The 288,358-nt window shown below is 43.7% G+C and overlaps 1 protein-coding gene, 1 non-coding gene and 1 pseudogene across 2 annotated transcripts; all 3 read left to right on the top strand.

Moving 5' to 3' along the window:
- Positions 1 to 72,248: 72,248 nt before the first annotated feature.
- On the top strand, positions 72,249 to 264,603 carry LOC124771652 (LON peptidase N-terminal domain and RING finger protein 3). Its single transcript, XM_047249327.1, has 11 exons — positions 72,249 to 72,276; positions 84,546 to 84,887; positions 244,472 to 244,590; positions 250,100 to 250,284; positions 252,954 to 253,101; positions 254,456 to 254,558; positions 255,099 to 255,298; positions 256,297 to 256,580; positions 256,799 to 256,983; positions 257,969 to 258,165; positions 260,908 to 264,603. Exons 1-11 carry the CDS (start codon positions 72,249 to 72,251, stop codon positions 261,349 to 261,351), a joined length of 2,235 nt encoding a protein of 744 aa, XP_047105283.1. The 3' UTR covers positions 261,352 to 264,603.
- Trnaw-cca lies at positions 113,578 to 113,652 on the top strand. The gene has a single exon. It is a non-coding gene; the product is annotated as a tRNA-Trp (tRNA).
- Positions 264,604 to 276,087: 11,484 nt separating the features above from the next.
- LOC124722390 lies at positions 276,088 to 276,205 on the top strand (annotated as a pseudogene).
- The last annotated feature ends 12,153 nt before the right edge of the window (positions 276,206 to 288,358 follow it).

The raw sequence follows: 288,358 nt of genomic DNA, 5'->3' as shown, positions 1-288,358 counted from the left end.
TAGAATTTTGGGAAGATGTGGTAAAGGAGACCGCTTGTAAAACACTAATACTGCTCGAGTGTTTGGGATCCCTATCAGGTCGGATTGAGGGAGGACATAGAAGCAATTCAGAGGTGGGCTGCTTGATTTGTTACTGGTGGGTTTGATCATCACGCGAGTGTTACGGAAATGCTTCAGGAACTCGGGTGGGAGTCTCTGGAGGAAAGGAGGCATTCTTTTCGTGAATCGCTACTGAGGAAATTTAGAGAACCAGCATTTGAGGCTGACTGCAGTACACTTTTACTGCCGCCAACTTATATTTCGCGGAAAGACCACAAAAATAAGATAAGAGAGATTAGGGCTCGTACAGAGGCATATAGGCAGTCATTTTTCCCTCGTTCTGTTTGGGAGTGGAACAGGGAGAGAAGATGCTAGTCGTGGTACGAGGTACCCTCCACCACGCACCGTATGGTGAATTGCGGAGTATGTGTGTAGATGTAGATGAAATGCACCAACCTAATATTTTTGATAGTTACTCATTTGCGTTTCCTCCTTAATATTATTATTGCTTGAGGCTACATAAGTGACCACACAGTTGCTTTCAAGCTCCATGCCATATGTGTCGAGAAAAATAAGAGATGACGAGCTGAAGGTATCTATCAGGTTCATCAACATCCTGCCGGTTGCTGTTATATAATCGTTCCTGGCCGCGTCACATGAGGCGGGCGTTGTGCAGGCATTTCTCGGAACCGCCGCCTGGCAGAAGTTTTATCTTGAGGCGATGTCAGTTCTTTCCTTGAGCGACGTGGAACGATTAACATAATCGTCTATAGTTGCAAAAGTTCGTGACGGACAATGTACTCCATTCTTTCACTTCTTACACTGGTTTGGTGCACAGAAAATTTCATTTCAAGAATTGAGAATGCTTTCTCAGACTCCTCCTAGTCTCATATTGCTTCGGATCACCCAGAATAACTCTATCTCTTTATCTCAGAAAGCGTCACATCCAGATGTGCGGACGATCACTGTTACTTATCATTCATTTCCATTCAAGGTCTCATGATAATGTTCTTCCTTCTTCTTCATTTTGTCATCTTAAATACTTTTTATATGCTAATATCTGTCACGAGCAACTTTTTAAGTTCTCTGCTTCCCTGATGTCGTTCTTGAGAATTATGGTGCATTTTATCCACTAGCTCAGCAGGTACTTTGAAATTTGTTTTCAGAACTCGTAGATCCAATAGCCCAAGCAAGGCGCGCTTACCATTGTTGATTCTCTTTGAAAAAATAATTTTTCGTGCCCAATCGACAAGTTACCGTCAAGTTAACCCTGTTGACCTGGAATCAGATCACTTTAGGGCTGTTTATTGGCAGTGACAGCAAAATGTAAAAAATATGCAGATTTACAGCATCTAATGGATAACGTTGACACAGGACGGAGCAATGAGGGTAGCATAGCGCGCATTACGCTCCGGTCGCTATTGGAACACCTGAATGTGTTTCGTATTTGCTGTAAAACAGTAAATAACGTTGAAATGAACATCATGCTCCAGCCACTGAGCACGTAAATTCAGACTTTAAACAACATTTTGTGTCTGCGTCTGTCAGAGAGACAACACAGACACATTTCACTTTTATTTTACTAAGCATTCTCAACAGACGTGCTGTAATGTAAGACGTTTCTAGGTGTCATACAAACATTGCTTGTAAATTTGAGACAGTTACTATCTTAGTCTGCGTAAAATGAATGGATACTTACAGTTAATTTCCTTGACATCTCCCACCAGCTTTCACAGCGAACTTCCTTTACAATTACTAAAATTTAATGGGCTGTTGATCCGTGGTAGATCAGTATATCGTCGCAGTATAGTAACCCAAGAGCAAGATACAGGCATGTTTAAGGTCGATCAAGTATATTTTCCAATCAGTATTTATTGAAAGGATTGGAATGTACAGACTGTTCTGTACTTGTGGGCTGCTTTTGTGGTTACTACAGGCAGAACGGCGGGAAAACGAACAGAGCACCATAAAGGCAACTGCCGATAGAGAAGGATGGATATTCAGCTGTAGCGGTCAGCAAATCACAGTATTATGTTTGGTATTCCGTGTCATGGCTGCTACGTCCTGTTTGCAGCGGGAGGATAGTATTATGCAGTTTTGTATTATTCACACTCATCATAGCAATAAAAGAGCGTGTTCTGACCATACAGGTTTATTCGTAATGTACTCAAAATAAAGCCACAAGCAAATTACGGCGAAGTGGATAATGATGGATATGCTTCATATTTATCTTGTCCAGCCTTAGTTGTCCACTGGCAGATACAGTTATAAAATTGTATCTGCCCATCAGGAATGTATTGTGGAATTTTCTTTATATCGACCAGATTTTTCTTTTTTTCGTGGGACAGGTTCACTATACATTTGTTTAAATGGACAAAGGCCCTTCCATAAGTCATTACCCTTCCAACGAGCACCTCTGTTGATAGGACATGACCTCACCTCCCAACGAAGATGTCCTCCGCACAGGGTTGCGAAATATTTGGTCTATCAAGAAAATTCACTGGACCACGGCACAATTGCGCAGGATATTTTAAGAATCGTAACAGTTCCGGCCGTACAGTTATTTTATGATTTCGATCGTTTTGCTTATATTCACGGATTCTTGTTCGTCTCTAGTTTCGTACTTTGTGTTCACTGTACTGAACAACCATGTACTACAGGCTCAGTCGATAGTTTAGTCGCTACTGAACCGAGAGAGCACCTCTGTGGTTAAGATATCGTATCCGGTAAGAGTAGCGTCCATACACTCATTTGGCTTTATGCATTTGTCTGTGGGTTCTCTAAATCTCTTCAAGCGAATTCCGGGATGGTGAATCCGAAATCTACGTGACCAATTTTCTGCTTCTTCGGTGTACAGTATTAGTTTATACGCCGCAGTATGCAAAGGTGCACTTTGATCATTATAAATATAAAATTCCTGCTTAGTTGATACGTTCATCTGTTAGTTGTATGTCGTCAATCTTCGAAATGTTCTAGCCTAATTTCGACTCTTCTGATTGTACCCTAGAAGACAAATGAAATTTTTTATATCACCAAATATCTGTCCTTTATGATTTATTATGATAATGACACAGAAGATACACTCAACAGCCAAAGAAACTGGTACGTCTGCCTAATATAGCGTGGGGCCCCTACGAGCACGCAGAAGTGCGGCAACACGGCATTACAGTTCCCTGCTAACATGGATTCATGAGGTCGTCTCCATACCCGTACACGTCCATCCTCTCGGTACAATTTGAAATGAGACTCATCCGACCAGGCAACATGTTTCCAGTCATCAACAGTCCAATGTCGGTGTTGAGGGGCCCAGGCGAGGCGTAAAGCTTTATTGTCGTGCAGTCATCAAGAGTAAAGGAGTGGGCCTTCGGCTTCGAAAGCCCATATAGATGATGATTCGTTGAATGGTTCGTATGCTGACAAGTGTTGGTGGCCCAGTATTGAAATCTGCAATAATTTGCGGAAAGGTTGCACTTCTGTCACGTTGTACGATTCTTTTCAGTTCTCATTGGTCCCCTTCCTGCAGGATCTTTTTCCGGCCGCGGCGATGTCGGAGATTTGATCATCTTGAAAATATTTTGAGGTCTGGCCTGCTCACTTACCGAATTTTTAAAGAGCCGCGGTATTTTGACCGGATTCCTAATATTCACGGTACACTCGTGAAATGGTCGCGCGGGAAATTCCCCACTTCATCGGTAGCACGAAGATGTTTATATAAAAATGTTAAAAACCACAAAGATGGTGTGTCCTATCGCTCACTCGCCGACTATAACACCACGTACAAACTCACTTAAATCTTGATAAACTGCCATTGTAGCAGCAGTAACCGATCTAAAAACTGCGCCGAACACTTGTTGTCTTATACGAGGTGCATTCAAGTTATAAGGCCTCTGATTTTCTTTCTCCGGACTGGAAAGAGATAGAAACATGCGCATTGTTTTAAAATGAGGCCACGTTCATTGTCAATACGTCCCAGAGATGGCAGCACTGTACGGCGGATGGAATTTTACTGCCAGCGGCGAGAATGAGAACTGTTTTAAATACTTAAAATGGCGACGTTTTCCTTACTTGAACAGCGTGCAATCATTCGTTTTCTGAATTTGCGTGGTGTGAAACCAATTGAAATTCATCGACAGTTGAAGGAGACATGTGGTGATGGAGTTATGGATGTGTCGAAAGTGCGTTCATGGGTGCGACAGTTTAATGAAGGCAGAACATCGTGTGACAACAAACTGAAACAACCTTGGGCTCGCACAAGACGGTCTGACGACATGATCGAGAAAGTGGAGAGAATTGTTTTGGGGGATCGCCGAATGACTGTTGAACAGATCGCCTCCAGAGTTGGCATTTCTGTGGGTTCTGTGCACACAATCCTGCATGACGACCTGAAAATGCGAAAAGTGTCATCCAGGTGGGTGCCACGAATGCTGACGGACGACCACATGGATGCCCGTGTGGCATGTTGCCAAGCAATGTTGACACGCAACGATAGCATGAATGGGACTTTCTTTTCGTCGGTTGTGACAATGGATGAGACGTGGATGCCATTTTTCAATCCAGAAAGAAAGCGCCAGTCAGCTCAATGGAAGCACACAGATTCACCGCCACCAAAAAAATTTCGGGTAACCGTCAGTGCTGAAAAAATGATGGTGTCCATGTTCTGGGACAGCGAGGGCGTAATCCTTACCCATTGCGTTCCAACGGGCACTACGGTAATAGGTGCATCCTACGAAAATGTTTTGAAGAACAAATTCCTTCCTGCACTGCAACAAAAACGTCCGGGAAGGGCTGCGCGTGTGCTGTTTCACCAAGACAACGCACCCGCACATCGAGCTAACGTTACGCAACAGTTTCTTCGTGATAACAACTTTGAAGTGATTCCTCATGCTCCCTACTGGCTCCTAGTGACTTTTGGCTTTTTCCAACAATGAAAGACACTCTCTGTGGCCGCACATTCACCAGCCGTGCTGCTATTGCCTCAGCGATTTTCCAATGGTGAAAACACACTCCTAAAGAAGCCTTCGCCGCTGCCATGGAATCATGGCGTCAGCATTGTGAAAAATGTGTACGTCTGCAGGGCGATTACGTCGAGAAGTAACACCAGTTTCATCGATTTCGGGTGAGTAGTTAATTAGAGAAAAAATCGGAGGCCTTAGAACTTGAATGCACCTCGTATATGAGTTGCCGACCGCAGCGCCGTATTCTGCCTGTTTACATATCTCTGTATTTGCATAAGCATACCTATGTCGTTTTCTTTGGCGCTTCACTGTACACATGTGTATTAAACGCACTTTCATTTTATTTTCCTTGTTGGAAATTCCTCACCTTTAAATGCCAAAAAATGTTATCTAGAAAGCACTTAAATAGCAAAGCTGACCTTATCTGCTCTGACGACGTTGCCTGCAACATACCCAGTTATTAATTCCGGAAGCTGGAAAGTTCATGCGGTGGCATTCGTTGGTTTCTCGTGTTGTTATAACGCCATTGGTTCTCGTTCGGCGGTTCTTAAACCTGTAAAAACGGTATAACGGCGTGTCATTAGTATTACGTACCTTGGTCCATCTAACAATTTACTTTTTATGTTTGGGATGTCCCAATGCGTATGTTAATCGTAACTGGATTTTCGTTCAATAAAATTTGTTTGACATTTTGAGTTCTGCTGTGAGCAAAGTTTTTACTTTACGAATTATTCTACCCGATTCAATTTTCTCTGTACATAACGATTTTTTTCCTGTTTAGGCATTTCCAATGGCAAGTTGTGCCAGATTATTAACAGCAAGGCAATCAAAGGTGCACTTACAAATATTATAGATAATATCAAGAAAACTTATCTGAATTCGTATTCGTTACATATTCTGTGATACTGCACGATATGGGACAGATATAAACCAACGATCATTGTGATTATTCCGAGAGTAACATCTCTTGAAACGTACCATTTTTAAGAAAATAGGGTCGATAATTATTCGATGTGGATAGCAAATCTTAGAGTTATTTTACAAACTTTGTGGTGGTAATGATCGCCCTAATAACGAAGAAATGTGCGAGTGCCAGTGGGATTTTTGAAAACTTTCCGAAGTGCTTCGGAGCTATGATACTGCCTTTGTAGGTATTTTACAGGAATGGGGTTGTCGCCAACTTCGAGCAAAGTTTTGCACTCGAGAAAGTTTTCAGTTGGTTGCTGAAATTTCGGTGCTAATCTCTGGTCCGTCCAGTATTTGGAGCGTTTCGACACACTTGACAGCAGCATTTCCAGACAGCTTTCACAGCTAACCAGTACCTTATTTCTTTTTCTTTCTTTTTTTGTATTGACGAACTAGGATCACGCAATAACTTCTGCTCCTCTTCTTAGTTGGGTCCTATTATTACCTGTGTTCCTTCATCCTCTGCCCATGTTGTTATTTCCTTTCTTCTGTTCATGTTCTTTCTAATATCGTAATATTCCCTAAATTGATGGTCACCTAAATTTCGTATTTCTTCTGTTATTCCGAGTCTTTGATGTACTTTCTTTCTATTTCTTTTCTTATTTCTGTAGTCTATACAACGGTTGACCTATTTTTCCAGAAATGCAGGAAATTGGTTGCCTAGCTCTGTTCTCACTCTTGATGTAGAGCTGTCCCAAGAATATTATTCTCCGCTTTGTACATTTTCGTACATGTCCGCATTATATCTGGTTTTCCATTCATCTGCAATTTTTCTTGTACCCATTCTTTTTCTAACAATTTTTCTTTCAGTTGTCTGTATTGAGTTCAGCATGTAGTACGTTTTTAAGTATTCATATGCATATAAACGTCCACTGTGGTATACTGTTTTAGTTTTGTGTATTTCAAGATCATTTGTTTTCTCATATATTCTTAGTTGAACAATATGCTCTTTCCATATTACTAACTCTTAAATCTATTGCAATTTTTTCTAGTCCACTGTGCTGCATGGTTTCTTCAATATATTTAAACTTACTAACTTGTTCTATTTTTACGTATTTTGGTTTTATGTATTTTGGTGCGTATTTTGTAACTGTCATCGATTTTCTCAGCTGGAATTCTTAGACCAGTTTTGTTGTTCTTATGAAGATTTAATTGAGTAACTGCTTCTGTCATATTCCCTGAAAGTATTGCCAAATCATCTGCAATAAACAGGCAAATTACGTTAATTTAATTTGATTTCCTTTCTAGAAATATTGGTTCAATTTTTTTTAACCTCCAACTTCCAGGTCCTAAATTTTATTAAAGTGCAGCTAAACAGTAAACATAGAAAGCCCCCTTTTTTTTACTAGCCCAATTTTTTATTTTTAAGTGATAGAGAGATTTCTCTGATACATTTTACTTTTGTTACAATTCTACGAACTGTATTTGCTATTTTTAACACAAAATTCTGTAATGATTTTAGCTATTTTTGTGCCTACAGAATCAAATACTATTTGTTATAGTTGTCATTATTGTAACAATCATATTATGTTTTCGTGCTAGCACAGGGGTGCATTCGATGCGGCTTTACTCTCACTACTGAGACGAAAGCCAGTCGCTCTCCAACCACAACGCAGAGTCGCTCTATGTTGAACAGTTCTCACAAGGAATTTTCAGAAGGAATTAAGGAGTCGAGAAGTATATTGCTGAGCTCTGCAGGTAGGAGTAGACAAGGTTGGCGTCCTGCGTGACTAGTGAGGCGGGGCGAGGAGATAATTGCGTTACGGGGTTCAATTGTAGAAGGCGAGATTGTGATCCAGAGCGAACAATAGAATGTGTGGAGGGAATGCGAAATCGAAGTCAGAGTTTTTCCTTGGCCAGCGAATGTGGAAGGATACGCTTGATCGGCAGGTTGGAGAAATACGCTACTTTGTCACTGGCAACTGATTATCTTTTCTGGTGGCGGGAAGTGAGATATATTTTACATAACAGCAGCGCGATATTAGGAGAGAGTCGTAAAAACAATTCGAGAAGAAATTTAGAACATTTCAACGACTGAGGATGAGTATTTTAAAAATAGTAGATACAGTGGTTTTAGCGTATGGGAAAGACGCGTGTTCAGGTCGATGGGCAATGCTACATTTGCCAAGAGAGTGAAAGAGACAGGCTCGAATACTCACTTCATTTCCCTCTGCTTTTCATGTGACAGGATTATTGGGTCCAGGTGATATCCCTTTAAAAATTACTGTAAACTTTGATAGAAGGTACATCTCAGTTGCATTCGTTATGCAGGTGAATGTATTCAACTTCCAATAAAAAGGTGAACTGAGAGTACTGGAAGCCTGTGGGTTCCAGAAAAGGAGGTAAGGACCATGGAGACACAGCAGTGGATAGCCGAAAGGAAAGAAGCCTCCAGTAGTTGAATGGAGAAATGCTGACGACAAGAGACTTGATATGATAAAGAGCATTCACATCATCAGTAACAGCCTAAACAGAAAAATAGTACGATGCCTGACTGACAGTTTGTTACAGTTATATTCAGTGTCAGGGTATATAGTTTCACGACCATCAGAACCACGCAGTCCACAAAACGCCGTCCGCTTTCTACCAGAACAAGGTAATGCATGGGAGTCGATAGAGAAATCCAGGATATTAACAACTACACACAGGCAGTAAAGGATCCTCAATATGTAGTCTTCCTGTGTGAGGCATGTGTTTGTAAACTGTCTGCCACTGCCGGCCGGAGTGGCCGAGCGGTTAAAGGCGCTACAGTCTGGAACCGCACGACCGCTACGGACGCAGGTTCGAATCCTGCCTCGGGCATGGATGTGTGTGATGTCCTTAGGTTAGTTAGGTTTAAGTAGTTCTAAGTTTTAGGGGACTGATGACCTCAGCAGTTAAGTCCCATAGTGCTCAAAGCCATTTGAACCATTTGTCTGCCACTGAGCGCCGGTGGAGCGCGCTGGTCCCCGCCCACTTCTTTCACCCCTCAACGGAAAATAAATAAAAATAAAATGAAAAATCGTCTGTGATGTGGCCATGCTGGAGCAGTCCGCTGCTAATAGATGATGACTGATGACTGGTTGCCGAAGACAGAACCTCACAAGCATGCATTTAACTTGTAGTACAGCAGCTTTAGCGTCCGCATAGCCGAACGAATGTACAGACAAATGTTTCACAATTGTTTCGATGTTGCAAGACATTCATCGCCAAGGATAGAAACTTACGGTGAACTAAGTCGTTCAAGCCACAGGGTTTGCGTCTGCGTGTTACGCTGTACGAGCAGGTAAATTGTCTATGCTACTAAAAACTGAATATTAATTTACGGCCATTGGTTCCTCATCTCACAAGTACTCACTCGTTTGAGAGTTCTGTTTTAGATGTATTTCTATTCCCAAGAACTCTTCCAACAAATCGGAGTCTTTCAATCATCTTACCTATTACAAATATTACTTGTTTTTCCTATATTATATCGCTCCTTTGTTTTATCTTCTAAGTATTTGAACAATGTGACATGCTCCAGATGTTTCACACTAGCCTTGTAGTTGAATACTGTCGGGTTCTTTCTCTTTGTTACAGACACTGTTCTACATTCATTCACATCCAGAGAGAGCTGCCATTCAGAAGGAAATGTTCACTCTGTAGCGGAGTGTGCGCTGATATGAAACTTCTTGGCTGATTAAATCTGTGTGTAAAACCGAGACTTGAACTCAGGATCTTTACCTTTCTTGGGCAAGTGCTCCACCCACCATGCTACCAAAACACGACGCACAGGCCGTCCTCTCCGCTTTACTTCCGCCAGTACCTCGTTCTGGAAACATACCCTAGGCCGTAGCTAAGCCACGACTCCGCAATATCCCTTCTTCCAGGAAGGCTAGTCTTATAAGTTTCGCAGGGGAGCTTCTTTGAAGTTTATAGACAAGATACTGGAGGAATAGAGCCCCAGAACTTAGGGATCCACTTCTCTGTTATGAGTAATTTGGTTTACCTTAAACTGATCAACGATATAGTATGTGATAAAACTGTACATGTTCATAAGAAAGGGCTAAAATTAAAACATCCTGATGGCAACGGAGGGACACTGTCAATCGATCACGCGGGACCTGGTCTCCGCACTACTAGGGTTTGTGAACTTCCCTTCGAGGTTCCGAAAGACGTCGTGTTCAACGCATTATAACCATACGAATGCGTCCTCAGACATGTCACCGAAAAACGAACTATTTTTGCGACAAACCCCGTTCTTAACGTGGTGAGGCAAGTTTGGATCGAGCTTACAAGACATGTCCCATCTTACCTTCTTATTGGTGGCTGAAGAGCGATAATTATTCACGACGGGCTGCCCAAGGCCTGCTCGGGTTGTGGCAAGGAGGGCCACGTACGTTCAGGGTGCGTCCAATGGAGAATAATTCAAGGAACGACGGGCGGAGCTCTACCACCACCCACGACGTTATCCACGCCTCTTTCGTACGCTGCTGCCTTGCACATTCCACATTATGACGGACGACCCCATGGAACAGATGACACAGGCGTCCAAGATGTCAAACGATGAACGCCCCGTTGAGCAGCTGCAACAGAAGTCCGACGTCGCGGAGACGGATGCGAGTATGGAAACCGGCTGGTTAGTGCTACCGACGGCCGCTTTGTCCCCAACTTCCAAGGCGACGGGGCTTCCAGAAAGCATTCGGATATGGAGAGGGATGTATGACAGCCAAACAGAGGTCGCCTCGTCAAAACGGTGGGATAAAAGGCGTCGCACACCATCAGACGATTGCTTTCTCCATACGGGAGACCATGAACGAGAACAGGCAGACAATGACGACGCCACAGTAGCGAGTGCTGGAGTCTCCAACAACGATCGACGTTGTACCGTCGAATGCGAAGGGCTTTTCTCCACCATCGAGACTTTTCAGGCGAGTCCCCAGTATGTCCCAGAACACGGCACAGTAGAGAAATACATGGCCATGACAGCAGAGGCTGAGAAGATCCGGCCGCAAGGATCGTCTTGGCAGAGCTTGGCCGATGACAGTGAAGAAATCGAGCATCCTGCAACCACGGGAATCGCGGTTGAGGCAACACGTCCCACAGAGCCTTCTTTATAACTGATAATGGCCACTCACTCGAAGCACCGACATAGAGCGCACCGACCAGGACAACGTACGCCTAACCTGCACGCCCCAAGGAACACAGGGCGTCAACAGTAGTTCCGCATTGCATCCACTAATACTAATACTACACGATCACAGATCAAGACGATCTTACTCGCAGATGTGCTACATGCGTCAGACATAGGTATCACTCATTTACAGGAAGTATACGTCGACGAATTTCCTTTCCTCTATGGTTACAACTTGATGTCACCAGCTTCAGAAACCGGTAATGGAGTAGGAATATTTCTTAATGGAGGTATAGTAGCAGAGGACGTCACCTACCTGCCATCGGTACTCGGAGTGGCTGTGACTGTACTTGGATTGCGGCTTACCTTCTACGCGCTGTCAGGCACAGGCAAACGAGGAGAACCGTCACGTTTTATCGCGGAAGAAATAGCTTCGCTCTTTCTAGGACGGCACGCTCATTATATCCTCGGCGGCGATTTCTGTTGTGTGCTGGCGCCGAAGGATCAGTTCCCACATTGTAACCCGTGCCCAGAATTTAGAACATTGGTACAAGATCTGTAGTTGGTAGATTCGTGAGAATATATCCATGATGACCGAACCGGGTATACGTATGCAACTAGCCATTCCGCCAGCCGCATCGATCGCGTCTACATCACGCGCCGCCTCCAACGTGACATCCGTGATGCAGAACTAAGTCCTTCATAGGACACCTGGTATACATCCGCACGATCGCCCTCCAAAGGAAGCAAGTGTGGCGAAGCCGCGGCTTAACGAAAATAAATGAAGTCCACCTTAAAGATCCAGAGTGTCAGCAAGTTATTGAAGAAGTCCGGCGATCTCGCAGCAGGTGTCGACGGACTTTGCTTTGGTGGTTGGGACATACCAAACCGGCGATACCGCGTGCATTGATTGCGATGGTACACGTACACTCACAGTGGAGACAGCAGACATTTTTATATATTTTATTTTTATTTTTTTATTATTTTTTTTACTTTTTTTGAGTCATCAGTTTTCTGACTAGTTTGATGCGGCCCGTTACGAATTCCTGTCCTGTGTCAACTTCTTCATCTCAGAGTAGCACTTGCAGCCAACGTCCTCAGTTATTTGCTGGGTGTATTCCAATCTCTCTGTCCCTCTATAGTTTTTGCCCTCTACAGCTCCCTCTAGTACCATGGAAGTCATTCCCTGATGTTTTAACAGATGTCCTATCATCCTGTCCCATGTCCTTGCCATCTTTTTCCACATATTCCTTTCCTCCCCGGTTCTACACAGGACCTCCTCATTCCTTACTTTATCAGATCACCTAATTTTCAACATTCTTCTGTAGCATCACATCTTAAATGCTTCGATTCTCTTCTGTTCCGGTTTTCCCACAGTCCATGTTTCATTACAATACAATGCTGTGTTCCAAACGTACATTCTCAGAAATTACTTCCTCAAATGAAGGCCTGTGTTTGATGACGCTAGAGTTCTTTTGGCCAGGAATGCCTTTTTTGCCGGTGCCAGTCAGCTTTTGATGTCCTTGTTCCGTCCGTCATTGGTCACTTTGCTGTCTAGGTAGCAGGTAGTAGAATTCCTTAACTTCATCTACTTCGCGACCATCAATCATGCTGCTATGTTTCTCGCTGTTCTCTTTCCTGCTGCATCTCATTACTTTCATCTTTCTTCGGTTTACTCTCAATCCATATTCTGTACTCATTAGACTGTTCATTCCATTCAGCAGATCATGTAATTCTTCTTCACTTTTACTCAGGATAGCAAAGTCATCAGCGAATCGTATCATTGATGTCCTTTTTACTTCGTCGAAAGCTTTCCCCAGATCTACAAAGCCTATGAACATGTCTTGATTTTTCGTTAGCCTTCCTTCAATTATCAATTGCAACGTCAGAATTGCCTTTTAGTACCTTTACCTTTCCTAAAGCCAAACTGATCGTCATCCAATACATCCTTAATTTTCTTTTCCATTCTTCTGTATATTATTGTTGTCAGCTACTTGGATGGATAAGTTGTTAAGCTGACTGTGCGATAATTCTCGAACTTGTCAGACCTTGTAGTCTTCGGAATTTTGTGGATGATGTTTTCCCGAAAGTCTGATGGTATGTTGCCAGACAGAATGTCATGAATAGTCGTTTTGTTGCCACTTCCCCCCATGATTTTAGAAATTCTGATGGAATGTTATTCATCCCTTCTGCCTTATTTGATCTCAAGCCCTCCAAAGCTCTCTCCAATTCTGATTCTAATACTGGACCCCCTACCTCTTTTAAATCGACTCCTATTTCTTCTTTATCACATCAGACACATCTTTCCCTTCATAGAGGTCTTCGCTGTACTCTTTCCAGCTATCCCTGCACTTCCTGTTCATTTCGTTCCTCAACGACTTGGATTTCTGTATTCCTGGATTTCCCTGAACATTTTTGCACTTCCTTCTTTCATCGATCAGCTGAAGTATTTCTTCTTTTACCCACGGTTTCTTCGCAGCTATTTTCTTTGAACCTACGTTTTTCTTTCCAACTTTTGTGACTGAGCTTTTTAGAGATGTCTATTCCCATCAGCTGTACTGCCTACTGACCTATTCCTTATTACTGTATCTATTGTCTTAGAGAATTTCAGTCATATTTCGTCATTTCTTAGTATTTCCGAATCCCACTTCTTTGCATATTGATTCTTCCGGACTTTTGTCTTAAACTTCAGCTTACTCTTCTTCTATATCTGTTCCTCGGTACGCCTTCGCCAACCCTTGACAAGGCAAACAATACGGGGACACACTTTTCAGTGCACAGCGTATGCAGATGATCTATTCCTTATGGTGCGGACTGGCAACGACATAAATGCGGCGCTGGACTGGATCAATAGATATGGCGCTGGTATGGGTAGCCGACAAATCGGTCGCCCAGATTATTGATACTGGACTACCTGCTGACTGCGTTGCGCCATTCCAGATACAGGGCAGTATAAAGTGTCTGGGGATCGTCTTTACAAATGACGTGAGACGCACTGCGGCAGGCCGGTCGGGGTGGCCGAGCGGTTCTAGGCACTACAGTCTGGAACCGCGCGACCGCTACGGTCGCAGGTTCGAATCCTGCCTCGGGCATGGATGTGTGTGATGTCCTTAGGTTAGTTAGGTTTAAGTAGTTCTAAGTCCTAGAGGACTGATGACCTCAGATGTTATGTCCCATAGTGCTCAGCACCATCATGCATATGGAAGTATTATCACATCAATTACACCGCCAACCATACTATGTACACTATATGATCAAAAGTATCCGGACACCTCCAAAAACATACTTTTCCATATTACGTGCATTGTGCTGCCACGTACTGCCAAGTACTCTACATCAGCGACCTCAGTAGTCATTAGACATCGTGAGAGAGCAGAATGGGGCACTCCGCAGAACTCATGGACTTGGAACATAGTCAGGTGACTGGGTGTCACTTGTGCCATACGTCTGTACGCGAGATTTCCACACTCCTAAACATCCCTAGGTCCGTTGTTTCCGATGTGATAGTGAAGTGGAAACGTGAAGGGACACGTACAGCACAAAAGCGTACAGGCTGACGTCCTCTGTTGACTGACAGAGAAGAGGGTCGTAATGTGTAATAGGCAGACATCTATCCAGACCATCACCCAGGAATTCCAGACTGCATTAGGATTCACCGCGAGTACTATGACAGCTAGGCAGGAGGTGAGAAAACTTAGATTTCATGGTCGAGCGGCTGCCACACATCACGCCGGTAAATGCCAAACGATGCCTCGCTTGGTGTAAGGAGCGTAAACATTGGACGACTGAACAGTGGGAAAACGTTGTGTGGAGTGACGAATCACGGTACACAATGTGGCGATCCGATGGCAGGGTGTGGATATGGCGAATGCCCGGTGAAAGTCATGTGCCAGCGTGTGTAGTGCCAATAGTAAAATTTGGAGGCGGTTGTGTTATGGTGTGGTCGTGTTTTCCATGAAGGGGGCTTGCAGCCCTAGTTGTTTTGCGTGGCATTTATCACAGCACAGACCAACATTGGTGTTTTAAGCAGCTTCTTGCTTCCCAGTGTTGAAGAGCAATTCGGGAATGGCAATTGCATCATTCAACACGGTCGAGCACCTGTTCATAAAGCATGGCCTGTAGCGGAGTGGTTACACGACAATAACGTCCTGTAATGGACTGGCCTGCACAGAGTCCTGACCTGAATCCTATAGAACGCCTTTGGGATGTTTTGGAATGCCAACTTCGTGCCAGACCTCACCGACCTACATCGATACCTGTCCTCGGTGCAGCACGCCGTGAAGAATGGGCTGCCATTCCCCAAGAAACCTTCCAGTACGTGATTGAACGTATGCCTGCGAGAGTGGAAGCTGTTATCAAGGCTAAAGGTGGGCCAACACCATATCGAATTCCAGTATTGCCCATGGAGGCCGCCACGAGCTTGTAAGTCATTTTAGCCAGGTGTCCGGATGCTTTTGGTCACAAAGTGTAGTACAAATTTTGTAATACCATTGAGTGACACAAAATAATGAATTTTTTTTTCGTCCGTTACTTGCAAACGAGAGCCGACCAGCGTGAATGGATAGTGGATCGCACCGCTGGGGATCTCTCCCTGAGCCGGCCGGAGTGGCCTAGCGGTTCTAGGTGCTACAGTCTGGAACCGCGCGACCGCAACGGTCGGAGGTTCGAATCCTGTCTCGGTCATGGATGTGTGTGGATGTCCTTAGGTTAGTTAGGTTTAAGTAGTTCTAAGTTCCAGGGGACTGATGACCTCAGCAGTTAAGTCCCATAGTGCTCAGAGCCATTTGAACCATTTTTTGATCTCTCCTTGTTAGACATAATTCAACGGGTCGCCTACGTAAATACCTACTTGACGTCGTGTATCTCCACACTACGCACAGATTCTTCCGATGCCGAAGACGATCGCTCGACGAATACTGGAAGCGTTTGGATACCTCGTCAGCGCGGGATTACTCTTTAAGACCCGACATAATGCCCTGACCCTACCCATTGGTACAGGACGCCTCGGGCTCGTAAACGTTCGCGGTCGTACGATAGCCTTTTATCTTAGCGCAATGTTGAAAATGTGGGATAGGCAACAGCCGAGTCCGTCGGGACTATTGATAGACGAACTGGCACCAGCTTTTCGAATCGCACCAGTGATGGTGAAGAACATTTTTCAACCATTTCACCATATCAGAGATTTTTTAATTGAATATAGCTACGTTAAGAAAGGTTTCCCGCCCAATAGACCGTCGACAGCACTAGACGTCTATCGAATACTCACAAGGAGGCGCCCCCCCGCCCCTCCAACCCTGTGGATGCATGGTACCCGAAAATCCACTGGCCGCTGGTATGGCGGACAATTCACCATACCACCCTTGACACACAAACACTAACGACATGGTTGTTGTTATTGTTGTGGTCTTCAGTCCTCAGACTGGTTTGATGCAGCTCTCCATGCTGCTCTATCCTGTGCAAGCTTCTTCTCCCAGTACTTACTGCAACCTACGTCCTTCTGAATCTGCTTAGTGTATTCATCTCTTGGTCTCCCTCTACAATTTGTACCCTCTACGCTGCCCTCCAATGCTAAATTTGTGATCCCTTGATGCCTCAAAACATGTCCTACCAACCGATCCCTTCTTCTTGTCAAGTTGTGCCACAAACTCCTCTTCTCCCCAATTCTATTCAGTACCTCCTCATTAGCTATGTGATCTACCCATCTACTCTTCAGCATTCTCCTGTAGCACCACATTTCGAAAGCTTCTATTCTCTTCTTGTCCAAACTATTTATCGTCCATGTTTCAATTCCATATGGCTACACTCCATGCAAATACTTTCAGAAACGACTTCCTGACACTTAAATCTATACTCGATGTTAACTAATTTCTCCTTTAACGACGTGGTACCTGGTAGTTAATGGTAAACAAGTCACCAGATCCCGATTCCACGCCATCAATATGCTGAACTCCCCGTTTGCCATGTGTGTCAGGTTGGAGACGACGACACCCACCGTCTTATTTGCGGCCCCTTTGTGACAGTGTGGCATCTTGTGACGAAGATGATATCCTTCCTTCCCCGTGTAGGACAACAATCCATTGACCCTTCGATTGTTTTTCTTCTTGACATAAGTTATTACCCACGAGCCAAGACGAACGAGGTGACACGGATACGAGCCCAAGTGGTGCATTACTTGCTTCGCGATCGCCCGAAGAATATGCTGGACTTCTGGAACCACATGCATGAATGATATACAGCGATTGTGCGCAGCCAGAAATACCAACAATATTTTTCTAATTCCTGGGTAGTGCGCTACGAGATCCACAGCACAGCAGGAATGAGAATCTGATGTTGAAGACGATGAAGAGGCGTACACTGGCCATGACGAAACGGTTATCTCCTTCAGTTCTAGGAGACAACATGCCCGGAGGCAGCAGCGCAGTCGAGGATCACTCTTGTACTCACCCACTAGCGGCGACTTTTTTTTCCTCTCTTTTTATTCGAGAACACATATTATCTCTTTAGTGAAGAGCGCCCCATGGACGATGTCGTTGTAAACTCAAAAACAAGGTGTATTTTGTTTCCTTTGAGTTACGTCCTTTTCAAAGTGTTTTGATTTCTGGAAGACGTGCCTGGCTGCAACATGAGGTGCAACGTTATCGGCGAGGATCGCGGCCACGAAGTGGGACGCAGTTAATTACTGTTTTGTACTGCACGAAGCACTTTATGTCTGTTATTTGCGCCACCATTACCACTTGTTGTCACATCCTAATCCTTAATAAGTCAAACAAATTCCTCATTTATATTTTCGTGTTAAACGTGGAACAATAAAAAAATAAAAATAAAATAAAGAAAGAAAAAACAAAAAGGGCGGTTAAGGCGGAAATACCAGTTCGTGATGCAAGGGAGAAAAAATGGCTAAAACAAAAAAAAAAAGAGAAAAAGTCAATTACGTTGACCGCACCAAAAAAATTAGGTAGAGCACTTACCCGCGAAAGGAAAAAGTTCCGATTTCGAGTCTGGGTGAGGCACGTAGTTTTAATCTACCAGGAAGTTTAAGAGCTGCCATTCTTTGCAGTAAGTCTCTCTGATTTTTCTACAATCACCCAGCGACACTACTTCCCTTCACAACGGAGACTCTCCGAGTCAGCGTCGCATTGCGCAATATTCACTTCGGTAATGGGAGAGTTCATGAAACACAACGACCTACTGAGCCCCGCCGTCAGGCAAAACTCACTCGTTTGCCGGAGACAGGCAGGCGGCTTCATGTCACTGACTGATGCTTTCTGTGCAAAGCGGTACAAAGCAAACTGAATATGAAACGATTTAGCGGTGTGTTTCACACGTAAAAGAGCTGTGTAGACAGCCGCAAAGAGAGATTAGAGTTAGCATCCAGTCGTCATCTACGCCACTAGAGATGGTAATACAATGAGAACACCGTGTGCGTATAACATGCCACATAGGAGGAAGGAGGGACATAGAGCTCAAATGGTTTAAATGGCTCTAAGCACTATGGGACTTAACATCTGAGGTCATCAGTCCCCTAGACTTAGAACTACTTAAACCTAACTAACCTAAGGACATCACACACATCCATGCCCGAGGTAGGATTCGAACCTGCGACCGTAGCAGCAGCGCGGTTCCGGAATGAAGTGCCTAGAACCGCTCGGCCACAGCGGCCGGCGGTCATAGAGCTGTAATGTTCTTTCGGTGACGTGGCCGTTAGATAGAGAAGAAACTCAGACTTAGGAAACCTAGGAGGGCAATAGGCAGTATCCGTTCCACGGGTACCTTCCAGCATTTGCCTTCAGCGACAGAGGGAAATCAGTGAACACCTAAATCTGGTCCAGTGTCTGGTCCCGTGTCTGCCACCTAGGGAGACTACGTAACTCTCTAGGAATTTAAAATTATTCAGTGTACTTAAGATAACAGAACAATGTAATTTTTATAGATACACAGTGTATGTAATATTTTGGAAAGGAGTCAGTCCAAAGTCTTCGCATCAGCTCAGACAAGTAAACAAAGCTGCATTGAGCAGTACTAGCACCTAGACATTCCCACATGCTTGGCATCATTCCACCTCGCCATAGCTCAGAAACCTGTGTCCATCCACTATTTAAACAAGTTTTCAGTTTAAAGACTGGATTGATGCATCTCTCCAACCCAGTCTATCCTGCCTCAAACTTCTTCATCACTGCGTAACGACTGCAACATACATCCACCCGACCCTACTTTCTCTGGTCAAGCCTTGGTGTTCCTCTACAATTTGTACCCCACACATTTCTACCCATTACCAAATTACCTACTCCTTGATGTCTCAGCATGTGACCTCTCAGCCTACCCTTTCTTCTGGAAAAGGTGTGCCACAAATTTCTTGTGTCTTAAACCTGAATCAGTACAACTTCATTCGTTCACCCAAGCATTCACCTTTGGTATCACATTTCAAATGCTTCTATTCTCCTGTTGTCTGAACTATTCATTGTTCCCGTTTTTCTTCTGCACAAGACTACATTTTTGACAAATGCTTTCAGAAAAGATTTTCAAACACCTAAATTAGATGTTGACAGTTTTCTCTTTTCTTTGGAAAAGCTTTTCTCGCTATTGCAAGTCTGATTTTGTATCCCTTTTACTTCTTCCATTGCCAGTTATTTCGCTACGCAAACAGCAAGACTCATCTACTACTTTCATTGCCTTATTTCTTAATCATGTGACATTAGACGTCAGAATGACACGTGTGGAGTGAGTGAGCACTGTGCTATAGCAGTTCGCCGAAGGAAAATCTGAGGCACCATAGGGACTGACAAGTCTACACACCGATGAAGATAAACACGGCCAGACGGAATTTCCAACGCTCAGTTGTTGGCCAGGTAGGTTGCAAACGAGGCTTTGGTAGAAATGTATGTTTCATAAACGGCTAGTACTTAGCAGGGAATGGGGGTATTGACCTTGAGCGACCTCTAGCAGACAGCTCAGACAACACGGTTTGTCATTGTGCATTGCTGGAGTATAGATAATTGCGCGTTTGCTGTCGAGCAAGATTTTAGAAAAAATGATTCTGTGATCATGGTTCAAAGTATTTTACGCCAAAACTTTAATATCGAACATCGAGGTGCAGTCTCAGATCGAAACACCCTACTACGATGGGTTGAGGCATTTAGAAGTACAGGATCTGTGATGAAAATAAAAACCACTGTGGTGTTCCCCGAACTCCAGAAAAGACAGAGTGAAGGGGAGTTCTTTCTAATGCGAAACGATCCGCTAGGAGGCAGGCTATAGCGCTGAGTATGTCATGTCTTTCGCTTCATTGCATCTTACATGACGTTTTCAAATTTCACCCACAGAAAATAATGACACTCCAGGAACTAAGAAAAAGAGATTTTGTGCTACGCAAAGAATTTTATGGCTTAATGGACGCCATTCTAGCGTAAGATGCAGACGTCCTAATAATGAATTATGAAGCCATTTCCATCTGTGCAACTATGTTAATATACAGAACTGTCGGTATCCCACATGAACTGCACCAGAAACCTCTCCACAACTCAAAAGTAACAGTTTGCTGCGTCATCTCCAAGATATGGATTGTCGGTCCTTCCTTTTTGGAAGAGAGGGGAAATGCAGATACCTGTGACATCACCACAACACAGTGAAGTTTTAAACAGCTTCCTGTGCCCAAAAATGGAAAGACATGTGAACATAAGGGAAATGTGGTTCCGACGAACTAGTGTCACAGCTCACATGGCGAGAGCGCTCATGGAGTGTTTGCTAGACACATCATTTCGCGATTTGGTGATGTTTTTTGGCCTTCACGCTCTCCTATTGGTGTGTGACTTCATTTTGTTAGGCTACCTGTAATAAACTATTTACGTGAACAAGACTGCACAAAAGATAACCTGAAAATTTCCATACGTCAAGAAATTGAAGCTGTGTGAATGAAATGTTGGAGACGCCATGCAACTTTGCGAGGTGAGGCTCCGAATTTGCCCACAATAAGAACAACGTCATTTTAATGACTATATTTTCCGAACCTAATGAATGTGTATTGATTTCAAAATGCAATAAAAATTAATTTTTATTAAAGGTAAAACTTTTCTTCTATAAATAAAACAGCGTAAATGTTTCGGTTCTGAAAAACATGCATTTCCTCCGCTCTACGCTGCATATATACAGGGAGAACATTAATCAAATCGACAAACAGCGGGGACGGATTACTGACTGAAAATGGAGTAAAAAACGTCCTATGAATATGTGTCCGGAAACGCATAATTGCGACGGCAGATGACGCTGACGTATGAAAGTTCCTCTGACAACGTGACGTGTGTTCCTTGTGTTGTAATTGACGCAGCGTACTGTAAGCAGTCGAACGGTTCGGCATTCACGTTGGGAACAAGCTGAGTTGGTGTTTATGTACAGCCAGACAGATCGAAACGGTTTCATTAATGTTCACCCTGTATATAAATATGCACAGAGCGAATAAAATTTGTGCACATGGACGCCAAAGCGTGATTTCATGCATGCTACAGTACAAAAAAATCTCTTACAAAGTTGCTACGCGTCCATATTTTCGGTAGGAAATGGACGTTAAGGAAAGGCAATTTGGCAACAGTGTAATCGCATGTGCGACGACTGTCTTCGTTCAGTGCTGTCCAGATAATACAGTGCATAGAATGTTGCCTCAGAGTACTGGAGTTCACGATTTTGATTTATGGTGTAGGTGCAATTTTTTCATTACCAAATATTCGAATACTTGATATTGCGTCTGGTTTCTTAATCGTTATACAGTTAATTAGTCAGCATGGCTGTTTTTGTTAAATAATGATTCTTGTCCGATATATACGTCGGGTTCCCCTCATAAGAGTCGTAGGGCACATTTTCTGTGGTCTTTAGGCAGATATTTGCAATTTAATTTATGCTATTTGTAGCTGGAGTCGTCCCAAACAAATACTGCTCATAATGTCTTCCATTGTCGACGGAAAGCGTCGGTTTGTTTCTTATTATGAACAAAACTGCATTCCAGATGAGTGTAGTGTGATATTCGATTTAACAGTATGTGTAAGATATCAACAGGAACGGTAAAACACAAAGAACAACCAGTTCTCCAGCAGCAACTAAACAATACTTCTGCATGGTGGTAGCAGACAATTTGGGCCTGTGCAGTGCTGTCGCTGCTGTTTTATGTTGATGTGGATGATAAGAACTGTTTTTAATACCTAAGACAGTGGTCGTTGGTTTCCTGAATGTGCCAAAATGGTTTCAGAATGAGATTTTTACTCTGCAGCGGAGTGTGCGCTGATATGAAACTTCCTGGCAGGTTAAAACTGTGTGCCGGGCCGAGACTCGAACTCGAGACCGAGATCGAGTCTCGGTTCGGCACACTGTTTTAATCCTCCAGGAAGTTTCGTGCCAAAATAGTGTTTCTGATTTTTATTCATACCTGTAACGTCAAGGAAATTTACACTTTTGTTACTTTCATGTTCTAAGGCGTCGATCTGGGAAAAGCGTTCGACAATGTAAAATGGTGCAAGATGTTCGAAGCTCTGAGAAAAATACGGATAAGCTATAGAGAGAGACTGATAATATACAATATGCACAAGAGCCAAGAGGGAATAATAAGAGTGGACGACCGAGAACGAAGTACTGGGATTAAAAAGAATGTAAGACAGATATGTAGTCTTTCGCCCCTACTGTTCAATCTGTACGTTGAAGAAGCAATGGTGGATATAAAACTAAGGTTCAGGAGTAGAATTAAAATTCAAGATGAAAGGATAACAATGATACGTTTCACTGATGACATTATTATCCTGGACGAAATTGAAGAAGAATTACAAAATGGTTCAAATGGCTCTGAGCACTATGCGACTTAACTTCTGAGGTCATCAGTCGCCTAGAACTTAGAACTAATTAAACCTAACTAACCTAAGGACATCACACACATCCATGCTCGAAGTAGGATTCGAACCTGCGACCGGAAGAAGAATTACAAACTGTAGAGGAAGACAGACACTGGAATACATCCAACAAATAATTGAGGACGTAGGCTGCAAGTGCTACTCTGAGGTGAAGAGGTTGGCACAGGAGAGGAATTCGCGGCAGCTTGGATCAAACCAGTCAGACGACTGATGACTCAAAAAACAAAACAAAAAAGGTGAAGATGATATATTATGCATGTTGTTGAGTTTATCTGCAAGCGCGTTTATTTCATTACTCCTATCACTGAATAAAGTGATTGTATCATCAACATACTTCTTGTAACAGGTAGGTATCATTTAGCTGATGATTTGTTGAGAGAAATTACTGTTCTTGATTGTATCAGATAATATGCCACTCTGCTGTTTGTAAAATTTATTATTGAAACTGAAATAGTTATGTGAGACAATGAGTTCCAACAACTCTATCGATGTATATATATTTCTGCTAAGCTTTAACTTTTTACTCTTAATCAGACTATTTTTTATTACTGCAACAATTTTTGCAATTGTTAAGTTTGTGTAGTCTAGGAAGCAGACCCGGATCTAGGAGGGGGCAAACCGTATTATCTGCTCCAGGCGGCAATTTCAGCGGGCGCCAAACTCATATTCTTGAAGAAAAATATCTTGTTTCACAAAGCGCCTAGCATCCGGCGCCCGTTGGTCTATCGATTATTCATATGATCTTGAAAAGAATACCTGTTGGTTTTTGAACATTTTTGAACACGTCCTAAACTGATTTCTGAACGAATCATACGTTGATTTTTGAATGCGTCCATAGCGTACGTGATGTCTTTGCCAGAGGAATCCCTGTCTCATCTAGAAATAAAAAACGTTCCGGGCAGACAAAAGGAGACGGGCCTATACGAGCTGAGCCGAATAAACCCGAACGGGTGAATGACAAACGCTTTTTGTTTATGTTGTTCATTGGGTGTACGAATGAAAAGCATTATTATAATTGCTAGCGAAATCCACAGATTCAGACCACCAGAGTGGAAATAAACGACTAACAGGAATAACAGGTAAGAAAGATTATATATTACATACTCGATGCATCCAAGAAAATGTAATTTTGACAGAAAATTTTTGCCAGATCGCTATACTACTAAGGACCAGTAGTACAGTCCCCGGCTAGCAGCCGCTTCAGTCCTGTTGTCGGAGTAGCGCGGAAAACGCGTCATACGAACACGTAATAGCCCCTAACTGGAGAATAAACGCGGGATAACTAAACCGGTGATTCTGGCAGGATTAGTGAAGTTAACCAGGGACTGAGATTTGACAGTGGCAGGAATAGTTACAGAATTACTGATGACAAGATTGTTAGAACGAGGAAGGAGAAAAAGCGGGGACATTACACAGATTATGTGGAAGAATATGACGATTCCAAATTTATGTAAAAATTTCGTGCTACTATTGCTTTTCGATTTCATGTTTGAGAAACTGGAGCGTATGAATGATATGTGGAACTATTTCCTAACATAAAACTTTTTGCTTGTAGTAGGCCTAATAGGGATTTGGTATTTGTACTTCGTGAATTGTATTCTGTCATGTTATTCATATAAATGAGGTAGATAAAAATGACCATTCGTGCAAAAACAGTATCGCTTATTTGGTGTGCAATATTAGAAAGCCCTGTTCGTTTTATCCAGCAGACGTAATCAAATCGAGAAACCATACCAGTCTGCAGTACTATTCGCATCAACAGGTTTTTCAGTATTAGACAACGACAATTTGATTTCTGACGTAGCAAAACAATTGACAAACTTTAATGAGGTAATAGATTCTTTCGCAGAAAGGAAGTCAAGCCATGCAAAGCTATACCAAGATTAGAAAAAAAATGCTAGGCTCTAAGGATTGAAGAAATGTGTATTGTCTTACCTGTCTTTTATGTTGTCTATATTTAATTTTATTTCACACAAAAAAGAATAAAGTTATTAGCCAATACGCAACAAAGAGTGCTAACTTTCTGAGGAGTTCTTGTTTTCCTGGTCACAAATAATCCCATCCAATATTAAATGTGACGTTTTTTTAATATATTGTAAGATGGCAAGAACTATGTCCATTACATGAAGTCATTAAAGATCACCTAACTCACATTGAGTGAACAGTAGGGCTGAACAAAAATGACTGACATGAAAACTTTGTGGAAACGCGTCGATTTACTGGAGGCTAGTTTATTCCAGGGAAGTATACAGAGTTGGCCGTGGCCGGCTGGGGAGCGGCGAAGGGAAGCGACAGTAGGCAGCTTATGGCGGCTCAAGCTCTGAGAAAGCGGTAACGGGGCGCGGCCTTCAGCTGCCTTAAGATGAGTGACAGTGAGTGGGTGGTTGACGCCATGCTTGTGTACCGGGAAGCAGATGGAGAACTTGTACGCCTGTCGATAAATGTCTGTCGTCCAGTTTTCAGCTAAACATGCGAGCAAGCCGCGCAAAGCTATGGTGGAGTGGTCAACAGAGGCCAAAATATGCGTGTTCGTGACTATAGCAACTTCACGCTGAATTCACAGTCTGCAGAGTCTGAAGTAAAGCAGGTGAAGAGCGACAGAATGAAATACGCCGGCCTCTGATGGAAACATAGGACCAAGGAATCTGAAGTACTCTCCTGGGAGTCAGAGTTTCGGAAAAATGGGTGTTTTGTGCAGACGTTAACCTTGATGGATAGCCTGGGAGGAGCTAAATAGCAGAAGTTGAGAGGAAGGGAAATTTTGTGGGAATTTGTTCACTTCCCAGGGCAGGCATTGGTCGGCGCTGGGAAGCGACGCATAATTAACGCGACTTGCGCTGCAATTGGCGTAAGTGATTTTGCTGGAGGGGAAACCGAGGCAAAGAGCGAACTGGCAGAAGTCTTTGTAGAGGTGTTCCATTCCCAGCTTGCCTAGAGTGCGGACGTGGCGTTCTTTACTCAGCTTGCCTGAGAAAGAGTGAGCATCTCTGCAGTTTAGGACTTAGCAAATGGAACGATTGAGCTCGGAGATAGGAAGTTTGGTTCAGCTATGTACTGAGCAAGATAGCTAGGAGTGAACAGACGAGCACAGACTTGCAGCACCACGAGGTTGGCCGACGTCGGCACGACGACGCTGCTTGGCCACGCTGTATTCGGTGATATTGCGCCCGCTCCGGCCACTGATTAATTTGTTGGATCACGTCAGCAAACATTCCATGATGGTTTCATGGGCCTTGTATTGCAGAATTCTTCTCGCACTTCGCATTATGCCTTGTTCAGTTGATAGGAATTACATTTGAGATATCGCACTTTACTCCACGCAAACGCAATTTATTATCAATGCCTGGTAGGAGACTCATGTAATATGATGATTGAAGGTCGTGACTTAAAATAAATTTGTGCTCATCGACTGCATCTGTTTTCAATCAAGTAGTTGAAATCCCAAGTCACTTTCTTAATTAATTTTATGTTCAACATTTGCATCTGGTGTTCAATAGCTGAATATAACATCAATGTACACCCCTTTTTAATTAACAGTGATCAATTCTGAATCAGTTAATGTCAACACTGCCACCGCTGTTCAATCAGGAGTCACAGGGCCTTATTACTTTCTTTGCTTTATCCGATATTGCGACAGTTTTGCACTCTCTGTTGATCTGTTAGTCAATTAGCTGGGGTGAACACACGCCAAAACCAGATAAGTGAAGAGTGGGGTGTTAACACATGGCTGACCCATGCCAGGATACGATACTTTGCTAGGAAGTAGTCTTGAAAAAGGAAATTTTTCCACGTGATCCATTGCTTAGCCATTTTTAATTGAAAAACGGGTAGCATTAGTTACAATAAGTTACATTGTCTTCTTCATGTGCTGTCCTTTCAAATTGACATTTATAGGTGCCTGTGCAATGTATTTGTGATTTGTTGGAGTACTTATGATGCGCAGTGCCGTAATCAGCCGATGCTGAGCACACAGAACACAATCACTGGTACTAGCCTTTTTGGGGGAATGCTTCATGAACTGTTTGTCGGGTCACTGCTCACACCCAGTGTATCAATTTGAATCCTGATATATGTTTTGGGTTATCTAATTATTGAGAGTAAGGAGTACCTGGGTTTTGAGTTTTCGTGTAACATAAAAGTGCAAATGATAACGAGGGGAAAAGCCAAGACAACGGCAGAACATAATCAGATTGTTACTCGGGAGAACATGGGTGATCGTAGGGAAAGCTCTACCGATGAGCGTGACGAACGCGAGCTGCAACTTCGTGAAACTGGGTCTCACGACTGGTTTAGTCCGCTGAATAGAAAGGACGTTGATTCAGGCAGTGATACTGAGGGCTCGGGGGACGCAGGGAGTACAGGATTAATCCATAAGTGTGGAAGATCCAGCCTAAGAAGCCAGAGTGTGTTGGAACAAAACGGTGTCCGACCATTGTCAAACGATTCATTCACAAGTGATCCGACGGGGCTGCGGAGACGGTACTTGTCGAGATATGGAAGGGTTTCTCAGAACAGAGAAGAGTCGCATTTTCAACCACAAAAGAACGAGTATCAAAATGCAGCTACTCTCAAAAATATTACGGACCTGTTGCAACAGGTGCAAACGGTGAACTTAGAGCAGAGCGCCAACCTTAATGCCGAAATTAAAAAGGCGAATTCGGAGCTGACAGAGCAGAGCGCCAACCTTAATGCTGAAATTAAATAGTCGAATTCGGAGTTGAAAGAGCAAGTAAAAGAGGAGGTAAAAAATCTCGGCGTCAAAATAGAGAAAGAGATTCCATCATCAAACGAACGGCAATTGGAGCCAAATTAATTGCGAAAGGTGCAAGGAAAATAGCGAGAGAAACTCGGGACTCCACGTGAAGCACGGCAAAAGTAGGAAGGGTCATGTTATCAAGGCTACAAAGCCAGATAAAGCGTAACGAAGAAAAGCGACAAGAGCAACCGGACATAGGGCCTAACGAGATGTTGAAAGAGGAGGTGGCGATATTAAAAAGAAATTTAGAGAACGAGGTAAAAGTCTCATTACAAAGACATCAGGAAAGGAGAAGGGTGTAATTACTGCGTCGACTGAACCGTCACTTGTCGGAACATAGATAACCGCTTCACGGTGTGACCAAGTTGACACTATAAGCAACGGGAGCCACGCCTTCATTCGCAGCTCTGAGGCAACGACCGAGGTAAAAACGGACAGAGCGCAGCAGTCCAGTGAACACAATTGCTGCCGGCTGATTAGATGTACCCAACAACTGTCGAACATACTAAGGGTGAGAGATGACGTTAGCGTGTCGGAACGAATTTGTCCACGTCCCGAAGTTCATACGAATCGTAAGAACGGTCGAAATGATAACTGGAATGACGACCGGTTTGACTACAAGCATTTTGTATCAGTCCGAAAATTCCATCACCACAAGGACGAAGGTAATAGCTTGCATCGAAAAACTTTTATGGGACAATTCGAGTTATCTTTGCCCCCAAACTGGCCATTGATGTACCAGCTGGATTTTGTGTGCTCCCATATGGAGGGCGCGGCCGCTGAGTACATGAGAATTGTAGCGATGACGAGCGTCTCGTTCGAAGAATTCAAAAATGCCTTCTTGGGCAAGTATTGGTCTAAAGAAACCCAAGAAAGGATCAAACAAGAAATTATGATGTCCAGAGATATGGAAGGAGCAGGGTACCGGAGTCCGGTCAAATTTTTTTAAAATATGACAGAAAGGAACCAGTGCCTAGACAACCCATGTAGCGGTGCGGAAATCATCAGATTATGCTACATGAAACTTCCCATCTCGTATCAACAATCACTTTCCGGTCGTTGTGGTAGCGATACTGAGGTATTTAAGGGCATTTTGCGCGAACTGGAATTCGCATTTCAAGAGGAACAGGCGCGGGAGAAACGCCGACAGCGTGAACAAAATAACAGCTGTCGTAATAATGGACCCCAGTGGGATAGTAGGCCAGCACCGAACTAAAACGGCCACAATCAAGATAAGAGTAACGGCAACTCGAAAAGAAGGTACACGGAAGAAGAGCGACACTCTCCGGTGCAACATAAATAAATCACAAAGAACTTGGGGCGGTAATCAGCAATTGGGAAGGAACAGGAATAATGGTTACCAAAATAACAACCAGGAAGAGGTCGAAGTCCGCCCTCCGAAGCCTGGTCCATCCCACCTTAACGGGCAGGATTACGAATGACTAGACCAGACCGCGTACTTAGTAAATATAAGCTTAGAATAAGGATTTTTTCTAAAGTCTTATTTGTTTGTGTATGTACTGATCTTAGTGGTACAATGTCTCGTTTATATGTGCCCATATTTTGTGTTTTTATTATTAATAATGATATCTCGCCTCTCGATGTTGAGAAAGTAAAGTGCACTAGATTATTTTGTAAAAACACATGATTAAAGAATGGAAAACAAGTATTTCTGGGCGTACCCCTAGAAAAAGATAGATTAGGAACTCTGTAAATTACAGGAAGGTTAACCGTAATTGTATCTCCGTCATTGGAGAACATATTTAAGGTGGCCAGTCCCGTAGGTCGTTACGAGGTCGCACCGATACATCTGGTATGCCCCTGAATACGTAAGAGGTGGACAGCTATACGCAGTTGCGTGAATTAGCGCACCCAGTGCATGTTAAAATGAATCGGATGTAATTAATACGCCAGAAATACTTGTTGATACCAAGATAGTGTAACGACTGTGAGTGTGAGCAGTGAGCTATATTTGTGTTGTGACATTGCTAATCCGAAAGATGTTCACAGGCCTTATAAAACCATTCGTGACAAAAGGAGAAAACGGGAAGAAAATAGAGGGGAGAAGAAGTGTCGCAATAGAACACGATAAAGGACGCTATCCAAACTTCCAACAAAATCTTGGTAAGATTGACACATCTCTAAGTTTGTTGTGTTTTATACATGTTCGCAGGCACAATAAGAGGGACGTCTGCCACAAAGGAATTCAGAAGAAAAAACAAGATTAGAGATAAAAAGTAGTAAATAGTAGATATGTAGTCGGGTGGCCAACACCGTGTTAGTCGTAGGAATTGGTAGTTAGAAATGGTGATGGGATCCTGTCCAGATAATCTTGATTCCCTATCCCTTGATTGTGTGTGTGTTTGTGAACGACTGTGAAGTAAGTTGTCTTGTACATTTTTATGTTTATGTATAAAAAAGTTCTGTTACATTTCTATTTTAATTGATCCTGAAGTTGATTTACAATCAAGTAAAATTATTCCTTTTGTAATGAAATAAGTTCATTGTCTTCAATCAAATGTTTAAAAAAATGTATGGTACTGATGGTTAAACATGAGCACTTTGCCATATACTAAACTTAGTGGTCTTAGTGTGTTAAGGTGGCGTAACTGAGCAAGAGGGAGTTGAAGCTACGACACCTGGCACACCACACACGAGCTGACAAGGAACGAGGACGACAGCAATGAGGGGAGCACACAGCTGACGATGCTGATGGCATGCAGACCTCGCCCTGAATCGACGGGGACGGTGGTCAACTCACCAGCCAAGGGAGGTGACATCCAGCACCTCTGTGCACGACAAAGAGGTCGGTCCTGGTCTCTGTACACGGTGAGGATCGGGGGCAGCAATGAAGGGGTCCAAGAAGGTTTCTATATTTGTTGCTCGCCACGTCAGGTGGAGCGACAGCCCAGCTGACCTTTTGTGCCTAATGACACCAACTTTGAGGGCCTGAGCAAAAAAATATGCTCTTGTCTGATCACGGTCCCTCCCTTGCCGTAAAACGTCTATAGAAGGAGCAATGACGGGTGGCTGAGCTGCGAGAGGTCACCGATCATAGATGCACCGATGGGATCTTGGACCTGTCGGACAAGATGGCAACAACGAGCTCTTAGCTGAGAGCCATCCTGCCTCAAGAAGATGCGGGTGCCTGTGGCGCCATCTCGGTAATCGACGTTGCTCTCTTCTCAGTCGTTAGTCATCCCTCAACTTGCTAGTCAGAACTAATGTCACTTCCGTTCCTGCAAGAAACTTGTGCCGTGTGTGTGAGTGTGTCAGTGTGTATTCAAATGAGTAATATGCACCTCAACGAACGTAAAGTACTCATTTTTTCTGTTTATGAATTATGTTATAAGAAGGTTATGATTTGATAAATGTGCCATTTGTTAAAACGTCATATATTTGTCATGCCACGTCTCTTTGTGTTAGAATAAAATTTCATACTTATACCTTGTTACAAATACACAACAGTTGTTGCTCAGTACGCAATGATGCTTGTTATTTTGGTTGTGTTTTATAGATATGTATATATAAAAAAAGGTACATGTGTGTACACAATCCCAGACATTGGACTGGGCCAGACCTTGTTGAATTGTGCAAAGATGACACACCATGCACAATATAAACGTCCAGAGACAGTGAGACAACAAAAATAAAACTTTATTTATAAAATGTCAAACGGGTGTTCACATATAATTGAATGAGAGCAACCACTATCAACTTCACAATATGTTACACGAATATTGTTCATGTATGTTTTTAGTAATTAAGTCGAGTAGGGGTGGATAACTGAGAGTGAATGGACCTTAAGTTATAATTCGCTCACCATTAACACTTTTACAACGAACAGTCTGTTTTCACATTCATTTCATGTGTTCTACATGTACTGTTAGCTTACAAAGACGCTACGAAGCAAAGTTATACGCACTTTGCATTAGCTGTCCGGGATGAGGTGAAAGATGTGATATTAACATCGATATGTTTTCGGCGGAATAAATAATCAATCATTGTGCAACAGAAAATAATTGAATAAAGTTGTTCTTTAAAAATACATACGAAATAATGTTTTTTATTAAAAATAGCTCTTATGCTTGATAAAACAGAGGAACTAAAAGCCATTAATATCATTAAAACAGTAGCCAGGAATAATGGGTACAATCCTTTCTTTATTGAGAAATTTTCATATAAAACGAAAACCAAACACAATACATCTGCCACCTCCTTGTTGCCATTATGGGCTCCTAAAACCACCACCAAATATGCTGCTATACCCTTTCTACGAAGGCTGTCTTTTAAGACTGCTGATCTTTTCAAAAGCACAAATATCAGAATAAGTTTGTTCACAAAAAATAAGCTGCAACATGAAGCTATTCATAGTGCAAGTACTTCCATCCATCCCCATAAAAAATCTGATACGTACAAACTAGTATATGAAATCTGTCCAAAAATTCATTGGCCATACAGGTAGAAGCTTAGAGATAAGATTTATGGAACACCTCAATGCAACTGAGCTAAAGAATTTAAGCAAATGCATCTTTGCTACTCTCATTTCTGAAGAGAAACGTGGTATGCAAAGCATTGAAAATAACTAACAGAGCCTTCATTATGCAAATAAGGGAAATACTATGAACGTCCCTGAAGAAATAGAAATTTTTTCATAGGAAGGCATATCACCACACAACATCCTCAATGAATGGACTCAACTAACTAGCAATGCTTTTCTTAAAACCACCAAAAGCTACTCTCTCATAGGACACAAAAATAAACTCCGCCAGTTTTTACCGCTAATATATGCCACACATGTTTTTTACAAATTATGTGTGTAACATATGTAAAAAATGAGATCTACTCTTATTAAACAAATTATTTCACATGCATTTTTGTAGAACAACTATGTTTTGCTACTGCACACGTATTACTTAGCTATTATTGCCAAAAACATATCGATGTTAATATCAAGTCTTCTAATTCATCCCTGACACTTAATGTAAACAATGCATAATGCTTTGTAGCTGTTTTTTAAGCTATTTAAGTACACGTCAAACATGTTGTTGCTTGGGATTGGGCGACAGAGTTCAGGAAGAAGGTGAATAGTCGTTTGGCGTAACTGACAGGCAGTCTTGACCCGACTACGTCATTAAAATTCCCTTATTACAAAAGGTAAGGCTTGGAACACGTGTTGAAATGATAAACACTATGAGAAGTTGTAGAAACTTCTAATTATATTTAGAAAACGGTACCAACTCCTGATGGATTTGCTCTAAAGAAATTGTACCCATGAAAAGACCAAGTCTTTACAAAGAGTTGGTAACTAACTAGCATTCTTCTACTTAAAATGAAATCGTCAGATTAACGGAGCCTACACCCACGACAGGACACACGGAAGTCCCTAGCTGAACGGCCAGGATTCTGTCAGCTGTGCTGAAACTACTGCAGACGACTCTGCTTAGCCCTGCGTGGCAACTCTCCTTGGTTGCCCCTTCTGATACTACCACCAACTCCCTCCTCTGACTGTAACAGACCTCATGGAGACTCCTACTTCAGACTTTTAATTGAGTTCTCCCCTTCGCCCCAGCCAGTCCTGACATGCCACGTTGTCGAAAGACTGTCACCATCTCATTAGCTCTAATTGACCATTATTATTTGGAGGCTTAGTGGTGGGAGGGAGGCGTCTGTCATTAAATCATGTCTTTGGCCTGCTACAGGCTCTTTATGTATAAGGTATAGGTGCCCCTTCCAAAGACTCTATCCCTTTATCCTTCTCCTTGTCTGCAATTATATCACTCTTGTTTTTACGGCTTATGGTGTTATCACTGTAAACTACAATCGCCACCCTAGCGCTACTGGTCAGTATTTTCCCTGATGTGATTAGGGGCCTCTGATATTTTATGTAACATTGAGAGGAGACAAGTTACTTTCTCACCTATTTTTCGCATGCAGAAAATTATTAAAGATTTTATTACAACCTCACGCACCTTGGGCGAGACACTAACAAAGTTAACAACCTGAGCAGATGATGATGGAACCTGGTAGGACACTAAAAGCATGAGGTATTTTTATGATTTTTAGCTTGTTGAAACAGCTTGTTGGGAGTTGAAAGCAATTGGCGGCAAGCCCATCCCTTAGTAAATCTTGCTAGACAGGCCCATAGCTGTACAGGGCATATAGGGCAGCCCCTCATGTAGACAGGGCTCCAGCAGAACAATGCTGCAGTACCTGCTGTGGCACTAGCAGAAGCCTGGGCTGGGGCAACAGTGTAAAGGGACGCATCTACACAGTGGAGTCATAAAGCGAGCATTGTGTACAGAGCCATGTGTAATAAAAATTCGCATGTTTTCGTGTTCACCAATAGTGCAAGTAGGCCAGTGAACCGCTTCCCTCAGCTGCCTTTGTTGTGTACGACAACTCTGGCATCTGAGAAACATCTAGAGATAGGAACTTCATTACACCTCATAGCTAAGACTAACAAGCTCCAAGGCACAGATGATTTAGATAAAGATCTTTGAGATTGTATCTGTTCGCTTGTTGCTGTGGGAAGAGATACGGCTTCGGAAAAAAATCATTCCTCCTCCCTCTGTGAAAACTAAAAAAAGCCAATAATTGGCGGTTATCTTTTTTCTTTTTTTTCGGAGATGCAGGCTTCTTAACTCTTGCCCTGGTTCGACACGAGTTTGTGCTGTCGTGCCGGAGGGGAGATTTTGCGCCTCTAGAGCCTTGTGATTGGCTCAAGACGGGGTGAAGGCAGTGTCGTTCGTGCACTTTGCGGGAAAACGGATTTTTTTTTCTGGAAAGGTGTGAAGCACTCGGGTGCAGGACTTTGGTCTGGTAAGCTCTTCTAGTCGAAGCTCTGGCATGTGTGGTTGGTTCTTGGGACCTGTCCTGAGACTGACTACACTTGCGAGTAGCTTAGACTGGGGAGCCTATGGTGAAGTTCTTACTCTACTGACAGTGTGACTTCAAACGCCTTGAACTACTCGTTTGCCGAAGGCACAGTTATTCGTTTTTGGTTTACCAGTCTTGACGTTTGGTATCCTTGTGCGCTCTGTCGTAGAAGTGAGCCAAATTGGTCCTTGGTACGACCAGTGAACAGGTGAAATCTACCGTGATTTCAGGGCTCTGGTAGAGATTAAATTGCGATCCGTCTGCCTGATCGCTAGAGCGTGAGAGTTTTGCATTTCTTTCGTGGCCGCGATCGATTCACAGGTGCCGCCTCCACGTCTCGCCTCCTCCGCCACAGACATCTCGCCAGCTGCAAGTCACGTGGCCGTACAAAGTAAACAGGGTAACGTACTGCCGCTCCTTCATTGTCAGGGCTTACAGATCTCAATCGCCACTTGCTCTCAGGTGCACCTATGTAGAGAAACTTTAGTCGATTTGATCAATCAAAGTCTGCTCAGCGTCAGATGAATTCAGCGTGTGTTATCCACAATTTTTAGGGCCAGAGTTCTTGATTCACTGATTACCTAGTCAAACTGTCTTTGCCAACCAGGATCCACCCAGTGAAGTATTAAAGCATCTGTTAGTTGTTTAGGGAATTAAATCTTTAACTTCTTTAGCATAATTTGTCTGGTTTGAAAAAATAAATGTTGTTAGTACATTAGATTTTGCCAACATTCTCAATCAATTAAAAAGTCCGAGCAAGTTACCTTTCAACCTCCCTCCAATGTCTGGCTGTTGTCGCACCTAGGTGACCAGTATCTCTTGTCCCATCAGTTTCCCTTTATTATGTTTCGAAATTACAAGACTTGGCAGTTTACTGTGGCTACTACAACATGAAGTGTACGTTAGGTCAGATTGTTCGTTGTAAAAGTGCTATTGGTGGCCCATATTTTACTCGGGGCTTTCGTGATTGTACTTATTACACTGGGACACGTTTACTGTGATACACGGAAAATAATAAAATGGAGGCCTTAAACGCTATCACATGTTCACTGTAAGTACTTGTATGAAACACCCTTTATTCATTAACAAAATCTTCTCGGGTTTCCAGCTTGTCAGGTGTTTGAGATCCCACTAGTTTTCGACGGAGCTCTCCTTGGCCATTGTCACGTAGCAAATGACTGCGTTGTTGCCATGGCCTCCCCGTTATACAGTTGCGCTGCTGGCTGTGATGCCACTTGTGCCCTCTTCCTCGTCAACTGTGATAACGTTACATCCCTTGGCCGTCACCCCCGCTTCAGCCTCGCGATGGCCGAGTGCCAGACTGTGCTGAATTGCAAACTGCCGTCCTTGTTGACGGTGTTTTCAGATATTTTTATTTCTACTGCCCTCTCTATGACGCTATCTCAAAATCCCTTCGTCCTCATAATGACAGATGTTTTGTCCAATAGAACCCGGTGTCGATTTTCTAAAGCGTGTTCTGCCACAACTGATTTTTCAGGGTAGCGTAGGCATAAGCACCTCTCGTATTCCGTCCGGCGTTGCTCCACAGTGCGTACTTTCTGGCTGACGTAGTGCTAGCTACACTGGCATGGTATTTTGTACATATAAGTCGTTCTAAGTCCTAGATCGTCCTTCACAGGCCTCATGAGTTGTATTTTTGCTGGAGGCCTGAACACTAATGAGATGTTCTGTCTCTTCAGGATCCGGCTAATCTTTCCCGACACTGTGCCACAGAAACGCAAAAATGGAAGTTTCTTGTTCTCTTTTTTGGTGGTGTTCTTCCTGCATGTCTCACCAGAAGTAGCCAGTGATACTTGACGGTGATTGTAGTCGTTTTCCCAGAAGACTTTTCGGAGGTGCTTTAGTTCTAGTGGTGGATTTTCAGCATCTGAAACGACTTTAGCACTGTGGACGAGGATATTCAGAACGCACGTTTTTGTGATGTTGGCTACGAGCGTGCAGATACCTATCCATCGGTATAGGAACACGTACGATGGAACAGGAGAGGTGCTTATGTGTACGCTATCCTGAAAAATCAGTCGTGGCAGAACACGCTTTGGAAAATAGACCCCGAATACTGTTAGACGAAACATCTGTCATTATGAGGGCGAAAGGATTTTTGGAACTCATAAAGAAGGCAATAATAATAAAAATATCTGGATGAACCAACAACAAAGACGGCGGTTTGCAGCGTAGCGCAGCCTGGGATCCGGCCATCGCGAGGCTGAAACAGGCGCGACGGACGCGGGACGTAAACATTACCACAGTGGGCGAGGAAGCGAGCGCCAGTGACGTCACAGCTAGCAGCGCGGCTATATAACGGCGAGGCCATGGCGACACGGCAGTCATTTACCACATGACAATGGCTGGGTAGAGATGGGTCGAAAGCTCGTGGGATTTTAACCCTATGACGCAGGTGGAAGTCAGAGAAGATTTTATTAATTCGTATCGCCACGAGATCATGCATTCATACAGCCGTTATGCAATTTCCAGATTTCATTTATCATCATCTCCTTTATGAATGTTTATTACTTAATATATTTTCACGATAGGGCTCACTGAAATGGAAAAAACCATCATCTGATTAGTAGTTCATCCCGTAAAGCAGCCGTGTGATGAGGAACAAAATTTCGAAACCGGTAATGGCAAGGACAAAAAATGCGTTAAAAAAGAGCGTCTTTAAATCAGTGATTACTGGCTGTTTTTATAAGATGTGTCATTCTGAATGTTCTTTCCGTCTTTCAGCTTTCCCTCCTTTGCTTAACATTTGACATCTTGATATTCAAGCAGCTGCTTATTTTGTCTCCAAACACATTTTTTGTTAATTTCCGTATAAGCAGCGTCTACCTTCACTATAGTCGCACATGCTCTACAACTTTGCACTTCTCACTTTTTACCAGTCTGTATTGTCTTTAGTCTGTCTCATTTTCTGCATTTTTAAAGTGCACCCTTCATCAGTTAAATACAATATCTCGTAAATTACCCAGGAATTTTTACTGGGCACTTTCTTTTAACCTAATTGTTCCTCAGCTGCTTACACAATCTTAAAGCTACACTCTCATCTTTAATAGTATTTCTTTTCTCTGCTTCAGTAAGTTGTTCCTAAATGTTCCCTTAGAATCTCACAACTACACCTGGTTGTTGAAACACGCTCTGGTCCCATAGCCCTATTTTCCTAACATTCTGCAATTTGTTCAGCTTTAATTTGCATTTGATAGCTTGTAAATTACAGAATTTACATCTGCCCATAGAACTGTTTTGGAGATTGAACGCTGGTTTCAAACTCTCTGTCGCACCATTATGTAATCAATCTCTAATCTTCCAGTGTCTCCAGGTCTGTTCTAACTATACAGTCTTCTTATGTGATTCTGAAATCAAGTATTAGTGGTGGTTAAAATATACTAGCCCACACTGGAATTTTTACAGAAACCAAAGAAGACGGTCTTTACAGATTTTGATGCGCTAAACACGAATATCACGATTAAAATTGTCTCCTAGCTCAGGGTTATAAGGAAGTTGGGACTTCAATTTATACACATATTGCTACCTTAATCAATAAGACATATACATTAATTGAACTTACCTAGTTTATTCTCGCAGTTTATTTGCCTTCCTCTTGTAGGTGATGTCTGGAGCATCTTTGTGTAGCATCCAGCAGGAATCAGCCACAGCAGTAATACACCGTCCTGTGTACCGCAGTTGCATGAGAGAAACGCCCTTTTGAAGCCGATAGTTGTCATCACTGAATGGACCACAGTTCTCTGGGAACACATAGCGGCCGAAGTAAAGGAAGAGCATCTCAGGGTTATGTTGCAGCTAATGACCTCATAAGCATGACTGAGTTCGTCCACAAGGTCCCTGTAATTTTCGGTTCTCCTGTTTCGCAAGAATAATGTTGCCAAGTCACGAAAACAATGCCATGCATTTAGCTGATCAGGAGTTAGAGTGGACTCAAAGTGTGTGTCTCTGAACAGCTGGTGTATCTGTGGACCAAGGAATATTCCGCCAGTAATTAGACGTAAGTACAAGAATGTATCAGTTACGGCAGAAATAAATGCGATCTAACAATTAGATGTTACCGTCGTTCTGCCCTTTTCTTTGTAGTTTGATGCACCTCATAATACGGCGACGTAGGAGCAATTCCGATTTTCATTAAGTAATAGTATTTCTTCCTGGCCAATTTTTAGCCAAGTCGCCTTTGGATTGAGAGCCATCGGGGTGGTCTATTCTTCTTCACAAACAATGGCAAAACGGCCAATACAGCAGGAACATTTTCCGAATGCTCATTTCACTCCGCGTAGGCTCAAATGGTTCAAATGGCTCTGAGCACTTTGGGACTCAACATCTATGGTCATCAGTCCCCTAGAACTTAGAACTACTTAAACCTAACTAACCTAAGGACAGCACACAACACCCAGTCATCACGAGGCAGAGATATCCCTGACCCCGCCGGGAATCGAACCCGGGAACCCGGGTGTGGGAAGCGAGAACGCTACCGCACGATCACTCCGCGTAGGGGCCGACATGATCTTTTGCGTTAGAATGTCCTAGATAAGAGCGGATTTCTGATGGGAGCACACCGCCCACGCAATAAAGCGTCACTACCTTGACTTCAGACTAGCTATTGCAAGCTTAAAGCATTAAATCGCGCTGTTTTGGAGTACGCTCGGCGTGGTTGGATATTTAAAAATTCTCAGAAGAGAGAGGGAACTCAAAACGACCATTTCCTCTCGTTTCATAGGCTAGAAACTAGCCACGAGTTTTGATTGGCTGATGATAGTTAGCCGTGCATCTTTCTTGGGAGCACCGGAAGGAAAGGGGTTTCAACCACAGCAGGTTACCCTGTGTAGTGACTAGCCACAGGCTTTGATTAGCCGATAGGTTTGGCGCGCTCCATTGTTCCACGAAAACGCCAGAAGTCGAGGGAGATAACTTTTCTATACCTAGATCGAAATAACAAAGTGCCTGACAGCTGTTTACGGGAAGCTACCTCAGCAACAACCAATGAGATCACGAGTTTGACCACATCTTCTCCCCTGTGCACAGTTGTCATATCGCTCTCGTACCTCAGCTGCCGGTTCTGATTCAGCGGACAATTGAAATAATGGCTCTGAGCACTATGCGACTTAACTTCTGAGGTCATCAGTCGCCTAGAACTTAGAACGAATTAAACCTAACCTACCTAAGGACATCATACACATCCATGGCTGAGGCAGGATTCGACCCTGCGACCGTAGCGGTCGCTCGGTTCCAGACTGTAGCGCCTAGAACCGCACGGCCACTCCGGCCGCCGCGGACAATTGAGGTCTGTAACATAATTGCAGTGATTTTTTCTTGTTGCGGTATGCTTCTTTCATCGAATGTGTGAAGCTAACTGTGAATTCGCTAAGAAAGTGATGCAGTACTAAACTGCACAGGTGCTACTGCCGGAGCTTTATTGCGCTTGGCCGTAATGGCGAACTGACAATATCGCCGACTCTCACTTGTGAGCTCTTCAGGGAGACACTTCTCTCGACTCTAGACTCGTCCGCAGACGCTGGAATGACACACTTCTGTGGGACACGAGATGTGGACACTGATTGTGGATGCTTATTCTGTAAGTGGTGCTTTGCGGCGGCAATTGATTTGAATCAAAAGTGTTTAGGAGGTAGTTTTGATTAGGCACTGTCTGATAATAAGGTTCCTCTCGTGATATTCAACCTATGTATTACTGCATTAATTGTACTCTCGTCTGGGGTTTTGCAGGTGTATGATCCAAATAAATCTTGGGCATAGGTTTCCACACTGCTCATTACAGTGCCAGTTACTGACCCCTCTGCATGCCAGCCTAGCACTCCCTCTCATAATATGATGAAGGTGATCATTTCTGTAATATTGGTTGGTGTAAGTCCAAGGGTGATCCCAGGAGACCATCTTTCTGATTTTATTTCCCCAGTACCTTACGGCTCACTCATAGGTGTCCAGAGCATAATTCATGTCAATTTCTTACCATGTACATTATTGTCATTCGAATGTAAATTTCCTCTATATGTGATTTATACATATATGCTTAATAAAATCAGTAAAATAGCTATATGGCAATAAGTAAACGTTTACATTAATTTCAAAACTAGTGAATCTCCCACACAATTACTATTGTTCAGTGCTTTTGCAAGCCCGTCATCTATTGTTCATTCCTCAGGGCCCTTTCCTCTTTTCTTGTCAGTCTGTTGCACTAAATACTCATTTACGTATCTGAACAAATGGGGAGCGGTATGATTGCTGGCAAGTCCAGCTGGCAAATAGGGCAAAGCTTAAGACTGACAGCTTGTACCCTACTCGATTTGGTATTTACAACCCTGTACTCATCTGACCAAAACCCCTGTTCTTCCTGCCGCCGCAGTTCACTAGTTCCCACTACATCCAACATCAGCCTAACCATTTACCTTTTTTAATTATCTACCCTACCTACCCGATGAAGGGATCTAACATTCCACACCCCGATCCGTAGAATACCAGTTTTGTTTTTTTGGTGACAATATTTCATTGAGTAGTCCCCAACCGGCGATCCAAATGGAGTGTAGTTGCCCTCCGAAAATATTTTACCCAGGATATCACCATTAAACTATACAGCAGAGCTGTACTGCGGGAATATAACCTGGTGAAATTTCCACTTGCTTCCAGCCGTTCGCATTGGCAACATAACAAGGCCATGCTGGTTATTGCTAGAAGCCAGGTCAGCCAATCTGTCACACGTTTACCCTCCGCTACTGGAGAGACGTCCGCCCCCGTTAGCTGAATGGTCAGCGTGGCGGAATACCAAGCCCAGGCGCCCAGGTTCGATTCCCGGCTGGGGCAGGAGACTTTCTCTCATCAGGGACTGGGGGATATGTTGTCCTCATCATCATTTCATCCCCATCTCCGACGCGCAAGTCGCCCACTGTGCCGTCGAATGCAATGAGTACTTCCCCTCAGCTGCCGAACTTCCCCGAATGGGGGACTCCCGGCCCACAATGCCGTACGCTCATTTCCATCTTTACTGGAGAGACCATTGTCCCTTTTTAGGAACCATGCGTCAATATGACCTTTCCATAGACACATCTGCAGTATGGCTATCTGTGTCGCAGAAGCACAAAAGTCACTCCACTGCGACAACGTCAAGAGCTTTAAGTATCTGGACGATCGGAGAACAGACAAAGAGCATCTTTCTTCTACATAGAGAAAAGACCCGGTACGATCAGCACATAACTGCGATCGTGAAGCAACGACGGCATACTGGTTTGTACTCACTGAAGCATCGGGCATCTCTTATCATTAAAAATGGATTGTTTTTTTGTTCAGCCTGGGCTGAAGTGAATTGCACATTACCGTTTTTACCTATCAGATGTTGTGGTTATATAATAACAAAGTGTCTGTCACAGACCTAATAGTTTTACATCTACGTCTATATGCATACTGTGCAAGTCACAATACGATACATGGCGGAGGGTACCTTCTACTGCTAGTCATTCCGTTTTCTGTTCGACTTGCAAATGAGCGAGGGAAAAACGACTCTCTATACGTTTCCGTACGAGCCATAATTACTTTATCTCGTCTTCGCGGTAGTTAAAGGAAATGTATGTTGGCGACAATAGAATGGTTTTGCAGTCAGCCGCAAATGATCGTTCTGCCCATATTTTCGATAGTGCTGCACGAAAGGAACGCCGTCTTCCCTCCAGGGTTTCCCATTTCAGTTCACGAGGCATCTCCGTAATACTCGCTTGTTGATTGAATCTACTGGTAATAAATCTAGCAGCATGCCTCTGAACTGCTTGGATGCCTTCCTTTTTACTCCGATCTGGTGGAGATCCCAAGCACTCGAGCAGTACTCGTGAATGGGTCACAGTAGTGTCACACAGGCGCTCTATTTTATAATCGAGCTACACTTTCCTAACATTCTCCCAACTAGCTGAAGTCGACGATTCGCTTTTGCTACTACCGACTTTACATACTTGTTCCATTTCATACTGCTTTGCAACATTACGCGTAGATATTAAATCGATGTTACTGTGTCAAGCAGTACACTGCTAACACTGTGTTCCAACATTACGGGATTGTTTTTCCTATTCAGCTGCATTAACTTACATTTTTGTACATTTAGTCATCAAATAGAAATTTAGAGTCATCAAACAGAATTTCTGTCTAAGTCATCCTACATCCTCCTACAGCACTCAACGGCGACTTTTCTCCGAGCACTTCAATGACATTAGCAAACAGTCGCAGAATGCTGCTCATCCTATCATTCAGGTCGTTTACTTAAATGCAGAACAAGAGGGGTCCTATCACACTTCCCAGGGGCACTTCGGAGGACATCCTTGTCTCTTTTGAACACTTGCCGTTCAGGACAGCGTACTGTGTTCCATTGATTAAGAAGTTTTGGAGACACGTATCTGGGAAGCTATTCCGTATGCTCGGACCTTCGTTAAGTCTGCAGTGGAGCAGTGTGTCCGAAAATCTGCTTGTAGCACTTCAACCATGGCTCGTTGGACATCGCGCGAGAAAAGGTCAAGCTGAGTTCGCACGAAAGATGTTTTCTAAACCCATGCTGATTTATGGACAAAAGTTTTTCTGCCGCAAGGAAATTTATTACATTCGAACCTACAAAATGCTCAAGAATTCTGCATTAATTCCGTTAAACAGTCGGTAAGCAATATAGCAGACTACGGGACGTTCAAATATACCGCGTGTAACAAAAATGTATGCCCAAAACACTCCTCGCATGTAGAGGAATAAAATGTGTTCTATGGACGTGGGTCCGGAAACCTATTATTCCCACGTTAGAGCCCATTTTCTACTTCTCTTCATAATCGCATTAATCATTGAAAACACACAGAAACAGCAATACGTGAGGAACATGAAAGTCTTCTTATATGAAATGTTGAAAATATCATGTTTGTTACGTTCGGTGAGAATATAAAGTAGTTTGCAATTCTTAGGTTCCCCTCCAGGTTCCATTTGAAGGTAGGTAATGTTAATAAGTGACTCATTTCCTTGTTTGTATTGACATCCGACTAACTTTGTCTCCCAATTAGCGTGAAGCAGGAACTATCAACTGTTTTTAGTGTTCATCACGGACCGTGCAAGAACGTGGCATCAAACGTTTAGTGTTCATCATGGACTTGGTTCTCATTACTGTCTGCAATGGAAGTGTGCTTAAACGCGGAATTGGCAGATGCCCATTTGCTGCACGGATTAGCAAATGGTAATGTCCGTGGCGCTCAACGTCTGTATTCGTGATGACTGGGTGTTGTGTGATGTCCTTGGGTTAGTTAGGTTTAAGTAGTTCTAAGTTCTAGGGTACTGATGACCGTAGATATTAAGTCCCATAGTGCTTAGAGCCATTTGAACCAAGCCAACGTCTGTATTGGGAGAGGTTTCAGGAACGACGGTGCCCCGACAGCAGGACGTATGAAGTGACTGATCTTCGTTTTAAGAAGCATGAGATGTTTAATGGAGGGGGCCTGGAATGACAAGGTAATATCAACTGGAGAAACCGAGCGAGATGGAGCAGTGGTTAGCATATTGGCCTCGCTTTCGGGAGGACGACAGTCCAAACTCGCCTCCGGCCACTCAGGTTTACGTTTCCCGTGATTTCGCCAAATCGCACAAGACAAATACCGGGATGATTCCTTTGGAAGAGCATGGCCGATTTCCTTCCCCATCCTTGACACAATCCGAGCTTGTGCTCCGTCTCTAGTGACCTAGACGTCGACGGGACGTTAAAGCTAGCCTTCCTTCCTTCCTTCAACTGGAGAAGAAACTTCTACCTGCAGTTGACGACAGACCTAGTGTCGGTATAAGACAACCAGCGGAAAAAATACTCCTATCAAAGTAAAAAAAAGCAAATATGCTCCTGTTTAAAAGTCTTCCTCAGCACTTTAAAAATGTTTTCAAAATTTTTTTGGCATGCGAACATAATCACCCTTTTTTTAACATGCAACTCACCTCTCAACCGACAATCTCCCCTAGCTGTAAATCGCTCATACCCACTTCTCCAGCACTGTAATTCCCACTTGCCCATTCTCACTCACTCATTCAGCCCAACTCATTCTCATTATCTCTTTGCATCCTCTGTTACTGCCTCGTGTGTCACAGCCACAGTTCCTGTTGTGGTTGGCAGGAGAGCCAACACCGTGTTACTAGAGGAGGCCGAAATGGACGCGTTTTAGCTCACGCAGGCTGACGTGAGGTCTGGAACAGGACAAGGAAATTAGAATTTAGAAAAAACGGACGTAGCTGGTGGAATACTTAACTTTAATCCATTAATGATGAACGTCGGTCTTGACGGTACTTGATTCACAATATCAATAGTAACTGATAATGGCGCCTTGCTAGGTCGTAGCAAATGACGTAGCTGAAGGCTATGCTAAACTATCGTCTCGGCAAATGAGAACGTAAGTAGGCAGTGAACCATCGCTAGCAAAGTCGGCTGTACCACTGGGGCGAGTGCTAGGAAGTCTCTCTAGACCTGCCGTGTGGCGGCATTCGGTCTGCAATCACTGATAGTGGCGACACGCGGGTCCGACGTATACTAACGGACCGCGGCCGATTTAAAGGCTACCACCTATCAAGTGTGGTGTCTGACGGTGACACCACAGTCCCCTTCGTTCTGTCCGTCTATTACTGTCTCCTCTCAGTGTCACTGTCTCTCTCTCGCTCTCTCTTACTGCTAATATCTCATTCCCTCCTTCCTACTGCTCCTGTCTCTCTCTTCCTCGTTGTCATTGTCATACACTCTATCTTGGCTCTCACCCACTTCCACTTTCTCTTTCTCTTCATTCCTCCCCCCTGGCACTGTCTCTTTCTCTTCATTCCTCCCCCCTGGCACTGTCTCCTTCACTCCTTTCCTACTTTCCTAGAACTATTCTGTCACTGTCAACTATGTTCCACTACCACTGTGGCCCTCTCTTTCGCTCACACTGCACTGTCTTCTTCACTCTATCTGTAACACAACCATTGTCTACTACCATCTAGTATTTATTACTTTTCTGTCTCTTTACCACTGCCTCTGCCTCCTTCTCTCTTAGCATAAAAAGCGAGAATGTTTCTCATTCCAAAAATGTTTGAAATTTTTTTAAAGGTGCTGAGGAAGGTAGACTGAGACATCTGGGAGTGGAATACGAGCAGTCATACAAACACTACAGCAGTGACTTATGAACTGCATTGTTTTGCTTGCAGTGAAGTTGTACATACCGAAGGACATCATTGATTATTTGTCGCCATTTGCTTGCGACACATTTTTGTGAATACGCAAAGTTTAGTATTGTCAGCTTAACTGACTGTAATAAACTCCATTAATACGATTTGCTTGAATTGTTGTCCAGCGATCCGAGGGAGCAGCTTCCTAGGCACCCTATGTTAGACGAGTGGGCAGAACACAATAGAAATATTTTGATAGTTTATTTATGTGTAATTTAAATAACACAAATCAATTTTACATCTCAGGCCGAATGTTACGTGGGCTAAAATTTTTCATGTGCTTCAGTACTACAACATGGGATTCCCAGAACCCTTCTGATGATAACGGAGATGCTTCACAGCATATTTCTCGCATCCGTACCAATTAGCTGCAACTCGTAATGTTGACCACGTCATTGTATGGAGAGTGTTACATGAGAATCTGCCGTATCCGCTCCACGCATAGCGTGTGCACGCGTGTTGAAGAGTTGTAGAAACTGAGTTCTGATATGGAAATAAAGCATTTTTCGGACCCATGTACATATACGAGTAAAATATTTTCTTCTTCTACCTGTGAAGAAATTTTTGCTGAGAATTTGACGATGCCCATTCATTAAATGCTCTATGTACACAATGAATGCAGGAAGCAGGATCAGACACATAAAAGCTGTTACGTAAGGTCTAGTCAGAGAGCAGGGTGCAGCAGGGACGGTGAGCACACACCATGGTAAAAACTGTCGCTTGATGCAGTACCGTTACTTTGTCAAGCTTCAGTATGACTTTGTACATTGTTCTGTCAGCAAATAATACTAATATTTACATCTCCATCTACATGGATACTCTGAAAATCACACTTAAGTACCTGGCAGAGGGTTCATCGAATCACCTTAACAATAATTCTCTGTTATTCCAATCTCGAACAGCACGCGGGAAAGACGAACACCTGTCTTCCCGTACGAGCTTTGATTTCCCTTATCGTATTATGATGATCGTTTCTCCCCACGTAGGTCGGCGTCAGCTACATACTTTCGCATTAGGAGGAGAAAGCTGGTGATTGAAATTTGTGAGAAGATCCTGTCGCAACGAAAAATGTCTTTGTTTTAATGATGTCCTCTCATAATCCTTTATCTTTTCCGTGACACTCTCTCGCCTATATCGGCATGATACAAAACTTGCTGTTCTCCTTTGGACTTTCTCGATGTACTCTGTTAATCTTGTCTGGCAAGGATCCCAGACTGCGCAGAAGTACTCCAAAAGAGGACGGACAAGTGTAGTGTAGGCAGTCTCTTTAATAGACCTATTATATTTTTTGATTTCCTGCCAACAAAACGCAGTCTTTGGTTTGCCTTCCTTATTTTCTACGTGCTCTTTCCAATTTAAGTCGTTCGTAATTGTAATTCCAAGGTATTTAGTTTCTGAATTTATGGCCTTTAAATTAGACTGATTTATCCTGTAACCGAAGGTTAACAGATTCATTTTAGCACTCATTTGGATGACTTCTCATTATTTAGGGTCAATTGCCTATTTTTGCTTCCTACAGATATCTTTTCTAAATCGTTTTGTAATTTGTTTTGAGCTTCTGACGACTTTACTACACGATAAACGACAGCATCATCTACAAGCAACCTAAGATGGCTGCTTAGAGTGTCTTCTAAATCGTTTATATAGATAGGGAATAACAGAGAGCCTATAAAATTACCTTGGGGAACGCCAGAAATCACTTCTCTTTTACTCGATGAATGTCCGTCAGTTTCTACGAACTGTGGCCTCTCTGAGGCCGGCCGGTGTGGCCGAGCGGTTCTAGGCGCTTCAGTTTGGAACTGCGCTACCACTGCGGTCGCAGGTTCGAATCCTGCCTCGGGAGTGGATGTGTGTGATGTCCTTAGGTTAGTTAGGTTTAAGTAGTTCTAAGTTCTAGGGGACTGATGACCACAGATGTTAAGTCCCATAGTGCTCATAGCCCATTTGAACCATTTGACCTCTCTGACAGGAAATCACGAATCCAGTCACATAAGTGAGACGATATTCCATAAGCACGTAGTTCCACTACAAGCCGCTTGTGTGGAACAGTGTCAAAAGCCTTCTGGAAATCTAAAAATACGGAATCGATTTGAAATCCCTTGTCAACAGCACACAACACTTCGCGTGAATAAAGAGCTAGTTGTGTTTCACAAGAATGATGTTTTCTAAATCCGTGTTGACTGTGCGTCAATAGACCGTTCTCTTCGAGCTAATTGCCGCGCGGAGTGGCCGCGTGGTTTAAGGCGACATGTGACGGATTGTGGGATTGTGCGGCCCCTCCCGCCGGAGGTTCGAGTCCTCCCTCGGGCATGGGTGCGTATGTTGTTCTTAGCATAAGTTAGTATAAGTTAGTTTAAGTAGCGTGTAAGTCTAGGGACCGATGACCTCAGCAGTTTGGTCCCTTAGAAATTCTCACATTTGAACATTCTTCGAGGTAATTCATAACGTTCGAACACAATATACGTATGTTCCATAATTCTGCAGCATATCGACGTTAATGATATGGACCTGTAATTTAGTGTATTACTCCTACTACCTTCCTTGAAAATTGGTGTGACCTGTGGAACTTTCCAGTCTTTGGGTAAGTATCTTTCGTCAAGCGAGCGGTTGTATATGATTGTTGAGCATGGAGCTATTGCATCAGCATACTCTGAAAGGAACCTGATTGGTATACAGTCTGGACTGGAAGACTTGCTTTTATTAAGTGATTTAAGTTGCATCACAACTCCGAGGATATCAACTTCTAAGTTACTCATGTTGGCAACTGTTCTTCATTTGAATTCTGGAATATTTACTTCGTCTTCTTTGGTGAAGGAATTTCGGACGGCTGTGGTTAGTGAGTCTGCTTTGGATTCACTGTCGTCGATACTACTTCCATTGCTATCGCGGAGAGAAGGCATCGATTGTGTCTTGCCGCTAGCATACAGTACTTTACATTCGACCAGAATCTCTTTGGATTTTCTTGCAGGCTTCGAGACAAAGTTTCCTTGTGGAAACTATTATAAGCATCTCTCAATGAAGTCCGCGATAAATTTTAAGCTTCAGTAAAATATCGCCAATCTTGAAAACATTGCGTTGGTTTGAATTTGGTATGTTTTTTTCGTCGTTTCTGCAACAGTGTTGTGACCTGTTTTGTGTACCAAGGGAGACCAGCTCCGTTGTTTGCTAATTTATTTGGTATAAATTTCTCAATTACTGTCGATACTAGTTCTCTGAGTTCAAGCAACATCTGATCTACACTTACATGGTTAATTTGGAAAGAGTGGAGACTGTCTCTCAGGAAGGCGACAAGTGAATTTTTATCTGCTTTTTTGAATAGGTATATTTTTCGTTTATTTTTGGAGGATTTGGGGTTACAATATTCAGTCCCGCTACGACAACCCTGTCTTCCCTAACACCTGTAACCGTTTTGACGCTCGTTATTAGCTCAGGATTATTTGTTGCTAAGAGGTCAAGTGTGTTTTGACAAACGCTATACTACTTGCGTGGCATCAAGACCTAACTGCTCTTAATAATTTTCAGAGAATGCGTTTAGCACAAATTCGGATGAGGTTTTATGCGTATCTCCGAATTTAAACATGTATTTTCGCCAACACGTCGAGGGTAAATTAAAGTCACCACCAACTATAATTGTATGAGTTGAGTACGTCTTTTAAACTAAACTCAAGTTTTCTTTGAACATTTCAGCAATTGTATCATTTGAGTTGGGAGGTCAGTGGAAGGATATAATGATAATTTTATTTCGGTTGCCAAGAATGACCTCTGCTCATACTAACTCACAGGAACTATCTACTTCAAGATGAACTGCTTCTAACAGCAGCAAACAAGCCACCTCCAACTGTGTTTAGTACATCCCTTCCGAACACCGTTAGGTTCTTCACAAAAATATCCGCTAAACTTATCTTCGGCTTTAGGCAGCTTTCAGTGCCTATAACGATTTGAGCATTAGTGCTTTCTATTAGCGCTTGGAGCTCTGGTACTTACTCATCACAGCTACGATAATTTACAACTGTTATACCGGTGGTTCATGGATCTACGTTCTTCCTGTGTTCGATCTGCACCCTTCGAAACTGAAGCCCTTTTTGTGTTTCCCCGAGACCCTGTAACCTAAAAAACGGCCCAGTTCACGCCACACAGCCCCTGCTAGTCGTGTAGCCGCCTTCTGTGTGTAGTGGACACCTGATCTACTCAGCAGAATCCGAAACCCAACCACCCTATGGCGAAGGTCGAAGAATCTACAGCCCGCACGGTCGTGAACCGTGTGAGTCTCTGATTAAGATCCTCCAGTCGGCTCCTTACCAGAGGTGCACAATCGGTCTTGTCGACTATGCTGCAAATGGTGAGCTCTACTTTCATCTCGCAAGCAAGACTGGCAGCCTTTACCACTTCTGTAAGCCGCTCGAAATCAGAAAGAATCTCTTCCGACCGAAAGCGAGCGACACACATCATTGGTACCGACATGTGCCACCACCCTGCAGTCGGCTGCCCCCTGTGCTCTACAAAGCATCCCGAAGGATCCTTTCCACATCTGGAATGACTCCACCCAGTATGCACATGGAGTGCACATTGGCTTTCTTCTCCTGCTTGGCAACCATGTTCCCAGGGAGCCCCTAAACGCTCCTAACGTTGGATCTCCCAGCTACCAAAAATCCCAGCCTTTATGATTGCCCAGATCTTGCAGACTGAGGACAAGGCTGCAGGACAAGTGACTGCATCTGGCTGAGGGACAGTCTCAGCCGCTGACAGCACCTGGAAATTTTTTGTCAAATTTACTGGGGAGGTCTTATATGCGGTCCTCTGGGAAGTCTTTGACTGCCTGCCACGCCCTGAGGCGACCTCCCACTCGATCACAGATGATGGATCAACCTCAGTGCGAGCTGGGCTGGCCACTGGTGTGGACCGATCGGAGGACTCAGACATGCTGGACGTTCATTGGATTCCCACGACCAGCCCACAACAGTGATGCCCATCCACTGCAACTTCAAGCTGTGTGACCGAAGCCATCACACTCTGGAGCTTAGAGCGCAGTGTCACCAACTCAGCTCGCATCCGCACGAAGCAATCACAGTCCCTGTCCATTCTAAAGACCTTGGAAAACTACACGACAATCGACACACGCTACGGAACTCTACTGCACAAAACGCTAGGACTATGTCTAAAAAATTAAATTAATACGCAGAGATTCAAAAACTGAACTACCATAGCACTCAGGTGAGACTAAATAATTTGATCCTGTTTAGAAACTTGTAATATGTCAAAAAGTTGGTTTACTTTCCGACGCAAACGGAAACGCGAGAACTTTGTCTATTAAATATTAAATTTCACAAGCTGCGGCACTGTCGCGAATAAAACAGTGAACCATATATACAATAAGTTTCCTTTAATTTACGTCTATGGTCACAAACTTTTTGTAAACAGATTACCGGTTTCGGTCTATAATGACCATCATAAGATCTGCAGCAAAAATTGGAAAAAAACATAAATACACTCGCAGATTGTCTACAGCTTAAAAACAATAAATAGACCATAATGAAGAATACTAGTGACGAGCACACTAACGCATATGTATGTCAGTAGTACTTATCATTATGGTCTATTTACTATTTTTAAGCTGTAGACAATCTGCGAGTGTATTTGTTTTTTCCTTATTTTTGCTGCAGATCTAATGATGGTCATTATAAACCGAAACCGGTAATCTATTAACAAAAGTTGGAGACCATAGACGTAAATTAAAGGAAACTTAAAATATTAAATTAACACGCAGAACCTGAAGAAACTAAACTCCAAAGCACACAGATGAAACTGTACAATTCGCTCCTGGTTAGGAACTCGTAAAATGTCCAAAAATCGGTTACTTCCCTGTTGCCGCTTGTGTCTCGGCCGGCTGCTGCTGCCTGACTAACATACTCGTACAAATCTAAGTGCCAAATGGCGTAACGATTTCATACGACTTCTTCCCAAGGCCAAATTGAGATCGACTGCACAGCTCGAGGAACTGGCCGAAGCGATCGGCCATGTATTGTGAAGATAGAGACACTGCATAAACGCAGGCAGTTTAACTGTCAATGATGCATCCATGCCTCGACATCCAAAATGACGGGTTAAAATTTGCCACCCTGTAGGAGAGTCATGAACTGTGCTAGCGTAGAGTTTGCGAGAACGTGATATTTGGAAGTCTGGATCGGTCCTGGAGGCGTGCGCGGATAGCCTTAATGGTTAAGGCGACCACTCCCAAAAACCTGGGAATACAGTTTCGAGTCCCGGTCCGCCACAACTTTTCACGTATCGCAAAGAGCTGACGTCGATGAATAGCCGCAGAATGCGAATCTATTTCGTACCATATTCATGCCATCTCCGTGGTAGATCGAGAGTTTTTACAGCGTTTCTTATGCGAAGGAATAATAAACATCCTTTTTTCAGTAATTTGCAGGGTTTCGATGTACAGCAACTGTAGAATACTGAAAGGCCTCGCGGCGACAATTCACCCAGTTGAGATCTGATACTAAAAGCCAGCGCCGGCTGCAGGAGTCGTTGCAGAGCCTAGGGTAGCCAATTGGCAGGTGTCGGCTCTGGGCCGGCGCCACGCGTTTAAAGGAGGCGCCGCTGTTTACTGCTGGGCGTTTACGGAGCACTTGCGTAACTCAAAGTGTGACGCGTGCGCTTTGTTGCTCGGTGGACACAGTAATAACATCCGCATAGGTGTCCACACATTACATGGCCGCTTCACTCCTCGAGCATCTTCCACTCGCACCACATTGTGCGTTGCTCACTGCGAAAGCGTTCGTAGAACGAACTCTACATCATTCAGGAACTGAAGCGCCCACGATCAGTTCGTTAAAATCATCCACTTGCGCTATCTGCTCTTGCTGTCTTGGGTGTAACGCAGACATTAGCTTCTTGCCGTACTCGCTGCCGCTATTAACCTCTGACTCCAGGTTAATACTTGAAGCCAGCCGGTGTGGCCGAGCCGAGCGGTTCTAGGCGCTTCAGTCTGGAACCGTGCGACCGCTACGGTCGCAGGTTCGAATCCTGCCTCGGGCGTGGATGTGTGTGATGTCCTTAGGTTAGTTAGGTTTAAGTAGTTCTAGGTTCTAGTGGACTGATGACCTCAGCAGTTAGGTTCCATAGTGCTCAGAGCCATTTGAACCATCTTTTTAATACTTGAAGCCGTGGGTCTTGTTGGCGTGGAGGGATTTTCGTGCCGCGGCAATTCTGGTAGCATACGTATGGGAAAAGTACCTGTGGACACATCAGATCGACTTACGGCCCGCACATTGGCAGCAATCCTTTCAGTACTTGCAAGAGCAACAGTCTGGAAGGTTGATCTAGATACTAACAGTAATTGTGGACAAGTGAGAAAGTTCCAAACCTAAGTGAATAACAGTAACTCCAATAAACATGTGTACAGAGTGTTTAAAAAAGTGCCACTTATGCCTACAGGAGGTTTCGTAAGAGATGACCTAGTAAACAACTTCAACACGCACGTGTGGTCGTATGAAAGTCCTCGAGAAGTGATGGAGATAAACCATAGAGATCACATCAGCATCAATGTAAGGGTAAAAATTACCGATGCCAGACTCATAGGGCTAAACGCTTTCCACAAACAGATAACGGCTGCTGTGTATCATCGATTTCTTCACAATAAATTACCATGGCTATTGGAGAACATTATCTTTGCAACAAGTCAATGGATGGCTTATGCACGAAGGGGAGTCACCCCAATTTCCAGGTATAGTCAACAGCACCTCACCGCAACGTTTCATGAACAACGGATTGGTCGAGTAGATCCGGTAGTATGGCCTCGTCGTTCAACGGAGCTGTATCCGTTGGATTTCTGGCGATAGGGACACTTAAAAGGCCCACCGACAACGTGCAGACTTTACAGAAGCATGTGGCCAACGCATGTGACGCAATCTGAAGGAAGCCAGGCGTATTTAAAAGATTACGTGATTCACTGCGAAGGATGCGTCAGGATACGTGTTAATCACAGGCAACACAGTTACATTAGATTGGATTAGATTTGATTAATACTTGTTCCATAGACAATGAATACATTTCATAATTTTGTGGAACGTGTCATCATAAGAAAAGGTTTCCTTACGTGACATAATTCAATTTTTTTTAATAACTGTAAAATTAATAATTTCTATCTAAAAATTCGTCTGTTGAGCAGAGGGAGTTTTCATTCAGGGATTCTTTTGTTTTTAGATACTGGATGGCTGTCAGATCTTTGATGCCATTTGGTAAGTGAGCAAAGACTTTTTTGATAGCATCATTCACGCCTTTCTGTCCCTAAGTTTGATTTAACCCAGAATAGTGAAGATCAGCCATTGTCCTAATGTTGTAATTATGCACATTGCTATTGTTTTGAATTGGAATGGGTTATTAATGACAAATTTTGTAATTGAATTGTGAAACAAGTGTGAATATCCCTATATTCCTTAAGTAAATGTCTGCAACAAGATCTTGGGTGGGCTCCAGCGATTATTCTGATTATACATTATGTGCAGTGAATACTTTTTCCCTTAGTGATGGATTATCCCAAAATATTATCCCATACGAAAGCAGTGAATAAAAATGGGCATAGTAAGCTAATTTACTGATACATTTATCGCCAAAATCTGCAGTAACCGTAGTAGCTGAACTCAAACTTTTCAGCACATCAGTGTGTTTCTTCCAATTCAGTCTTATCAGTGAATAGACCGAAAAATTTTGAAGTCTGTCTTAGCTGCAGACTTCTGTCCAAAGCCTATTGTGTTATGTTATCTACTGTATAGGACTGTTTATAGCGTGGTTCAAAATGGTTCAAATGGTTCTGAGCACTATGCGACTTAACTTCTGAGGTCATCAGTAATAGCGTGCTTTATCAAAATTTAATGAGAGTCCAAATAAAGAGAACTACTGAATAATTTTCTGAAAGACTTTTTTTACAATTTCCTCAGTTGATTCTTGTTTGTTGGGTGTGATTATTAGTACCATCATCAAAATGTATTAACTTCGCATCTTCGTGAAAACAGGGTGGCAGCTCATTAATATATATTAAAAACAATGATTGGTTCAATATCGAACTCTGTGGGCCACATTCTTGATATTTCTCCAGTTTAATTTTTGGGCATTATACGAATTGTTTATTTCACCCTTCTGCACTCTTCCAGTTAAATATTAATTAAACCATTTGTGTACTGTCCCATTCATATCAGAATATTTAAGGTTATCTAGAAGAATTCCATGATTTATACAATCAAATGCCTTTGAGAGATCACAAAATCCCAATGGGTGATATTCCGTTACTCAGAGCATTTAATATTTGATCAGTGAAAGCATATATACCATTTTCTGTTGAAAATAGTTTCTGAAAACCCAACTGACATTTCGTTAGTATTTTGTTTTTACAAATGCATTGTTTCAGTGAGCTGTTCCATATGAAGCTGAGAATCCTAGTTATCTGTTGTGAAAAATCTGCTAGTAATCTGCTGGAAAATCCATCAATTATATGTGATCTTCTATTTTTGTGAGAGTTTCATTATTTTCCTTATTTCAGAAGGAGAGGGGAGGACAGCGTAGAATTACAATTTTATCACGTTGCATAGGTATTGCCTTTTCCTTATACAGCCATGAATTTTCTAATGCTCATTTGTATCTTATTTTCTCCACAACATTTAAAAAATGATTATTAAAAATCTCCCTTAATGACTAGTCCTATGTAACAGGTCTGGTTTCCGTACATACCGGTGCCGTGGACAAAATTCTTGAACTGGATTGACAATCATTAAAACAAAGTCGTTTGTGGCCAGATCTTACCACGAAATTTCAATCGTCAACTTTCTCTTCCGAATGCTCGCACCTACTAGGGAGAAATGAAAATCGTAATGACGTAAATGAAATCAGAACTCGCACGGAAAGATGTAAGAGTAGGTACATTTTTCTAGTTACGCCTACATCACCTTCTGCATTAATATTTGATAATTTTCTAAACACTTTGTGTTAAATGAAACCCTCAGCTACAGATACAAGAAAATCACTTAAGGACAGGCGTAGGACAAAATGATTCGTGTACTTAAACATATATATCTAGAAAGATATTGCACCTGAAATAGTAAAACCTGAAATTATTATGTACAGCATAATGCTTGACGTTCTGTGGAGTTTTTGTCTGAAAATGACCATCGACAAACATTTTATAAGGATTTGAATTTTCATTATCATTGTTTCTGTAATGTGCTTTTTCCCGTAAACTAATCAAGCAATAAAACTGCAATTTCACAGTTTACTTCTGCATAATAGGCTAATGAAACGTTTGGAGCAGATTTTTCTTTAAGGTCGTAGTTGCTTTGAAATTAATTTTTCAGTTGTTTGCAACCCAGCAATGCTCTATTTTTCTAAAATTTTAAAGGCGTTCTTTTCTCAGAGGAAATATAACGGAAAAGTGCCTCATAGGATTATTAAGTAAGTAATTCTTAATAATTTTGCAAAATTTCGGGATGTTAGCTTTTACAGTTCCTGGGAAAAGGTACATTATAGCTCAAAAAAGTCACTTTACAGCAATTTGCATTAAAAGTATTTGTTTCAGTTTTTGATAATAATGTTATACCTCTAATGACTAATGCCGTCCATATCCATAAACTTTATTCTCTTCCTCGTCTTCCTGGAGTAATCTCGTCCCCTGCCTCCTTTGCCTAGCCTACTCTTGCATTTTTTTCTTCTGCTGCCTGTGCTTTGTCCAGTCGTACTTCATCTATGCTTTTGAGGCACTTCAGTGTGGATGCACCTCGATGGAAACTTAGTCTCTGCAGCCGCTTAACCCTACCTACATTTCCACTACTGAACGCTACACAGGTCTCATATGCAGCTATCTTCATAACAACTGAGGACACAAACAATGTTTTTGAACAACACCTCCATATAAGGTGATTGTATCTCTCATTTGTGTTTTGTGTTTTCCCATGTACACATTTTTTTAGCAGTTCAGGATTGCCTAGGTACGTGAAAGTTGGTTTTATAACATCTAAAACAGCAAGCAGCAAACCATGTTTGTAGGTGAATGGCTTTCCACTGGCTCCTGCCTGAAGATATTTGCACCACAATACGCCACGAAGGGAATATTGAGGATTACCATCTGTGGAAAGTTTGTGAAAGAATATTGCCCACACGGCTTGCTGCGTTGTTTTCACACTCTTTTAGTTATTCCTGATAGGTTTTTGGTAATGTATTTGTAAAGTGTGAGTTTCCTGGTCTGTCAGTCTGTTAACGCCGCACACTAACTCTCCATCTTCTAATTTCTTGCCTTTCATTTCTTTCTTCAATCTGAGAAGTCTACCTCTCAATCGCTTTTAAACAAGCACCAGACATTCCAGTTTTTTTAATTTTAATTTGTGAACCATAAGGACTGCTCTATAAAACACTCTTAAATGCACTGCAATCTCCATCACCTAAATACTTCACACACCTAGCACCATTTTGTTCAACTGTCCTTTGGAATATTAGTTTCTTCCCAGCTGCTTCCATCCCACCACTTGACTCCAGGTAATTCTTGGACACTTTCTTCTGTTCCTGCTGCCACCTTTCTTCTTCACTGCCATGATCGTTCTTTTTTGTGTCACACTGAGAGCAATATTTACTCACTACTTGGAAGTGTAAGATTTCCCCTGTATCCACACTAATGATTGATGATACACCATCAAGTGAAGTATGGTCCCTCTTCATCCAGGTTCCATCACACACAGATCTGTCTTCACTACACAGTGTCCTTCGTCCGCAGCTCGTGGTCTTGCGGTAGCGTTCTCGCTTCCCGCGCACAGGGTCCCGGGTTCGATTCCCGGCGGGGTCGGGTATTTTCTCTGCCTTGTGACTGGGTGTTGTGTGTCTTCCATCATCATTTCATCTTCATTGATTCGCAAGTCGCGCCAACTAAAAAGGGCTTGCAATACGGCGGCCGAACTTCCCCGCATGGGGCCTTCCGGCAAACAATGCCATATGATCATTTCATTTCATTTCAGTGTCCTTCTTCCCCTTCCTCAACAGCTGCTTTCACATCCTCCTTGCACTCAATTTCAAGAGCACTGAAGTATTCCATTATAATCACTGAATCTAGTCACTGATGCAGGCATGTTCATAAAGCCACCAAAAAAATTGCGCCTCCTCTGCCTACATCTAAGCATCTCATGGCGTAACACAATCTTGTATGCGCCTCATACATTTTCCCATGGAAAATTTTCCCATGTCTACCGACTTTAGAAACCAGGCTCACCAGTACTGCCCCCATGAAAATAAACAAAGGTCCCATCTCCTGTTATTCGACGGTTGTGTTGGAATTGGAAGGAGAGAACTGCTTACGTCACACCTCCAAGAGCGAGACCCACGAGAAAGACAAGCCGAGCGTGTACGTCACGAAGGTAGGCGTGAACTCGCTCGCTCGCTCAGCTCAGCAGACAAAATGTGTTTCTAAACCTGTTAACTCGCAGCTGGGCGCGTACGTACTAACGAGAATTGCATCTTCTACGTGAATCTGCTATTATGAAGTCATACTAATTTACAGTGCAACAACGAAACTTAGTTTAAGATCAATACTCGATATAAATGGTATAACAGCTTGTTTATAGCAGTTAGTCTCTTCTGCTTAACAGTCGTCATTTCATACAAGAAGTGGTGCCTTATGCAACTGATAATCTTTCGACATGATTTTAATTTAATTGTACCCCAGTACAGCTGTAACAAATTATAAGTAGGCCTATGGACTTCCGATCATTGTAGGGCTAGTAACAGTAGGACTCCACAATAACGGATTGCAGTAGAAGATGCCATTCTCGTTTGTAAGTACACACACCTAGTTACGAGTTAAGAGGTGTAGAAACGTAATTTGTCTGCTGAGTTGAGCGAGCAAGCCCTGGCCGACCTTCGTGACGTACGCGCCGCGGCCTGTCTTTCTCATAGGCCTCGCCAAGAGTCTTGCATATCATATGGCGTACCTTCTATGGATATGACTTCATATTGGCGTTGAAGAACACTGATTTATGGTATGATTTTATGTCCTTAACAGGGCTGACGGACCTACTTCTATTGATGATACTAACCGAAAAACCCAGTATTGCCCGGGTATTTACGAGGATCGTTCAATAAGTAATGCCCCACATGTTTTTTTTTTTCCTCAGAACATATTTATTGTTAAGAGTCAAAATTTGGTGCCAATATACATCAATATGCCTTGTCGCTGTCCTATTTTTCTACGTAGTCTCCATCAAGTTCTATGACCATACGCCAACGTTGTGGAAGAGCATGTATTATCCACTGGTAAAAGCTCTTGTCCTGTAGGCGTAGCCATGTTTTCACTGCATGACTGACAATCTCGTCACCTTCAAATTGTTTTCCCAGTATAGAATCTTTAAGCAGCCCAAAGCAGCCAGGTCTTGAGTGTAGGGTGGATGAGTCATACAAGAATTCAATAGTAGCAGGCTGCTTGTCACGTGAGTCGTAGGTAAACGCCATTTTGACGCTGTAATACTGCTCTGCCATCTGATAGAACGGTTCGAAACTTCACTGGCGCACATCAAATGTGAAGCACCAACAAGGACGTTTGTCTATATACATTAACGGCTTTTTTTTTAATGTGGAGAATTACTTATTAAACAACCCTCGTGTTTACAGCTGTATCCGAGACTTTGTATGCGTGTAATTTATACAACGTCTGAAAGCAGAGTGATTGGGGACATGAACGAAGTGCTTGTCTGCTACACTAACACGGGGAGAGAGCCACGTAGAGCTCACCGTGCGAAAAGCAACGCACACACAACGTCTGCCTTTGTGCTATGTTTATGTTCATGGCATAACATAAGCTCATCGGGAATTATACACGTTTAAAGTGAAATGGCAAATTTTTAGGAATAAGAGGGATTTGGGGTATAAAAACACGTTCGCCTGCACCTTCCCATCAAAATTTCCGCTTCTATGATATTAAACTGGAGAGAAGCACTTTAAACCTCTGACGCTTTTTATCAGAGTTACGCTGTGCCTCGCTTTTCGAAGTAGGTTTCAAAGAGCGAGCTAAAGTCTGATGTTCCAAAACTGCAGCAAGTCTCGCTTCGCGACCTTCATTGAATTCTTGAGAGCGCATGGTTCTCAAACTTTTGCCATTCTGGCGTATTCGGAAAAACTCGACTGTTTCCTAGGCATTTTTATTCGTAAACAAAACGAAATAAAAATATAGTAGTAAGCACCCAAATCGCAAATCAGAGTTAATAAACACGTTTTTTTTTTCTCTCCTTTCTTGTTACTTTAGCCCACTCGCCCCAAATGGGCAGGAGGTGGGCTATCAGTGGTACAATTTCCGCTCTGCAGCCACGAGCATTTTTAAAACTATAACATATAACATATTAGGACTGTTTTTCTTTTTTAAATTAAAAATCAATGACACAGTTAAAAAACGAGAATATATGGTAGAAGGGTGAAATTCTTCGAAGGAAAGGCACTGAAGCACTGCATATAACACTACCGTCTGCTACTGCTATAATGGTTCAAATGACTCTGAGCACTATGGGACTTAACATCTATGGTCATCAGTCCCCTAGAACTTAGAACTACTTAAACCTAACTAACCTAAGGACATCACACAACACCCAGCCATCACGAGGCAGAGAAAATCCCTGACCCAGCCGGGAATCGAACCCGGGAACCCGGGCGTGGAAAGCGAGAACGCTACCGCACGACCACGAGATGCGGGCTACTACTGCTATACCATAACCCTAAAGTTGGAGGCAGGTTGTGAAATAAAACTATCTTGTTAAAGCAATTATGGCATAACGCAACAGAGCAGTGTTACCCCCTGAGAGGAATTTTGTTATATTGACCGCGTTGTACCTAACGGAGGTGGCTTATCGGAAATAAAAGTCAGAATTACGTAAATATTCGAACAGTAACAAACAATATTTTCCTATCTACACTGTTTAATGAATAAAGAAAACGGTCGCCAGCCTAATCAGGCAAGAGAATGATTGACATTCCTGTTCAAGAAATTAAATATGAGTAACCTTCACGGACCAACACAACCTATACTTTGCTACACGCGAGTACAATGAACTCTGACACCTGCATATGTTCACGGTAAGATTTGAGCTAACAGAGCAGAACAAACTATTTGCATAAATATAACAGATAACGAAACACACTATTACTTTCAGGGCTTATTCAAACCAAATGGTCTTTATAACGTTACTATTACTATTCACTGCAGAATCATTAATTGGACATAGGTTCAGTATTATTGTTCAAATATTTTCCTAGCTGACATAAAATTATAAATGCAGTTCAATGCATTTTTATGAACTGTTCACAGGTTAAATATCTCTCAACTAAATGCTATTTTATTTAGAATGAAAGTTAAATGGAATTCACTAACAGGTTACTTCTCACTGTCTTTTGAATAGAGAATTTATGGTTTTCATAAATAGTGGTCTTTCCGTTACTTGTTACCTAGCATTAGCACAATAGACAAACTGTGGATCCTGTTATACCATTAATATGCACTTCCAATACACAAGAGGAACAAACATTTAGCAATCATGAACATGTAACTGTCTACTATTGCAGTTTTCCACTTTTACTACAGTGAAACACAATATTGACAAAATTGCAAGAAACCGACTCACCTTTTAAAATTTACTACAGGCAGCAATGTGATCATTTACTAAGCAAAACTTTATAAGCCCCAGTTTTATGAACTTTTAATCTTTAAAAGAAACAGCAAATTGTCTTTATTACCACAGTCTTCTGCTTTCAAGTAAATAATTAAATAGATGACTTTAAAACTTTACAAAACTACATTTACTGCTTCCCACAATTTCACTAAATCCACAGTAAACCTGAATATTCCCTTCAAATCAAAGATCCAACAACAATATGTAATTAACTGTCTAACTTTGAGGCTTTCATTTTTTCCACAAAATAGGACACTCGGTAATCATAGTTCAAATGGAAAGGAACCTGAGAGGAGTTGTGATAGGGAAAAAATCAAGGTAGGTACATAAATTCAGTTATAAGTTACCTTATATTTGTGCACACTAAAACATCCAATAAGCTGATCCTTCACTGTACATTATCATAGCATTCCGATACAGTGATTGCGCAGTGTGGTGGCAACTGCATGTTGGTAGGCGGATTTGCAGGCAGAATTGCTGGACTCTGTCCCTTCTTGGTGGCGATGATGGATACCAATTCCAGAATCGTTCCAGCTATTTATCCATCCATTCGAGGCATTGTAAAGTAGCAGAAAATGCCTCTCTCGGAACCAGCACAATATACAACTTTTACATGGCAGTGCACAGTTTGGTAGCTCGTCCCCGACTGACTCTCAATTCCACCTTTTCTACTTAGGCCAACCACAATCTGCGCGCGCTACACAGTTCCGTTCCCGAGGGGAATCACAACAACTTTTACATACAGAATAACTAAGAACCCTAAGTGAGGATCAGCAGTTTACATAACAGCAAACAAACATTTTAAATAAAACAGAACGTTTGCACATATTAGTATTTCTAAAAAAAATTATTCACACAGAAATTACAATTATATACAGTGAGTTTTGTTCCATCCAAATGGGACAAAGAATTTAAATGACAGATATACTACATTGCATAGAATCAAATCATGACATCAAAGTTTTAACAAAGAAAGGAGTATACAATTTTGTGTTATCGATTCAAACACATTTACAGATACTCAATGTTATAACATTAAATAAAACAAAAGGCAAAATAAATCAGTAGAGTATTAGAGCTGTGGTGTTACATGCAGTCTTACTTAAAATCTGAAGGAACCGCACTAGGAAAGAAGTGTATCGGGGTGAGGAAATATGTTCCACCGGATTGAGGGTTGTCGGTAGAAAAGATAACTATGGAGTTGAAGGTAAGTGTTGGGTGGATAGTAGAAAGACAGAAGGTGGGGGAAACAGAGGGTGAGGAGAAGTTTGGTGTCTCGGTAGAGCAGTGCTAAGAGATGAAGATGGATGGAGCGAGAAGGGAAAAGAAGAGCCCTGATGTGCAGAAGGGTAGGTGGGAAGAGCTAAAGTTGGTAAGAGGGATAAATACCCAGGCAGATCTCACTGTCTGGAAGAGGAAGTTGCATTGGGCGAGGATATGGAATATGTGGAGGTGTAGGTATGGCGGGACGTGTTTGTAAAGGCATGGCAGCATACCAGGGTTGGTGATTAGAAGGGAGACAACGGGGTTACTGGAATCTAGTTTTCGGATTGTGTAGGAGATGCTGAGATGTTCCATGTGGTTGAGGAAGGTGGGAATTTGAGGGGATGGTAGAGGATCTATGTTGGGGAAGATAAATGGATGCAGACAGCTTAACGGAGTGCATGGCGTTTGGGGATTTGAAAGGACTTATAGAACTTTGATAGGGCAAAGATCCGTGCAACATTTGCATAGCAGAAGAAGTGTCAGATCGGGGTTTTATAGGTGTGGAGAATAGTGACGTATAATCCCCAAGTTCGGCCTGTTAGTAGTCTTAATCTGTTGTGGGATTTTTGTTGGATGATTTGTAGGTGAGGTTCCCATGTTAGCTGCCGGTCGAGGGTCATTCAATGATATTTTAGTGCATCAGGTAACTGGATAGGATGGTCACAAATGGTAAGACAAAAGTCATGGAATAGAAGGTGTAAGTGGTTTGTCCTATAATTATTGGCTGGGTTTCAGAGGGGTTGGCCTTGAAGAGCCATTGCACACACCAGGAGGTAAACTGATTGCGATGGATTTGGAGGAATCGACAGGGTTTCTGAAGTGTAGGATAGAGGGCGCGGAAAGCAGTGTCATCACCACACTGAAGGTGGCGGACTGGTGGTTGTTGTTTGGGCATATCAGCGGCGTAGAGGAGATAAAGGAGAGGAGAGAGGACAGTCCCTTGGGGCACTCCTGCAGCGGAATGGAAGGTGCAGGAACTGGTATTATAAATAGTAACAAAGGATGGGTGACTAGATAGAAGGGATGCGATAAAGACATAGTTAATTGAAATAGTTTGGAGTTTAAAAGGAGAGCAGAACGTCATACAATGTCATAGGCTCTCTCTAGGCTGCAGAAGCTTGTCATCACGGGAGAAATTGTTACGGAAGTCAAACTTGTTAACGGGAAATGGTGGTTTTGGTGCAGGTGTTGATGGATTGAAAGACCTTGCTAAACACTGAGGTGATATCAGTTGGACGTTTGTACGGTTTGAGTGGTGGTTTTATAAGTTGAGAACAGTAACGCGTGGAGAGGATCAAGGGCGTAGATATGCGGGGAGGGGGGTGGGGGGAAGACCGGGTCGAAACCCACCTCCCCCCTCACCCAGAGCCATGCAGGTTTTTTTGGCTCTGAAGTCGCTCACGTTAAGATATGGCAGGTATTTGTTGTAGCGATATGAAATCAAATTTTGCCTGTTGAACACTTAACAATGATTATTAGATTGCGAAGTCTGGCAGCAGCGAGAAATGGCTCGATGTCCATGTTGCGATACTAAGTTGAGTTTCGGCTCTCCGCTTCTTACCGGTATATGTGGGTACAATTTGTGTCTACTGTCTTATGTTTAAGACTATTGCCAACTATAGTAATCTAACAAGTACAGCATTGCAGCAGGGGCGTGGAGAACTCGTGTTGTGTGTGTCAAGTGAAAAATAGCATAACGAATGTTTTTGAACAGGAACAACTCTATGATATGCTTTCACGTAACGCTGTTATTTTTCCCTGTAATTTAGACCATAGCTGCCGATTATCTACGGGCTTGCATGTCTAATGCGGCATCATTGTATAGCACATAGATAACATTCTCACTGTCACATCCCTCCCTAACGTGGAGACAAAATTCCTGCTTTCTCTATACCTCACACTCCACTCAGGTCGAAGCTAAACTTGGCACCAGCAACTTAAATCGACTTCTATCGATATCTGCGGAGCGGAACTATGGCGCCTCAGATCACTGAAGCTTGAAACAAACAAATATGACTTGAACAAGATAATTATTTCCATTTGCTTGAAGGGTTTTAACCCTAGAACACCAGACGGGGGAAATATTATATTGCTACTAAAACATCGTAAATTTTACTACTCCATATTTTATTCAAATAAACTAGTAATGCATAGCGTATGTAGAATACTAGTTTATTATAATTATAAGCTCTCCAATGATACGTCACATAAAAAATAAGTACAAAAACTCCTGTTTTATACCCTACAATGACACTACCAAATCAGCGGGAACCGCGAGTTGGTACCAACTGCGATCTTAAATTTTACGAACGTTTAGTAATCTAGGGCTAATGCTTTATACTTTAGGTGTGCCTTAGAGTTTAGTGTGTAGTGATGTAACAACAGTGTAGTCATAGACGCCAGCCAGAGGAGGCAATAGAATGCACTTGCCCTCCTGCCCCTTCTCTCTCCCCTTGGAACCTGAAATTGAGTGAATAACCGTCAATTCTCTGTGATAGAACATGTTTTTTGTGTCACCTATTCAATTTAGTTCTTATTGCACGTCGTCTTTCGAAACTGACCAGCTGATTTATGTAGGAAGTCGGAATTCTAATATCTCCTCCCCCTCCCCGGAAAAAAATTGTGTAACCCCATGAGTAAATCTAGTAGCTGAGTTGGACGTATTTCCAGTTGCCTGACAACACTGGTGGCCCCGTCGTAGTGTTACCGACCAGTCATCGAGCGTGCGTTCGTTTACTTGAAAGTTAAACAACGAGCAGAGTCTGTGTAACTTTTAAAACGTTTCATCACACTGCTGGCAACAAGGAAGCTGCAGCACTCAGTATCACTGAGACTGAGTTGTGTGCCCAGTTCACCTGAGGTGATATTTCATGGTAAGTTTTTTTTGTATATTTTGGAACAGAGAAGTGTTATTAAATAAATGTAAGTTTTGTGCCATCCATTGTATATTAAGGTTAGGGGCTTACCGCTTAAATAAGCCAGAAATAGTCTGTTTCTAGTGGCCTCGTAAATGCATTAAAAAGAGAGTGATGCTCCAGAACACAGATCCTTTAGGAGGAAAACACTTTAAGAGCGGAAATGACTTTAAATGTACTTTGATGTATAGAGTAACGAACGGAAACTTTCATTACTCACTTAATTACAGGACTGTAATTACGATGTTCACAGTACCTGCTCTATGGGGGGAGGAAAAGGCGACAAAGAAGCCAATCAATAGTTTGGTATTCCTAAGCACATAATTTTAATTTCGACTCGTATTTCATTTCGGTAGCAGTTCCAAAGGGATGCCGATCCTTTCCCGAATATGCCATACTTACAAATTATACCTTAAAATAAGCAATTTAGAGAGTATTTATAAATTGTGTTACCTGGAAAACAGCAAAAAACGAGTGTGAGGTTCAGAATACCTTCCAGTAGTTGCTTTGTCACTACTTTGTGAGCAAAGTGGAACCTCATGTTGATGATCCGCAACTCTAACTAAGATCATTAATCTTAAATGCGAATATGCGTGAGATAATAACATCTCGTCTTTTCAATATTTTTCGATATAGCAACTTTTCTTTATGTTCAACCCACGTGGAGTGTACTTTGTGAGACCGGTACCACGTGCTTATATAATTGTTTGACCCATCAGGTTAATTGTATGACGATAGTAACCAGTTCGAGATTTTTCTTTTGTAAATTGCGTTTCGATGTAATTTATTTTAATTATCAAAATTATTGTAGAGTTACACTTTTTGTGTAAACCAAGTTGACCACGTGAAGTATGTGGTGTAATCATCAAAGTAGAGGAGATTTCACAGACAATTAGTATGAATTTAGTATACCAGTGTGTGGTAATTTCATGACGGACAGGATTGCACTACGATCGTAACTTCTTTGGGTGAAAATTGAATCGGTTGGTTGTGGTTAATTTCCTCTTGCATATGTTTCAACGTTATTCGTGTGTTATTTTATGAATGCAGTGTTGTATGCAGTCTCCCAATCTTGGCTCCATATTTGATGTGTTCCGTAAGATTACAAACTCAAATTTTTACAATCCTAAATAAGGCACCAGTTTAGTTATGAATCAGGTTTAATATGCTGAAATTTTAACGGAACAATGATATATATATATCACCGGTTGTCGTAAGATGACTATTAAAAGATTATAATTAATGTTAGTCTGGTTGGGAATTTGGTAAGCTAGACTGGATACCTGGTGAAACAGTTGCTCAGTAATGCAAGGTTAACTTCCCCAGATAGCTCACAGCTTTTAACCCGCTTTCATTGTCTTGAATATCAGCACCGCTTTCAGAACAACTTAATACATCAACTTTACACTATGAAGTGGATCAATTATGTGGATCACCGCAACGTGGGTGTGAAAGAAAAGGCTATGGTATGTTATGTGCACTACTTTCACTTAGACAGGAAAGATTTTCGATTTTGTGTTGCGGTAATCACACTTTTTTATTTAAATCCAAAAAACTTCAAACTAGACCCGTAAGTCACGGAAAAATAACTTGCTACACTCCATTCACACAATTCAATTTACTCGGCAGAGCTAATCAATCAATGAAAAAAATAATCTCCTGATCACCATACTAATACTTTCGATGTTAATAGTTATCTTATTCTAATTAGTGAAGAACTGCGGTGACGTGCTTTTTTCGAATCTTCTAGGGTATTTCCAAAGTCAGTCTGCGGAATTTTTAAACATCGTCGAAACTTGACAAGAGGAAAGATACAAAACTTTTTTTCCAGATCTTGGCGACACACCACTGCATTGAAAATCTTTACAGTCGAAAATGATAACCAGCCAGCTGTTGTAAAGCCCCCAAGGTACGCGCACGGAGTCAGTTACCAGTTACTTGACAAAGGGAACTCCTTAACGAGAACAGGCATCCATTAACAGATGAAAGTGAAACGAATATGAAAGTCAGCGAATCAGTAAATTGCTTATTAATGTACTTAAAAGACAAATTTTACACACAAATGTATTTGAAAATAAAATAAAAGAAAAAACCACTACTAGTTCAATGCTGGTAATTTTAACATGTTTCAGTCTTTTAACTCACTACGGAAAAGAGCAGGAAAAAATTGTCCATGAAACCTGCACTCAGTAGTTTTTCTGTTAAGTCATTAATTCCTGTCACAATGACATAAAGATCTCTTGAGTTTACCTTGCAGACATAAGATATATGAGACGATTATATTCATACTTTTTTAATTAACTACCAATTACCTTCTCAAAGAACCATCTCCACCACGCAAGGAAGATGGCGAAAACCAGTTATATGTTGAAAAATGTATGTTCCTTGATGAATGGCCGCAAGAACGGATTGTAAAGTGTTCTATTTGTATTTTCCTTACCACTGTGTGCGTCCAAGCATGACTCTGTGCCGCTTCAGACGCCAAAGCTCCGTAACTGCATTTCAGAAATCTTTCAAAACTTCACAGGTATATATTACGTTGTCGATATCGATATCTCGCGAGTAGTTTCACAAAAGCTGAAATATTATTCATGGTTGCCGATTCGAGGCATGCTGCTTCGGGATGGTAGGTCCACAACTGTTTGGTTTTGTCTTTCAAGTGTAACAGCAAACACATAGGCGATATGAGAAGTGATACCATTTGTTGCTTACAGTTTGACTTCCTGTTTGAAAGCTAATCTTGCCATTTCGCACCATGTTGTATGACTAGCTACAGTTAATAACAATGTTGTTATTGTGTCAGGATTGGCGAGGAATGAAAAGCAGTGGGCACTCGTTGAGGTGAAGAAGTTCAACATTTAAAAGTCGGGTCGGAAGCTGTCAGTAGAAGAGAGCGGACAACGTGTCCGCTCCGGGCGGCTGGCTGCAGTTCCACCCCCACGTGACCGCCTCTAACCCTCCCTATTGGACAGCCAAGTTGTAGACGCGCCGTTCGGTAGCGTTACCTCGTCAGCAACACGTGAGTTTAGCTGTTGATGGTTCAACACGTAAGTTTCAAAGTGGTTCTCTCCAGTTTTGTGCAACGTGGATGATACGCTGGAACTAGCCGCCAGGCAGAAGGCACTCACGAACATCAAGTGAAAAATGAAATCAAATTTTTATACTATTAAATCCATTCAGTAACGGCCCCCACTGTGCAATGTGTTTGGTTTGAGAATGGGTGCATCAGCCCGAAATCGGGAACTATTGCAGCAAAGAAATGTATGTTCACGTAACTGAGACAGACAAAATAAAAAATTTTCAAATTTCCTCAGTCATTTGTGGTCCTGTACCTCATTCTGTCGCCTTAATCTTCCGAATAAAAAATAAAACAGCCATACACTGAATCGTGAAGCAGAACCAGCATACGAAGATACATAGAGGTTCAAGTAGATATATAAGGATTCAGGTAGAAATCGACCAAATCCCAAAAATTGTGACAAGTAGGAATGAACTGCTCGTTTTAATAAAATAAGATTATATTTAAACAATTTGATTTTAGTGACAAGTTCCTTAAGACACATTCTTCATGGTGGCATGTAAATGAAAATATCAATGCTCTACCCCTAGTTACTAAACTAAACGTTGTAAATTATCCGACTGACACAAGTGTCAAGTTCATGTAACACTGTAACAAATAATTTTTAAAAAAAAAAAAAACAGAAGATATATCCACATCAGGTTTTTCATGAACATCCTCATAAAGTTCTAGGGCAAAAACAAAAAAAATATGTCGACGAAGAATATGTATGTTTAAAAGAAAATGTGATTTTCACGTCGTATTTGCCTCACGCGCTTAGCAAATAGCAGGTTTATAGCGTATTACGAAAGTTGATGGAGCAGTAGAGAATTAATAATTAAGCTGAAAGTGCACTAGTAATGTTTTTCGCTAAAAGGATGCTTCTGAACAGCATTTTTTGAGATTAAAGGTAAATACGACTTTATCCCATTTCACGAATTTTCAAATGGAGAACAGCCCCTTCTCCTTTTCCTACGGAGCCGAAATCACGGACATTTCATTTCATTGCGCGAAGAAACAAAACTAGGGAGCAGCACAAAGAAACAACCAAACGTGAAAAATAAGAAAGTCCCTAAGTGACATTTTATTTTTGGAAGAAACGCGAAAGTCGCAAGTTCCATGTGACCTTTCTTACACTGCAGTAAAAAGGAATAATTCAATGTTAACTTCAAAACTAATCGTTAAATCAAGCAGATGAAGCCAGAAAACCTATGAATAAATAAAATTCCACTTGTGATAATTGTGTCCTATAGTTGATCAAAATGAGGAAGGGAGAAGTAGATTTGTTTGTTTGCCGACGGGAATGCATTACATACAACTTAATTTTTATTAATTCATATAATTACAAAAAATTTCAAATGAAAAGGGGAACGAATGACTACCCGAAAAAGAACAAGACGGAGGTGGCAACGAGAACGTCTGCTATCTTCCCTGGAATAAGGACTGACCGTTCCTTGAATGAGAGCTGGCCACGACTAAAGTGAAAGCTGAACGACTGTTCCTTAAAAGACGTTCCTGGGGCCTTCTGTTCACTTTGGTGAGCCATTCCTTTAGACTCGTTCGTTCGCGAATGACCCACCTCGAAGACACATCATAACTTTTCTGCTACACTGCTTTCATTCCCATTCACTTGTATCAGATTGTTCTGTACATTCAGTAGATGCAACTTGTGTTCCAATTCTAAAAGCTGAAAGAGTTTATGACAGTTCAGTTGCTAATATTTTGAGACCCTGATCTGAATGACGATCTGCTACTTGAACGGGAGTGCAGCCCCCTCCCCCCCCCGTCCCCCCCCCCCCAAGAGTGAAAAATTTTCTATGCCCCTGGTGAGTATAGTGGTGTACAGCGGTGCAAGGATTATTAGAAAGGGACTAGAAAGGAGAGGGAGCATTCTTTGAGATATCGACAGATAATGCAATTGTGACCACGTGAAGTTCTTTTTTTGTGAAGAACTTGTTTTATGTCATGTATTGTGATTAGGTAGACCGAGCGAAGTAGCGCAGTGGTTAGCACACTGTAGTCGCATTCGGGAGGACGAAGGTTCAAACCTACGTACGGCCTTCCTGATACAGGTTTCCCGTGATTTCACTAAATCGCTTCAGACACATGCTGCGGTGGTTCCTTTGAAAGGGCACGGCCGATTTCCTTCCCCATCCTTCCCTAATCTGAGCTTCTGCTCCGACCGAGTTGTCGACGAGACGTTAAACACTAATTTCATCCTCGTCGACCTCCTCCTCCTCCTCTGATTGTTGGAATGAATGGGGATATCAATGGGACAGATTGGGACAGTGAGTTCAGGTTTGGTTAAGGGAGTGGGAGTCATTGGAGGAGCTGTTGCTAGGAGGGGAAGCAAGATTAGGGCACTATATAAGAAAATGGGAGTCCTTGCAGTGTGGACAAATGGGTGCGTTTTTGCGATCTGCAGTTCAGTGGGCATTGTAGCGAAGGCACTTTTAGCAGTAGTAGGTCTGAGGATGGAATCCGGATGATTCGCCCTTGTGGCAGTGATGGTTGTGGCAGTGATGGTACATCAGGGCTCCTTCTTTAAGGAGAAGGTCTATGGTGGACTTGGATTCAGTAAAAACATGGACGAGGTGAGTAGGGCCATGATCATTGTTGACCCCAAGGGCTTTTAGAAGTTCTAAATTCGGGTTGTTGTTCAGTTCAGATTCTACTTCCTTACTGTGATCTCAGTGCTGACTTTGGTGATCGCTGTGGTGAAGGTTCGGGTTGTTTGGCATGATGTATTGTGGTAAGAAGTGTTAAGGCCTTGGGACCAAATATAGTGCAAGAATTCTTGGAGAGGCGGTAAGTGTGAAAATGGGGATTCAGAAACTGTAGGAATACAGAGTCTTTTCTTTGGATGATTTGTTGTATGTGGAGGCTTGGTAAATATTTTTTATTTCTAGGCTGAGGGATTTGGATTTGAGGAATTCTGGGTCTGGGTTGGATAGGATGAAGGTGTGCATGGTAGGGGAAGATGTTGGAGGGGGAGGAGCTGTGACTATACGCTGAGTGTCAGTGGGATCAGTTTGCGGATTTTTTGTGGAGGAGTGCAAAGATGTCGGTGTTTTGAGGTTTTGTTAGTTTTTTAACGGTTGTTGGAGGGAAGGATGGTTGGGGGATGTGACATTGGTGAGGGTTACCGGGAGTCGTGCATATCCTTCAGCATGACATGTGTTGGTTGGAGTGGTGAGACTTGAGGAACTGATGCTTATGATGTCATCTGCGGCAGCCGTTGCTCATTTAGCTGTTAACTATGCGGTCGTGGTGGATGTGGTGGCTTGTGAGTCGTGGCTGAAAGAGAAAATATAGCGGGAGCTGGGAACAGAGAGATATGCATGTATTACTACTGTGGTGGGAGAGGATACTCTAGGCAAGGGAGGATAGATGTAGGGGGAGAGTTAGAGAACAATGAGATCTGGAGGAAGAGAGTTCTACATGAAAGACATTTTGGAATGATCCATGATGGCGGACTGTGATGAGCGACGTTGAATGGGCTGAGCGGCCGTCGAAGCGACCGCTGGGACGACGATGACGAGCTGTGGTGGAGTTGTGAACGGTGAGTGTCTCCGATGTGACAGGCATGGAAACAGCTGGGCCAGGGGTGATGGGATGGCGGCGACAAACAGATAGAAGTGGCGGTGGCGACGGCGGCGAGACAGTGGTTGATGCGTGATTGGTGGTTGACGTCGTCGACGGCGGCGGCGGCGGTGAGATGAAGACGGCAGCACTGACGATGATCCACAGAATAAGGTGACGACGAAACACATGCACACGCTGCAGAAGTCTCGAGGTCGCAAATAACACATGAAAGAAAGTCTCGATTACGAAAAAAAACTACACAGACGAACAGTTACGGACGCAAAATGTACCCTACGAGTCTATGCAACGAGTTGACCAGCAACAAACGAACTAGTTCTAGGAAGTACCTAGTCTGGTCTTGGGGAAGGATGTGTACGTTTTTCCTGTTAATGAATATAAATAAAACATATCGAAAGAAGTAAAGCAATGTCGTTATGTTTTTACTACGCAAAGCGAAATCAGTAAATCCATATACCATAGGCAAGTAAATTCAATGTTCTTTTATATTCGTAAAGATAAGATTGGGTTAAAAAAAACAACAGTGCCATGTATTGTTTGTTTGCTGTACTACTAAATTAACAGCGCCATCTATTGGTTCTTTGGTGAACTACACCGCCATATCCGAACCACTAAGCTGAATAAACTCCTAAAACTACAAATTACGATATTTTTTTCGTGATCCGCTTTTAATGAAAAGCCCCAAGATACGCTAAAGTAATCTGTGAAATCGTCATGAGAATTCGTTTAGTAGTTTTGGAGATTAGAATGTTCAAACAGCTACAAAAGACGATTTCGGTGACAATTTCAATTACTACTTCTTTTTTCCGTGATCCGACTTTCACGAAATAAAGCCTATATGTTGCCCCAAGTCACGCTCAGGTAACCGGCAAACACCCCAGAAACCTCGAAAAGTCTTCTAGTAGTTTTGCAGATTAGTGTGTTCAAACAGACAAGGCGCTTTTACACTTTTATTATTAGTATAGATTTCATAGAGTTATCTAGTTTTCTTCGCCAGGTGCTTCGAACGACTATCTTACGTATGTGTTTGTTGCTTCCTCTCCTATCAGCTTGTCAGTTCGTAAGTACCTAACGAGATGATTAAAAATTGAGTGTTAGTCACTTCAGTCAGCAGGGTAACCTCAGAAACCACAGTACTGATCTAGTTCACCATCTCTTCTTTCAATACACTTGATCAAACGCGGTACTCCATCCAGGAATACACGACACCATTCTTGCCGTGCCTGTGCGATCCAAGGTAAGCGAGAACGCCTTACATGTGTTAAACGAGGAATTCTTTGTTGCTAAAGTATCATTTTTATGTGTCGAACGGTATCGAGAAGCTGATATTACTCATTGTGGACCCTACGGTTGACACTACGGCGACATCTCTACAAGCTGCGAGTGAACAAACAAACCTGTGAGGTTGTTGGGCGACCTCCGACACCGACTCCACATCCGGGTTTTTTTGCGGACGCCTGCTGTGTTTCACAGTTTGCGAAAAGCTGTTCTCCGTGGAGAAGAAGGAAAACCTGCACGAAACCGCTGGCTAGTACGTAAGGACTGGGCGGCGCGTAAGGTTCGGCGACAGCTGTGCGCGTCCAGGGCCAGTTACATCAAGACCGGGGCGGCTGCGTTACGCGGCCTGCCCGGTCACCCGTCAGCGTTTATAAAACGCCCATCCGGTTATGGAATGATGCGCCTTCGTCCGGCACGGCAATGCTATTTGCGCTGCGACCCTTATGAAACGAACGCAATTGTGGCGTTGCAGTTGCTGCCTAACAGGGATCCCCGTTTCATGTCCAGGCATACACAGATTCCCGCTCTGTGGACGTAATGTTTACTTTCGCGTCGCACCTCCTATATGTAACTTTTTATTGTTTGTCTTGCTGGTGCACTCATGTAATCTCCAATGATAGAACTAAAGACAAACCATTCCTTGGGGTAAGAGACAATAAAAAAGCGGTATGTTTCTAGTACCTGTGATGACTTGTTGTTGTGTGATGTCCTTAGGTTAGTTAGGTTTAAGTAGTTCTAAGTTCTAGGGGACTGATGACCATAGATGTTAAGTCCCATAGTGCTCAGAGCCATTTTAACCGTTTTTCTAGTACCGCCTAACTCTTAGTGACACGACGCTAATATATATATGATGACTTTTGAACATTATTAAGGTAAATACATTGTTTGTTCTCTATCAAAATCTTTCATTTGCTAACTATGCCTATCAGTAGTTAGTGCCTTCAGTAGTTAGAATCTTTCATTTAGCTGGCAGTATTGGCGCTCGCTGTATTGCAGTAGTTCGAGTAACGAAGATTTTTGTGAGGTAAGTGATGCATGAAAGGTATAAGTTATTGTTAGTCAGGGCCATTCTTTTGTAGGGATTTTTGAAAGTCAGATTGCGTTACGCTAAAAATATTGTGTGTCAGTTTAGTGTTGATCAGAATAAGTAAACAGAGAAATGTCTGAGTACGTTCAGTTTTGCTCAGCTGTCTGAAAATCAAATAACTTAAGAGGTTCATCAGCACAGTCATTAATAATTTTCCTAATGGGACGTTACATTAGTAGAAAAAATTAGAAAGCCTGGATCGCTAATTGTTTTAAAACAATGACATTCTCTGTTTATTCGCAAAAATGTTTCGGCGAAAGCAACAAAAAAAATGGTTCAAATGGCTCTGAGCACTATGCGACTTAACTTCTGAGGTCATCAGTCGCCTAGAACTTAGAACTAATTAAACCTAACTAACCTAAGGACATCACACACATCCATGCCCGAGGCAGGATTCGAACCTGCGACCGTAGCGGTCACGCGGTTCCAGACTGAAGCGCCTTTAACCGCACGGCCACACCGGCCGGCGAAAGCAACAGAAAATAGTTCTTTCCGCATGAACATCAACAAAGATAAATACAGTTTTACCAAAATATAGATACATTTCTGTGTGCAGAATGGTTTTTATTTTCACGTCCCTCTTACCAGTTATTTGTATACTTCGTACTTTATTTGTCCTTTGATTCGACGCACACGTTTGTGAAACCACGTTTCAGATATTTCTAGCTCCTGCTTTTATGGTTTTTCAGCTGTCCGCTTTTCTATTTCTGTGTTCTGCTGAGGGTCTTGGATTCTGGAACTCTTTCTCGCACTCTTGCATTACTAAATATGATTAGTTAAGGCACTGTTTTTCTTCAGAGCGCTAGTCTGCTTCTTACATACCTTTGTTTGCTTCCTTCTAGAGTGTGATGTTTTCCAGACTGCAGATGTACTGCGTCAGTACTAATTTCTTAGAAAGTGTAACACGAACAACAACCTTTAATGTTATAAGTCACACCTCATTTGAGTCAACACGTCCACCGCGATACGTGATTAGCAAATCACATGGTCACTTTTTATCTGTCCTCCCTAATCAAAATCTTTAACTTATCTACGCAGTGCTTTCATAATCTTGATTATATCAAAAGATTGGTATATAGTGAGGCCCCGTCAGGAATGAAAGTCAGGGTAAGGAAACTGCACCACAGTAATGTTAATTGGCGGGAGAAAGGCGGAGAGAAGATGATATATTAGTGTTTAACATCCCGTCGACCTCGAGGTCATTAGAGATGATGCACAAGTTCGGAGATGGTGTACAAGTTCGGATTGAGGAATAGGATGGGAGAAAAATTATCTGTCTCTTTTTCAAAGGAACCATTCCGGCATTCGGCTTATGCGATTCAGTGAAATCACGGAAAACCTAAATCTACATGGACGGTTGGGTGTTTGGACGACCATCCTCTTGATTGTGAGTCCACTTCGCTCACTACCGAGGGAAGACAGCATTGGGGATAACATTGAGGACAGACCTGTGGCGCAACTCGCCATTGTGGTACATACTGCCTGCGTACCCAACAAAAGACACCGCTCTCGTCGAAGCCTCTTATGAAAGCCTGAAATAGCTGCATGACACGTTGGTGTGCTTCTTCCGCTTCAGTACTGATAACTGTCACTCCTTAGTGCAACTGCAATGTCTCTGTAAGAGACATATTTTGTTTCTTACGAGTAGTGTTTGCGTAAAAGATAAATCATATGATAATGTTAGCCGTGATATAGCTGACTGGAAAACGTGGTGATGAGTGGGGCAGGGGAAGACAAACAGCATAATTGGAGGGGTTTTTCTTCGTTATTACGGATTGGTGGTTTAGTTAAAGTGTGGATGTATTGTCTCAAGTGTAATTGTGCAGAATAAATGGCTGTCGCGCGTGCTTGTATGGTATAGGGTATAGCGTTCACGGCTGAAAGACGTGTGTACTGCGACAAAAAGACTCCTTCCATAAGCAGTTATAATCAAGCTCTGAAACTTTCAAGCTACGCAAAATGTACAGTTCTCAAGCGCAAAAAATGATAAATAAATAAAATTGGAAACGCTATCCGACTCGTAGAGGTTAATAGAAAAGTCCCACGCCTACGTACTTTCATAATTTAAAGCAGCGGAAATAGGTCTGCATAGCTAATACTTGGACATCGCACAGTGAATATTGTTTCGTAAAGGCATAGGTTAGAAAATTTAAAAAGGGAAATGGATAGGTTAAAGTTAGATATAGTGGGAATTAGTGAAGTTCGGTGGCAGGAGGAACAAGACTTTTGGTCAGGTGATTACAGGGTTATAAATACAAAATCAAATACGGGTAATGCAGGAGTAGGTTTAATAATGAATAAAAAAATAGGAGTGCGTGTTAGCTACTACAAACAGCATAGTGAACGCATTATTGTGGCCAAGATAGACACAAAGCCCATGCCTACTACAGTAGTACAAGTTTATACGCCAACTAGCTCTGCAGATGATGAAGAAATAGATTAAATGTATGACGAGATAAAAAAAATTATTCAGGTGGTGAAGGGAGACGAAAATTTAATAGTCATGAGTGACTGGAATTCGTCAGTAGGAAAAGGGAGAGAAGGAAACATAGTAGGTGAATATGGATTGGGGGGAAGAAATGAAAGAGGAAGCCGCCTTGTAGAATTTTGCACAGAGCATAACTTAATGATAGCTAACACTTGGTTCAAGAATCATGAAAGAAGGTTGTATACCTGGAAGAATCCTGGAGATACTAAAAGGTATCAGATAGATTATATAATGGTAAGACAGAGATTTAGGAACCAGGTTTTAAATTGTAAGACATATCCAGGGGCAGATGTGGATTCTGACCACAATCTATTGGTTATGAACTGCAGATTGAAACTGAAGAAACTACAAAAAGGTGGGAATTTAAGGAGATGGGACCTGGGATAAACTGAAAGAACCAGAGGTTGTAGAGAGTTTCAGGGAGAGCATAAGGGAACAATTGACAGGAATGGGGGAAAGAAATACAGTAGAAGAAGAATGGGTAGCTCTGAGGGATGAAGTAGTGAAGGCAGCAGACGATCAAATAGGTAAAAAGACGAGGGCTAGTAGAAATCCTTGGGTAACAGAAGAAATAGTGAATTTAATTGATGAAAGGAGAAAATATAAAAATGCAGTAAATGAAGCAGGCAAAAAGGAATACAAACGTCTCAAAAATGATATCGACAGGAAGTGCAAAATGGCTGAGCAAGGATGGCTAGAGGACAAATGTAAGGATGTAGAGGCTTGTCTCACTAGGGGTAAGATAGATACTGCCTACAGGAAAATTAAAGAGACCTTTGGAGAAAAGAGAACCACTTGTATGAATATCAAGAGTTCAGATGGTAACCCAGTTCTAAGCAAAGAAGGGAAAGCAGAAAGGTGGAAGGAGTATATAGAGGGTTTATACAGGGGCGATGTACTTGAGGACAATATTATGGAAATGGAAGAGGATGTAGATGAAGACGAAATGGGAGATAAGATACTGCGTGAAGAGTTTGGCAGAGCACTGAAAGACCTGAGTCGAAACAAGGCCCCGGGAGTAGGCAACATTCCAGTAGAACTACTGATGGCCTTGGGAGAGCCAGTCATGACAAAACTCTACCATCTGGTGAGCAAGATGTATGAGACAGGCGAAATAATACCTTCAGACTTCAAGAAGAATATAATAATTCCAATCCCAAAGAAAGCAGGTGTTGACAGATGTGAAAATTACCGAACTATCAGTTTAATAAGTCACAGCTGCAAAATACTAACGCGAATTCTTTACAGACGAATGGAAAAACTGGTAGAAGCGGACCTCGGGGAAGATCAGTTTGGATTCCGTAGAAATGTTGGAACACGTGAGGCAATACTAACCTTACGACTTATCTTAGAAGAAAGATTAAGAAAAGGCAAACCTACGTTTCTATCATTTGTAGACTTAGAGAAAGCTTTTGACAATGTTGACTGGAATACTCTCTTTCAAATTCTGAAGGTGGCAGGGGTAAAATACAGGGAGCGAAAGGCTACTTACAATTTGTACAGAAACCAGATGGCAGTTATAAGAGTCGAGGGGCATGAATGGGAAGCAGTGGTTGGGAAAGGAGTGAGACAGGGTTGTAGCCTCTCCCCGATGTTATTCAATCTGTATATTGAGCAAGCAGTAAAGGAAACAAAATAAAAGTTCGGAGTAGGTATTAAAATTCATGGAGAAGAAGTAAAAACTTTAAGGTTCGCCGATGACATTGTAATTCTGTCAGAGACAGCAAAGGACTTGGAAGAGCAGTTGAACAGAATGGACGGTGTCTTGAAAGTAGGATATAAGATGAACATCAACAAAAGCAAAACGAGGATAATGGAATGTAGTCGAATTATGTCGGTGATGCTGAGGGAATTAGATTAGGAAATGAGACACTTAAAGTAGTAAAAGAGTTTTGCTATTTAGGGAATAAAATAACTGATGATGGTCGAAGTAGAGAGGATATAAAATGTAGACTGGCAATGGCAAGGAAAGCGTTTCTCAAGAAGAGAAATTTGTTAACATCGAGTATAGATTTAAGTGTCAGGAAGTCGTTTCTGAAAGTATTTGTATGGAGAGTAGCCATGTATGGAAGTGAAACATGGACGATAACTAGTTTGGACAAGAAGAGAATAGAAGCTTTCGAAATGTGGTGCTACAGAAGAGTGCTGAAGATAAGGTGGGTAGATCTCGTAACTAATGAGGAGGTATTAAATAGGATTGGGGAGAAGAGAAGTTTGTGGCACAACTTGACTAGAAGAAGGGATCGGTTGGTAGGACATGTTTTGAGGCATCAAGGGATCACAAATTTAGCATTGGAGGGCAGCATGGAGGGTAAAAATCGTAGAGGGAGACCAAGGGATGAATACACTAAGCAGATTCAGAAGGATGTAGGTTGCAGTAGGTACTGGGAGATGAAGAAGCTTGCACCGGATAAAGTAGCATGGAGAGCTGCATCAAACCAGTCTCAGGACTGAAGACCACAACAACAATAAGGCATACGAGTATCATATTAATCTGCGGACTCTATACTCACGATACATTACAAACAACAATCGGCAAACCAGCACCCGTCGACCTACCTTGTCTGAATTCGCAACCTAATAGCATGCTTATTGCTGGTCTCTTGTGAGATCGGAATCGAGTATTTGATTTCCGATGCGCTCTGAATATTTGAGGATGGCGAAGCGATGCCGCAAGATTCAGCAATATGACGGCCATGCACCGTGCCACAATCTGGTGACTTAATACAAAGAATGATAGGGGATAGCTCGAAAACATCCAAAATAAGTAAAGTGATAAGGAATTATAGTGTATGTGATCTGGGGCTTTACCGGCGTGTATGTTGCTTCCAAGGTTCTCGGGCGTGCTCCCGGATCGAATCGTCGAAGGTCCACGATATTTCGGCGAACAACCGTTCCGCCATCATTAGGTGGTGCTGATGGAATCACCACCTGACAGTGGCGGGACAGTTGTTCGCCGAAATATCATGGACCTTCGACGACTGGATCCTGCAGTGCATTCGAATACCTTGGAGGACGTTACATTGCCAAAAAGGGGCACAAGAAATTATTTTAGAAGCCCACGTGGGTACTCAGACCTACAAAAACAATATTCAGATTCACGACAAGCAATAGGAAAATCCTTTCATCATCTCACGGTTTATGAACGAGCAGCACTATTTTATACTCCAAGAGAGCGTAACGGCTTTGACTTCACAGCACAGTGAAATTAAAAGATAATATACGGCACCAAAAACGGCCTCCTTTTAATTAAGTATAGGCAATCTATGAGCTTCCATTTTACCACGCCCTGGCACACAGCCCAGTTCCTAGTCGCGGAGTAATCGCGATCAAGCGATGTCAATATAACGTCGCCACTTTATCAAAGCTTCACAACGGCAGGCATATTGAAATGGGTGCGCCTAATCCTTTATTTATTGTAGAATCTCAACAACAGCATTGACCTACACCAGACAAAGGTAGTCTCCCATGCAAGGACGGCTCCAGCAACAAGCATCCAACCAGACCCGATACAGAAAATAGACTAGATCAGCGAATACTCTTTCAGACGAGAAGGACCTAACGGCCCACAACCTACGAACGATTCCCATAGGTCGAAAATAAACTGACTCCCTCAATATCTAAAATTGCTCCAGTGGTCATGGAAAGAGGTTATTACACTACATTGGTTAATCGAAACTGATTATATCAAACTCACATAAAGTATTTGAAAGATAAATATCGCGAACTACTAAAAGCAAAATATAATGGTAAGAAGTGAAAGTGCTGAATGAACAGGCGTCTTTCACAGTAATGAAGATGATGAGAGAATGAAACCAGATGCCGATAAGACTACTCTTCTTCAATACTGTGGTCACTGAGACGCCAGAATCATATAATGATTTAGTTAGAATCAGCCTGTTTCAGATCTCTACAACACGGTCACGGAAGAATCCTTTCGTTGCCCTTATAATCGAATTCTAGCTTGGCTCAGCCGCTGCTCACGTAGTTGCACGGGCATTAAGCTCCATCTTTCCTTCCTTTTCCTCGAATGCCACGAAGAGGCTCGCTAACGTCGTCTCCTGGCTACGAGACGGATGGATCACAATCAGCAGTGTCACATACCCACACACGAAGAAACACTACAGTGACGTTTGGAATTTAACCTGATCTGGAGATCAGAAACTGTATGCTAACATATTGCTTTGCCTTCCTGGTTGAACCCTACTAACATTCTATTAGATAGCATATGGCTTGTTGCAAAGGATGGGAAACACGTGAACGACAGTGCAATTGAGCATTAAACGAACCACAAACGGTTCCCTGGACATACGTAAGATAATCTGTAGTTACATGCTTCTATTTCTTTACTATGTTAACACTTTCACCAATACAGAAGATGAGGGAAGTATTCTAGAGCTGAAGTTCACAGTGACCACTTTATATCTTTGAAGCACCACATTGTTATTTCCGTTATGATTCCAGCTAAACTAAAATATGTTTTGGAGGGTGTTTGTAATGCCCTGAATGATAAGTAAGTGTAGCTGTACAATTAATATATGTACTGTATTATATTCTAAAGCGAAAAGCAGATGAGAAGACAATTTTTTTCTGAGGAATGGGGGATATTTTGAGAAACCAACAAACTAGTTCATGAACCTAAGCACAAGCTTCCTCATAGACATTTTTACTAGATTTTCATAACGTCATAGTTCGCTTAAAATATCTCTCATGCGTTTTCGCTTCCCGAGCACGGGGTCCCGCGTTTGATTCCCGGCGGGGTCAGGGATTTCACCTGCCTCGAGATGAATGGGTGTTTGTTTTGTCCTCATCGTTTCATCATCAGTCATGCATGTGGCGAGATTGGACTGAACAAAGGTTGGGAATTTGTACGGGCGCTGATAACCGTGCAGTTGAGCGCCCCACAAACCAAACATCGTCATCATCATCTCTCATGCGTGTGTTTGACGCCTGTCGGTTTCTGCCGTTTACAGAGCATAGGCTGTTGCTTTGCGGGGCTGCAACTTATAAGGCCGGTCTGTATTGCCATCGATCACATGTCAGGGCACAGACCATCGCGGACAGACACTGTGTACACGAAGGATTATTCTTACAGAAGTTCTCCTGCTCTCTTGGAGCAGATAAAGCACTAAGAGATTTGTTAATCAGAGTGAAAATGGTTCAGACTGGGGCTTAGACTAGAACCCCGAGCAGAGAATTCATAATTATGTTTCATGAAGCTCTAACATAACTTCCACTGAGCAGAAACGAGCCCCTCAAGCTTACAACAACTAACTTACACATTATTTAATGGAATTTATGCCATACAGAAGTGGATTTCTTGGCAGAAGCGACAAAACTCCGCTATGTAATCTAATAACAAAAATTGCAGTTACACAGAAGAAGTGATACAAAGTGATGGATAATTAGTAGTTGCAAACCTGATAATGGCAGCATTTTGCTAAAGTGTCTCATGCCAAAACCGAACAGTGTTATCATTGCTCATAAAATTAGCGAGACAGTTACAGGTCTCACTCTATTTATGTACAAATTAAAGTTTAAATGAATATCAAGACAGGAGTGACACAGGAAGATGGATGTTCACCCCTTCTACTTAACTCGGTTTTTGAGAAAATAATCAGAACATGGGATAAACAAATCGATGGTGTTAACATGGGGAAACACAAGGATAGAACCGTCAGCATGAAATGTCTAGCCTTTGCTGGTGTTGTAACCATCAAAACATATAACAGAAAGGAATCCAAAGAAGCTCTACACACGCTACATTAAATCTCATCCATAACAGGACTACGCCGTACATGGACACAAAATCCATAGGCAGACACCCATTGGCAACGAAGTATGGAAAGAAAATACAAGTAGAAAATTTAAAATATGTCGGGGACGTTATACAGAAAAGAGGACTAAACGCGACGTTCAATGAACAAAGGATCACAAAACTACGAAAAGCATACAGACTTAAACGGAACCATTACAACAAAATAAGTATTTCCATCAGTGCCACATTCAGGCTCTATAGACGTCCTACCAGACGCATTGTATGCCTCAGAAAAACAGTAATCAAGTGAAGAACGAAAATCAAGAAGATGGAAAAACAAGAAGGAAAAATACTGCGAAAGACCTGTGAGCCGGTTCAGGAAGAATCTGTATGAACAAACGGAGACGATTACAGACAAGAAGGGCAAAGTTCTTGGGATACATACATAGGATGAACGAACAGACCGATTAAGAAGATTTTTAACGTAGTGACAACAAATACATCTACATTCATACTCCGCAAGCCACCCAACGGTGTGTGGCGGAGGGCACTTTACGTGTCACTGTCATTACCTCCCTTTCCTGTTCCAGTCGCGTATGGTTCGCGGGAAGAACGACTGCCGGAAACCCTCCGTGCGCGCTCGAATCTCTCTGATTTTACATTCGTGATCTCCTCAGGAGGTATAAGTAGGGGGAAGCAATATATCCGATACCTCATCCAGAAACGCACCCTCTCGAAACCTGGACAGCACAGTGAAAAGCGGTTGGTTAAACGTAATCGTGGAAGACCTCAAGAAATTTAACGTCTCCACGGAACATATGACAGACAAGGAAGAATACGGAAAAAAATCTGAAAACGAAAATTTGAGCAAAGGCAAAACTAGAGCAGCAAGGAAGTGGACAGAAAAGAGGAATAGGAAACATGGCGAATATTTGAGAAGTTTTGGGGAAGAAAAAAGAAAGACAGAAAAAATACCAGGAAAACTGTGTTTTAACTTTTTCCTTAAAAGGGAATGAACGACAATAATGCTTCTGCTGCTGATGCGGTTTTTTTTAAAGTGGAAAACTGATGATAGGGGGGCGGCTGCTCGTTCGGGGCGCTGTTGGCAACAATAGCCGGTCTGGTTTATGTAAAGCTGGGTGCGGACGAGGAGAAGTAGCGCAAATGGGAGGCGTTATGTGAGCGGAGGCACCCACATTTAGCCGGTGAGGTGGTTATACGGTGCCCGAAGCCGGCGGCAGCAGGAGCTGCGCGGCGCGGAGCCACGGCGCATGCGCAGAGCGGGGGCCTGGAGGGGGCACGGGCGCGGGGCGCGGCTTACGTAAAGTCGTTCACTGCGAGGCAGTCAGTGTGCGAGCAGGATTGCGCGCAGTTAGTTGGTGGTGAGTGCCGGGCCAGTGAGGAGTGCGCACCGGCCACGTAGGCGACACAGGCCAGGGAGCAGGGAAACCGGGCGGTCAGTGACAGATGCAAAGGCCGCGACGGAAGCGATGAGCGGCGGTGAGTGCGACGGCAGTGCGGCCGCGCGGCGGCGGGTCCGCCAGCTGGCCAGCGCGCTGCTGGAGGCGGCGGTGGGCGCCGGGGGCGGGTGCGCGGCGGCGGCGGCCGGGGGCGGAGGCGGCGCCGCGGCCGCGGGACCTGAACTCAGCCCGTTCGCGTGCCCGTCCTGCGAGGGCGTGCTCGTGTCGCCGGTGACGCTGGCGTGCGGACACAGCCTGTGCCGCGTGTGCACGGTGCGGGAGGCGGGCCGGCCGTGCCGGCGCTGCGGCCTGCGCCTGCCCGCCCCCGCCGCCCCCAGGGACGCGAACGTGAACGTGAACGTGCTCGTGCAGGCGCTCACCGAAAAGTGGTGGCCCGCCGAGCTGGCGGCGGCGCGGCTCCGCGACCAGGGCAACCAGCTGTTCGCGCGGAAAGACGTCGCCGCCGCCCTGCGCAAGTACGACGACGCCCTCGTCATCGGTGAGTAGCTTCGCCTGCCTCGCCGTTCTCTTCTCTTCACTGCACTGTCACCAGGTCTCCGCGGTTACCGCGTCGCTAAACATCATCACACAATACACTTTTTGGAACGATTCAGTAGGGTCGGACGTAGGAAAAGCGAATGACAGGCGGTGATTGGGAAGACAAAGCTACAGTTACAAGACGCCTGTGCGGACTACGATAGAATCTTGCTCGAGTCCGTGGAATTCCTGTCTGTCGGACACATCGAAGGTGCACAAACAACGAGAACAGAGGATGAACCTAGGGTTGTTTGTCTGGTACGAATGTGTAATAGAAACATTAACCACATGTCATTGACCTAATATGAACATGCAAATCAGTCAGTCTGCGTAAGAAAGAGCAGTTATAAATTGAAATCTAGAAAAGTTCAATCTTCTAACAGTCGGTGAATAATAGTAAGACACAGAAAAATATAGTATTCTTGAGTTCCGCAATTATAGTGGTCAGGACGTGAGACGAATGACAGAATAACGGGACGGTAGTTTGTTATAGCTTCTGGTACAGAAAAGTAGTTTGAGTTGCAAGAAAGTCCAAGTCTACCTATTTTCAAACAATACTGCCAGATGATTTGGTCTTTATATATTAATCTCATTCTGAGAATAAGAAAGATAGAAGAGTGAGTGATTTCCTCATCTTAGCACTTGTTTACTAAATTGTCGCAATTCACAATCAAGTGCGTGACAGAGGGCTCATCGAACCAGATTTAAGGAACTACTGTACCGTTCCACTCTCGAACACTGGAAGAACAAACACAAATCCTTTCGTGAGAGCTCTGATTTCTCTTATTTTATTATGATGATCATTTCGCCTTATGTAGGTGGGCGTCAACAAAATATTTTCGCATTCGGAGGAGAAAATTTGTGATTGAAATTTCGTAAAAAGATCCTGACGCAGCGAAGAACATCTTTGTTTCAAGTGTAGATGGAAGTAGTTTCAATAAATGTTTTTATCGTTCGGTTACAGCTAGAATGAATGCTTCGTAGAATTTTGTGAGACAATGTTGGAAATAACCTTCACCTTGTTTTGAGTAGTGTTGAATTTCTGTTGAATGAAGAATCGGACACTTCCAATATGCATCTGAGATTTAAGTGTGTTGCACGGTGTAGTGAGCTGTTACCTGGAGTCATGTCGGCACCATGCAGGTGTCTCCCAGGCAACGAGCGGTTAGACTATTCTCTGGCACCATGAGTAGGAGGTGTTGACAGACGGCGCGCCGTGTGTCAGCGGTGACGTTGTGGGCGGCGCGGTTGTCCCCTGAGTCAGGAGCTGCGGCATGGCGACGAGGAACGGCCGTCACGCCTGCTACCTAGAAAAACCTTGCGGCGCTCGCCTGTGCGCTCGCGAAAACGCGCACAGTTAGGCGGAACCGTTACTGCGAAGCACTGGGAAGCCCGCGCACAGAGGGCAGCAAGTTGGTGTGCAATTGTTTTCCCGCTACAGACTGCCAACGTGACGCCTTGCTGGTGGCAATCCCTTTGTAACCAATCCTTTGCACCTCCCGTTATTTATATGGAAACAAATTTCCTCGTTGATGAATTGACTTTGTCATTTTTGACATCATTTTAGCCTTCCCGGAAATTCACGGTAGTGTGTGTGTGTGTGTGTGTGTGTGTGTGTGTGTGTGTGTGTGTGTGTGTGTTTGTTTGTTTGTTTTCAACATCGTCAAACAATAGCGAGTCTTGTTCATTGTTAGCCTGTCTCGAGTAACCTGCGCTGCATGAGGAACGCCAAGTTCTGAACACGTCAGCAGCGCTGACTGGATAGTTACGTAATGATTTGCAGCAAATATTCCAATAAGTATGAGGTGCTTTCGTGGCAGAAATTTTCCTTTTTTAAACTAGTAATTTGTTCCTACAGTGAAAGAAATCATTTTTCTCATAATCTGTAATTCCCGTCTCGTCATCAACTGTCAACCCCTACGGCGGTTCATGCCAGCGAGTCTGAGTTCACTCGCTCGCCCATTTGAGAAGGAACGATTGCTGGTGTACATAAAACTGGAAGAAACTTGTGTTCCGTTACTGTTTTTATACACCGTTATTATTTAACGAAAATGCGGCGAGTTGTAGTTACAAGCCGCTAAAACATGACAGTGTCAGTTCATCGCCTCTATCGCAGCAGAGATATTTTCGACGATAACGTGAGTAGCAGTACCACAGTGCTGCATTTTTAGACGCCACACAATCAGCATTGGGACTGGAACGGTGGGCCCAGCAACAATACCTCCAGGAAGATGCACGCGACAGCTTTATATAACGCCAAACTCGTCGCGGGACTTACGAAACGATGGGTGACTGGCGGGCACTACGTAATCACGAGTTCTCTTGCGCAGTTCACTGCAGGTCTAGCCTGTGGCCCACGGTATAGGGTTGCTACACTGGGACGGGGCGTGCTGCGGTAAATATGTTTTGACTGACTTGGGTAATCTGTAATGCCAAAGAAAAATTTCTCCCGGGCATTTCAAACTCTGATGAGCTTATCCTCTAATTAAGAATAAAACTCTACCCTGAAATTACAATTACCGCAACAGGAAATTGCAAAATTAGATAATTTTTTGCGTTATTCTGTACAGTATGGTTTCTTGTACAATGGCTTTGTACTTGGTAACTATGCATTACGGTTCCACACCATGTCATACAAGGAGACGATCGCCCACTGTTTGCTTCTCCAGCTAACATCGGCCTACGTGCTAGCGGCCTAGCATCCATAGAAGAGAGAACAGGTACGGGGATTGCACGGCAGTGCCTTCGGTCTTCCTTTACGCAACGGGAGCAGCCAGTGACCAGTTACGAAACGGTATGGCGAACAAGGAAGTGCCGGCTCGTCGCGTAATGGCATCATCTCAGCAATTGTAGACGCGGTTGGGGCAGCCATTCAGCCGGACGCGGCCTGGAGCCGCTGTCCCCGTTCCCCTGGCTCCTAGGGGACGCCGCAGAGATGAGTGTAGAATGAAAGCCTTTGTCACTTACGTAATTGAGATGTGATGTACGCCACGGGCACTGATCTTTGGCCTCCAGGCGGTGCGGTCTGTTCTGCCCCACGTAGTATGAGATAGTGTCTGCTTCACTTACATAATCACTCGGAATTTGTTTTTCTCCAACAGTACTTAAAAAGAGCTCTATTTCCAACACCTGTCTCTGTATCTTTACGTTAGCAAACCGTGACATCCGAGACAAAGAAACACTCACTCTGTTATTACAACAGCTGTCACCTGCATGCCTGAGTACTGAACAAAGGACCAACTATGTACGTATAACTCTGTTGCGTAGTTGCGAAATTGTGTCATAGATTCTCATTGTATCTCCTTGCAACCGTGATCTTATTTGCTAGTGTATCATTTCAATTCCAAAACCGTCTCATGTATTCCTCTTTTATCGCCAACTTTCTACTATTTTCGTGTCATTATACATTTCTTCCTGTTCGCTTGGTAGTGTACCACTTTCAGATCTGATGTAAAGGCTAGCATCATAACAATAATTTGCTTTCTTTGCATAATACTAACTGGAAATTACAGAGCAAATTAGTTTTTCATTACTGTTTCAAACTTCTGTCTGTCAGCTCGTTCTATATTGTCCTCCAACTTTTCCCATCTCGTATTAATGTCTTCATGTCCATGTGTCAAGTACATCTGGCATTGCCATTAATCTATTGTACGTCTTCTGATTTTTGCCTGCACTCACAATGTTCCTTTCTAGTCATCCATCTATCTGTAAGCCTGCCAGGTTCCCCCTTGCATGTTCGCTTCTGTGGTAAGAATTTCCCGCGTGCTGATTTCTGCATCTGTCCGTTCATGTAACAGTACATGTTTATTACGTAATTCATCTCTTAAGGATGTTAAAAATTATGTAAACCGTTCGATCACACGATGTCCTACAAAATAGTAATGTTACCTTAAGTTGTGGCTACCGAAATCTTCACATTCGTCTATTCGGCATTTTCACGCAAAGATATACCATGCACGAGCAGTAGTTCTTGCAGATGCTCTCGTATTTTTCTCTATCATTGCTCACATAACTTACTTTTAATTAAAACCTTCCTAAACGTCTTGTTAAATGCAACTTAATACACCAGACGATTCACCCATATAATTAAAATAGCGGAATTAGTAGGAACAAAAAACAGCTTTCTCCCAATCCGTTAAGATCGAAATGTATTTAACCAGTAATGCGAAAATTTCTCTCTATTTAATTCACGTTAAATAACTAGGTCTCAAGGCATATTTATCAGTTTCATATACAAATGACATTGCTAAAGTTACAGGTGACAATAGGTATCAGAAACAGAATTTTATGTCCAACGATCTGTCGAAAACAGACCTCTTCTATAGGGCAACACATAACACGACAGTCGATACTGGTTCACGAAACTGGATTTCCGTTATCAGCCCATGAAGACAAGCGATTCTGTTCTTTGCTATTCCGAGAAACCGCGGGAAACTTGAATGGGAAAGGTAGAACGGAGATCTGAGCCGCCGACGTCTCCTGTGTGAGCCCCGTACAGTCGCGCCATCTTCCTCGCTAATTGGAGCCGGATCCGCCGCACGGCAGTCAGCCACACTGACCTTTCGGCTGTGGAGTCAGACGTAGTGCTTTGTGGAGAAATAATTTTAGTTTTAATGTAAAGCCAGGATGCAGATTTAGTAACTACTTACAGGATTTGGACAAAAATGTGGAAACACCGCAAAAAATGGATACTTTAACATAAATGCTGATATGAAACTTCCTGGCAGATTAAAACTGTGTGCCCGACCGAGACTCGAGCTCGGGACCTTTGCCTTTCGCGGGCAAGTGCTCTACCGCACACTCCGCTGCAGAGTGAAAATCTCATTCTGGAAACATCCCCCAGGCTGTGGCTTAGCCATGTCTCCGCAATATCCTTTCTTTTAGGAGTGCTAGTTCTGCAAGGTTCGCAGGAGAGCTCCTGCAAAGTTTGGAAGGTAGGAGACGAGATACTGGCAGAAGTAAAGCTGTGAGGACCGGGCGTGAGTCGTGCTTCGGTAGCTCAGATGGTAGAGCACTTTCCCGCGAAAGGCAAAGATCCCGAGTTCGAGTCTCGGTCGGGCACACAGTTTTAATCTGCCAGAAAGTTTCATATCAGCGCACACTCCGCTGCAGAGTGAAAATCTCATTCTGGATAAATGCTGATACTAGTCAAGGTCGCAGGCTGCGCTGTTGTACTGAGCCACAAGCGACACCTGTGCAAAATCTTCAAACGCTGAAAGTGTCAGTCATGGTCAGAGCAGTGTTCTGTACAGTTCTGAGTGCGTTATGTCGGAGCTAAGAGAAGTCGAATTTGGGTAAGTTGTTGGTGCTCATATTGTGCGTGCTTCTGTAACCTATAGAGCCAGAATGTATAGTGTTTCAAGAGGCACCATATCGAAGATCTTTACCGCATACAGGAGAGGATTGAGACGAAAAATGAAGAACCGACAGCTCCAAACGTCACTGCAGATCTGAATGTCACATTCGCGACCCCTGTCAGCACCAAAACAATACGAAGGGAGCTCCATAAGCAGGAAATTACAGGGCTAGCTGGAATTCCAAAATCACTTATCAGTCATGCAGATCTCCGTAATAGGAAAACGTGGTGGCGAAGCTGTAAAACCTGGACATTGGATCATTGGAAGGGTGTCATTTGGTCGGATTAGTGTTGTTTTACATTGTTTCCAGCTTATGGCCGAGTTTACGTCCCAAGATTATGGTGGACATTCGATGATGAGTTGGGCAGCCGTATCGTACTGTTCCATAGACTCCATGATTAATCTGCAAGATGGCGTTACTGCCAAGGATTATGTGATCATTTTGGCTGATCTGGTCCATCCCGCCGTAAAGTTTCATTCCCCAATGATAACGCTGTGTTCCAAGACGACGGCGCCCCTGTTCTCACAGCTTTCATCTTCCAGTACTGGTTTTGTGAGCTCGAGAATGAAGTGTCTCGTTTGCCCTGTCCACCACAGTCAACAAATCTCAATATTATTGACCCATTGTGGTCAACTTTGGAGATAACTTTGCGTATTCGGTATCCCTCTCCATTGTCGTTACCTGAACTTGCCGCTATTTCGCAGGAAGAGTGGTGTAAGATTGACCTGTATTTATCCATTCCGAGACGACTGGAAGCTGTTTAGAGTGCCAGTAGTTTTCCTGCATCATACTTGTCATAATAATGTATGGTGTCTACGGTTTTCTATAGTTCCACCCTCTGTAGATGCTTTTCAGCATATAGCTGTTTCTACTTCAGAACTCGTAGCGTAATTAAAACATCAGAAGCATTACAGCCAGACATTTATTGAGTGGAGCGAAATACAACATATCTAATGGTGACTGAGCAAAGATATCTGACTCAATATTGTATTATTAATGAACATTGTCGAGATGCCGCACGAAATCTGGAGAAATGTGCGGTTCATGCATATTTATCTGATTACATTAGCGTCGGTCCCAAGCGCGACGTGCGTGCCACGAACCACGAGCCCGTGTCCCGCCATCGGCTCGCCGCGTCCACAAACACGCCGCCTGAATTGTGGTCGCTTGTCCGGTGACGCCACGACGTGAACTCCGACCTCTGTCCTTTCGCATTCCGCAGGCGCTTTTGTCCGGTGGATTTCATCTGGAAGGCAGGAGGCTGACTGGAACTTTTCCGGGAGGCACTAAATATGCCTTTCCCATTGTTCTTTGTGACATATGCCTTACATGGACAATATTTTTCGGTTGGCACGTCCATAAATCAGACTGAAAAAAGCTGTAGCTCTCGCGTTCTGCACGAGTGTGGTTGTGGAGGCTGTTATACCTTTAGAAATTTGTCAACGGACAACGTTTCAGCATCCAACTGCACATACTGAGTGGCGACGTGGCTATTTGTGGGAACAGCAGATCGCACGAGCTCGAACTGGATATGGGACAGCGCAAGAAGCACATGCGGTGCAAAGTTGCCTTCACATTCCTTTTGTTAGCTGCTTTCAAAAAGTACATGCTTTCATACTTTGTAACCTGAAACATTGAACCAAAGGTAACGGATACGTGCACCGATTCTAGCATTGGTTTCTTAAACATAAAAACAACATCCACTCTCAAACCCTAAAATTTAAAGGCTCGAATAAATATATCGATTAGCTGATATCGAGAAGCTGATTATACACGAAAAAAGTAATTTCATAGACAACTTCCTAATACGGGTATAGTATTTCAGATGAGCTGAAAAACTCTACATTTAGAGATTTCTGCGGTTGTGGGCAGCAAAAATGGTAAACAAATGTTCCTTTTAAACAAACGTGACAGCCAATACCTTACCCCCTATATTTGCATTTAGAATATGTGACGTAACAACACAATTGGATGTTTTAAAATCTCAAATTCGTGTAACTAAACTAGAAAGTCTCTTTATTGATATTAAAATTGCTTCATACGAAATGCTCATCTTGTTCATTCGCGAAAGAGATTGCACGTCCCTCTGTTATACACACGCGAGTGATGTCAAACTGAGGATAAATATGATTATTACATTTTAACACTATTTTCTGTCGCACAATCGCCACTGCCGGGAATGGTGAAAAGGTATAGACTGAAAGGAAGGGAAAATTAATAATCAAGGACTAGTACGTAGTACCAAATGGTAAGTTGGGTTCAGGTTTGTTATAAGATTTTTTAGAGAACAGGCATTGGCATGATCACGCGGAAAAGAAGAAAAGGCTCGCTAGTCTTAGAGACCGAGACTACGAAGTCATATTAGTGCTAAACCGTAAGTTTGCCTACTGAAATACTGACAGTAAATTGTTACTATAGTTATCTTTGGCAGGCTACTTAACTTCCAATTCCAAACAAGTTATGTCATCGTATTTATCTAGAACCAAAGAATTCGTACAGTATTGGCGGTGGTAGTAGTATAAACACAGTTCCTCATGCCCTGTTTCTCCCATGGGATGGAGGCATTAAAAATTCGTGCTTGCTTGGAATTTCTTAACAAGCTACGCATACTATCGGCTTTCATTTTTCGCTCGTCAGTTACAACACAAAAACAACATTATTCTGAAAATGTTTTCACCTCGACCGTGGACAGAACGGTTTATATATGTAATGCCATAACACAGATACAGAGAAGGTAAATTATTCATGCCGTTGCACCTTTTTTTCTGCTGAATATGAGTGTCGATTTGGTGGAAACCATGTATAAACAAACTCGAAAGAAGTGTTGGATATAGACTCCAAAGACTTTTGAAAGAAAATGAAAATCCGCAGTTCTTGAAAGTTTTATATAATGTTGTAGATACATCATGTAATTACTGGAAAGGGTCAGTCCCATAATGTACAAGAAAACAGAATTTTAAAATATTGCACGAGTGTTTCTCCCACACAGAGCACTGCCTGGGTAACGCCGAGATTTTGAAAAGTTTTACGCAAGCCAGGATAAGTTTCAGAAACAAAAATTTTAGTAACAACAGGCTATCGAATCTATCCGTGGGAGTAATCTGACTCTTGTCATCAGAAACCTACATGGCGCCGAGGAGGAGTATCCATATCATGGAGTTGTATCACTATTCGACATATGAACTCTGAAGTTACATCTGTACCTACGTTTACATGACTACTCGGCAATTTACACTTAAAGTCTCTGGCAGAGGGCTTATTGAGCCACCTGCACACTTTTTCTCTACAATTCTACTCCCTAATGGCGCTCGGGAAACACGCACACGTAAATCTTTCCGCTCGAGCTCACATTTATGTTTTTTTTTTTTTACAACGATTATCATTTTTGCCTATGTAGATGGGGTCGACAAAATATTTTCGTATTCGGAGGAGAAAGTTTGTATTTCGAGAAGATCTCTTAGCAACGAAAAACGCTCTTGTTTTAGCGATTGCCACCCGAACTCCCTTATCACATCCGTGATACTCTTTCCCCTATTTCGCAATAATGTAAAACAAGCTGTCCTTCTTTGAACCTTTTCGACGCCCCCTATCAGGGAAGTTGAGGAACCGGCGGTTGGATGATTGTCGGGGTGGGTGCAGGGTGGTGACGCTTTTTGGGAGCGGCTGCAGGCAGAAGCAGCTGTCTTCTCCGCAGCGTTACGTAACTGGGAGGCGCGCGATCGTTGGGGAGCGCTCCGGATCTCGTTTTACGACGTGCGGTGGCCGTGTTTGATGTGCCCCTCCGTTACAGCTGACGTGTTTCCAACATGCAGCTTATGCCAGACAGCGGGTTTCTTCGAATACATTCTGAGACCTCTTTAAGGAATTTTTAGAAAATACAGAACTGTACTTGTAGCCGAAAAAGGAACCCATGAGTGAGGAAGACGTGACGATACTAAATTTCCCCTAGTATGCACGACTTCTCGGCTGTAGGTAACCTTGAATAGCTTTAATCGACGATAGTAGGCCCCGGTACGTACAATTGGAAAAGGTACTGTTGGAGGAGTCTGACAATAAACACATGTTCAGCGAGTATTCGAGGCAAATACAACCGTGTAGCGCTTGCATAGTACAATATTGTGTTGTTTTCTACATACAAATATTGGACTATTTTTTTTTCTGCGTGCGATTACTGAATAAAATAAAAGGAGATGCAGAAATCTTGTCAGTATACACATTGCTTGTCCCCAAAGGCACCCAGGTCGCCCGCCGAGCATAACGTGCTGATTCAACGAAAGGACTGTCGTCAGTATTACATTAATGTTTTACTGAACGAAATGTTTGAAATTCATATGGCGCAGTGGTCCAAGATTTGCAGGCCGATTGTAGAGAAAAAAAAATTTAGGAGATTCGTACCTATTCATCGAACGTCAATCCGTATCTGCAATTCAACGACATCGGCACTAACGCCGAGAAAGGTTGCTATCATCTCAGAAATTTTCCTGTTCTTGAAAGAACAAGCAAGTGTAGTAGGTAGCGTCGACTCCTCTCTCATATCCTGTCAGGTATGATTGAGCTTTCATGAATAACAACATTCCATCCCGTGGTTGGTTGTGATGCCTCCTGATCTGTGATACATGAAATCAGATACTGAAAACACTCTTGTCTTTCTTGTTTGTAGTAGCAGCAGCAGCTTCTTCGCACCCAAGTCAGGAAGAACGGGATGAGTCAGAGATACTGTCCGCATCATTCCACCACAAAATAAGAAATTGATTAGTAACTTGACAGAATAACATCATAAACTTGGAATTCCTCAGTTCTTCAGCCGGCCGGAGTGGCCGTGCGGTTCTAGGCGCTACAGTCTGGAGCCGAGCGACCGCTACGGTCGCAGGTTCGAATCCTGCCTCCGGCATGGATGTATGTGATGTCCTTAGGTTAGCTAGATTTAATTAGTTCTAAGTTCTAGGCGACTGATGACCTCAGAAATTAAGTCGCATAGTGCTCAGAGCCATTTGAACCATTTTTTCCTCAGTTCTTCAGCACTTTTCATCACCTGCATCGCTTTAAAAAATTAATTTTTCGTGTCATATTTTTACACGATTCAGAAATAGTATAAAGTTACTCGTATTTCATACGTATTTGGATTTGCCATCATAGAAAGCGATTCAGTCGTTCAGACTTGTCCAAGGATAGTGTGACAAAACTAACCCATTCGATCACTATCTCCTCACTTCAAGTCAAAGTATTCCCATACTGAAGAAAAGAGCGGAGGGGAGCAGATGCACCAATCCTGCATCGTCGTTCTAGACAAGGTCCGAGTGGAGGTGGGTTTCCGATGCCTTCCTCCGACCTGCGACGAATTATCAAGTTCGTACCTGTGTCTCGTGGATGATTGTGACCAGTGTAGTGTTGGATTCGTGTCCTTATATTTGAAGCAAAAGGGAGAGGGCGAAACCCGGTGCAGGTACACGGCCCACTCCTGTCGAACAGCACCAGCCGAGCTTAACGTGCCCGTCTGACGGACGATTCGCCACCAGCAGTGTCATCCGCCCTCACTTCATGAGACATTGCTAACAGATTTGAAATTTAATGTAGGATACTGGTGCAAGGCTGTTGATAAAGAAATTTACGCCACCGTCTCTCGTCCCCGTGTCGATCACATTCTGACAGCAAAATGTTTCCCGCACCAAGATTCGAACCGGCTTACCTCAGACTCAAGAGGCACCGCTCAGGCGTGCGTTAGCGGCCTTGGCTACGGAGGCGTGTACCTCCTCACGTGAAGGTCGTTATTTACTCAAGGTTGCGGCTTAATCGGAACAAAACGAAAACACCGTATGGTCTAAAGTATGTCGGCTTTGTTCTGCACTAAGGCTCTCTCTTTCCCCGTCACCGCAAGATTTTGCGCCACCCTATTCAGATTCACGCGCTGTTAAAGGCTGAGTGGAAGCAAAATCCCTATCCAGCAAAAATTGTTTGCAAATTAAATATTCCGTAACGACAGTGTATCCAGCAGTAGTATCAGCTATTCGTCCCGTATATTAGTAACGTTTAGTTACTCAAGCCGCCAGCACACGGGGCAAGGCAAGCTAACGTTGCCGTCCAAACATACGGGATCTCCAGCGTGACAAGACTCTATGCCGTCGGCTCACGGGACGAGCTGGTTAACGTGATCTTGCGCTCTCAGTGCTCTCCAGCAGAGTTGTCGGCCTTATTTGGCTCGCAAACAATACAGTTTGTTCACGAAAACGGACGCGTGTAAAATCCCCACGTTAGCTGTATCACAACGCACATTTCCTCCCTTGTCCATATGCTAGTCGTGTCGTTCTGCCCGTGGTGTGCATGGATAAAAGCTTCAGTATCTGTGAACGTGTGTTAAGCCAAAAAGAAAAGATGCATGTCCATGTCAGTGAGGACATCAGCTTACAAAAGTCCATCAAATCGAACAAACTCACTCAGACCGCACGTATATTTACACAACATTACGTAATACAAAAATTGTTTCTATGAATTTCGTAAGAAAGTCCAACAATCTTTTGGAAAACATGAAGGTGAAGAAAAGAAAAGGTGCAATAGGACTCGAACCCTACACCAATCTACTCTCTGCGCTGTGTCATGGTGCCTCTACACATTACGTTTTTTTTTTAATCTCATTTTGTTCGTTTTAGTTCGTTCCAATCTGCTCAGGGCGGACGTCGCAAGACACTCGTTTCAGTTCATCGTTGATCCATTAACTCAGTTTTTTTTTTTTAATTACATAGGGCAGCTAACCCTCTGAGCGAACACGCTGACCTACCGTGCCGGCTCTCTAGGCCGTACCGTTGTTACAAGAGCTTTTGCATTTTATTGGATTTTATCTTATAGACTTCTATTGCCGATTTGTTGTTAATTTACATTTAATTATAACAAATCCTAACAAGAACAACACGATGTTTTATGAATAATGTTCCGTTGCCTTAAAACTGCTTTCTCTGTTACCATTCGAAAATAGCAAAATCTGAAAATTCCTTAACCACCAATATGTTTCCCGTAGTTTTACTACAATAAATAGTACCAACAACTATTCGTTATCGGGATATTCAGTGTGCTGGTGCTTAGAAACAGTATATATTTATGACATGTAAGGTATAACATAAGACCTACCGAATATGGGCTTCCACTGAACGAGGAAAGTACAACATGGTATCCTGTTGTCTGCGGCCTCAACATTTCTGCTTGTGACTTAGTGAGCGTGCTTGCTTCCTATTCGTTCTGCTTTACGTAGCACGTCGCCGAAATATCTCGCAGAACTTGTTTTATGTTTAACGTGACGAAATGGCTCATCAACGTGAAACAGCGCGAAGTGACCTCAGAAAACTCGTAGAGGCCACGTCAAAGTTAGCTAACTCGTCTCGAGTGCCAGCAGCTTTAGCTTAGCTCCATACATGTAGACAACACGAAGTTTTCTTGCTGGTGACGTAGCGTATTTTTGCAGTAGTTTTCTTCGGTATCTTTCTGCTCTTTCATTTACTGTTCTGTTTGTGTGGCTTCTACATTCCATTCGCCCTTTTTTTCAGAATACTGTCTATAGTGTGCACGGTTCATTGTCTAAGCGAATTAGTGTCGGTAGAAAAGTCGCCATTCTCGCAGGCAGCGCGGGACCTGTGTTGGCTGCAGCGAGCAGAGTAGAGTTGCCGTGCTTATGCTGCAAGATGAGGGCGCCGCTGTATTGATCCGCAGGCCGCGCCGGGCCTTGGGCATTCACGGCCCGCCTGTCGCTCTGAGCAGACACCGCGCGCCGGCAAAGGGCACCGCCCAGCACTCCACCCTGACCCAGCTGCCAGGTGATTGATTAATAACGTGTGCCGTTTTCACGAAGCATATGGAATCACGAGCTCTGGTTCTGCTAATACTTTACATTCTTAAAGAACTCGACCCCATTTGTAGTTAGTTGGCTCGATACTTTTTTTTCATCTCGACCTTGTTTTCGTTATTTGCCAGCTACACGCTCTCGCTCTACGATTTTAGGATGGTTCTAACATTTCATTCGGTGGCTCTGTTCGTAAACATACGCATTGGAAGGTATATTCAGTGAAGTACATGTTTTGCAAAGAGATGGCGTGATTCATCCGCCATCCCACTATCTTTTTCTCCGTTGTGCACTAAGATCACCAGGAATGGTTGATGTCCAACCTTGTGAGAATTGATGTGGTTCGCATAGTTTGTGGTACATGGGACCTTGTTATCCGTAATGAGTCATACAGTATTTATGCTACCGGTTTTCACTGCCGAGTAACATTTCCATTCTTCTTCATCTTTAAAAGACAATGTCCGTCTTCTTCTAATTTTGCACAAGCTTTCCTGTATCCTGTTGTCATCTATTGGAGATCTTGATATTTCGTATTCCTCATTAAATGAACGATGATTCTTTCCGCCGTTTATTCTTTCATTTACAGTTTGATACACTCTTTCACTTCAGATGATCAGATGTGTGTGAACTACTTAACCTAAATTATCCTAAGGACACACACACACACACACACACACACACACACACACACACACACACACACACATGCCCGACGGAGGACTCGAACCTCCGCCGAGACCAGCCGCTCAGTCCATGACCTTTCACTTCATAAATGGCACATAAATTGAGGCTCAAACCACAAAAAGCTGTACAATAAATATATAGTTTTATTTTTGTCTTTTTTCGTGTGTTATTTTCGTTCCGTATTCTTCCTAAAGACTTATTTCTAGGATTACTGGCTTCTAATTGCAGTGCATTCCCGACTGGTCAGTCTAGGGGCAATATGCAGTGTGTGTTAACTGAAGAAAACTTCACATGGAAAGATCGCTAAAAAAAGCGTTTTATAGAAAAGCCGCTTTCCACAGAGCTATTCTGTCATCATCGGACTCAAGCTTTTGAATTCTTGCAACATACCATCGATGAGGGTTACACGTCACTTCACGTTGCATATGTACACCCCGTTACACTGAAGGTCACTAACATCGGCATGTCAAATGTAAAAGTAATACGTACAGACATAAACTTAACTATGCTGCGCCGATTGCAAGTGTACACTTTCAGTACCAGCTAGTAGTTGCTGGCCAGTTGCCAGCTGGTAGTGGAAGTGTACACGTGTAATCGACGCAGCGTAGTTATGTTTATGTCTGTATATTACTTTTACATTTGACATGCCAAGTGTAATAGGGTGTACATGTGCAATGTGAAGCGACGTGTAACACAGATCCATAAGGTGTTGTAAGAATTCGAAAGCGTAAGATCCGATGATGACAGCACAGCTCTGTGGAAACCGGTCGTCCAATAAAATTCTTTTTCAGCGATCTTGGCTTGCTAAGTTTTCTTCAGTTACATTTTAGTTGCAGCTTCGTACTGCATAGTTTGTGTTCATAGTTAGGTACGAACAAATTGAAGGAGATAGGGTCTGGAGCCGAAGCTCAGAGATGAACCAAGAACTTTTTGCGAAGCCGTGCGTTTTGCTGTTCTGACTTATCACAAAATTCAGTGACACTTATGAGCGACATGGCACCTAATGCCTGAATCGCCTTCTTGTTTGTGATGGTAGTGCACAGTGCGTCACGCTCGCTGTTTTCATTTCACCTGCAAATGGGCAATTCATTTGTCTCAGGAAATGAAGTGCTCATTTATTTTACTGCCCTCATAGCAGTTAGGAATTCATTTTACTTGGTGCAGTGCGTATATACACAAGCCACTCAAGTGCCGCTTGAATTGCCGTACCCGGCACTGGTGGCCACGTAACGACACGGCCGTTCGTAAGGTTGCGTCCAGCGGCGTTAATGGCGCGGTGGGCCACACAGTTTGCGGTGGTCGTTATTCATAGCTCATAAATAATGCCGGGTTCTCGCTGCGGCAGTTTCACCTGAGCTCGGGAACATCAGCCAGCAGCTGCGTCTTGCGTAACATTTTCGAAGCAGAACATTGGCCACATGAAAACTATACACAGCTGAAAAAAATCCGTAAGTTATGAAGTGTGTAATTATCCGCGAATATAGCTTAAACGTGTTCACTTCCTGGAGTTGCAGCAGTATTACAGTCCATACGGAGGTCTTAATTGCGACACATTTCCCTGAGCAGGAGTGGCATTGGAGTAAAATGGGAGAGAAAGCTGCCACTTACTGCATGTAACAAACTGGCAGCGCTCATCAGCTTGCTAGTAACATGCGAATGAATCTAGAGAATGGACTATCTTAAACTGTGATAAAAATGGCGGAAAGCAAAGTAAATGTAAGTCCAGTATCGAAGTGCCAATCCCAGGCAACATAATAACTAAGCAAACAATTAAGGGAATCTCTGACGCTGAGGTATGGTAAAAACATAACAGGCAAGCTGCCTACACGCTCTCGTTCACTCTTCCGGCCATAGCTTTACACGACGACATCTTAGTAGAGGTTGGAACCGGTATTGTATCAATTTCATTTGAATTTATACAAATTTATTGTTAATTTTTTTCATGAATGTAGAAAGAGTTAAAAGAGCTGATGACCTAATTCGAAACATCTATGTTTCTGTTGGGTGATAGCTGTTAAACAATATATATATAGTGTGTGTGTTTTTCCCCCTAAGTCGCCTTTTTTTCCTTTCATTCAACCATATACTCCGGTATTCACGTCAATCTCTGTGCTACAGTACGAAACAGGGAGCAGCTCGACATTTTTACATACACAAAATATTGACAGATGTGGAGGTCGTGTCAGATGTCGGAAAACAATTTGCTAAGAGTAATATCCCGTTGTACAGAATTTCAGTATTCTACTTTGAATATCTATTATTCGTAGAATGTTTTTTTGTAGGTATTTTTTAATGGATGCAGTATGTATCAGCCGTAGATTATTTCCACAAACTATTTCTCCAGTTCAACTCGTTTTTAAAGGGTGGAGTACAGAAAAGACGTCGCATTTCTTTTTAGCAGAGGGGAGGGGATGGAAATGAAACTGACTTCATTATTCTTGTATTTGTGTTTCTTATTCCAGTATTTTTTTTTCATACAAATGTCAGTTTGACAGGCAGATGAGTTTGCAGAACATTTCCATTACTGTGTAAGTGAGCAGCTCTGAGAGCCGTCTGTTCTCTTTTCTGAAAGAGACCTAGTGTGGTGGCGCAGTGATCGGCACCTTGGACTCACATTCGGGAGGACGGCGGTTCGAATCGGCGTATGATCTTCCAGATGTAGGTTTCCGTAAATAGTTTCAGGCGAATGCCGGGATGGTTAGTTTGAAAGGGCACGACCGATTTCCTCCCCCATCCTTGAATAAAATCTGAGCTTGTGTTCCGTCCATAATGACCGCGATGTCGATGGGACGTCAAATTGTAAGCTTCCTTTCCTGAAATAAGGGTATGCAATACAGTGTAATGTTAAGCAATGAATCTCACGTCTAAGACTGCAAATATATAAATTAGCAATGTGCTACATGTCTAGCAATTCGTGTTATACAGGGTGTTTCAAAACTCGACAGCAAAACTTCAGGCATGGAATCCTTATATAACAAACAAAAAAGTCTAGAAAGGCACGGACTCTAAAATGAGTACCTTAAGAGCTGCGAAACAAATCTCTTTGCTTTCCATGTTTTGGTGGGGTGTAGTGTGGACGAAGACAATGAAAAAAAAGTCCAGTAAATATTGACTCTGAAACGCATACCGGAAAAGCACTTTATAGATAGAAAAGATGTGTTTCACAATAGCGAAGGTCAACAAATGATTATTCTCTTAAGATATACACTTCTATCACATTTTTACTACACGTGTGTTCCTCGTTTTGCCGGCCGGTGTGGCCGAGCGGTTATAGGCGCTTCAGTCTGGAACCGCGCGACCGCTACGGTCGCAGGTTCGAATCCCACCTCGGGCATGAATGTGTGTGATGTCCTTAGGTTAGTTAGGCGTAAGTAGCTCTAAGTTCTAGGGGACTGATGACCTCAGATGTTAAGTCCCATAGTGCTTAGAGCCATTTGATTTTTTTTTTTTCGTACTACCTTCTCCCAAAATATGTAAAGCAAAGAGCTTGCAGTATAAGAGATCTGTTTCAGAGTATCGAAAATGAATAGGTGCTCGTAGCTCTTAAGGTATGCGTTTTAGAGCCTACATCTAATATGCTTTTTTTCTTACTACTCGTATATGAGGAATCCATTTCTGAAGTTTTGCTCTCGATCTTTGGAACACCCTGTAGACATACACAAAGCACCGTCTGAGATGAGAATAACGTAAAGTGTACACTTGTTGCCTGCCGTTTCCCCACGTAACCACCACGCCGCCGACTCGAATCGGCCTGGTCTCGCGGTCACACAGCCACGGTGCCGGAGCTCGGTCCAGTACAGACAAAGGCTACGTACAGCCCCGCTGACTCACGGCGCCGGTTGCCTAATGTCCTCAGCTGCCAGCTCGCGCGCTGCCACGCTTCCCTTCTGGATTCTCTACCGCAGTCCCGCCGGACTCAGCGTCTTCCCGAACAACATCGACAAGACACATTTCCGAAAACTCTTTCGCTTCAGAGACGAGCGATACGCGCATCTGCAGGATGACCCACAAAGGCACGTTAATATTGACATGCAGTATAAATACAGAATACGGCGGCTAGCCACTTGTGATATATCTCTTTATTTCCGTAAACCAGTTTTCGAACCTTTTCAGTCTCACGTTCGCATGGGACATTCATTTTGCAGAATGATCCTGGGACCGGTATCGAGCTCATGCCCATGAGCAACGGCCTTATGTTTTATTTTAACCCTTCATAAAATTTTTTACTTTCTAGCACATTCTCATATGATAAAAAACGAGACAAATCGTACTTCCAAATGTATAGGTCTTTCGTCAGCTGTATGAATATAAAAAGTGCTTTACTGATATCGCAGAAAGTCTTCCTTCTCAACCACTTTGATAGCAGCGTCCCTTACACACAATAAGGTGCCTACCGATTACAAATGTAAATGCTAACAAACTTGAGCAACTTACAGTGATATTTATCACCCCATCAACGAACGTCGCACGTAATAAAAATAATATCGTAAAGAACAGCAACCAGTCGGCATTTCTCACGCGTTTTGGAGTTCTCGAATAGCGCTTTAAGCATACTTTAAAAAGTTTTTAAACGAGACCTTGAATGTAAGAACTCTGATCGGTGCCAGTAACGTTACAACCCACCAATAATCACATCAGTTTCACACGAGGAAATGCGGGACTGTCTTGCATGAATTAGTTTCAGGCGGAAGGCGCACACGATTTTAAGTGTATCATGTTGGTATTCCTTTCTAACGAGCGTGGTTTCATTTTTCCAGTCGTAACCTAGCACTGTGGAGTGACGGGGAATGGCCTGCGTCGCGAAACAGAAGTTGTTCTTCCAGAACGAGCAATGACGAAATATCCAGGTCATCAACGCTGTTGTTTCCATATGACTACCACTGGTGTTTGAATTGTATTGCCGGCCGGAGTGGTCGAGCGGTTCTAGGCGCTACAGTCTGGAACCGCCTCGGGCATGGATGCGTGTGATGTCCTTAGGTTAGTTAGGTTTAAGTAGTTCTAAGGTCTAGGGGACTGATGACCTCAGAAGTTAAGTCCCATAGTGCTCAGAGCCATTTGAACCATTTTTGAATTGTATTAGACACGAAAATTGTGCCATTTTAATAGATAAACTATTAGCTCTGTTGGTGTTCGTTCCAGCACACTGAGACAAATTACGATGTCGTCTTCTTCCATTGAAAGAAAAGTAGGTTCTACTTAAGGCGAAACAGTGCATATGCCGTTATGTCAGTTACTGTGGCATTAGTCGTTCTTCTCTTAAATATTAGTTCGAAAAGATACATGGCGATGAGAAACCTTTAACCCAGGGTAAATTCCTGCAGTATTCTAAGGTGCATAGTTCTCGGATGATGGCAGGATGGTAAATGGTAGAGTCCTACCCGGATGATGTAAATGAAACCTCAAACGGTGTATGTCATTCACCACTGCGAGAGAGCAGCAGTGCTTATAATTCACAAGAAGCAGGTCGTAAGCTGGTTCTTCTGATGTGCTTGCAGTACGCTAGGTCGCTTCCTCCTTCCTATTATCTACCTGTCCCACCGTTGAAAACAATAGTTGCACCGAATTTGTTCTTCATGTGGCATCTCGTAAATTGGAATGCTGTGGCTAAGGTATTATTTTTCTAGTGAGCTATCTTCTAGCAAAACACAAATATATAAGTGAGTTTTGGAATCATATTTCATGCAAACACGGGGACACAAAATAATCAAAAATACCCTTGCGCCTTGCTGTGGAATGCAGTTGTGAAGAGACGTACATTCCTCTGTCTGTCTGTACGACGGTAGGGTTCGTATTTTTGCCCACATTAATTTTTTCAGACTTAAAATTCATTATGAGGCAGAAAATATTCCTGGTGTCGAACATCTAATCATCGAACTGCTAATCTGACAGGCTTGCAGATCAAAAAAATGGTTCAAATGGCTCTGAGCACTATGGGACTTAACATCTCAGGTCATCAGTCCCCTAGAACTTAGAACTACTTAAACCTAACTAACCTAAGGACATCACACACATCCATGCCCGAGGCAGGATTCGAACCTGCGACCGTAGCAGTCCCGCGGTTCCGGACTGTAGCGCCTAGACCACACGGCCACCGCGGCCGGCTTGCAGATCAAAATTGCTGGGAATGTGGTCTTGGTTTCGTACATTCGTGCAAGAAATAGAGGGAAGATACTAAATAGGTTTCCAGTCGCCTAACCGTATTCTGGTCAGCTGCCTTGTTCATAAGTGAGATTTCTAATTCAACAAATTTCCTCGTTTCCACTGACAAACAGAAACACGTTCCTTTTTCCGGCGGTCCCCTTCACGAACAACACAAATTACTCTTTTATTGTTTGCGCTCTGAGCGAGATGTTAGCATTTCTGGAGCAGTGGTTTCGTTGTCGATGCGCTGGCAGTCGCAAGTGCCATTGGTCCATATATAGGAAGGTTATTAATACCGATTTCAGTAAGTGACGTCGTACGAACATTTAAGCTGCTACGGCTTGCCATTATCTTTACGCCGTTATCAAAGAGTTAACGACTTTTTGTGAAGACAGAACGCAGCATGTCATTGTCAATGGAGAGAAGTCTTCCGAAGTAAGAGTGATTTCAGGTGTGCCGCAGGGGAGTGTCATAGGACCGTTGCTATTCACAATATACATAAATGACTTCGTGGATGACATCAGAAGTTCACTGAGGCTTTTTGCGGATGATGCTGTGGTGTATCGAGAGGTTGTAACAACGGAAAATTGTACTGAAATGCAGGAGGATCTGCAGCGAATTGACGTATGGTGCAGGGAATGGCAATTGAATCTCTATGTAGACAAGTGTAATGTGCTGCGAATACATAGAAAGAAAGATCCCTTATCATTTAGCTACAATATAGCAGGTCAGCAACTGGAAGCAGTTAATTCCATAAATTATCTGCGAGTACGCATTAGGAGTGATTTAAAATGGAATGATCATATAAAGTTGGTCGTCGGTAAAGCAGATGCCAGATTGAGATTCGTTGGAAGAATCCTAAGGAAATGCAATCCGAAAACAAAGGAAACAGGTTACAGTACGCTTGTTCGCCCACTGCTTGAATACTGCTCAGCAGTGTGGGATCCGTACCAGATAGGGTTGATAGAAGACATAGAGAAGATCCAACGGAGAGCAGCGCGCTTCGTTACAGGATCATTTAGTAATCGCGAAAGCGTTACGGAGGTGATAGATAAACTCCAGTGGAAGACTCTGCAGGAGAGACGCTCAGTAGCTCGGTACGGGCTTTTGTTGAACTTTCGAGAACATACCTTCACCGAAGAGTCAAGCAGTATATTGCTCCCTCCTACGTATATCTCGCGAAGAGACCATGAGGATAAAATCAGAGAGATCAGAGCCCACACAGAGGTATACCGACAATCTTTCTTTCCGAGAACAATGCGAGACTGGAGTAGAAGGGAGAACCGATAGAGGTACTCAAAGTACCCTCCGCCACACACCGCCAGGTGGCTTGCGGAGTATGGATGTAGATGAAGTATTGCGACTCTGGACGTTGATATAAAAAAAAATATTGTTCAGGTCTTTCTTTTGTATGCAGAGCCAAACCTGTTTTGGTATAACCGTTTTATTGAGATTTATTCGAAGAGGTCTGCAGTTACGTTGCCTGAAATTCAGCGCACAGGCAGAGGCGGCGAAGTAGCGTGTTTGAACCTGCCACGAGACAGAACTGCTGATGCTCCTGTATCAAACTCGTGTGGAGATTTGAAAGCTGAGAATGTGGTGGTGTAATTCGTAGTGCTGTCTGGCCGCAAGTGATACGCGTGGGCACGCGTAAACACAAGGCGAGCAGAGGCAGCTAGGCGGCTCACCGCTTTTGTGTGACGCTGTGAAAGAAAGCGCTACGGGGGCGGCGGCGGGGGTGGGGGTGGAGGTCACGTGCCGGCGGGGGAGGCTGGCAGCTGCAGCTGCGTGCGGCCCGCGGCACCCGACCACGCACGTGACCCTTGCGTAAAGGCGCCGCGCGCGACCACGTGACGCTCCGGCGCCGCTATACCGGGAAAGCGCGCGCGACCGTTTTAGCGCTGAAAAAGTCTGCAAAAGGACGCCCGCTGAGCCGTGCCTTTGGCCCTACCGCCACTCCAGCCCTCACCACCTTTGCCTTTCTTCCGCTGCAAATATTCATCCGTGTACGGCAAGCGCTAGAAACCTCGACAAAGAATTAGACAGTGTTAATGTGCTTGCGTCTCATCTGCAAAACAAGTACACTACTGGCCATTAAAATTGCTACACCACGAAGATGACGTGCTACAGACGCGAAATTTAAGCGACAGGAGGAAGATGCTGTGATATGCAAATGATTAGCTTTTCAGAGCATTCACACAACGTTGGCGCCGGTGGCGACACCTACGACGTGCTGACATGAGGAAAGTTTCCAACCGATTTCTGATACACAAACAGCAGTTGACGGCGTTGCCTGGTGAAACGTTGTTGTGATGGCTCGTGTAAGGAGGAGAAATGCGTACCATCACGTTTCCGACGTTGATAAAGGTCCGATTGTAGCCTATCGCGATTGCGGTTTATCGTACCGCGAACTGCTGCTCGCGTTGCTCGAGATCCAATGACTGTTAGCAGAATATGGAATAGGTGGGTTGGATCCCAACGGCCTCGTATCACTAGCAGTCGAGATGACAAGCATCTTATCCGCACGGCTGTAACGGATCGTGCAGCCACGACTCGATCCCTGAGTCAACAGATGGGGACGTTTGCAGGACGACAACCATCTGCAGGAACAGTTCGACGGCGTTTGCAGCAGTATGGACTATCAGCTCGGAGACCATGGCTGCTGTTACCCTTGACGCTGCATCACAGACAGGAGCGCCTGCGATGGTTTACTCAACGACGAACCTGGGTGCACGAATGGCAAAACGTCATTTTTTCGGATGAATCCAGGTTCTGTTTACAGCATCATGATGGTCGCGTACGTGTTTGGCGATATCGCGGTGAACGCACATTGGAAGCGTGTATTAGTCATTGCCATACTGGCGTATCACGCAGCGTGGTGGTATGGGGTGCCATTGGTTACACGTCTCGGTCACCTCTTGTTCGCATCGACGGCACTTTGCACGGTGGACGTTACATTTCAGATGTGTTACTACCCGTGGCTCTACCCTTCATTCGATCCCTATGAAACCCTACATTTCAACAGGATAATGCACGAGCGCATGTTGCAGGTCCTGTACGGGCCGTTCTGGATACAGAAAATGTTCGACTGCTGCCCTGGCCAGCACATTCTCCAGATCTCACACCAATTGAAAACGTCTGGTCAATGGTGGCCGAACAACTGGCTCGTCACAATACGCCAGTCACTATTGTTGATGAACTGTGGTATCGTATTGAAATTGCATTGGCAGCTGTACTTGTACACGCCATCGAAGCTCTGTTTGACTCAATGCCCAGGCGTACCAAGGCCGTTATTACGGCCAGAGGTGGTTGTTCTGGGTAATGATTTCTCAGGATCTATGCACCCAAACTGCGTGAAAATGTAATCACATGTCAGTACTAGTATAATATATTTGTCCAATGAATACCCGTTTATCATCTGCATTTCTTCTTGGTGTAGCAATTTTAATGGCCAGTAGTGTATATTATCAGATCTTTTCATCATCATTGCCTCCTAACCCACTACTTCATCTTTGCAACTTCATTTCTTTTGTTTGCACTTCATTCCTTTTCTCTGGTCGAATGAGGGGGTGCAATGATTAATCCACTGGACCCGTGTTCGAAACGATCGGATGTCAATTACCCTACTGGCCGTACCGGTTTAGGTTTCCCAACACAGGAATACGCAATGTGTCTAGATATTGGAGTGAAAGACGTAATTATGACTATTTGAAATGAAATGCAGATGAACAAATCACCAGCCTTCTTTCCTTCGTTATTGTAAAAATGCAGAACCCATTTTTAACACGTCTTTGTTAGAATTAACCGTTCATTTCTGCTGATATTCTTCTGGAGTGAGGTATTTTAGACACTTTTAGTCACCGAACCTCCAGTATTACATCGTGCACTTTCGTGATTTTTCTTCTGTGGCTGTAGCTTTGTGACGTCCATTGAGAGCCCCATTTTTCCAAAAGACTTAGGCCACCTTTAGGTTCACCTACCTATTTCATAACTGTTAAAAGTATAAAAAATGTCTCCTTACCAACCTTCAACAACTTGGGATGAATTTCCGTTGACGACCAACCGACGTAATGTTCCAGTGTACTGATTTGAACGAAACACACACATAGCGCGGCTACCACCGTATAACCAAAGCTACTCCACAAAGCAAGCCGACATTTGATTTATGCTATTGCGTAACGCGTACCGCGTAACAAGAATAATTGATATGAACGCCATCTCTGTGCCAGACCGATAAATTTCGTCCATGGCGAGAGAATAACAAAAAAAGGCGAGAGGACTGCTGGTCGCTGAGTGTGGACTGCTGACGTGTGCCTTTTGGCCACCGGAAGATGTCCGCCCAGAGCGCTGCTCTGGCGACGGCGGCGGCGGCTGTGCGGACAAAGCCGGCCGAAGTGGCCGTGCGGTTAAAGGCGCTGCAGTCTGGAACCGCAAGACCGCTACGGTCGCAGGTTCGAATCCTGCCTCGGGCATGGATGTTTGTGATGTCCTTAGGTTAGTTAGGTTTAACTAGTTCTAAGTTCTAGGGGACTAATAACCGCAGCAGTTGAGTCCCATAGTGCTCAGAGCCATTTTGTGCGGACAAAAGACCGCAGCGGGCCACCTGTGCCATGATTGCCCGCTACTGCGGACGCCAATCACGGAGCAGTTCTTCAGTCACGGCAATCGCGTTGCGAAGGTGAAGTTCCTCCTGCTCCCATGACGATTTCTTCCTGGAAGACTCTTTGAGTTCGCGGCAAAGTTTCGGACTGCCAGCCGCGCGATTGTAGCACTCTGACAATTGAGACTAATGATCTCTTCAGCCAACATTACTATGCAACACGAGCTGAAGGACGCAGCTTCTCTAGCAAATATATGCGGCGAGAGAATCTCACGAGTTGAGTATTGTTTGTAACTCTAACTCTGCTCGAGCGAAGATGCCTAAGATGTTGCAGTGCTATCTAAATTTCTAGATTTCCAGAAGGCTTTCCACATTGTTCCTCACAAGCGTTTTCAAACCAAACTGCGTGCCTACGGAGTTTCGCCTCAGTTGTGCGACTGGATTCGTCATTTCCTGTCAGAAAGGTCACAGTTCGTATTACTAAACGGAAAGTCCTCGAGTAAAACACATGTAATATCCGGCGTTCCCCAAGGAAGTGTTATAGGCCATCTATTGTTCCTGATCTATATTAACGACGTAGGAGACAATGTGAGTGGCCGATCGGTTCTAGGCGCTACAGTCTGGAACCGCCCGACCGCTACGGTCGCAGGTTCGAATCCTGCCTCGAGCATGGACGTCTGTGATGTCCTTAGGTTAGCTAGGTTTAAGTAGTTCTAAGTTCTAGGGGACTGATGACCATAGATGTTAAGTCCCATAGTGCTCAGAGCCATTTTGAACCAAAACTTTGATAAGTAAACTATGGCAAGGAAGTGCCGGGAATTACGTTATTAACACTGAATGGAAGTCCCAGGTTGTAAGATGAGAGAGGGACATAGGCAATACTTTGAGAAATGGACGAGGCAGCAAATAGTGGTGTTGACTGCAAACTATCGGACTAAATGCTGTAAATAATCAAAAAAGACAAAAGAAGTATAACCGGTCTTTGCAGATGGAAGTAATTTAGAACTCATGAACTCGGGCATGGAAAAGGCAGTAAAGGTCTCTTAGTATTAAGAAAGCTGTATTTGGTAAATAGGTGTTTCTTTTGCGATATGCAAGGCATTGTCGGAAACTGAAATCATAGTACTTGACAAAATATATATCACCAGAGAACGGTGCTCAGTCGCTTAGGTTAATGATTTACGGACTTTTTTTTTTTTTTAGAATTTCTGCTAGTAGCTGTCTACAGCAGGAGAGACAGAAATATGGACTGATGCGACGTGAACGTAAACGTCAGTTACCGCTTTACGAGTGCTGATAAGGAGGGAACCAAGTGCCTCTTTTATCTAATCCATTCTTTACCGTGACAATACCTATCTGTTATTGTCTTTCTCTGCAGGGATCATTTGATTTCGCCATCCAATGGGCTCACAAAAGTACGTTGTAGCGTAAATAGGACTTTATTTCGTCAGCTGACATACAACAATAATATATATATTTATTCCAAAAACAAGTCACCACCACAGCATTCAGCCCACATTGCGCGGTACAGGTTACTCTCACGGTAATCAGGATCTCCCATATTCTCGGTTCTGTTCACTTAAGCAGCCTTTTCAGGCAGAGTAACTTGCTGTCTCCAGGCCCAAGCTCTGCCACGATTCCTGTGAAAGGAAATCTCGTACTCGTTACCTCGTAACGCATGGAATATTTTCACCTCCCTCTGAAAACTGTCTTAATTAGAGTCACAGTGGCCTAAATCTGCCTCTTTGCGAAAGTTATTCTGCGAAAAAATTAAACAGTGTGATCGCCACTGAAGAAAATTTTTGCGTTTTAGCACTATATTGATTCTTCTGTCAGCTACTTATTAGTCTAACACGGCAAATCTCTGAAAGTTCTTCGTCTCCGGCCATCCTGATTTAGGTTTTCCGTGATTTCCCTAAAACGCTTCAGGCAAATGACGGGATGGTTCCTTTGAAAGGGCACGGCCGATTTCCTTCCCCATCCTTCCCTCACCCCAGCTTGCGCTCCGTCTCTAATGACCTCGTTGTCGACGGGATGCTAAACACTAATCTCCTCCTCCTCTGAAAGTTCTTAAAATTATGCGTTCAGCAAAACGTATGAAATGACAAAATATTAACGTAATATAGTTACTATTGTTAAGTTTCTCATTTAGTGACAGCTTCTTTAATGTGTAGCTCAGTCATGTATCTGGGACAATAAGAAGCCAGCTATTGAGTAAATAATGTAGACAAGAGCTAAAATGTCTTTGTGGAACACTTTTCCACACTAAGTGAAGACATGGTGAGTGTTGAATGGTAGGTGCATGGTTAGGAGTACTGATTTCGTATAAATATTAGTTCTTTACTATCAGCACATAAAGCCTCGATGGTGCCGCAGGACGGTAGAATAATGTTCCGAAGACACTCTTCCTAGATTAGTCTTCCCATGCATAACGTTACACAGCTGTGGATTTCAAATGACTGATAGCGATGAATAGTCTGTCTTTTCTTTATCCCATAAGTCAACACGGTGTTTGCTCGGTTTCGAAGCTATAATGTCGCCATTAAAGCATATGTATTGTTGGCTGTTACTGTCACCAATACCATACAGTTTTATGTCTCCCTGAATGAAATACAACAGCGGTCTCGTAACATTCGTCCGGTTTTCAGCGGACGACAACTTGCAGAGTGAAAGATTTGGAGCCTCATTCGGAGGAAACATTCCAACTGAATTACCTTAGATATTCTTGAATGCAGATAGACCACTGAAGTAGTGGTCGCGCTTAAATAAGATTGGTTCGTAACCAACACAGGACTTGCTGCCAGGGAATGGTACAGCAGCATGGCAAGACACCACAACGTAAATGACGATAGTGGTCCAGATTACCATAGAGGGAGTCGAACTGCCAAATTGAAAAAGGTGCATGTCATCCGTGTAGTTTAACTGCATACCAGTACGTCGCACGTCTAGAGTACAGAGTTGTGCTCATCTTGCTTAATAATGTAATTAAGAAGAAGGGGGAGTGTGTCAGCCAGTCAGTCTATAGCCTAATCCTCTGGAGAGATTACAGGGGAACGGCCCAGTACGATGTTTTACGTCATCGCTGAATAATATATTGTTGAGAATTTTGTAAAGGAAGAAAGATTACAAGGCGTGTGAAAAAAGTAATGAGACTGATTTTTTTATCCACCAATTTTTTTTCCAAACAACAGTATGGTTCCCTTCAAATTAGTTCGATTCGGTAGGTGTGAACCGGCAGAGTCATTGTTTCCAGTCTTGGTACCAACGCTGAAAGGCTTCAACTGATGTCGGCTACATTATTTTGAACGTTCTCCAGATTCCCAAAATTACATCCTCTTAACACGTTTTTCAATTTCGGGAAAAGAATAAAGTCACAAGAACTAAGATCAAGTAAATAGGGCGGCTGTGGAACAACACTTACGCCTTCTTAAGTAAAAAGTTCCTTATGGAAGTGACTGTGTGACATGCAGTGTTGTCATGAGGCAGCTTCCACTTGTCCGCATTGTCTGGACTCATTAGATTCACCCTTTCCCTGAGCCTTTCAAGAACATATTTGAAACACTTAATAGTTTGTACAGGAGAACAAATTCTTTGGGCACGTTACTCCTACGGTCAAAATAAGCAAATCAGCATTGTTTCCAGAATGAGATTTTTCACTCTGCAGCGGAGTGTGCGCTGATATGAAACTTTCTGGCAGATTAAAACTGTGTGCCGGACCGAGGCTCAAACTCGGAACCTTTGCCTTTCGCGGGCAAGTGCTCTACCAGCCTTTTTTTTCATTTTGCTCCTTGTTGATCGTTGTTTGGTCGTTGCGGACGTCACAATGACATCTGTTCAAGTTAGTTTGTTGATCCTTCCACCCAGTTTTTATTTATTACAGAGGCCAACCGGCTCTCTGACCGAACACGCTGAGCTACCGTATGAGATCACAGCGTTACTTTAGCTCTTCTGCGAACCAGGTTCGCGGAAGAGGTTCTGTAATGTTTGGAAGGTAGGAGACAAGGTACTGGCTGAAGTGAAGCTGTGAGGACAGGACGTGAGTCATGCTTGGGTAGCTCAGTTGGTAGAGCACTTGCCCGCCAAAGGCAAAGGTCCCGAGTTCGAGTCTCGGTCCGGCACACAGTTTTAATCTGCCAGGAAGTTTTACCATTGTTTTGATCTTTCATTTGTTCATTCCAGTTTTCTTCAGTCGAGGAGTTGTCTCACTTTGCTGCTTTGACTCAGAATCGAACTAATCTGTGATTCATCACCTGTAATCACACGACTGAATTATTCGTGGCCATTGGCAGTCCTCTCATCGATTGTTGACATTCTCAGTTGCGAGGTTTTTAGGCAGCATTTTGTCACAAATCTTACGCATGTGTAAATCTTTGGTAAAAATTTGATGTGCAGTGAAAAAGATTAGCAGGCCACCCATCATCCTTACTGTGATCTCACAAGAACATGCACATGTTTTCTTCAGTTTTTTATGTTGAAAGTATCCCTGGGGTAGGATTGTCTTCAACGTATTCTCAGCCTTCCAAAAACGATTTGTGCCAGCGAAAAACTTGCTCTCTTGGCAAGGAATGTTCTCCATAGGCCTGTTTTAACTTTTCAAAGATGACTGACGCGGATTCCCCATGTTTAACATAAAACTTGATTGCATAACGTTGCCGGACGGAGTGGCCGAGCGGTTCTAGGCGATACAGTCTGGAACCGCGCGACCGCTACGGTCGTAGGTTCGAATCCTGTCTCGGGCATGGATGTGTGTGATGTCCTTAGGTTAGTTAGGTTTAAGTAGTTCGAAGTTCTAGGGGACTGATGACCTCAGCAGTTAAGTCCCATAGTGCTCAGAGCCATTTGATCCATTTTTTTGCATAACGTTACTATAAATTCCACTGTTCCATTTTCGTACCACACAACAAAAACACAGATTCATAAATGGCTCTCTCAAAAATCACATGATGGCTTTACGGTGCTGAAAATGGGAATGAGCATCTGGAAGGCAGGAACACACCGGTCTACATAAGTAGAACAACACAGCGTTGCTAGATGCTTAGTGTTGTCTGTCTCATTACTTTTCTCACACACCTCATAAGCCATTAGAGACGGAAGACGAATTCGGTTAAAGATATAGCGATAGGGAAAGAAAACGGCCTTGTCTTTTCAAAGGAACCATGCAGGCATGTTGCCTCAAGCGATTTAGATATATCACATTCTTTCGGATGCGAGTTCTGTGTCTTACACTGGCAACACTTCGCTCTGTGAGGAAGTAGAGGGCACTGTCATACTATCCGGTGATCACGAGCCTTTTGCCGTCCCTGTTTGATGTGGTGCGAATTCTGGTAAAGGAATCTTTCTCGGCACCCAGATTCGAACCAGCCACCTCTCGACAAGAGTCCGAGCGGACCAGCGTGTTTCAGTGAGATGAGCGGCGCAGCCAGCAGCCAGAAGGCGGAAGGGAAGGCTGGTGCGCGGGTGGCCGGCCGGACGGTTTTAGCCGCCCTGGTCGCGCGGCGCTGCGCAGCGTTACATAAAGGAGCACGTCTCGTCTCTTCCCTATCAGAACACCGGCAACGCCGCGTTATGTAAAGCGCCGATTGTCCCCTCCACCGGTAAATATATCTACTCCGATTACAGGGAGGTGCGCTGCCCAATGCCGCCATTGTTCTCCGTCTAATCCAGCCTGTCCGACCTGTGTATGCTACCTGGCAATCGTTAAAAAATCCTGATAATGGCGGAGGTATCCGACGAAAGCTCGAGAGTTTGCGTGGTTTAGAAGTGAGAGCGTATTTTCAAAGGACTTGGGAGATCAGTTGCTCGGAATGGAATGGCTCTGAGCACTATGGGACTTAACTTCTGAGGTCATCAGTCCCCTAGAACTTAGAACTACTTAAACCTAACTGACCTAAGGACATCACACACATCCATGCCCGAGGCAGGATTCGAACCTGTGACCGTAGCGGTCGCGCGGTTCCAGACTGTAGCGCCTAGAGCCGCTCGGCCACTCCGGTCGGCTGATCGGAATGGACAGTTTCTTGAAAAGAAATAAGATGAACAGCAACAGTTTAATAGATGATTTTTGCTATTTGGGCAGCAAAATAATGGCTAAAGTAGGAAGTATATAAAATGCAGATTTGAAAGAGCAAGAAAAAATTTCTGAAAAACGAACTTGCCAGATCAAATATCAAGGAGTTATGAAGTATTTTCTTCAGATGTATGTATGCAGAGTGAAGCGACGAATGAAAATTTGTACCAAGGACGGGATTCGAACACAGGTCTCGTGGTCACTAGACAGATGCGTTAACCACTACGCCACCGTGGCACAGTGACTTTGCGCAACTGCACGTACTACCCTAGTACGTTTCCCACATCCATCCAATTTCCCCTTCACGCGTCAGCCCACTTGGTATTCCCCATAAAAGAAAACAGCCTTGCAGAGGCCCTCCAGCTATATTGGCACAACACCTCAGCATCGAATTAAACGGGAGATCCTTCTTGAAACCCAGACATAGGTGCTTTAATCAAATGAGACCACATGGTTCAAGAGACCTTTTCAAGTCTCCAGTACCTAATATACACACATGCAGACTGAAGGGACGAATGATTTTGTACCAATGCTGGGATCCGAATACGGGTCTCTGCATTGCTGTTTGAGTTTAAGGGGAATTCCAACTGGCCGTGAATGGGAATTTGGATTGAGAAGGGAGGCGTGCTAGGGTAGACCGCGCACTTCTGCAAAACCACTGTGCCTTAGCATATCTACCTAGTGAGCATAGATGTCTAAGACTTGAAAAGGTATCTGCAACCACATATGATTATTTCCTTACGCTTGTAGCCGGTGTACGTACACCGACGACAGTTCGTCCCGGAACACAGTACAGAGCTGCTTCGCATATACAACAGATGTTGAAAGTGGCCTCCATGGGAGGTGATGGCGATAGTAGCAGTTGTTGTGCAGGGTACACATAATCGTTGCTTGCTGGCGGGCTACTTGCGTGGAGCTTGTACTACCGCTCATCTCAACATCCTATAGAACCGGATCTTCCAAATCTGGTGTAAGCACAGTCTGTCGCCTCCCTGCACGTTGTTCTGTCCAAAAGGGTCCATGGCCACACAAACCCCCTAAAAGGGGTTGAAATGCTGTGTGATGTGGTCGGTATCTGTGAGGATACTTGTTTGGTATAGTCGTGCTGCCTCTCGACCCTCCCCATCTGCTTGGCTGCACACAAACACCATCTCGGCTTGTTACCGACGCGAATATAGGACCATTCTGCTGCTTACAGTACCCTGCGTCAATCATACAGACTGCAACACGCAAGGAAGTGAAGGAACATGCTCCACGTGGGCAGAGGAACTGTCATTCGTCAGAGCCATCTACCGTGGCAATGATACATTTCCGAAGGACCTTCTTACTCCATTTTGCATCAGGAATTCGTCACTGCAATTTGTCTATTTTACTAATGTTAATCCTGTACACCTATGAAAAGACTTCTGTGAAATATGGAAAGACGGGTGGTGGTTCAAATGGCTCTGAGCACTATGGGACTTAACTGCTGTGGCCATCAGTCCCCTAGAACTTAGAACTACTTAAAAGTAACCTAAATACAGCACACACGTCCATGCCCGAGGCGGGATTCGAACCTGCGACCGTAGCGCCTAGAACCTCACGGCCACACAGCCGGCACGGGTGGTGGCGTGACAGTTAAAGGAGACTGGTGAAAAAGTTAGTAAGAAAGCGTGGTGTGCTCAGGATCAAATCCTTTAATGCATCGTTTCAACTGGACTTCGTTCTAAACACGATTAAGTGGCTGTCCATGTACATCTTTGTAACGCAGTTTTATATCGTAACCTATTCTACTTCATTCGTGACATGAGTTGACAACGGGGTTTACATTTCATCTAGGGCTTGTGCTGTACAAATAAATAGTAAATTACTGTATGCGCGTATGTTTGCTACTTTTTCGGTCATGTAAAATGGAGTATATTTGACATAAATATTATGATATCAAATGAATGTAATATTGGAATAAAATTATTCTTCATCGATATATCTCATTCTGGAAACATCCCCCAGGCTGTGGCTAAGGCATGTCTCCGCTACATCCTTCTTTCAGGAGTGCTAGTTCTGCAAGGTTCGCAGGAGAGCTTCTGTAAAGTTTGGAGGGTAGGAGACGAGGTACTGGCAAAAGTAAAGCTGTGAGGACGGGGCGTGAATCGTGCTTGGGTAGCTCAGTTGGTAGAGCACTTGCCCGCGAAAGGCAAAGGTCCCGAGTTCGAGTCTAGGGGCGGCACACAGTTTTAATCTGCGAGGGAGTTTGATATTGTAAGTATTCCACCACGGAGCAAGGCAAGGTTCCTTCTTCAACACCGTGGTACTGCACACAAATTTTATATGTCAGGAAGTTTCACTCTTTAACTATAACAGGTGCGGTGAAAACAGTATGAACTACTTTAAATAACGCTAACAGGATCATTAGAGGGCAAGACAGAAACTGCAAGACATTTAAACGTGCAGGGAAAGAAAGTTACGATGTCCATTCAATTTCGTAAAGCGAATTTGTATCTACATCCATGTGAATAACTGTAAAGCATTTGGCATAGACTCAAGGCCAGGTGAAGGCCCAAGCGATATGAGGGTTAAGAGGGTTACCCATGCAACAAAACTGCGCCCCCCCCCTCCCCCTGCTACTTGGTTAAAATGGCTCTGAGCACTATGGGACTTAACTTCCAAGGTCATCAGTCCCCTAGAACTTAGAACTACTTAAACCTAACTAACCTAAGGACATCACACACATCCATGCCCGAGGCAGGATTCGAACCTGCGACCGTAGCGGTCGAGCGGTTCCAAACTGTACCCCCTGCTACTCTTTACCAAAAATCTAGTATTGAGCAGTTCCCGAAACATAAGGGACGCAAGTACTGGGTGATTCCCCCAGCATACCACTGTGCACAGCTATAATGCGACGTGAGTACGATTAAATGTCATGTTTCAGAGCTCACCAAATTTATATTTCAGGAACGGAACGGTGTGTGGTTACAGAGTAGACCCAACAATGCCGTGACAAAGAAAGTGTTGCGTCGGTGTCACGCACGTTGTAGCCGTCCAGCGGAGGTGACGCGAATGAGAAAAGTGGTTTACGAGGGTGTAATGGGATAGGCGCGAGCCTCGGTAGCGCAGGCAGAGGCGCGCCGCCGGCCGCGCTGACAGTAAATGGCGGCGTGACGCCTCCGCCGCCCCGCCGTGGTGGGGGCGGCTTACGTAATCCCGGACGCTGGGCGCCAGGTGGGGCCGTGCGAGCTCCGCTGCGCCGCCTCCGCCCACGCAAGGCGGGCGGCTGGGCCACGCCGGCTGCTTTTGTCTCCGTGTGTGTGTCCTAATTACACCAAGCAACGACACCAGGTTGACGGCGGTACTGCATTGTCCAATTATGGTAGAACCTTGCTAAACCGTCCACCACGGTGCCGGGAGCATGATGCAGAAAACAGCGGATTACCAGAGGAGCACTTATTGACTCATAACATCACAATATAGTGCGCACAACATTAATTTTAAACTGGGAATACTGTCAGAATTATTGATCCATATTAAAACATCACTGAAACGAAAAGAAAACGTTAACACACTAAAGAATGTACAGTAGTGCCTGTACTGCAAAGTACGACTGTATCGTACGGTAAGGTATTGTTACTGTAAGTGAATGTTTAACGTCTGTACATACCTGTTACAGTACTGCATTGATAAACAGCTGATTTGCACCGAAATGTTTAAAACACGTGAAATCACACCGAAAAAAAATGTTCTGTTCTTAAGCAGGTCTAAAACAGTCTGTATTATTCTTTTGCTTAGCAGACGACCACCTTGATTTTGCCGCGGTTTTCCGCCATAAAGTGTGTAAAACATAATGTTTGTCTGGGGTACACATGTATTGAAGGACTATATCAAATGCATTTTTAGTATCATTATGTGATACTCGAGACGTAGGTTCACTGTCTTCGTTGTCGTCGTCATCTTTGTCGTTCTCATCGGTCGTTAGAGTTACAGCCGTCTGTTAATTCTGCTTCCCGTTGTGAAGTCAACGTCAGCTGTACTGATCTACTCACTTACGTCACTGGGATCAATGCCCGGTTTTAAAAACTGTGTCACTTGTATTGTTTTAGTTTTACACACTTTAATGTGTAAGGATAATACCGTCACTAATTTGCAAAACAAATGCGTGCATAATAACACTTATTGATGGAGTGAGAAACAAGTTTAGCCGGCCGGTTTGGCCGAGCGGTTCTAGGCGCTTCAGTCTGGAACCGCGCGACCGCTACGGTCGCAGGTTCGAATCCTGCCTCGGGCATGGATGTGTGTGATGTCCTTAGGTTAGTTAGGTTTAAGTAGTTCTAAGTTGTAGGGGACTGGTGACCTCAGATGTTAAGTGCCATAGTGCTCAGAGCCATTTGAACCATTTTGAAACAAGTTTTTTCATACCAAAGCTAGTCGAACGAACACCCAGTAAAGGTCAGCTGCCTACTGATCCACATCGCGAGTCATCGACAACTCCAGACCTGACTGTAGCAGCAGCCCCTGTACGTTAACAAAATACCGAAAATGGGATGGTTGGACTAAGCGCGAAGTCGGACCATCCGAGGTCGGATTAGCGAGGTTCTAGTGTGTACCTGTCTTGTGATTTGGTCCCGAAGAATTATCTGCTTGGGTTAAAGTTGATAGGAGCGACATTTCTTTCTTTCAGAGTATCTTGAGAAGCAGACTAAACACACAATATCTTGTGCTTTCAGTAGAATTTCAGCAGCAGTTGTAGTCACTCCACCGCCAATGTCGCCAGACTTTAACGACATCTTTTTTAAGTAGGTTTGGGCGAAGCAAGCGAGAGAATATGAAAATCTCGTGGGTGTTTTTTGAAGACACCGAGCTTCACACCCAAACGCTATACGCGGGGATAAATTTGCAATGTAAAATACCCTCTGCCAGGCACTTAAATGTGATTTGCAGAGTATCCTTGTAGATATAGAATTATATGAACACTCAGGTATTGTGCTGTATAGCGTGTGGGGATTCAGAAAGGCATAAACACATCACCTCCTCAATACGCCGGCTGCGTGTCGCCGGCAGTAATCGCTGCTAAGGTAGGGTGCGACGGCACGGCGCGTGTGACGGCTCACGTGGCCCCCGCAGTCCTTACAGGGCAGGCCCACAGCCCAGCTGTGGCCGCTACACACAGCGACAGCAGTGCAGGCCTGCCCTTAACGAGGCTCGCCGCAATTATCGCATTAACGGCTAATCCCGCGGCCCGCGCTACTCCCAGCTGCTCGTCACGCAGTCTGCCTCTCCGTTAATCGCCGCACAGCTGACAGCTGCCCAACACTACGTTACTTCAAGCCGCAGCGGTCGCGATTATTTTTAATTCTTTTTTTAGGGCGCCAGTCTTCCGACTTACCTGATGCAGCGTGCCACGCTTTCCTATCCCTACCAAACTATTCATTTCTGAGTAGCACTCACACCCAATACAATTATTTCTTCTATATCTTCAAATCTCTGTAGTGCCCTGCAAACTGGACACAAACAGCTCCATCTAGTACCATCCAAGCTGTTTTCTGAGCTCTTTTTCCCGTACTGCAATTACTTACTGTTTAAGGATTTTTGTAGGATATTGTAGGATAAGGTTACATCTACTTAAAACTTTCAAATCAAATGGCTCTGAGCACTATTGGAATTAACATCGGAGGTCATCAGTCCCCTAGAAATTAGAACTACTCAAACCTAACTAACCTAAGGACATCACACACATCAATGCCCGAGGCAGGATTCGAACCTGCGACCGTAGCGGTCGTGCGGTTCCAGACTGAAGCGCCTAGAACAGCACGGCCACTCCGGCCGGCAGTTACCTTAGACACACCATCTCTCATCACCAATGACGATACAGGAAAGGAATGGTCGGTGTGACGAGCAAGCAGAGATGTGCGTAAGGCCACCCGCTGATTTTTGTTATTTCGACTTTGAGCATGCGGTACTCATACACCGAATTTTTGAACCTCCTCCATTGAATGCAAATGTCGCACGATGGTGGAATGATCACAGTTCATCACATTTGCCAGTTCTCGAGTAAATTGACGTGGATCATTGTGGATTAATGCATTTAAAGATCTTCATCGAACCCCGAAGGTCCTTCTGAACGTGGAAAGTCACTAACGCCAAAACGAACCCCCTTAAAACGAGAAAACCATTTTCTTACCGTGCTTTGTCCGATAGCATTATCCCCCTACACGGCCCAAATGTTTCTGCCTGCCTCTGCAGCTGCTGTCCCCCCCCCCCCCCCCCGTCCCCACCCCCACCCCTCTCCCTGTTGAACTCAAACAGAAGAATATGTCGGCAGTGTTCTGATTTCTGCTCTTGGCACTCCGTTTTCTAACGTCCGCAACTCCACTCATTATCCCAAAATGACAATATGTGAACTCAAATAACAACAATGATCCACAAATAAAAAATGACAATCGACAAATAAACCCATAGCAATCAGAATACCAACATGTAAAACAAAAATGCTACGATCTAATGCACCATCCTAAAAGATCACAATGACCTATACATATAAAAAATCTGTTCATAAATTTAACCAGGGCTGGAGTTACTTTCTTGTTGAAATACTCGCGAATGGAAAACTTACTTTCTTAATATAAGGGTTGTCACATTGCTTCTCATAACAGAAATGGTAACACGGTGGGACACGACAACAGCGGTACAGCTACCATTTGTGTATTGCTTGCGGTGTCAGTGTTGCCCGCAGCTGCCATGTGCCAACTACTCTAACTAGGACAGTAGTCGTCCACACTGGCGCCTGAGACGCGATGAATCAATACTGTTCCTGTTAGGAGGATTCCAGAAAGCGTGCTACAGAAGAGAAGGCAGCGAAACTGCTACAGTCGGTAACGCGATTCGCTAACCGTCGAGGTGCGGCAACGAGGCAAAGCAAGGGACGAGTGAAACGGGAGGCGGCATGAAATGGTACGGATCCGTCAGTCCGCGGAGAATCTAACGTTCAGTGTCCCGGCTGCGGGATGCCTCAGCGCTTTGATGGGGCAACTGTTCAAAACGAAATCAAACCTGAACTGCAGACGCACAAAGCACGCAGGGTGTCCCGAAACTTCAGAGCCTAACCTAAACAGATAGTAAATACTATTTTGCGAAACGTAAGTAATGGTCAGACATGAACGTTTCAGGCAGTACGAGATGTAAATCAGCAATCTATTAAACGCGCATACTTGTAAATTGCTTATGTGTAGCAACAAACAACTGCTTACCATAGCGACGTAGCGCCCGAGGACCAATAAACAACCGTTTGTGATGTGTTCACGATGAACTGTTTACAGTCTATGACTAATTATCAGAGATGGGGCGTTACTGCTTACAGGAACTTGCAGACACGCATTGAATGTATATGCATCAGCATGAAGTTCTTACAAAGCTAAACGAATGCACAGAGACAAGTTTCTCATCAGGTATAATCCTAATGGGATTAAATTTATCACCGTTGATAGAAACGTATGAGAAAGAATTCTGCGCACAGATTAATTTGAGGGTATGGCGTTGGCTAGTATGGGCAAGATTCATCAGTAAGCACCCGACAATTTGCACGCGAAATGCACGCTTCGAAGAAAACATGTGAGGAATACTGGTGCAGCAACACTTGGGGCCAAATGATTCTGAGCCCAGAGTTCAACTCTGTCACCGAATTACAACTCTCAGCAGGATAGCACATGATTAAATAAAAATGTTTTACGAGGGCTGACTGACAAGTAATGCCTTCACCTTCGTAACCCTTCAACAGTTGGCAGCACTGGCTTGTTCCGTAGCCTCTTCTCTACAGCTCTAGTTGGCGGAAAGCCTTAGCATTGAACGGTTGTGTTGTTAGAGTATAAAGTATGGAACCCTGCGCAGACGGTCGGTCAGTGCGATTTCAGCAACGCGCAGTCATTGAATTCTTGACAGCAGAAGGTGTCACTCCAAAGGAGATTCATCAGAGAATGAAAGCAATGTATGGTGATTGTGTTGATGTGAGTACTGTGCGTCGTTGGGCGAGTAAGTTTAAAGATGTTGAGGCGGGAACAACTGACCTGCCTGACAAACAAACAGTTGGACGTCCTGTGACAGCAACGTAAGAGTTTAACAAGCAAAATGTTGACAGATTTATTCAAGACGATCTTCGTATCACTCAGAGAGAAACTGCAAACACAATCGGCATTTCACAAGACACACTTGTGCTGATTTCAAAACTGCTCGTTCCTCTATCACATAATGGAATAAACTTTGCTATTTTTAGCTATAGGAATTTCAGGACGACGGCAAGATAGGTACACCAGACTGCTCTGATTTTTATGTGATAGCTGATGACAGCTTTAAGTTTATTTAAAAAGAAGTTCCCTATCTCAAATAACTCAAATTATTTTCCCCTTTTCTTTTTTTACACGTCAGTCTTCTGGTTTGATAGAGCCCACCACAAATACCTCTCTTGTTCCACTGTCGGCTCTTCACCTCAGAGTAGCACTTGCACTTAGCGTCCTCAATTATTTGTTGGCTGTATTCCAGTTTCTATCTTTGCCTTAGAGTTTTTGCCCTCTACATCTCCCTGTAGTACCAACGAAGTTATTCCTTTTGAACGCATGTCTTTTCATCGGGTCTCTTCTTCTTGTCAGTATTTTTCACATTTTTTTCCGCTGACTCTGCGGGGAACGTCCGCGTACTCAGTCTCAACAGGCTACTTAATGATCAACAACCTTCTATAACACCCACACCTCAAGCGCTTTTATTCTCTTATTTTGCGGCTTTCTCACAGTCCATCAATCTCCGACACATTCTCATAAATTTCTTTCTCTAATTAAGGTCTATTTATGATACTAGCAGGCTAATTTGACCATAAATGCTCCGTTTGTCTGTGCTAGTCTAGTTTTTATGCTCTCCTTCCTTCGCCCGTCTTGCTTTATCTCGTTTTCAAGGTATCAGAATTACTTCACTTCGTCTGCTTCGTGGTCACCAATTCTGATGTTGAGTTTATTGCTGTCCCCGTTTCTGCTACTCCTCGTTACTTTCGTCTTTTTTCCGTTTACTCTCAAACCGTATTCTGCAGTCATTAGGCTGTTCATCCCATTCATCAGGTCGTGTAATATTGTTCTTAACTTGCACTGATGACACCAATATCGTCAACTAATCTTACCTTCGATATCGTTTCAGCCCACTCCTGAACCTGTCTTTTATTTCCATCTTTGCTTCTTCGATGAATAGATTGAACAGTAGAGGTGAAGGACGGCATCCCCGTTTTACACCTCCTTCGATCTCCTTTGCTATGTGCACGATTTTAAGCCGGCAGATTTGAGGATGGCCTACCGGCTAGGAGAGGTGTCGCCAGCGCACCTACATGGCGTACATCCGCCTGGTTAGTGCTATTCGCGGTCGTGAATCAGAGCTGTTTCCGTAGCAGGGGCGCCGAGAGCGCGATAGTCGGTGGCGTATTTAATGAAGCGCGCCGAAGATAGACCGTTTCTATCTTTGCTAGCGTATTATGTAAGGCGCCGCCGACTTGTGACTCACCAGAGTTTTCCCTCCGACTCGTTCCCCAGCGCAATCCGGCTGCTCGTCCGCGTCCAGGAGAGCAACAGGGAAACTTCTGCCGCTCTGCGTCACGCTCTTCTCTCCGCGTTCGGCTTAGCGGATTGATGTAACTCGCCTGTTTGAAAACCGCTGCTCGACGGGCAGTGGTTTTTATACCATTCCTCCTGAAGAACGGCGAAGGTGAAACATGCCCGGCTGAGAAAGCTTCGGAGTTGGTGGTCCTAAGGTGCACTTGCGCTCTTCGTCTAGTCCAAAGGTACTCACGGCCCGCGGGTCGCATGCGGCCCAAAGCAAGTATCGGTGCGGCCCAAGAAGTAAGCATCTGTCACACGACCGGCAAAAAAATCACAAAATTCCATTTATGTAAAGATATGATAAATTGAATATTTTTTTCGCTCAGCAGTTATTGTTAGTAGTATCGACCACATTATGTGTGGCCCAAAAATCCTCGTCTTCTTCCAGTGTGGCCCCCCCACTAAAAGGTTGGGCACCCCTGGTCTCGTCTTTTACACTCCGCGGTGAGGCCACCTCCGTGGCTTAGGCTTTAGCATTCCTGGCCATTGACGCGGAAGCCTCGTGTTCGATGGCCACCACCTTAGATTTTCCAGTGGTGAAAATCTTTGGAACGGAGGCCACTCAGCCTGGTGAGAAGCTGCTTTAATGAACAAGTAGCGAAGTTGACACGGAAGCCTCCGAAATGGCGTGAAGTCGAAATGTTTACACCCAGCGGGAACCACACATTTGTTCGATTCGCACGTACAACTGTTTGGTAGGCTGTTTCTGTCTCTGTTTAACGTATATGTAAGAAAACGCAGCTACATCAGTGACTGAACTAAGGTTTTTTTGTTTACGGCGCGTTTCGGAGACTTTGATTCATCGTCATGTGGGAAATTTGGTGATTATTTCAGGTATATTGCTCCAGGGAAATCAACGACGTCGAAATATCTACAGTCTCGTGTGTCTTCATCGTGTATTTTCCTCGAGAGCGCTGAAAAAAACAATGGTTCAAATGGCTCTGGGCACCATGGGACTTAACTTCTGAGGTCATCAGTCCCCTAGAGCTTAGAACTACTTAAGCCTAACTAACCTAAGGACATCACACACATCCATGCCCGAGGTAGGATTCGAACCTGCGACCGTAGCGGTCGCGCGGTTACAGACTGTAGCGCCTAGAACCGCTCGGTCACAATGGCCTGCGAGAGCGCTGAACCTGTCCTTCCCACATTCGCTGTTGTAAACTTTACCATAGATGATGATGTCCCTGTGGAAAGAATCACAGGACCACTTTTACCTCTGTAAGCCATGAAGTACGTACCAGGTGGAAAAGGAAGTCTTGGGGCCAAGAGAGAGACGATGAATGAAACTGACCCACGAAGATGGTTAGTTGGCTGATTTGGGGGAGAGGACCAAACAGCGAGGTCGTAGGTCCCATCGGATTACGGAAGGGTGGGAAAGAATATCGGCCGTGCCCTTTCAAAGGAACCATCCGCCATGCCTGATGCGAAAACCTAAATCAGGATGGCCGGACGCGGGTTTGAATCGTCGTCCTCTCGAATGCGAGTCCAGTTTGCTACCCACTGTGCCAGCTCACTCGGTCTCACGAAGATGGAACGATTGTCACCCTTAACCACTGAAAGTGATATTGACGATGACGTCGACGACGATGATTTTGTCCCATCCGAACCCGAGCTCTGTCCCCGTGACGTGCTCGTCTTCTTGACATGTTTCGGCTACTGTCATAGAACTTGTAACTTCGGATAAGATCGTGGCAGTAATCGAAAGTAATGTAATTTGTGAAACAAAATAATGAAGGCATACAGAGATAATTATTCGCAGTAACAGATAGCTCGTTGTCTTCGGGACGTTGCTTCCTTGTTTCCTGCCGGTGGTTTTCTTACGAACCGTGTTCAGCAGGGCGTTGCATAAACTGCAGTTTTGACGTTCTTGCCAGCCTGCCGGCGCACTGCAGCGGATGGAGTCTGGGACTGGCCGTTACGTAAGCCGCTTCTTGGCACGGCAGCCGCAGAGCACGACTCCCCCGCCAACGCGTCTGGTCCGCGCGCCAGCGGCAGCGGGAAGCAGCTCGCACAGTTCCTGCTCTTCCCTCCTCGTCGCACGTCCGCTGCTACTCGGGCAGTGACGCACGCGACGTGGCCAGCCGCAAGTCTGCGTCACGGAGTAGCAGCTGAGGTCGTGCATATTTTATCCACCTGTTGCGTTACACGGATGTCAGCCAAATTGTACGTCATCATTTGACTCAGACAGCTTGGACCAATGAGTAAGACTCGAAGCTAGTGCTGACGTTGAAGGTCACTGGAGATCAGGCTCATTAAGGTCACAACTCTGGCTCATCTAGATACGAATCTGAGAAGCCGAACAATCCATTCTGCACGTTTACGATTTCGGTATTTCCTTTGTCGCAGAATTTCCGTGTGCAATCACGTCCAGACAATAATCAAAGGTTAATTTACGCTGGTCGGCACCGCAGAAGTAAAACTCCAAATTGTCAGAGAGACTGTTGAAGGAATCGGTCCATTTTTCCTAATATATCCGCTGATTTTCCTAATTCACTGCAGCCGAATATAAGGAAAGGTAGCCATAATGAGATTTTCACTCTGCAGCGGAGTGTGCGCTGATATGAAACTTCCTGGGAGATTAAAACTGTGTGCCGGACCGAGACTGGGACTCGGGACCTTGCCTTTCGCGGGCAAGTGCTCTGCCATCTGAGCTACACAAGCACGACTCACGCCCCCTCCTCACAGCTCTACTTCCGCCAGTACCTCGTCTCCCACCTTCCAAACTTTACAGAAGCTCTCCTGCGAAAAGGAAGGTTCCGAGTTCGAGTCTCGGTCCGGCACACAGTTTTAATCTGCCACGATGTTTCATATGGAAAGGTAATCTGAAATCCGAAGCTATTGCTCATGCTGACATCGACAGAAAAAAGAGAAATATCGGTTTGCAACACCTCCTCTGTCAAAGTCTAGAATCTAACAAACAAGAAATAAACGGTTCACTACTTTTCTGCTTCTTGAGGTAGTGGTTCAGTATTGGAAGAATCAGTTAAATCACAAATGTGTAACTGCGATTAACAGTGTCTTAAAATGTTATTCCATGAGGAAGAGAAAGCTAGAGTTTAGTCAGCAGAATCTGCTGAGTAAACTTCGGACTAATGTCAAATGCATACAGGTAGTTGTGGCTGGCGAAGAGGAACACGTGATATAACGAACCAGAAAAAAAAATCAGAGTATAAATAATTCGTTTTGTTCGACGCACGACGCTGGTAGACATACAAAATTTTACAACTCGTGACGTTCGTAAATAGGACAAATATCTAAGAATCTGTTTCGATTCTCATCGGCGTCTCATGTAGATAGGGAACTAAAAATGTAAGTACGAATGTGACAGAAAATAACTGAAAATTTAGTCAGGGAAATTTTACATTACATACCGGACGGTTATCAGTGAGATACCAGGTATTCTAGCAGCAAAGGTCAACGAGCCAGACAATGTCTGAATCTTATACTGTAAATGTTGAAATCCTCTTTGCGCAAAAAAATTAGACGTGCGTCAGCTCACCATCCGATAAAAGATAGAGATATATTCACCGTGGATATTATATGTGCCAGGGCAAGAGCTCTAAGGCGAACAGAGAGGTGAAGTGCACTAAAGTTTTCTGTAATCCTTGAGTCTTCTCAAGACAGAGATTAGAGCGTGTGCCTCATTTCAGCATACGGTTTTCAGCTGTTATCAAATTTGGTGTCTGACATTCTTCTGTCGTCCCAAGGCCATTTGTAGCTAACATTTTTGCCAGTTTTTTTCCATATTTATTACTCCTGTATCCAAGCGCCGTTGAATGCCATTTTAAAAGTACGTCGCTACGTTTTAAAGGAAATACGCTCGCTTAGTTCCGTTGCCAGTTTCGCACTATCGTGTATTGTGAACATTGTTTCTATATCTCCAACCAGTTTATGTGGTATTTGAGGGTCCATGCTCGATTTATAAAACGTTACGGATGTCCAAACTATGTGGAAACATCGTGTGTAATGTTACTGTATCACTACTGGTTACTTTATCGCCGCATAACCTCAGGCAACTGTATAAGCTTTTTCAAGAGTCCATTTCGCACATTCACAGTTTCGTTATTTCTGTTGCTGAGAAATTTCTGTGCACTTTCACGACGCCGTTACAAAACGGGACTGTGCCGCGGAAGAGACGATAGAGATTGTGTGTCGTTGAGTCTTGACACAACGCAACCTCCACGTAAGAGGACAAAGGGAAACACACAGCCGCGCTCGAAATCTGGAAAGCCAACTACAGCATCCGGCTGGCATTCCTACACACGACTGAAAGATTAACGCAGGCGGCTGTCCGCGAATCCGCGCGATCAGTGCTGGTACCGAACAATTACTCGCCGAAGGTGAACCGGCCGGAGCTTACGTAACGTAAACTGTGCTCGACGCCAGGACGGCTGCCAAACTATTGCTTTCGCCACGGCACTGCGCCCCACACATTTCCAACTCACCACGACCGCTAGGAATTATTACGCTGTTCACCTACGGGAAGCAATCTGGGTCCGCGTAAGCTAAGCCATGGGGACCCTCTCCCCCTGAGATATTCCACAGAATGTAACCAACTGCTTGCTGTTGTGGCGGTGAGTCGCTCATGTAGGAAAGACGGCTCAGAATTCCTCGCCTCATTCCGCCACCGTCTGTTTCTGTGTAGGAAATACTGTATTACGTATTTTCCCCTCTCGTCGATGCTTGGCAACGGTAGAAGAGCAAAAAATAAATTTCTCTCAGAATGAAGGACACTACAGTGTCTTAGAAAATTCTGTTGTCAATTAAAGGCGCCATAGCGGGTAATACACCACACTTTGCGGTATTTAATTGACAAGATACTGAGCTGTGCTGGAAGATTTTGACTTATCCCATTTACTGAGGTGACGAAAGTCATGGGACACCTACTAATAGTGCAGCAACTCGACACGGTATGGACACAATAAGGCGTTGGGAGTCCCCTGCCCGAAATATTGAGCCATGCTGCCTCTGTAGCCGTCCATAATTACGGAAGTGTTGCCCGTGTGGGATTTTGTGCACGAACTAACCTTTTTTTTTTATAAAGAGGTGGTGCCACTCCACGCCCACACCGGCATGATGGCCAACTCAAAAGATCTACTGTTATCTCTGCATAAGGGTTAGTTTTCACTAAAGTGCGCTGTCGCAGGATGTGGGTACTGCGATGTTTGCGTACGTCTGGTTAAGGTTAACCATTAATACACGCTCAATTGGAAATAGATTGGGTCGAAAGTCGAACGAAGGGTATCGGTTTGGAGGGCAGAGGAAAAAAAAGTGCCAAGGCAAGAGCCAAGGGAAAAAAACCTCTGCGGTAGTTAGCACGGGTGGTAAGAGCAGTAGCGGATGTCTTGCTGCCTACTACAGGTCATGCAAGGGTAGGCTTTGTTACGCGGGTATCATGCATGTCGATACCTTTGACGTTGTGCGGTGCTGTTATTCGGCGGCTGCCGCTGGGTGCCGGTGGTGACCTGTAACAGTTAGGTTCATCATCGTTTTGTGTCCGGTAGTTCATATGTCAGATGCAGAGTGTACGGTGATGCTGGTGATTTGTTGGTGCGTCAGTGGGCGAGCTCGTCGGTTTCTCTGCTGTAGCCTGTTGGTCGGCTTTGGTAGCAGCTGGTATTGCCAGTCAACGTTGTTGGTATGCGGCAGCTTGCCGACGTACGTCGCTTCTTGGTGTGTGTTATCTTGCCATAGGTGGCTATGCTCTAGCTAGCAGTGTCTTTGGCCGTTTATGCTTCCACCTATGGTTGGGATGCGAACTAACATCTCGATTATGTCCCATAAATGTTCGATGGGATTTATATCGGGCGATCTGTGTGGCCAAATCTTTCGCTCGTTGTGTCCAGAATGTTCTTCAAACCAATCGCGAACAATTTTGCCTGATGACACGACCATTGTCATCCATTAAATTCCACCTTCGTTTGGGAACGTGCAGTCCATGAATCGCTGCAAATGGTCTCCAGGTAGCTGAACATATCCATCTGCACTCAGTGACCCATGTAAACGCAGCTCACACTATTATGGAGCCACGACCAGCCTGCGCGGTGCCTTGTTGACACCTTGGCTAAATGGCATCGTCGGGTCTGCGAACCCTACCATCAGTTCTTACCAACTGAAATCGGGACTCATCTGACCAGGCCACAGTTTTCCAGTCGTCCAGGGTGCAACAGATATGGTCACGAGGCCAGGAGTGGCGCTGCAGGCGACGTCGTGCTGTTAGCAAAGACACTCGCGTCATTCGTCTTCTGCCATAGCCCATTAACGCCAAATTTCGCCTCTCTATTCCAACAGACACGTTTGTCGTACGTCCCACATTGATTTCTGCAGTTATTCCACACAGTTTTGTTTGTCTGTTAGCACTGACAACTCTAAGCAAAGCCCGCTGTTCTCGGTCGTTTGTGACCGAGTGGTACTAGGCGCTTCAGTCTGGAGCCTCGCTGCTGCGACGGTCGCAGGCTCGAATCCTGCCTCGGGCATTAATATGTGTGATGTCCTTAGTTAGGTTTAAGTAGTTCTAAGTGTAGGGGACTGATGACCTCAGATGTTGTCCCATATAGCCATTTGAACTATTTCTCAGTCGTTTAGTGAAGGTCTTCGACCACTGCGTTGTCCGTGGTGAGAGGTAATGCCTGAAATATCGTACTCTCGGCGCACTGTTGACACGGTGCACCTCGGAATATAGAATTCCCTAACGATTTCCGAAATGGAATGTCCCATACGGCCGGGCTGGGGTGGCCGAGCGGTTCTAGGCGCTACAGTCTGGAACCGCGCGACCGCTACGGTCGCAGGTTCGAATCCTGCCTCGGGCATGGATGTGTGTGTTGTCCTTAGGTTAATTAGGTTTAAGTAGTTCTAAGTTCTAGGGGACTGATGACCTCAGAAGTTAAGTCCCATAGTGCTCAGAGCCATTTGAACCATTTTGTCCCATACGTCTAGCTCCATATTCCATTCCGCGTTCAAAGTCTATTACCTCTCGTTGTGCGGCCATAATCACTTTGGAAACTTTCCACATGGATCACGTGAGTACAAATGACAGCTCCGCCAGTTCACTGCCGTCTAGTACCTTGTTTACTCTATACTACCGATACCTGTGCATGTGCGTATCCCTATCTAGTGACTGTTGGCACCTCAGTGTACATCACATTTCTCGCCAGCTATTGTAAAAAGGTTGCAGCTGTTGCATTGTTAGCATACCATAGTTACTGCAGCATCTTAATAAGTGAAAAACTCTATAATACGTTGCAAATAAACTGTCTGGGTGCTATTACTAATCGAAATCTTGGTGTTGTTCACCTTTGGCAAGTTAAAACCGTTTGCCACACCGGGATTCTAACAGAATACTTGCCTTTCACAGACCTCGCGATACCAGTTTCGTATAATCTTTTGACGTAACAAAAACTTGTATCTTTCCAGCGTGGCGAACAGCTTCATTTATCCGTGACAAGAGTATGGTCTTAATAACTTCCCCGCCGTAGACCTAATTTTAGAAAAGGTGCTTCCAAAGTAACTTATATCTGTCACATTATGCAGTCAACTGATTTTATGCGCATAGCTGGTAGCATTGCTCTGAATGTGCCATCGTGTACAACTGCGCTACAGTGCCCACGAGCCTGCTGGCGAACTTGTCGATTTTTATTCTCTGCAGTGCACACGCTCTAGGGGCCTAACGTCTTGCCCTGTGACGAGTTGTGGACCTTCAAACACCTTGCGTCGCAAAACAGGTCTTGCTGTCCACGGCCGGTTTGGTTACTGCCTCTTACTTCGTTTTTTTGGCCCCTTCGCACCTCAAATAACTTTGCTTACAATGGCCGTCCTGACAACGGGAAATGCCCAGTAGGTAGCTTGGTCCGGAATTTAGGAAGCACTTACCAGTAGTGTGTGCGCTGTAATAAAGCCTCCATTTAATTTACAGTCCGATACCTGTGACTTAAAAGTTATCTCTGAGTAGCCGCGACGGAAGAAAGCAACCATGGCGCCTCCTAGACTGTTGACGGTCAATTACCTGACAACGCGAGGTTTATGACTTCCGTAAAGTGCCATTTCACAGTTTTGTGTATTGCACCTGAAGCTGTTTCACGAAATTCGGACGAATTGGTTGGAAGGTATCGTTTGCAATAAATGCTTACAGATTGTGCCTGATTTGACTCGTTTAGAATTTCAAGAACTTGGAAGATTCGAATTAATGTGCACTTTCGCCGTATTGATCGGATCATAAACCACAGGTTGAGTCCTGGTAATTCGATACAAAATTTGGCAGTCTCCGTTGCCGCTCCTTTTGTGGAACCATAACTGTATGATTTAAATCTCACAGTTCAGCAGCGCTACTACTATTTATCAGTGTAAAAGAACGCTTTCTGGAATTAATTACATCGACGTGACTCGTTTTGATCTAATGCAATTCTCGTATGTGCTCAACTAAGAATCTAGACGTAGTTTGACATCCTATTTACAGCCGTGTTTTACAGCAACACCTGTTCTGTGCTGTGGAGTGGAGTGGAGCGTGCGAATAAGCGGCGCGATGGTGACGCAAACTTTATGACGTCACGAATCTAGCTGGCGTGGCTGCGCGCGTCGACGAGATAGCATCTGCGCGCGAGCGGGCCGAATCGATTGTTCTGCCGAGGTTTAGCGCGACGCCATCTTTGATCATCGCAGTGACCAAATGAAGCCTGCAGTTGCATTCCGAAGGCCAGAATGAGAAATTGCCGCTGTTATTGCGGTTCGGGATGACGGCCGTATTTCCTCATTCATGAGGTCCACCGCTCCAAGACAGACCATTAATCTTCTGTGTGGAATAAATGAGCAAAAGTGTGCCCACTGCAACAGCGCTAAATATTTTACAGCACAATAGCCCGGATAAATGAGGTCGCGTATCTACATTCATCTCTAATACCCAAGCAGGAACAGTGGCTGACCGTAGTTTCACAAATACTCAAGACGTAGTCCTTGCAGTGCTGACCAATTGTACGAGATCCTTGCGCAAGTGATGGATACACCCGGCAGCGTTACTCAAGTTGAAAGCAGAATGATAGCCAAATTTAGAGTAACTCCGAGAGCTACGAGGCGTGTGAGAAAAGTAATGGAGGCTGACAACAGTGCGAGCGATCTGACAATGCTGTGCTGTTCTACTTGCGCTCGTCCCTTCCAGATGCTCAGTCTGGGTTTCAGCTCCGTACAGCCATCATGTGATTTGTGAAAGCGCCGTCATTGACCTTGTGTTTTATTTGTGTGTTACGAAACTGGAATAGCGGGATTTAGAGCAGCGTTATGCAATCAGGTTTTGTGTTAAACTTGGGGAATTCGCGAAGGTGACCTTCGAAAAGTTGAAACGGGCCAGTGGAGAACATTTCTTATCAACAGAACAAGTTTTTCGCTGTCATAAATCATGTTTGGAAGGCCGAGAACACGTTGAAGGTGAAGATGGACTTCGCTCAGGGAGACCTTCAACTTCAAAAACCGACGAAAATGTCGAAAGTGTGCGTGTTCTTGTGAGATCAGACCGACATTTAACAGTAAGGATGATGGGTGACCTGTTAAATAGTTTCACCGTACATCAAATTTCGACCGAAGATTTGCACATGCGAAGGGTTTGTGCCATAATGGTGCCGCAAAAGCACAACAACTGAGCAGGGCAATCGAAGAAACGTGAGCGTTAATACTCTTGAGGGATTGCCAATGACCACGAATAGTTCAGTTGTGTGCTCACCAGCGATGAACTCTGGATTATTGAGTACGATCCTGAGACGAAGTGGCAACGTGAGGAGTGGCACACCAAGACATATCCTCGACCGCGAAAAGCAAATCAAAGATTAAAACAACGCTAATTTGCTTTTTTGACGATAGGGGTATCGTGCATAAATAATTTGTTCCTCCAGGACAAACTGTCAACCAAGTGCTTCACAAAGATGTCATTCAAAGGTTGAGGAAAAGGGTGAATCGAGTGAGACCAGCCCTTGCAGACAAGTGGATGCTGCATCACGACAACGTCCCATGTCAAACGGCTACTTCCATCACGAAATTCTTCACCTCAAAAGGCATTTCTGTTGTTCTACATCCCTCCTATTCACCTGCTCTGAGACCTTTTGACTTTTTTTCTTTTCCCGAAACTGAAAAAGTCTTAAAATGATGTCATTTTGGGACTCTGGAAAACGTTCGAAAGAATGTGAGTGGCGTATTAAAGGCCCTAACAGTCGAAGCCTTTCAGTGCTGTTGCAAAGACTGGGAACAATGACTGCGCCGGTGTACAGCTGCCGAAGAGAACTACTTTGAAGCGGACAATACTATTGTTTGAAAAAAATAAAAACTTTGGTAGATAAAAAATCAAACTCATTAATTTTCTCACACATCTCGTGAGTCAAAAGAAAAGAAACATCTTCACTTAATCATTTTAAATTAGATTGGTGCATGTAGTTAGACACCGCGAGACTGTGCGCCTAACAGATAAGGCTGGTTTTAACATGCAGTGGATGAACAAGGACAATTGTGCGTTATCTACTTTTACATGAGGTTTTCACGTGCGAAATGATATTTCTTCACATTCAATGGCGTTTCATTATAGTTCTTATTTCAGTGCTAGGGTTAATAGGTTCCAGGCAAATGTCATTGTGGAAGCACGTTGTGCGAGAGGTGTAGCGACCCAGTGTTCGACGTATTTGCTGACCACTGAAATAACTTTTAAATTTCTGCGTGCTTGCTCCCTGTGGGCTAAAAGCTTTAGCTCTGTGGTTTGTCATTCATTTCTGTTGTCAGATAGTGTTCCTTCTGCCTTGGCATCGCGTAGCGCTGATCAGCGCACGAAGGTAATGAAGGACACCAATACGAAATTTATAAACTTTGTTCTGTTTCGATGCCGGGACTTGGATGCAATCTGTCCTTCACATAGCGGTGGCTTTTGTAGTGCGCGTTATGTGATTAGCGTGACCTCGATCCTTCATGTAGACTGCTAGTAGTAACGGCGGCCGGCTGCTTTCAGAGCAAGAGAAGAACAAAGAGTGTGTAAGGAATTTAAAAAAAAAAAAAAAACAGCGCTGGTTGCTGTTGTTGGCCTCTGTACTCGATATGTTGAAATTTTTCTGTCTCTTGCTCTTGTATCAGAATAATTTATATATTCCTGACAGTATTCACTATCACCTACGCTGTTTCATTAGATACAACTGCAGAATAAATACGGTTCCACAATCCAAGAAGTACGTGGGCATAAAAATTTCCTTCGATAGAGTGTGCAGAAAGCCGTGTAAAATTTTGTTTTTGTTACTGCTTAACTCGGTAACTGAGGATTCTGTGTGCGGAAGACAAACAAAGCGAAAATCGTGAACGTGCCACATGGACCTAATCATGAAAGGTGCAGGATGAGACAGATACGAAGAGATTAAGAAATCGAGGAAACGAGGAAAACGGCGAACTGCTCCCAATAAATGTAGGCATTGATCCCAAATGATGACAAATGGTCACACATCTTCAGCGCAGCTTTCTAAACGCGACTTCTCCTTTATTGTAATTGCAACAGCGACCGTGGTGTATCAAGTGCGCTGCAGTATTTAGACAGATACTGGGGACGTGATGATCCTAGCGGTGTTATGGGAAACCGATGCGATATTCATCGGTATTTATCAACGAATACTGAGGAAAAGACTTTACCGCTCTTGGTAACGCAGCCAATATTTTCCTGTAACACCATAGAGAACATTTCTTAATTTTCCGATCACATCCGTATAATCCCTTGGTTCTTAAAATAACGACTACAAGACAACAAATTGTACGTCATACATGCATTTCATGCACTCATTCTCGCACTTGATTCTTATGGTCTTCAGCTTCACTGAATTTTTTGCCCAGTTGATGGTCTCAGTGTGACCTCTGATTCCTTGTCTTCATTACTGAGCGTGATGATAATACGGAATATCTTTCACTGTTCAGTGTGGTGGTGGATGTTGCTTGTCATTGATTCCGTACTCTGAGAGTGTGATGCAATAATTTCATTACGTGCAAAGTTAAGTTGCATAACAGCTACCGCCACATGACAGGTCATCGATAAAAAGCCAGCTTTAGTCACAAAAGTAGGCCATACCGTAATGTGATGAAATGTATATTTTTGTTACACGTAAATATATGTTGGAACTCTGCTGTACATACGTACTTTGACTGTAACTAGAGTCTGCAGATGAACGGACAAACACTGAAATGCACCGTTCAGTGATTAAAAAACGGTATTTACCATCCCACCGGTGCTTGTTTGTGTCATATAGTTGATTGTGGCGGGTGCTTGTATAGCGTGATGTTGAATTTGTATTTTTACAGACTATCAATAAATGAAGGGAAGGAAGAGAGTGAAATCCAGTGGGCAGGCGAACGTAACGTCCCATCAGCTCTGACAGAAAAAATGGTTCAAATGGCTCTAAGTTCTATGCATCTGAGGTCATCAGTCCCCTAGACTTAGAACTACTTAAACCTAACAAACCTAAGGACATCACACACATCCATGCCCTAGGCAGGATTCGAACCTGCGACAGTAACAGCAGCGCGGTTCCCGACTGAAGCGCCTAGAACCGCTCGGCCATAACGGACGGCTAGCTGTGACACATTCTCGCATTGTATAAGTTTTGGGGGTGTAACGCAGGAAATGGCGCCCAGTGTGGTTGTCAAGGATTTTACGTTAATATTTTTCCCGTCAAATACCGGCTGCGAACCTTTATTCGGGTATCAGGTTTCGAACCGAGTAGGTGCCTAGTCCACAGCACTTCATCGATTTGGACAAGTTCGGTACGGTCGCGTTCATAAATGTGAAAATGGGTTGTGTGAACGACAGCGAAAGCGAATAGTAATTTTTTCAGTAATTGTATAGTACCGAAGAACACCCTTTGACGATCATAAATCAGATGTCGACCTACTACTGTCACATTAGGTATTCTGAAGTCAGGAGAAGCGGAAAGTGGGGAACATGCCACATCAGTTTCTTTGTGGCTCTCTGCCTCACGTGTTATACTACGGAAGAACGAGTGAACGATGTACTAGCTCGCCTCGTTCACTCGGTAGATGTGAAAGTAGTCATTGCTTCCTCGTTTCATCCGGTAATGCAACAAAAACAAACCTTAATATATGGAACCGTAAAATATAGAGTCTGCACGCACTTGATAGTGATTCGCAGGGTACAGACGTAGATGTCTGTTCACCGTTCTGCAGCTGACAGTGACGAGCTAGTTGGCGGACGTGTCAGGGGTGAGCGGGATGTGAGGATTTAGGAACTTGGCTGTGACGATTCACCATCACCCGCCCCTTATGACCACGAGTTTATTTCGAAATAGGTTAGCAAGCAACAGCGCTTCCTCACGCCTAGCCGCCTCTTGAACAGTTGGGTTGGGTTGTTTTGGGGGACGAGACCAAACAGCGAGGTCATCGGTCTCATCGGATTAGCGAAGGATAGGGAAGGGAGTCGGCCGTGCCCTTTCGAAGGAACCATCCCGGCGTATGCCTAGAGCGATTTAGGGAAATCACGGAAAACCTAAATCAGGAAGGCTGGACGCGGGATTGAACCGTCGTCTTCCCGGATACGAGTCCAGTGTGATAACTACTGCGCCACCTCGCTCGCTTTCTTGAACAGTGCTTGGATAGGCTACAGGTGGGTGCTGTACCTGTCGTGGAAACGGGCCGGTAGCCACGGAGGCCGTTGCAAGTCTCTGCTCGTCTACTGATCAGCTTACGCATAAAGTGCAGTAGTTTAGCTTTTCAGTTCCTGTGGGACCAAACTGCTGAGGTCATCAGTCCCTAAAAGTGCAGTAGTCCGCCGCGGTCTAGTCGATAGCTCGGTCGTTCGATAGCGGTGTAGTATACGAGCGTGCGAGGCGACGCGCCGCTCAGCGCGTGCTGAGGCCCTGGCAGGGAGCGATCCACTGTGGAGGCGGCGGCGCGCCAGCCGTGGCAAAAAATGTACCGGCAGGCGACGCCATGCCGCGCGTGCATGGGCCGCTCATCAGAGTTTCAGTGGCGCGCTCAGCCCGTTGCGTAACGCACTCACTTCTCGTCGCTGTATTTTATTATACCGTCATGCTTGTCCTTACAAGACTGTAATATATGTATTCAATACAACAGAACACTACGTATCATATTATATTATATTATATTAATAAAAAGTATCAATAGCTCTGTATTTTTAAACAAGTGACTTTCATAACCGACAGATACACTGAGGAGCCAAAGAAACTGGTACACCTGCCTAATATCTTGTAGGGCCCCCACGAGCACGCAGAAGTGCTGCGACACGACGTGGCATAGACTCGACTAATATCTGAAGTAGTTCTGGAGGGAAGTGGCACCATGAATCCTGAAGAGCTGTCCATAAATCCGTAAGAGTACGACGAGGAGGAGAACTCTTCAGAACAGCACGTTCCAAGGCGCCCCAGATACGCCCAATAATGTTCATGTCTGGGGAGTTTAGTGGCCAGCGGAAGTATTTAAGCTCAGAAGAATGTTCCTGGAGCCACTCTGTAGGAATTCTGGACGTGTAGGGTGTCGCATTGTCCTGCTGGAATTGAGCAAGTCCGTCGGAATGCACAATGGACATGAATGGAGGCATCTGTTCAGACATGATGCTTACGTACAGGTCACCTGTCAGAATCATATCTAGACTATCAGGGGTCCCATATCATTCCAATTGCACACGACCCACACCATTACAGAACTTCCAGCAGCTTGAACAGTCCCCAGCTGACATGCAGGGTCCATGGATTCATGAGGTTGTTTCCACACCCGTACACGTTCATCCACTCGATACTATTTGAAATGAGACGCTTCCGACCAGAAAACATGTTTCCAGTCATCAACAGGACAACGTCGGTGTTGATGGGCCCAGGCGACGCGTAAAGCTTTGTGTCGTGCAGTCATCAAGGGTACACGAGTGGGCCTTCGGCTCGGCAAGCCCATACTGATGATGTTTCGTTGAATGTTTCGCACGCTGCAGAAATTTGCGGAAGGATTGCACCTCTGTCACGCTGAACGATTCTCTTCAGTCGTCGTTCGTCCCATTCTTGACGGATATTTTTGCGGCCGCAGCGATGTCGAAGATTTGATGTTTTACCGGATTCCTGATATTCACGGTACACTCGTGAAATGGTCGTACGGGAAAATCCCCACTTCATCGCTACCTCGGAGGTGCTGTGTCCCATCGCTTGTGCGCCGACTATAACAGCACGTTCAAACTCACTTAAATCTTGATAACCTGCCATTGTAGCAGCAGTAACCGATGTAAGAACCGTGCCAGACCCTTTTTTTTTTTGTTATATAGGTGTTGCCGACTGCAGCGCCTTATTGTGCCTGTTTACATATCTCCATATTTGAAGACGCCTGTCTATACCAGTTTCTTTGGCGCTTCATTGTGGTACTGCCATCTAGCGGTCTTCTTCACCAAATAGTTTGGCGTGCACAGTTAGTCAGTTTGCATTCAAATGTCATCCCGTAAGGTAGATCAGATACTATGTGTTTGACAAATACAGTTTACGTACGAATCTGTTCATATATTTTGGTAACTGTTAGCTTGTTTAGATTTTAAGGTGTGTATTGTATGTAGTTTTATCAATGTTTTTCCATGAGCGTTTGTTTCTTCCGTTTCTACGATGTGCATTTTATGTAAATGTACGAATGATTTTTTCACTGATACCTTTTCATGCATTTCCATTGTAGCGCCTTTGTGGGGCGTAAGGCCGAAGGGTGTACGGTAGAATCCATACGTATTATAAAGAATGTGCGTGCGTGAGTGCGCGCGCGAACCACTGGACCGATTTCAATCAAACTTTGTGCACATATAACTTACTTTCAAGGAACAATCGGTGTGGGGGGTAAGAACCACCTACCTATGCTAGGTCAGGATATAAGACGTCATAAACATTGGGATGCGTGAAAACTACCGCATTGTGCATGACGTATAAATTTATTACTTCTTTGCCAGTAACACTATTCGCAATATATTTCGTTGATAATATCCACATATGTACCTACGTAAATGTATCATTGTATGGCACATAGATATAACGTCATAAGCACTGAGATATTTGAAAAATGGAACATCGTGCATGAAGTTTTAATAAATTTATTCTTTACTAGTAAGACACGCTTATAGTCGATTCAGCTTAAGAAAATCCCTGACATCTGGCAGCGCAAAGTGCAACGGTTGTAAGCGAAAACGACAGTCGTTTATAGAGCTGTGAAAAGGCGTTGACGTAGAGACTTTTACAAAATCGCGTTGTACACACGCGGAGCAGCTGCGCCCATCGTACATTAACTGGGCGAGAGCATTTTCTTAGGTGTTTTCACTAATACATGGAAATGAAATTTGTTTGGTATTACACGACAGACACAGTTCATTCTTTGCTTTCGTTTCTAACAGAAAATTATCAAAATGAATACGTGGACAATACCGTGTTTGTCAGCTAGCAGAATTGGTAAATACGGTGGCCAAGACTTACATCCGTTTCGGAGTGCATTTGGTGGTACCGTGATGCCATCCGCCCCTATATCGTCTTTGCTGGTGGGTAGAGCAGACCGCGCTGTACTTGGGGAGGAGCCCGCACCTCTCTGTACGCCCCAGAGGGCAGGTGGCAGCGCGGCAGCGGCTGTCGGGCGCCCTTGGGACGGTTTTTGCGGCGGCAGCTCGCTTTGGGCTGCCTCAACCTGGAGGGCCGCTGTCCGCCAGGCGCCGGCCGCCAAACAGGTTCCCCGCGGCGCGGCCAGGTCGTCACTCAGCGCCACACCCGCCTGCCTGGCTGGCTGGCCCCTGCCGCCCGCCGCTCTACGCCCAGCTGCACTCGCCACGTGTCCCGCCGGGGCCCCAGCACTGCGGACGTCTAGCGGTTCCCCCTCATCTCGTCGCGATCCTTCTTTTGTATTTTAAGAAAAGTTCCGGAAACCTCATCGGCAGCTCCTGTGCCACGTACTGCGTGCTTATAATTAAAGCGCAGCTACTCCCGGGCGTCCAGAGTGCGCGCCGTAACTATACTATGGCAGCGAAATTTGGTAGCTATGCTAATGTGGAACCGATTTACGCTGGAAAAAAATTAGTTCCAGTTTTGACCACCAGGTGCAAATCTGGCGCTGTACAGCATCTCGTCGACGTCTCCAGTGCCATATTCAAAAAACTGTCTAAGCAGCGGTTGATAATAAAATCATCATTATGCCTTTCTCAGTTGCAGTTGTTTAATATTTTCTGCCCACGTCGCGTTCTTAATCCATTTATACGGAAACATTTCTGTACGTGTTTCTTGCATTCTTGCATTCACAGCGCCAGATTTGCATCTCGTTGCCAAAATTGCAACTGACTTCCTCCCCCGCCCCTTTCGCAGCGTAAATCGGTTCGGCATTAACACATTAGAATATCTAGCAAGCTTCGCTAGTATACGACGATTACAGCCCACACTGGACCTCTGTGAGTAGCTGCACTTTACTTGTAATCACCTGGTACCTTACCTAAATGGCTACACTTACCTAAACGGGGTCCTGTCTCACTTTTTAGCTTCATCTGCTGTTTTCTGCCTCCACTCGCATTCTAGTGTGCTCACAGGGGTCCAGATTTTTCCTGACTCCACCGCGGCATTTCAGCTTCGATCTACCAAGAGGTCTTCTCCCATGTGACTTTTCTTCTATCCCGCCGGAGGTTCGAGTAATCCCTCGGGCATGGGTGTGTGTGTTGTTCTTACCATAAGTTTAAGTTACTTTAAGTAGTGCGTAAGTCTAGGGACCGATGACCTCAGCAGTTTGGTCCCTTAGGAATTCACACACACTTGAACATTTTTCTCTAGGACTTTCCTTACCAACCCTTTTCTCTTTCTGCGTTCATGTCGCAGCCACATAAGTCTCTTGCTTCTCGTTATTGCTGCTCATTGTGCAGTCCATGGATATTTTTCTTTTTTTTTAGCGAAACGTCGATGCTCAAACACTTGTCCTAATTTATTTCTTAACACCTTGTTTTGAAAGTTATTAAGTTTCCTCTTCAGCTTCTAGCTCAGTGTCGATGTCTCGGCTCCGTATATTAAGATCAGACACACAGTCGGAAATACGGAGCCATGATGTCCTTGTTTCTAGTTTACTAGTGAACAGTTTATACATTGTAAATATACATCTAAATGGTGTAGATGGCGTACAGTATAAGTGCTCATGCCATACCACCCGAGACTGCGGTAGTTAAACCTTTCCTGGATTATCTTAATGAACTGGCGCGTAGTATTTTCCGCTACATGTTTTCTGCGAATCTCTCGTTGACGTTGTCACTCGAAACAGTTTTGTAGCGCTTTGGATTCTTTATAAAATGCGAGCAGACGACCTGTGATTATAAGCGGAAGTGCGGGTAGCTAATTTACGTGAACAAAGTCCCAAGACTCCATTATAATGCTTTTATTAGCAAATACCGTAAAACGTTTACAATTAAATAGTCTGAAACGATTCATCTCAAAAAGTTAATGTAATTCCAGAGAACGGTAAAGACGTCTACCTTATAAGAAGCCGCGTACCTCTTCATACGCCCCCACTGCTGCACCATATGGTTCATTCGTCACCAACGCCTACGTGAGAAACAACTTATCACGCTGATATCGTACTCTGCAGCGCTTCTTAATGCAACGAATTACTTCTGCTAGCTGCGTAGTCCAAATAAAATGTAAAATTGAGAAAATAAAATGTTGTCCAAAACAAGAGGAACTTCATACAGTCATCTTAAGCAGCTTCCTTCCTATATCCATTGTTCCTTCAGCTTCTTCTTCAGCTTCCCTTGCTACTATCACACACATCGCTAGGTTTCACTACGTAGGATACATGTAGAGTTGAAGTGTCATGTTCGTTCATTTCTTCTAGAAAACACTATCTATATTTTCAGAGCAGGACATTACGTGACGCTTTACGTTCTTCTTGTACGGGGGTGGTTGTTACTGTCACACCCATTAGAAATATCGCAGCCTAATTTCAGTTAGTGAAACGAACAGCAGGCTCAGGTACGCGAATGTCGAACCAGATCCATTTGAAGTGCAATGACCAAGCCGTGTTAAGAGTCGTCATAAGTTCACGAACTAAGTCCTATACAAAACTTATATCTTGAGTCTTGCAGCCTTAAGAAGTTGAAATAACTGAAGAGGCAGAGGGGATCCAGAGACGAGCTGCGCAATTTTTCACAGATTGAGGCAAATGCTGCCCGTATCCCATCGTGTACAAACCGAGCAAATATTCCGTTGTCGACGAGACGTTAAATCCTAATCAGCATACCATTCCGCGCATAATGACGACGGTGTTAAAATTAATTATACAGAGCGTCCGCCATGTGCAAATGGAATAGCGTAGTGAGAAAATCGACTCTTCAGCACGCATCGTACATTGATTTGTGGAGTTCTGATGTCGACTTAAATGTAGAATAGTGTTGTGTCGGTAGCTGGGCCGACACCGTGATGTTGATGGCTGAAAAGGAATGCTAGACTAACGCTGTGGCCGATAGGGCACGCAAGGCTAAAGCAGACGGGCGTGAAGTCTGGAACATGAGAACTTATAAATGAATAAGAAGAAAAGTATGTAGATGCTTATTACTTATCTTTTAATGGTTCTTTGGAATACATCTCTCTTGAATACTCGTAAGCTATAGGCACTGATACAAATGGCTCCTTGCTAGTTCGTAGCCATTAACTTAGCTGATGGCTATTCTGTCTCTCGGCTAATGAGAGAGAAAGGCTTCATACAACTGGGCGATAGCTAGGTTCGCGTACAACTGGGTGGTAGCTAGGTTCGCGTACAACTGGGTGGTAGCTAGGTTCGCGTACAACTGGGGTCGAGTCCTCTCCCGTATCACGAGACCTGCCTTGGTGGTGGCGCTAGGTCTGCGATCACAGTGGCGACACGCGGGTCCGACATGTACTACATGGACCGCGGCCGATTTAAGCTACCACCTAGCAAGTGTGGTGTCTGGCGGTGACACCACAAATAGTCTTTGAGTTGAGGCAATTCTGTACCACACTTCTTTGGCTATTGATTTGTGGCCTCTTGCTGCTTATTACTACTTCCATCCATTTCTTCCATCTACAAAGGAGCTATGGCTCTCCGCAGCGTAGTAGAAGATTTGACATATGACGGAGAAAAGCACTTAATCACAGTCCGAGAATTGTTTCTAGAACAATGCTTCCCGTTGACCGGTGGAGTGTTTGATATGCAAAATATTATTGGCAGCTTAAAAACGTGTGCCGCTCTGGCGAGTACGCCATTGCACAGACAACGCTCAAGGTTGGAGTCGCTGTCGAGCGAACAGGTTCAGCTTGAGATACCTTTCTCTTTACAGAGTACTGACAGAGATGAACGTTCGTGACAGGTTCTCGAACGTAGACACGTGTCTTTAAGGCGGTTCTTCCAGTTCCTTCTGAAACATCCGTGAAACCGTCAGCCTGCTATCCCCTCCGCTTTCAAACTGTGTCCTCTCTCCCAGGATACTGCAAGCCTCGTACGCTTGTGAGTGCTACTTTACTGATAGTGGTCTGAGAATATAAAGAGATGCGTACCAGGAACCGGGAGTGCAGGAATAGCTAACAATCCTAATCCGCTACTGCGTTGTGCGTAGACAAAATTGCTTAGTGTAGTCGTTGTATACATAATATACAGCCAGGAGTAATTTCCCTGTGTCTCGAGTCAGATTGCGGTCCAGCGACCGATACAGACTTCATGCCACTTTCACCACAATTTCCTACGTGGTGCAACAGATCAACTGGACAATCAGATTGACGTTTGGAAACTGAACATCAGTCATAGATGTTTAAACTGTGCGTTATTACACGTAATGGAAAACTGTGTTCTGAATTTTACTTTTAAAATAGCGGATTAGCTTGTTGTGCCCCCTCGATCACGAGCTAGTCAGCGACGGAGCACTTGTGAGTGGAGAAGGAAATCAACCTCACCTTTTGAAAAGATCCATTCCGGCCCTCAACTGAAGTAATTTAGAGAAGTAATCGAAAAACCAAGTATGGTTGGATAAACAGGGACATGAACCGTTGTCTGCCTGCATATAACCTGTCCAGTGACTCACCACTGCGCCATCTCGCTCGATACTAGAAATGGTGGTTATGCTTGGAGTGAACAGAACTAGCTATTAGCTGTAAATTATTTGTGCTTTCTGCTTTTAGACTTAATATGGTCAGTTTTAAAATAGACAGTCGGTTACGTTTTCACCTTCCCTCCTTTGTTACTCTTTTGCAACATAAAAAGTAATGAGTATTGTAATTATAAACAGCCAAGGTTGGAAGATTTTTCTGGTAATTAGTTCATCGGAAATAGCTACATCATACTCGAAGACCGTTCGTTGCGTCTTTTGTAACGGATATCCCTCCCAAGAGTCACCAGGCGCATTTTCTCAGATGTTGCGGCACATTTAGCAGCTTCGTTTTTGCAATATATGGCTGTAATGAGTCCAAACAAATATTGATCATCACGTATTTCATGCGAGGCCCTGTGTCTACGGAATGCGTAGCTTTGTTTTCTGTGTCAAACAACACGATTTTTATTTCGGAATGTTACGTGCCCACTCGATAGAGTGCTGCCAGATTAGCCTAGTGCGATATTCGTCTCGTTGATATGTGTAACAGGGACTGTAGAGCATGAAAAAAGAGCAAGTATTCCAGCAGCGACTGAGTAGCGTTGCTGCGTGGCGGCATCAGTCACTGCGGACCAGGCGGTGCCATCGCTCCTGGAGTACTCGTTATTCTTCGTGTTATACTGTCCTAATTAATTCATATCGATAAAACAAATACCGCACTAGCTAATTTGGGACCGCTCTACGGATTGTGCAGGTAAAATTCTTCTTAAAAAGTTTTGTATGAAACGGGAAACAAACCGACATTTTCCGACGGCCCTGGGTGTCGCATGAAAGGAGTGACGAACAGTATTTGTTTGGACCGACTCTGGCTACACAGCGCAAAAACGAAATCGCAAATATGTTCCGAAACACCAGAGAAAATGGCCCTGACGACTCTTATGAGACACACCCTGCATAGTATAGAACGATAATTAACAGTTGTAAGATACATTCTGTTGAATGCTGCTACAGTTCAGAGATCGACGTAAACCATATATTTGATTCCAGAATGAGATTTTCACTCTGCAGCTGAGTGTGCGCTTATATGAAACTTCCTGGCAGATTAAAACTGTGTGCCGGACCGAGACTCGAACTCGGGACCTTTGCCTTTTTAATCTGCCAGGAAGTTTCACATTAGCGCACACTCTGCTGTAGAATGAAAATCTCATTCTGGAAACATCCCCCAGGCTGTGGCTAAGCCATGTCTCCGCAGTATCTTTTCTTTCAGGAGTGCTAGTTCTGCAAGGTTCGTAGGAGAGCTTCTGTAAAGTTTGGGAGGTAGGAGACGAGGTACTGGCAGAAGTAAAGATGTGAGGACGGGACGTGAGTCGTGCTTGCGCAGCTCAGATGGTAGAGCACTTGCCCGAAAAGGCAAAGGTCCCGAGTTCGAGTCTCGGTCCGGCACACAGTTTTAATCTGCCAGCAAGTTTCATGTATTTGATTCTCGCACGGTTTCAATAATGCCTATTTCAGACTTCGAGCTTGCCGGCCGCTGTGCCCGAGCGGTTCTAGGGGCTTCAGTCCGGAACCGCGCTGCTGCTACGGTCGCAGGTTGGAATCCTGCCTCGGGCATGGATGTGTGTGATGTCCTTATGTTAGTTGGGTTTAAGTAGTTCTAAGTCTAGGCGACTGATGACCTCATAGTGCTTAGAGCCATTTGAAGCATTTGAACTTCGAGCTTTACTCGTTAGAGACAGAGAATTTCCTGGCATTGGTTTGAAGCTATCGAGGTGGAATTATTGAACTTATTATAGGCCTTATAAAACAATAAACTGGTAGCCAAGTTAGCAGGAATTCTTTTTATTCCATGATTACCGGTTTCGGCGAAACTAATGCCGCCATCATCGGATCTAGGAGACATACAGGTTACAATATCAAGGTATACAGTGGTCATAGTAATAGTTGCCTATAACACGCAGGCCTTACAAAATTATCATACGTAGCACATAGGCGTCAAAGAGAGCTGACATTATAAATGTTAAATGTCTCCATCACATACAAGCGCAAGCTAGGTACTACCGCAACTCCGTCTCTGTTCTTACTCTACAGGCCGCGTCGGGAGATGGCGGTAGCAGAAGAGGCGCCGATGACTGTCACAGCTCGCTTCATAGTTTCGCCGAAACCGTTAATCATGGAAAAAAAAGAATTCCTGGCATCTTGGCTTCCAGTTTATTGTTTTACAACCATTTAGAACGCTCCCACATGAGCACAATGTGCTCCCTACAACATTATTATAGGCCTGTTGTTATGTTTAATAGGTAAATGTACGATTAAAAGACGAGCGTCGTGCATGTTGTGTCGAGTATGAGTAGAACTTAGTAGTTTCTGTCGTTAACTGTGTTTTAAGTTAAAATCCTTACCAAAGCTGCTTCGGGTGCGAAGTAAAAACAAGCCGTTCGTTTTCCGACTGGAACCTAGTGAGAGATTTCAGAGTTTTTACCCTTGTGTCGATCGCAGGCTACCCAAGGAGCACACGAGTAATTTGTCCGGCTAATGGCGAGGATTCCGAAGAGACAATCGCTGCAACAGGTGACAGTCGAGGCGAGGAATGCGGCCGGACGGGACGGGACGGGGCAGGGGCGTACGAGCGCCACGCACGGCGCGGTCAGCTTTTTGCTTCTCGCAGCGGCAGCCTGGCTACGTAGAGCCGAGACCTCGTCCCCCGCCAGCAGAGCACGGACCCGCCACGCAGTTGGCCGCCGTCGAACCACCCAAGAATGCGCGCTGACAGCCACACACTGGCACGTTCGGCTTGGCCGCTCATTTCTCACCGGCGAAACGGGACGGGCGGTGGGAACGATCGACGCCAGAACAGAGCGCCGGTCCCGTTTAACATGACGCAAGAGACGTAAAGTTTGCACTTGCTCTGGTGTCCTCTCCCGCCCTAAAGGCAAAGGGAAAAATTGTCGACAGTGCGTGCCATACCAAGACGGTCACCAATCCAGATACTGGCCACGCCCGACTGTACTTAATTTCTGTGATCGGACAGCAATCACTGTATTCATCTCGGCACGGCCGTTGACGTCCGAGAGAAAGTACCTCTAATCAAATGCTTTTTTTTCTGTCCTTCTCCCACTCCTAATACACACATCATTTCCTGGCCGTACCAAAGTGCTCGTCCTGTTCACTATTGTGGACGGCAGGCCCAGTTTACTGTGGCCTCGGGAAGTAGATTTTAAATGGTTCAAATGGCTCTGAGCACTATGGGACTTTACATCTGAGGTCATCAGTCCCCTACAACTTGGAACTACTTAAACCTAACTAACCTAACGACATCATACACAACCATGCCCGAGGCAGGATTCGAACCTGCGACCGTTGCGGTACCGCGTTTTCAGACTGAAGCGCCTAGAACCGCACGGCCACAACGGCCGGCGAAGGAGCTTTTAGTTCAGCTTGCAGATGATGGCCTGGTCTTTACCTAATCGTAAATTGGTACCTGTCTGACAGGGCTACATTCACGGCTTTTGGCTTCACATGATAACCCATGTACATCCACATCTGTACTCCGCAAGCCACCTTGTGGTGTGTGGCAGAGGCTACTTCGCGTACGAATATGCCTTCCAGCTTTCCGTGTCTCACTCCCGAATGGTTCGCGGAAGAACAATTGCCAGTAAGCGTCCGCGTGGGTTCGAATCTTTCTAATTTTATTTTCATGGTCCTTTCGCGAGACATACGAGGCGGAGGCAATATATTAGTTGACACTTATGGTAAGGTACCCTCTCGTAACTTCAACAGTAACCCACACCACACAATTCGAAAGAAGCTTCTGAAAAGTCTTGTTGGAAGCGGCATCTTACACAAGCGCTATTAGCGGGAGCAGGAAATGGACCACGGAAGTCCCTGATATGTTCTCCTGGGACTGAAATATGTTTCACGGAACGTTTCGGAACTCGTAGAATAGAGGTTGCTCTCGTGGTGTCGTGGTGGCAAGTCGTCGGCTCTCTAGAGTTAGTGTTTTGAAGTGCTCAGCTGGAATCGAGAGCTAGTAAAATGAAATGGTGGAGTGGCATTGATGGCCGGGAGGCCCAACCGGGGAAGTTAGGTCGCCGAGTTGCAAGTCTTATTTCAGGTGACGTTATATTGGGCGACTTGCGTGTCGGTAATGATGAGAGGATGATGACAACACCAGTCCACAAGCGGAGAAAACCTCCAACCCGGTCGGGAATCGAAATCTGGCCCACTGATCGGTAGGTAACCACACTATCAATCAGTTAAGCAGGCGGACTCAGGAGCTAGTGATCCTTCATGATCAAGAGAATTCCTTATCAAAGGCGGAAGGAGTACAAGAACCTGTAGTGCGGTCCTGTAGGAGGGTGCGGAATCCTCTTCAGTCCTTTTCCGGTATGCAAGACGAGTTTTGTCTTTTAGTGAGCGTGTAAGTGCTTCACAGGAACCGAGCACCTTGTATCGCAGCGTGAAGCCATTAGCTTAGCTAGCTGGAGTAACTGTTCACTGACAGATTTGATTTGACGAGGTTTAACCAAAGTAAATAAATTCCATTTGTTTCCGTGAAAATTTGTTCAAAATGTTCAAATGGGTGTGAAATCTTATGGGACTTAACTGCTAAGGTCATCAGTCCCTAAGTTTACACACTACTTAACCTAAATTATCCTAAGGACAAACACACACACCCATGCCCGAGGGAGGACTCGAACCTCCGCCGGGACCAGCCGCACAGTCCATGTCTGCAGCGCCTGAGACCGCTCGACTAATCCCGCGCGGCGTGAAAATTTGGGTAGTGTGTTTCTGCGTGTCTTTTGTCTTACTGACGTTGAACTCTATTCCAGTTTGCCAGTTGGAGGTGGTGTACATATTCCAGTCCACCAGTCGGATCTCGGTTCTTCCCGAGAGTATTTAGATAGCTACAAGGTTTTTACTTACTAGTAGGAGTGCTGTGAAATTTTAATCCTTCCTCGTCATCCTTACTTACACTGTTTTTATACGTGTGGCAGCGCAGAGATTTAATGCGGATCCGTTAATAAATATTTTCGAATAATCCTGCAAAGAAGTACGCCATGTAATTTGTTTCGCGGAACAAGTGTCTGTGTGTTCTGCCAGTGGCGGCGGCTGAGACTTCGCGCAGCACCACGAATGCTCCGAGGAAGGACGTGAAGAACGTAACAAACTGAGGGACAGCTTGAGAGAAATAAGTTACGCGTCAATGCCATCCTATCCCCCCCCCCCCCCTCTCTGCACCACTTCTTCCTTGGGAAAAAACGCTTGAGAAATCGCGCCATACATTACCCTGCAGATTCCCGTAGGCTGCACCTTCATTTCTGTGTGGTACGAAAAGACCGCTGCGTCAGCTCCATTTTTTTCACACGATATCTTGCGAACCATGGATGAAGGGTATCAGACGGATGCCATATTCCTTGACTTCCGGAAAGCGTTTGACTCGGTGCCCCACTGCAGACTCCTAACTAAGGTACGAGCATATGGGATTGGTTCCCAAATATGTGAGTGGCTCGAAGACTTCTTAAGTAATAGAACCCAGTACGTTGTCCTCGATGGTGAGTGTTCATCGGAGGTGAGGGTATCATCTGGAGTGCCCCAGGGACATGTGGTAGGTCCGCTGTTGTTTTCTATCTACATAAATGATCTTTTGGATAGGGTGGATAGAAATGTGCGGCTGTTTGCTGATGATGCTGTGGTGTACGGGAAGGTGTCGTCGTTGAGTGACTGTAGGAGGATACAAGATGACTTGGACAGGATTTGTGATTGGTGTAAAGGATGGCAGCTAACTATAAATATAGATAAATGTAAATTAATGCAGATGAATTGGAAAAAGAATCCCTTAATATTTGAATACTCCATTAGTAGTGTAGCGCTTGACACAGTCACGTCGATCAAATATTTGGGCGTAACATTGCAGAGCTATATGAAGTGGGACAAGCATGTAATGGCAGTTGTGGGGAAGGCGGATAGTCGTCTTCGGTTCATTGGTAGAATTTTGGGAAGATTTGGTTCATCCGTAAAGGAGACCGCTTATAAAACACTAATACGACCTATTCTTGAGTACTGCTCGAGCGTTTGGGATCCCTATGAGGCCGGATTGAGGGAGGACATAGAAGCAATTCAGAGGCGGGCTGCTGGATTTGTTACTGGTAGGTTTGATCATAACGCGAGTGTTACGGAAATGCTTCAGGAACTCTGGTAGGAGTCTCTAGAGGAAAGGAGGTGTTCTTTTTGTGAATCGCTACTGAGGAAATTTAGAGAACCAGCATTTGAGGCTGACTGCAGTACAATTTTACTGCCGCCAACTTATATTTCGCGGAAAGACCACAAAGATAAGAGAGATTAGGGCTCGTACAGAGGCATATAGGCAATCATTTTTCCCTCTTTCTGTTTGGGAGTGGAACAGGGAGAGAAGATGCCAGTTGTTGTACGAGGTACCCTCCACCACGCACCGTATGGTAGATTGCGGAGTATGTATGTAGATGCAGATGTAGACGTGGGTGTCGTTTCCTTTGCTGTGAGTATTTGACATCAAGTGATGCTGAGCGAAAAGTGCTGGCGAGCCAGCGCATTGTGCAACGGCGAAGCGCTCCCGCGGTGACCCAGTTGCGCGGCACGATACGGATGCTGATTTACGCCGCCGTTAGTGCGGCCGGAGCCGTTGTTGCGTTGTCCCCGCTCACTACATTCTGTAGGCGCCGTGGAGTTTCTCAGTGCTCAGTGGATTTAGGCCACCGCTCCGTGACAAATAAATCTCCAGTTTTCGAAACGAGGTCGTCAATGCGTAGGACTGTAGCTGCTAAAATTCTGCCGCTGTAATTTCGCAAAGGTACCAATAGACGAGTGCGTTCCAGATTCCGACGCGATGTGGACCGGAGATTCATTTGCATGGTACCCACCGTGGTTCAACGACGCACAGTTTCCGAAACTAGGGCGGGGGGTACTCCGAGTCATACTGAAAAGGTCTTACGCAACTTTGAAGAAGTTCTACTTTCAGTTGCTCTTGCGGAAAACGATACGACGAATAGTAGCCCACAAATAATATGTAAAGTACGAACGAAGTGATCGCGCTCTGCGCCCATCACGAAAAACAGTTACTATGGATTTTGAGATTTAATTTTCACATGATCCACCATCTGATTTATTCCTTTGATACTTTCATAATCGGTTGCTTGTGTAATCTATTGTGGCGGAAGTATGTAATCCAGGGCAGCAACCAAATTGATATAAGAGCTCAGACCCACTTCATAATTCAAGGAAAAGACTCTGGATAAGTGTTTTGGGTTTAGTAGAATGAGGACCGATGGATATCTTTACACGAGTGATTTATTTGCGGAAACTTAAGTGCTGTCGATGTTGAGGACGTCGAAGAACAAATCAATTAGTTATTTTCCAGTGTTCTATTTCAAAGGCCATATGATCTGCATGATTGAACTTTTTCTGGCTTTTGGCGCGACATTCACGTGCGGCAAGCTTTGAGTGTTCAGATTCTACAAGTGGAAGCGAGATTTCTCAGGCCGCAGGAAAGTTACAGCATATCACATTGATGAGCGCCAAGCCTAATAGCCGGCCGCTGTGGCCGAGAGGTTCTACGCGCTTCAGTCGGAAACCACGCTACTGCTACTGTCGCAGGTTCGAATCCTGCCTCGGGCATGGATGTGTGTGATGTCCTTAGGTTAGTTAGTTTTCAGTAGTTCTAAGTCTAGGGGACCGATGACCTCAGATGTTAAGTCCCGTAGTGCTTAGAGCCATTTGAACCAAACCTAATACATCACGAAGGAATATATTTTGCGAGCTGCGCCTGTAACAAAACAAAGTTTCTTGACGAAATTCAAATTCCGACATTAGCCCCAATCGCGAATTGAAATAAATTCAGTGGCGACACTTGAAAATTCGTACCAACCGGGACTTGAACTTGGATTTCACACTTGACGCGGGCGATCGCCTTATTCGTTCGGCTGTCCTAGCACACTTCAAGTCCAACCCAAGTTGTCTGTGTAGCAGTACATCCTTCGATGATGTGGCACCATCATCAGTGGGTTTCCCTTCATTCTGCTCAACCGCACATTTGCTTGTTCGCGTTGTAGTTAGTCCTGTGCGTTACACGTGTAACTGTAATTTGTGATGGTAGTAGTTTCCACTTTGTCACAATACTACAAACTCTGTTCCCAATACGCACTGTTTCACTGGAACCATTGTGACAACGGCGAAGATACTATAACAAACAATAAAATTGCAGATAACAGACTGTGTTAAGACACTAGCTGTAGTGCAGAAGGCAGAAAGCAACAGGGACATAAAATCTTCAGTGAAATAATTTATGGGGAAGTCCACTCACGCTGTTATACTATCAGCGAAGAGAGAACGACAAGAAATTGCGTTTTGCTCAAGGAGGAATCCTCAGAATATTTTGTATGTCCATCCTTTTAGCAGGAGGTCTCTGGGACGACGGCCATTTGCTATCGTGACATGTAAATAAAAATACCTACAGCCGTCCTTATGATTTTATTTTATTTTGTCGCTACCAGTTGCGTCATCTTCAGGCTGTTTTTGATGCGATACAGGTTGATAGGTCCCCATGCATACCACATCTGTCGCCAGCATTACTGGATACGCAGATAGTGTCAGCACTCCAACCACCTGACACATGATCAACCTGTATCGCATCAAAAACAGCCTGAAGCGTTGAAACTGGTAGCGACAAAATAAAATAAAACCATAAGAACAGCTGTATGTGTTTCTATTTACTTGTCCTCAGAATATGTTTTATTGTTCAAGTAAACAAGAACGTAGTATTGAACTTCTCCCGAACAAAATCATCTGAATGCACGACGGGTTTCCAAGCTATCTTGGATTGTGTGAATGCATGGTGTCTGTTGTTTCGGACGCAAAATTACGTTCGACCTCCTGCGGTAATCTCAAAGTAGCGACCATGGAGGACATGACCGCGACTGCAGATAGATGGCGCTCGGTGGGAGTGTAGGTTGGCTGGGAAGCGTGCCGAGATATGCGGATGGCACAGTGATGCAGGAGACCCTCGGTTCGAATGTCGATCCGACACACATTTTCACTCATCGCCACTGATTCCGCGTTAAGTCCCGAAGTAGCTGCCATCAATAGTTCCTTTCCTTCCCTTTCGTTTCTCCACTCTGCACCTTCAATTTACACACTCTTAGATTAGTGTTTACTTACATCACACTCACGCGAACAGAGACGAATTGCTGCGTACTTGCAAATACCTCCCCTAGATGCACTGACAATAAGTGCTTCTCGTCTCCCGACCTCAGTTCTCAGCGAGTCGTCAAATCCGTAAAGAGGCAACTACGATATCAATACCTGCGTTGCATACTCATTTCTGAGATACTGCTCGGGAAACAATGTTGTCCGATTTGATTTTAACGAACGACGTAAACCGAAACGAGTCTGATAGACGTTCCAGTACCGAAAACGCTGAAGCGGTCCGACAGTGCAACTGGAGGCAGTGGCGGCGCGCAGTTTGGTGGTTAGGCAAATTTGTGCAGGTCGTGGTCAGGCGGCGTGTAAGCCGAGCTCAGCTGAGCGGCAGCTCGGGATGAGGCGGGAGGCTGCCTCCACCGGTCTCTCGCTGGAAACCCGACGCCAGCCCGCGGTGCAACCGCTTACGGCCACGCGGCTGTTAAAACGCCGCCAATCACGCGGCGGCTCGCTGCTGCCCGACTGGCACCTTCAACGAGATCACAATCGCGATGTGTTTCTTTTATGTGACACGCTGGAGCAGCTCAAACGAATGTCCTCGCTAAACTTTCCGTGTAGTCTTTTTATGAAGCTATAGATCAGATCGTCTCTTCTTTAAACGGCATCTAAACGGAACGAATGAAAGAAAGATCGCTGCGTTTCTAAAGAGAGACATTAGGTTACATCTTCCAATAGTCATGATTGTTAGGTACGCCGTGCGATCGTGTTTAGCTTGAGTGTGGGACAGACTGCGAATCACAAGAGCTGGGGCTCGATCTCCAGTCGGTCCAACGACTTATCTTCCTGACAGCAAACAAGACTAACCTCTCCGTCAGTGTGGGGGAATACGCAATTGTCGTTAGACTGAGGATCCCACTATAACTTGATGGCTGAACAGTTCTCACGTCGTACGAAGACAATGATACATCTCCTCATTATTATTACTGGTTTGATGTAGTCCATCACGAATTCGTCTCCTGTTCGCCTCAGAATTGCACGTGCGCCCTACGTCCTCAGTTATTTGTCGGATGTATTCCAGTCTCTGTCTCCCCGTACAGTTTTTATTCTTTACAGCTGGACAGAAATTATATCACGGCGCCTTAACATAGTGATATAATCCCGTCCCTTCTTCTTGTCAATGTTTTCCACATGTTCCTCTCCTCGTTGATTTTGCTACGAATCCCCTCATTTATCAGTCCTCCTGATTTTCAGCATTCTTACATATCACCACATCTCAAAAGCTTCGATTCCCTTCTTTACCGGTTTTCCCGCATCCATGTTTCACTAACATACAGTGTGCTCGACTCTTAGTCTTAGAAATTTCTTCCTTAAATTACTCGCATGCCCGGTATGTGATACAAGTAGACTTCTTTTGTCTAGGAATTCCCTCCTTATCTGTGCTAGTCTGCTTTTTATATCTTTCTTGCTTCATCCATCAAATGTTATTTTTCTTCCAAGGAACCAGAATTCTTTCACTTGGTCCACTTCATGGTCCCTAATTATCATGTCAAGTTCATCGCTAATCTCATTTCTGCTACTCCTCGTTATGTTCGTCCTTCTTCGGTTTTCTGTTCATCCATATTCTATACCCATCAGACTATTCATTCCATTCAGTAGGCCCTCAGTTCTTCTCCACGTTCACAGAGATTTGCAGCAGTCTCAGTGAATCTTATCTTTCTTTTGTTTCCGTCATTGCATCTTCGACGTATAGATTCGATATTATGGACGAAAGAAAGACTACGTCCCTCTCTTACACCTTTTTTAATCCTAGCACTTCGTTCTTGGCCTTCCATTCTTATTGTTCTTTATTGGTTGTCGTACAGTTTGTATATTACCCGTTTTTCCCTAAAGGTTACTTCAACTTTTGTCGGAATTTCGAAAGCCTACATCCTTATAGAAGCGTTGTCCCTACTTTTGTCTCTTTTCATGTTGCTGATTCAGTTCCATTGTGTTAGTCCAATGCTCTCGGCTCGATCCTCGGTTGATTCTTGAAGTTTATCTTGTTATCGTGAGATTAAAATATGGATTTATTTTCAGTGAATTAGAAAATGCCGCTCCACTACGTGATTTCCAATCTCTTAGCTCTGTCGTATTTCAGTTCGGAGTAAGACTGCGGTATAGTACCTCAAGTATTTCCAAGCCGAGTAATATGCTCAGTGTAGTTCAGTCGAATCGCAAGGCTGATGACCTTGTTTTTATAAAATCGGTTAACAGACTGACTGAAAGCAAGAGCAAAGATTTGCTTTTTTCTTGATGAGGAAGCAGCAAGTGCCATCGTTGTTAGACTATTGCCAACGACAGTCACATACCGCGCTAAAAGATCATTGCTTCTAATTAAAGTTCCATTCAGTAATCAATACTACCCGTGTCGGATAATCGGAATGTGAACACATGCGATGATAACCCATAAAACGCCACTTGTTTTGCCATCCAAATCTGTGAGAATTTCGCGCTGAGTAGTGATCCTGATTTGTAAAGAGAGATGTTGTTCTCCTGTTCAACTACGCCGATTTAAATCGTTCAGGGGGTGCTTCGCAACGGAACATTGTAAACATAAACGACAAATCTTGCGTAGTCAAGTTCGCCTTTTCTCTTTCGAGGTCCGATACTTGTTCTGTCACCTAAATGTTAAAAGTTGTTTTCGCACTGTACGTTCCCTTCACTGTGGAACTCTCTAAGAGCAATATCCTTGTCAATTCTTTTGCGTCTCTCGTTTACACATCTATGGAGTATTCTTCTTTGGCTTCAGAGCTTTAAACCACAAATACGTCAATCTTCTTCTTGGCATTTGTTCGTTGCCGGCTTTAGATTCCTGCTTTTTTCTGTATAATCAGTAAAACTCTTCTCATTTACGAGCTTCTCGCCTGAGTGAAATAAATAGTTGCGGGAGACGAGACTGTGATGCAGTGGAAAGAGAATTTTGTTTGCTCACGGGACAGTCAATGTCCAAGAATGCACTTAGTAGTAGCCTGCTCTGATGGATGTTTGCGTTACACGCAGATATATCTGCCATCAATTCTAGCCACCAGTAGCGATTTCCGTTTATCTCCGGTTTCCCTTTTCAGGGAAATGCCAAGGTCAACTCCTCCTCCTTTACATACACAGCAGATAGAATCACTCAGTATGTAGTTATACGGGAGCTTTTACGGAATGAAAATCAATAGACAATCGTTGCCCAGTATTTAAGGATTGCCGTTTGTGCGACGTAATGGTTCCTGTTGAAGTCTAGCGAAATAATCTTGCGATTGTGCGTACACTATCAAACACAACGCACTGAAAGTGCGGCCAGGATTTCGGGCAGTTGTTTTTATTTCTTTGGTGATGACGGCGGCGGTGGCCGAGCGGTTCTAGGTGCTTCAGTCCGGAACCGCGCGACTGTTACGGTCGCAGGTTAGAATCTTGCCTCGAGCATGGATGTGAGTGATAGGTTGGTTGGATTTAAGTAGTTGCAAGTTTTAGGGGACTGATGACCTCAGATGTTAAATCCCGTAGAGCTCAGAGCCATCTGAACCATTTCTCTGGTGATATGAAGAATATATTTCACTTTCACCACTAGGGTGACTTGAGAATCTCAAGAAAACGACTGCGTCGCTACTTCTTCTCTAAGTATTTTGGGTCCTAATTTCGTTATCCACATTTCGTTCACCAGCGTACGAGCTTTGGCAGAAATATAGCTTGTGCACGCCGGCTGGAGTGGCCGTGCGGTTAAAGGCGCTGCAGTCTGGAACCGCAAGACCGCTACGGTCGCAGGTTCGAATCCTGCCTCGGGCATGGATGTTTGTGATGTCCTTAGGTTAGTTAGGTTTAACTAGTTCTAAGTTCTAGGGGACTAATGACCTCAGCAGTTGAATCCCATAGTGCTCAGAGCCATTTTTTTTCGCTTGTGCAGTTTTTCCGGGGACGAACTCCGTACACTTATTTCTTGGGCTTCAAGCGCTCGACAGGGAAGTCATTCGCGAAGATGGTCGTACCTCGATTCTTGGTCATGGTTTTTGACTCTCTGGGTTGGAGATGACCAGGGACCTAGTGCTGTCGGCATAGTATGTCCATATGGAGAACTTTGGCCATCATACGGAACATTCTTGAAAATGCATGTGGACGATGCGTCTTTGAGATGGTGAGGTTCAGTTTTTTTGTGCTTTGCGCCAATTATTCATTGCAGTAAATGATGTTACGCAAGCGTCTTTTTTCAAAGATTTCTTGGTCTCTATTCGTTGTCTGTTCTTTCGAATATCATTGTTCATTTTTATGCTCAGAGAGCTCGGTTTTCACAACTGAGGATGCGAACGTTTCTGACAGGTTTTGAAGATGCCCCTAAATTAATTTTTTCAGTTGTACTGATTTATTTGTCAAGATCTTTTTCTCTTCACCAACAGCGCTTCCATCTCTTCCTTATATTGCCCTCGTGGACTACTTCTACTTCGTCTGTATCATCATCGTCCTCATCATGATCGACATCCTAATACGTTCACTTATGTTTTATGCTCACCTACTTCCTTACTATCCTTTCCTCGAGACGTCATTTAGTGTTTCTAAAATCACGTAGAACATCCGTTTCCTCACTTATATTGTTTTGTATGTTAACCGGGCACCTAGAAACGACGGAGAGGCTCCGTCCCCGCCGCAGCCGCAGTGGTCCACAACCCCACGACGACTACCGCAGTCCACTTCACCCCTCCGCCGCCCCACACCGAACCACTCTTTCAGGGAGGAGGCTTATTGTGCGGTTCGGCCCCCGGTGGACCCCCCGCCCCCCCCCCCCCCCCCCGCACACGTCTCACACCAGATGAGTGTAATCCCTATGTTTGCGTGGTAGAGTAATGGTGGTGTACGCGTACGTGGAGAACATGTTTGCGCAGCAATCGCCGACATAATTTCCTCACTTAGTATTAGCAGGCGGAAAATAATTGCGACCACCGTCGGAACGGCGAGTCAGTGGTGCGGAAATTTAGATCAGTTCCGGTACCTCGTCTTCCTCCCCACCGACAGGTGCGCCGAGCTCGTGGCTGTCGGCCAGCGTGCCGGAGGAAACGCCGCGGTCGCTTCGCGCGGAGTTTTTCCGCGGTTGTGCAACCGCCGCCGCGCCGGCCTGCATCTGTCGCAGTCTCTGCTCGGCCGGCAGGGCCGCTTCCCACGCTCGCGTCTCGTGTGCAGCCGCTCGTGAAGCCTTCGGTCGCCCGCGAGTTAGCGAGAAACGGAATCGGGAAGTCGCTGTCAGTCTGAGGACGGTCACTGACACGCCCGCAGCGAGCACTTGCATCTTTTTTGGCAAGCTTCTTTCACAGTTGCTTAAACCCTTCGCTGACTTTCCTGCAGAATCGGCTTTTACTCCATGCAGCTTGCAAACCGTAGCTATTATCGTCTTTTCTCAGTCTAGTGAACTGCTATGACGTGAATGCGTGTGCGAACATTACGGAATGCGAACTACTCGCTGTTGAGAGGAACGCCGCTACACGTATTGCCAAATGCATTGAGGTTGACGGACATCATTTTGAGCATTTATTCCATTAATGTGGTATTTACAGGTAATCACGCTGTAACAGCATGCGTTCTCAGAAATGATAAGTTCACAAAATTACATGTATCACATTGGAACAACCGAAATAAAATGTTCAAACGTACCTAAGTTCTGTGTTTTAATTTAAAAAACCTACCTATTGCCAACTGTTCGTCTACAATTGTGAGCCATATGTATGTGACCATTACAGTGCCATCTATCACAAAGTGAAAAAAGTGGTCCAACTAAAACATTCATATTTCTTTACGTACTACACGAATAAGTAATAAAAAATGGGGGTTCCTATTTAAAGAAACGCATTTGATACCCGTTTGACCTATGGCAGCGCCATCTAGCGGGCCAACCATAGCGCCATCTGGTTTCCCCCTTCAAGCTAGACAAGTTTCGTTCTTCGTAGTTTTTTTTTCGTTTGACGCTTATTTCGTGAGATATTTGGCCCGGTCACGATCAGTGGACCACCCTATATATATATATATATATATATATATATATATATATATATATATATATGTCGCAAGCAGTTAGAAGATTAAAGTTACTTGCGTGTGAGAAACAGTGACGGACGTCAGCGAAATGTGGCTAGCTGTAGTGGAGAAAGCGAGACGCTGCTGCGAGCAGCGTAAACGGTGCGGTGCGTGGCACCTGCTCGTCAGACTAGCGGCTGGCGGCCCCAGCTGCTGGCAAACCAGTTGTCCGCAGCTGTCGCCGTGGCTGTCACTGCAGCTGGCCGGCCGGGCCTTCCTTTTTCGGGGCCCACGGCCTCTGCCGCCGCTGCCGCCACCGCTGTCAGCAACAGGTAGCGCCGGCTGCCCCCGCTGCTGCTGATGCCGCCGTAATAGCTCTCGCGTGCGGGCCACTCCGCGACCTCAGACAAGGCGGGCTGGGCTGGGCTGGGCTGGGCTGCGCTGCGCTGCCTTCTGCTGCCAGAGGCATACACCGCGCACCGACCTCACAGTCAGAGGAGACAACCGCCGAAGGAAGTAACTCCCTCAGCGACGTGCATGGGAAGGAACTCCGTACAGTACGTCAGTTTTCACACTTCAACATTTACTTGTTATCTCCTTTGTGGCATTTTCGCCATTCAGTCCACTATCCCAATTCATATTACGTAGAACAATGCTTCTGTAGCCAACTTCATGTACTCGTTGATAAGGACAGTGCCAAACTAGCATCTCTAACCAAAGCTGTCCTCGAGTTGGTTTTAACACCTCAATGGTCCGTGAGACGAATGATTGCTATTGGCAGTTCACGTGGTCAGATGACAGTGTTGCCGGATGTGCCGTACTGCACCCCGCTCGCTACGCCTCGACAAAAATAAAAAGCAGTTCCTGTCTGCAAACCTAAATTTATTGACTGTACTTAGTTCAAATCTACGAGCGGCTCTCAGTAAGTAATGCAAACATTTTTGTTTTTTGTTCTCGACCAGTTTCGGTTGAAACAACGCGGAATCTCTTGTGGGACATCGTTGAATATTCCCGCTTTAGCCCCAATAGTTTCACGAAGTACCGATTGCGATGTTACATGTTGTTGTTGTTTTTGTTGTTGTTGTTTTTGTTGTTGTTGTGGTCTTCAGTCCAGAGACTGGTTTGATGCAGCTCTCCATGCTACTCTGCCCTGTGCAAGCTTCTTCATTTCCCAGTACATACTGCAACCTACATCCTTCTGAATCTGTTTAGTGTATTCATCTCTTGATCTCCGTCTACGAATTTTACCCTCCACGCTGCCCTCCAATAGTAAGTTGGTGATCCCTTGATGCCTCAGAACATGTCCTACCAACCGATCCCTTCTTCTAGGAAAGCTGTCCCACAAACTCCTCTTCTCCCCAATCCTATTCAGTACCTCCTCATTAGTTATGTGATCTATCCATCTAATCTTCAGCATTCTTCTGTAGCACCACATTTCGAAAGCTTCTCTTCTTGTCCAAACTATTTATCGTCCATGTTTCACTTCCATACATGGCTACACTCCATACAAATACTTTCAGAAACAACTCCCTGACACTTAAATCTATACCCTATGTTAACAAATTTCTCTTCTTCAGAAACGCTTTCCTTGCCATTGCCAGTCTACTTTTTATATCCTCTCTACTTCGACCATCATCAGTTATTTTGCTCCCCAAATAGCAAAACTCATTTACTACTTTAAGCGTCTCATTTCCTAATCTAATTCCCACAGCACCACCCCATTTAATTCGACTGCATTCCAGTATCTTCGTTTTGCTTTTGTTGATGTTTATCTTACACCCTCCTTTCAAGACACTGTCTATTCCATTCAGCTGCTCTTTCAGGTCCTTTTCTGTTACATATAGCCTTCAAAATGGTGTCTGTAACGGATGTGAGTTTCTTTTGGCGGAAAACCAGAACTTTGCAGATATTCATAGGCGCTTGCAGAATGTCTACAGAGATCTGGCACTGAACAAAAGCACTGCGAGTCGTTGGGCGAGGCATCCGTCATCTTCGCCACAAAACCTCATTGGACTGTTCGTCCTCCTCCACCCTCCAGCTCGGACCTCGCAACTTCAGACTTCCATCTGTGTGGCCTAATGTGGCCCCTTGTACAAACTCGAAAGTCTTCAGAGAAGCTACTGAGAATCTAGTATGCAGGAATCTTTAAGTTCTTTGTTACAGTTCACTATAGAAATGCAAACTATTTTCGCTGTACTGTCGAACATTCACAGCTTCCCATTTCGTTGTTAAATATTTGCATTATTAATTTGTTCTGCAGCGAGCGACGGAATAATTTATCAGTTTATTAATAGCTACAATTTGAAGTTCGCAGAATATGATGATCGGTCGATGGCATGTCCTCCTCTTAAATTACAGTATGTGGTACTATTAAACTAATGGAAAAACTCCACTCCCATTGCTTGGTGTTTACCCAAGCTTCATCTGACCACACAAAACTTTCGTATGTGACTGCCGTAATGTTTTTCAGAAATCTTCCCCGCCATGCAGCAACATCGATTCTCTTCATTAATGTCTTAATGTAGCTGAAGCCTTTGTCTTTTGACTACTGTACGCAATGAAAATTTGGTACCTTTAAAAATATCGCCTCTCGGAAGTTATAAGAGCAATTTCGGTAGCTTGGTCTGTTTTTTCTTCTCTTGCAATAGTTATATACATGACGACGAACAACATCTTTCTGAAAATCGTCCAAAGCTCACTTCCTTCTTCGTTGGCCGCTTTTTTCTGGTGCCTCCAGCCCTGCTGTGCCATTCTCTTCACAATCTATATTGTACTGTTCTTTCCCTATCATTAGAACAGTGTTTCTGTATGCTTTTGAAGCTGTAGATCTACGACCGGAGCATCACGAATAAAGTGCTCACTTCGTTTTCTTTCTCAAAATACTGCCTCACAGAGTACACGTATTAGCGGACGTGGCTATTTAGCATGGTACACGACCCGAAATGACAGCACCGTTTACACCCAAGAAACTCACTTTTACTTTCAACCCTCGAGACGGCAACGTCGCTCGTGCTATCAACTCAAACGCCTTCCTCCAATGGCCAGCATCTTGCGGCCGCTAGGCAACGAAAGACACGACTAAGCTGTTAGTACGAAATGTTTGGATCACGGGGACCCGGATTCGATTCCCGGCCGGGCTGAGGATTTTCTCCGCCCGAGGACTGGGTGTTTGTGTTGTCATTTCATCATCATTCCGGAACTGCCGAGACTGGAAATGGAAAGATTTGGAAGTTGTATGGGCGCTGATGACCAAGATGTTGAGCGCCCCACAAACCAACATCATTACGAAAGGTCTGTGTCCGAGACTAAGGCAGTGGTCATATTAGAGTACAGTGTATCACTGACTCCCTCTGACCTCTGAGGTGGTTTATTTACAAGGGCAATTATAGGTAGATCTACAGTTTATTGTGAACGACTGCAACTTCTCATTTATAATTTGTATAAATTGTCGACAGAGGTCAAAGAAGCAACAAGTGACCGAAAAAGACACTAGGTCAGAACGAAGTTTGAACGCCGATCTTTTGAAATTTAGTCTGTTACACGTTTAGCCAGTGAGCCACATTATTATTTACTCTGCAATGGACCACCCTCAAGGGCTGCCGAATAATGCACAAATAAGCCTAACGCTCTGCGTGAGTCACCCGTAGTATATCCACCGCGCGCTTCCATGATCAATGGATCTTTCAAGTAATTTTTCCTGTCCAGTGCCGCAACACAAACAGGTCTTTACTGCTTCCAACACCTGTTCAAAGAAGGAAACTTTATACGACTGGCCGTAATTCGGTGTGGCAGATCATGGAGAAACATCGGGAAGTTCCGAGATTTCTGCCTCACTCTGCGAGTAACTCATACACGTGCCGTCCCTGCAGCTCCTAATACAGGCGCCGCTCCCATCAACTGAACGCTTAGTTAGATGAGGACGGCTTATAGGAGGCGGCTTCTGCACTCCCATCGTGCAGCTCCCACACAAAGAAGGCAAGAGTATGCCTTCCTTCGACATTAAGGTTGCTAGAGCAGGACCTCATTTGAAAGGGAGGACGGAGAGGGAACATGGAATTCCTGAAGAACGCATCCTAGCGTTGTAGCTAAACTACTGAAGTGTATATCCAGCGGAGACACAAAGACGACCCCTTCCAAGAAAGAGTGTATTATCCAGTAAGCGACTTTCTCAGTAGAAGTTACCTTTATTCACTCATTATTTTACTTCGTTTATCACTTAGGGAAGATGAATTAGATTACGTAATAATAGTAATGAAGTAACGTTCTTAAACGATATTGAAGCATTATTGAAGAATTAAACTCAGAGAGCTATATTTTTTGCTCTGGGTGTCGGTATCTATTGGTACGTGTTAAATACCTGAGCGAGTATCGTATTGATTGCATAACCTGTGGAAATAATTATTCTTTGAATTAACCAAAGTGCCCGTCTAAAATAATAGTTGCAGTTGCTTAGAAACCACTGGCAAAGTTCTGTTGTAACGGTAATAGCATTACACGTACTCCTGGAAAAGCCTGTGATGTTCTTTTAAAAAAAAAAGCAGACTTTAGCCTGTGTGAGCGATTGTCAGTGCTTATATAACGTTTCAACTTCTTTTTTTACACCGTTCATCACGTCAAATCTTATCAGACTGCAATTTATGAAGCAACAACCGCTAGAAATGTGCGGCAGCCAAACATTAGTGTAAGAAGTGAAAGTGATCATAAATGGTAATATTGAGCGACTTCGATTATACAGATATATCTAACTGAGGTTAACGAGAGTCCTATCATCATCTAGCGAGTAAGAATGGAAAAATTTTTCGTATACCGCGTTGTCGTTGTCTCAGGACCGCACCGAAAGAAGTGAAATTATTTTCAGTAATGATAAAAATAGGTACATGTTTCATCGATTGTTTTCTGGTTGGAACAAAGTGCGTGTTCCTGTGGACGAACGAATCACACTCCTCACTAAATAAAAGAGCAAACGCTTGCAACATTTACGTCTTAAAGCATTTTGTAGCGATACGTCCTTCATATTTAAGAAGGTATATTTCAACGTGCGAACGCGACCATGACTGGTACGTAACTAGGTGTGATACAAGTAGATAATAAGAATCTGTCACGAAGTGGCCTGTGCTGTGTGTGTTAAGGCACATCACAAATCACGACAGCCAGACTCGTGATAATCACTCACACGTGAATGTAAGTTAAGGGATGAAATTAACCATGCCAAATCTGTTAGTAATCGTGCCGACTCTCGCGGATGCGGGACAAAGGCAAAGTGTTTGCCATACTTCTGTTGGACCGCGCTATGTTCTTGCCTGCTTCGAACGCCCGAACTGACGTACTCAGCCGTTTGTAAGGTGGCGTGCAGATCAAAATGTTCAAATGGCTGTAAGCACTATGGGACTTAACATCCGAGGTTCAAAAGTGGTTGAAATGGCTCTGAGCACTATGGGACTTACCTTCTGAGGTCATGAGTCCCCTAGAACTTAGAACTACTTAAACCTAACTAACCTAAGGACATCACACACATCCATGCCTGGGGCAGGAGTCGAACCTACGACCGTAGCGGTCGCGCGGTTCCAGACTGTAGCGCCTAGAACCGCCTGGTCACAACCGCCGGCTAACATCCGAGGTCATCAGTCCCCCTGTCTTAGAACTACTTAAACCCTAAGGACATCACACACATCCATGCCCGAGGCAAGATTCGAACCTGCGACCGTAGCAGCAGCGCGGTTCCGGACTAAAGCGCCTAGAACCGCTCGGCCACAGCGCCCAGCGACGTACAGTTTCACGTTGATCCGCACGACGGTGCAACTTGGCGTTTGTTATATGTACTGGCGAGAAAGAGGTCAAAGAAATGGTAAGTGGCAGAAAAACTCCTAGAACTGATCGAGCATTGAACCTCTAGTCTTTGGAATTGTAGTGTGACACCCACTGAGCCGTGGAGACACTGCACTGTGTCTAACGTGTCGTAAATGTGGATGCAGAGGTGGGAGTTGTTGGCTGTGGACTGATACGTCAGGGACAGCAGCGATTCGCATGTTAATTATCCGGCGAATGACAAGATTTAGGGAACTGCGTTTTAACCGCAGCGAAGGTACGAATAACACGTAGCGGAGACGGCGAGACAGGCGATAAACGGAAGACTGTGCGAGGTATAATGCAATGTGTGACGGCGCGGCGGAGGCCACGGAGACGCGACTGACGGCTGATCGCGGTTGCTGGGAAGGGAAGGGCAGGGAAGGCAAGGCAAGGGAAGGGAAGGAAACCTGCTGTCCGGCGCGCGCTGGCTGCCGCGGCTGCGGCTGCTCTGTTACGTAACGGCGCGCCGTGGCCGCCAGCTGCCGCCAAGTTCAGCCGGCTGCGCTGCACGGCCGCTCACCTCCAGCGCCGCTGCCCCGCCGCCACCGCCTCTCACTCGTTTCCCTTAAGCGAACGCCACACGAGACGAGGCAGCTAACGTCGACGTGCACGCAGACGGGATGTCCAACGTGACGAAACACTGCGTCGTCGGCACACAGGACGAGCTGGTTAACGTGATTTTTGCGTCCGCAGCTCGTGGTCGTGCGGTAGCGTTCTCGCTTCCCACGCCCGGGTTCCCGGGTTCGATTCCCGGCGGGGTTAGGGATTTTCTCTGCCTCGTGATGACTGGGTGTTGTGTGATGTCCTTAGGTTAGTTAGGTTTAAGTAGTTCTAAGTTCTAGGGGACTGATGACCATAGATGTTAAGTCCCATAGTGCTCAGAGCCATTTGAACCATTTGATTTTTGCGCTCTCGGCGCTCTTCAGCGGCACGCCAATAGTACAGTTTGTTCACGAAAATGGGCGCGCGTAAAATTCCGACGTTGGCTCTTTAAAAACGCACATTTCCTCCCTTTTCTATGTGTTAGTCGTGTTGTTCTGTCTGTGGTATACATAAATAAAAACTTCAGTATCCGCGAACATGTAACAAGACAAGAAGTAAAGATACGTCTCCATGTCAGTGAGGACATCAGCTAAAAGTTCACCTGATCGAACAAACTCATTCCTGTCAAGAGAACGCACTTGTATTTACATAACATTACTTCTTACAGAAATCATTTCTAGTAATTTCGTAAGAGTGTCCCACAATCTTTTGGAAAACATGAAGTTGGAGAAAAGAAAGGGTACAACAGAACTCGAACACTAGAACAACCTACTCTCTTCACTGTGACATGGTGCCTCTACACATTACGCTAGGCTGTAGCTTCGTTACAACAGATTTTGGATTACATTGATTTTGTCTTACAGACTGTCATCGCCGATATGTTGTCAATTTACTTTTAATTGTAGCAAATCCTACCAGAACAACACGTTTTTCACGAATCCTTAACGTGCCGTTGCCTTAAAAAGGCTTACTCTAATAACACACGAGTTATTGTGGTGTCACCGCCAGACACCACACTTGCTAGGTGGTAGCCTTTAAATCGGCAGCGGTCCGTTAGTATACGTCGGACCCGCGTGTCGCCACTATCAGTGATTGCAGACCGAGCGCCGCCACACGGCAGATCTAGTCTAGAGAGACCCCCTAGCACTCGCCCCAGTTGTACAGCCGACTTTGCTGGTGATGGTTCACTGCCTACAAACGCTCTCATTTGCAGAGACGACAGTTTAGCATAGCCTTTAACTGCGTCATTTGCTACAACCTAGCAAGGCGCCATATTCAGTTACTTCAGGAATGTATTCTGAACAGATAAGATTGTAAATCATGTACCTTCAAGAGCGACGTTCATCATTAATGGATTAAAGTTAAGTATCAAACTAGTTATGTCCGCTTTCTGAATTCTCATTCCTTGTCATGTTCCAGATCTCACGTCAGTATAGTTCTTCCCTCCTCGCGCCAGCCTGCGTGAGCTAAAACGCGTGTATTTCGGCCTCCTCCAGTAACACGGTGTTGGCTCTTCTGCCAACACAACAGTTATGACTAATAATAATACCGGATGATCAAAAAGTCAGTATAAATTTGAAAACTGAATAAATCACGGAATAATGTAGATAGAGAGGTACAAATTGACACACGTGCTTGGAACGACATGGGGTTCTATTAGAACCAAAAAAATACAAACGTTCAAAAAAATGTCCGACCGATGGCGCTTCATCTGATCAGAATAGCAATAATTAGCGTAACAAAGTAAGACAAAGCAAAGACGATGATCTTTACAGGAAATCCTCAATATGTCCACCATCATTCCTCAACAATAGTTGTAGTCGAGGAATAATGTTGTGAACAGCACTGTAAAGCATGTCCGGAGTTACGGTGAGGCATTGGCGTCGGATGTTGTCTTTCAGCATCCCTAGAGATGTCGGTCGATCACTATACACTTGTGAGATCAGGCAACCCCAAAGCCAATAATCACACGGACTGAGGTCTGGGGACCTGGGAGGCCAAGCATGACGAAAGTGGTGGCTGAGCACACGATCATCACCAAACGACACGTGCAAAAGATCTTTCACGCGTCTAGCAATATGGCGTGGTGCGCCATACTGTTCTAATAAAACCCCATGTCATTCCAAACATGTGTGTCAATTTTTACCTCTCTATCTACATTATTCCGTTGTTTATTAAGTTTTCAAATTGATACTGACTTTTTGATCACCCGGTAAATACCAGAATTCTTTAACCAGCAATATGACGTTTCCTGTAGTTTTATCATAACAAATCGTACCAGTAACGATTCGTTCTCGGGACATTGCTTAGAAACAGCACATACCCGTATTGAAGTTATGTAAGGTTTAACATAAAACTTCTCGAATATGCGTTTCTACTCGCCAAGACAATATGGCGTCACGCTTTCTGCGGGCCTCAAGGTTTCTGCTTGTCACAACGGGAGTTTTGTTGCTTCCTATTGGTTGTACTTTGTGTGACACGTCGCCGAACTTATTCTGTGTTTCACGGGACAAAGTGGCCCCTCAACGTGAAATAGCAGGAAGTGACGTCACAAAACTCGTAGAGCGCCAATTCAACGTTAGCTAACCGGTCTCGTGTGCCTACAGTTTTAGGCTGCGATCAAGTGGCATCGACATAGACATCAGCCGAAGACAGCCGAACATTTCAAACCTGTACGCCAGTACGTCCGCGCCCACAGTGCTGCCGATCTCCTCATCAGAACGTACAATCTGTGAAATTCAGTTCAGGTTGTCGTCTTTGTTCGAATCGGCAGACGTTTTCACACACAAATTGTCGACGTTCAGAAACTGATAGGTATAGTGCAAGAAAGGTGGGGTTTGTGGCATCCTGAGGATGAAAAATATCATAATCCGGATACAGTCGGAATATGGACTGAAGTCGCAGCTTTGCTGGAAACCGCAAGTAGGCAAAGATCTTTATCGGAAATTTTAGGCTTAAATTGTAGCGTCAATAATTAGTTCGAGGGTATCTTACGCTTAAAGTTACTTTTGTACATACTTTTCGGGTTGTAGTGTTTGGGCATTAGCTGTTCATGAATTCTTATTAGTGCTTACTGACGTTTTGTGCCAGCAGGGTCGTGATTGTATGAGATGGTTTGCGAATATGAAGTATGTTTCCACTTCTCAGGCTCAACATGTTCGGAGTATGTTATAATAAAATTGGGGTGTTTCACACGTTTGGATCTGCATCTGCATCTACGTCTACATGACTACCGTGTAGTTCATACTTAGGTGCCTGGCAGAGGGTTCTTCGAACGACTTAGACGATTTCTCTGGTGTTCCACTCAAACAGTGCGTGGGAAAAATGAACAGTCTTTCTGTACGAGCACTGGATTCTTATATTTTAATACGATGATCGTTTCTGTCAGTGTAGATCAGCGACAGTAAAGTATTTACATATTCAGAGGAGAAAGTTGGTAATCGAAATTTCGTCAAAAGATCTCACCGCAACGCAAAACGCCTTCTTTTAAAGATCGCCACCCGACCTCGCTTTTCATATCCGTGACACTCCCTCCCTCACTGTAGTTGTGAACTTATCCCAAACCATATAGTCCAATGTCTTTTCCAACTCTATAAAACACGTGTATTCGTCTCTGTCCTTCTCAATAAACCTTTCAATATTCGCGACGTTTCATTGCGTCACTTGTTTCTATATTGCATCTAAAACTTTCACTGTGAGTCCATTTACTCAACATTGCGCAACCTTCCTCAACAGTATCCCATATTGTTACGGGAATTAGCTCGTCTGTTCTGAAAGCAACTGTTCTTTCTATTGCCCAAACATATTTCATCACATTTATGCCATCATCAGTGCGTACTTTTATTTAGACATTATGCTCTAGAATGTTAGATTGTGTAAAACCTTTTTTACAATGTAATATAGACTGTCAAAGTTAACTTGGTGGTACTTATCCTCATTTGTATGCTCATTTGTTGTAGAAACGCTAAACACGATACATATTTTAAGTGAACCACAGTCCCAAGTTACAACTTCACGGTGTTAACGTTGCTGTTGCTGCTGTGTACTCGGCCCGATAATAATAAATACAAATTGCGTGTTGGTCCGAGTTGACTTCATCCCACGTACACACGCGCTATATCTAACACATAGACATTACTTCCTGCGCGGAAACCATTTATTTAAATTACTACATGTTCCTGACCCGTATGACTGGTTTATGGCGTGCGAGCCGTGACTGAATCACTTTGCGTAGCAATGTCGTGATAGTTATACATTGCTGTTATGCATCCTCTAGTGCAGTTTATCGTATCTGGCTGCATCATATCGACAGACACCTGCTTGCATCGGCCGCTTCATCTTTCTTCTGTGAGATATAACAACGCGGAAACAGAGGACCGGGACCCTAGACAGGCAGGGACAAAACATTTCCCGTTAATGCCCCCGTCTTCTGTACTGGGAACCTCTTCCCAGCGTCCCGCAAGGCGCGTGACGTCACAGTCAACCTTGCGTCTCGCCCACTGTCGCTGGATGACACACGAGCGAAGACCAGCGCGCTGGCTCGGCTGGGAGCTCTTGTGCAATGCTCGTCTTTGTTCTTGCCTGCGCTGCAGTCTCCGTACCTGTTAGGGACCTCTCTCGTGTTCCCAAACATGCTGTTAATATGTAATCTCGTTGATTTTCCCGGCGTGTTATGTGACTATGTTCTTCACGGGTATGCTGCCGGATATAATCGTATTCAATACACGATATTTCGGCGATCCATCTGGCCGCCATCTTCAGGTTCCGGTGTGATTGTGTCTCAGCGATCGCACCTGAGATGGCGGCCACATGGATCGCCGAAATATCGTGTATTGAAGACGATTATATCCGGCAGCATATCCGTGAAGAACATGATGCTGTTAATATGTTTTGGCATTATCGGAGTTACCTTTTCAGAAAACCCAAAAAGTCCGGAACAAGTTGGTCTGACGTTAGGAAAAAAGCCCATTCAGAGAGGAACTGACTTAAAGGAAAGTTAATTCCAAACACTGCCTCGTCGTTTCTTGTACAATGTATTGTCCAGAAAGGCTTAAGTATTATTATTATTAGTTTCTGTTATTATTATTAATGTTATTACTGCTGGTGGTGGTGGTGGTGGTGGTGGAGATACAACTACTGGTACACCAACACACTAGATGAAATTGGTTGTGGGGCAAGTAGTTTCACCATTCAGTATATGCAACCAGTACGCTGATACCTGCTCCCTGGAGCCAATCGAAAGTTTGTGCAATCAGTTACAAACATTGGCACATGAATACAATTGATACTATCCTATAGATGTCATTTTTGTCCTTGCGGTTCCCGTTTACAATGACTGTTTTTTTTTCTTTTTTAATGTGAGTGGGTTGTCGCTTACTTCCTGGTAAATACACAGTAATTGTAAGTGAATAGAAATTTATCGAATAAGCAGCGCCTTTACAGTTACGTTATCGTGCAGTATACGAGGGTTGGAATTTAATAGTGGCAACTATTTACTTACAGCTCGTACAGAATAGATATGTGTTTCAAAGTTTCACTGACCTTCAATGTAGTCATGAGCACTGTGTATAACCTGTTACCAGCGATGTGGAAGTCGTAGGATACTCTTAACAATGCCAGTTGTGTTGACAGTTCGAGCGGCGCGGTCTATTGCCCGACGAATTTGTAGCAGTTCTGAAGCTAATGTCGTGAAATGAAATGTTTCCTTCAGTTTAGAAATCGAGCTGAACTCACGAGGGCTTAAGTCAGGCGAGTGCAGTAGGTGGTATAGCACTTAGCAGCCCCATCAGCCAAACAAATCAGTAACAGCTTGCACTGTACGTGCTTGAGCGTTGTCCCGCAAAACAATAGTCAGGTCCTGCAAAAAGTGTCATCACTTCTGTCTCTATGCTGGTCGTAGGTTGTGTTCCAAAAATGAACAGCTTAGAGACATAAGTGATGACACTTTTTGCAGGACCTGACTATTGTTTTGCAGGACAACGCTCAAGCACGTACAGTGCAAGCTGTTACTGATTTGTTTGGCTGATGGGGCTGCTAAGTGCTATACTACCTACTGCACTCCCCTGACTTAAGCCCTCGTGAGTTCAGCTCGATTTCTAAACTGAAGGAAATACTTCACGGCATTCGCTTCAGAACTGCTACAAATTCGTCGGGCAATACACCGCGCTGCTCGAACTATCAGTACAATTGGTACTGCTAAGAGTATTCTACGACTTCCACATCGCTGGCAACGGGTTACACACAACCCTGGTGACTACTTTGAAGGTCAGCAAAACTTTGAAACACACCTATATACCAGCTGTAAATAAATAGTTGCCACCATTAAAGTTCCAATCCTCGTACTTTTGTGGCTGTGTAAGAAACCTTATGAAACACAGGCCATGGTCAGGATACCTCGTGAAACTAATGACCCTTGTCATCTCCTCGTGCTTAATGGTTGCATGAGTCTGTTCATAGGTCAGAACAATGTAAGAGTATACCGCCATCAATGGAAGTGTTACTAGCAAAGGAGTGTAGTGCTGAGCGATTTATGTTGTCTTTGATGTAAAGGGTAATTGTACTTGTCGGCATGAAGATTACTTTTTACATGTCACATGTAATTGAGGACTTATGTTAGTAGTTAGTCTGTCGTCGATACTCCCTTCGGTTGCGCATAATCATTTTAAATGCAAGTCTTCTCACTCATATTACAGATCATAATCTGTAGCTCCTTTGCCTCTTCCATACCGCTGCCGCGTATTTATGATATTGCAGAATGGTATCATGCTCTGGTGAGGCCTACGCAAGACAACCTGGAGCAGTTTAGTTCATAGGGCGGTGAATGTATGAAACCTAGTCAGGTTTGTTGGTCCATGAATGATTCGTGTAAAGAGGAGTGTCTACAACTTAATAAACTGCTCTAGCATTCATCCATTAAATCGAAATTTCTCATATTTAGCATTAAAGAATTTGTCCGTGTTTGGGTGTGACATCGTGCTCGTACTCAAGTTGAAAATTAGAATTTATGTTCAGCCACACATGATACAAAAAAGCATTGCTTTATGTGTGGCCGATCTTTTTCAAGGCTGTTTGCGAGATAATGTGCGTGATTAGCACCGTCGCAGAATTCATTCTCAAATGTTGCCCTAATTAGTAAAAATGTATTTGAAATGTAAAGTTTTGCGGCCAAGTTCGCATCTAATTGCCCTGATTGGAAGATATTTTATATTATAATAATACACGAGCTTCAAAATGAAAGTTAAGTGAACAAGGTGTAGAGGGAGAGACTTGCAACTGTTGGTGCGTGTTGACTTCGCAGCTGCAGTTGGCTGCAATCCATTTCGACGCGAAGTAGGAGAGAACTCGGCGCGGCGGCTGTGCCGAGGTGACATAAAACGCGGCACTCGGCTAAATTAATTTCTGTCGTAATTATATACATTATTGGAGAGGAGCAGGGTGCCTTATTTTACCAGGGTAATTTTCTCACGGGTATTACGTAACGCGTTTACCAGAACGCCTGTACTGCGTTGCGAAGGCTGCCGAATGCGGCGTTCGCCTTATATAAGCGGTATAAATAAGTCCCTGGCTACGTGACTGATAGGGCCCCCGTGGCCGCCCGCTGATTACCTAATTACGAATGCGCAGAGTTCCCATATGCCTCTATCTTATCGGTCAGCATCTGCGTAAAGCGCTTGCCCCCCTCCCTCCAGCGCCTTAGCATTGTCAGCTGTTATATAAACGGAGATGATAGTGTTTTGCTTGGCGCGTGAATAATCTCGAGGCTTTCGTAACTTTCTGGTAATCGCAGGAAGCTAATGACGCCACTGGCAGACTGCTAGTGCTGCGGCCGTGTCGACACTATTGCGAGAATGAACTTGTTTGTGCAGTGCGTTGTGTGTGACGTAACAGGAAGGAAGGCGAGGTACCGCGTTAAAAAATAAAGCGCAAATAGACTTCTAGAGAATTCGTGGCATTCCGCGGAAGAAACCTAAGTTACCGCGGATTGTTTCCTTGTGCTGCCAAAGGTGTGGTTTCGTTGTACGAAAAGACGAACCTACCTTTTCACTGCGCCGCCCATGTTTCACAGTTGCAGTACAGTCCTTTCTGGAGTCGTTTGTAGGGATGGGAAAATTCTACTGGATAAAACACAAACCGACATTTTAGTTGTGAGTAATCGGTACTTTTCTACATTTGTTTGGTCTCGGTTATAGCAGATATTTTTTTCTTATTTACTAATAATCGAGTAAAAAAAACGAAAAGTCAATTTGCCTAGCAGCAGTGTTCAATTTTTCGTTTCAATTAAACTTTTTTTTTTTAAAAAAGGAGTTGTTTTATTCGTAAAATGTGCATTTGTTTGAAATATTGTGTTGTTATAGAAAATACGAAAAGCGGTCAGTGCTATTTTAATAACGATGCCTGACAGAAACATACAACAAACAAATGACATAAGAATTGGTACAGCGCTGATGTCTTTGCTGCCGTGTGTCGTGGTTTAAGGTACGCGAGTACATTCTGTGTGCAAGACTCACCCACACCGAGTGTATACGATAGTTTCTCGCTGTGGTCACCGAACATCCGTTATATTGTAGAATGGCACCAACCATAGTCTGGAAATATTCTTTCGAACTGACGTAGTAATGAAGAACAGTGCTTCATTTGCTTGAAAACGTTGAAAATTTGTCTGTCATTTCTATGAAATAAAGAAAGAAGAAATTATGTTAACAGTAATAAATTAAAAACTTAAAAACCATTCATTCAATAGAAATTAGCTTATCTGCTGCCTCTGTCCACGTAACATGGCTTTATCTGCTTGCAGCCTTTGAAAACGAACAAATTAACACGGAAAACAGAGTTCTTCAACCTCAGTTTTCGCCCTTTATTCATAATTGCCAAATACTGGCATGATCCCCTAGTAGAACATGATTTTTTGGGCAGAGTTTCAAAAAATTAGAATCAATGGCAGAATACTGGTGATTTTTTTTTTTTTGTATTATTTATTCAACCACTTACCCGTATTCGAGAAAAGTAGCGAACAGTGGACGTACCATGTTTTCTTTTATTTGTATGTTTAATTTAATATTTTGTTTCTGTGTACCTTGAAACTGAGACAGTCAAAATTTTCAGTCTTTGTTAGATTTCTACCTTTATTACACGAAATAATAAGAATAAATAACCGAAAATCTGTTATTTCAGTAACCGGTTATTTTAAGCGGTTTTAACAGTCAGGTAAAATGGCGTAAAAAAAACCAGATATAACCGAAAACCGGTTGTTTCAGCGATAATCGCCATCTCTAGCCGTTAGTGACTTCATGACCTGTATTTTAAATGATTTTGTTTTACAGATGTTGAAAGTAAATATTCTTAGTCATTAAGTGATATTTACAGACGTATAATGATATTCAGATCAGAGCGCTATTGTTCTGTCGTCTGAATTTTGTCTAGTCTTCGAATACATTTCCAGCTTGTCTGACACGATGAAAGCTGACCTCAGGAGTTATTAAATTAACTTGCTTGTATTTCATTGTATCTGGTAGCATGCTGTTGTCACAGAATTGCTTGAAACAGATTCATTGTTGGCTATTGTATTTCTTCGAATGATTCAATCAACAGCCACTGCAATGAACCGGCGTTATCGTGGGTAGAATAATAATGTAAGAAATCACTTCACTATCCAAGATGGCACCGCGCACCCTTTGGGGCCGCTACATATTTTACCCTTTCGTCGGAACGGAAATGATTGCCTCTCAACTCCCCTTTCAGCGTTCAGAGAACAGGAGTATCACTGACTGGAGGAGGGGTCCGGGAAATGTTTCGTGAAAGAAACTAATATTTGATATTCCGGGCGGTAGCAAATTGGCTGGAGTTCTCTACAGTGTCAGGTATTGCCATGAGGCAGAAAACTCTTGAACGCAAATGTCCCCATTGTTTAGGGAATTAAATATTTGAGCGCCTCTCCTCACGCGTCTGTATTTAAATTCTGCAGTTAACTGACACAGTAGTTATATTGTATACATAAAGGGTAGTCAAGTGAAAACGAGACAAATGGCAAAAAGGCAAGTAACCTTCAAAAGTAACAGACATAACTGTTAATACATTTATCTAACTGTCTGCCTACGGAGCCGTGTTTGTACCCAGGCGCGCACTTCTTTGTCCGAAGCAATCCGACGCTCACGAATGTCTTTCTTCAGGGCTCCAAAAATATGGAAAATGCATGGGCAGAGATCGGGACTGTATGGAGAATGTGAAAGGATTCCCACCGAATTTTCTGCAACGTAGTCCAAACAACCGTGGTGACTTGTGGGCTGGCCCTGAAGAAAGACGTTAGTGGCCGTCGATTCGGACGAAGAGGAACACGCATGGGTAAAATCGTGGTTATGGCGATTACTTTTTAAATAATAAACAGTTTACTTACTTTTTTTCTATCTGTGTTGTTTTCATTTGACTGCCGCTTGTAGCTCAACTCACGGTAGGGCTGTGCGTCGTGTGTAACGTGCTGTACCAGAGAGACGTGACTCTCTACAAGTGTCGTTATTTAGTTCCCAGAATTATCGACGTGAACATCCCGCTATTGGTCTCCGAAGTAAAAATAATAATAAAAATTAACATTTTTAAAATGATATTAACTTTCACCAGAAGGGTACGAAGTACAGAACTAACATCTTTTTACAGCTACCCATGGTGACAGTGACGGCCATGTATTTTTTTTCTTACAAAGCGAGTACCAAATTGGTCGTAGTCTACATGCAGTGGGGCAACGGCCTTGCCGCAGTGGATACACCGGTTCCCGTGCGATCACCGAAGTTAAGCGCTGTCGGGCGTGGCCGGCGCTTGGATGGGTGCAGCTCGTGGTCGTGCGGTAGCGTTCTCGCTTCCCGCGCCAGGTTTCCGGGTTCGATTCCCGGCGGGGTCAGGGATTTTCTCTGCCTCGTGATGACTGGGTGTTGTGTGATCCTTAGGTTAGTTAGGTTTAAGTAGTTCTAAGTTCTAGGGGACTGATGACCATAGATGTTAAGTCCCATAGTGCTCAGAGCCAGAGAGCTTGAATGGGTGACCATTCAGCCGCCATGCGCTGTTGCCATTTTTCGGGGTGCACTCAACCTCGTCATGCCAATTGAGGAGCTACTCGACCGCATAGTAGCGGCTCCGGTCAAAGAAAACCATCGTAACGACCGGGAGAGCGGTGTGCTGACCCCACGCCCCTCCTATCCGCATCCTCATCTGAGGATGACACGGCGGTCGGATGGTCCCGATGGGCCACTTGTGGCCTGAAGACTGAGTGCTACATGCAGTGGTTTTTGTTTCACTAATTTTGGCCCGACCAGGACATTAGTAGAAGAACTCAGGCGACGTCTTTTGTCGTGGGAAACATTTTACACAGCTCGAGAAGTGTCTCGGAGGTCACTGCACTTCGCCGCTCGAGAAGGACATGTCGACATGAGCTGTGTCCCACTTTCGTAATTCAAGTGAATGACGCTTATTAGAGTGTGAGCAAACCATTCATAGGCGGCTATATAGCCTGAGGCGCCACAGTGCCGTAACTGAACACAGCTCGATATGTCTGGCGCAGAAGACGCCCCACCCCCCCCCCCCCCCCCCCTGAGAGAGCGTTTCGTGCTGCCATGCCACATTCAGCGCACTCATCCTGATTTATTGAGTGAGCATCTGCTTTTAGGTTTCGTTTATTCATCAGGCACGTCATAGCCAGTATCTCTTCTGAGAAACATTATCGTAATCATTCAGACGTATGACAAAATAAATCGCATAGGTACTTTCAGGTACAGTCCAAAGCATCTAGCAGATTACGTTCTCATTCTGTGTTGTCCTGTCGTGACAAGCGGAAATGTAACAGGTATGTTGTCACTGCACACTTAGAATCACTTGATGAGGCTTCCATTGAGTAGCCTACGCTTCCCTGAGAACAAAAAGTATAAACGTCAGGCAGCTGCATATTCTGTTTTCTCACACATTTCAACGTGAGTTACGTTACACCTAACCCGAGCGACTTAAGTTTCCCTCGTTTTCTAATCTAGCGGATCATGCAGCAGCCGTTTCCTATAGAACAGAGTCAAGTGCACACAGGACTCATATTCGCAAGGATTCGGTCTTAAATCAGTACTCACCCGGGCAGGTACTCTGTAGTTTACCTAAATTACTTCAGGCATATAACGGGATGGTTAATTAAATTCCTTTCCCTGTACTACTCCTGTTCCCTCTATAATCACCTCAGTGCTGGCGGGACGCTGAACCTTGCTCTCTGAGTAGTAGACGTAGATACACTTCTCCGTTCTTTACTTGTACAGCCTGTTTGACTTTAATATCTGAATATTTTTGTTGAAACTCCTGTTAATTTTTTTCTGAAAAAATTCCATAGCAAGGGTTTTTAAATGTGTCAGAAGTGATAATAACAGCTAAAATGTGGGTCATAAACTGCAGTACCAGAGGTAGAGTGGTTGCACATATATTACGCCGACGTGAAAGATAAGATTATCATGTGTGTTAGTAAGAAACTAGTAGATTACTGCAGAATTTGGCGGAAGAAACATTGTCCATCTACAGTTCGCATGAATCATTAAATTCACTCATAATTGCAACCCATTTTTGAAACTGAATATGAAGACTGTAAACAATTTAAGACCTAGAAGCTCGGACTTCAAAAGTGTTAGAGCAGAAAAAGAATGAACCTGTTGAAATATTAAACGGGCCTTGTACAACATTTCGCCAGGGAAGTGAAAACATTTAAATCTCAATTTGCATCCTTAAACTATCGATGGGTGGCTCTGTTAAGGCATTACAGCACAAAGTGAAATGAACGAGATCTTTATTTACGGGAAAAAACAGTATTTCATTATGTGTGTGAATATCACTCAACGTAAATAATTTTAAATACTTATTACAAACGTCATTCCAAAGATCCAACTATTGCGTCGCTTAAGTACGCGTAATTGGCCAAGTCTTATCTATATCCCTTCGAATTGCAAGACAAGCCAAGCACTCAATTCCGATTATCAAAGAAGGACCGCGGAGTTTTTTTGTGAGACTGCCGAGCGGGCCACTTGCTCATATTCCAGAAGTCTACATCAATCACCTTCAGTGATTTTCCATCTGTATGCTATTATTAATAGAAGGCCTACTATAAATAATCTCCTCTATTTTCGTTGTAAATAGCATTTAGCTAAGAAACCAGCATCGCTTCTTCAAGGAGACAGTATGCACGAAATGCATGAATACTTAGAAATGAATGCTCTTCATGCAGTTCTGCAAATTGAGGGCGTAACTTCTCCTGCACACAGCGACCAAGGATGAAAGGTATTATAGCGTCTCGTCTGTTATACCGTTGCACCGAAACGCCTGACTGTTAAAGCTTTTAGCGCTTTCCCTTCGCAATCAGAGGACGCGAGGTTAATCTGAGCTGGGCATGTCACTGTTCTTACAATGCAATTTATGAAAACTCTGTTGTCCTGCAAACAGCTAATGCCGTTAAAGTAAAGCTCTAAACGAGATGAATGAAGGGAAATAACCTTTTCGATCTTTATTTGAAAACCTGAACCTTCGACCGTATCACCAATAACATAGTTGTCTAGCAGAAATTAAACACTGTGTAGAGGGAAAGGAAATACTTTTACTATGTTCGTCTGATGAAAAATTATGGACAAATTCTGAAAAAGTGCGCATGTTGGGTGACGGAGAAAGTCTGTGCAAATTTCGCTGTTATAGTATTTCGCCATTTCAGTGATAACTTTTTGCGGTCACAGGAGTTTTAATTAAGTGAACTGCATTCTTATTCAGTCATACAGAAAATTACAAAAAAGTTTTGAAATACTATTACACTTAAGCTTTTCACATTTTTTTTGAAATAACTGTAAGACGCGTGGTACAGGGAAGAACAATTTCAGATGCGAGAGGCAAGCAGTAGCAGCTCTAAAAAACAGCTTTAGTTGCGCATTCTACTTGTACTGTTCACAGTAACGTATCAGTGATGTACAGGAACGGCAGTCCTATGCTTAACTCTTGTTTCCTGTCACGAGAACCTGAATACAGGATCCACCGTCTCTTGGTCCATAGGACATGATGTTTAAGAACCGGCATCAGGTCTTTTGTAGACAACCGCTCCGTCCCAGCTTCCATCACAATGATCAACAATACATACTCAACCTAATAGTCATCACAACCAACTATTGTGAAAACGCAAGGGTAATATTAGCACGCGCAGTTGATAGAACAGGTGTCGTTGTTCATGATTTAAAGTAATGTTTCCAGTTAGTGTCGTTAAATCAATCTTCAGGGCTTTCAAACCAGCCGTGCCACCTGCTTCACCATACACTTCAGTTATCAAAAATGGGAGAAATTAATACAAATTTTAAGCAACGTTTTCCTTAGAGCCCAGTAGTATTTTCTTAGAATGTTTAAATTTTGATCGGGGGAAAAAAAAATGAACTTTAGGGTTCAACCTTCATCGACAACGAAGTCGTTAGAGACGGTTGTGATCTTCAGTGCTGGGGATAAAACGATCTTCTCTAGTAGGAGCCTAACATAATTGATCTTTCTAATGTAGGCTCGCTTGACGGCACCCTCTGCGAGACGCCTAGACGAAAGCTGTGCAGAGAAAGGGGGGAACGGTCCTGGAGGCTGGTGACCGCGTTGCGGAGTTCGTTGCCACGGTCACCGCCGCCAGCTTTCACGAACGCCAGCTGCGCAGCTGGTTGGGGGTCGCTTTCTAGTTGCCGCGTACCCCCTCGATGTGGGGCACTGTGTCAGTACGCGGGGGCCTCAAATCCTACTTACGTAACTCCGAGCCTCATCCCGTTTAGCACCTCTTGCTGACGCCTGACAGCTTGCAGTCCGAATCGTCTGCGAATCGCCGTACTTGCCAGTCATGCGAGAAAAAGCAAGAAATCTCCCCGCGTTGACCAGTTGCCCAGCAGGATCAATTCATTTTTGCTCTCGAAGCTTAGGGTCAACAAAAACGAACCCAACAAGCCGACGTACTTCGTCTATCTCGAGAAGACCAGCTGTGACTAGTCCTGGCACAAAGACAGTGATGAGCTAAAACATTATGACCACCTACTTAAGAGCGTGTTGATCCCCTTCTGGAACGCATTTCAGCAGTGATTCTGCGAGCCATGGATTCTACAAGTCCTTCATACGTTTCCAGAGGTTTGTTGCCCCAGATGCTTAAGCAATTTACGGGCGGTTGATTTGTATGCTCTGAGCTGGAGCCCGATAGCGTCCCAGTTTGGTTTGATCGGATTTAGGTAAGCCGAATTTGATGACCAATACATCAACGTGAGTTCACTTTTATACTCCTAAAACCATTGCAGCACGATTCTGGCCTTGTGGCACGGACAGTTATCCTGCTAGAAGATGCAATCGCTGTTGAGGAAGACATCAAGCATAAGCGGTCACAAGTGGCCCCTAATAATGTTGACGTAGTCCACAGCTGTCATGATGGTTTTAGTTACTACCGTAGGTCGCACGGAAGCCCAGGTGAATGTCACCCATAACATAATACTGCTCCCACCGGCCTGCGTCCGTGGCGCTTCATGTTTCGAGCAGGCATTCGACACCATCATTGACCTGATTTAACAATGAACGGTGTTCATCCGACCAGGCGACTCGATTCTATTGATTCGCCGTCCAATGTTAATGATCCTTAATCATAATTGACGACGTTGTTGGGTCAGCATGGGAACACGTAGGGGTCCTCTATTGCGGAACACCATGGTCAACACTGCGTGCTGAACGGTGTGCGCCAGCACTGTACTCTATCATCAGATCGCCGCCTATTCTGCTTTAGAGAGCTGGCGAGCCTCCTGTCACTGTATTCTCTGATGTATGGACGTCCAACTTGTCGTCGCCTACTCGTGGTTTCAACATTCTTCAACCACTTTCCACAGATGCTCACGACAGTAGGACGCGAACAGCTGAGCATCTTCGCCGAGATGCTCACTTCCAGGCACTGGGTCACTACAGTCGGCTTTGAAATTATAATTATATGAATACCTCCAGCTGCTGACGGGCGTTGATATATATCAACGGGGACAGGTGAAAATTGTGCCCCGATCGGGACTCGAACCCGGGATCTCCTGCTTACGTGGCAGCGCTCTACCCATCTGAGCCACCGAGGGCACTGAGGATAGCGCGACTGCAGGGACTATCTCGCTCACGCCTCCCGCGAGACCCACATTCTCACCTTGTATGTCCACACACTACATTCGTAGTGTCCCGTGTCCCATCCCAACACACTCATTACTCGTGGAAGACATTCTTACCAAGTCCCGTAAGAGTTCGGGGAAAATGTGTGCATCCGCACAGAAGAAGGAGGTCATGGCCGGTATTGCCAGAACTATATACTTATATGGATATAGTGCCTGTTCTTTCGAACATGTCCATATCCATATAAGTATACAATCGGCTTTTGTCAAAGTCGTTGAAGTCAGCGGATTTCCGCATGTGCGCCACTTCTCGTCGCTAGTATGATTCCCCATTCGTCTCTGCTCCACTCATATAAATTATCTTACCGCGTCATGTGCTCTCAATGTCACAAGGCAGCATGCAACCTGGTCATAATGTTTTGGCTCATCAGTGCATTACTGATCTTAGACTCAGAGACGGTACTTAGCCGTACATTATATTTCCTCCGATCTCAGCCACACCAGGAATAGGAGTGACGCCAAACTCCAGTTCTGGTTCTCTAGTAAAAAGAGGACTGCTTGAGCCGGCCCAAAAGTTTGTTCCATTCTTTCAGTGGATATCAGCGTAAATGTGTGAAAGTACACAGTGTACAGTCATGGAGGGTGAAACCATTTTTGCAATAAAATTTTCGTTTTCTATTTAATATTGGAAAAGTAGTTCTTGTAATGACTGTTCGGCTCCGACAACAGACTAAGCTCCGTTATCGATTGGCTGAATCCTAAATATCAATCAGCAGATGATTTCGTGCTTTCCTGTGTTGTGTCCGATTTCTTGGACACTGAGGTGGCTAGTAATAATGCAGTTAATTAGTACACTCTGAATAAGTAATGCTGTATTAATTGCAACAAAACTTATCTTTGACAGCCGGGCTCGACTGTAGCTACGACACTGCATACGTGGACTTGCAGTTCAGAATATCTCAAATGAGCCACTATTACTGAGTGGCTAACTGATACAAGTTCAGGATGGACATACTTTGGCTTCGCTATGGTCAATAGAAAACACAATTTCGAAGACACTTGTTAACACAGATAGTGCTGGCGCGTAGGCATAGTTAACGGGAGACAGGAGTTTCTTCACTCCCCGTCGGTTGACTTTGGCTGTGCCATGGCGAGTAGGCAGCGAACAGACGTTACTCCGACAAGAATTTTCTGGAACTGGGCAGGATTCGACCCCAAACAGAACTGCCCTCTTGGCCTCTGGCGACGCTGTTTCAGAGCAGAGGCGCGGCGGTGGCGGCTCTGAACTACGGGGGGCACGGCTCCGTCCTAGCATCTCATTGGCGCCCCGTGATACCGCTTTTCTGTGCAGTATCTCTGCGTGGCCGATGCTTCTTGCACCGCTCTCGATACTTGACGACACCGCGTCCTGTTACCACTATGACCATTGTATTTTCAGTGTGTAAACGGAATAGTTCCAAGCACTAACTCAGGATACATTCGTCCACGTTGGGTAGTTAGTGAAACCATGAACTATTAGGTTTTTGGGAAGCCGAAACAGCTAATTATTGGAGACTGCGCCTTCTACCGTAAGTATTATCTACACAGCTTCTTAACAGTTTAGAGAGAATGGAAAAACGGCAAACACCCTAACTTGTTCTTTTTGCCATATGGTACTTGATTTGTTGCCATAGCCGGTTTCCCTGATTGAGCCGGCTACAGTCTGGAACCGCGCGACCGCTACGGTCACAGGTTCGAATCGTGCCTCGGGCATGGATGTGTGTGATGTCCTTAGGTTAGTTAGGTTTAAGTAGTTCTAAGTTCTAGGGGACTGATGACCTCAGAAGTTAAGTCCCATAGAGCTCAGAGCCATTTGAACCATTTTTGAACCTGATTCACTGACAGTAATCCCGTTTTTCTTGTATCGTTGTGATATCATCGCGAAGACAGCGCGAGTCGCCTGACAAACATTATATTTCCAGAGGAGTAAGTTTATTCAGCAAGAAGGCGTCGGACCCGATTCACTTGTGCCAAAACACTCGCTCGGTTTCACCAGCAGAATCCCACCCGCCCGCTTGCTTTTCAGTGCAAGCAAATAAGCGACCTTTTTACAGCACCGTCCGCTGCATCCCTTGAGGGCCACAATTCCAAAGGGTTTGCCACTTTATAGCTGTATCATTTTCTAAGGTCGCTTGATCATACCTTAGATAGCTCATTCATAAAGAAATTACTCTTAAACTTTTATAATTTTCGCATAAAATGTTTTAAGTAAACCAACATGAAATGTACGTAGCATCATCACCAAGCTAGGCACTTGGAATATGATGCACTCTAAAGATAACAAGTAATTAGTAACTAATTTTTATCGACATTTTCATCGCGGAGGAGACTAAATGAGGTTGGTCACTTACTTGCATTTCGTAACACTGTCCTGGGATTAAGGGAATAGTTGCTAAAATTGTGTATGGACACAACTTTTTGAGGAAGAAAATACGGATGGTGGATGATTGTAAAAAAAATGGAATCGCTTTAGCTCTGGAGCAAAAACATTTTACAACTGCGACACACTGAGGAATAAACGAAAACGTATTAAGCGTGACATGACAGAAGCAGGGAGGAGAGAGGAAGAGGGAACGAGGATGGTGTTCAGCATCCGGTCAACGTCCTCACCCACCCATTGCTCTGTTGACTTCAGTAATCGAAGTACTAGAGACATTAGCAAATTTTTCAGTCTACAAGGTACACATGAGTTTACGTGATAAACAGAACTTAGTATGAAGAAATGGAGTCTGAACAATAATAGTTGATTGTTTACTTTGTGATCAGTGAAAATCTTTGTTTGGCTGTTCGTCTAGCTGGCAGATTCTGCTGGCTGCGAAATAGATGGATTGTTGCTTGGAAATGCGAGTATGAGCATTGAAATAATAGAATGAAGTAGGTTACTTTGTTCACGTCAACTTTTTAACGAATGTCAAATCGTTCACTGCACAACGGTCGGAACCCTTGTTGATGGTTCAATAAAATCATTTACAAAACGAATTCACAGTGCAGCACCTTATGCCTACTTCCATCTCGCTACCCGACTCCAGCTACTCGTTGATTATTCTGGCGATATACAAATTTCATAGACAAAGATATGCATATGCATACTATCGATATATTCGATATTCATTAACCAAATTGATACAGACAATAAATATTTAATAAACTAAAGCATCTTTCAGCAATTTTATCTTTTCAAATAAATTTGGAAAAGAATAAGTATGACTATATTACTGCATCACAAGATTGATAATTTTAAGTATTGTGTATCGTGTTCTTCTATACTTCGCGAAATACGAGGTGTGCTGAGCAGTTCCGTTACAAAAATGGTTCAAATGGCTCTGAGCACTATGGGACTGCTTCTGAGGTCATCAGTCCCCTAGAACTTAGAACCACTTAAACCTAACTAACCTAAGGACATCACAAACATCCATGCCCGAGGCAGGATTCGAACCTGCGACCGTAGTGGTCGCGCGGTTCCAAACTGAAGCGCCTAGAACCGCTCGGCCACTTCGGCCGGCTGTTCCGTTACAACATCGAGTCATCAGACAGGGCGAAGTAGTTTTACTGGACGATGTGGAAAGCTTAATCGCGTCATTCGCCTCGATTGCATATCCCGATGGGAATTAGAACACCGCTCCTGAGGAGTAAGAGTTCAATGTACTTAACGAAAGTTAACTTATCGGGGTTAATAGAAACGGAGTAGGGTATCTCCAGACACCTATGACTAGGGCATCATTGCCCCTCACAGAATCGGAAACGTTTCATACTTTTCGTGTGTTTCTTGTCGTAATAAATGAAGTTATCTTGACACTAGGGATTGATTTGAACGTCGACATGTAAATAAACACCTGTTACAAGCGATCTGCTCTTTTGCATATGTCTGACTTGTGGATTGGTTCACGTAGATAGTAAAGTTTAAGGTGATTATGAAACAGGACAAATGTAGACATATCTCACATATGTAAAGCTCTGCACAGAGGTTAAAGTAATATTAAATGTTGGACGGAATCTTGTGAATAACCTCCGCATTAAATCACAGACCTTGATAATTCTATACAGACATTGCCACACTTGCCCCATACTGAATGTACGTATACTTTCAGACTGAAACAACAATGGGGTATAATGCAATACTTGAATGTTTCCTGATGGGACGAACACGACGTTTTATAATATGGGGGCAAGTAATAAATATTCTCCGCGCTTGTAGTAAATTCAAATCCATGTATTCACAGTGAGTAGGGGGCATCAGTTTCTCAAATCACATTTGCATTATTCATTTTCCCTGTAGCCTGATCTGAGTCAATTCCATCCACAGAGATATCGGCAGCAAAAGAGAATTAGTTATGGAGCGTCCTGTGCTCGAAAATGCCATTAAGATTGCATCCAAAGGGCAGTTCTCTTACCTGTGATTAGTTGCCGAGCATAAAATGGCTGAGTCAATCGAACAGATGTACACGTTGTTCCAGCATTTTACTGTCATTCCAGGAACGTGATAACTCAGGGAATTGTTGTATTTTCCGCGACAACTTCAAAGACTTAACACACTGACGTCAGCGAACAATACCCAGTCGAGTCGCATATATTTTTATCGGTGTTCAGAGCTCTCGGCCGTGTAATTCTCCTTCGCTGTTGTTCAATGTCGCGCTGTGTGGAAAGAGAACAAGGCTCGTGGGACGTTGCCAAGTTTTCTCGACTGGTTGCACAAACGGAAGACACTTACTGGAGCTATCTGATTGTGTGCACCTTAAATGCCTCACGATGCCACTGGAAATATTTTAAAAATTCTTCGGCCGGTTTTTTGTCCCGCCGAGCTAGCAAGAGTAGGAAGCGTGAATGAGATTTGGAAGTCGTGGCGTTGTTCGGAAAGGGTCGCCACCACTTCAAGCGTCTGGAAACTGTCCGTACCAGAGACCACCTGACGGTATCAACACGGCCCCATTGATCCGAGGATAGGCATTCCAACTACTGGAGATAAGCTAATTGCGTCCCCCGCGTCATTTCTTCAAGGTCACCTCCCTGCAGACAGGGAGTGGAACATACTTGATAGTAATAGACCATTCTGATGGGAACATAAAAAGTGAGAGCACCATTATTGCTTGCGTGAAGAGAAAACTCTTAAATTTCACCCTCTCCCCTCACGCCCCAAGTTAAATTCATACTCGTAGGTCTAACCGAGCTTGAATGTGGCATAGTCATTCGAGAATCATTTTAGCAGCTGAAACAGTCTCTCGTATTGGTGAGGGAAGTCGCTCCAGAACACCATGTGAAGCACTTGGTCTGCTAGCAATCGAAACCACGTGACATTACTTTATCGCTGAATGACCGAGTATCCTATTGTCTTCTTATTGCTGGTAACAAATATTCAGATCCACTCTTCGCTGTTTCTTTCCAGCGAACTCCTGAATGAACATTTAGTTGACGGCCGACAGGTGTCTCCTTTGTTCGTACGTATTGTTTGTCATTGTCAGGACACTACAGAGAGAAACGTAGCAAGATTAAGGTTTAATGCACCCCCACGACGAGATGATTAGAGACGGAGCAGAAGCACGGATGGGGTAGAAGGAAAGAACATTGGCGGTGTCCTTTTAAAAGAAACCATCCCGGCATTTGCCTTGCGCTATTTAGGGAAATGACGGAAAAGTTAAATTTCTATAGCTAAGCCGGGAAATGAACCTCTGTGCTCCCTAATGCGAGTACATTTTTGTAACCGTTACTTCACCTGCCTCAGTAGGAAAGTAGTGTGCCAAATAGTAGCTACGGATTCTCAAGCTGTGACAACACATTTTTCTCTGCTGAAAAAAAACCGTGACTGTTAATTATGTAGCTTCTTTAACACTGCCTTTCCCACCCAAGCAGTTGCTTACAGCTCTGAAGATAAAAAAGCAAGATAAAACTAGCACGGCAAACTAGTGGGTTTGAGTTTCGAACAAGCGGGCAGAGCTATGCAAAGAAAATGCACAATTCTAATTGAACAGTAAACAGCGGATTATTTTAGCTTCCTCCCGTGTTTCGTGTAGGTGCATTGCATTATTTATTGTTGTCTAGATTTTCACAGAAAATGTGCGAGCCGGAATAAATGGAAAATGAAAGGCTGGTTCGCGTAGTTCTTGGCGAGTCATTGGAACGAGATACAGAATGTAAGGGGACAATTACTGTGATTCGTTTAATGAGCCCCTCATAAACGACTCCAGTGATCGCAGTCTCTGTTATGAATTTACTCCAAATGGCCAGTGGTCTACGCATTATAGAAGACGAGGACTGTGATTAGTGAGCTCTGCGACGCCATCTACGTGGTTGAAATTTATGGTAATTACGCCGTTCCGTTTCTCACGTCTGACATTACACGGTGACAGCCTGCGGAAGCAAGGTGACTGCTGGAGAAGGGAAATAACAGGCATGCTGGTCCAGTCCAATTGAATTCTTTCCTTGACCGCGGGGCTGTCGACTCGTAGCGAGCTAGAACGACGAAACTTGGAACCGTCCACTTGTTTAGTTACTCAGCCAGCGCAGGCTCTATAGCGACGAACGGCACGGCTGTGTTTCACACCAGAGACACAAATTGTATTTCAACGTGTTTCCAACGCTAGTGCACTACTGCCTTTGTTCTTAATGGACGTAGTTGTGCCACAAGAGTTAAATACACTCCGGTCTCCCAGAAGTCAACGCATACAGAGGGTGGTATAATATATTTACCAGAGGAAAAAACAGGTTTTTATTTCCGTCAGAATTGCTCAAATACTGTGTCTAAACAAGCTTCCCTGTTTTTTAGATTTCGAGAGTAAGGCGACTCGTTTCTAAAGAAATGACACCGTGACTGATGAACAAGGTCAGTCGTATTACCCTTTGAAATCCGTGACGTAGTACTGCGGCGATGTATTTGGGTCGAATGTGTAATGCCGGCGACCGGAAGCACTGAATGGAGTATCTGGGCTTATCTCTGTTTGCCAAACGCTGCTGAGTGCGCAATGTCCACAATCTAGTCTTCTGATCGTTTGTTGTTCGTGCAGAACGTCAGCTCTGTGACGGCGCAAGACTTAGTACTGAAGAGTGACAGCAGCTTTCTGTTTTCATTTTCGTTACTCTGAGGCGTTGAAGGTAATCAGTTGCCCATTGATAGCAAATGTCAAAACGTGCGGATGGGGAGAGTTATTCTGAAATTACCCAACACTATTTAGTTCTTCTTCAGTATGAAGAATATTCGGTGAATTTCTTCCATAAGGACCAGATTCAATGTGTACTCTCCTGTTTGATCATTTGCGTGGCAGTAGCATCTCTGTTGGAGTGCATCTTTGTTTGCTTCGCTATCGCATGTCCTCCTCAAAGCTTATGCTGCTCGATAGAGTGAGGTAGCGACGCCTGTAAGTAGGCTACCATGATCACTCAAAAGGAGATGCGATATCTGGTGACGTAATATGCTGGAACAATCTGGTACAGTAGATACTAATTGTCGTAGCTGTTATTTTGTAAGGCTAATTTATTGCAAGAGGAATGAATGAAAGTAACTGTAACTATAAAGTTTTTATATCTGACGTAGACAACCAAAACCGTGTACTTATGGCGTTGGCACGGTCCTTCACGGCAGAAGTTTTCTACAGGGATCTCCGTTCGCCGATTACGTTTGCTACCATCTGCATACCTGAAGGAAAGTGAAAAGTGGCGGAGGCTGAAGAACTGTCCTGACCTGTTCCCAAGACTGTCGCCTAAGCCGTGTAGCCTGAGAGATTATCACAACTTTGGACTGGCCGTAGTCACGTTCAGATTTAACTGGAGGAACTGATGAAAGTCCCACTTCAAAAAATAATAAGTGTAATTGCTGCAGTAGTAGTTTTCGTAGTACGAAGACCATTATGCGGTGAATCAGTAAATATTACTGATTCGTAAAAACGAAAAGCTGCAGTCTCGCCTTTGTTCTGTAATACGTATACTAAATTACACTTCAGACCCATACAAGTCGCGTAATGAATGAGATTTTCACTCTGCAGCGGAGTGTGCGCTGATACGAAACTTCCTGGCAGATTAAAACTGGTAGAGCACTTGTCCGCGAAAGGCAAAGGTCCCGAGTTCGAGTCTCGGTCCGGCACACAGTTTTAAACTGCCAGGAAGTTTAAAGTCGCGTAATGATTATCCATAACTCTCCGACAAGCTAAAAGTAGTTAATTTCGTTTTTCACTTCTCTTCTAATCTTTCATACGCTTGAATTACATTACTCATTATCTTATGGCAATGTCTTGCTAATGGGGAAGCATTTACGTTGAATACTAACCACTATCAATATTTGTTTCTGCGAATGCTTTTTGTTGCGTTATGTGATATTTCTTTTATTTAAACCATACGAGGTTGGTGTCGCAGAGGTAAGGCCATGGACTTGCATTCGGATGGACAGTGCTTCATCTCCGTTTAGATATCCAAATTTACGTTTTCCCTAGTTTCCCTAAATCATTTAAGGCCTTGAAAGGCCCTTGAAGACCCTTGAAAGGGCACAGCCGATTTCCTTACTCATACTGCCCTATTCTGATGTTGTGTATCATCTCTAATGATGGCTTCCTCGACGGGACGTTAAAACCTACTCTTCCTTATCGCTAAATGTAGAAGATAACCAACATGCTTCTTTTTCGCTGCTTAACGTTGTGTGATCCTTAGATCTTATACACTATTTATGCTACATCCAATTTCTTTTCTAACTCAAGGAAGTAACTAAACTCGCCGTGTCAGATTGTAGTGTATACTTTCTACCAGGTGCTTTTTGTGCGTCACTTGTTTCCGTTTCGCCATGTTCTCAGTAGGTAGCAGCATCTACTTGAAGAAAGTTGTTTATGGCAATGTCAGCGTACCTTCGAGAAATAAAGTTAATTTCTGTTTGTTTTTATTAATTTTGGACCATAATGTATTTAGAATATGCTGTAATATGCTGATACACCCTACGCTATGGAAAAAATGATTGTTCATTTCATCACAATAATACGGCAATATTTTCAATGTGTCATTGGGTCTACAATCACCAACCTATACTTCCACTTTCCAGTGACGCTGTTTTCGTAATTTTTAGGCGTTTGACTTTGAGTTTTCTGAATGTTACACTTGTATTTTCTAAATATTGCACTTGTGATATTCTTCTCGGGTGTGCAGCCGGATCATAACGTTATCTTGACAATATTTCCGGGGTCCAACTGGCCGCCATCTTCAGATGAAAGTGCTGGTACACGATCTCGCCGGAACTGACTTCTCGGCGCAAGCGGCGGCCCCTATGTGTGCGCGAGAAGGTGCCGTAACTGCCCTCTAGCGCAAGTAAACATACTGCGGCGCCAGTGGTGGAAACAAGCGAAATCGAGATATCGCTATCAAAACTTATTCCGGCGATCGAAACACAGATCGTTGTTTTTGAATGTCTGATAACATCGGGTTGCAAGTCTTACATGAAAGGTAACCCTTGTCTCTATTAATAAGATTATCAGATAAAGGAATCTCTGTGGATTCTTTTAAAACACAGTCCCAATAGCGAGATGCAGGGGCAACCATTTGTGTCTCGTCATACAGCATTCAACGTCCCTAGGTGAGAGTGCACCGCCACTGCAGATTTCTCTGATTTAAGCAACCGTGTGTGCCTCTGGTGCTCAACACATCGCTCCTGTATCGTCCGGATTGTCTGACCAATATAAGACTTCCCACAGTGGCAAGGGATCTTATACACACCGGGCTTCCTCAAACCCAAGTCTTCCTTAACAGAGCCAAGAAGCGCTCTAATCTTGGTTGGCGGACGAAAAATACTTTTGATATGATATTTTTTTAGAATTCTTCCTATCTTGCTGCCAGCAAAAGGTAGAAAAGCCAGCGATTTGCTGGTATCTTCTTGTGGTTCAGACGAAGGTCCAAACTGGAAAGCACGACCGATCTGTTTATCTGTATAACCATTCTGCTTGAACACAACCTTAAGATGGTCCAATTCTTGTGTCAAGCTTTCTCCATCTGAAACGGCATAAGCTCTTCTCGCCAACGTCCGCAGGACCCCCGTACGCTGGAACGATGGATGACAGCTAGAAGCATGCAGGTAACGGTCCGTGTGCGTAGGCTTTCGATAAACACTGTGTCCCAGTGTCCCATCATCCTTTCTGTACACCAGAACATCCAGAAACGGAAGCTTTCCATCACTTTACACCTCCATGGTAAACTTGATGCTGCGATGCAGGGAATTAAAATGATCTAGGAGGCGGTCAGTTCCCTGCATCCTAGCATCAAGAAGATGGCGTCCAGCTGGACCGCGGAAATATTGTGTCAAGATGACGTTATGATCCGGCTGCACACCCGCGAAGAATATTATCAATTATTACGCCGGGAAAGCCTTCGTAATCATATTGCACTTGTATTTTAGCCATTTTCTAACATAAATTGTATTGACACTGAACATGTCCTACATTTTGTAGAGTCACACCAGCCTTTTAAATTTAGTACTTTAGCCGTATTTCGTCCCAGAATAATGCATTGACCACCAATATAAACTTCTCATCCGTAAAATGTAAACTTAGTACTGAGGAGGTTAATCAGTACTCATTTAATTGGATGATTTCTTAACTCTCTGCAGTAAGATGACGAGGCTTGCAGTGGCAGAGGACGATGCGCAGTGCTTAGCGATGACAGCTGTTTCGAGTACTTTGCACGCCGCACGGAACGTTATCAGCCGCGGCTCCCACACGCCAAGTAGCGGCAGCATTCGGCCTCACCACGCCCTCGATCGTATCACGCTCTCGAGATATACAGCTCGGCTCGAACAGGAGTACGGGAACGTAGCGGCAGCAGCATTGTGGGCTGCCACGCGTCGGAAGGCAGCGGTTACGTGACGCACGAACGAGGTCGCGACGTACGTACAGCACCGCTACGCTTGGCTGGCGGCCTGCCTACGGTGCCGTGCTAGGTCTAAAAGCGAGGAGAGGCGTGGCGACAAAGACGCCGTGGTCGCGAGTTAACAGCTGCTCACGAGGGCAGCATCGATTTCGTTCAACTTTCTCACGGCTGTAGTGCGATGTGCCGGGGTTGAGACGTGGCCACGTTACCCAAATTCATTAAAAAATCTGTATTTGTTAGGCTAATACACTCAACCCTCCCCTTTAACTACCACAGTTCCTATCACTCAACAGATAATTTATGGAGCAAATTATGATACGGCGCTGCATGTGGGCAGTTTAAGAATTGCGCCTTCTACTTAATTCCGTTTACGATGATTTGATAGCTGATCTATCTGGCAAAGGGCCCTGATAATAAAGGTGAAATTCGACTACCAAATAATACAAATATTTTGGTATCACAGAGTGATTTATTGCGAGAATTCGTAAAGTATTACCAGGTACAAATATTGAGCGGAATATAAATAAGAACAATGTAAATTGGGTAATGAGGTGTTGGCTGAATTCGCGTACAGGAGTGGGATCAAATATCACATTATACAGCCCAGCAAATGTGAATCAGAGTATGCCTTAACACCTCACCACTGACTAGTACGAACAATATCGATCGATTAAATGAGTACTGATTAACCTTCTCAGTCCTAAGCTTAGATTTTACGAATGAGAAGTTTATATTGGTGGTCAATGCACCCTCCGCCACGCACCGTATGGTGGATTGCGGAGTATGTATGTAGATGTAATGAGAGCCCTTGATACAGATTAGACATGCAAACCGTGGCTGTGTATGTCGACGAGGCGACAGCGTAAGCAGGGAGGGCTTAAATTAATTAGACTACTACGCCGGTGCTGCGAATACATTACCTACCTATAAGACTGTCCTCGCGACAACAGCTAGAAGCACAGGGATGATGATGCATCTACTCTCAGTGGCGGTCCGAGCCCTTGGGTAAAGATACGACTGAAATAGTGCGAGCATGAATGACAAACAAATCCGGTTGTTGTCACAAAGTGGTAACAGACAGGTTCTGCCCGGACTACCTTGATAGTAATGCTTCTGATTCTCGCGATGACCTTCACTCTGGTTGACCAGAAGTGAAGGACTCTACCGTTCGCTCTGGCGAACTCCTCTCTTCGCCTTCACACCGAAGATTAGCCTCTTGTCCTCACTGCGCAGGAAAATCTCCAATCTCGCGAGGACACTGAAACACTGAATGTACGAGGTAGTTGTACAGGGTTTTATATTTTGACTTCCGTTTGATTATGCTGTGTTGTTATGTTTGTAGAGGCACTTGAGAAAGAGCAACGCTCGAAATTAGCAGTGCTTAATAAAGCACTATTTTAAAACGCAGCCAGGTGGGATGATGGCTTTCTTCAGATTAGTCGACGCTTTGGTGTCCACACAGAAGATGTTGAAAACTGACCCAAGACTGATTTTCACTTTTTCCTTTATCGACCAGATTGTGGTACGCCGGTATTCTAGCACCAGGGCGCCTAATTCTGTCGCGATTGTCGATTCTTCAGCCGGCCCGGGTGGCCGAGCGGTTCTAGGCGCTACAGTCTGGAACAGCGCGACCTCTACGGTCGCAGGTTCGAATCCTGCCTCGGGCATGGATGTGTGTGATGTCCTTAGGTTAGTTAGATTTAAGTAGTTCTCAGTTCTAGGGGACTGATGACCTCAGAAGTTATGTCCCATAGTGCTCAGAGCCATTTGAACCATTTTTTTCGATTCTTCACAGAGAGATGGTCTACCATTTCGTACTCGTCATTGAGACATGTCTGACCACAATAGAAGCTGCTGCGCCACATAACCACTGTCGTGTCGTACGACGATGCAGTGTTTCCGTACACTTTCATCTACTCAGCTCTGACTGTTGTAGAGCAGTTCCGCTACGAATGCAGAAAACGAATCGCCGCACGATTATCTGCACGATCTTGGGATGCCCCGTGCTGTTTCGGCTCCTCTAGCGGAATGTTACGGCACTGTGGTGCGGGGATTTTGAGTGTGTACCAGGACTGAAGAGCTGTATCTGCAAGCGTACAAAAATGTCACGTCACTTTGTTTCCTTTCGATGTGATGATTAGGCGTAAATGTCCCTGTCTGCCCCCCGTGAAGATTACGTTTTTTAAATTCAACAACACATCGCTTTACGGCCTTGAAAATAAATGTGGTGCTATCGTGTTGCTCTCATGACATCACGAGCTTTCTAAATGCAGTGCCGGAATTTCGGGACGACTGCGCGGTTGCTGCTAGCGCAGCGCATAATGGGGAACACGCAGGGGAGGACACGGCACAGGGTGGGGTCGCCTCAGGTGAGTTCGTCTCTAGCGTTACGCGAGCGCCCCGTGTCGTAACAAGTAATTCACGTTTGCGACACTTGGCTTTCACCGCGACCGGGTGGCGGGTGGAGCGTTAAGGCCGGTTCCCACTAGGGCTGCCGCGCGTCAAAACGGTGCGTCAGCGGCGTGGTTGCCATGGAAATGGCGTCAGCGGCAAGGCGCGGCGGGCTCTGCGTCGCGGTTTGACCATGTCGAACCGCTTCCGCTGCCGCGTGCCGCGCTCCAGGTGCGCGCCGCCAATCACAGAACGCGCTGAGCGTGACGTCAGGTACGGACTCCCGGGCCACACGAACTTTCGCCGAACCGCTGGCGCGGACGCGGCGGCAGCTATGAAATACTTATCATCCGATTCCAAGGAAACTATTCGGTAGAAAAATTTGATTCTTGGGCATGTTACAGCCTGATATCTTCTCTCGATAAAGGAACGAATTTCTTTTCGTTATTCGTGGTGGTTACTTGCTGTATCGCATTTACGTAAACCTTTACACGAAATTTTAATGAGTGTGCAGAGGTAAAAACGCATTGCGTGGACTTTGCGTACAGTTCATTTTAGGTAATACATTATTGCGTATGAAATTTAGTCAACATATCGAAATTGTTTTTAAAGCTGAGAGCAGATCGATAGCTATCACCGTTCTCGAGATATTGTCTGATATGTCGGCGGACGGGCTATGCCGTGACCGCGCGCGGGTTGCTCGACGACGCGACCGGTACTTCGTCCTGCTCGTCGTAAACCATGTGGTTGTATCAACCGCAAATTTCGTAAACGGTTCAAGAAAATCGAATTTTTTTTTTTTTTTTTGCAAACGATAACTTGATATCCTAAATCTGTTTATCTACCAAGATATGAAAGTAACTACAGTTTTTCAGAAGGGATAGATGAATTTTTTTAAATGGCATTAATAGCATGTCGAATGAGAAGTTAAACCGAAACTAATTTGCTGGTATGTCATAAGATGTAATTTACTAAATATGTAGAGCTATTGATTATTTCCTTTCTTTTTTCTTTATCCAGTGTACTTTACTGATTCAAGACGCGTTTCGCCTTTTACTTTAAGGCATCTTCGGTGGAATCTAGAATGACTCAGTTTTGTTTTGATCTGTGATACTTGGAGATTATAAAACAGTTCACATCTTTGTTTACGTGAATGACTGATTACTTATAGTGAATTGAGTTTTTGGCGGACATATACGTTTCCCCTCACCTGCTCACATGCTGGAGGTTGAACTAAAACTTAGATTATGGAACATAAGCACATTTTCATGTTCGCTCTTTTTTCTTCTGTCACTAGCAGTAGACGTTTTACCGAAAACTCTGATTTAAAGTCGTAACTACAGTGTGTTCACCTCATGTCCCTTCCTGTCTGGTTTGTTTATGTACATGTTGCCAACCTGCAGAATTATATGCTGAAAACTAATGTTTGTTTATTTTTGTTCTCCTTATATCTGTATGTGTGTGTGGCTAGCCAGTGATAGTTATAGAAAGTTGAAAGTGAATCCAGTAGTTGTCAGACAGTGGTTGAAAGATTTGGTGTTCAGCTGATTTCAGTTTTGGTTTAAATGTTTTAAGGAGTGCATGGAAGAGTAAATTCACTGCTTACATTAATAGATAAAATAGTAGAATAGTATTTCAACAGATGATTATTATCAGAATACTATCACCCAACCCCTTTGTCCTCACTCTTTGACGCCCCACAATACGCCCTGTCAACTAACCCCTATTGTCGTCAAAGTTGTACCGTAATTTCCTCTTCCTCCTCTATTTAATTCCGTACCTCTTCTTTAGTCACACGATCCTCGTATCTAAAGTTCAGCATTCTTATGAATCACCACGTTTTGAAAGCGTCCATTGTCTTCTTGACAGAAGTGTTCATCGTCCACGTTTCACTTACACACGAGGCTGCACTCCACACAAATACCTTTGTAAAATAGTATCCAACCATTAGCATTTATATTCGGTGTGAACAAATTTTCTTTTTCAGAACGCTTTTCTTGCTATTGACAGTCTTCAGTCAGGTTTGCGTCTGCACCAGGAAATGCCTTACAAATTAAAATCTGGTTTCGAAAACTGTTCCAAATATATATTATTCTTTCGTGATTCTTAAGCAAGGTGCTGGCGATGATTACATTATGCTCTGTGGGAAATTCTATCAGGTGGCTTCCACTTTCATCCCTTCCACCTAGCCTTTGTGTTCTTACTGTTTTCGTGTACCTGCTACCGTATCACATTTTAAATTTTTGTCTCGCTTAACTATCTGAATAATCTCTTTTGTCGTACATTGTTTCAATGTGTTAGGAGATAGTGAACAATCGTGAACGGTAGTCATGAAATCTGTTTATGGTGAAATGAGAAAACATGAATAATGAAATATGTGAAAGAGTACATTGTACAGAAAATGAAAAATTGGTATGTCTTCACCCAACTTCGTCTTTCCTTCATGTAGGTGTAAGATATAGCAAATCAAACGCACCGCGCGTTTCAGTGGGTCCTGCCCCGTACCTCAGTGGCTGTCCGTCATTGGCTACCGCTAGCATCTGCCGCTTCCAGATGGGAACGCCAATTCCGCGAGCCGCCGCGTCAAAGCGGAAAACGCTTGCCGCTGCCGCTGCCGCACGACGCGCTGCCGCGCTCTAGTGGGAACCGGCCTTTACGCAAGCGCGCCGCGGTGCGTCCCATTGTACGGCACACCTCGCTACGCTCTTGGCCTATTCTCACCGCCTCTGCGGCGCAGCCCTGACAGCTTTCTGCTGCCGTGGCTATAGATTTCTTAATATTCTAGAACTTGTTGCAGAAGTTATGGTGTCTATATCTCGGCGTTTAACGCGACTGAGGTAACTAGACGAGGAGACGCACAGTACCTGAAAACGTCTTCTCACGTTGCTTCCGTTTCTAAGAATACCACCACTTTCGAAGTACGTTAGAAATCAGATTATTAATGTTGCTCACGCAGCATATGTTCGCTTTATCGGGCAACAACAAAGTTATTGACTGTGGATGGTATCGTCAGAATGTAAATAATGAAGTCACTGTAAAAAAGTCATTAATTTTGGCACTTACCTTAAATGGATTTCCACGTAGATTTCGTCGAAGTTGTTACGGCTCATCTTGTTGAATCTAGGGTGATTCCACTTTGACTGCTAGAAGGTCCAGATCTGTGTTTTAGCAATATTTGAAGACGTAACAAATGCGTTTTTCAGACAATTCTTAATGATCAAACAATCCCAGATCAGAACAATGGTATGGTAGAAATAATTTTTGACTTGGTGTTCACGATCCACATTTTTATTAAACTTCTTGTAAATTCACATATACTTCTTTTTAATTGTCACATCACCAAGAAAACTGTTTTGTATCAATCTTATTATATTTAATTTCCACTTTAACCAAACACGAGACTTGACTGATCGTTTACAAAGCGAAATAACAACTTAACTTCTGCAAAGTGAAACAAAGCTGCTCTGTGCCCATTCGCGCCAAAACGGTTACAAGTAAGTCAGAGATTATGACAGTCTCACAGAAATGAATACACACTAGGACCATATCACTGTAATATATCGATACATCGGAGTACCCAAACGTGAAAATTGTCACAAAAATATGCCTGTTACTTCGCAGAAAAGTAGTACGATATTACTGGTATCGAGAACTGTGGTTGGAGTGCCGTAATGGTCACTTAAATAAAGAACCATTACACGTTGTAGTGCAAAAGGAGGAGTCAGCAGCGAAACTTTTCACGACTGAAAATTGTTGAGGTGTAGACAGACTCGTTGATACGCAGGGTGTAACCAGTATAAGTCCAGATATTTTTATGTGTAGTACTTTAATATGTACGCACATCAGTGTATTGGTCCTTTTTGCCCTACGTCGGACCCTCTTTTCACAAACACTTCACAGGCTTTACGACCTGATGTCTTCTCCACGATCGTAACTGCACCAATAAGTGGACTTCGCCTGTCAGTATAGGCTAACCACTGTGCATCCGCGCTTCCACACTTCAGCACCTGACCTGCTACCTAATGGAAAATAAACATTAATGGCTTGCCTATTGCCACGTGTACTTGGAGGGGCTAACCAACCTAAAAACACACTACTCCTAACAGCTATAATTATGGTATGTAAATGAAGAAAATACTGATATAATGTTGTTCAGTGCTCCTTCATCTGTACCCGTCGCAATATCTGCACGCACACCCGTTACACCCTAAATAGCTGCTGCATTGGGGTAGAGTGATATAGTTGCACGTGTCTAACATGTCACAGATGAGGCCTTGTGGCTCTGGAACCGACTGAATGTAAAGCGGAAACGACTAAACAAAGTTGTTGTGCTTAAAAAATAATAAAAGTGGAATAAATAGCACTTACCTTTCGTCGTGAAAATACTTGCATTTCAATTAGGGCTCTAGTTGAATTCTTGCTTCGTTCTCCTCCAGTGAGCTAGCCCGCCGCTTCTAGAGATTTCGCAGCCGACTGAATGCTATAACATACTTCCTAAAGAAAAGAAATATGCCTCGAGTACACTTACAATGGGAGCGCGGTACTTCGACAGTCACCGTTCGCTAGCGTCACATTTTTGACGAAACTAGTCACATCCCTTTTCTTATTCTTCTTCTTCCGCTTCATCTTCTCACGGTATTACAATCCTGCGTGGGTTCTCAGCCCCTTCAACAAGTTTTCTGCGCTTTGCCCTCTCCAGCGCGGTTCTCCGCCATCCGCTGACTGTGAGAGATTTTATATCTTCTTCCGCATCGGCTGTTCATCACTTTCTTGGCCTTCCTTCCGGTCTTCTTCCAGTTGGCCGCGATTCAAAAACCTTTTTATTCGTTCTTCCAGTATTCATCTTGAGGACATGTCTAAACCAAGCTATTCTCCTACTTCTAATTAATCTTACGCTATCAGCCCATTCCCTTATATATGGCATCAGTTTTAAAGTGATTTCAAAATCTGACAGACATGTTGGTCTCTCAACTGATGATAAAACTAATTTCGGAGATGTTGTACAAAAGGGTGACGTAATAGGCGACACGTTATTGCTGCGTGTGCTAAATACTGAACATGTCAATAAAGCGAACAGAACAAGGCAAACAATTGTGGCAGCAGGTAAGGAACACATTTAAAGTATATCAACAATTTTAGATGTCGTAACTACCTAGAGACGACAGCGTTAGCACAAGACTGGATAACACGGAGGATACCATCAAACCACTGAAAACACTAACGACTAATGAAAATAATAAGCCGGCCGTTGTGGCCGAGCGGTTCTAGGCGCTTCAGTCCGGGACCGTGCTGCTGCTACGGTCGCAGGTTCGAATTCTGCCTTGGGCATGGATGCGTGTGTGATGTCCTTAGGTTAGTTAGGTTTAAGCAGTTCTAAGTCTAGGGGACTGATGACCTCAGATGTTAAGTCCCATAGTGCTTAGAGCGATTTGAACTATTTTTTTTTAAATAATAAAATATAACGTTTCCGTTTCAGTTCCCTTTGACGTCAACCGTCGTCTGGTTTATACACCCCTCGCTTTCAACAGGACATCCGAGGACAAGTGATTCGGTTCAGCTTGCGAACGCCAGCAACTACAATTCTTTCATAGATATTGTCCTAAATGCTGTCACGCTAATGTTAAGGTGGTGATATTACTTGTTGGTTTTGGCGCCCAACGCGCGGCTCGCCGCCTCGTGAACACACTAGAGAGTGAGTATAGGGATGCGCAGAGAGCAAGGCCTGCCCTGTTGTGACGTAAGCAACACGGCGGCCGGCATATCTTATTAATCTGGCCGGCGCTCCGGAAAGGTTTCTTCAATGTTTCAGATTGTTACGTAAAGGCGTTTAGGCAACCGCCGCTTATCGGCTCGTGATGCAAGAGGGCTTCGCTTTTCTGTGAGGGAGGAACAGTGGCGGCAACTGTGCGTAGAAAACTGGCGGCGTGCCAACGGCGCAGCGCTGCCGAGTATTCACTGCAGTCTACTGTATACTGCACCGCGGCGGCGGCGGTTCGTGTGACCCGCGTATCGGCCCGGCCGCGCTGGCACGTGATGTTTTCAGGACCACCCATTAGCGGGTAATCGGTGAGCCATTAAAACATTGTTGCATAATGCTTCAAAACAGAAGATATGACGCCGCTACAGACACGTCCTTGTTGTCTCTCAATAATACTCTACTGTATAGACGCAAAAAACAGCCTGATTTTGTTTTTCGCTCTACAGTACACTTCATCCACGCTCTAGCCTTTTGTGTGCGTCTCGTGAAACCAATCGCGAGTACAATCGGTGAACGCTGTCCAGTTGGTCCTGTGATTTGTTTCTTTGGCACAACTTTGAGTATTCACAAAACGAACCCAAGTCAGACGGTTCCTTCCTTATACTTCGATTTGCAATCTGGCGGAGAGCTGTCATACGTCAGAGCAAATCGACCCGTAGGGCCTTGCTGGAAAAGAACTGTGCGGTCAGGAACAACCTTCGGGCAGATGACTCGTGTAGTCAAACGCAGGTACCACCACCATTTGCCCGCATATGATTTATTTAATGGAACTTATGCAGAAGCGAATACTAAACAGCAGTACCTGTGTTATTAAGAAGTGCGGTACAGACTTCCTTGGGACATTGCATCGTACTTCTTAATAACAGAGGCTCTGCTATTTAGTATTTATTCGCCAATACCCGACGCTCGACTCACCATAAATATGTCCTTCCTGGACGGGAGTATACGTAACCTACGAGTGCAGGTTGTGACCCAAGGACGGCGACATACGGACATTTGGGTCTGGCCGTGATTCGTACACCGATTGCCGAAGCTGTCAAGGTGACGTCTCGCGTAAAGCGGGAAACCCGTGTTACAGTTCCGGTCCGGCACAAATTTCTAACGTCGTCATTCTAATACAAAGCCGAAGGTGGTTCATACCGCAACTGCGACTACAGTTCCTGTATGTAGAAGCCCTGCTAACTTCGTCACATTGTACACTTCATTTTAAAACTACGTATTTATGAAAATAATTCGCCAATGCTGATATTAGTTGCTTCGCTGTTGCCCCCTTGGTCCAGAGTCGCAACTGCTGCTCACCATATTGTTTGCTTATTTATCGTATGGTTTTTAAGCGCAGTAACAAGTAAAATTCAAAGCATAATACGCGTAATTTACAAACAGACATTTAAATTATTTATACAATCAATCTCGTTGCTCGTTGCTATCAGGAAATCGTAAAAAGTTCCACGATACACTTTTTGACAATGTGCCGATCGATATGTCTACTTGCAACACAGTCGCATTTTGGAGATGGAGTCTTACCCTCATCTATGAAAAGATACCGCGCTTCTGCCATGATTGGTCCGTACTCTGTTAATCGTTGCCCATGTTGTGCGCGATTGGTCAGATGCAGGTGGTTTCTTTCTTATGCAGGGCAAGTTGTGCCAATGTGGAAAGGGCAAACCTGTCCAGACTCTTTCCCATCACTCTGAGTTAAAGATAGGCGTGTGCAGTTCCATGGCTAGTTTTGTTAATAGAAGTTGGTTTTTTTTTAGGATAATCGCGTCTTGACGGATAGGGAGTTGCGGGTTGCGTTGTATGCGTTTCTCGTGGTGAAGAGCTGCTTTTCGTCGAAGTCGACGGACGGAATGTGGTTCAGTGTGGGCGGCCATTCGAGAAATGCTAATCTTCTGTACCACTGATAATTCTCATTGTGTTGTTCAGCTGTGCGTCGAGTATCATCTGCGTGCGCTATTGAGCTATAAATAAGCACCACATTCTGCAGTAGAGTAGACGACTCAAAGTGCCAAAGTGCGCAGAGTTTCAGCATCGGAGCTTCAGTAGGATATTGTTCCTAATTGGCATCTTCGGTGCGGTGTTTGCCAGATGCTTCTTGGAGGACATCGTCGGGTCCAGAGTAACTACTGACGTTTTGCGTGCTGATTACGATGAAGTAGTCTGTCACTAAAATGGATCTACAGTTGTCTATTCGCCGCTCTGTTGCGCATATTAAAGCAAGCCATCTCGGTGGGGTTTGCTTTCAGTCTCCATTTCCGAAAGCATGTTCCCATTATCGCCAGGTGGGATGTTAATAAGGCTTCTATTTCTTTAAAATTACAATGTGCAACGTCAGGTTGCCTCCACCTGGTGCACCCCGAGTAATGCTAAATAGCTGATACTGGCTGCCAAACAATTTTCGGGTCTCCTTGCTGAAGCACGTGATATCTGACACAGCGTTGGGCATTGGCGATGAGGACCGCAAAATACTGGAAATAGTTTGACGTGAAAATGATTGTAAGTTTTAGAAAGACTCCAAGATAGAACACTAAACACTCCAGATCGACAGAGTTCCATACTGTTCCTGATGTTATTCCTGTTTCATTTAAGAGACTGAAATGCTACATCTGCTTTCATTTGTTTCTGTGATGTGTTACGAAGACAGAGAAGGGGAACCAGCCGAAACACGTTTGGGAAACCAACTGACAACCACAATCACGCTGAATAGTATCTGCTCGGGCTTCCAGCCGAATCAAGTGGTTATACAGGGTGGCCCAGGAGGAATGATACACGTTCAGGAATATGAAGGAGCGATCATTCGAAGTAAAAAGTCCAGTAAACAAGGGCTCTATAATGCATGCCTTAAGAGCTATGAGCACTTCTTCATCTTCGATCCTGTGAAATAAAATCTCTGCTCTTTGCTTTTCGTATTTTGGAAGGAGGTAGTACGCATCAAATAAGAAGAACTAGTAAATATGGGCTCTAAAATGTATATCTTGAGAGCTGTGAGGACTTGTTCAGTAAAAGAAAAGCGCTTCTCACTGACAAAGATGAGCAAGCACTCATAGCTCTTAAGGTTCTGCACTATGGAGCCCATGCTTACAGGATACTTGTTCTTGTTTTGGTCTATATTACCTCGTCCCAAAATATGGGAAGCGAAGAACTTGCAGTAGATGAGACTTGTTTCACAGTATCAAAGATGAAGTTCACATGGCCTTTGTCCAGTCGTAACCGACTGTCGGTTACTACACGACATTGGTCGAAAAGCACTCGGCCAAAAGCCGCTTGATTGTACTGGAACACTGAGAACATGTCATTCAGTCACATCGACGCAAGACCATACATTCGTAGATAGACTGGTTAGTCTACGTTAACTGTTGTGGTTAATTCGACGAGTGGGTTCGATACAGGTTTCACCCAACATTACTACGCACCTGAAAGCGTAATCTCTTTTGTTTTACATGACGAATACTAATTCTCTCGCAGAGACAGGCCTTGGACACACAAGTTTCGTTATGCAGCAATGCTTACCGTAATCGCTGATCTTAAAGTGTTCTGTCAAGTTTCTAATTTGGTTGGGCGCGCTATAAACTGGTTATACGAGCGTAGTGAACAGACGACATGTATAACTGAGCGGTGTAATGAGTGTGTTTCTTTGACACGGTTACGACCAGCCACCCGTCTCTAACTGAGAAATGCAATTTATCGCTTTACTAACAACTTCTGCAAAGACATAACATAGTCTTTATTAAAGTCACTTTATACGTCTCAGTTATAGGATTGGCTTACTGTAAATGAGTCATTCGTTTTGAAAGCTATACATTTCCCGAAGTATTACGTTTATAAATGTGAATGACGCATGAATAGAACGGTAAAGTCTCCAAGTTTGCGTTTTGCCCTGTACAAATTTCCTGTGTGCGTTCCTCGAGTCACACAAGGATCCAAGCGATAGTCAAGTTCGTTCCATGCCTTATGTAACAGCATCCTAGCAATGATCATCGCAGTAGCATTATGTCTTCTGTGAGCTGTTTCAGTGTTATTGACAGTGACGGTACGTAAACAGGTCCTTAATGTACACCCAAAGGAAAAAGTTACAAGGCGTTAGGTCAGGCAACCCGGGGGCCAAGGGAACAGGGCCACATAATCTTCACCACTACGGCGAAACCAGCCATGCAGAAGTTCGTCGTTTAGGTGGCGACGAACATCCATGTTCCCATGAGAGGGTGCCCCGTCTTGTTGGAAGATTAAGTTCTCGGTATCAGCAGGCAGTTATAGAAACAACCACAACTGGAATACATCAAGGCTAGAAGTACCCGTGACAGTCTTCTCACTGAAGGAAAACGGTCCATATAGCTTCGTCATTGACATTCGGAAAACATTCACCCTCGGTGAATATCGTTCATGCGCCACAGTTTAGTGAGGATTTTCAGTGCTTCACATTAACACTGCGGCGAATAACCTTTCCACATAAACGGAATGTCTCGTATATTCCAACATACAAAACTCTTTTTCTTGCTTTGTCGCCATTTTGTCAAGATACAGCATTCGTAACGCCGATTGGTGGGCACAGTACAAACTCGATGAGTTACGGTTCTCTTCATGACTCAATCCATTTGTCCATGTAATACGTTGAAAAACGTAGAACCTTGAAAACGAATGAATCTTTCATAGTAGTTCTGTACACTTCTCATTACTGAAGCGAAACAGGAGAAATCTGCTCTCCAGTCGAGCTGTTGAACTTATCTTCACCAGCGAAGTCGAGGTTTTCATGTACGAAATTTAAATTGATGTACTATTTGAAGCTTGACTCGAGAAGCCGCGCGATAACCGTGACGCGTTAATTCTACTGTCGATTGATACTAACGTTGTTTGTCTCGTGAAGTGTAAAACTGTACACGTTTTGTGTTTAGTCAGCTACTGCACCTTGTATCTGTGAAATACTACGGCTGGATACTGGTATACCTTGAACAGATACCGACGGCATCAAAGTATCAGGTTATTCACCCTGCGATTAATACCCCGGAAACTGGGAGGTCCTCTCTGCACTTATATAACAACCATTGCCACTCTAGTCAAGTTCCGGCTTCTCCGTACTTGAACAATACATAGGGAGCAGTATGTGGAATTTGGGTCTATGACGGGAATGTTAGCCAAAGGAGAAGGCGTGGTATTTAACGATATGACTTAGTCCTTACCCGGAATTAGTTGCGAGGTGCCCAACCCTTCCTTTCACCTTTCTCGGTTCACGAGTGAAACCGGCCGAGGAAGGTTGAAACAGGAATCCCAGTGTCACCAAGAGCACGGTCATGTGCACTTGGAGAAGCAAAACAAAAAAAAAAACGAAAACGGGGAGATCGAGTATAACTTGCTCACGGTGAAAAAGTGCGCGATTTAAAGAGGTAATTTTTGTCCTACAAATGTTTCGTTGCGCCCGGCAATGAGTGCAGTGTTCGCGGTGTGGCGGCTGAACAGCTGCTAGAAAGCCGAGGCGGGGTGGGGCGGCAGGGCAGGTCCCCAATTTCGCACGCGGTTTTCCTGTTGCTTACGTAAGGGCCGAGGCCCGCGCGCCAATGTCTCGCCTCCGTACGCCTGTAAGGCCAGCGCCTGGCACAGCGGCAAACCGCGGCACGCAGCAACGACCAGGACCGCCGCCACATCAGCGCCACTTTGTGCTGTCGCCGCTGCCCGGACTCCAGACTTCGCGTCATCAGCTTGCAGGCAGAAAACCTCTCGTTTTGACAAACCGTTTAGTGAGAATAGCGTTGCTCTTTACAAATAAGGCAACACTATAGACTGTTAATGCTTAATAGAACAGTAGCGACATTTTTCCACATTGGATTTCAGAAGAGTTGCTGTACTGCGAATGCCATTTACACGTTCACTCATCATATTTTACAAACAATTAAATAACAAAATAGCGCCGATTGGTATTTTCTGCTACCTTCTAAACTCTAAAGCATCCGACCGTGAATCACGGCATTTTCCTAGATAAACTGTGGATTTCTGGAACTGATAGTGTAGCCAACTAATGGATCTCATATACTCGTATAACCAAAAGAATACAGGAAGTTGTACTTCGTAATTCGACCAATGTAATGAGGAGAGTATTCTGACGGGGAAAAATCACGTGAGGGAGTTCCCCAAGCCTTAATCGTAGGTCGGCTGTCGTTCCTCGTACACAGGGTGTTCAGAAATTCCCGTTACAAACTCCTAAGAGTTGTAGAGAGGAGTGACTACATAATATTTTGAATGGAAACCCGTGTCCGGAAACGTACCGTTTCCGTTCTACGTCGGTTTCAATTCAGATGTTTAACTCGTCCACTTCTGCCTGAGGAATTGAATTAAGCGTGACGCAGTTCAATTATTAGGTAACAGTCCGAAAAGAAACATAACGAAATATCCATTTATCATTTAAGCACATCGAACTGCTGTTGTATTGCATCAGTACTGTTCTGTACGTACAGTATGCTGGGTTATTGTTTGTTTTGGAATCATGTTAGCACGTTGCGTTTAAGTGTTAATACGAATGGATATTTCCTTTCGTTTCCTTTCGAAATTATTTGATAACTGTTGCGCCACGCCTAATTCAGTTCTTCAAGCAGAAGTGGACGAGCTAAACATATGAGTTGAAACCGTCTTAGAACGGAAACGGCGTGCTTCCGGACATGGGTTTCTGTTCAATATGTTATGCAATTACTCCACTCTACAAGCCCTAGAAATTTTTAACGGGAATTTCCGAGCACCCTATATGTAAATAATCTTCCATCTAATGTAAAATAAGCAAAGTTACTTCTTTTTGCTTATTATCGTAATCAATCCAAGCATACATACAGCAACAGAAGAATTGGTAAACTACGTTCTTAACTGTGTCATTGACTGGTTTACTGCGTATATATATATATATAGTCTGTTCTTTTGCATAAGTTCGAACGAATCATACAGCCTTAAATACATATGAATAAAAGGAAACACAAGCAAAGGCTGCTAGTGAGCAGGTGAGCAGTAAAATAAATCAGTTTTCAACTTTCCACATTGATTTATCTTCGATTCATTTCTGCGAATGATTTCACTTTCAATTTCAATTTTTAAAAGAAACAACGCAGTCAGTTCTGCATATCTAGTGGTACTACACCAATGACGAGTGGAACACATGGCGAGGAAGTAATAAATAGGGTGGAAACTTAAAAATTCTTAGCCGGCCGGAGTGGCCGAGCGGTTCTAGGCGCTACAGTCTGGAACCGCGCGACCGCTACGGTCACAGGTTCGAATCCTGCCTCGGGCATGGATGTGTGTGATGTCCTTAGGTTAGTTAGGTTTAAATAGTTCTAAGTTCTATGGGACTGATGACCTCAGAAGTTAAGTCCCATAGTGCTCAGAGCCATTTTTTTTTTTAATTCTTAGCTATCCATACTGATGAGAATTTAAACTGGAAAACCACATTTGAAAATCGTAAAACAACTTAGGTCAGCCACATTTGCACTTAGAATCATTGCAGAGCTTGGGTCATCTTTAAGAAAAAAAAGTGTTCATTGCTCAAAAGCGTTCTGTAAGACAAATATATGGTGCTGACCCACGATCATCCTTCAGAGCATCTCTTCACAGTGATATCCGTTTCCACGCTGTACCAATTTATAATTTTAGGCAAAGCTTATTTGTAACAGTCACGTGAACGTGGCTATACTTTTACGATAACGTCACAGGCAAAACAAATACTGCTCGTAAACGTGTACAGACGCGATCTGTCCGTTATGGGCTCAACCACTGTTGACGCATTATTAGTTTCGTATTTATTAGCGATTCAAATCCGATGGTATTTTGTCACAAAAGAACGTTCGACCGGCTACCGTATATGTGTTTTCGCGTCAATAACTGAAATAAAATTTCTAATAAAAATTTCTAATAAAAAAAAAGTATGTCAACCACGGACCCGCTTCTAAAATTCTCCTTCGAAAATGATGAAGAAGGGGCCATGAAATACGAGCGAAAGTAGTTGTCTGTGAATGAATATAAATTTCCGCAGTTTTTGGTGGTTCCATAGTGGCATTCTTTGAATGTATTGATGCTATACAGCACTGCATACAGAAAATGTGTGGCCAATGTTATTGTGCTATTCTTTAGGACTATTAATCTGTGTGGAAACAGTCCCTACGCATGGTATGGTTACGCATTCATCGCCCGAGATACCCTGGGAGCGATAAAATGAGCATTGCAACATCTCTACAAGTGTCTGTGAATGGCAAGCGCAGTAAGTATTACTCGGACCCGGAAATGCTAGGCGTTATTAATAACTGTCGGATAATTTGGATCGCCGCGTTAGTCTTCTGCCACCCACACTGGTGGAAACACTGCAGACACAATTGGAAACCTATTGTCACATTGCTGAAGTCGACTCACTTGCAGCTCATCTAACAGCTGAGCGAGTGCGCCGCAATGGGCTGTTTACGCTGAACACCAGCTGGTTGCCATAGCAATGGGACTCTGCAGCGGCTGCGCCGGTTAACAAGAGGAGGGGAGAATTGCAGCCAATCGGGCATGCGCGTAGCGGCTGCCGGGAAGGGACGGGAGCAGCCAGGGACCTTGGGAACTGAGCCGCCTTACGTCATTTCGCGCCTGCGCTCCGCTCGAGCTTTCTCCGCGGGACGTCCGGGTCGTAGACCGCCGCCCGCCTGCCCCTGTAGCAAGTGGCGGCTGGCGATCACCCACCGGCCCACCTGTTGTTACGGGGATGTTTCAGACTCCGTTAAGCCGGTATTACACGCCACACCTGTCCTATATAAGTCTGCACCAGTGCCCCGAGTACAAGTCTGGAACAGCCGACTTTTTCGTCAGCCGTATTACACAACACACTTAATTTTTAAGTCTGCACCAGTACCACACCACACCACAGCCTTACTTGCGTCGGTTATGTCGCTGAGTGTGAAAGTTGATATTTTTATTAAATTGCTATTTGCTGCTATTGAAACTTCTGAAAGGTCTAGCTGCGTGTTTATTATTCAGTTATTGTTATCTTGTGCAGCTGTAATGAAATTGTTATGATTATGCAGAATGGGCTAGAGTGTTCGTTTTATGTCATGCTGGTACAAGCAAATGATTATGTTTACGTTACTCAGCATGTTCTGCATAGAGGATGCAATTATTTGTGCAGCATTTGTCATGATAGTAGCAGCCACAGTTGTTAGGAGACGCCGCAACGCCAGGAGTAGGACTTGGGTCCGGTCCTGACTGGGAAGAAGAGGTGAAGGCAGAGACACACACTCTCTGTTTATGAAGGACTTAAGGCCCGAAGAACCACAGGAATTCAGGGACCGACTTGTCGATCGTACATGGCGGGATCCGCGCAAGTGCCAGCAATAATGAGGGAAGCTATTTCACAATAGTGCTACAGCAAAGACGCGAAACGGCTTTTACGGTCCTCACTGGTCACGGCCGGTACAACTGCTCTGACTCTTGTGGCTGTTCTGTACACACATCGAAAGTAATATTATATGCAATTTACGTAAAACATTTAAACTCAGAATTAAACATTTTTAGACGTAACTTACTATGGTACAACCTATCTAGAGGTTCATATAGACATCTTTCCTTGCTGAATGAGATTTTCACTCTGCAGCAGAGTGTGCGCTGATATGAAACTTACTGGCAGATTAAAACTGTGTGCCGGACCGAGACTCGAACTCGGGACCTTTGCCTTTGGCGGACAAGTGCTCTGCCATCTGAGCTATCCAAGCACGACTCACGCCCCGTCCTCACAGCTTTACTTCTGCCAGGAAGTTTCATATCAGCGCATACTCCGCTGCAGAGTGGAAATCTCATTCTGGAAACATCCCCCAGGCTGTGGTTAAGCCATGTCTCCGCAATATCCTTTCTTTCAGCAGTGCTAGTTCTGCAAGGTCCGCAGGAGAGCTTCTGTAAAGTTTGGAAGGTAGGAGACGAGGTACTGGCAGAAGTAAAGCTGTGAGGACGGGGCGTCAGTCGTGATTGGGTAGCTCAGATTGCAGAGCACTTGCCCGCGAAAGGCAAAGGTCCCGAGTTCGGGTCTTGGTCCGGCACTCAGTTTTAATCTGCCAGGAAGATTCACCTTTCCTTGCTGTATGCCTCAATAAGCTCGCTTGTACTTTCTTTGTTTCATTCCATTTCTGCCATAAGAAGCTATCATTAGATATACAGATTTTCTCAAGGGCTATTCAAAAAACACTATTTTAATTTGTTTTATTATAGTATTTATAAAAAAATACTCGCTGAAAAATGTGTAGAATCTCTCTCAGTAGCCAAAAGAGTCCTCAAGAGCTCACGGGTTTCTCGTCTGTTGAACACACTTGAAAACAAGGAGTAAGCCGCTCGAAATACTGAGTTTGCGCATGCTCGCATACACTACTTCTGCTGCGTACGCGCGGATCCATGGCAGAATAGAACGTTTAGTATTTCTCACTGGCGGATAAACCGTCTGTTGAAATCGCGGCTTCACCCGTTCTGACTCTAGGTGGCAGGCCGTCTACACCTGACTTGTACACGTTAGGTGTGTCGCGTAATACCGGCCTTAGGCGTCGCCTAGTCGGTCGAGCTCGTCTCAAAACGGAGAAAGGTTTAGCATTTAATGAATCTTGCGATGGCTCACAAGAAGGCGCCGTTGACAGCTAGCCAACTTGTTTGCAGGGAGTTTCTCTTGTTTCCGGGTATCAGCTCCGTGTCTGTATTCCTTGTAAGATTCTCTGAACACAACCACGAGCCCTGCCAGCGTCTGACGTCACAGCTTAGTGGTGCTACCGTTAACGTGCTCCCAACGCAGCTACGCTTTAAATGACCTCGGTTGGAACTTCAATTTAAAATCCCTTTATTGAGCCCGGATGGCTTCACAGTGGAGTAAAGAACAGTATTACTTTGACGCATGTTGGGAGGAATCGATTTTAGATGCCGAGGAAACTTCCATTTATTACGACGGACATCCCCATTTCTGACAAGCGTTTTAGGAGCAAACAGTTTTCCGCAGATCTAAAACGGTGTGACAACTTCGTTAGCCAAAGCCGCTGCCAGCTAGCCAACAATCAAGGCAAGCGTATCGACAGCCAAACTTATGGCGAAACTTGATCCGTGTGTGGTGTGTTTTAGCGTCCCTAGCCAGTGACTCGCAGACCTTGTGTGCGATTCCAGTCCGCACGTGCGATGTTAATGTCTGGGACGGCCTTTAGACGTCCAAATGAGAAGCTACTCGAATAAATAACCAGAAGCAGTAGCCGAAGTGGCATCAAATCGTAACCCTCGCACCGAGATGTGGATCACTTATTTATCTTCAGTTCCGTCTGCCATATTCGAAATACGAGCTACGTAACAATGAGATTTGTATTCCCAATGGGACGAAGACGAGGAGCTTTAAATGCAGTTTTCGATCAGATTAAGAAAGAACCAGTTCATTGACGTTTTAAGCATTTTAGGACTATTTTGGTATCTATACGATACGTATGACATACGTCCTAAAGAACGCTTAATCGATTAGGTGGCATCTCGACTAATAATTGGAAAAAAACCTTTTTAATATATTTAAACTGTTTCAGTTTTAGGTACTCGGGGAAATATTGATGTCATTGATGTAGCACTCCATTCAGCGCATCTTCCACAAACAATTTCTTTTCATATGACCCACTTTCTGGGTTCGTAGCATATTTTCTAGTACAAAAACATAACAAACGAAGAAGATATTACAGTAATCTGGGAGTTGTCTGAAGAAACGAGAAATAAACATAGTGAAAAGAAGGAAAAGAGAACTGGAGGTTAAGAAAATAGCAAATGATAAAAAAAAACTAGAACAGTCGCATAGGCCATAATTAGACAAAACTAAAGGGGAAAATCTAGGAGTTACTAACGATTAATTTCTAGTTCCTTTTGTGACAAGACTGCTCTCAGAACAGGTGCACTAGTAACAAGGCTACTAAATTTTATCCTAGATCTTAAGAAAACAAACGTTTTGTGGAACAACTGCAGAAATATGTATCTCGATCCCATTTAGTCATGAGATATATATCTATACTGATAACACCTAGTTAACCAACTCGTATAGCGTAACGCGCATCGCGGTAGCTAGTGAGATAGATCGGTGAGTCATATCTGGATCGAATTAGCACGGTCGGCCGCTGTGGCCGAGCAGTTCTAGGCGCTTCAGTCTGCAACCGCGCTGCTGCTACGGTCGCAGGTTCGAATCCTGCCTCGGGCATGGATGTGTGTGATGTCCTTAGGTTAGTTAGGTTTAAGTAGTTCTAAGTCTAGGGGACTGATGACCTCAGATGTTAAGTCCCATAGTTCTCAGAACCATTTGAATTAGGACGACGGATTACCGACAGTGGCAGGTGCAGAGGTCAGCCAGTGTGTGGTTTTTAGGCGGTTTACCCACCACCGTTTAGACAAATTCTGGGCTTGTTCCCGAATTCTGCCTCAGAAAATTTGATACACAGACCGTTAAAAAAGATTACACACAGAATGAAGTTTACACGGTTCACAGACAGGTGATTTCCATCCTTTACATAAGCAGACTGGGCTAACGCTAAGTAAAGGAAGAAGACTGATAGTACAGAGGGTGAGTCGGGAAGAAAGGCACATGCTTTGAGCTTTGATAGTATTAGTGAATCTGAACAAAATAGGTCGTATGAATATATGAGCTGTCGTTAACAGTTTCGGAGGGGATTAAATAAAACAGTGGGGAACAGGACAAATACAGGTGACAGTAGATGAAACAGTGTGATCTTATGTTTTGTTTAATTGTGTACATTTGCTGACAAAAGATGTTCAAAACGTGCACCGTTAACTGCAATACAGTTTGCAGCTCCTGTATACAGCCGCTGTTTTGCTGATCTGAGCTTGTTCGAACGGCCCTGTATCTGAGCACACGGATGTAAATACAAGCGAGGAGTTCCTCCCATGTGTCCACTCTCCGCTTATACACTTCGCCCTAAAGCCAACCCCACAAGCAGGATCGAGTCACATAGAGTGCTAGTGATAAAGGAAATGCGTCTGACGCTTGTGATTTTCAAACAGCTGTACGTCGGATACGGTTAAGAAAAGGGCATACGTTCCTTGAAGTTTTTTGTTCAGAATTACTAATACTATCACTCATCAAAGCATGTATCTTTCCTTCTGAGTCACGCTTATGTAATTAGATTACTTGAAACCCAAATCAATCCACATTTCCATTGCCACGTGTGGTTCTGAGTCTGTCAACCTGTAGTAGTTAATTAAGATTCCTCTTTTGATACAAACTAGCCAGTTTTTTTCTATTTCATACAAGCTTATAGCACTGAAACTTCAAGTGAGTGAACGAAAGAAACTGAAAATAAATAGGGTTCATAATTTTTCGTAATTTAGTCCCAAAACTTCAAGGAGTACTTGAAGTACCACAGAAGGCTGAAGGAAGAAACATGAAATAGTGAAACTGATCACACTGGCGAAACTAAATACAACTTATGCGGAAAGGAATGTCGCCTTCTGGAAACAATTCAGAAATGACCGCCAGAGTAGAAGCGAGTTTCTGCAGTTCGCATTGCGCAAACTAGTGCGCTGCGCAGGTGAACCGGAATACTGCGGCTCTGCGGTCCTTGGCGTGGCGCTGGAGAGGCTGTTCTTCAAGGGCGGCAGCAGTAGTGGCACGAGCCGAGTTTCTGCAGGCGCGCTCAGCCAGCGCAGGACACACGGCGGCCACCGTCTCCTCGCAGCTCACGGAGAGGGAAAAACCAGCAGTCTGATCATCACCGTTCAACCAACACACTCTTTCCTTGATACAGAAACCGTGATTGCGCAATCAACGGGAACGATTTTCTCCTCTGATGCGGATAGGGTGCTCTGACTATACTCATAGGTCTTCCCAGGCATCATGTCTATCCTGGAACTTTTGGTCCGAGGCATATGTGATGCTAAACTGACAGTAGAAATCGCCGCAGTATATTAAATTGAAATAAGCCATCGTAGCGATGGCAAATGTTCATGACATGGCGTACAAGATATCTTTCTTAAGATAGAGTCGTCGATTTCCGTATCGAATTCTACACAGGTCGTTCTGAAAAAAAAAAAACTAGACTAATTGCTGAACTCCCATATAAAGAACACATATTAATGTTAACCTCTCACGGGTGCAGTATTTGTTCAAGTGCTACACAGTGCTGCAAAGAAGTGGAAACCTCCCATTAGAAAAATTTTTGAATTACTGTGCTGGTAAACCCCTTAAGTTATTTGATTTTCAAACAGCTGAGCAAAACTGAACGTACTCAGACATTTCTCTCTTTACTTATTCTGATCATCACTAAACTGACACACAATATTTTTAGCGCAACGCAATCTGACTTTCAATAATCCCTACAAAAGAATGGCCGTGACTAACAATAACCTATACCTTTCATGAATCACTTACCTCACAAAAATCTTCGTTACTCGAACTACTGCAATACAGCGAGCGCCAATACTGCCAGCTAAATAAAGGATTCTAACTACTGAAGGCACTAACCACTGATAGGAATAGTTGGCAAATGAAAGATTTTGATAGAGAACAAACAACGTATTTACCTTAATAGTGTTCAAAAGTCATTATATATATATATATATATATATATATATATATATATATATATATATATATATATATATATAAAAATCAGTTCATGACATCCAGTCTTACAAATTTCGTTTTTCTGACGGACACACGTCCAGATCGTCCGCTCTCAAAACTCCGCCATCTCTCCCCCCACATCCACCACTGCTGGCGGCTCACCTCCAACTGCGCAACGCTAGGCGCTGTTCACATCCAACTGGCCAACACTACAATGCGAATATTCCAACAATGCCAACCAGCCACAGATTGCACACAGCACAGCCAGTGATTTTCATACAGAGCGCTACGTGGCGTTACCAACATGAAAACCTAAACAGCCTACTTACAAAGTATGTCAGCTTGTAATAACAATCATCCCTACATCCGACTGAAATGACATGGGATAAGTATGTAAGATTTATATTAGCATAATCGAATGAAGTTCGAATCTGACTTACCGCGCTAGAACACAAAGCATACGCCGCTATAGTCGTATTTCTCTGGATATAGAGCGGTGGAGTTGCACAAGGACGCTGAACACACCTGTTGTTGATGAATTTGTAGAGCAAAGCGGTATGCAGACGTCTCTCTCCACACGCTGTTGTTACTGTCTTCACGCTACATGACGATGCGTACTTCATCCGTGAACGTCGTTTGGGCCCATTGGTCCGGAGTGTAGCGTTGCTGAACTCTTACGAATCTCTGGCGAGTCAGTTTTTTATCTCGACGGACTATTGGCATACTGCACGTCTCCTGTGAACGTTTTCTTTATCTAAACTTTTTTTTTCAATTGCGTATTTAATCGACTCCCTTCATTATTTCGCCTTTAAGCCGCAGCTTTTTCACACCGGCTACATGAATGTAAGTTAGCACAAAACGTAAGAGAAAAAAAAGGGGACAAACACTGAGTTCCATGCTAAAGAACCAATGAGGGAACCACTGGGACGTGACAGTCACAGTTCTTCAAGATACTGTCTCGTTGACTCATTAGCGTCATGGTTTAATTAACATTTTGATGTCTGTTCTTCGATTATTTATGGTCTATTCACCAGGTTTGGACTTTTCTCTATTCCTGGCCATCCGTGAGACCATAAGGCGTCTTCAGGATATCTCCTTGTGAGGCCGTTTTGCTGAAGATAGGTCAGCAGATGCCGTGACATTTCAGCGGACCTTGTAACGGCGATAAACAGCCGAGTTAAGTGCCGGAGTGGTCCTATGCGCTCTTTTTTGAAGCTTCGCATTGAGGTTCGGGACGGCAGTGCTGCGAGTATTGGCATCAATCACTGTAGAACACCGGCTACTTCATGTTGCAATGGCAACTGCGATTGATTCGTCTGTGCCGCAGCGATTCAATTTCCTGTTGCTGAGGAGCTTGCTAAGGCAAGCGTGAGACTGATAAGTCAAAGGTCGGCCGTAGAATTCTTTCCCACAACAGATCGCAATGTTGAATTTTGAAGGTGCTTTGCATATTTCAAAACCACCATGCTGGAACATGCTTAGGATTCCTCATTAAACGGTAAGTCTATCAAAACTGGCCGTGGGAGCTAATTGATTCAAAAATCGGAGCCAAACAACAGAAAGTTATTCCAATAGGATCATTCGCAGTATAGCAATGTGGTGTTCAAATTAACGTAAGGATTGGTTATAAAATTAAATATAATAATCACGTCCAGAAATAAGTACACTATAGAGCACGATTGGTCACTTAATGTATGCGTTCGTCGCTGTATTCGCTCTTGCAACTATCTAATACGCTACCCTTGCAACTGAAGTCTTTATATTTGACGGATTCCGCTCGGATTATATGTATTTGGAAATTTCCTAACTTCTACTACAAAGTGAACGAAAATACTAAAATTTTCCGTTAATTAATCCGTTTAAAAGAAGGTTGTAGGTAATTCGCGGAACGATATTTGTTAAGCTGTGAACCTGACTCCCCCCTCCCGGACAGCTGAGCTGTCGGATTGAACCTCAAGGACAGCCTCAGAACCGCACACCTGGCGCTATTGCTTTACGCAATTCTCCATTCTGACTGCGTACGCTTTATTCGCGGAAGAAACCAGATGAGGAATTCATTGATACGCTGATGACATGTGTCCGTACTTTACGATTCGCATATTTAAGGAAATCAGTGTGAGCGCAAGGACTGTTATATAACGAAGGTCATTTTCGCAGTTACAGCACATGTGCTAGGGATGTAAAATCGCCTTCAGTCAGAATAATAATGAAGATGCTAAATCCGTAAGGGTCATTTTCAAGTTCCGAAAATGTTGCTGTTAGAGTTTTCCTGATGAAAATATTTTCTTCAACTACCTAATTATTCGCCGTTGCCTAGTAACTAACTTACCTGGATGTAATGTTGGTTAGGGAAAGGAATGAAATCTGTCTCTAATGTAAAAGCAAACTCAAAATTATTTCCACATTAAAAATGTAAGCACAGTATATAAATTAGTATCTAAAATATTTCACAATTTTATGTTTTCATTTTTTTGCTTGCCACTCCCATCATAGCTGTGCTCCTCCGTTGCAGGTGCTACAGGTGTCTTGCCCAAGGAGAATTTTTTCATAGACATTAAGTCATATACGTACTACGTTAGGCTGACATTGCTCCAGGCGTTAACTTACTTTCTGCCCCCGTTCCCTCTTCATATCCCCATGACATAACGTTCGAAAACACGAACCGGCCAATGGAATTCAATTGTAGCATTTAAACATTGTGCTGAAGGACCACTGTGTCAATAATTTAACACTGCGACGCATCCAACTCTACACACCTTTAAATTGTCTTGGTGTTAGTGGTTCAGGAATTTAAGAGCAAAGCTGTTTCAAAACTTTGCAAGTATCCAGACGTTGGATGCGTCGCGGTATGAGATAGCAGTGTAACGCCGTTCTTTTCCAGCTGTTTTCACTGTTCGTTTGCACAAGACAACGTGATTTTACACAGTAACATAGCACAGACGCTGCTATTCACGGAAAAGAACACCCCCGGTACTATTTAGATTTCTGTGTGTTTTCTAGCATTGACGTATCGATAAATTTATTTTAAGCAATATATGTACATTTCGCTATCTACCTGTCATATGAACTTCTTTTTCGACTTCAGACCATGTTCTCTCTGTCATATCCCCCGTGCGGCAGTCCAAGAGCGTGTAGTTGTAGAATATGTGGTGGTTTTTCCACATGCAGTAAAAAGCTAACGCTGACAACCTGCTAGTTCCTTTTCAAATTAAACCAATACAGACGTCTTCGAGAACACGACGTAACTAAGATCGCTTGGCACCGTGGAAGGCGACTCGTTGGTAACTGGTTGGTAATGCGTTGCCGGCGATTTACTGGTGAGCCACCCTGCAATCGCGTCGTCCGCAGAGCCCTACTTAACTAGGCAAGTAATTAGCAAGCGACCAGTTAGCAACTCGCGTCATCGACGGGTTTCATTTGAGTCGCTCCGTGTGCAGAGGATTCAGTTCAAAAATGGTTCAAATGGCTCTGAGCACTATGGGACTTAACATCTGAGGTCATCAGTCCCCTAGAACTTAGAACTACTTAAACCTAACTGACCTATGGACATCTCACACATCCATGCCCGAGGCAGGATTCGAACCTGCGGAGGTTCGAATCCTCCTTTGGGCATGGGTGTGTGTGTTTGTCCTTAGGATAATTTAGGTTAAGTAGTGTGTAAGCTTAGGGACTGATGACCTTAGCAGTTAAGTCCCATAGGATTTCACACACATTTGAACAATTTTTTTTTTTTTTTTTCGAACCTGCGACTGTAGCGATCGCGCGGTTCCAGACTGAAGCGCCTAGAACAGCTCGGCCAGAGCGGCCGACCAACGAGGATTCAGTGCTGCAGTGTGACGTCTTAGCTTGGATAGTTACCGCTGCAGTCTTCCTTCGTGCGTCTTATCTGATTTGTAATTTTACACTACGCCGAGATCTACAGGGATCTGTAGATCTCTACTTATGGGATTTATGGAACCTGCAACACCTTCAAATACCACACGCAAGGTTTTTTTAGGAAATTTAATGCTGTTAAATTTTGTACTGGGATACGTTTTCACCAGAGGCCGGAGTTTTTGAATTATTCAAGAAAAACATACAAAAGTGACCGTCAACGTCTTTTTATGAAATAAGTCTAAAACTGTGGCCTCCATCCAAAACGTATCCCAGAACAAAATTTAACTACATTAAATTTCCTACGATGATGCTCTTTTTTAATGCAGGAGAACCAGTTTGCGCGTAGAAAGCGAGAGAACATTAAAATTCGCGCGTGGTTTTTGAAGGCTTCGCGGGTTGCATAAGACCCGTAGGTAGGAGCAGCTGAATCACCCTGTCTTAAGCTGGCCATTGTGGTGGTGCGGTTCTAGACGCTACAGTCCGGAACCGCGCGACCGCTACGGTCGCAGGGTCGAATCCTGCATCGGGCATGGATGTGTGTGATGTCCTTAGGTTAGTTATGTTTAAGTAGTTCTAAGTTCTAGGGGACTGATGACCTCAGTCCCATAGTGCTCAGAGCCATTTGAACCTGTGTAAAGAGAACATCAAGACTTAACGGCCACCCCACCACCAACTAGTGACAAAAATTCTTTGCCGTGAAAGCATTACAAATAGCTCTTCGTGGGCGCGCGCCGTGTCTTGGCTGTATGCTCGTCGCTGTGCCCGCCTGCCATGGCCTGTTTACCGCTCTGCATGGTGAGACGCCCGAGGCTGCGACCAGCGGCCTATCAGCGTCCGTAGTCGCCCACGCTCTTGCATTATTCATTCAGCGTCTGTGTGCTCCGATGCATCGCTTCGTGGCGAAATCCCTCGCTAGAGGACTCCATCAAGCTGCCGGACTTGTATTCGCAGATGCACGGACGCTGCTTGCTGGTCACTCTCAAGTGATGCCGCTTGTCTTGCTTGTCGACTTTCAGTTTTTGAAATCATCCGGCCGACAGCGCAGTAAATGGGAGTATTTGAGCAGTATCAAGGTGAAAACGATTCTAATGTCGCTTAAGAAATCGTCTCGGCGGTGATACGAATGATTTAAGAAATCATTGGGACATCAAAAAATTTTAAGGAGAGATGCCCGGATAGCAGCGAGCCTTATCAGGCCGCTTCCGGGATTCGGGAGGCGCGCCAGCCCAGGCTTGGATCCTAGGTGATTTGCCACATTCGACTAGATGAATACTGTCTAGTACGAACGACCCGCCTCTGTTAGCTGGAGAGAAGGAGTGGCAACAGGAAAGACATCTGGCCACCCTATACCACTGCCATACCCAACAATAATTAAAATGTCGACTCCACGAAGAAACGAGCTGAAGGACAGAGAGAAAAAAAGAAGAAAATCGAAATTGTTTCCAGTGAGTTTGCGTGTGTTGTTACGGTAGTAACTTATGATACTTACTGCTTTAGCGCACACGTGATTTAAGTTTCTCCTGTCTCATTCTTTGTTTCACCGCCATCCTCACCCTAACACCTATGTAGTTTTAATAATATGGCTAACAGGATCCATATCAAAAATTCATCCCTTAAATAAGAATAGAAATATTTGAAGGCAATCACTGTTGTGAGAGAAAGGTCATCCCTTCAAATCTCATAAAAAGGGATATTTTTTTTGTTTCAGATTTCGGAATCTAATGACAACTACGGAATCGAGTTCTAATAAATTTTTGTTATTGCGACCGCCACAGGAAACCATCACTTTTGTGGTTGTTTGCTGAACAATAGCAAGATCCAATTTCTGGCCAAATGGGAAACACGTCGTCCGATTACCTCTAGGGAAGTCAACGTGTTGCTCAACGTGTGACGAGTGGCGAGCAGCACACACATAGCAGCTACACGATGCCTTCTGCGCACATCAATCGATGACCTCACCCTCCCGGTGCTTGCAGCGACAGGTGCGTAGTGCGTAGAGGAAAAATCGGTTATCGCCGCGCGCTATCTCGTCGCCGCTTGTCCAGTAAAAGATGACTGCATCCCTTTTGCCAAGGCAAGTACCCTCCCAGACTGCCTTCTGACTCTCCCACAGCACCAACTGCCACCCTAGTATCGAACGTGCGTCATCTCAGGTTTCCACGCTGTAGTTTCGCAAAGTGCAAAGGTGGTAGTAACAATTCATTATGATTTATGCCTCCCTTTTATTAATCGGAACCGAAATATAGCAGCTAATTAATGGGAATATTTGGTGCGTTAATTAACAGAGAGAGGGGGAAAGAGACAGAAAACTCTGAGATAGGGAAAAATAAAACTCTGCCTGCAACCAGACGTAAGTGCCTACCTTAAGAAAAAAGCAAAAAGGAGCCAGGAGGTAATGATGTTATCTTTCAGCATCGTGAAGAGAAAATGAAAGAGTTTCTGAGATTTTCCGGCTGTAGACAGCTAGAAATAATATAAATCGAAAGAGAAGAAAACGAGCTAATAGTCTAGTCAAGCGTGAGAGACAGTGGAGCCCACGTATTCTCTAGCGAGGCAGACTGCAGTTTGTGGTTCAAGTGAAGACATTCCCCGTCACAGCTGCGTTGTATTTTAATGGCGTGGCAGATACGTACGGATCCAAGTTTTGGTTCTGCGAGGAGTCGCAGACTTTCCCTGTCTCTTCTGCCTCTCCCTCTTCCAAATATAACTTACGAATAAGCCTACATTTAGTGTGTCAAAAATGCTTGGGATTTTAATATTAAGAAAAATAAAATATGTAAAATGCCTCATCTCGTCTTTTTTTGGATTCGCAACTGAGGGCAGACAATATTGGTAGTAACCCGGACAAAATTAATTGTAACCCATACAATATTAATAGTAACCGAGACAATATTAGTAGTAACCGTAGACTTTGTCCAGCAGCTTTCATCTGCAGAGAAGTATTGCCTGAAAATAGCTACACGAATATGGGGCCAGAACTTGATAAAATGTCAAAATAGTACGACGATTGGCAACATTCCGTACATGCTCAGAAATGTAAAGTTGATCCCTACAAAAAACGTAGTGTCATATGATTGCAATACCAGTGAGTTAATTGGAGCCAATCTCCTCATGCAAATGAGTGGCTATAACAATTATAGGGATATGGGATGGAATGATCGCATAGGCTCAATCGTAGGTAAAGCAGTCGGCAGATTTCTATTCACTGATAGCATACAATCAGTGTACAAATTAGTTTTCTTACAAAACACTCATGTGATCCAACCTAGAATATTGCTCAAGTGCGTGGGACCCATATGAAACATGACTACAAGCGATACTGAACGTATACAAAGGACAGCACTTACGGTCTCAGGTTTTTTGTGCCAGGAAGAGTATCACGGAGATGCTGAAGAATCTGAACTGACAGACACGCGGAGATGACGCCAAATGTCTCGCCTGCTTACAACGGGCGTTCAATAAGTAATGCAACACTACTTTCTTTTTAACGCAGGTTGTTTTATTCAGGATTCCAATACACCGCCTTATTCCCCACTTTCGTGGCTTCAGAAGCCTATTTTTCAACATAATCTCCGATCAATACGACAGCCTTACGCTACCTCTCTATTGGTCAACGTCGGAGCCAACATCTTGCTACGTCAATAACCTCCCCATCATCCAAGTGCTACTTCCCGCGGAGTGCGTCCATCATTGGGCAAAATCCTGGCTGTAGGTTGGATGAGGAAGAACAGCCCAATGAGGTTTTGAGAGCTCCTCTCGAGTGCGCATATTTGGGTGAGGCCTTGTGTTGTTATGGTGAAGGGCGAACGCACGCAAGTCGTTTCCTCGGTTTCCTGAGGGTAGCAAAGTACACTTCACAATTGACCGCTGCAACATGACGGAGGATATCAAACAGAATAGCCTCTTCAAAGTCCCAGAAGACCGTTACCATGACTTTACCGCGTGAGGGTGCGGCTTTGAACTACTTGTTCGAAGGAGATGTGCTGTGGAGCCACTCCATGGATTGCCGTTTTCTTTCTGGTTCGAAGTGATGAAGCCATGTTTCATTGCCAGTGACGAAGTTGGACAAAAAATTGTTACGATCAGCCTCGTAACGGGCAAGCATGTCCGCATAAATGGTCCTGCGCTGCTTTTTGTGGTCTTCTTTTAGGTGGCGAGGAACTCAGCAGGCATACACCTTTAAGCACCCCATCTGGTGGACGAATGTGTCAATGCTACCAACAGAGACGTCCAGTGCTGCTGCGAGATTTTTGATTGTGAGTGAGTGAGAGTGTCCGCACGTTCCAACATTGCGGGAGTCGTAGCTATGTGCGTCCGGCCGGCACGTGGGAGATCGGACAGGTTAGCGCGACCTTGACGTGACGATGACAGACGCCTCGCCCAACGACTCACCGTGCTTTTGTTCATGCCGGGTCTCCGTAGACATTCTGCAAGCGGCTATGAATATCTGTGATGCTCTGGTTTTCCCCCGGAAATGGCAACTCTCTTTTTGGAACGCACTTCCGTTTCACACCAGCTTGAAGCCAGTTTGAAGGCTACGTATAGTATCGCCAACTGTCGGAACTACATGAAACTATATGGCCTGAAGCGGGAATATCCCGCATTTTTTCAACTGAAACTGGCCGAGAAAAAAAGGTTTTGTGTTACTTATTCAACGCCTATCTTGCATACTTTGAAGAACCAGTATTAAGTGAAGAATCGAGGAATGTACTGCTGATATCTACGTTTCAGGGTTATAGTAATAATAGCAAGCGCAGAGGCGCTGAAGCAATCATTCTTTTCGCGCCCCATACGGGAAAAGACGCATAACGTGTGGTTGGACAGTGTGTACCCGCTGTCACACGCGTCGGTGGATTTCAGAGCTCGGATATAGATGTAGGTACTGGACGCTGTACACGGGAGTGCGGCCGGCCGAGTCGCGGCTCCGTTGTCTGCCCGCCGTCTGCGGTCGCAATAAAGCCGCAGCGGGAGGCCGTTGTTCGCGCCGCCTTTGATGTCAGCCGCCTGCCGTGCAGCCACCGCGCCTTACACGGCGCAGCTGCCAGCGACCACATCTGTACCTGGCCTGTGCTTCAAATGGCTCTGAGCACTATGGGACTTAATATCTGAGGTCATCAGTCCCCTAGAACTTAGAACTACTTAAACCTAACTAACCTAAGGACATCACACACATCCATGCCCGAGACAGGATTCGAACCTGCGACCGGAGCGGTCGCTCGTTTTCAGACTGAAGCGCCTATAACCGCTCGGCCACACCGGCCGTACCTGGCCTGTACGGGGGCCTCGCACCTCCGTGGTATCGAAAACTTTGGTCTCGAGAGCCAGAAGAAATGGAATACACCAACAACTATTACGAGTACGGCCTACCTGGTAGGAACACCGTGCGCTTCAGCCACGCAGCCGAATCGTACTTGGTAAGTTCTCTGCTTTCAGAGAACTAACGGAGTGAAGGACCGAAATTTTCCTGCAGAGAATGAAAGCGTGCTCTTCAGAAATGCATTTCGTAAACAGCTTGAGAACTGCACTTCTTGGAAGATTTTGACAGGAGGTTTAAAGACAAAGAGCAGACACATTTACCTGCTCTGCCAGTATGTCTATGCTTTCAGATCCAGTCTTGAAAAGCGCGCATTTTTTTAATCAAATTCATCACTAAGAGCTCTTAATCAGTTTTGGGAAGGTCGTTGCATTTCTCTCAGGAAGGGTATCATCATCGGATTCAGAGAATGAAATGGACAAATAAAATGTCCTTCAGATACGTGGTCACACGACAAGTCGCTCACACTCAACGGAATTTGATATCATTCCTTCGAGTGAAACTGAAATGGGATACTAAGTAGAGCTTTAATATTTGTGACTATCGATAGCTGCATACATGAAATAGATCGGTATTTTTTCTCCTGTATATCGACAGCTTCGGAAGATCGGGAGTCGAAAAACCCATCGTCGCGGTCCTAATCTATTTGCGCCGGGTTTTCGAACACTACTTTAGAGCCCGCAGTTGATTTTTAAGTTACGTTGACTAGCTAATCCAGGATTAGAATTCTAAATTTTGTTGGGGTATTAATTTTATTTCAGGATTGACACAAAAACAGAGTTTTTAGAGTTTCTCTGTATTAGCAGCAATACAACACTAAACTATATCATTAGTCATGCAATTTCAAAAATAAGAAAAATATTTACAGGAATCCTCGACAATGTCATTAATTTCGTTATGGGTATCGTGTTAAGTTATAATCGAATCTTATATATTTCCTTGCGAAAGAACTGATATTACTTTTACTTGCCTTATGTGGTGGCACACGGCTGATTAGGATTTTAATCCTTTAGAATGTGATCACAATAAAAATTAATCTTTGAAATAAATTAATAATCAACAGGTTCTCTGGTCGCCGTAATTAATATGAGCCTTAGATTTTTGTCTCTGTAACTGCCGTTCCAGATAAGATCTTATTCTACACTCCTGGAAATGGAAAAAAGAACACATTGACACCGGTGTGTCAGACCCACCATACTTGCTCCGGACACTGCGAGAGGGCTGTACAAGCAATGATCACACGCACGGCACAGCGGACACACCAGGAACCGCGGTGTTGGCCGTCGAATGGCGCTAGCTGCGCAGCATTTGTGCACCGCCGCCGTCAGTGTCAGCCAGTTTGCCGTGGCATACGGAACTCCATCGCAGTCTTTAACACTGGTAGCATGCCGCGACAGCGTGGACGTGAACCGTATGTGCAGTTGACGGACTTTGAGCGAGGGCGTATAGTGGGCATGCGGGAGGCCGGGTGGACGTACCGCCGAATTGCTCAACACGTGGGGCGTGAGGTCTCCACAGTACATCGATGTTGTCGCCAGTGGTCGGCGGAAGGTGCACGTGCCCGTCGACCTGGGACCGGACCGCAGCGACGCACGGATGCACGCCAAGACCGTAGGATCCTACGCAGTGCCGTAGGGGACCGCACCGCCACTTCCCAGCAAATTAGGGACACTGTTGCTCCTGGGGTATCGGCGAGGACCATTCGCAACCGTCTCCATGAAGCTGGGCTACGGTCCCGCACACCGTTAGGTCGTCTTCCGCTCACGCCCCAACATCGTGCACCCGCCTCCAGTGGTGTCGCGACAGGCGTGAATGGAGGGACGAATGGAGACGTGTCGTCTTCAGCGATGAGAGTCGCTTCTGCCTTGGTGCCAATGATGGTCGTATGCGTGTTTGGCGCCGTGCAGGTGAGCGCCACAATCAGGACTGCATACGACCGAGGCACACAGGGCCAACACCCGGCATCATGGTGTGGGGAGCGATATCCTACACTGGCCGTACACCACTGGTGATCGTCGAGGGGACACTGAATAGTGCACGGTACATCCAAACCGTCATCGAACCCATCGTTCTACCATTCCTAGACCGGCAAGGGAACTTGCTGTTCCAACAGGACAATGCACGTCCGCATGTATCCCGTGCCACCCAACGTGCTCTAGAAGGTGTAAGTCAACTACCCTGGCCAGCAAGATCTCCGGATCTGTCCCGCATTGAGCATGTTTGGGACTGGATGAAGCGTCGTCTCACGCGGTCTGCATGTCCAGCACGAACGCTGGTCCAACTGAGGCGCCAGGTGGAAATGGCATGGCAAGCCGTTCCACAGGACTACATCCAGCATCTCTACGATCGTCTCCATGGGAGAATAGCAGCCTGCATTGCTGCGAAAGGTGGATATACACTGTACTAGTGCCGACATTGTGCATGCTCTGTTGCCTGTGTCTATGTGCCTGTGGTTCTGTCAGTGTGATCATGTGATGTATCTGACCCCAGGAATGTGTCAATAAAGTTTCCCCTTCCTGGGACAATGAATTCACGGTGTTCTTATTTCAATTTCCAGGAGTGTATTATACAGTATTATTATTTCTGAAATTATTCTGAAATCTCATCAATGACCGTGAATTCATTCAGTAGTTCATGTCTTCCGAACTGAAAGAAATGTGATAAGGACATGTACATTATTTGTTATGTGAACAGATAATCAATTTTATTGCAGTAAAGTATACAGGTACTTTTCTTATTAAATCGACTGTACTCCTCGGAAAACTACATATGAGTTCTACTGTGGCCATAATTAATTTTATAATATTCATTAGTGACCAGCGAGTCATGTCAGAGTTGGCAAGAATTCATATTCTGTGCTTACGATTTCTCTGTGTCATTACGTTATCTCTGGCTAACAACAGATGTAAAGCGAATTCCATAATATTTCGGAAGATATGTTACACAGTACTAATCGGAAGGAAATTACTGATTAGTGTACTTTGTCACAACGTGAACCTGAGGTAATTTTTATTATTTTATTCGCGACGTCGACAGCAGTATATGAGTCAAAGCGACAGCGGTAGGAGAGACGGAAATTTTCTCTCCTCCCGGTCGTCGTTTTACCCTGTCGACGGCAGCTGTGTCAGAGGTTGTTACCCGGCGCCGGTTTTGGTTAGCCTGTCCCAAAAGGCGTTTCCTATCCTCTCCGAACGAAACAGCAGGCTATAGGTAACACAGAACACGAATATTTCCAGCGTCAGCAAAGCTTAAAGGAGGGGTCAATTGAACATGTGAGTCACAAGTGTTTAGACACCCATCATATATGAAGCGGGTGAGTTGGCTTACATGTACAGGATTATTCAAAACGCTTGTTAAAGGTTTCTAAGGTTTGTGGAGGGGACATAGTGGATGAAGTTTCGATAAGGAACATATGTTCGGAAATGTACCTTTTGAATTTAAAATCAGTTTGAGGATTGGATCATTTTCAAATCTCTCACTCCACGGTACGCACGGAGAGGAGACAATGAGCCCTGAGCTGTGTGCTGTAGGAGGGGTAGTATGGGCATTGTTTTGATCACTTGTCCTCGGGTTGTCTCCTGCGTGACGGAGGACGTTGTGGCGAAATAAATAAAGAAAATTAAATTTATTGACTTTTTGGAAAGAAAAAAAATTATGGATATGGAACTTTAACTTTAGAATATTTGAAAGGTTTTTTTTTACGGACTGTATTGACCGGCTTCAATGCGGACGAATTCAGTGTTGCGTGAAATCTGCCTGTAATATAATTTACAATTCCGATTAATAATATTATTGAATTTTACGTCATTGTTGATTTATTCAGAGTTCTCACCTTAGACGTAGAGTTAGTCTTTCTTCCACAATATTCATTCATTAGTCGCCATCGATGTTCTTCTCTTTGTTGACCGTGTGTATCTTCCCAAGTCTGCATCGGTTTCCTTCACGAAGACGGTGGAAACAAAGGAGTAATTATCGTAAAACTTAAATACTTTTCACTACTTTTTAATTAGCAAGACATTAAGACTTGCTCTGCTCGCGCACAAACCATAAATACTAACAAGATGGCTGCCTTTCAGCATACACCAAAAATTACGTCCATCCCCTACAAGGTAACAATCGAGAGTGTATCTTAACTCTTCTTGGAGTATGAAACAAAAGAGAATCCAATATGAACATTACAGAGGTTCTATTCTAGATTCCTCTCTATTTAATCTTTGGCGCAGACTTTAAAGTATTGTATCTCTCAGCGTCGGAATATGTCATTATAACGTCCACTTTAAAGCCGAGTTCAGCGCGTCCGTAGAGCCTCACAGACAACTGTCCTAATTTTAAACGTACCAATTTCTCGCAGCAGTTGTTGTCGGGCGAAGGTGTTACGTGATGTCATGACAACAGAGACTGACCGGGCGCCCTCTTCTCACTTTGTTTGCGTGCCGTAAGCGGGTGGTTTGAAACTGATCCCAGCTTGATGATGCTAATTCTACATCCAAACTATACATTTCCGGACATGGGTTCTTTATGAAAACCATGTACTATGCCCCTAGAGGCCTATAATTGGCATTTTTTGAATCACCCTGGATATATAGAACAGCATCATGTTACGGGGTGCTACACTTTTGGCGCCAATTGTCAAGGTGCCACGATATGCTAGTAGTGAAGATGCCGTCCTAGGTTGATGGGCAGGGTGAGGAGTGGGAGGGACCAGTTCCTCGGATGTCGCGGAATCAGACGTGCAGTCAGACCAGCAACATGTTTTGTGTAGCAAGAACTCGTGCAGTAGCCGCACGCGTTGCCCCAGTGCTGTGCGTTGACCCCGGGCGGCAGTGCCCGTCTCAGCATTACACAAAGCGGCGCACAGACGCCAGTGGACGGAGTCGCTGCGTCAGCGATCTGGCAGCGCGCGGCCGCGTCAGGCGTTCCGCCGACTGCGAAGCGCGAGAGCGCCGGAAGGCAGCAGCTAGCGGCAGTACGTCACATGCGAGGCGCGGGCTGCGAACCCAGGACTCCGTGCGGCGCCTAGGACCGGCCGATGACAGCACGGAGCAGACCCCAGTGGGGTAGCTCCCGCTCAGACACTGGAACTGTCAAGCCTGGGAGCAGCCAGTAGACCAGCGGCAAGAGGAGGCGGCGGCGGCTAGTTGTAGACGGTGCTGCGTGTCCCACATCAGGTCGACGGTTGGCAAGGAGTATCTCTCAGCATTGGCTGCATTTGGACGCAGATATTGCTAGGTCCGGGCGGCGAGAATTTATAACAAATTTTGTACGATATGTGCCATCTGCAAAACGGTGAATAGGTTGTTGAGGGAACAGTGATTGCCGGCCGATGTGGCCGTGCGGTTCTAGGCGCTTCAGTCTGGAACTGCGTGACCGCTACGGTCGCAGGTTCGAATCCTGCCTCGGGCATGGATGTGTGTGAGGTCCTTAGGTTAGTTAGATTAACGTAGTTCTAAGTTCTACGGGACTGATGACCACAGATGTTAAGTCCCATAGTGCTCAGAGCCATTTGAACCAATTTTGAACAGTCATTGAGTGAGTGCAAAATGAGTTTATTAATCTAATATTACGCGTTGCGACGTTTGTCATCATCAGACATCTGTTAAAGATTAATAAAGTCCCCTGGGCACACTTCTCAAGATGGCGCATACCTCGTTTGTGATTTTATGTAACGGCAATGAAGTTTTGTGCGGCTCATTGTGGCCGGTCGACGCCTCTTCTCACGTAGGGATTTAGGCGCAGGGGTCATGGTGTGGAACGACGCAAGCCCGCTCACCACTACGCCGGCCTGTTGTAAAGCACCGTACCGCCTCAGAATATCCCGACACTGGCAGGGGAATTCCACAGCCAGCATGCTGATCCGCCTGGCCACGGGTTGGGCTGCTAGCGAAGGTATCTGCGCAACAAATAGTAGTACAGTATCTTTGTGTACAAAGTCATAGATAACTCGGTGATGGACGGTGAACTCAGCCTTCGGCACCTGTCTGGAGCTGGCGCGTTCGAGCGGTGCAGTCCTGGGTAGCGCATCCTCTGTCAATACTGGGGAAATATTAGTCATCTCCCACTAGGGGCGGTCCCTTCACTCGCCTGCAGCGTCGCCGTTGTCGTCACACGGGGTTCCCTGCGGCCACACACACACACACACACTGGCCTGACACCTAGAGCCCTCGGCTGATAATTGGCCGCCGGCTTATCTCGGGCGCTTGCGTAACGCTCGGCAGGCCCGCCCGCGTACACCGACAGTGGCTGGGCTGGGCCGGGCCGTATCCGGCAGCAGCGGGCCGCGCCGTGACTCACCACATTCCGCGCCGGCACGCAGCCGCACGCGCGCTCACGCACACACGCGGCTTCCTCACATTGGAGTCCTCCGGACAGGAAGGCGAGGCGAGGTGCGCAGCCGCCACCGTACAGTACGTCACTCCAGCCACCAGTGGGCGGAGCTGACAGTGACTCAAGCAGCGCGCAACGTCGCTCCTTTGTCTGTCGGCACTCCGAACTCCTGGACGCCGCAGGCTGTCAGGCTATCCTGCTCTATCATATCGTCTTTTTCCCTGTCTTAGTTTTGAAACAGCAACAGTATTACAAGCGATGATTCACATAACACTTGACTAATCAATGCAACAGTTACAAATTTAACGAAGCCAACGACATACAAAAACAACAACATGTTAACTAGCGAAGTGACGTATTGTTTAGTACACAGGTATCGCACGTGGTAGGACAACGGTTCAAATCTTCTTGCGGCTATCCAGATTCAGGTTTTCTCTCATTTCCCTAAATCGCTCAAGGCAAATGCTGGAATGGTTCCTTTGAAAGGGCACGACCGATCTCCTTCCGCCGACCGCTACGGTCGCAGGTTCGAATCCTGCCTCGGGCATGGATGTGTGTGATGTCCTTAGGTTAGTTCGGTTTAAGTAGTTCTAAGTCCTAGGGGACTGATGACCTCAGATGTTATGTCCCATAGTGCTCAGAGCCATTTGAACCATTTGATCTCCTTCCCTGTTAGGATTGCCAGGTCCATAAACAGAAAAGCCGGACACGGCGCTGTATGTAGCTGGATATTTTGTCCTAAAAGCGGGACTTAAAAAAAAGTAAACAGCCTTATAATTTCACAGCTATGATAACAACTAAGTGCTGAGTCTTATTATACTTATTCGTTGTGCTTACGTCATTATCCTGGTACAGACTTTAGGTGTGGTTTTTCTACTCCATAGTAAAGGCCGGACTTTTATGTATTTTGCCGGACATGACCGTAAAAAGCCTGACATGTTCGGCTAAAGCCAGACACCTTGCAACCCTGCTCCCCGTCCTTCTCTAACCCGAGCCTGAGTTCCGTCCCTAATAACCTCGTTCTCGACGGAGCGTTAAACTTTGATCTCCCTCCCTCCCTCCCTTCCTTTATACTGGGTACTTGAATTAATTCTCGCTTTTTTGGGACAGAAAACACCTTTTCTTTTTTTCTCGTGCCTCTGTCCTGTGCTTGCGAAGGGTCGGCGTGGTTATTAGCGGATGTGATGTGGTTAGTTTAAAGGGTGGCCGGATGCCTGTCCGGTCGCCACTCCTTTACGCTCCCCGCCCTCCGGGACAGAATATGGGTACCCAAACTGTCTGCGTGAAGTGTTATTGATATGAAAGTGTGCGTAAGTTCTCTAAATGTTTGTGAAACGTGTAACTGAGGCGGGACTTGGGTGCCACCCCGAATTCTCTTTGTCGGTTGTGGAAAACCGCCTAAGAACTACACTGAGGCTGGCTGGCACACCGACCCTCGTCGTTAATCCGCCAGGCGGGCTCGACCTGCGGCCGGCCTACCTTCCTGTCCCGGAAACGGCACTTTATAGCGCACAGCTAACCGGGCGGCTGTTGGACGGAAAAAAGCACGTTTATTTTAACAGAATGATGTAAAATAACTTACTGAAAGTAGTGTCCTTCGGGAACTACGACCTTATCCCACTTCTCGGATAGCGTGTGGATTCTGCAACTAAATAAATTCAGGTTCTTTTTGAGGTGATCCACTCATCGAACCAGTTTTCGAGATCGTTAAAAGATGTGAATTGTCGATCAGAAAGGCTATCGTACATGGGCCGAAACAAATGGTAATCGGAAGCATCTTTAACATACGTTTCCAATAGCAAACGATGGCTTTCTGAAGCAAATTTCCTGAGATGAAAGCAGAAGAGTAACAACTCCCTCAAATTCTCTTTGGTAGGTGTAAAACCCGAGACGTTAAAGAAGCTAAATAGATCTGTACTTCTGACTCCATTCCTCTAACCATTAATACGAATATGCGCCTATCTGCCTGCTTAAATCACGCTTGTGCGGTGACTATCGACTACCAAGATGAAATGCGAATCCCAGCATTGGAAGCAGATTGCCCAGCAAGAGGAGGAGATACGGAGGCGTACACTTCATAGTTTCAGACTTATCTACGTCTGTACTGTGCAAGCTACATTATGGTGTGTGGTGGAGGATGTTTTTGGCACCACTAGCACTTCCGTCCTTGTAGTTCTATTCGCATTTGGCGCGTGGGTGGGAACGACTGTCAGTAAAGCTCCGTTCTAAATTTCTCGTCGGCATCATTTCGCGAGACATATGTAAGACAGAATGACGCGTTGCCCGTCTGTGTTTCTAAATACACGCTCAGAATTTCCAAAGTGAACTTCTACATGCTGGCACACACTTTCCCCGTGACATGCTTCTTTCATGTCGTAATTATCCACAACAATACATACACAGCAGCCAACTCCATAATTACCTATCAAAGTAATGCACGCACCAACCACGTGATGCCGCCATGTTGGCCATAATGGTACGTATTCGTTAATGCTCGTCGCGCATCTTCTGGTAGCGCAGTTGTAGGAGAAGTGAGTCAGCGTCGAGAATTTACGGCAGCACATCTGTACTCGCGAGAACCATTTCTGAATTCTGTTCTGTGTTAGTCTGAAGAGCGTTAGGAAGTGCTCCTTAAAAGAACGTACAGTGTTTCTTGTCTTAAAAAATTATTTATTTATCGTATGGCTTTTTAAGCACTGTGTTAAATATAATACAAACATTAACACATGTAATTTGCAGACATAAGATCAATTGCGTCCTTCGTTGCCGTCAGGAATTCATCGAACATTCTATGATGTACCATGTTGGGACATTCTATAACAATGTGACGAACGGTTTGCCTGCCTCCGCCACAGTCGCATTTTGGAGATGGAGACTTAACCAATGTGTGAAGAGAGTCTGCACTTGTGCCATGATTGGTGCGTTCTCTGTTAATCGTTGTCAATGTTCTGTGCGACAGGAAGAAGGCAGGGGGTCTCTTTCTTGCGCAGGGCAAGTTATGGCAATGGGGAGGGCAAGTCCCTGTCCAGTCTCGTTCCAATAAGTCGGGTTAAGTTGAATTGAGACGTGTGCAGTTCGATGGCTCTTTCCACGGATAGATTTCTCGATCGAATCCGGTTTCTTTGTAGGGTGACCGCGGCTTGATGGATAGGGAGCTGCGGGTTGCGTCGTTTGCCTTAAACTCACGGAGAAGAACTGCTTTCCGTCGAAGCCAATGGGAGGGAATGTGGTCAATGTGGGCAGCCATTGGATGGGGGTTGATGTTAGTGTATCACGGATAATTCTCATTATGTTGTTGAGCTGTGCGTCCTGTGTGAGTGTGTGTTTGTGTGTGTGTGCGTGCGTGCGTGCGTGCGTGCGAGCGCGCGCGCGCGCGCGCGCGCGCATTCTTGAACCACTCATATTTACATGTTACAAAAACCATCAAAGTTGGTTTATTGTTGAACAAAAAAACATATAGTTACAAAGGAGTTCGCTAATAACGTCCATTACGAGTTGTGCAAGAGATAAATATGGAATTTTCCACACTGTCACCATTTGTTCCAGGGCACTGTGCCAGAATTGCCGGTCAATTACGGTAGCTGTTAGCGGTGCACTGCAAGCTTTTATGCTTGGAATGGTGAAAGAACAGCTCTGTTGCCGGCTTTCAACTACGAAGCGTCAAAGACTGCTGCTGGCGGTACCGAAGCTACGTACCTGAAAACAATAGTCATCTACAGGGATGCGGCAACACTGAGGTGCTGCCGCAAAGACGTGTACGTAATTCCGGTTCCCGGTTAGTTGTGGAAGACGCGTGGAGTTTTCGCGTGCAGCACACGTCGACTATCACGGATCATATTTCACCGTGCGGACTGCAGACTTGATTGCATGAATACGTGCCCACATTGCACTATGTCACCACAACACAGAGAAGAATCCCGCGGCGTTGCAGAGTGTAGGGACTGTTGCGTGAACTGAAGACGGTTCTCAATAGGAAGCGCGTGGGTGTCACCAGACCGTGCGTGCAAGTCGGCGGCTCTCGTAACGAGTCTCAGCCGCTCCAGGAATAGTCCAGCGGGCCGCATCGCAGCGCGCGACGCCGCGGCCGGAAATAAATTCTGTCCGCTGCAGAGGGCGGCGCCGCCAAAGTAAAGGAGTCGGAATGTGCGGCTTCCAATAAACAAGGCTTCCAGACTCAAAGTTCACTAACGTCTCGCAGACTACCCTATCCCTCATAAACGGAGGAAAGGGAGGTGGAGAGATAAGTTAGGCTTCATTCTCCCAACGATGACTAGCTTATTAGGTACGGAGCACAAGTTCGGATCAGGGAAGGAGAGGAAAGGAAATCGGCCATGATCTTCTCAAGGGAACAATTCTAGCATTTGCCTTAAGGCTTTAAAGCTAGTTAGGGAACCACAGAGAACGTAAATCTGGGTGGCAGGACGGGGATTCGAATCGCTCTTCTCCTGAATAGATTGTCGAGTGACTTCGCACTGCGCCACACTACTCGGTATATTGATCGTAGTGGAGAATGTCCATGGAAATGCGTTTTACTGGACGCCAACATCAGCGTTGGGAAACAAAGCGCGTAGCTGACGACGGGGAACGAAATCGGAAAGCCGCGCGGGATTAGCCGAGCGGTCTCAGGCGCTGCAGTCATGGATTGTGCAGCTGGTCCCGGTGGAGGTTCGAGTCCTCCCTCGGGCATGGGTGTGTGTGTTTGTCCTTAGGATAATTTAGGTTAAGTAGTGTGTAAGCTTAGAGACTGATGACCTTAGCAGTTAAGTCCCGTAAGATTTCACACACATTACAGAAATCGGAAATAAACAGTGCCGTTTGATCAAGTAATACATCACAGATTGACTCTCTCTGCCTAACGCGCGCGCACACACACACACACACACACACACACACACACACACACACACACACACACACACACACACAAGCTCGCGCACCACTTGCCGATTAAAAAACTGGTGTTGCACTATTAGCTGTAGTGCTGAAGACAGTCTTATAGAACAAAATGGGCTGTTAAGGTAGTTTTGTTGAAACAATTTTTGCGAAAGCAGCCAAGTATACAGCTTCTCACCTAATATTTTCGTACTGTTTGACACTAAAATTAAATGAGAGACACTTTGATTCTGTAACACCTCTAAAACATGTATGGGTGAGGAGAGAGTTATAAGACATTGTATTTTTCTGAAGACAGAGTAATCAAAATACGTGTAATCAGCTAACAGTTGTCGAAGTTTCGTTCAAGGACTGACATGAGAAAACTGGTTCCTGCTTGGGTTCCTTGTACTAGTGTGTGGACAGGGGAGAGAAGATTAGAGCGTATAGGCCTACTCCTAAATTCCGAAACTATTGGGCGTCTCGCTTCAAATTAGACCCGGAGCACTTTGTTCACGTCCTGATGTAGGTAATTAGTTACTATCGCAACAGAAGGAAAAGGGACAAGAATAGCTATAAATTAGGTCAACGGCGCATAATTCAGAGGTCCGCAGCAGCTGGGGCGGTCGCTGCAGGGGGAAGGGAGCGAGGTGGACGGGCGACCAACAAGAAAAACGAACGACAAAGCCGAACGGTGTGGGCGGCGCGTTGTGGGCGGCCATTGTAGGTCCGCGCTCGCGCTGGCGCGGGTCCCGCGTCGCGTGGGCGGCGTGGCACGAAGCGGCGCGGCTGATCTCTGCACGGCAGGTCGATGACTCGGCCGCCGCCTGTCACCGCTGACGCAGCACACGCTCGCGCGACACTGCTTGGTAAACAGTCCCACACACCCACTGGCCGCGCGCGCGTTTCACAACGGCTCACTGCACGCTACCGCGGGAATGGAACGAGTCGGGCCTGTGTGCGTGTGCGTGTGCGTGCGCGCGCGTGTGCGTGCGCGTGCGTGAGCGCTTTCATGTTTAGAATACCCTATAGTAAGGTTACTATAGCCTCTTCACAAGGAAGTGAACGACTTCTGAGACAGTGCGGGGAGCGGAGGAAGCAAACCCCACTGCCGAGGTGTTAGGGCCGGTGCGGGGGGAACCAAGCCGCTCTCACGTCACGAAGTCACGCCATTTATGCACGAAGCGCTGTTTCGTTCCGCTGCGCCATCAGCTAGCCGGATTGGCAAGCGAAGGGGCCCTCTTTCGATTCCCCGGCCGGATCGGTGATTTTCTGCGTTCGGGGACTGGGTGTTGTGCTGTCCTTGCGTTCGTATAATCGGAAACGACATTCCACTGTTAAGATGGGTGTATAGGCACGGTGTTGACGGCGCCGCCCTACCAGCTATCATCTGCTACATACTGCGCGCCCGCGAAAGTAAAAGTGGAGACAGGGGCGCTACGAAAACTTACAGGAAGCGTGAGATGGAAATCGATAGTTTCGTGCTGTGTAATGGAACTTGTAGCAAATTATTCCAAATCACTTCTCTGTTCGTTGATTACTCGCAGTCGAGGGCCCACAAGAATAAATGATTGCAACGTCTGATGCCTGGGATCCTAATGTACACAACCATATATGTGTTTCCAAAAAGTCTATCCCACCCCTGGCGCCCTCTCCTCGTACGGGAAGCAGTGCAGTACATAGTGCTGCTTTTACACACACGAAGAAAACGACCATTTTAAAGTAATTCGGGCCGAAGGCAACATAGTTTCAAAGCACTGTGGAACTGAAAAATTTAAACAGAAATTAGCATCTTTCTGTTGGAAGTTACTGCCGATTTCCCGGGATTATCTTAGCAAAAAAGGCAAAGTATTCTCAGAGTGCTGAAACGTCACTGTCCGTCTCATCGCGTGAGAGTGAAGCAGCTCTTCATTTTTGCTCTCCCGCTCGCAAGTTTCAATGATATTATTAATTACTTTTCTAGCTCCACTCCGTGAAGTAGCGCCCTTTGCCCTTCTACGAAGAGTGGAAAAAGCCAGTGAATGGCCAAGAAGCGCTTCGTTACTCATCAGGAGGTGTATCAGCTTGCGAGACAATACAACACGGTGCAACAATCTCTTTGGAGTGGTTAGATACGTGAGGTTCTGTATTAGGTAGCTGAGGCTGACAGTGGCTGGACACAAAACAAGAACGGGGTTGTCGGCTGACTTCTACCGACCTCTACCGATATAAAACTAGGGAGCACGCGTTTGTTTCTTAGTAACAAGGCCAGTTAGCGATTGCTAAAGCACTCTGACACGAATGTAATTAAAACCGGTGAGACTGGAATACAAACTCATCTTAAAAACATAATTATTTTATCCTATTCTCACTTAGTTTCACGTAGCCAGTCATAGTTAATACTCCGAATGTAAAATGGACAGCTTTACAACTTCTAAAATGTTCTCTTAAAATCGTAATTGGTCTATCGAATAGAGGCAAAAAACTCGGGAAGTTGGAAGTGTAAACTTTCGTAGCCGGAAAAAATACCACACTAACTTATTCCCGACTACCCCGTGGTCGGAAGGTTATCTTTACAAGAAAAAGGGGGGGTACTGTGCTGCGACAAAAATTTTTGATCACCTGCCCAATGATATAAAATGTGTGACAGACAGCGAAGTAAAATTTGGAAACACACTGAAAAGGTTTCTCCTTGATAATGCCGTCTGTTCCGCAGAAGAATTTCTTTTACTGTAATAATTATGTAAAACGTGGTGGGTAGCACTTACTAACTCACAACATCAGCATATCTTTTTTTCTTTTTGAAAAAAAAAACTTTGAAATGTTCAGGATGTAACCATAAGTACAAATTAATTTACGACTTGATTGTAAAATGACTCGTTCCACGTCATTACGATCTATCATGTCAAATGATCCACGAAACATGAAACTAACTACAGTAACTACACGACAGAAGAAAACACAATGCATAGGGACTACTACCAGTTGTTTTAAGAATATTGACATCAGTTGACGTGACGTTAGTTAAGAAAACTGACCACCGCAGAGCAACTAATCCACGTTGGATTCATTTGGCCCCAACAGCCACTGTCTCGGACGAACAAGGAAGAGAAACCAGAGATTGTTTGACAGAAACTTCACGCGAAACACCAGGGTTGGCAGAGTTTCGAAGCAACGCCCCTTTTCAAAAATAGAAGCGGAAGCAACAACGCAGAGGATACGAGACGTTAGGAGTCGCCGCCAGCACCAGACAAAGACCGCGTGCGTCAGTGCTGTTACGTAATAAGCGGGGCGCGAGTCGGCAGCGGCGCTGCCGGTGAGCGATGCGACTGTACTCCTCCGGGCGTGGTGCCGGGGGAGGAAGTGGGGGCGGCTGCGACGGCTGGCCTCAGCTTCCCTCGGGGAACAATCGCGCAGCTGCGTTCTACTTATCTCCTTACCGCCAAGTCGAATGTGACATTACCAATCTATTACAGGGAGAAAATTAACTGCTGCTAGACATAGCACGGCATACATGTTTTCATGAGCAATTTGCCTACGCTGAAGAACAGAGACCGGTACAAAGGAGCGCCCCCCACTCTGTTGGCCACATGATACTATAGTGTAACGGCAGTAGATGTCGTACATCGCATTTGACAGCCACGTTTTTCCTTTCAAGTTGACAAAGACTGTTGGATATTGAGTTCCATAAATCCCGTGTCACACCGATTAACACTTACTCTTAAGTTTACTTTATGGCTAGCGCGCCACCTTCCATGCAGACGCCGTTCACCGCTACTTTGTTTTCCTCTAGACAGCCTTACAGGTTTAAGGCAGCAGTTCCTGTGCTGTTTTCCTTGTAATATTATTTGAGTGCTACCTGCGCTGGTCAGGTAGGACTCCTGTCGGCAGTTGACGTGACAAGTTGAAGTCTCGGTCGCTCTGTAAGCGCGCTTGATTCGAACTTAACCTCGCAGTGCCTTTTAATTATCCGCAAGTGTCGTGCTTATATGCTGTGAAAATTCCCAGTTATTACAACAAAAGCCTGCATGCCGCATCTCTGCCAAGAGTTTAGAGTGCCTTTTTTTAAGCCGACACTATATGAAGCAACTCAGTTACAGATGTATCAAGTCTTGTAAAACATGCTAATAACGAAGAACATTATGTCGTATTAGAACAGAGTCATGTGCTGCAATCATTGTTAGGATACTTAGAACGTCAAATCATAATGTAATACATTCCAAATTGGAAAAAGTAATACTCTTCAAATTGAACAAATAATTTTATTCGAACACTAACCTCAGTTCTCCACATAGTGTAGAGAGAACTCCTCTTCCATCGTTCTTCCTCTTTAACCACGTTCTTGACGACGCTTTAGTCCTTCTTCCCTGGTCTCTTTCCTCCCACTGTCCATTGCTAGCCATCAAAAGAGCAATTAACGTTCATTTCTTCTGAATGTCGGGAATCAACAGACCTTTTGCAATCAAAGAACTCAAAGCAGACCTTATGCCGTGTGACAGCTTCGGTAGGCAAGCCGGGCATCCCCGCTGGCGAACAGTCATGAATGCTAGCCGTGTAGCAAACCTACGGAGAAGCATCCTCCTGCTGACACGGATTTTGTCCAAAAAAAAAAAAAAAAAAATTTCCTGGTCTGCGACTGATCAGTCACTATGCAGAATAGGTTAAGAACTACATGTAGTGAACCTCTTCAGACGTATGTCGACAAGCACTGTGGCGAACTCCAACTCAGCAGACGCAATATAGTACGAAGAAGAACAGGGAGGGATGGGTACCGCCTGGTCGGCGAGAGGGGAGGCAACCCGCGCAACGCCAGTGGCATGCGAGTCGGCAGTTAGCGCCGCCACTTGTCCGTCACCACGTCACATTGGAGGGAACACACACGTTTCGTTTCACTAATGCTACAACATGACTTCATCTCTTTCACCAGCACCAGTCTGAAACAGTGAAAAACACAAAAAATTGGACGTCGTCTGTTCTTGCCGGTTCCGCGCAGAAATTATCGAATAGCGCCTTGACCCCAGTTTCTTACTGACAGAAAGGTAACATAGCTGAAGAAAATGTGAGTCATCACCTTAAAAGAACGCACTGGTCGCTGCATATTGGGTTACAACAGGTATGTGGACGAGCGTTATCCTGTTGAAAAACACCCCCTGGAATGCTGTGGCAGCACAGCACCAGACTGACGTACAAATTTGCAGTCAGGGTGATGGGATAGCCACGACGAGAGTGCTCCTGCTGTCATACGAAATTGCAGCCCAGACATTAACGCCAACTGTAGGACCAGTATGTCTAGCACATAGACAGGGTGGCTGCAGCCCCTCACCTGTCCTTCTGCCCAACACACGGCCATCACTGGCAGTGAGGCAGAACCATCTTCCATCAGTAAACACAACAGCCCATCATCCTACCATCCAATGAGCTCTCGCCTGAACCATTGGATTCACTTGAATGCACGATACGGGGCGTCTGTCTCGGAGCTATCCTTGAAGTAAGAGATTTGTAACACTGCGTTGTGTGATTGTGGTGCCAACTGCTGCTCAGATTGCTGCTGCAGATGTCTGACAATTCCTTCTTCATGTTGTGATTTTTTTTCTTCAGTGTATTTATGAGCTGTGGGGCACTGCCTGCACAAAAAAAACCTACTGACCCTTAACATAGACAAATGTAATGTATTGCGAATACATAGAAAGAAGGATTCTTTATTGTATGATTATATGATAGCGGAACAAACACTGGTAGCAGTTACTTCTGTAAAATATCTGGGAGTATGCGTACGGAACGATTTGAAGTGGAATGATCATATAAAATTAATTGTTGGTAAGGCGGGTGCTAGGTTGAGATTCATTGAGAGAGTCCTTAGAAAATGTAGTCCGTCAACAAAGGAGGTGGCTTACAAAACTCCCGTTCGACCTATACTTGAGTATTGCTCATCAGTGTGGGATCCGTATTAGGTCGGGTTGACAGAGGAGATAGAGAAGATCCAAAGAAGAGCGGCGCGTTTCGTCACAAGGTTATTTGGTAAGCGTGATAGCGTTACGGAGATGTTTAGCAAACTCAAGTGGCAGACTCTTCAAGAGAGGCGCTCTGCATCGCGGTGTAGCTTGCTGTCCAGGTTTCGAGAGGGGGGTGCGTTTCTGGATGAAGTATCGAATATATTGCTTCCCCATACTTATACCTCCCGAGGAGATCACGAATGTAAAATTAGAGAGATTCCGGCAGTCGTTCTTCTTGCTGTCCAGGTTTCGAGAGGGGGGTGCGTTTCTGGATGAAGTATCGAATATATTGCTTCCCCATACTTATACCTCCCGAGGAGATCACGAACGTAAAATTAGAGAGATTCCGGCTGTCGTTCTTCCCGCGAACCATACGCGAGTGGAACAGGAAAGGGAGGTAATGACAGTGCCACGTAAAGTGCCCTCCGCCACACACCGTTGGGTGGCTTGCGGAGTATAAATGTAGATGTAGATGTAGACTTGTAAGACCGATTGTGTGTGTGTGTGTGTGTGTGAGAGACGCTAGCTGTAAGCTGTCACGTTGTAGTGCTGGCGCAGTGTAACGCAATGTGGTGTGACGTGTGTTGCAGCGCCGCACAACCACCTGGTGCTGAGCAACAGGTCGCACGCGCTGCTGCGGCTGCACCGGCTGCCCGAGGCGCTGGCCGATGCGGACGCCGTCGTCAGGCTGCGGCCGTCCTGGCCCAAGGTAGGCGCAACTGCCCAACTGCTGACGTCACCCCCTTCCACCGTCCAACCTCCACGAGTACCAACCTTTCCTTCAGCCCACTCCGCCTCGAATGAAGAAGCGAAGTGCATGACGCACTGAACGTGTATTCCGGAGGACTCCGTTTCATATTCCACTCTGGCGCTTTCCGTGGCCTCCATAAATCACGTTCGGAAAATTTATATTTACTTTGTTTGCATTGCACAGGACCGCTGTAACGTTTCTACAACACCAGGAAACTTGACGCAATGTTTTGATTAATAAATACATATGGTGGATAATAATTAAATACAGTAAATAGTAGCAGTGATCGTTAGAGATAGATTGCCTCGTTTTTGCGGGTAATCTGGCACTTTTCTCTAGTGACATCACAACAGCCCAGAAACGGATTTCACTCTTAACGGGGCTTCACACGCTCTCTGTTTATTGCGCAATACCAAGGGTTGCCCACTGATTAAAGTAGAGATAAGGGAAGTGAAAATAAGGGGTAAATGCAAAAAATAAGGGGCCTGAAGTTGACTATTAGTACAGAATAACAAATGGTAAATAATCTTATTGAATCATTATTCTCTATAAAAAACGATATCACTACGTTAACAACACAAGTTACATACATTCCTGTAAATACAAAGACAAGAAGAGAAAAAAAAGACACCAGAAGAAAGGTTCAATATAAAAGTTTTCTGGGTTTGGTACCGCGTCTTCTGTGTCCCAGAAGAAGGCCGCTGCAATCGTGGCCGGAACGTTGGTTTTTCTATACCAGCAGTAGTTTTTATATTATGACGCGGTACCAAACCCATAAAACTTTTATGTCGACTGACTCTGGCCGCGGAAGCCTACGCAGTTATAAAAGGTTCAATACTTGACAGGAAGCACAACAATTTAAAACCTTATCTTTTAATTATTGATGCATTTCTGGTATTTGGCAATAGATCGTGCCTCTTTCTATAGAAGTGTGTCACTTTTTACAAATAAGAGGAATTCCTCACAACTACATTCAAAATTTAAACTAATCTAAAGTTCTGCTTTTATTAGGTCTACACTATTTTATTATTCATTAACGAAAATTAAATACACGAATCGCCAATACTTGCTTAACTATTTTCACGTTGCAATTCTTGTTACAATAGCTGAGTGATACACAAATGCCACTTCTCCTGTAGTTGCGCTGCATAATTCTTTTTGTAATAGGCCACTGAAGAAGCCGAATAGCTTGTTTGCCTGCTTGACCTTCCTTTCCTTCTCTATGTGACATACCAAGAGAGAAAAATAACTGATCAGTCACTGCTGCTTTTCCTGGACTACGAAATGAATAACACAAAATAAATAACGACTATGAGTCCATAATTCATACTCCATAGCCAACGTTTTCGGATGTTGAAGACAGTCCGCCTTGCCAAAATGTGCAATACTAAAATCTTTTTTGCAGAAAAAACTTTATTTTCTGGGTGAATTTTCTTCTGCACTGTACTCACCATCATCATTCATCTTTAACTCTTTACAAAATATTTCAATGCCTAACCGGTACATGTTTTCCTCTCAGAACACAACTACAGTGACTGAGCGATAGTGCTACGGTCGCAGGTTCGAATCCTGCCTCGGGCATGGATGTGTGTGATGCCCTTAGGTTAGTTAGGTTTAAGTAGTTCTAAGTTCTAGGGGAGTGATGACCTTAGAAGTTAAGTCCCATAGTGCTCAGAGCCATTTGAACTGAGCGATAGTGAAAGAGCAACACCTCCTCACACATTGAAATGTATTGGGCCGATGCAACACCGAACGAAAGTCATACTAGCGAGCCTAAATCTACCGATAGGACGGCAGAGGAAAACAAAGGAAAGGAAGTGATGAAGAGCATCAAAGCAATCAGCATCTAATTTAAACGAATGAGTGGCGGGAATTCCCAAAATACGGGATACAGCTTGGAAAATACGGGACCCGCGATTTTAGTCTAAATAAAGTGTAAATACAGGATTTACCGGAATATACGAGGTAGTTGGTCACCCTAGCAATACCGAGTATTGCGCAGTGATGTCGAGCGTATGAGGATAATATTGACAGTTTGTGCAGATTGAAAGATTAAGAAAGTGGGCTGAAAGGTTTACGGCGGGGAGGAGGGGGGTGGGGGACAAAGATATGGAAACTCAAAATACAACACGTTACCAAGCCTAATACAGTGTAGGAAAGAATGGATAACTACAGATGTTGTATGATTTTCAAAGGAATCTTATACCATTCTCCCTGTAAAATAGTGGCGAGTTCGGTTAACGATGATGGAGGTGGATAGGACAACACACGGGCTCAATTATGTATTGAGATCCGGTGAGTGTGGCGGCCAGGTTAGATGCAACAATTCGTCCTCGTGTTCACAAAACCAGTCCTGGACGATGTGGGCCGCGTGAACAGAGGCTCCGTCGTCTTGAAACACAGCACCGCCATTGGGGAAAAAACATTGTACCGTGGCGTGGACCAGATCATCCAAAATGGTCACATAGTCCTTGACAGAAGTGCGGCAATTCAGAGTAACAGAGGATATGGCTGCCCAGATCAGCACCGAACCGCGCCATATTTCACTTGTGCGACGTAAACTCGGCCAGCAGTGTGAAATATGACTCATCCGATCAAATGACTTTCTTCCATTGCTCCATAGTCCATGTTTTACCGCTTCGGCGCCACGTTTTCCTGTTACGGGCTGTTGCGTCAGTGATTAGTGGTTTTGGAATTCCAGTTTGTTGTATAATTCCCAGCATGTGGAGTTCCCGTTGTGTTGGCAATGAGAGGTTTGGCGAGTGCGACGTTCAGTTCCGCAGCGACTTTTGCAGCTGTCGTCCTCTTACTTTTTGTCACAATCCACTTCAGTGACCATCCGTCATGATCACTCGACGCACAGTTTTATTCACGTTGCGACTTAGCGGACGACATTTTACCGCTTTCCCTGTGTGCGGTATAAATCTTCTACATGCTGCCTCTTGAAACACCATACACTTTGTATACCTTGATTATGGCAGCACCCACGCTATGAATGACAAGATTATGCCCATGTTCTGATTCACTCAGCTTCGACATAATGCAGAAAGGTGTCGGCATTTATGTTCAAGCGTGCAGTTCTCACGGTGTTTCCGTAGGTTTGTCTACCACCTCCCCCAACCGTATTTGAAATGCAGTTCTTGGTTGATCAGGAAATTCCAGAGGCTCAAAGGAAACGGAAGATAATGGTGTCACAACTGTAAACAGAAATGTTTATTTTACTTGCAGAATTTCTCAAAGCTGGCGAATAAGATAGGGTCAGCCGTCCAGTGGGCATACATGTTTATATTTCTGGTTTCAAATGTCACAGTACAATTATAACATGATGTACGTTATCAGTGAGCATAAGTGTCATTTGCAATTGTTACCGTAGAGAAGTGCAAGGAAAACTGAACGTGTACACGATGTATTATACAGTTCGCTTGTTTAATTTGTAATTAATTGTTGTTGTGATCTACGAATCTATGCTGCCATCAAAGAGCGCCTGATGCATTGAAATGTTCTAGGGAAGGTTCTCAGATCTGTTTTCTCCCGTTCTGCATAATATCCGCTTGTGTTTGGCAAGGCGACCAATTCACGGGGAGAACACGGCAAGTGTCATCCCAGAAACTTCACTCAGTGAAAGAGTTGAACTATTTACTCGCTAAAAAGCACATAAAGAGGCTTGAAAATTTTGACGGTCGTTTTCTCAGAAACAGTCGAGTCTCTACGGATAAGCCGAAACACGGATTCGCTTATTAGGACTCCTCCTCCCCTGAGCGAAGTTTCTGGGAAATAAAGTTGTGGGACCAGGCGTGTTCTCCTCGTCGGTCGCAGTACATATTGACATTGTCGAGTGTCGATATGGTCAGTATCAAGACATATATAAGTGTCGCGTCCCGGACATAAAAATTGCGCGATAGAGTTTCGTCGTTTTTGGCTTTGCACTTCCGCGCATTATATTGAGATACAGTACTGGCCATTAAAATTGCTACACCAAGAAGAAATGCAGGCGATAAACACGTATTCATTCGACAAATATATTATACTAGAACTGACATGTGATTATATTTTCACTTAATTTGGGTACATAGAACCTGAGAAATCACGGCCTTGATACGCCCGGGCATTGAGTCATTGTGTATGGCGTGTACAGGTACAGCTGCGCATGCAGCTTCAACAGGATAGCACAGTTCATCAAGAGTAGTGACTGGCGTATTGTGACGAGCCAGTTGCTCGGCCACCATAGACCAGACGTTTTCAATTGGTGAGAGATCTGGAGAATGTGCTGGCCAGGGCAGAAGTAGAACATTTTCTGTATCCAGAAAGGCCCGTAAAGGACCTGGAACATGCGGTCGTGCATTATCCTGCTGAAATGTAGGGGTTCGCAGGGATCGAATGAAGGGTAGAGCCACGGGTCGTAACATATCTGAAATGTAACATCCACTGTTCAAAGTGCCGTCAATGCCAACAAGTGGTGACCGAGACGTGTAACCAGTGGCACCCCATACCATCACACCGGGTGATACGCCAGTGTGGCGATGACGAATACACGCTTCCAATCTGCGTTCACCATGATGTCGCCAAGCACGGATGCGACCGTCATGATGCTGTAAACATAACCTGGATTCATCCGAAAAAATGACGTTTTGCCATTCGTGCACCCAGGTTCGTCGTTGAGTACACCATCGCAGGCGCTCCTGTCTGTGATGCAGCTTCAAGGGTAACTGCAGCCATGGTCCCCTAGCTGATAGTCCCTGCTGTTGCAAACGTCGTCGAACTGTTCGTACAGATGGTTGTTGTCTTGCAAACGTCCCCATCTGTTGACTCAGGGATCGAGACGTGGCTGCACGATCCGTTACAGCCATGCTGATAAGATGCCTGTCATCTCGACTGCTAGTGGTACGAGGCCGTTGGGATCCAGCACGGCGTTCTGTATTACCCTGCTGAACCCACCGATTCCATATTCTGCTAACAGTCATTGGATCTCGACCAACGCGAACAGCAATGTCGCGATACGATAAACCGCAATCGCGATAGGCTACAATCCGACCTTTATCAAAATCGGAAACGTGATGGTACGCATTTCTCCTCCTTACACGAGGCATCAGAACAACGTTTCACCAGGCAACGCCGGTCAACTGCTGTTTGTGTATGAGAAATCAGTAGGAAACTTTCCTCTGAAAAGCTAATCATTTGCATATCACAGAATCTTCTTCCTGTCGGTTAAATTTCGCGTCTGTAGCACGTCATCTTCGTGGTGCAGCAATTTTAATGGCCAGTAGTGTAGTATTATTGGTTCAATAATGCTGAGTGAGGGCTACATTTACAATAAATTGTAGTGAAAGTAGATTTGCAGAATTCGTTCTAAAGGGAAGAATGTATTACGTGCAGCAAACAACCACAAAATACATGGAAAGAAAGTATGTGTAGACTATAGCTTGGAGGGGTCTCACCGTGCTGACGATGACGCCTCTGGGTTTCGCAGGGCCACTACCGGCGGGGCGCGGCGCTGTCGGCGCTGGGCCGGCACGAGGAGGCGCTGCTGTCGCTGTGCGCATGCGCGGCGCTGGAGGGCAGCGCGGCCGGCGTGCGGCGGGAGGCGACGCGGTCGCTCGGCTACGTTCTGTTGCTGTCCGCTGCGCACGCGCACTTGCCGCACTTTCCGCTGGGGTACGTCTCACCCACAGTTTATTTTTTGTCTGTCTTCTCAGTAAGCGCTAATATAGCCATCGGCATACTTATATAAGAATCAGCTTAACGAGGGTTATTCGGAAAGTAAGGTCCAGTTTCTCACAAAACATAAACAATCACATATTTTTTTCATTTTAAAATCCTTTCATGTTTTCCTATTTTCTACACAGTTTCCATATTTGTTCAAACAATTATGTCCAAACAATCTACAAGCATTTGTATTTCTAAATCATAGACATCTGCCGCCTATGAGGATAACCAGTCTGTGGCTGCTTCGTCCATTTCGTCATCTGTTGCGAAGCGCTTGCCACAACTCCATTAGGTAGCGGAAGAAGTGAAAAATCGCTCGACGTCAAGTCTGAACTGTACGGGTCCGCATCTCGTGTTCTCGCGGTTGCGCTCACGCTGCCTCAGCACGGGGCCCCGGGTTCCTTTCCCGCCGGGGTCAATGATTTTCACCTGCTTCGAGAAGACTGGGTATTTTCGTTGTCCTCATCATTTCATCATCATTCGTGCAAGTGGAAGATTGGACTGAGAAACGATTGGGAATCTGTACGGACGCTGATATCCGCGCAGTTGAGCGCCCCACAATCTAACCATCATCATCATCAACATCATGGTCCGCCCCCGGTAGCTGAGTGGTCAGCGCGTCAGACTGTCAATCCTAAGGGCCCGGGTTCGATTCCCGGCTGGCTCGGAGATTTTCTCCGCTCAGGGACTGGGTGTTGTGTTGTCATCATGATCATTTCATCCCCATCGACGCGCAATTCGCCGAAGTGGCGTCAAATCGAAAGACTTGCACCAGGCGAGCGGTCTACCCGACGGGGGGCCCTCGTCACACGACGTTATCACCATCAAGGACTGTACGGTGGCCATGTCACTTATTCTGAATTGCACGTCGAGGTTGAATCAGGATAGCTCAGTAGGCGGCTGCATTTATTGTTATCCCATGCCTCATAAACTCGATTAATAAGACCCCAAGTCTATCCCAAAACACGACTGCTATAACTTGCGTGTTGAGATTGGCTGCTTGGCCTTGAAATTTACTAGTGATGTCGCGTGATACCATTCCATTGACTGGCTTTTAGACCGTGGGATCATGTGAGAAACCTACGTCTCGCCCCTATGACAATGTCTTCTAAAAATTGATCGCTTTCCTTATGACATCGGTCCAGAAAATCAAGAGTACAAGCCATTCTTTCCATCTTATTTTCCTCAGTAAGCAGCGTGGGAACCCAATGCAGATAGTTCGCTGAACAGCAACTTTTCAGAAACAATTTTGGGCAGAGTTGTTCTATCCACATTCGGAAATTGCGATGCTAATGCTGAAATTGTGAATCGCTGGTCTTTGTGAATCTTCTCGTCCACGGCTTGAGCCAAAACATCTGAAATCACCGATGGTCAGCCTGATCTAGGTGTATCGTGAACATTTTCCCATCCGTACTTGAAAGTTCTCGCCGACATACGCGCTTTGCTATCACTCATAGCACTGGGACCATGAACATCAATTACCTGTCGATGAATTTCCGCTGCTACAACGTTCCTTTCCGTCAAAAACCGAATCCCTCACAGGATGATTTCGTTACAGGATCATTTAGTAATCGCCAAAGCGCTACGCAGATGATAGATAAACTCCAGTGGAAGACTGCAGGAGAGACGCTCAGTAGCTCGGTTCGGGCTTTTGTTGAAATTTCGAGATCATACCTTCACCGAGAAGTCAAGCAGTATATTGCTCCCTCCTACATATATCTCGCGAAGAGACCATGAGGATAAAATCAGAGAGTTTAGAGCCCACACAGAGGCATACCGACAATCTTTCTTTCCACGAACAATACGAGACTGGAATACGAGGGAGAACCGATAGAGGTACTCAAGGTACCCACGGCCACACACCATCAGGTGGCATGCAAAGTATGGATGTAGATGTAGATATTTCAGTGGCCGAGTTGGTCAGTTGCTTTAAACATTTTGAATTGACACTGTAAACAGCGCACCGCAACAATACCAATGCAAATGGTATCGTTTGATGAGCAAGTCATGCCAGAAGTCAAGTGCGCATGTGCTTTTCAGTGTTTGCACGACTGTTGATTAGCTACAGCGATTCGGACCTTACTTTCCGAATAACCTCGTAAATTACAAACTGATCTGCCATTCAATTGAAAACGTATATAACAGGTGGTAGAGTCTCAATTCCTTTTAAGTAAAGCAGCACAGTTTCAGTAGTCAGCAGAATGCATCACATTATGAAGAGACATTGTATTACTAGTAGTAATTTATAGTATCATAATTGTTCGGACAGCCAAAGATTATGTGGCTGGATAGTCATGCTCAGTGTCGTATAATGGGGATGCCACCAAGCCAATGCAATGTAGGTGTTTACACACACACACACACACACACACACACACAGTACCCGTTTTTCTAGTTGCCAATGAAAAACATTTGATTACCACAGGAGGTTGTAAGGGTGTGAAAGAAGGAACTGTTTCCACATTTCCCACACCAGCCACCGCAGGCAATTTTCTGAGATGCATACAATAGTCTCCATTTCTACGTGGAATAACTGCCGGGTGCTGACGAATATTCTATTTGTGTTGCTGCTGGAGGCAGGAGCACAGTGTATGCTATACAGAGGCCTCTCACCACAGGGGGTTCCCGGTCCGACAGCTGAAGATGGAGGGCAGCCTGCAGGCACGGTGCCAGGCGCAGCCGCGGCGCACGGCGCAGACCCACCAGCACCCGGCCTCCTCGGACTGCGAGGACTCCTCCTCTGGGGAGGAAGATGACTCTTGCCAGGTATGCTACTACTGACGCTGTTAAGCACTAGCACTGACCCTGAAAGCAAACAGCTTGCTAAAGTCTGTGTCATAAAAGTGTCTCTTCTTCTCCCCCCCCCCTCCCCCCACACATACACACACACACACACACACACACACACACACACTCCATCCTGCCCACCACCCCCCCATCTGCCTATCTGGCCAGTCAGATTGACGTTTTCCAAGGATTCCCTTAATTACTTAAGGCAAATACAGGGATGTTTTCTTTGAAAAGGAGATGACCAATTTCCTTCCCCATTTCAGCCATCGTCGATGGGACATTAAGTGCTAATTTTTCTCCATTCCTTCCCTTCTTCGTACTTCTGAAGTTGTCCGCAGTTAAATATTGTACCATCTGTCTGACTGACAAAGCACACTATTAATCAGATTCACATATTGAAAATCAACAAAACTGCATACATACATTTTATGTACAAGTGTACAACTATTTGTAATTTATCTCTATAAACTGTCTCACAACCAGGACATCTGCAACTTTAAACCACCATGTATCCTCTCCTTCCTTTTCTAAAATTTTGTTTCAATTCATCAGTGTTTGTTGAACCACGTGAGCTAAAGTTCAAGCACCGAGTTACTACATAATTCACAGACAGCTAATAATAAAATTTAAAGAAAGCATTTTTCACCATAGATCTTTCAATTTTCCAAAAAGATTTCAGACTTGGTCTGTAGCATGAATGACTAAAATTTCCCAACAGAACTGTTGAAGAAGTTTCCATGTTTCACTGACATCATAAGTTCTGCCACTCTCATGGGGAGTACTGTGCTAAAAGATGGCATACTATATTGAATTTCTTAGCAGTTCGATTGGATTTTCATGTGTGGTGGCATATTGAGAAGGGAACAATAAATCTTCAATGTCTATCATGTAGGTAACGTTACACGACTTCGTCAGTTGGAGACATAATTTCTTTTAATGGACTGGCGAGCATTCTGATGTTCTTCACAATCGACGTGCTTTCTCCCAGTATTGAAATTTCAAACTGTTGTACAGCAGATATCTTTATTTTTTAATTGTATAGTTTTTTCTTATTTCAAATTCAAATCACAAATTTATTTTCACTCATTTCCCATACAGAGAACTGCCATATTCAACCAGTATGACTCCTAGTAATTGTTAAAACTGTCATTGCCATACTTAATGAGATCATGCACTACTTTTCAGATGTGTGTCATGTAATGCATTATTTTTGAACCTTTCAACTAAGAAGAACTACTTATTCAGTATAAAGTCCTTACTGTATTTAAAATAACAATAGATACTGTCCTATTACTACTCTTCTAAAAGTTAAAATTGTTTTTGTTTGCAGCCTGCACAACAGTTCTCTTCTGGCACTATGGTGTTCTTGCAAGAAAACAGCATTGTAAATAAATTAACTCATAAGGTCTTCAATCAAATCGAGAAACTGAAACGTAAGTTTAGAACATTTTTCTTCTCTAGTAGGATATTTTGCATTAAAGAAGGAATGTTGCACACAATGAAGTTTATTAAATATTTGGATGCCTTACATGTGAACTATCAAATTCAAGTAATTAACTTACTGTTTATACTTAAAGCAAGTGCATCATTTATGGAGTACTAGCATAAATAATGGTAAATGTAAGGCAAAGGCAAATTAAAAACTGTATAAAGAAAGATCAGTTGCTTTATTTGTAGATTGTATTCAAAACATTTTTGTTACTCCCTGTCTCATCTGCATCATTTAGAAGTTTCTTCAATGCTTCCTATAAACTTTTCTCAAGCCAAGATCTTATATCTAATACAAGATATGGTCGAAGGTCTTGTCTTCAGTAATCAGCTGTGCAGTCGGTAGTATGTAGATTGTCATAACATTGTAAGCTGTCTGATGATATAACATGAATGGGAGTAATGTCTGGTACATTTTTACTACAACAAATGTAATCTACTGTGTGACAACAGTGATGAATCATGGATTTTTAATGTGTTTTCAGGTTCTGAAGTGCATGGCAGTGCAGACCTCAGTGTGGACCAGCAGTTAGTGGAACCAGCCGAATTTGAATGTGTGCTCTGCTGCCGGATTCTGTGGCAACCTGTTACCACACCATGTGGCCACACATACTGTTGGATGTGTCTGGACAGGTGTCTGGACTATAGCTGTGCATGCCCACTCTGTATGACATCGCTCGCTGATGTGAGTACCTCGTACTGAGGGTGTAATGGGATTAGTGCAATGCTCGGAAAAGTCTTAATAATTGTAGTTTCGGGACACCATAAAACTAATAACAGTCATATCACATTATTATGACTTACTTACCTTTGATACTCACTGTATGTGGCTCTTGAAATACACGACTGTGTCGGTGCATATTGTGCCGTAGGGAGGAAGTGCATGTCAGTCATTGCTATTGTAAGTAAAAGGTGGAGTTGGTACCACTGCAAACAGTCAATGCGGTACACAAATTGCAAATCGTAGTTCACCATTTACATGAGATGGGAAAGGGAGCAGTTACAAAGGTGTAAGCCTACTGGGAGGAAATGGGATAGTTGATGTGCCAAACTGTTGCAGCTAACCATCAATACTGTAGCGCTGGATTCTGGAACTTTACTTCACTGAACACCAGCAAGTGTATCATTGTTGGTTAGCTGCTAAAGAAGAGTTTAAGCAAAAAATGCTTAATTCTGAACTACAGTCTCACAGTTGAGCCTGCTCTGTGACTTTTTAAGGTTCTTTTCCATGTGAGTGATAGTCTAGGCAACAAGAAAGATAATAATGTCAACTGAGAAAGCAATAAGTTGAGCAACCTAACATTTATGACTAAATCTAAAAGGATAGTTAAATATTAAATAAAAACTTTTAACTTAAGTATGAAAACATTGTAGTAAACGCAAAGGAAACCATAGAAGAGTAAACTTAAGAATAATAAATTTAGTTTTCTGATACTCGGTGGATTCCTTAAAATGATGGCATTAGAAAATGGGTGGTTTCTGTGTAAGTTAACTATTTTAGTATACAGTTTATCACATTTCTTTAACTGCGTACAAACTACTGTTAGCTGACCAGGCGCTATTGATAGAGTAAGGATAGTATGAAAAATATATAGATAAACTAAGCAACTTATTCACTGTCTTATTGTAAGGTGTCAGAAAAGAACTAATTGTCAACAATAACTATTGTTTCCATATTTACAGTATTTGGCAACAAGTCCACGCAGTATCACGGAATTTGTCGAGTGTGCTCTACGTCTTCTGCTGCCTGCTGAGTATGCAGCACGGCAGGCTCTTCATCGCCAGGAGTTGGTTGGAGGAGGACCCCATGTGCCTGTTTTTGTGTGCACTACAGCATTTCCGTGTGTGCCGTGCCCTCTGTATGTGTACGAACCGCGATATCGTGTGATGGTGCGACGTTGTGTCGATTCAGGATCGCGGCAGTTTGGTATTGCAGCTTGTCTTCACAAAGATGCAGGCAGAGATAGGTAAGCTGATAGCCTTTTCTGTGTTTTTATGAGTGTGTACATCAGGATTTCATAGCATGAACACATTGATCTCTGTTAACAATGTTTCAGTTCATATATTTTTTACTTGATTCAGTATGTTATAAGAAAATATTTATTTATTTGTTTCCCTTGTGTAATGAAAATTTTCAGTAAATTTTGAGCTTCACTAAGCTCACAATTATCTGTATCTTTTTTAGGTATGCAGAATATGGTACAATGTTAGAAATTAGAGACTGGATTCTCCTTAAGGATGGATGCTCCATCTTGACAACTGTCGGTATGCGTCGCTTTCGTGTGTTGGCCCGAGGAGAGCGTGATGGTTATGATACTGCACAAGTAGAGTTTCTACGAGACCAGCCTGTGATGCCAGAACATCTTGGCAGTAAGTTTTTATTTTATTTAGTTATTTATATTTCTTGTTGAGTTTGTAATGATATCCGACAGCAACTTTTTCATTTTGGCTACTACACAATAGTGTCCTCTAGGCAGACATTGGATATCAGCATACACAAAAATTTTGGAAGTTGCATGTCTTTTGACCGCAGCATTTTAGAGATTTTGCTACACGGGGATCTTTTATAAAGCATAATGAAGGAAAATCAGATAGAAGGAAATCTGTGAATGCAGCATAAAGTGTTAATACAGCTATTATGCCGACAGAAAACCAAAGAAAACACAAAACATAGAGAAGGCAATCTGGCTCACAAAAATAAAAGCCAACAGATAACATCTGAAAATGAAATAATTATGATAAAGCCACTGTTTGCTAAGAGAGTGTGCAGCAATCACAGCCAAACTTGATCTGGAAAAAATGTGAAAGAAATTCCGAATAGATACAGAATGGAAAGGAAGCTGATTCACTGAAGTAAGTGCACTCGGAGAGAAGAGAGATGATGGAAAAAAGCTGCAGTAGAAACTGAAAGCACAAACAGAAAATATGAAAAAAGAAAAAAAAAGTGTAAGATAATAAAGTTACCAAGAAAAGTTTTACACCTAATGAAAACAAAAGGAGCAGAATAATCAATAGTCAGTGTGCATAGATCTTAAATGGGGAAGTAATGCAAATCAGACACATTCCATTGATAAGTGATGAATCTCATTGTCTCAAATTATGTTCAACAATGCACACAATTGCACAACATGAAAGTTCAAGAATTGCAAGATGACATGCATCTTGCCACTGAGGTTGTAAACTAATAGATTTTATTATTTTACCATAGTATAAAGCATTCCCACATCATACCAAAAGTTTCCAGTTCTTCTTTTCACATAAGTTGATTAGAATTTACAGCAAAAACATGAATGTTTGACACTTACATTATTCGTATATGTTAATCAAGCTACAAAAAAGTTAAATTATTTGACAGGGTTGCAAGAACTGCATGAGCGAGTGCATCAGAAAGGACAACAGTGGTTTGCAGCAATGCCACCCCAGGTGCAGGCAGAAATTATACGCACATTTGGCCACATGCCTGTTGTTGAGGAGGACTGGCCCACTCTAGCTGATGGACCTGCCTGGCCATGGTGGCTGCTAGCAATACTGCCATTAGGACAGCATCTGCAGGTTAGAAGAGGCACTTTTCATGTAAACAAAACAATCAGCTTTTTTATTTTAACATTATTATTATTATTATTATTATTATTTTGTAACAATATCTCATAAACTGCAGTAGCGACATATGATGTCTGTAAAAAGAATTAAATTCATTTAATATGGTGACTGGTGAAGTGGGTATGGGAATAGGTGTTGAGGGTCTGGAGGAAAGAGCAAGACTGTCTGTGCGGAGTCCGTCATGAAAATGTCATCAATGAATTTGAACCAGACAACGGGTTCTAGGTGTTGACTGGATAGTAAGGATTCTCCCAGATGATCCATGAATACAGTAAGCTGGCATAGGGTGCTACCATGTGAGTACTCATGGAAATACCACAGGTATGTTTATAGATTTGGTCTTCAAAAGAGAGATAATTCTGGGTGACGATGTGGTTGGCTGGGAGGATCAGGAAGAGTGAGCTGGATTTGGTATCAGGAGGACATTGGACATTCCACAGCCACAAGGCAGGGGGATGTGGGTGTACAAGGCTGTGGCAAACAGTGTGTAACAAGGAGTCCATTGGTAATGGGACAAGAGCTGTGGAAAGGCAGTGAAGGAATTGTGGGACGGGAGGTTACGACAGTAGCTTGGATGTGTTGGCCAATAAAGGCTAAGGTTTGTTCTGTGGGAGCATTGTACCTAGTCACGATGGACAACCAGTAAGGAGACCTGTGAAGTCAGGGCTTTGGAGTTTGGAGATTAGGTGAAAGGTAGGAGCGCAGGGGATTGCTGGAAGGAGGAGGCTGGTAGTCAGGTGTTAGGTTTTGAGATGGACCTAAGGCCTTGAGTAGCTGCTGAAGGTCTTGTAGGACTTCTGGCATGGGATCATGGTCACAAGGTTTGTATGTAAATGTGTAAGGATGTTTCTGGAGACCCTCACCCACATCACTTTGATTCGTGATCACTCTGACAGAGCTTTTGTCAGTGGGAAGGATGATGAGTCCTACATTGGTTTTTAGGTTATGAATAGCTATTCCATAGGAGTTATGTTGGACTCACTGGGAAGAGATTTAGGAAAGGAAGGTGAGGCTAGGTCAGAAGTGAGAAATTCGTGAAAGACTGCCTTGGAAGGGGAGGAGGATGGTGGTTTGGAGGAAGTTGGCACTGTTTTAAACAAGGTTCTTGGTGGGTTTTTGATTGGCTGTTATCGGTGAGGTGTGTGGTGAAGAAATGTGTCCACTGCAGAGAGTGAGTAAGGGAAAGAAGATTCTTTACAAGTCCAGCATGGCTGAATGACAATTTCGGGCTAAAAGTGATGACTTTAGAAAGCACTGAGACCTCTGCAGAGGTCAGAGTTTTGGCAGAAAGGTTGACAATAGTGTTACAGGATGGTTGTTCAGAAGCAGTATGTTTCATGTGGGGTGGAGGAAGTGTTGGGTGATGTGAAAGGCAGAGTAATTTAGCAAGGCTTGGTGGGGAACGTGTGAGGGGTTGACTGGGGGGGGGGGGGGGGGGGGGGAGGTTTGATCATAGAAGTAGGTTACTACTTGGCTAAAGGCAGTTCCATGTGGGGATAATGCAGAAGTATAGCTGGGGCTGCTTACTTGTTTGGTGCTGGGAATGCTGTTCCAGCTATTGAGAATAAGTGTATTTACTGAAGTGATGGTATTGAGGTAGTTGTGTTCACAAAGTAAAAGGTTTCTGGAAAAGGAGTAGAGGCTGTCAAGTATGGTTTGAGCTTGGTTTATGTGATTATGAAGGAGCAGATTAATGAGTGTGAGGGACTGATGGAACTGGAGAAGGTGAAGGTTCTTGCAGTAGGATGTGTGACAGACACAGGATGTGTAATTTGAGTTTTACTAAGGCAAAAGACAGTTCTTAGAGTTGCTGAAGGTAGAATGTGCAGGGATTCATAATTGGATGCTTGGCAGACAAAATGAGTGACTGAAAACACAGTTTATGTAAAAGTTTCAAACATAAGGGGTGTGCAGAGCACTCAGACCTCATATTGATAGTGTGTGCAATTGGTGGTACAGGCAATGAATATTGCACTGATATACGTTTGTTGGATAAATCTAAAAGTGCTATAGGTCTACCACCTGAGCAAGTAATCATTGTACCATCATATCCAGTTTATTTAATAGGGAAGAGATCTGACGATACATCTTATAGGACCATTTGAATAGAACAGGCAGCATATGGCAGGGAATTATCCTTCTGAGACTGAATATTGCCTTCATCTCATTAGATTGGCAGAAAAATGGGTTATATTACATTCTGCACTTAATACAGTACTGTTCAATATTCTCTTCACAAATAACAAACATAAATATGAATTTTAACAGACAATGCTCCAGGCCATAATGACCAGAATTACACGTGTGTCATAAGTGAATTTAGGGTAACCTGTCACTATCATCCATTTATATGGAAGTGATTTTCACTTGCATGAAGACAGAACATGTTCCTGTTGCTGATAGGTCTGCCAACTACACCAGAGCCAAAAACAAAGTATACAAATAAGAATGAGCTTTCACATTCAAAGTCTTGCATTCTCTTTTTATTGTGTAGGTGTACTTGTGACAGTGTGCCAGGTCTTATTGTAAAATCCAGTAACTAACCGATTTAAAAAAATTCCAATACAAATCTGAAAAACAGATATCATGTTCTGTTGTAAAGTAGGAAAAATTCAAAATGTCAAAACTTTGCTCCGAATGTTATTTACTTGGCTAATTCAACCACTGATTAATACCACATTTTCGATCCTACAGGTAGGTATCTTGTCAACAACAAGCCTCGAGAAGCGACTTCGGGCAATAGACAAGACACTAGACCAAGTGCAGCTGAGAATGGTGAATGTTGCAGGACCAAGTGCATCTCAGATATCAACTGAAAGGGTTCCTAATGGAAGCCATCAACAACATTATAGTTATCAACAGCAACAGCAGCAACAATTGCAACAACAGCAGTTACAGCTTTTGCAGCAGCAGCAACAGCAGCAGCAGCAACAACAACAACAACAACAACAACAACAACAGCAACAGCAACAACACCAGCATCTACAGCAGCAGCAGTATCCACATCAGCGTCAGCAACTACTCATTCAACAACAACCACAACAGCAATCAAACAGTGGACAATCACAACCACCTCACCCTATGTCAATGCCATCATCTGTATGGCAACCACAACCAATGGTGGTAGAGCCATCTTGACCCTGTGATGTTTTGCCACCACCTTCAGAAAACTGCATTCAGCACTTCAGTAATCTGTACTAGTCTGTTGTACTTTCATGTGCAAGCTGTGCAGACTGAACTATCTAAGCATCCCAAATTGCAAAAAAAAAGATATTTAAGATGTTCTTCCCTTTATTCTGTGTGTGCGTTTTGTAAACATAAAAGTCTTATTCACAGTGTCCACTTTAAGAAATATATTTAAAGTAACTATGATAAACATTCCATTTTGTTTGGATGATGTACAGTATCAAAGTTAATACTTCATCCCTAAATATTAGCTTAATGAAAACTAGATAACTGTATCACTTAAAAAAGATATTTCCAAAGATTGGTAGGGAGTATATTAGAAATTGTGAAATTATTTCAGACTTACTCCTGCAGTTTTCTGCAGTATACCGACAGAATAAGGTAACTATATTCATTTATAGGCTTCCTAAAGGCAAAGAAGAATAAAAAGGAATATGAGATGTATTTTATATCAGTCTCCAGATACTGTGTTAGGTATTGTTTATCAGTCACAATTTCTCAGTGTGTTAGGTACAAACAAGAGAAGAGTAAAATATCTAATTTCTTGAATGAATTTATCTCTCTTTCTCAGTTTTTGGCAAAAAGATTTTCATGGTTGTTCTTATTAACTTTTAAGGACTGTTAAGATAATCATAACAGAAGATAAAGTTCACCTACTGTGATGACCTGTTAGCTCTCCTATTTGCATGGCTTGTATATAAAAATCTGGACTACTTTTGACAACTACAGTGTCACTGAAATTCTGTTCTGTAGTCAAATTAGGTCTCCCTTGAGTTTTCACTAAGCATCATCTCTTATTAGCTAACATGAAGTTATTATTTCCTTGCAAATTCCATTACATGTTATAGTTCTATGCCATTCATAAAGTCGCCTTTCTTATCGTGTTAAGTGTTTCTTGATTGTTTTACTAATTTTTTCGTCACTGTATATCCCATATGATTTTCTTTCGATATTATCTATACAGGTCTGACAAATTCTGCTGTCTCACTCTAATTAATTTGCTTTTTGCTCTGTGTGTGTTTGCCGTATGCCTAACATGAATTTCACAAAATATCATTTGGACTGAGTAATAAAGTATGTAACACAAAACGAACATATACAATAAAATGTGAGTGGATTTATGCATTAAAATACTGTAAATTAATGCCATTTTACATTGCTTGAACATTCCTCTTATACTATTTTTCTGATTTTAATTAGTGTTAATTCTTAGCATGTTGAAAATTTCTTGGGTTATGGTATAATATTGTGTGTCAGTTTTCCTCAACTGAGTAAAAGGTCTTCTGTATCCTTAATTCACTGTCATACATAATCTTCTACTTGTAAATAGATGTGCTTGCATGTGAACAACTGACAACTCTCACTACAATCCACAAAAATAATCTATTTTCCACCTATAGCATATAAGATGGAACTTGTTTCTGTCATTTACACAGATCAAATAACTTCTATTTTCTATATTGTTTTTCACTCAGGGTCATATTTTCATATGGCAGCTCCTTGCTCTTGTGTAAATCAATTGAGAAGAGTATTTAAAAGCAGCAGTTATGAAATAATAATATCATTTCATATGCAGATTGAAGCGTTTTGCTCTTCAAACAATGAAATACCTAAATTATATCATTATTATACACAGGTTGGTTTTGGTAATGCTTTTGCTGTTTAATTGAAACAGCTTGCCTACAGTCATTGGATGCGTTGGGTATTGTCTTGTTCTTGATGACAATGTTGACTCATAGCAAAAAGCATTAAAGATCTGAGTAATGGAAAACCAGAAAGTATTAAAACAGATGTCCATAGAAACGAATATAAAACAATAAAGGAAAGGAGCTTACATGCAAGTGTGATTTATGATTTGTCAGTTTGCTCAACAGCACATTGACTGGCACAGTGAGTTGTTTTTGGGAATGTCTTTCTAAAAAATCATTCTTTTTTCTATAATACAAAGTGACAGTGCTCTTGAGAATATAAAAGTTAATAGTTAGCAAATACTCTTACTCCCAGGCATACATTATGGAATAATCAGGTCTTTGATACAAAATTTGCATGTGCCAAAACTGAAACTAAACTCAGTGACAAAAATAAAACATAGTCAGAAAGAACATCTATAGTAACTAGTTATAAATGTAAGCAGGATAAAGCTACAAAGATTTTACTAATTAATGTTGTATACTTTGCAAAATGGAAGTGTTAAAGAATACAGAAACTGTTTCCTGTCAGTGTTAATTTGTGTAGAGATTTCCTATATCACATGTTACAGAATAGACAGTAAGAGTATGAAAAGACTGATTAGATATAAGGTTATTTAATTATGAGAGATTACTACTGGTACTGTGAGACTTACTTAACTAACACTATTTTTCTGTGTGCAAGAAAATTGGCATACATATTACGTCAAAATAATTGGCTGACTGATCTTTGAAAAGAAGATGGAACTGCTAGTTTTCTGTAGTAATCTTTACAAGCATTTAGTCCAGTATGGAAATGGGTCTTTCATCATAATAAATTAAATACACCTGAAAATGCTATGCACATTGACATTGTTACCAAAATGAGGTACTATAATGTTGGCAAAATGATTAGCTACATATGCATCATTGTTGCCGTTTAAATGTAAGAGTCATATATTTTTCCACTTTTCTCATAATGACATACTGGACAGATTATTTTGCAGTTCTTGATACCTGCATTTTTTAAATGTCCAGAGCCCTAAAATATGTATATTGTATTTACACTGCTTTCCCATATTTTTAAAAATTATTTTCTAAAAATTATTTATCTCTATGGGTTCTTCTGTTGTCACATCTTCCAAATTCATTTCTTTAAATCCCTATACCCCCCTCCTCCACCCTTTTAAAGAAAACTGTCAAATTTATAACATACTACTACACTATTTTTTGTTTCTTTCTTTTGTGTGGTTAGCCTTACAACTGTCACTGCAAAATATTTTGCAGAGTGTAAGATTCTGTCCTTCAAAAAAAGCTGCCTAGATCAGCCTAAGTATTCTAAAACCATGATATATTTGTATTATCACAGTGGCACAACATCAGTTGAGTGAATGATTTCATAGACATTCATTGACTCAATTGTCTTCACATTAAAGTATTTATATAGTTTGTTCATATGTAATTGTTTGTGTCTGTGGGTGTGAAAATGTATTTATATAACAACAAGTGAATGTTGAAACACACATTGTGATATTATTAGTAGGATTGTTAGTTTATTTATGTTAACTAATTAAACTGTGTTACAGATTATGAATTTGAAACTGTTTTTCATTGACAGAAACCTCATCATTTCCCCACACTCTAGTTAATTGTACCAGCTGTGTTAACATTAATCAGAAGGAAAATTGTGTTTGATGCTGAAGTAGACTGGCAATGAATATTCACCAATTAAAAGCATATTTGTCTTTTTTAAAGACAAGTATATCTTTAGTTGATGCAGTGTTATATTTAACATATGTGTTATATACATAAATGAAAGATGCTTATAAGAAATACTAGGGTGATCCAAAGAACACATGTATCAAAACCACAAACTGACAGACAACATTGACTCATACTGAGAATATTACTTCCTGTAGTGATACTAATTAATTGCTTTAGTACCTTCTGGTCACACTATTGTTAAGCAGTTAAATACATCTGCCAACCTCTGCCATGCTCTTTTGCCAATGCATAAACTTTAGATGGGGTATCAAATGCAGAGTAGTAGTGGTGGTGGTAGTAGTAGTAGTAGTAGTAGTAGTAGTAGTGGAAGTAGTAGAGGAAAATAAGCCCTTTTATGGAGTGGGGCAGTGAGCAGTGAGGATACACATTTATTTAAAGGATCAAGAAACAACATTAGAAAGAAAGCAAAATTAAGTAAAAAAAACAGAAGGCAAGAGCAGAGAGAGGTAGAAAATAAATAGAAAAAATGGAGCGACAATTAAACTGATTATTTATTTACTATTATGGTAACAGCTCACAATTCAGATTTCTAAACACTACACAATGTTTATGATTACAGCAGTAGTTGCTTTTAGATTTCAGGGTTATCAGAAGAGGCCAATACTCTCTCTAAGGCCAATACTCTCTCTTTGAAAGAAGCGCAGAAATATAGATAGGCCCATGAAGACAGTGCTGAACATTCCTGGTCAATGCACGATATCTATGATGAATAGTTATATTTTCTCCAACTTTTTATTCTATTTTATGCACACTTTTTCATTTTTTATTTTTTATGGTCGCTACATTTCAGTTAGTGTGTTTCTTACATTTGATACCTGCTGGTGGACGGAAGAGTTAGTGTCCATACCAAAGACAGCCAAGAGAGTGCTATCTTTTATTGGAGCAAATGAGTTTATCAAAAAGGGTAAGAAACATAGCTAGTAAACACACAGAGGTCAATAAATGTTAGGAATTAAGAAATGCGTAACAGTTAATGAACAGTTGAAACATATTCAGTGGGATCATCTGTAGACTGTCATTCACTGTGTAAATCTGAGAATCATTTGAGTGCATGAGCTCCATGGGTCTTTCTTTATATGACTACATATTATGTGATTCCTTCTAAAGAATTCCTTGTAGAAATAAATAGCCATTTACACAAATGAGCCAGTAATTGGAATAAAAAGTATGTGTTCTAAGTTTTACATGAGCCCAAAAAAGCTATACATCTTTTCCAAATTGAGAACAAATTTCATTTTTTTAGTCTTCTACACATAAAATACTTTTGAGATTAATTTTTGAATTTGGTTTCAATTGTAATTTTTAGAAAATAAAAAGTAAATGCAATCTCTTTGAGAATTCTTACGGAATTTGTTGTTGTAATAAATAGCGATAGTCAACACCTTGTCAATGCATTTTAAATTTGGATTACATAAACTATTTAAATATTAATTACCCAAAAATGAAAGCATTAGAATTCGCTGAAGCATGAAAAATAGAATAAACATTTTGTCACAGATTAGGAAACATTTTTTTTCATTCAATACAAGCATATGAGATTGTCACATCCAACTATTTCAATAAAAGAAAATGCCAGGTAAGTCGTGACACAAACATCTGCTTAGCATTCACTAGCATGTACAAGAGTATTTTGGAAAGTAAAGATACACTGTACGCCAGAGGAACAGAACAGTTTTGACGAACAAGTTGGCAACGCTGGTGTTAACCTTGAACCATTAGCTTTCTCCTCGCAGTCGTTCAGCAGTTGAACATTGCTTCTGGTTGGAGTAGGTCGTGTTTAAAATGGCTGCGCCAATTTGGAATCCCACCAAATGCGAAGTGCACCCCATCATACGTTTTCTTCATGCAAAAGGTCAGTGACCAGCGGATATTCACAAAGAAATTGTTTCTGTTTATGGGAACATTACGAATCGACAAAATGTAACGAAATGGTGTTGTCATTTCTCTGAAGGTAGGACAGATGTTCATGACAAACAAAGAACAGGCCAGCCATCTGTGATCTTTGATGCCCTTCTTCGGAGAACGGAGGAAGCAATTCGTGCGAATAGACGTCTCACATTGAAATAATTGCATCAGATCATACCGGACATGTCAATGACAACTATTTATGACATTGTGACTGGGTACAGGAAATTGTGTGTACGCTGGGTTCCAAAACTGTTAACAGAAGAACACAAAAAGAAAAGGATGGGCTTTGCACTTGACTTCCTCACTCGCTATGCTGAAGCAGCTGATGAGTTCCTTGATCACATTGTGACAGGTGACAAGACAGGGGTTTATCACCGTACTCCTGAATCCAAGTAACAATCAATGCAATGGCGCCATTTGAATTCACTAAAAACCAATAAATGCAAAACATCGATTTCAGTGAAGAAAATCATGGCTTCTGTTTTTTGGGACAGACAAGGCATTCTTCTGTTGGAATTTATGCCTCCTGGAACGGCAATTAATGCTGCTGCATATTGCCAGACTTTGAAACGTCTTTGAAGGGCAATTAAAAAAAAATGCAGGGAAATGCTGACAAGTGGAGGCCGCTTGCTTCATAACAACGCTCGGCCTCACACAGCCCTCATAACCAAAGCACTACTCAAACAATTAAAATGGGACATATTGGACCATCCGCCATACAGCCCGGACCTTGCGCCCACCGACTTCCATGTCTTCCGTTACCTGAATTCACATCTTGGTGGAAAATCATTCCAAAGATGAAGTTGAAATGTGGTTCTGACAACAGGCGGCAACCTTCTATGACTGTGGGATACAAAAGCTTGTGTACCGACTTAACAAATGTTTGGATAACGGGGGTGATTATGTCAAAAAATAACAAATAATCCAGTCAATATGATGTAACTGACGTTTTCTAAATAAATGTTCTGTTTAAGGACTGCAAGCCATTGTATCTTTACTTTTCAAAATGCCCTCGTACACTAGCTTATCAAAAGCATCCAGACACCACTACGTAATTTGCAGTTGACTACGAGATGTCGTGTAAGGTGGCCCTGCCAGTATAAAAAGAGGTGGTCATATTGTGTTGTTAGTAGAGAGGCAATGACAGGAGAACAGATCAGTCAGAAGGTCTCACTGACTTAGAATGTTGCCTAGTCACTGGACATCACCTGGGTAACAAATCCATCAGGCACATTTTAACCCTTCTCAAGCTGCCCAAGTCCACTGTTGGTGGAAATGTGAAGAAACGACCACAGCTAAACCAAAACTCATGTGTTGATGGACAAGGACCATTGAGCACTGCAGAGTGTGACTGTAAAAATCACATTAAGTCAGCAGAAGGAATCACGCTCGAGTTCCAAAGGGCTACCAGTAGTCCAGCTAGCACAATGACTGTGTTCAGGGAGTTAAACAGAATTGGGTGCAATTGTCAAGCTGCTCCTTATAAGCCATAACTTATGTAGTGAATGTTAAACATAAGATCTGAGCACACGGATTATGTTCCCAGATATGTGAGCAACTCAAAAAGTTCTTAAGTAATATAACCCGGTATGTTGTTCTCAATGACAAATGTTCATCAGAAACAAGGGCACTGCCAGTAGTGCACCACAGAAGTATGATAGGACTGCTCTTATTCTTGGTACACACACTTGATCCGACAAACAGGATGGGCCACTATTTACGGCAGTTTGCTGATGATGCTGTGGTGTATGGGAAGGTGTCATTGTTGAATAACTATAGGAGGATACAGGATGAATTAGACAGAATTTCTAGTTGGTCTTATGAATAGTGGCTTGCTCTCAATGTAGAAAAATGTAAGTTAATGTGCATGAGTAGGACAAACAATCCTGTAACATTCAAATACAGCGTTAGTAGTGCACTGTTTGACAGAGTCACATTGGCTAAATATCTAGACATAATGTTGCAAAGTGATATGAAATGGAACAAACACATCAGATTGGCAGTGGGGAAAGTGAATAGTGAATTTCATTTTATTGGAAGAATTTTGGGAAAATGCAGTTCATTTACAAAGAAGGCAGCTTATAGAAAACTAGTGGAACCTATTCTTGAGTGCTGCTCAAGTGATTGGGATTCCCTAGAGGTCAAATTAAGGGAATACTTTGAAGCAGTTCAGAGATGTGCTGCTAGATTTGTTACTGGTTGGTTTGATCAACATGCAAGTATTACAGAGATGTTTCATGAATTCAAATGGGAATCCCTGGTGGGAAGATGATGTTATTTTCATGTGGCACTATTGAGGAAACTTAGAGATCATCCATCTGAGGCCAGTTGCAGAAAGATTCTACTGCTGCCAATGCACAATTCACATGAGGATTATGGAGACAAGATGAAAAAAATTAGGGGTCACATTGAAGCTGATAGACAGTCATTTTTTCCCCTCATTGTGTTTGTGAGTGGAACAGGAAACTAAATGACTAGTAGTGGTATGTAGTACCCTCTGTCATGCACCATATGGAGGCTTGTAGAGTATGTATATTTATGGAGATGTAAGGACACTTGAGGTGGCATGAAGCTGGACAGTGGTTGATTTAAAACAATTGATTTGGAGTGATGAATCATGCTATTCCATGTGGAAACCCAGTGGTAGGGACTGGATTTAATGAATGCCTGGAGAACATTACCTGACATCATGTGTAAGCGCTAACAGTGAAGTACCAAGGAGGCAGCGTTATGGCACTGGTGTTTTCATGATCTGGATATGAACCAATTATTGTGCTTAAGAGAATACTAATTTGGAAGTATATGAAAACATTTTACAACATTGTAAACTGCAAATGGTAGAGGAACAGTTTGGAAACAATGATTGTATCAGCATGACTATGCATCCTGTCATAAAGCAGCATCTGTGAGCCAGTGGTTTGTGACAATATCATTCATGAGATGAACTGGCCTGCCCAGAGTCCTGACCTGAACCCAACTCATCTTTTGGATGAGTTAAAACACCAACTTCACTCCACACCCCAGAATCCAACATCACTATTTCTGTAGCATCAGCACATGACAAAGCAGGATTGCCATTACTACACAGATATTAAAAGTGTTCCCATCAGAGTTCTTCCTGTCATAAAGGTGATGGGTGAACATGCTCTGTATTAATGCCACTAATAGGTGTCCATATACCTTTGATCGGATAGTGTACTGATCACAGATGTGATACATCTTACATATAAATTCATTTCTCACACATATTAAATTATTCATTACTCAAGGAGGTGGTAATGCTCACAACATTCATAACATTCAATAAGTCACATGTGTCTTATGGGGCCAGTGTTGGCTAATGTTAAGTTTGGCAGTTAGTTAACAATATGAATTTTCCATGGATCATAATTATGACCTCTTTCTATGGTATGCTGAGGTGGACTCGGGGTTCCTGAGCTATAAAATGGTGAAGCCTGCAAGTATTTCTACAACTGGAAGCCTATGGAATACCTCAGCAATTATACTGCAGTGTGGCAGTGGAATATTATGTGTCACAAAGACCTGGGCTTAATTGCTCCACTAACAAAATCTCCCCCCCCCCCCCCCCCACCCTCCCCCACACACACAAATAGAGACAATCTAAAGGGTTGCTTGCTGATAATGCCGATGCTACAAAATGGTTATTAGTGTGCAGCATATGAGCAATAACAAAACAATTAAGAAGGTACGCTGATGACAATAGGAATCTGCATGTAGGTGGGCAGAAGAACCAGTTATTACAGTTGTGGGCCAGCTTGTCTCAAGAGAACATGTAATGACTTTATGACACCCTTCCCTACTGAATCAGCACATGCATCCAGGCCAGAGAGGGTGCAACATCTTAGTGATAACTGGGCTCATACTGCCAAATCTTTGTAAAATTTGATTCAATTTGCAGTCTCTGAAGTAACATTGCACACCCCCTCAACCCTTGTAGTTTCATCTCATTTAATCCTCCCCTTTTTGGATGTTTCACTTTTTTATCAGGCACTGTATATATAAAAAGAAATTCAGATTTCAGGTGTCACCTGACAAGACCTTTCCTTAGACTTGACTAGAGCTAGATCAAGAGTCTAAAAAATTGTTGATCTTATTCTCCCATCACACCTGGCCTTTCTCTCACTTACCGATTTCTCCATGCAACTTTCTGACCAATGTTTCTCTTTCTTGATACATTGGTGCACTTGGGGAAAAATTAACATTTTCTGATATTAAGTTCACTAGTTTTTTGTTTTGTAGTATTTCAAATGGGGAAAATCCTGTGGACTTATGATGTAGACCATTCGTTACATCCTCAAAGCTAGATAAGAATTGCATCCAGGTGTTATACTTTTTACCACAATAAGTTCTGCACAGACGACCAATTTCTTCACGTATCTTTCTGCCAAGATGCTAGTTGTGTGGTTAACTACAGTAGAGTCCCATTAATCCAAACTAATTGGGACCAGACCTTGTTCAGATTACCGATTTGTTTGGATGAGGCGGAATTACGGTGACGAGTTTCTAGAATGAAGTATACCAAGCAGATAAGTATGTAGGTACACCATGGTAACAAATGGGAACAAGTGTGGGAACAGTTGCTCACTCTCACTCCCTGCCCTTGTTGTTGTGCATTGTTGAGTCCATTGTAGTGTCTGAGGTCAATGCACTGCCAGTTGCTCACAAAGTGCTTGGTTATATTAGTTATCAATCACTGGCATGTGTAACAGTTGTACTGTATTCATTCAGGTGCAGTGGTGTACGTATTTTCGTTATGAGTAAACAGAAACATACAACATTAACTCTAAAAGAAAAACTGAATGCTTTTAAGTGGATAGAAAATGGTGAGAATGTACCTAAACTGGCAACAGAACTGGGTGTTAGTAAAGCAACCATTTTTGATTGGAAGAAGAACCAAGTGAAGCTTGAACAGTTCTGTGCAACGTCTTCGGGAAAAACACTCAAAATTCGGCAGACTTTGAAACAGTCCCAGTACGATGAAGTGGATAAAGCTCTTTTCCTTTGGTTTATGCAGGAAAGAGAAAGGGGAACTCCTTTGACTGGAGCACCGGTTCAGGAGAAGGCTGTTTACCTGAACAAGTTAATGAATGGTGGTGAGTCATTTTGTGTGAGTACAGGCTGGTTTGACAGATTCAAAAAACAATTACTGGAGAGAAGCTTTATTCTGACCATGATGCAGCGAAGGAATACTTGGGTGAGTTTGAAAAAACGATAGGAGAGGGAAAATATTCTCCCCAACAAATATATAACGCTGACAAGATTGGCCGTAATTTTAGGGCATTGCCAACAAAAAGCTTGGCATCTAAAGCAGAAGACCATGATCCTGGTTTTAAAGTGCGCAAAGATCATGAGACTTTATTAGCATGCAGCAATGCTGCTGGTAATCACAAGCTGCCTTTAATGCTGATCGACAAATCTGCTAACGCAGAGCTTTTAAAAATTGCAACATGAAGTCCCTGCCAGTATATTATTGCAACCAGAAAAAAGCGTGGGTGGTTGGTAAGATGTTCAAAGAATGGTTTCACAGCCAGTTTGTTCCCTATGTTTGATGGATTTATACACAAAATCATTTGTCTCCCCATGCAATCCTTTTGATTGATAGTGCACCATCTCACCCCAGCACTGAGGAATTATGTGGTGGAGAAATTGTGGTGAAATTTTTGCTGCCGAATGTTACACCACTTCTACAACCAATTGACCGGGGTATACTGCAAACATTAAAACTGATTTACAGAAAACAATTTTAAAGAATGCTGATCCAAGATGATAATGTTCCTTTAGTGGGAAAAATAAAAAAGACCAATGTGAAGGATGTTGTTTATTGGGCCACTGAGGCATGACAGAATATTTCAGAAAATACTCTGAGAAAATCATGGAGAAAACTGTGGACATCTCTTGAATTTCAGGACAACCTAGTTGAAAATGAAGAGGAAAAATCTACTACAAATGATACAGACAATCCCTGGATGTGAAGAAGCTAGTGAAGGAGACGTAGATCTGGATGGGAGTGGATGGGGCATGTGTGGAAAACCTTACTGTTGCTGATTTAGTTGCTGCTGTGACTCAAGACCAGGAAGACGTGGACTGCTGTGACGAAAGTGACAATGGGCCTGAAAGTGACAATGGAGAGCTGGTGCCATACAGTGACACAGCAGAAGCCCTTGACCTTGTGCTAAGTTATTTGGAGCAACAGCCCACTGCTACATCTGCTAACTCGATGTTTAGATGATGTTAAGATGATGGCACAAGTATGCATCATATAACAGACTGTCTTCATTACACCAAAAACAATGATTGAGTTTTTGTCATCTAAAAAGTAGGGATAAAATGTCCGCTGTATTTTAGTAAGTTTGACAGCTTTTCTTTCAATATTATGCATTGTTTAAACCTAATGTTTTCTTGCCAATTTTTCTAATGCATGTTTACTGTACTGTGTAAATTAAAATAATGTGTATGTACAGCAGTTTACTGCACAGTTTTCCATACTTAGACTAACATTTTTCATGTTTGGATTAATCGAACATTCGGATTACCATGGTTCAGATTTGCGGGACTCTGCTGTAATATTAAAATATGTTTTATTCCCATACATCCCGTAAATGAGTTCCAAATATTTTCCTTTGCATATCTTTCTGGCACGTTACTAGCTGGATGGTGTACTGATAATGAAAATATGTTTTATTCTCATACATCCTGCAAATGATTTTCACATATTTGATGTAAGCTGTGACTCATTAACTGCTAATAATGCTGTTTGTTTCCCTGTATGTGGAAAATAATCTTTCTGCAATTTGTTAATGACTGCCCTTCTTGTGGCTTTGCTGAGTGGATACAGCTTGATAAATTTTGAAAATATATGAACAGTTGCAAGAATATATGAGAACCTGCCACTTGATTTTGCCTGAAGTCCATGCAAATTCATTGCTATTAGACTTAACAGCTTGTCATAAATAACACATTGCACATTTCCTTGGCTACCTTCATTTTCTTTCATTCTTTACTTTTTAACATCTGTCACATGTTCCTAATAGATTCTTAATTGTTTTAGTCATATTGTAAAAGCAAACACTTTCCTGTACCTTCTGTGTATACTTCTGTCAACATAGTGTCTACGGCTTTCATGAGTGTATGCAATCAACACATACATGTATTTCTCAGGAAAACATAATTTCCAATCACCACACACCTTGAAATATAGCAAGGTGAAATTACTCCATTTGCCATCATTCTTCTGTTTCAGATAACTGATTTTTTTTTAAAGTATCTGTCTGAAAGATTACTTCATTTACAAGATTCCTGTGTAGGCAACACTTCATTAAAAGTCATGGTGTACTAGATTATTTGAGTACTGCTAATTACCATGGCATAGTTAGTCCTCCATAAAATATTTTGTTTTAAGGAAATCTGTAATTGATGTTGTCCCCACGTCCCATGATAGTGAAAATGTGGTGAGCTAATGACTGTTTATACTCTTCTGGGTGCACTGCATATAAGGACATTGTGTAATTACTATTTAAAATACCATGTACAATGCTTAGATGGGCTGCTTTTATTTTATAATAGGCCCATTTCAGCTGAACCACCTACTCAAGTTATATCTGATGGTTTTGATATCCTTGCAATACTGATGGTTCTGTTACTGTCCATTTCCTTGTTAGTTATGTTCCGTTGATTTTATTGCAGTAATAATGTTCTTTATATCAGTATTTTCATGACAGCTGAGTTATCTATCTATCAAACAAGCTGTCACAAAAATACCACAACTACACAAGACAATAAGTTAGACAAGATGGAAACCAACCATTATTACTACAGTAACACCAATGGAATGCAACTAAGAAACAAACAGACAGTGACAGAACCATTGACATCGAATGGATGTCAAAACCACCGGATATAACTTGATGATGGCAATCAGCCAAAATAGGCCAATTACAAAATAAAAGCAAGCAAAGCCCTGCATTGGAATTATAAATTATAACTGTACAATGACATCTGTTTTTTCATAAAAGACCCACCTCATTGGGTAGCCTCAGTTTACTCTTCCCAGTAAGCAATTTACTTATTACCAAAAATTCACTGAAATAATTTCTACTTAAAGTTTTGATCCATCTCAAATGACTTTTGTTAATAGTACCTTTAAGCTTGTTTACTTCCCAAATTTGACAGTATGCTTGTACAGTGCATTTGGTTAGACAAATAAAGCACTAATCAAGGAATTGAATCAATACGAGAAATTATGAACATAAGAATTTTACATGACATTTGGTAAAGCACCTTCTAGTTCTGTGATGTGTCAGTCAAATGGTACCTTGAATTTTAATACTTTTATAAATATCCAACATTCAGCTAAACAAAGTTAGTACTTGATTCAATAGAATGGCACCGCTATTAAATTTAAACCATGTACAATTGTAAGTAAAATATAATTATCAGTTTCACAAATTATCCAAACACCTGTCTTTATATATCCCCACCAGACAGCAAGTCAGCGTCCATGCTTTCCTATTATTCAGATAATATTTCTGTGATAGAATCTCCAGTAACATTTCAGTATAAAAGTCTCAGCTAGCTAACACCTAGTTTACATCTCTGTGCTGGTTTACGTATTTACAATCAGTAATAATTTTGTAAGTACATTAGTAACAGTTTTGAATACAGTAATCATGTCAGTAACACTGATGTGCCAAACTACATGATCACGAACCCCACCAACAAAATTTATGTGCAAAAAGAACAGAGCCTTTATATAACTTGAGTCATATTTCAATGCAAAGTTTTCATAATATAGAAAGACTGAAATGTAAAAAGAAGTTGCATTCACCTTCGTCTGACTTCAGTAAGGGAATTTGTATCGGACACATTGCCACATTGTAGAGCTTATTATGGGCTATACTAACTTGATGTACTACTAGCCACATGAAGGAAATTGGACTGGTCAGAAAATATTTAAAAATCATGTTTTGCCTGTCAAACAATTAACTTTATGAAGGGGACTGTTTATGAACTGGCCATCGCTATATTTTCTTTTAATGCGAATGAAAGAGAAAAGATGCCCAAGTTAAATCAATGGTCATGTGTCTGTTACTGAACTGTGAGTCCACCAAATATAGCTATTTTAGAATAGGAGACTTCTTCTCATTGTGCACTACAAAAAATTTCCAGCACTATTACCATATTAGCTCCATTCCAGCCTCATTTTTTCTTTTGAATAAGATCCCTCAGAAACTCATAAAATTTCTTCAACTTCTTTCATGAACACAGTGTGGAAGTGGCCTTTGAATTACCAACAGTAAAAATAAAGATAGGCAGTGGCCTTGCCACAGTGGATACACCGGTTCCCATGAGATCACCAAAGTTAAGCACTGTCGGGCGTGGTCGGCACTTGGATGGGTGACCATCCAGGCCTTCAAGCGCTGTTGCCATTTTTCGGGGTGCACTCAGCCCCATGATGCCAATTGAGGAGCTACTCAACCAAATAGTAGTGGCTTCGGTCAAGAATACCATCATACCACTGGGAGAGCGGTGTGCTGACCCCACGCCCCTCCTATCCGCATCCTCCACCGAGGATGACACGGCGGTCGGATGGTCTCGGTAGGCCACTCATGGCCTGACGACGGAGTGCTTCTTAAAAATAAAGATAACCAAAACCAGTTTAATAATTACTGGCCTGTATAAATCACCAAACAGTGATGTAGATGAATTATTCTACTATTTAGAAGAACTTCTGGATAAACTATCAAGAAATTAAAAAAAAAAAAAAAAAGAAGTTGTTATAGAAGGTGATGGGGTCATAGACTCCTTAAGCTATAATGTAAATTATCTTAGGTATTCTAACTTGATACATTGCTATAACCATATCAACATCAAAACATTACCAACCAGAGTAACACCTGACACACACTCTTGCATTGACCATGTTGTTACAGATTTAAACAGTGAAGAATTAAAGTAAGCATTACAGAAAACTGTCTCCCAGACTGTAGTGAACTAATAATAGAGATTGAAACACATCACAAAATAATTCTGCCTAATGACTTACTCACTTATAAAAGAAAAATTGACCACAATAAACTTAAGGAGGATCTTGCTCACAGAGTCTGGCACAAGATATACAAATCATACAATAGTAATGAAAAGTGGGGCCATTTTTATGAAACTATGTCCAATAGTAAAAGTCTAAGGAAATGAGACTACACAAAGAATCTTAAAATTCCTCCAGAAAATAAACAAAATATGAAAGGCTGTTCAGACATATGAAATTTCAGTACTTCCTAACAAAGCACAATAGCACCAGAAAAACATACAAGGAATCCTTGAAGACTCTAAAAGCACAGTACTACGTCAAACAGATAAGTGAATCCAGTAACAGCTTAGAATATAGTAAACAAAGAATGTGAATATAAACAGAACCCATGCTGTATCCTGTGACTAGTGCATGTGGGTGTGAAAGCGCAAAATGTGGTGTCACCGTGCGTGCTTGTTTGAATTGGCCGCCAATTATATCAGTGCAGGTCAGCCACTGGAGGCTACCTGTGGGAGGTGTGTGCACGGCAAGGTCTCCACCATGCCATCTGCTGGTGACTGACACATTTATATGTCTGGAGCAGCACTAACTGATCTTCTTGTATGTCATTCCAATATACTGTTCACATCCGTGTACTGTGTCCTGTTATGCAGGGATCCATGAGAACCTGTTTTCTGTTACTGTTCAGTGTTTGATGAATAAAGCCACATTTTTGTTACTTGGACTGTTCTCATGAATTACTTTGTTACTACATGATTGGTGATGAGTTTGGAATGGTTTCCATGTGTGCAATATTTAAGTGTGATTACATCAGGTGTATTCATTATGGACGCCATGCTAACAGCCCTGATTGAACAGCTTACTTCAACTGTAACTACTTTGTTGGCTTCCATTAACAGACAGGGTACCATTTCACTGATCCATCCACCCACATTCTCTCCATATGATGATTCATCTGAGGATTGGGATGCTTATGAAAAAAGTTTCAGTCAGCAGTTTTTGGCTTTTGGTGTTGACAGACTCGAATTTGTGCAAAGCCTTCTTCCTCTTGTGGATCCTCATGTACCAAGACACAGTACACTGATGTCAATGGTACACTTGAAGGACATATGAGGGTAATCCCAGAAGTAAGGTCTCCTATTTTTTTTTTATAAGTACAATGGTTTACATCAGTTTACAACATTAACATTTACCTATTTTTTGACATAATCACCATTTCTGTTGATGCATTTTTGTAGATGCTGTGGCAGTTTTTGTATGCCCATGTCATACCAGCTCACCACCATGCTGTTCAGAAAGTTATGAACCTCTTCTTTCACCTCTTCGTCAGAGCTGAATCGCTTTCCGGCCAAATGTTCTTTTAACCTAGGGAACAAGTGATAGTCACTGGGCACCAAGTCAGGACTATAGGGTGGGTGGGTGATTATGTTCCACTAAAACTGTTGCAGGAGAGCAACAATTTGCAGAGCGATGTGTGGGCAGGCGTTGTCATGGAGAATGTGTATGCCCTTGCTCAAAATTCCTCTTCTCTCCTCTGGTTCTGAATTGCCCGTTTGAGTTTTTTCAGAGTCTCACAGTACCTGTCAGTGCTAATTGTGGTCCGAGAGATTGAGCTCCGACAACGAGGTGAAAGAAGAGGTTCATAACTTTCTAAACAGCATGGCAGTGAGCTGGTATGACATGGGCATACAAAAACTGCCACAGAGTCCACAAAAATGCATCAACAGAAATGGTGATTATGTCAAAAAATAGCTAAATGTTCAAGCTGTAAACTGATGTAAACCATTGTAGAAATAAACAGGTCTATGTACTTATAAAAAAATAGGAGACCTTACTTTTGGAATTACCCTTGTACAACAGGAGCAGTTAGCACTGCTCCACACACACACACACACACACACACACACACACACACATATATATATATATATATATATATATATATATATATATATATATATATATATATATATATATGCATGAGTCACTGGCAGACAGCGCAAAGGAGACCTTGCCACGTGCACACGCCCCCCACAGGCAGCCTCCAGTGGCCGGCCCAAGCTGAGACAGTTGGCGGATGATTCAAACACACATGCGCAGTGACAACACACATGGTTCACTCACACTCATGCTCACTAGTCACAGGTACAGCAACCCGAATTGCAGTAACATAGTGCAAGAAGAAAATGGAATGTTGATGAATGAACCAAAGTCAGTTTGCAAGGCCTTCATAAAAGATTTTAGTAAGACACACAAAGAAGAAATTGAACCAACACTACAACTAAGCTCAGTTAAAATCCCAATCCATTTTTCCTAAGGAGTACAACAGATTATGTGGTAATGAATAATCTCAAAACTCAAAATAAAAACGTCTCGTGGCTGGGATGACAAATCACCTACATCACTCAAAGAATACAATAATGGATTAATAAAACCAATCACACATTTAATAAGTGGTTCAACTGGCCAGGGGACCTTACCTGAACTTTTAAAAATTGTTCAGGTATGACCATTTTTCCTAAAATCTTATACAAAAGATCAATTAAAAATTAGTAAGCTACAGATAACTAGAGCAATTAAAATCTCATGTGAAAAAGGAAATGGGAAATTAATGTAAAGGCCACAGTAAGTCAAGATCCAACATTATCTCATACTACAAAAAATTCTATAGTATTTTATGGAAGTCAATAAAATGTCCAGAAGTAGTGTGAATGTCCTGACAGAAATAATTAATGCATATAATAAGATTAAAACTATATGAAACTTGTCATATGGGAGACAGGACAGCCAGTCAGTGTACAAGATTCCATAACAATTACACTAACTGACAATGTTGTTTCTGATAATTCACAAGTTGCAAATACTGTAAACAATCAGTTTCTAAATGTAGGAGCAAATATATGATTAAACAGTTCAAATGAAGAAGCAAGAGAATTATTAAAATGCCATTCCACAAAACTTTAATCAACTAGAAGTAGCACCAACATCTTTCACTGAAATTAATACTCTTCTAAAAATTTTATAAAGCAAAAACTCTTGTGTGGTTGATGGCATCTCAAGCAGAATTCTGAAAAGTTGTTCCAGTTTAATAAGTTATTTAGTGATATAAGCAATGCATCATTGTTGCAGGGAACTTTTCCAGACAGGTTAAAATATGCAATTATTAAGTCACTTCATAAGATGATTCTGTGAATCATGTACTACTATTATCCAAATTAGAAGGGGAGTATCTCTGAAATAGTGTGCTGAGCTTTGTTATAAGAGTACTCTCATATTATATATATATGACATAAAATAGCCACAAAATTCAAAGGTAGTGAATTATGCTGATGATACATAATAAGACTGTTCCCAGATGATGCGGTTGTCTATAACAAAGCAGCAATACCAGACGAAGAGTATCAATTTGTAGAATGCCCTATAAGGGATTGTTTAATGCCACAGGCTCTGGTAGTTGACCATGAATGTCAATAAATTAACATAATGCACATACATAGGAATAGAAATTCACTGCTGTTCAACTACACAGTTGATCACAAATTGATGAAAACAGTATCTACCATAAAATAACAAGAGTCACCTTAAGGGTAATGTCCACAGAAAACAAATTGCGGGAAAAGCAGATGCCAGACTGAGATTCATGGGAAGAATCTTAAGGATAATTAAGTCATCCACAAAGGAAATGGCTTACAAGGAGGTGCATGTTTGACTGATTCGTAAGTGTCATTCATCAATCTGTGACCCAACCGATTGAAGAGATAGAGAAGATCCAATAAAGAGTAGTGTGTTTCATCAGGGACTGTTTAGTTGGCACAAGAGAGTTTCAAAGATGCTCAAAATCTCCAAAGGCTGACACTACAAGAGAGGTGTTGTGCATCACAGAGAGGGTTACTATTGAAATTTTGAGAGAGTGCTTACCAAGAAAAGTCAGACAACTTATTACTTTCTCCCACATACACGTCATGGAATGATCATGATGAGGAAATTCAAGAAAACAGAAATAATACAGAGGCTTGCCAACAATCATGCTTTCCACCTGCCATTTGCGGGGTGAACCAGGGAAAGGGGAGGGGGGGATCAGATAGTGGTACCAGAAATACTACTTGCCACACATCATCAAGTAGCTTGCAGAGTACTGATGTAGTTGTATATGTACAACATTTATTAGCTGGTGTCATGATGAACAACTAGCATTACAAAGCAATAAAGAGAACTCTGAACTGATCACAGAACATCTAACAATGAATAAATTTACAGTGAATATTAACAAGACAGTTGTAATAAGGTTCTTATTAAATTATAATCAGTCCCATACTAAATCACTGTCTGCATGTAAAACATCCTATTAACATTTTAGTCATTTTGATTGATGGAGATATTACATGAAAAGAGTATATTAGTTATGTCTATAAATAAATAGCTGCAATGTTTACATATTAAAACATCTCTCAAATATAAAAATTCCTCCTTTCCTTCAACAGGTGTATTACAGATTTATCCACTCGCATTTGCAATTTGAGATTGAAATTTTGGGTGTTGCACCCACAGTCTACAGTAAAAAGACATTCAGGGTTCAAAAGAGAGCAGTTGGTATAACTGTCAATACAAATAAGCAAATGCCAGTCCTGAAGGGACTACTTCAAAAATGTTAAATTATTGACTGTGTGTCTTTCAGACTATAATGTTTGTAAAAGATAATGAGGAGGTAAGCATAATGAATTGAGACATTCACAATTACAGTACACAAACCCAATGTGATCATCATAGGATACTAAGTAATAAATGAGCCACAGACCAAGTCCTCTTGAAGCTAGAAGACTTCTATAATAGGTTGCCAAATAATATAAGGCAACTCCAGTGAAATCTTTTTGAAGACAATCTGAAACAGCTGTTAATTCGAAGATGTTTATACTCACTCAAAGATTTCTGAGCTTCATTATTGACAATTCTACTTTTGTATACTGTAGTATATTAATATTGGTAAATGTTTAGGTAATAGCATATAATGTGCTAGTTGTTGTATATAGTCACTGTACACAGTCCAGTCACCTGTGTCAGAATCCTCAATAATCACCTATTGTAGAGTGGACCTCTGTGAGTCATGCAGGAAAAGAGTCAGTGAGGTTCCAGTGACAGGGATGTGGAGCCTTGCTGACTTCAGCACTGTGGTCAGCTGTGCTAGGTTTCTTATTTGAGGATCCTTATCACAAACAGCCTGATCGAGGTTGTCCAACAGATTCTAGTTAGGTTTAAATCTGGGGATGAGTATATTAAACTCATCCAGGTGCTCTTTGAACCATCCACATACACTGTGAACTTTGGGACATTCCACTGTCATGCTGGTAGATGCCATTGTGCTGAGGAAAAGATCAAACTGCATGTAGGAGGGGACATAGTCTCAAAGGATTAATGCATACTTGTGTTGAACCAATGTGCCTTCCAGAATGATGAGGTCACCCAGGGAATGTCACAAAAACATTCTCCAGACCAAAACACTCCCTTCTCTGGTCTGGACCCTTTGTTTTTCAGATGTTTTATGCCCTACACTCTAATGGCCATCTTTCCGATGGAACATAAAATCTGATTCATCTGAAAAGGCCACCTGTTACCACGCAGTTGATGTCCAGTTATGGTATTGATGTGGGGATTCCAATCTTCATTGTCAATGAACAGCAATCATCACGGGTGCATGAACCAGGCACCTGCTACAGAGGCCCACATGCAGCAATGTTCGCTGAACGGTCATTGAGGAGACACCGTTGGTGGCCCCTTGCTAGATCTGGCTGGTCAGTTGTTCAATAGTTGCATGTCTGTTTGCCCAAAGATCTCTGCAGCTATCATTCACCCCTGTCATTTGTTGCCCATGGTGCACCACATTTACCTCGGTGCTGGTTTTGGATAGCATCATTTTGTCATGTACAGTATACTCTAACCATGGCAGCATGTCAACAGTTTACCACTTTAGCCATTTCAGAAATGCTTCCAACATTGGCCCTAAGCTGATGATCATGCCCATTTGGACATAAGATAAATTGCTCCATTTTCACATTACAAGGAAGACTGCACTGTTTTCCACATCCCCTTACATGCTTTAATTCCCTCCTCTGCTAGTGCTGCCACTTACTGTCTGTGAGTGGTTATTGTACATTGATATCGAACATAGGCGGCGTTCACATTAAACTGACAGGACCATGCATGCGTGGTATGGTATAATTGTTGTAAATGTACAAAAATGACAATGTCCAAGACTAAAGCTATTATGGAAAAATAAAGATTATTCATCTGTTATTCATGTCAGTTCAACTTTTCACCACATCTTCTTTGTAGGTCCTTGCTCTCTTCCCTTATTATCTTCTCCTCTTTCACACCTTTTATGAACATTATTCTAAATTTGTTATCTACCTTACATTCTTGACAGCATTGCTTCTCCATTACTGGAAGCCTTGATAAAGCATCATCTACGTTGTTCTCACTTCTGTAGATATATCCAATTATGTAATCAATTTGTTGCAGGAATAAGGCTCATTGGGTAGGCTGTCCATGAAAAATCTACTTTCTTGTGGATAGCTTAATGCCTTATGATCTGAGTACTTTATAGTGAAATGTCCGGAGATAATACTATTTAAATTTAGAGAATACCCGACATATTAACAACAATTCCTTCTCTGTCACTGTATGTGCCCTCTCAGGCTTGGCCAGTAATCTGTCTTTTTATATTTTTTTATTTATATTTCTTTATTTACTTATTTATTGTTTGTTCCCTGGATCAAATAAGTAGAGTAGCTTGTACAATTGATATGGGATGGGTCCATACAAAAATACATATTTCAACATATACAACATGAATGTCAAACAGCATTGACATAAAAGTTTGCTAAAAACTCTTTACAAAAAGCAAGCATGAATTTTATAACATTGATAATGCTATTTTTACATATATAGCACTAGTTCTGATAGCTACAATTTCAATTAGTTTATTATCTGATTTTCTTTATGTGCTGCATGAGTGTGCAAGATGGCTTATATACTCAAACAGTAACATTTTTTAATTCATTTACTTTTATTTCTTTGGGTAGCATAAGATGTGCAAGAAAATGGCTTAAGTGATGATTATTTTGATATGTCACATTCCAAAAGTTCCTGAATGGTATAAAAACAGTGTTTTATTGAGAGAGATTTTACATTCATTTTAAATTAATTTACTTCCTGAATTTCTTTTATTGATGCTGGAAGGTGATTATATAATTTTATTCCCATACATTTAACACCATTACTGTACAAGTTTAATGAGTGGGGAATTAGTCTTAAACAGGTTTTTGATCTTGTATCATGATAGTGGCAACCAATATTTCTGGCAAGTTTGTTAATGCTTTTCTTAGTGCAATATAATATTTGTAGTATGTATTGGCAAGGAAGGGACTACGGCAACGAGATCAGTAATCGGGATATAGAAAACTTAATTCTCATATATGTCATAGCTCAAACATATTTACACTTGACACTGCATCTGTACAGAATGAAGTATAACAAAGAACTGACTAAAGTAAAGTTAAGATGGAGGCTTGACAGAGCACTTTAAGTTCACAGGTATTAAGTTTCGTGAAACAAATACTAACAAAGAGATAGAGGGGCTGGCCACTACTTACCTCAGCTCAGTACAGCCGATATATACACATAAAACAGAACTGAAAATTTACATTCCTAGCTTTCGGAACTTTGTTCCTTCATCAGGGAGGAGAGAGGGCAAAAAAGGGAAGAAGGGAAAGTGGATTCAGTTACTCACAACCCAGGTTATGAAGCAACAGGGAAAGGTTTTACCTTTTTTCCCCTCTCTCCCCCCTGATGAAGGAACAAAGTTCCGAAAGCTAGGAATGTAAATTTTCAGTTCTGTTTTATGTGTATCTATCAGCTGTACTGAGCTGAGGTAAGTACTGGCCAGCCCCTCTATCTCTTTGTTAGTATTTGTTTCACATCTTATATGAGATTTTCCACTAATCATATTAAGTTTCGTGGTTGATACGAACTATCGACGCCAAACAGGCGCCCCCCTCCCCCCCCACAGTACAGAGTACTACAGACATCCAAGGGTGAGGGCATGCGGGCATCAACGTCAGTGCAAATGGTGCACGTAGGCAGGTGCACCATAGGTAGTTCCAAACTCAAATGAGGTGGGTTGGCCAGGTGGAGCGATGAGAGGCAGGTCCAGTTTGTAGTCAGTCAGCCACCATGGCCAGATGAGATGGCAGCTGGCCCGGGAGTAAGCGGGTGGGGCGGTTGACAGCGTGGTGGAGATGTGTGTGGCCATTAAGCGGACCGAGCTGTCCATAGGAATGAAAACACGTAGAGATACTCAGTCACACTCACACAGGAGTGTGAGGTTGTGTGCAATGTTGGCGTGTAAGGGGCCGTCCGATGGCAGGACCTCGGTATCTGTCAAAAGAATGAACACTCGGTCATTGAACGTCACTATAGAAACGTCGTTCACTTGGTGTGACAGCATGCTACAGGACAAACTGATAATAGGTGTGTGTGTCTCCAATGTTGGAGGTAAGGGCGCAAAACCTGCACAGGGTGAAACAGGGGGCGAGGTTGGGAAACCAGCGAACAGTGGCGAACAGTCTTTGGCGGAAGAGGTATGTGGTGAGGTTGATGGGAGCATGTCTTCATTCTCGATCAAGGATGGATTGTCTGCAGAGTCTGACTGCAGAGGTGTGAGACCATCAGGGTCGATGAAAGCTGGTTTCAGGCGATGCAGAGAAACTGTCTGTGTGCTGTCTTTAATCACGATATCAAAAGTCATGTCCCCCTGAAGCAAGACCTTGTAGGGGCCAAGATAAGGAGGTTGAAGAGGCTGGCTAACTGCATCATCATGCAGCGTGACGTGGGAGCAGTTGGAGAGTGTGGTGGGAACATAAGTCTCGGGTGGTGAGTGACTAATGGGCGGGTGCAAACGTGTTTGTTGAAAATGCATGAGCATCTGGCTAATGAAATCTGGTGAGGAGCGAAGACCCTCGCTAACCTGGGGAAGAATAAGTTCCCCCAGTAGGAATGGATTCTCGCTGAAAACAAATTCGGATATAGTCCCCTGTAGATCAGGTTTATAGGTCAAGTGTAGACCAAGTAGCACCCATGGGAGAGCTTCCGACCAGAGACAATCATGGCACCAAAGGGCCGTCTTGAGGTTGTGGTGCCATCTCTCCACCAATCCATTGCTTTGTGGGTGACAGGTGGTAGTGTGTATTTGTTTAATACTGCAGATATTGCAGAGGATGCTGAAAAGGGAGGATTCGAACCGTCGACCCTGATCGGTGGTGATAGTGGTCGGAAACCCGAAACGAGCAATCCACGAGCCAATGAAAGCCTTGGCTACCGTCTCGGCAGTAATATTAGGGAGAGGGACAGCCTCGACCCAGCGAGACAAACGGTCGATAGTTGATAAGATATATTTATGGCCCCCTGAAGGAGGAAGAGGCCCGTCAGATCAATATGTGCATGACGGAATCATCCTGTGGGAATGTCGAACTTGCCCAGAAGTGGGGAGGTGTGGCAGATGATCTTGTTGTGCTTGCAAGCAACACAGCTGTGTGCCCAGGTTTGACAGTCTCATTTGATATTCTTCCAAACAAAACATTCTGACATGAGACGTGTGGTGGCTTGAACACCCTGGTGGGCTAGATTATGCAGGGCATTGAAAACCTGTTGGAGCAACCCAGATGGGAGCAAAGAGCGTAGGCCGCTGGTCAAAGAATCCCATCACACCTCGTCGGAAACACCACGAAATTTAGCCTTTTTGAAAACAAGTGATGTTTGTGGGTCTCATAGAGAATCTTCATCATAAGCTTGGAGGGAGGCCAGATCGGAAAGATCAATGATGAGGGAAACAGCACTGATCCACGAGAAGAAATCTGTAGCGACATTATCTGCGCCCTTGATGAAACGGACGTCTGTTGTGAATTGAGAAACCAGGTCAAAGTGGCGGTACATCGAGGGGGTGGGTCCTCACGTGGGTTGCAGAACGCTTCTGCCAGTGGCTTGTGATCGGTGAGGACGAAAAACGAACGTCCCTCAACGTCGGGGCGGAAATGTTTGATTGCCTCGTAAACAGCAAGGAGCTCTCTATCGAATGCAGAATATTTTCTCTGAGCCGTAGATAGTTTCTTGGAGAAGAAATGAAGGGGAGAAACTGTGTTGCCCTGGCGTTGTTGCAACACTGCCCCCACCGCGATGTCGCTGGCGTCCGTAGTGATGAATAACTCGGCCGAGGGGTCGGGGTGGGCGAGTGTCACAGCATGAGCTAAAGAAGACTTCAGAGACTTGAAGGCCCCTAGTATCGGAGCAGTCCAAGAGACAGTTTTGATACCAGAAGTTTGTTTGCCTGCGTCCGTCAGGGGTGCCTGAACAGCGGCAGCGGGAGGCAGATAGCGACGATAGTAATTAATGGTGCCGAGGAAACGGCATAGCTCTTTGTAGTAGCCTGGGGCGGCAGAGACGTGATAGCCTGGATACGAGATATGGGAGGCTGTATTCTGTCAGCAGAGACGGTGTAACCTAGGAAGGAGACTGACGCCTGGCGCAACTGAAACTTGTCTTTGTTGACTTCGATACTGTTGGAATTCAAGGTCTGGAGGACCATAGACATGAATTTCATGTTCCTCTGCTAAGCTGCTGAAAACGAGAATGTCGTCCAGATAAGCAAACCAAAACTCGAACTGTTGCAAGATAGAATCAATGAAACGTTGCCACATTTGCGCCGCGTTCCTTAGGCCAAATGGCATGAAGTGGTATTGGAATAAACCGAGCGGCGTGATAATAGCCGTCTTAGGAACGTCATCTGGCGCCACGGGAATCTGATGGTAGGTGCGTTTACAGTCAATAAACACTGAAAATTGTGGCACCCAATAACCTATGAGTGAAGTCATTGATGTTCGGCACTGGGTAATTGTCCATGATGGTACGAGCGTTTAAGCGTCTGTAATCGCCGCACATTTGAAAAGATCCGTCGTGTTTGGGGACGAGTTGGATTGGTGAAGATCAATTGCTGTCTGAAGCTTGCAGAACACCTGCCGCCAAAAGTTCATTAATCTGCTGCCAGGCCATGTGCAACTCAATAGGGTTGAGGCGTCAAACCTTATGCCTAATAGGAGGGCCGGCAGTGGTAACTATCTTGTGTGTCGTTCCATCAGTGATGGAAGAAACTGAGAACTGCACATGAGATTGGTTAACATCCTGGCACCGAGTCTTCGGACGATGGGGCGCAACGAGGCGTAGCTATTAGCGCGAGCGGGGAAAGGTATAGCGTGAAAGTAACATATCACTTATGGGAGCGCGGTGTGCGCTTGTGTGGAGGGAGTGGCTGCTCACGGAGCGCCGAGCGAAGGGAAATGGGCGGCGACTGTCCACTGTTAACCTTGCACTGGACAACTGGCGCGGGCGAGAGCAGCGCTGGCGTCGCACATGGAGCCACAATGGCTGCTGGGTCATATGGGCGGTGAGTGAGAGAGGGGGAATGTTTAAATGTTTATCAACACACGCGGTAACTGTCCAAGAAGTG

The sequence above is a fragment of the Schistocerca piceifrons genome, chromosome 1 (genome assembly GCF_021461385.2).
Source record: "Schistocerca piceifrons isolate TAMUIC-IGC-003096 chromosome 1, iqSchPice1.1, whole genome shotgun sequence".
NCBI classification, from domain to species: Eukaryota; Metazoa; Arthropoda; class Insecta; order Orthoptera; family Acrididae; genus Schistocerca; species Schistocerca piceifrons.
This window is presented reverse-complemented; position numbering and strand designations above follow the sequence as displayed.

What these genes read in the sequence shown, in the direction of transcription:
- LOC124771652 (XM_047249327.1), top strand. Translation starts at nt 72,249, where the DNA reads ATGACGAGCTGTGGTGGAGTTGTGAACG. An exon ending in CGACGACGCCCTCGTCATCG is followed by an intron (nt 84,888 to 244,471) that starts GTGAGTAGCTTC and finishes CGTGTGTTGCAG; the next exon opens with CGCCGCACAACCACCTGGTG. An exon ending in GTATGACATCGCTCGCTGAT is followed by an intron (nt 255,299 to 256,296) that starts GTGAGTACCTCG and finishes CCATATTTACAG; the next exon opens with TATTTGGCAACAAGTCCACG.